Source organism: Macaca mulatta, chromosome 12, assembly GCF_049350105.2.
Source record: "Macaca mulatta isolate MMU2019108-1 chromosome 12, T2T-MMU8v2.0, whole genome shotgun sequence".
Lineage (NCBI taxonomy): Eukaryota > Metazoa > Chordata > Mammalia > Primates > Cercopithecidae > Macaca > Macaca mulatta.
The window spans coordinates 8,025,678-8,314,035 of NC_133417.1; the positions used below are offsets into that span (position 1 = coordinate 8,025,678).

The following is a 288,358-nucleotide window of genomic DNA, read 5'->3' on the forward strand; positions in this document are numbered from 1 at the left end:
GAGGGCTCTGCCAATACCTGTCTCCCATATGTTGAGAGTGGTAGCTGAAGACACAACTGTGTTGCTTCTTAAGGTTGCCCTTGGCCTAAGGGAGCCGCCAGAGCCCAGGCAATGATGGGCTGATGTGGGATATGGAGGGCCTGCCTTTGAGATGACTCTGAAGGTCATCCCAGCTCCAGGGCCTTCTAGGGATTGACTGAGGCATGAGTTGCTACTGCTTTGCTGTTCAGCGTCTCCCGCTGCCCGGAACGGCCTTCCTCATGTCCCTAACTGGTGTGTCTCCTGAAAGCTCTCCCCAGTAAACCCTCTTAAAGAAATGCCTGGTCTCACATCTGTTTCCAGTGAACCCAATCTGAAACACTCAGAAGGGAGAACAGAGCACATGTGTTGAAAAGGCCTGATGTCATGCTCAGCTATCACACCTGCCCTGTTTTCCCAGACGTTTTGTAATATGTGACAAATAACACCTTTTCTATTTAAGCTACTGTCATTTGAATTTCTGTTACTCATCCGGACACAGTTCTAACTGATTTATGGAGTCCCATATGCTTGGCAAGGGACCAAGGCCCTGGCAAACACAGGGGTGTTAGGAGTTTTAATGTTTTCCATGATATTACAAGGTTATGTACATAAAACGGAGGTGAATATAGTTCTATGATCCTCAGCTTCCTCTCCTCCCATGCCTCCAACCCCATTTTTGTCTCATGCTCCAGCAATTTGGAAGTGCCTGTGGAACACCACGCTGTGTTTTCTTCCTCTTTGGCACATATGCTATTCTTATCTGAGAAGTTTCCCGTGCACTTAGAAAACACATCATCCTCCTCAGCCCAGTTCTGACTGACTGCTCTCCTTCCATGGGAGACATGGCTCTCTGCTGGCACCATGCCCCTCTACCTGGAGACTATGGTTCTGAACTATATCAACTTAGCTAAATTGGAACTACCATTCCCTGAATTCCCTCTTGTATGGTTTTGGGTAAGGGTTGACCAGAAAAGGAAAGAGTTTGTATAATATTTGGGAGGCAGAGGTGAAGCAGTAGGCTCTGCATAGACTCTGAAGTACCATGTAGGGCACCAGACGCTGCTGGGCTGGAGACTCTTGTCTCTCCACTGCTGGCTCGCCTTGCTGCCTCCTGGCTCCTGTAGTTCTAACAGACTGCCTCTTTCAGCTGCTCCAAGTTCTGGGTAGTGCATACATCACTTCTTTGCAAATGGCACCAGCTTTTCCTGCAGGTCGCCCATGCCATTAAGGGCGAAGACTGTGAGAGACAGGTGTGGGGTCCAGTTTGTCCTCGCAGATTCCCGTGTATCCTTATGGGATCCAGTCATGCTAATAGCTTCCAGTTTGTCCTTGCAAACCCTCATGTCACTTCCAGTCTTCTTCCTAACTAAATGGCCAGGCTGACTTCAGGCTCAGAACCAATATCAGCCATGAAGATAAAGGCTTACATAGACTGCTTAACCATCTTCTAAAATTATAAGTGACCCAAACCTGTTCATTACTTCCTCACTCTATATAACTCATAGTGGTTCTGATCCTGTGGTTGAAGACCAACTGATACCCTTAGTAATAAATACCTGATGTATTCAGAGTGTCAAAGTGCTCAAATAAAAGACTACATTTCCCACACACCATTGCAGTAAGACAGGCCAATGAGATGTAAGGGACGTCATTGGGTGGAGCCTCTGGAAAATGGGCAGGGTCTTCCTTTTGCTCCTTTACCTTCCCTTTCCTTCTCTCTGGAACTTAGACAAAAGGCCTGAGCTCCAGCAGCCATCATGTGACCTTGAGGAAGGAAGATACACACCAAGATGGTAAAGCAGAAGGAATGAAAGTGGCTTCCTAGAGCCTGCACCAAGGCCCTGGACAGCCACCTCTGTTTATGTCGGGGAAGAAAGCCACAATTTAATAAGACACTTTAGTTAGGAATCTGTAATTAGTCACCAAATGCTGTTTTTATTGATCCCACAAAAATGGTTTGCCTTTCTGTGAAATCATGTGTACTGTCAAAGTCTTTGCTTGTATGCTCGTCCATTTGGCTAAGCAGTCAACCATAAGCACAGTGGGAATTGCACACTTCATATGAATCCTCCACACCTGGCATTGCATGAGGCACATAATAGGAATGCAGGTAATATTTGTTGACTATAATTGAGCTGAAGATTGACATGGTTATTAATTTCCCATGAAGAAACAGAAGTCCTCCACTGAAAGAGGAATTGCTTTGCAAATCCCACACTGACAGAGTGCACCATTATTTCTGTTCTTCCCCATCCATATTCCCTGTAACCGTCTCTTCTTGAAGAAGGTAAAAGTGGTTCTGTTTTGGGTTTATTACAGGCCTTCCACTTAGCCCCAGTCGCTACTCAGTCCATAGTGACTTCTTGGGGTTTTTCAAAATGTTGCAACTGAAGATCATGGATGCTCAAGTGGGCTTCAAACTCTTGGAAAGAATGGGATCTATGAGCAGCGTAATAGCAGCCAGAATTTTGCCTTCACCATCTGCAGAACCGAAGCCCCCAGTGCCCTGGCTCAGTAGCTGGGGCAGTGTCAGGGCAATGCTCCTCCTCCCTCTGCCCCACTACCCGATGTGGACATGTCCCTCAAAAGGCCTGGGGACCTACACCCAAGCAAAATTCCCTGGAAGCATTGAATAAGGAGATAAAGCCCCACAAATATTCTTTAAAATAAATCTCCCACTGTCTTTCTGTACACACACACACGGATGCACACACATACATATGCACACATATCTTATTAGTTCTGTTTCTATGGAGCAGTACGGCTAATAGAATAGTTTTAAGTGTCTCTATTAGTTTTAGTCCTCCAGCTATCTTTCAATTTTTAAATATTTTCTATTTTTTATTTTTATTTTTTGAGACAGAGTCTTGCTCTGTTGCCCAGCCTGGAGTGCAGTGGTGCAATCTTGGCTCACTGTGAGCTCCACCTCCCAGGTTCACGCCATTCACCTGCCTCAGCCTCCCAACTAGCTGAGACTACAGGCGCTTGCCTCCATGTCCAGCTAGCTTTTTTTTTTTTTTTTTTTTTTTTTTGTATTTTTAGTAGAGACAGGGTTTCACCGTGTTAGCCAGGATGGTCTCAATCTCTTGACCTCGTGATCTGCCTCACCCTCCCAAAGTGCTGGGATTATAGGCGTGACCCACCACACCCGGCTTAAATGTTTTTTAAATTAAGGCAAAATCCATCTAACAAAAAATTTACCATTTTAAAGTGAACAATTTAGTGGCATTTAGTACATTCATATTTGCCACCACCACCTTTCTCTATTTATATATATTGATCTGTAGAATTTTTTAAATATAATGTTTTAAGTTTTAATATCTGAGTTATTGTATGGTGTTATTAAAATATGGTGGACGTTTTCTAAGATTTCTGTTCCATGGAATGGTTTGCATAGCATAGGATACATTTATATGTTTTTTTTTTTTAAATGGAATTTTTTTTTTTTTTTTTTTTTTGAGACGGAATCGCCCTGGCTGGAGTGCAGTGGCATGATCTTGGCTCACTGCAAACTCCACCTCCCAGGTTCAAGCAAATCTCCTGCCTCAGCCTCCCAAGTAGCTGAGACTACAGGTGCACACTGCCACACCTGGCTAATTTTTTGTATTTTAGTAGAGACCAGGTTTCACCATGTTGTCCAGGCTGGTCTTGAACTCCTGAGCTCAGGCAATCTGTCTGCCTTGGCCTCCCAAAGTGCTAAGATTACAGGCATGAACCACCGCGCCCAGCCTGAACTTTACTTTTAAAGCAGTTTTAGGCTCACAGCAAAAAGCAAAAAAGGTACAGAGTTCCCATACATCTATTGACCCATACGTGCACTGCCTCCCCATTCTCAACATCACACACCAGAGTAGGACATTTGTACATTTTCTTTTTGAATCATAAAATAAGAGGATCATTTGAAACTTCAGGGTTTTATAAAGACATGGATGTTTGACATTTAAATATTAGGATAATCAATATATTCTAATTATTTAGGATATGCATTACCTTTAGGTTTTAAAAATTAGTATTTTGTTGTATATTTCAGGCTCTTAATTTTTTTCTGACCTTCAAAATCTATTTTAGTCTCAGTCAGGGTTTAAATTAAAAAGCAGAACTATCATGAGTTATATAAAGTGAGGTATTCATTTAGAGATTAGATGTTACCCCATTGTGGGGGTTGGTGGGAAAGCCTTTACGAGGCTGTTTATTGTCTCTCTATGTGATGTGGAAACCGAAGTCAGCCAGACCAACATCTGGGAAGAAACGATGGTTGTGCTCCAGTTGGTAGGCAAGATGGCATAGGCCCTGTTCCTCCCCTCTAAAGACAAATATACTGGGATTAATTCAACAGGAAATTAAAAGGAAACTCAATAGTGGAAACAGGAAGGTGGATTGGGTAGAATCTAAGGATCTGAAGAAAAACATTGCAATGGGTCTGCTGAGTTTTAATTTTATCTCCTATCCACGCCATACTGGTTCTTTCCAGAGAGTTCTACAACCCACAGTCACCATCCATGGATGAAAAAAGGTAGGAAAAAAAAGCAAGGAAAGCTGATCTCTCAAGCCAAGGGATCAGTAAAGGGAAAACCCAGAGGGGACTGGTCACAAAACTCATACTCAGTAGCAGTAGTGGCTGATCAGTGCACAAGAGGATTTCCAGCAGAGCCTGGCAGGCCAGGCCCTCCCCAACCTCACCCTTCTCCTGGCCTCCAACAGCAGCTGACCTCACCCGCCCGGAATGGAGAAGTCAGCAGAACATGAGAGATCCTCCAGAACCTGCACACTAAACTTAAACAGGTTGACTGTCTGCTAAAATAGAAGACTTGAAAAGGATCAAGAGTCTCAGAATCTAATATCTAAAATGGACAGGATACAAACAAAAATAGTAGTCATACCATGAACCAAGAACATCACAGGCTCTGTTATTAAAAAAAAATATTGATCAGGCATGGTGGCTCACGTCTGTAATCCCAGCACTTCGGGAGACCAAGGCAGGCGGATCAACTGAGGTTGAGAGTTCGATACCAGCCTGACCAACATGGAGAAACCCCATCTCTACTAAAAATACAAAATTAGCCAGGCATGGTGGTGGACACCTGTAATCCCAGCTACTCGGGAGGCTGAGACAGGAGAATCACTTGAACCCGGGAGGCGGAGGTTTTGGTGAGCTGAGATCGTGCCATTGCACTCCAGCCTGGGCAACAAGAGTGAAACTCCGTCTCAAAAAGAAATACATATATATATATATATATACATATATAGTGCATTAAGCCTCAAAAGGTTTCAGCTCTAAGATATAGAGGAAAGCCTATCACTCGTACCCTCACCACAAGAAAAAGTTGGACAAACTGCAAATTAATGAGTTTTCTTGAGCCGATCAGAGAACTGAAGTCACAGGGCAAATAACTGAGGCAGGAGAATCACTTGAACCCGGGAGGCAGAGATTACAGTGAGCCGAGATCGCGCCACTACACTCCAGACTGTGTGACAGAGTGAGACTCAATCTCTAAATAAATAAATAAATAAATACAAAAAATCAAACCAAACCCAACCAACCAACCAACCAACCAAAGAAAAAAGTGTGCGTGGGCACAACGTATCTCAAACATCTGAAAACCACAAATAAAGAGGAAGACATCCAATGATTCCATAAGTAGGTGTTGCAGAATGCCCCCTGCCCCACTCACATCAATACTTAAGGCATACATAGGCCTTTGTGTTCCAATAGTTGGCAACCATGCAGAAGACATTTTTTGGGGAGGGGGGATCTATATGAAGGCTATTTACAACCTTTAGAAAGGCTCTAGGACTCAGGCAAGAAAAGCTTCCTGGGCCTTTGAATCTCTGTGGTAAGGACACCCAAGTCTGTCCTAGGAGACCTCTTTTCTGAGATGTCTAAGACCACATGCCCAACACTATTGATCTCACTTGAATAGCACAACATTTCCTATCCATCATTCAATGTTTCATTTTCTTTCTTTTTATAAACATTTTGAAATTGAAGTGCAGTAATCTATAAAAATTGCACAAGTCATAAGTCTTCAATGACTTATGACAAAGAGAATACACCCATGTAAGAAATACAGAAAGCATAAAATCACCACACTTCAGAAGCCCCTACATGCTCCCTGCTACATCCCCCATCCTCCCAGAGGTAAACACTGTCCCAACTTCAAACACCACATATTAGTTTTCCTAATCTTAAAACCTGTATAAATGGAATAAGTCATTATTTACTCTTTTGTGTCTGTCTGCTTTCAGAAAATGTTGTTTATGAAATTCACCCATATTTTAGAGTATAGTTTTATTTTGTTCATTTTCATTGGTGAATAGTATTCCATTGTATAAAAATACCATAACTTATTCATCCATCTTATCAGGATTGCTTCCTCTTTGGGGTCTCTTCCACATAATGTCTTTAAGAACATGTCTGAACATATCTTTCAGGACATGTAAGTACCCATGTCTGTTGGGTGAATTTCTGTGCCATATGGTGTGCATATGCTTAGCTCTAGTGCACAGTGCCAAACAGTTTTCCAAAGTGACTCTATCAATTTGCATTCTAACCAGCAGTGAATGAATTCTTCACTTTGTAACTATGCCAACAGTTGGTATTTTAACTCCAGTCATTCTGGTAGATGTGTAGTGATATCTGATTGTAATTTTATTATATTTTCCTTATAACTAAAAGGTTGGAAAATTGCCCAGTATGTGTGGAGGGATTACAGAATAATTAATTAATTAATCACTGAAGGACACAATGAATGAATTGTAAGGAAAAGCATGGCTTCAATTAAAACTGCATTCGCTGCATTGTGGAAGTAGAGGTTCGCTAATCACTGAGCGCCGTGCTCCCGCTGGCGTGGAGATGGATTATTAACAGGGCTCAGCTCTGTCTGAACTCCCCTCCCATTATTCAGAGTCTCAACAGTCCCAGGGCTCAGAATGCTAACAACCAGTCCTCCTCTCTGGTGTGGGCTCCAGGCCACCAGGTCTCCAGACTGTTCACCAACATTGTGGGGTTTCAGCTATGTCCTTTTATAGGCACCTTCTTGTTTAGTTGAAGATGAAGGAGGACAGAACAACTAACCCTCTTTCCCCACCTTTCCAATGCCCAACTGTGGGTTCCCAAGGACTGTAACTTCAGTGAACATCCTACTGGAGACAGCCAAGAGCAAAGAATGGCTGGGATAACCTTAAGTTAGCCAGGGTTTGTGGGAAGCATTAGTGTCAACTGGGAAACTCAGTGACTGACTATAAGTTTCAAAGGTCAGAGATGGTGTGACCAGTATTGAAGTCAGGCATTGCAGGGCTATTAGCACTAATGGAACCAGAGACTATATGATGATCTGGGTGTAGTGTGACCAAGCTGGGGAGAGGGGAAGAGCCTCTTGCACTGCTGCTCTCAGCAGAGTTGTGCATTGGTGAAGCTCAGTGGCTCCCACTCAGGGTCCCACCTGTGGCATCTTACCTTGATCCTCATCATTATGTCCAACATCAAACGGCCCCCATTATGCTTGACAAGACTGATACTGAGTCCCATGACTTCTTTTGAAAGAGGAAAACTAACGATTTCCTCAGACCATAATGAGAAGTATCAGGGCAGTAAAAGCAGCAATTGATCACAGGTCACATATACAGGGACACTGGTACTACCTCACCCCTAAATGTCACATTGTTTCATTCTTGATCTAACTTGGCCTTGCTGTAAATTGGTTTGCTGTACATATTCTGGTAACATTTAATTAATTGATCTAGGTTGTACCTAAGTGAAAGGAAAAGCCTTATATAGTCAAATGTGTAATCCCTATCCCGACTACAGGATTCTCTTTTATTACTTTATTCCTGTTGCTGTTCATGGAAACCCCATGAACTCCATCGCTAACCACATCTTGCTTAGAATCTTCCCTCCACCAATGACTAGCTTTACCACCTTGCATAATTTAAGCCAGATGTTAATTTCTTTAACAGCTGATGGGTGTCATAATATCTCTGTTCTAATATTGAGGAATTAAATAAGATGTTGAAGCTGCCATAAGATTAGTGTTCAAAATATAATATTCCTTTCTTCTCCTTTCCAAGGCTTGGGGCCTTACTCTCAATCCTCGTTTTAGATTGAACCATTCCCAATGAAACAAATTCCTTTTTTTTCCAAGTGAAAGAACTCACTCAGGAGGAAGTCCACCCAACACAGCAAGCACTGTCAACACTTGATACAGGTTTCAACCTCACAGGGAAACCTCACAGGGTAACAGACCCAAAGCCTTCACCACTGAAAGGGATGATGGTCCGAGGGCAGAGGTACAGACACTTACGAGAACTTCTGAAGCCCCACCTGTTTATGCCAGGTGAGCCCCACCATGCAAATTTTTATTTTGTCACAAAACTTCCAGTCAATGGTAAAATTTAAACATCCAAAGTAAATCAAATATCAGAGAAAAAACAGTCCCTTAGTCTTGTTGCCTCATCCTTGGACAATTGTTGCTGCTTTGATATGTGGCCCTGCCTTCAGGCTTCCCTCCATTCCGCCTCCATGTCTCTACCACACTAATCTTCTTCCAGTCTTACTCCCACAGTTCTGCTTCTTGCTGACAAGCTTTCGACGGCTCACTGCACCTAAGGATAAGTGTTCTAATCCTTCACCTGCCGTGTGAGGACTCGTCATGTGTCAATGTAGCTTTCCAACGTCACACTCATCCTCTGTTTTATTCAAGTATTCTGTTCTTAAAGGAATGAAAACTCTGACCTGTTACCACACATTTAATGTCCTGTTTCATTCTCTTTGCTACTGCGAAAATGTGGCAGACCCTGAAATTTTGACACTCCACAGACAGTGCTCCTCATCTGATGTTAACCTTTCCAGATGTCAGTCCTATCTAGGTGCCTTCTTATAATAGTAGCTGGATAAATAGGTTCTCGGATTAGAATGATCACTGAGAATGACTGAGCTTAATAAAAAGATAATGATTGTACAGTTAACTTAGTAGTTACATGTAGCAAACTGCATGCCAGACATTTGGGTATAAATGGAGACTTTGACTGCCTTCCACTTGGTATCTACTGGTACTTGCTGATAACCTGACCATGGTGGGTATGAACTCTTTACTGATACCTGGATCCTTTTCTCCAGGTATTTTTCCCATTCTATTGATCCTGTTCTATGAGTCCTTGTTAACAACAAATCTTTATAACTCTTATCTTGGCATTCCATTTGGTTAAAATTTATATTTTAACAGATGTTATATTTTAGTAACTTTTATTATGAATAGTTGCATTAAAATAACTCAGACTGGGTTTGTTAGACCTGAACCTTGTCATTCCTGTTCTTCCATGATTTCATCTAGTAATATATATAAAAAGCTTATGCTCAGGAGTTCAAGACTAGCTTGGACAAGATGGTAAAACCCCATCTCTACTAAAAACACACACACACACACACACACAAAATAGCCAGGCATGGTGGCAGGTACCTGTAATCCCAGCCACTTGGAAGGCTGAGGCAGAAATTGCTTGAACTCAGGAGGCAGAGGTTGCAGCGAGCCGATATTGCACCACTATACTTCAGCCTGGGCAACAGAGTGAGACTCTGTTCTCAAAAAAAAAAAAGAAAAGTAGATGTAGTAAACAGAGTTTTCCAGTGCAGAACACGATTAAAACTGAAACCACCAGCAGCAACCTGTGCCCCTTTATTCTCACCCTTTCCAGGCCACAGCTCATTTCTCTTTTTGGGAATGGCTTGCAGAAGGTTTGCTGATAAAATAAGTTGTGCCTGAATGGATGTCTTGCAGTCTCTGTGGTAGCTGGAGAAGTATTCAAAGCTGCTGCCCCAGCCAGTCTCTTAGATGCACCAGCTAGTTGTGTCATAGTGTTCAGCAGTCCTCAAGGTGCATAAACCTTCGGGTTGCCCGTCAGTAGGATCTGTGCTTGAATGCATCTGAAAAATAATGATAAAAAAAAAAATTAGGCACCGAAGAGCCTTTCCATTGAGGCTCTAAGAGTGGTCTGGATGCTTTTCCTTTTCATCCTGTAAATATACTTATTAATAATATTGTTTGGTAATATTTTCAAAAAATTTTAATAAACACTTTTAGCAGCAGTGAGCTCAAAACATTAAATGTTTGATGACAAAGTCAGCACAGAAATTAGTGTTTCGAGAATGTTAACAAGCATGCACAAAATGCCGACATAAAAATCATTAGAGCCAAAGTGTTATTAATGACAGTATAGAAACTAGAAGACATGTCTGCAGAAGATGTATCAATATCTATTTCAAAAGTTAGTGATTATTTTAAGAAGACTGCACCCAAAGATAATGTCTTTTTAAAAGTATCTGCAGAAGGAACATTTGCATTTCACTCAATAAAGCACAATTTTTCATTTAGGCTGATTAACTTGTTTTTCAAAATAATCTAATTTTTAAATTCCAATATTTTGCACACATGCTAGAAGTAAAGTGATAGCTAAAAATGAATTGGTTTCATTATGAGAAAATCTTTTCTAAATGATGTGAAAAACTGAAATAATTTCTTGCCAACAGATCTCTATCAAAAAAAGAAAAAAAAATTTTTAAAGCACAAGTATATGACGCCACAGGGAAACATAGAATTGCAAGGAAAAAAAGCCATTGAAAGAAGTATATATGTAAGAAAATATTGATGTATATGGATGTTGGTGGAACATATTCTGCACCAACAATAATAGCAATGTGACATACAGTTTATAATACATGTAGAATTAAAATTCAGGGGAATAATAGCACAAAAATAGGCCCTGACAAATGCAAGTAGAGTGTTTTGAGGTTTTAGAATTACTGGAGAAAATATAAAATCCATATTTTTTTCTATGCAGAAAAAGTCAAGAATGCAAATTACTTTGTGTTTCTGTGATGTCAGTGATGATATCCCCTTTATCATTTTTTGTTGTGTCCATTTGATTTTCCTTTCTCTTCTTCTTTATTGGTCCAGCTAATGGTCTATCTATTTTGTAATTTTTTTTTTCGAAAAAACCAGCTCCTGGATTCGTTGATTTTTTTGGAGGGTTTTTCGTGTCTCTATCTCCTTCAATTCTTCTCTGATCTCAGTTATTTCTTGTCTTCTGCTAGCTTTTGGATTGGTTTGCTCTTGCCTCTCTAGCTCTTTTAATTGTGATGTTAGGGTGTCGATTTGAGACCTTTCTAGATTTCTGATGTGGGCACTGAGTGCTGTAAATTTCCCTCTTGACATTGCTTTAGCTGTGTCCCAGAGATTCTGGTATGTTGTCTCTTTGTTCTCATTGGTTTCAAAGAACTTCTTGATTTCTGCCTTAATTTCACCATTTACCCAGGAGTCATTCAGGAACAGGTTGTTCAATTTCCATGAACTTGTGTGGTTTGGGGTGAGTTTCTTAATCCTGAGTTCTAATTTGATTGCACTGTGGTCTGAGAAACCTAGGCAATACCATTCAAGACATAGGCATGGACAAAGACTTCATGACAAAAATGCCAAAAGCAATTGCAGCAAAAGCCAAAATTGACAAATGGGATCTAATTAAACTAAAGAGCTTCTGCACAGCAAAAGAAACTATCATCAGAGTGAACAGGTAACTTACAGAATGGGAGATAATTTTTGCAATCTACCCATCTGACAAAGGTCTAATATCCTGAATCTACAAGGAACTTGAACATATTTACAAGAAAAAAACAAACAACCCCATCAAAAAGTGGGCAAAGGATATGAACAGACAGTTCTGAAAAGAAGACATTTAGCAGCCAACAAACATATGAAAAAAAGCTCAGCATCACTGATCATCAGAGAAATGCAAATCAAAACCACAATGAGATACCATCTCATGCCAGTCAGAATGGCAGTTATGAAAAAGTCAATAAACAATAGATGCTGGTGAGGCTGTGGAGAAAGAGGAATGCTTTTACACTATTGGTGGGAATGTAAATTACTTGAACCATTGTGGAAAACAATGTGGTGATTCCTCAAGGATCTAGAACTAGAAATACCATTTGACCCAGCAATCCCTTTACTGGGTATGTACCCAAAGGAATATAAGTCATTCTACTATAAAGGCACATGCAGACGTATGTTTACTGCAGCACTACTTACAATAGCAAAGACATGGAACCAACTCAAATGCCCATCAATGATAGACTGGATAAAGAAAATATGGTGCATATACACCATGGAATACTATGCAACCATAAAAAGGAATGAGTTAATGTCCTTTGCAAGGACATGGATGAAGCTGGAAGCCATCATCCTTGGCAAAGTAACATAGGAACAGAAAATCAAACACCACCCGTTCTCACTCATAAGTGGGAGTTGAGGATTGAGAGCACATGGACACAGGGAGGGGAACAACACACACCAGGGCCTGTTGGGGGGTGGGGAGAGTGAGAGGAGGGATTTAGAGGATGGGTCAATAGGTGCAGCAAACAACAATGGCACACGCATCCCTATGTAACAAACCTGCATGTTCTGCACATGTGTCCTGTTTTTTTTTAGAAGAATTTTTTTTAAAAAGAGTGCAAATTAGAATATCTAAGGTAAATTCTTAAATAAAAGTAAAACAATGCATAAGTAATAAGTTAAAAAGGAATAATAAAATTAGCTGATTAATCTAGAAGAAGATAAACAAAAAGGAACATACAAAAGATAATATAAAAACAAATAGCAAGATGATAGTTAAGCCAGATATATCAGTTGTTTACATTAAACATACATATAGATTAAATAGTCTATATAAAACAGTACAATTTTTAGAGATGGTTAAAAAAGAAAAATTTGGTAAGGTGGGCATTATTAATATTAAAAAGAAATAAAAACTTTTGTTCTGCAAAAGCTCATCTAAAGAGAATAGAAAGAAAAATTTCTGGTTGAATATATTTGCAAACTACACATTTGACAAAGGACTAATATCTAGACTGTATAAGGAATTCAACTGATTAAACATGGAAAATGAACAAAATACATGTACGAAAATTTCACCAGAGAGGTTCTACAGCTGGCAAATGAGCCCAGAAAATGATGTTCAGTACCATCAGCCACCAAGGCAATTCAAACTAAAACCACAATGAGACACCACTACAAATTGATCAGAATATGTAACTTTTTAAAAATGTGACCGTGCTGGCCAGGTGCGGTGGCTCACTCCTGTAATCCCAGCACTGTGGGAGGCCGAGGCGGGCGGATCATGATGTCAGGAGATCGAGACCATCCTGGCTAACACGGTGAATCCCTATCTCTACTAAAAAATACAAACAATTCGCCGCGCATGGTGGCAGGCACCTGTAGTCCCCGTTACTCCGGAAGCTGAGGCAGGAGAATGGCGTGAACCCGGGAGGTGGAGCTTGCAGTGAGCCGAGATTGCGCCACTGCACTCCAGCCTGGGCAACGGAGCGAGACTCCATCTCAAAAAAAAAAAAAAAAAGAAAAGTGACAGTGCCAAATATCGGTGAGAATGGGGAGAAACTGAATCCATCATACATCCTTGTTGGGAATGTAATACGGTCCAGTCACTAAAAAATGGCTTATCAATATCTTATAAAATAAATCATGCAATTAACACACAACCCAGCAGTAGCTCTCTGGAGAATAAAATGAAATAAAAACTTACGCACACACAAAAACAGTACGTGAATGTTCATAGCAGTTTTATTTGTTGTCACCAAGAACTGGAAAGTTAAGATGCTCTTAAACAGGCCAATGGTTAAACAAACTGTGTTACATGTATACCATTAAATACTGATCAGCAATAAGAATAGACTACTGATAAATCCAACAACTGGATGAATCTCCATGAAATTTTTCTGAGTACAAAAATGCTAAATCAAAAATGTTACATAGTGTGTGATTCCCTTTATTTAGCTCTGTGAAGTGACAGCCTTTAAAAAATGAGGAACAGATAAGTTATTGCTAGGGCTTAGGGGAGGCAGCAAGGTGAGCATAACGAAGGTGTGTTTGGTGATAAATAAGCCGTGCAAAGGAATCTCGAGGCAATGGGATGGTTTAGCATCTCGACTGTGGTGGTGGATACAAAATCCTATAATTACGATAAAATTGTACAGAACTAAATACACACACCCAAACAAATGATGACAAGTAAAACTGGAGAAATATTAATAAGATTAGTAGATTGTATTCTGGTTTTGATATATTACTATACTTTTGCAAAATGTTATCATCGAAGGGAACTTGGTAAATTGTACGGAGGATCTCTCTGTATTATTATTATTTTTTTTGCAGCTTCATGTGAATCAACAAAGATCTTAATAAAAATGCAGCTACAAAATCAAGTAAGAGTAAATGTCATGAAATAAGTACCTTCACATTGAGGACTACACAGTATTGTTGATATTATCCATATAGTTACTAAAAATTAAAGAATAACAATATAAATGGAGGGATACACCATGTTCATTGACAGGAGGATCCCATATTGCAAAGATGTTATTTCTCCCCAAACTGTTATACTCAATGCAATCTCAATCACAATCCCAGCTAGTTTTTTCAAAAAATTGACTCACTGATGCTAAAATGTTAAAAAAAAATGCAAAGTGCAAAAATAACAGGCAATCTCGATGACCAGAAAGATTATTCTGCAATATCAGATATCAAGACTAAATAAAAATAAAATACATAACACTTTTTATGATGGTGCATAAAAAGACAAATAAAATGGAAAAAATAAAGGGTCAAGAAACAGACACATAATATAGTCATGTATTATATGACAAAGTTGGCACCCTCATGTAGTGTATATAAATTTTTATATTCAGTACATTATATGAAATAAATTGGTTACCATATCGAAAAAGTAATGAATTTTGATCCCTACCTCTAAGTTTACACAAAAATCAATTTCAGGTGGATTGTTTATGCAAATATGAAAAGCAAAACAATACTTTAAGAATAAAACATAAAATTTGTCTTCATGAATTTCTGGTAGGAAAATGTTTCTTAAGTAGGGAATAAAACTGCTTTTTTGTTTTTTTTTTGGAGATGGAGTCTCACTTTGTTACCCAGGCTGGAGGGCAGTGGTGTGATCTTGGCTCACTGCAAACTCTGCCTCCCAGGTTCAAGTGATTCTCCCGCCTCAGCCTCCTGAACAGCTGGGATTACAGGCTCCCACCACCATGTCTGGTTAATTTTTGTATTTTTGTAGAGATGGGGTTTCACCATGTTGGCCAGGCTGGTCTTGAACTCCTGACCTCAGGTGACCTGCCCGCCTTGGCCTCCCAAAGTGCTGGGATTACAGGCTTGAGCCCCCACGCCTGGCCAAAAGTGCTATTTGTGTTTTGTTTTGTTTTGTTTTTGAGACGGAGTCTTGCTCTGTCACCCAGGCTGGAGTGCAGTGGCACCATCTTGGCTCACTGCAAGCTCTGCCTCCTGGGTTCACGCCATTCTTCTGCCTCGGCCTCCCCAGTAGCTGGGACTACAGGCGCCCGCCACCGCGCCCGGCTAATTTTGTTTTTGTATTTTCAGTAGAGATGGGTTTCACCGTTTTAGCCAGGATGGTCTCGATCTCCTGACCCTGTGATCTGCCTGCCTTGGCCTACGAAAGTGCTGGAATTACAGGCGTGAGCCACTGTGCCCAGCCCAAAAGTGCTGTTTTTAAAGAAAGAGTTGATAAATATGAGGACATTAAAATTGAGAATATATATTTAGCAGAGGACACTGTTAGGAGAATGAAAAGACTAGCACATAGAGCAGGGATTATGTATGAGAGATATATCTAATAAAGTGTATTTTTCCAAAATACATCATGAACACCTTTAACGAGTTCACTGACTTAATCACCTCACAGAATAGCAGATGCAAGGGCCATAAACCTGTGGAAACATGCTAAAATCTATTCATGATCTGGGGAATGCAAATTAATATCACAATAATAGTGGTTATATTGTTTGCAAAAATGGTCATATTAATTTATATCTCTGCAGGTATGTTCCTTTGCAAGGAGTTTTTGCATCTCCTTCCATAAAAAGGTAGCATTTATTTCCACAAATATAACATATTTAAATACAAAACCTTAGAAATTCTTGAACCTGGAATGGCCTTGCCACTTATTTTTGCCAGTAGAATGTGAAAGAAGTGATGTCATGTGCCCCCTTAGAATGTTGCTGTCACCATGCAAAGATGCCCAGGTTAGCCTCCTTAAGGAAAAGAGAGCATATGGACAGGGAGGCAGAGTGAGCAACCAATAACAAATGTCAGACCTGGGAGTGTGGCCATGGTGAACTATCCAGTGCCAATTTAGCCCTTAGATAACTAAAGCAGCATAAAAGACCCCCGGAAGGATTAGCAGAGACACTCCCTAGCTGACCTAAATCAGGTTGCTGACCCACGTAATTGCACAATGTAGGAAGATGGTTTTGATTTTCAGCCTGTAAGTTTTGGTATCGTTTGTTACACAGCACTCACTAACTTGAAACAATGATTTAACTCTACACACCCACCGGAGTAGCCAAAATGAAACACAGAGGCAATAAAAATGTTTCACACAGTTCAGAGCAACTGAAATGCTTATACTCTGCTGCTGGAAGTGTAAACTGGCACAATCCTTTGAACACCACTGGCAGTATCTACCAAGGTTGAGCAGACACGTGCTCTAACACTCAGCAATTCCACTCTAGGTATCCGGCCAAGATCAATGCACCCAAAACATGTAAAAGACTGGTAACTGCAGCATTATTCACATTACTCATAACGATGCAAACTGGAGAAAACCCACGTATTCACCTAAAGTAGAATGGATTACAAAAAGTAAATGGTGATATATTCCTTTATTATACAGCCATGAGAGCAAAGAACCACAACTATATACAACTACGTGGATTGGTATCACAACCATAATGCTAAATTCCTAGGAAAGAACTAAACCAAGCTACATGGAGACGAGAGTCTCTGCTTTCCTGGCATTTTTAACGTTTTACTTTCTCCATGTGTTTTTCCCCTTATTGGAGATTATTCTGCAGAGAAAGCAGCTGCTAGACAGAAACTTAGACAAAGTTTCCCTCAGGCTTCCCTCCCCTCCTCCCTCATCAAATATGTACTATGGTACAGTCTGCCAGCCTCAGAGAGGGGTCCTGCAACTATGAAAATTGATTTTATTTCCTTCTCAATGAACTCTGCGGCAAATTTTGTGAGATTAGACAAATGAACAAAACCATATCTAAAATGGACTAAGTTGGAGTGAGTTATGGAGGTCCTAAAAAGATATCTACAAATCTATATGGGGAATCCAGGAAGGCTCTGAGCTTCTTTCTGATGGGAAATAAACATCTACCAGGTGCAGCGAATGGCAACTATCAGATGGCAGAGAAAACAGTAACAGCAGACACTGGGATGTGTGAAGGAGTACACTCTGCAGGTCACTGCCTGCTGCGTGTGGACAAGGAGCACAGGGACCCCGCAAGGGATCAAGCAGCAGAGGTAAGTGGGCAACAGGCTATCCACACCGTGCAGGAAACAGGGAGCGCAGCTGTCATCACTGGTTTCTTGGTGAAGATGTGCAGACCCTTTACTCCAAGGTAAGGTGAAATAGTCATTACAAGTGCACATTTCAGAATTAGAAAGATCTGCTGGCTGTGTGATCATGGGGAGTCACATTACCTCTCATAGCTTCCATTTCTTTGTCTGTAACATCTGGATGTTAATGATACTTATCGCATAGGTTTGTTAGTAGAATTAGTCCGGAAGAGATGTAGTCTACTAACGCCAAGAGCCTTGTGCATAGTTAGTGCCCAGTAAATAGCAACCATTATAGTGCTACTGTTTCCAGGCATCTCAGAATGAAGTTTTTCACACCAGATCAAAGCTGCTTGCTGCTCTACTGTACTAGAGGCTTCCACAGTTCCTCCAAAGGGACTCTCGGTCCCAGGCTTGAAAGTCAAGTGTAAGTGCAGGACACAAGACACAGGAATGAGCCTTCTGTTTAGTATTCTGGAGCAGCTGAAAGCCCCCTTACCCTCAATCACATTTGCATCAGCATTTCCAAATTGCACATTGTTTTCTGGTGATCCTCACGATTTAAATTTTAATCATCTTTTTCTTGAAAAACAAATGAAAAATAAGAAGCAAACATGAGCTGGAGATATTGCATTTCTCTAAAAAGCTACCACTAATTAAGACGTTGAAAGCGATTTTAACACCATTCCTCACCATTGTGACAAATCTGACAGGTTTACAAATTAGTATTCTGGGACTCTCAAACTGGATGTCCCTGTTTTGTCAGATTCCGTGAAGGATTGCAAACGTGCTTGGTGATTGCTGCAAGTAATACAATAGCTCGCAAAAACCAACGTACACTCTCAGGAAACTGGCCCCTTGGGAAAATATTTTGGGCAACAGAAAATGCTGCCCACTGCCCTCCCCACCACCGACCCCTGCTAAGAAAAGAGGGCATACTCAGACGTGGAAAAATCAAGGTGGATTTTCACGGACCCCAAGGTGGCAGAGGCCAAGTAGCCTCCCACTACTGGGTGTCTTCTATAGGCTGTACTGGCCTGAGCCAGCAGGGCATGAGACTTACCCAGCTCTGGCCATTAAAACCCTACTTCTTTTGCTGAAATCTTTCTCCCTAAGGCTTTCCCCCATTAGTCCTGAAGCAACCCTTGGGTGCTGCGCACAATGAATCTAAAGCCACTTTCAAACACCAGCCTTTCAACTTCAACAACAGCAACAGAGAAGCAATGAGAGTTGGTACTTTAACAGGGGTCACCTGCTTTCCCATACGTCATTCTGTTGTATGTATCATCATAAACACTTTATCAATGGGAAACCTACATTCTCCCTGACTTTGCTAGTGAGACCACTTAGATTCAGAAAGATTAAGTAACTTGCTCCAATTCACATACCTAGTAAATTGTTGATTTGGGTATCAGTAATGACCCCAGAACTTGGTTTAAAGTCCTCACCAGTGTAAAATAAGTTCACCACTTTGAAATAAGTTCCAGCTAATTCATATCCATAAATATAAAGCTTAAATCCTCGAGTTCCATAAGGCAACTGGATCCACTAGGATAGCACCACTCAAAGGAATGCTATTTCAATGCAATCACCTTCATCAAAGATTTGCTGGTCATCTGCTATGGTTTGGATGTGGTTTGTGCTTGCCAAAACTCATGTTGAAATTTGATACCCAAGGTAGCACTGTTGGGAGGTGGGGCCTGGTGAGAGGTGTCTGAGTCATGGGGACAGATCCCACACAAATAGATGAATGCCATCTTGTGGGACTGAGTTCTCACTCTTGCGAGACTGGATTAATTACTGGAGAGCTGGTTTAGAAGGAAATTTAACTTCCTAAACCCTCTTGCTTCCTTTCATGCCATGTGATGTCTTTGCACACACCCACTTCTCTTTTACTTTCTGCCATGACCGGAAGCAGCATGAGGCCCTCATTGGATGCAGCTGCTCAGCCTTGGAATTTCCAGTCACCAGAATCATGAGCCAAATAAACCTCTTTTCCTCATAAATTACTCAGCTTCAGGTATTCTGTTATAGCAATATAAATGGACTAAGGCAGTCTCTATCTAGCCAGATGCTGACCTAGGTACTGGGGATTTAATTAGGAGATATTGATAATGAAACAGATACATGCTGAAGGAGAAATATGTCATTAAAAACATACTTGATAAATCCAGGAGGAAAAGAGTGATTCCCCTGGAGAGGAGATACTCTCACAAGAGTCATGAGCACTGTCCTGAGGATATGGGGCATGGGACTGTAGAGAAGACCCCACCGGTGCTGTGACTTTTCTGATCTGTAGCCCTCCCTGAGTGTGTCAATGCATATGGATGTCATTATCAGAAGTTTCCTGATACCATTTACATTTGTCAGTTCAACCAGGCCTTCATGTGTAGTTCCATAAAAAACTTCTATCAGATATTGCTGTTATTACACTGTGTTGTAGTTACAACTTGAGTTCCTTATCACTATCATGACTGTGGGTTCCTAAAGGATGGAAATCGGGTCATATTCATAGCTAGTAGCCTGCTGCAAGACAGGGGCTGGCAGGAAAGAAGTGCTTGGTAAATATTTGATACAAAACAAATCGTGAAGTTTTTCCTAAGCCATCACACAACACATTAATAACAATTTGAAGCCCTATTAAATAACACTTTCTGTTGAATAAAATTCATTTGAATTAAAAATTGGTTTGGCAGTTATGAGGAGAAAACTGCACTTGTTAAGGCCAAGTTACTAATTCTCCCAATTTCTGTGCTAGAGATTCCAATAATTTGGTCTCCTTATTAATAGGGCCCTTCCAGGATATTTGGAACCCAAGATGAAGGTGAAACCACATAGCACACGGTGCTCCAAATGTGTAGTTTTACAGCAAATAAGCTATTTAGCATAGTTTCTCATTTTATTATGTGCTGTAGCTGTGACTGGGCTTGCTGAATTGCCATTTCCCACTGGAAAGGAGTAATTCCAGAGGCAATTCTGAAAGGTCATTCCTGACAGGGATTTTTTGATAAATTGTCTGACATAAACTCAATGTTAGATGACAATGTTTTTCTCTTCTTTCTCTCTTTTTATCTTTTCTTATGCTCCCTCTCATTTCCCTTCTTTCCTTTTTCTTCTTAATATGAAGACATTCTGTGTTGGTCAATTTAGCACGTAGGTAACAATGGAATAGAGAGAGATTCAGGTTGAATTTCAGTAACATCTAGGACATCATTAGTGGTGTCAGCTTCAAGGAGAATTTAGAAAGTGGAACCAGATGTAAATATAAGCACACCTTTTCTCACCATTGTCCCTTTCCTGTGCGTGGGTCATTCTTCCTCTGAGTCCCAAGGTGAAGACTTGTAATCCTAGCATTTATAGTGGTAATACTAACATTCAGCACACTTCAGATTCAACTATGAGCTGAGAAAGTTTTACCCATTATCTCATTTAAATTCTATTAATCATGCAGTTAAATGGTTTATTACTGCATTTCAGAGAGATATAAGGAGGCTTAGAGAAGTGAGCTATTTCAGGGTAACATTGATAGCAATAAACTAATATCCATCGCAGGCCCGTTTGCTTCCAAAAACCTGTGCATTTAGCTGTGTCCTGTTTCTCCATAATACACAGTATTCTGTATCTGATGATATCTGTTGAGGGCACAGGTCATGTCTTTGCTTTGCCTCATATATGCCTGTGTAGTGCACCAACACCAGATGCTCAACATGGGTTTACTGAAAGAAGGAATAAACAAATGAATAAACAAACAAGTGTGTGAAACCACTATTGCCTCAATAAGTCATTTATTCAACATTCCTTGAGTATTTTATCATGAACTAGACCAGAGTTCCTTAGAAGCAGAGCCTGAGACAGAGATTTGCATGATTTATTGAGGAAGTGATCTCAGTAGAAAGGGGATGAAGGAAGGAAGACAGGGTAGGGCAAAGATAAGCAAAGATGTGGTCTCAGCTGGAGACTGACTTCAGCCTGATCCCATGGGGAGTGCTTGTGTGTGAATTGTATTGTAGAGTGCAATTAGGCAAAAAGCCAGACTTTTATCACTTAGTCATTAGCTGTGAGCTGTCTATAGGGGAGGGGCCACAACCTCCCAATCAGGCAGCTTCTAATAGCTAAAGGTGATTCTCTGGAGAAAGGGGCAGCTGTGAGCCATTAGCAGCCAATGGGCAAAGGAGCTAGGGGTGGGTGCCCAGTGGCTGGTGCGAGAGTGGAGTGATTGAAGGGATCACGCAGGAACCAACAGCATCTCCCAAAGCAGACATTATTAGAGCTCTATGGCCATTTCTACAGGGGATTCCCAGTTAGTGTGTGCTTTCATTGCCTACAACCCACTCCATCACTGCCCCTCAGGGCCTGTCTTAAGACCAGCCTCCCCATGAAGTCTCCCTGGACCACTCCAACTACATGGACCTCTTTCAGAAATCCTATAGTACCTCTCTCAACCAAGTGGTCATATAGTTAATCATTGCCTTTAAATGCCCTCAGATTGTTGTGCATGCATGTATCTGTTTCCTTATTAAACTTGCAAGCTCTTCCAAGGCATGGACTGTGGCATCAAATGGTAAGCCTTTATCTAGCAGCCTTGCTGCCCTCAGTCCAGTGCCCTACATGTTGTGAGCGATAAAGCAGAAGGAATGAATCCTGCACAGTAATAAATAGTAATGACAGACGAATAGTGACTGATGATAATGTAAAATTGCCATCCTTTCTATTTGTCAGGCAATGTGTTCATCCTATATCGCAGGAAATCTGGAGATAGAGTCTCCCTGGCAGTGATTTTATGGGTCTCTGTGATTCTTATGGCCTTTTCCATGGGCCTCTTACCCCATGGTCACCCAACAGCTACTATTGCTTCCCCAGACATCACATTTACATCCAAAAAGGAGGAGCTGTTGCCAGTTACATGTGTCCCTGTCATCAGACAAAGTAAAATATTTCTCAGAAGAGATCAGAAAACTTTCACTCCTACGATACGGCCACAATTGTGTTACAGGGTTATCCTTTTTTAGCAAAGAAGTTTGGCAAAACATGCATTTAGTTTTCTCAGATGGTAGAGTACAGTGGGGTGAACTGCAACCAAGAGAACAGGAGTTGGGAGTGTCTGTCAGGCCAGCGCACAGATGTCACCTGCTACATGCAGCTACTAACTTACCTCCATTTCATGGACGAGAAAACTGAGGAGGTCATTGTCCAAGAACAGATGCACAGTGAGCCCAGTGTTCTTGCTCAACTCTGACTGTGCAGTCTGCTCTGTTGACTACTGTGCTTCATTACTTCTTCAGTTACTGCATCTTGTACCTCATTCCTCTCTCAAAATGCCAACTCTAGGACGGGGGTAATTTAGAACACCAACTTAGAGCACATCAATAAAGGTGAAAGTCAAAAATTTCTAAATCCTGGATTGCTGTTGATTTCCAGTGAAGACTAGAGGTGGGAAAGCTGGGCCTAAGCTAATTTAGGAGAGGTCATCATGACATGAGTACAAAATTAATGGCTGAACACTGTTAAACAGAACAACAGGCATATATGTGGCACCCTCCATGCTTACTAGAGAAAAACGGTTGTTCAGCAATCTTCTTTTCCTTTGGCCTGGGAAAAACCACCATTACTTTATTTGAGAGCAGAACACCTAGGTAAATTTTGCACATCATTGTTTTTATAGTTCAAACCTTCCAGTCTTAGACGATTCATTACTTTTGATGTTTTCTAAATTTCTGCTGCGAGGAAGACACTTGGCAGAATGTCTCTTGGCAGAAGGTACAGTATAAATGTGAAGCTCATAAAAGGAAGGCATCCAAGGCATCTATCTTCCAATGTGGAGATAGGTGCAACTTCCAGGACACAAGCCGGCACAATACAGACAAGGTGTGATGGCGGTTCACACTGTGTGGGCTGGAGTTGGCTCATACTGACTCATAAGAGCTGATTGCTAGCCTTTCTTCCCAACTCTGAGTGTAAGAGCATTACACTGACAGCTTGAAATCATCCATAGTGGGAGTATTTAAACCACACTACATTTAGACCATACATGGACAAACACTACACACAAGCTCCTTTTTCTCAGAGAGCTAGTCGTTAAATATTTACTGGCACATCACTTTTTAAGCAATTGAGCAGCTCATGCAATGAGCACAATCATGTTTCTCAAAACAAAATGAAAATGACAAGGAATCTGAACAAAATGATACCAGGCCGGCCTAGGGTTTGGACCTCAGGTGTGAACTCAAAACTGCTCATCATGCCTCCTGTTACGCACACAGTCGTGTCTTGTTTTTGTCAGGGTCCTACAGTTCTGGGTAATGCTGCTGGTGGGCAACTGGCTTCAGTTTCTTTAATCAGCATTTGTCTGTTTTTTGCTTAGTACACCTGCTATTGGTAATCAGAAATCCAACAGCAGGTGGTTACATGTATTATAAGTTCCTTAATGCTTTGGGGCAAGTTTAAATACTATCAAGTTTCTGGAGGCAAACTTACAAACTCACTTCACCTTGCACATTGGAACTCTGCTCTCCCATTCATTATCCCTCTGATGAAATGACCTTTCACAGGTAATCAATAGCTTAACTGATAAATGGTAAGGCTTCTTAAAAATCCATTGCTTGATTGCTGAGACGGAATGTTTTATTCATTGACAGGTGTGATTTATCATTCAGTGGCAAGGAGGAGAACATTTGTTCCAGCTGTTCTCACCCGCATCGCACAGCAGTGGGGGCTTTGAGTCTGCTTCCATAGAGGAGACTGAGCTTTTCGTTAGGGAACTGCAACTATATTTAGCATATTAGGCCATTAGCTATCTGTAAACAATCCGCATGCATTATTCTTCCCATTGTTCATAATTAAACTCCTCATCATGGGAATTGCAATGCAGATCGTCTTTGATCTCCTATTCAGATTCCAAAAAATATGAAGCCTTTCTGCCCATATGGAATTGCTACTAGAGCTTGACCCCGCTTCGTAATGAAACAATTAGTGACAGCTACTCTTGTTGAGGACCTACTCTGTGCTAGGCATTCAGTGAGGCCCTTATATAAATTATGCATACATGTATGTGTGTGTATAATCTTTCTAGTAACCATGAAATATTCTTATTCCTGATGTCCTCTGGTCATCTACAGAGATGCACAGTGAAAACAGAACTTCTCAGATGAAATCCAAGAAGCAAAACCACTAGGAGTGATACAAAATAAGGGACTTATTATGAAGGTTTGATCTTATCCCATTGTGGAAGCTGATTAAGGTTTATCTGCAGCTGATGTTGCACCTGCAGTCATTGGGGTTGCAGCAGGCAGTATGGAAAGAAACAGAAACCACAGAGACCATCAGGAACCCATGTGATAAACTGGAAGCCACATTGATCTGTCACCACCTCCAACCCCGGATAATGGGGTTGTTCTACTCTTATTCCTGAAACTAAACATGGACTTGGTCCAGGAGCCTAAGAAGCTGTATGAGAAGACTTGGTAGAAGCTGGAGGACTTGAAGGTCCAGCTGTTGACCAAGAAAAGGAGCAGAGAACAGGGCAGATGGTGTGAACCAAGGAGCTGGCTGCTGCCTTATGCCAACAAGGCACATGTGAGCTGCAGCATACTGTACTGGGGAAGGCTAATTCTGGGCTGGTGCTCCTGCAGGTTATTTGCCTGTGTGTTGGTGTTCTCATTTCTGTGGTGGCAGGTAGGAGCCTACCTAACTCCCATTGTCCAGTCCCTCTTGGTAGGCTCTTCCTTCATAAAGTCGCAGAACCATCCTGGCAGGCCAGCAAGCAGAGGGGACTTCAGGAGCACTGGTGCAAGGGCACAGACTTTAGAGCCCAAGCAGGGTTTGGATCTCACTCAGTCTTCGTGATGAACTAGGTGTGTGTTAACTCTCTGAGCCCAGTTACATCAAGTGCAAACTATGTTGTAAGTGATATTCTCTGGCTTGTGTGAGGATTCCTTGGGAAAAGGTTTGCAGGCAGACGGGTGCAATATCAGGAATATGATATGCACTGTACACTTAGCACATGCTGGTTCCTTTCTCTTCCTTCTGAACTCAGCACTAACCTTCAGTCGCTGTCCTGACACCCCGACCCCTGCCTCACGGCCTATTTGAGGACCTTTCCCACTCAGTGGTGCCTTATTGAAATGGATCATATTCTTGCCACCCATGGGTTGGAGCACCCACCCCTGCTGGAAAAGACCCTTCATGGGGGCGGGGCACCTTCCCAGAACTCTGAATATAAATACTTCCACCATTCCCATCAGTGACCCTCCCACCCGGCCCAAGATCCCCATTACACTGATGCAGGCCCTGAGGTCCCTCCGTGCTGCCCCTCTCAGATTTCCCATTGCTCTCTAGAGGGTCAGATATCTGCATGGCAGCTGCAGCCAGCTCTGACCTTATCACTGGTTACACCCCGAGGTGGGATCCTGTTCAGGTTCAGACCCTCTTAGTCTTCCCCACTCTCAGAGTTTACCAGGCCAAGCCTATACCTCACCTCAGTTTATAAAAGACAATAAGTTAATACTCAGGGATTTTCTAGTTATGCTTTTATTTAAAATAATAAATAAAAAATAAAACGTAATTTTTAAAATCGTCTATATTTGCAGCATACAACTTGATGATTTCATATGCTAATATATTGTTAAATAATCAACAAAATCAACCTAATAAGTATATCCAACACCTTATATAGTTACCTTTTTTGTATGTATGGTGAGAATATTCAGGTTCTGCCCTTGTAGCAAATGTTAAGTAGAGAGTACAGTATTGTTACCTATAGTTACCACGCTGTGCATTGGATCTCCAGAACATATTCATCTTGCATACATGAAACTTTGTGCTTCTCAACATCAACATCTACCCACATCTCCTTCCCCTAGCCCCTGGTAACCACCATTCTATTCTGCCTATATGAGTTGGACTATTTTAGATTCCACATATATTTGAGATTGTACAGTGCTTATCTTTCTGTGTCTGGCTTATTTCATGTAGCATAATGTCTTCCAGGTTCATTCATGGTATTGCAAATGGCAGGATTTCCTTCTTTTTAAAGGATGGCTAATATTCCATTGTACATACATACCATATCTTTTTCAATTTATCTATAGATGGATGCTTAGATTTTTAAATCTTTGGATATTGTGAATAGTACTGTGATGAACATGATCGTGCAGATATCTCTTCAATTTCAATGCTTTTGGATAAATGCACAGAAATGGGGTTGCTGGGATATGATAGGTCTATTTTTAATCTTTTGAGGAACATCCATACTGTTTTCCATAATGGTCAGAACAATTTACATTACTACACACATTATTAGAAATATATGTTACATGTATATTACATATACATTTATATGTGTATTATATATATATTCACACATGCCATTGTAACAGATGTGAAAAGTAATATTAATATCTCATTGTGGTTTTGATTTGCATTTTCCTACTGATTGGTGATGTTGAACATTTTTTATGTATCTATTAGACATTTGTATATGCCGAGACCAACTTGGTCAGGGAGACCCTAACCCAGCGACGCTAGAGGAATTAAAGACACACACAGAAATATAGAGGTGTGAAGTGGTAAATTAGGGGTCTCACAGCCTTCAGAACTGAGAGCCCCAAACAGAGATTTACCCATGTATTTAGCACGTCAGTCATTAGCATTGTTTCTATAGATATTACATTAACTATAAGTATCCCTTATGGGAAACGAAGGGATGGGTCAAATTAAAGAAATAGGTTGGGCTAGTTAACTGCAGCAGGAGCATGTCCCTAAGGCACAGATCGCTCATGCTATTGTTTGTGGCTTAAGAATGCCTTTAAGCGGTTTTCCACCCTGGGCAGGCCAGGTGTTTATGGCCCTCATTCTGGTAAGCCCACAACCTTCCAGCATGGGCATTAGGGCCATTATGAACATGTTACAGTGCTGCAGAGATTTTGTTTATGGCCAGTTTTGGGGCCAGTTTATGGTCAGATTTTGGGGGGCCTGCTCCCAACATGTATATCTTTAGAAAACTGTCTATTCAGGTCCTTTGCCCATTTTTAAATCAGGATATTAATTTTTTTTTGGGGGGGGCTATTGAGTTGTGTGCATTTCTTATATATTTGGGATATTAACCCCTTATCAGATATACAGTTTGCAAATACTTTCTCCAAATCTTTAGGGCCTTTTCATTTTGTTGGTTTCTTTTGCTGTACAGAAGCTTTTTAGTTTAATGTAGTCCCATCTGTTTATTTTTGCTTTTGTTGCCTGTGTTCTTGTAGAATCCTAGTCAAAATATCATTGCCAACACAATGGCAATGAGCTTTTTTCCTAAGTTTTCTTCTAAGATTTTTATTATTTCAGGTTTACATTTAAGTCTCTAATCTATTTTGAATTGCTTTTTGTAAATGGCATAAGGGTCTAATTTTATTCTTTTGCATGTAGATATCTAATTTTCCCAACCCCATTTATTCAAGAGATAATTCTTTCTTCATTGTTTCTTCATTGAAAATTAGTAGACTGTATATGGTTGAGATTATTTCTGAGCTTTCTATTCTGTTCCATTGGTCTGTGCATCTGGTTTTTATGCCAGTACCTTGCTGTCTTGATTACTACAGCTTTGTGGTACAACTTGAAATCAGGCAGTGTGATGGTTCCAAATTCGTCTTTCTTTTCAGGATGGCTTTGGTTATTTGGGATCTTTTGTTGCGATTCAACATGAATTTTATAATTGTTTTTCTATTTTTGCAAAGAATACCATTGGAATTTTGATAAGGATTATGTTGAATCTGTATATTACTTTGGGTAGTATGGCCGTTTTTAAAATATTGATTTATCCAGTCCATGAACACATTATATCTTGCCATTTATGTATATCATCTTTAATTTCTTTCATCAATGCTTTATTATTTTCAGTGTAGAGATCTTTTACCTTCTTGCTTAATTTTATTCCTAGTTTATTATTTTGATGCTATCATAAGTGGAATTGTTTCCCTGATTCCTTTGTTTCAGATAAATCATTACTGTTGTAAATAAAAGCAAATGATTTTTGTACTTTGATTTTGTATCCTGTAACTTTCCTGCATTCATTAATTAGTTCCTTTTTTTTTTTTTTTTTTTTGAGATGGAGTCTCGCTCTGTCACCCAGGCTGGAGTGCAGTGGTGCAACTTGGCTCGCTGCAACCTCTGTCTCCCAGGTCCAAGTAATTCTCCTGCCTCAGCCTCCTGAGTAGCTGGGATTACAGGCACCCACCACAATGCTTTGCTAACTTTTTTTGTATTTTTAGTAGAGATGGGGTTTCACCATGTCAGCCAGGCTTGTTTTGAACTCCTGACCTCAAGTGATTCACCTGCCTTGGACTCCCAAAGTGCTGGGATTACAGGCGTGAGCCACCGCTCCTGGTCTCATTTATTAGTTCTAACATCTTTTTATTTTTTGCAACCTTCAGGGTTTTCTACATATAGAATCATGTCATATCCAAATAGAGATTGTTTTACTTCTCCTTTTCTGATTTGGATGCATTTTATTTTCTCCTGTCTGATTGCTCTTGCTAGTACTTCAGGTACTATTTTTAATAGAAGTGACAAGAGGGGGCAATTCTTGACTTCTTCTTTATCTTAAAGGAAAAGCACCATTGAGTATAATGTTAGTTGTGGGCTTGACATATATGGCCTTTATTATGTTGAGGAACATTTCTTCTGTACCTTATTTGTTGAGAGTTCTTATCATGAAAGGATATTGAATTTTGTCAAATGATGTTGCACATCTGTTGAGATGATCCTATGAATTTTCTCCTTCATTCTGCTAAAATGGGGAATCATTTATTGATTTGCATATGTTGAATCCTTTTTTTCCCAGAGATAAATCTCATTTGATAATGGTGAAAATGCTTTTATTAGCTGTTCAATTTTGTTGAGGATTTTTGCATCTGTGTTCATCAAGGATATTGGCCTGTGATTTTCTTTTCTTCGAGTGTTTTTGTCTGGTTTTGTTATCAAGGTAATGCAGACCTTGTAAAATGAGTTTGGAAGTGGTCTCTCCTCTTCAATATTTTGGGAGAGTTTGAGAAGGATTGGCATTAATTCTTTAAATGTTTGGTGGAATTCGTTAGTGAAGTCATCTGCTTTAAGGCTTTCCTTTGTTGGAAGGTTTCTGATTACTGATTCTATCTCCTTAGTCATTGTAGTTCTGTTCATATTTTCTATTTCTTCAAGATTTAGTCTTGGTAGGTTGCATGTTTCTAGGAACTTATCAATTTTCTCTATTATATCCAGCTTGTTGGCATAAAATTATTCATAGTAGTCTCATGTTCCTTTGTAACTCTGTAACTACAGTTATAATGTCTTCTCTTTCATTTTTAATTTTATTTGTCTTCTTGTGTTTTTTTATTAGTCTAGCCAAGCAGTTGTTAATGTTGTTTACCTTTTCAGAAAAACAACTCATTAATACTTTCAATGATCTTTTCTATCATTTTTAAACTCCCTATTTAATTTATTTCTGCTATAATCTTTATTATTTCCTTCCTTCTGGAAACTTTGGGCTTGGTATATTCTTTTTTCTCAAGTACTTTGAGGTGTAAATTTAGGTTGTTTATTTGAGATCTTTTTTTCCCTTCATGTAGGCATTTATTGCCATAAACTTCCTTCTTAAAACTGATTTTGCTGCATCCTGTAAATTTTGATGTGTTGTTTTTTCAATTTCATTTGTATAAAGATGTATTTTTAAATTTCCCTTTTGATTTCTTCTGTGACTTTCTTGGTTATTCAAAAGTGCACTGTTTAATTTCTGCATGTCTGCAAATTTTCTAATTTTCCTTCCGTTCTTGGTTTTTATTTTAATAGCATTGTGTTCAGAAAATAAATTTGTTATGATTTCAGTTTCCTCAAATTTGTTAATACTTTGTTTTGTGGCCTAACACATGACCTATCCTAGAGAGTGTTCCATGTGTGATTGAGAAGAATGTATATTTTGTTGCTGTTGGAAGAAATGTTCTGTATATGTCTGTTATGTCCATTTAGTCTATAGTACTGTTAAAATATATCTTTATTCATTTTTTGATCTGCATAATCTATGTAATGTTCAAGGTAGGGTATTAAAGTCTCCTACTTTCTTGGTACATTAGGACTGATACAACAAAATACCTTAGACCAGGTAATTTATAAATAACATTAATTTATTTCTCACAATTCTGGAGGCTGGGAAGTCCAAGATCAAGGTGTCAGCAGTCTGGTGTCTGGTGAAGGCTCACTCTCTGTTTCATAGATGGTGCCTCTTGTTGTGTTCTTCCGTGGCAGGAATGGGGAACACTGGACTCTCACATGAAGGGCAATAACCCTGTGAGCGATCTGCCCTCATGAGTTAATCTTTTCTCAAAGGCCCCACCTCTTAATACAATCACATTGAGAATTTAGTAATAACATGTTAATTTACAGAGGACACCAACACTCAGACCATAGCCCCTACTATCATTGTATTGTTTTGTGTTACTCCTTTCAGTTTTGTTACTATCCCTTTCATATACTAGTGGCTCCAATGTTGTGTACATCGATATTTATAATTGTTATCTTCTGCTGAAGAACTTACTGCCTAATCATTATATAGTTACATTCTCTGTCCCTTCTGACAGTTTTGATTTGACATATATTTTGTCTAATACAGGATAGCCATACCTGCTCTATTTTGGTTATCATTTGCATACATTATCTTTTTCTGTCTCTTCACTTTCAGCCTATATGTGTCTTTAAAGCTAGTCTCTTGTTGGTAGTATTTAGTTGGATCTTTTTATAAATCCATTTAGCCACACTATGTTTTTTGATTTGATAATTTAATTAATTTACATTTAAAGAAATTATTGATAGATGAAGACTTTTGCTATTTTGTAAATTGCTTTCAGACTGGTTTGTTTTTCTTTTGTTCCTTCTCTTGCTCTCTTTTTTAGTTCATTTAATTTCTATGTATGATTAGGTTTAACTTTTTTCTCTTTAATTTTTGTGTATCTATTACAGGTTTGTTTGTGTGTGCTTACTATGATGCTTACATGAAACATAGTTGCAGCAGTCTATTTTAAGCTGATGTCAACCTAACTTTGATCACATACAAATCTCTGTTTACCTCTTTTTGTAATGTGTATTTATCAATGTATTATTGTAGCAGTAATTATTCTATAATTTTGTCTTCTTTCATACTAATATTAAACATGATTTACACACCACTATTACAATATTAAGGTATTCTGAATTTAATTATATACTTACCTTTATCAGTAAGTTTTATAATTTCATATGTGTTGTTGCTATTTAGTGTTCTTCAAGGTTCTTCTCTTTCAACTTGAAGAGCACCTTTTAGCATTACTCGTGGTGCAGGTCTAATAGTGATAAACTTCCTCAACTTTTAGTTGTTTGGAAATAGTCTTTCTTTCTCTTTCATTTCTGAAAGACAGCTTTGCCAGGTAAAATACTCTTTCTTGGCAGTATTTTTTTATAGCACTTTGAATATCATACCACTGTGTCCAGGTCTGCAAGGTTTCTGTTGTGAAATCTGCTGATAGTCTTATGACAGTTCCTGTGTATGTGATAATCCAATTTTTTTTCTTGCTGTTTTAATTTTTTATCTTCAAATTTGGACAATTTATATATAATATGTTTTGGTTAATATCTCTTGATGTTGAGCCTATTGAGGTCCTTTGTGCATCATAGATATGGATGTTCATTTCTTTCTCCGGATTTGGGAAATTTTCTTTTATTATTTCTTTAAATAAGCTTCCTCCCTGTTCTCTTTCTCTGCTTTTTCTTAGATTTCCATAGTGCACACAATGTTTCTATTGATTGTATCCCATAAATCACATAGATTTTTTTCTTTTTGATTCCTTTTTAAATTGGTGTTCCCTTCTGAATAATTTCAAATAACCTGTCTTCAAGCCTACTGATCCTTTATTCTGCTTTATTGAGTCTGCTCTTGAAGCTCTCGATTGAAATTTTTAGTTTAGTCATTATATTATTTAGCTCCAGAATTTCTGTTTGGTTCTTTTCTATGGTTTCTCTTTCTTTGTTGAATGTTTCCTTTTGTTCATGTATTGTTTTACTAATGTTGTTTAGGTTTTCTCTCTGTGTTTCTTGTAGTTCACTGAGCTTCTTTAAGATGATTAGTTTGAATTCTTCATCAGGCAATTTGTCAATTGCCATTTCACTGGAGTCAGCCCTTGGAACTTTATTTTATTCCTTTGATGGTGTTATGTTTTCTTGATACTTTATGTTCTTTGAAGTCTTGCCTTACTGTCCTTGCATTTGAAGAAGCAATCTTCTCCTCCACTCTTTACTGACTAATTTTAGGAAAGACTTTTATTAGTCAGCCCAGCTATATATTTGGGGAACGTGTCAGGCCTTTTCTATGGATGTGCCTGTCTCACACCTCTTGTTTCTTCTTTTTAAGATTGTATATCCTCTTCCAATATTCCGAAATCAAGCTGTCTCTCTGTGAGTGCTTGTTCATAATCTGCAGGGACTCACCTGTGCTGCAGAGACCTTCACAGACCATCTCAAGGATACCTGTGGAATGCTAAGGGCACACAATCAGTTATGCAGGGGCTGTAGGGGACATGTCTCACAGGGGTCATGGGCAAGCCTCTTGGTAAAGTTATCAGGACAGTTAATAGTATCTGTGTCCAGTTTTTGAAATCCACTTGAAAGTTTCAGTGAGCCCCCATCCTTTTTCCCTGCTTCTAGCTCCTCTAGACTGTGTAGTTATGCTGATGCCCTCAGTAGTTTGGGTGGAATGAGGCAGAAGTGGGCCTCTTGGGCAGTATCTCACAAGCCTGGGGAAGTCAGGATCTCACATTACTCTCACTTTCACTTGTGGGATAAATTGTGGGCCAATGAGGTCTCTCTTGGCACTGAGCTGTGCTGCTTTGGGGGAAGGGTAATATGTTAAAGTGACACTGTTCTTCTTACCCTCTTAACTGTATCTGCAATCATATTTTTGTGAGAACAGGATGCTGGAACCTCTCCATTGTATTCCTAGGTTCCCATATAGATATTCCTGACAGCAGTTGATTGTCAAAAATCAATGTTTATATGGGTCTGTGAGAATTGGAATCTTGTATTTTTTCAGCTTGCTGATGTCACTTCTGTTATAAAATATTTTAATCCAAGTTTATTTAGTCATAAAGTTCACAAACTTTCTTGACAATGAATTTATACTGGATATGGATGTGATTCCCCTTCCAGTTGCTCATTTCTGGTTGAGTGCAGTTACCCCATCCCAATTAATTTTACTATTAACTTGTTATGTAAATCATTCCAAGTGTCACATTATCTGCACTTTATTCACTGATTTCCTGCAGCTCTCTGAGTATTCTTTCTAATGTCCTTATTCTATATTTATATTTTGAGGTTCAAGAAAGACTTTGATACTGAGTACTACGAAATGTTAGAATACAAAGAAAGTTTCACATTGGTTATTAATCTCCAGTTTTGCAGATGAGAAAGTCAAGAATCAGGAAAATGATGGGATTGTCCCACACTCTTTGCTAGTAAGTGTTATATTGAAACAACTGAGATTTTTTTCACTCCCAGCCAATCCAGTTGCGTCTGAACTATCTCCTTAGCAACATATACCTATCTCTCATAATCGGACAATGCCCTAATGACTAAATCAAAGGAGTCCCTCAGAACTTCACTCTTTCTTAGTTGCTTTGTTCTCAGTAGATGCAAATATAAGCAGCTCCTTGAATAGCGTATGCTCTACCTTCATAGCTCTCTATGATCCTTTTGTCACTTTCGGTGTTGTTAGTGAATTAGCATGAAAGTTTGAGCTATTAGAGTCTTATTACAGCAAGTGGATTCACCTTTAATTTCCCTTGCCTGAAACTCTAATAGGAAGGTGCACTCAAGGCACAAAGATACAAAAAGTAGGTATGGTGGGCCAATCACAGACTGGTCTCATCTGATTAGTGTACACTCTCAGCTTGGCCTGCATGGATCGCATTCCCTAGACTCTCATAGGATTTGACCATATTATTAATGGCATTGCTGAGAGCAGGTGGCACCTGCGCCCCAAGCACCCCCTCTAAAAGTCCCTTGTAATACAGGGAAAATGGTGTGGGTTTGAAGCTGCTTCATGGATGCATGCACGGTTGACCCACATCTAGATTCTTTAGCTGCAAAAACCAACAGAAGTACAGATACATCACCATAACACTTCTGGGTCCTGGCTGGGATTTTCATGTTTAGAAAGGAAAAATAGTGAATAGTTCTTAATCTTAAGGTTTCCTTGTCTGTGAAACATCATGCCAGGTTCTGAGTTCAGGTTACAGCCTCTGCACTTGATTGCTCCTTCATATTCTTCAGGACACCACGACCTCAGCCTCCCTCCTGATCTCACACCTGAGTTTGAGCTATTAGAGTCTTATTCCAGCAAGTGGATTTGGCTTTTATTTCCCTTTCCTGAAACTCTAATAGAAAGGTGCACTCAAGGTATGTCCCTGGGCCATGGGAATTGATAAGGGCTGCAGATATTCCTGACATCCCTTGCTAATCATTCCCAATCAGAGTTACTGGGCAAGATCCAAACTACACTCTCTGAAGAGTCTTTCCTCAAAGTAAGTTGTCCTGGCCGACACTCCTATGGCACCTATGAATGCCAAGTATGTACACACTTACATATATCAATTTGTTTAACCCTCATATCAGCCCACAGGAAGAACGTATTTTTATCATTTACCATGTTTTTTACAAATGTGTAAACTGAAGCATAGAGAAATTAAGTGATTCAGTGCTTGTAGCAAGTAGGTGACAGAGCTGGGATAAAGCCAAGCAGGTTTTCTCAAGAGTGCATATCTCAAGAGAGCTTGCTACGCTGCAACCTTCTTTCTCCTATGTTGTTTGTCTTTCTCTGTCACAGTGAACAAGTGACTGTGCGTAAGTTCTAGAATGCCAATCTCGATGGGTACAGTGTTACTCTTACTGTGATTAACCTTTATTTCAAATATTTATTCTTAAGATAAAGATTTTGAAAAAATATTTCGAAGAAAATCTGCAAAATGACTTTTTGGTATTTTCAAGAAAATTCTACATCCCACCATTTAATGCCATTACCCTAAAAAGCCTGTTGAAGACTCCCTTCTGTTACCTATCAATTCATTTTGTAGCCATTCCTTACTATAAAACAATCCATCCAGATTTAAAGAAATTGGAGTGAACAGTCACATTGAATGAGAAGAGCAAGAAGGATGTTCAGCCTTGCAGTTTAAAAATAGAGAGCAGATTGCGGTGATTCTGTAATACTCTGTTCTGCCTACAATGGTTGCAAACAGAACAAATAGTGGAAGGAAAGGAAACCAGTGAATTGCAGGTCATGTGGGAGAAGTTTTATTGATGCAGTGGCCGTAAAATCTCTAAACTATCGTGGTTTTCTCTGTTAGCTTCCCATTAATTGAGTATTTTGAATTTAATCAGGTCACATCTTATATTCTTTCTGTGCACAAGATAAATTACTGTAGGCTTGTAAAGCACAGAAGCTCAAAGCATATTGAGTGCAAAGAAAGGGCTGAGAGAAAGAAGGCAGACAGAGGGGGCTGGCTGGCTGTGGGCAGCTGCAATCAGCCTCTCTTCACAAAAGGGCTGCCATCTCTGACTTTGTGTGTACATTTGCATTCCAGGTCACTAGTCAGGCTGCACTGCATGGTCTGAGTGCATATAAATTAAATAAACAGATAGGCAGCCGAGCTCCTGACTAGTAGCATGCTGTTAAGCTTTGGTGTTTGTGTTGACTAGTAATTCAACCATCATTACAAAGTAGTTCATCTAGAAAACTTACGGTTTTTAGGCTAGGATAGATTTTCAATAAGAAAATTAAGCTCAAGGAGGGAAAAAGAAGATTTTCCCGAAGTCCTGTAGGTGATTACTAGTAGGGGTGGAGCCACTATTCAGGACTCTTGGACAAATGCTCTTCTCACTCCCTCATGCGTCCCTGCACCAACATCAGATGATGGCTCCTGGTCTGGGTTTATGATTGCGATGTCTGCAGTGAGCTCTGAAATTCTGGAATGGTGCAGACTTTGGGAAAGGTGATGGTACAGATTTGTCCCCTATTTTTATGTATGTTTGGTGAGGCTAATAGCTAAAATTAGATGTAGAATAGGTAAATGCATGTGTTACAGCTACATATTCCTTTTGGAAAAGGAGTATCCCGGAGGCTGAGTGCCTCCTAATAGTCAGTAAAGGGCTTTGCTAAGGTGAAATGAGCTGTCCTCAGGGGCTCCTGGTGGTGTGAGATCATCTCCTCATTTCATGAAACTGACTAACTGAAATGAAACCCCAAAGACCTCAAATGCCGAGATAAAATTAGGTCCTCCGACTGCCAATTTCTAGCTACTCTTAACCATTGTTAATGCAGTTGCAGTATCATATCACGTGAACACAGCTTTAGCACACTTTGAATTCACCTCGTGAAGGGAGTCTGGATTGGGTTCCAGAGCTCTGCGAAAGGTTGTTGCCAAAACTGTTCTTGGAAAAATCCTATTGCCTTGTTTCTTCCCGTGATGTACAATGGTCGTTGCATATTAGTTTCTCAAGTATAGGCCACCTCTTTGTTTCTAATTCTCTTATTTGTTTTACCCTCATTTGAAAGCAAAGGAAAAACAGGAAACACTAATACAGAAGTGTCAATAATAACCTCTTTATATGGGATAAAGAGGATAGGCTAGACTATTTTCTAGTAACCAACATCCACCAGATTGTCAGACTTGCACAACAAAAGTTTATAGCTTGCTCCATGCAAAGTTCACTCTAGAGGGCAGTTACCTCTCCGGAGCCACTTTTTCTGCCTTAGCCCAGGAATGGCACTGGTGACTTATGCTCACATTTCATTGGCCAGAACTTGCCTTTGGCTCCACTACACTGCAAGGGGCTATGACCACAGCCACTTGAATGTCTGATGAAGGAAGGACAACTGCATATTGTGAAAACCAAAGTCAATATTTGCCCTGGTAGTTAATTTCTAAGATATTTAAATTCACAATTCCCAACTAAGTTTATACTCTATGATAGAAGAAGTTTTAGCAAAGATGGTAGCTGCAATATGTATATTTACCTATTCTGTGTCTTTAGCTATTAGCCTCACTAAACACATATAAAAATAGGTGGAAAATCAGTATCATTACTAAAAACTAGGAAAGGATGTCATTACATTCCCAAATTTCCTCCAGACAATAGGGCTATGATATGAGACTGGATTTAGGGAAATATTGACCAGTCAGCAAAATACTGCATGAATAGTTTTCATAGAAAACTATGAATGTAAATGGAAGAAAAAAATCCCAATATGATTCCCAAAACACTCTCTGACACCCAGCAGTGTTGGATTGGAGGTAAGGATAGGCAAATGGGGGAGTCGTTGACCCTTACCACTTCTAGTGGAGCCACCTTGAATTCTAGAAGGCACAACCAAAGGAAGTTCAGGAAGTGCTCACCCCAGTTACTGCCAGCCCCAAGCCTTGCAAGGCAAAGGGGAGGAGCTTCTGTAGTGGGCTCTCTATGAGGGTGGTCATTCCTCAGACCCAAAGCTCTTAACATCCTGTTTATACCCACAGGCTACTAAAAAGTAAGGTCATAATAACTTGAGGAGCTTCTCTATGAAATTCAAACAGCGACCAATACAATCCGTGACAAACTCATTTCAACTTGAAATTTTGGATAAGCATGGACTTTATGAATAACTGAAGAATTAAAAGCAAAGACACATATGTGTATATGTGTTGTATGGGTATATATGTATATTTATTGTATAATTATATGTGTATATACACAACATACACATATACACATATATGTATTTATGTATTTGCACTAATGATGGAAAACAGTCAACACATGTGAACAGCTATAGGCTATTATCATTATTATATCAAGATCTCTTGCAAATCACAAGGAAAAATATGAACATCTCAAGACCAAAACAGGCAAAGGCTCTGCATAGACAATTCATTCATGAAGATCTACAAATGACTAGTACTAAGTAAATAAAATGGTACTTCACATTTCCTACACAGGTTCTAGATCACTTGAGAAATAAGACAGAGTCAGCAGGCTTACTATAATATGCTGGGCAGAAGACACAGCTAGAAAAGATATGCTGGACCCAGTCTGGAGCATGAGAAGGCCCACTGGAGATCACATCTGGAAGGCATCACAGTTCCCCAAGTCACTACTCCCCCTGGCCTGAGTGGAAAAGATGGGCTAGAAAAAGACCAAGCGTTTGGTCCACTGGCTCCACCTAATTGTGAAACACGGAGCTAAATGTTGCCACCTACCAACCAACTAACTGCTTTTACTTCCAGGGAGAGTAATGAATAGGGGGAAAGAAGAGTATTTACAGAAAAATCTTCCTCCTGGAAACCAGAAGGGTAGGATAATGAAGTGTTCTTTAAGACACCTTTACTGAAAAGAAAATATGTAACTTAATACAACAGTACAATTTCATCTCTACTTTATTAAAGTATTAAAATTATGATAATGATTATAATAAATCTATATTAATAATGTGTAAAAACAGATAATATCATATACTATTGAGGAGAGTATTTATCAATACCATCTTTTGAGAAGAAAATCTGTCACGCATATCAAAAATCATATCAAAATGTATAAAATTTATCCAGATAGTTTTACTTCTACAAATCTATGTCTAGGAAATGTTAAATAATTTTTTTTAAGAAAAGTAAAATCATGAATCTTGTAAAAATATAAAATAAATACATATCAAAGATGGTATTTGTCTCATCTTTAATGAAATAAATAAGCTATTACAACTGACTCAAAGTAGAATGGAAAGGACTCACATTTACAAGCTATCAGGAAAGCTGAAATTAATTTAAAAAGAATTTTTAAATTGGCCAGAACTCCAGTGGCATTACACAGGACACAATTAAGTTGTTTTTCTATGAAAAAAATCATTTGCATTATTAATGATTTTTATAGTAATAAAATAGTTTAGAAACAATTAAAGGCACAGATACACCAAAAATTATTCTAGACAGGATACTCAGTAGTCTTTATTGACCATTTTGAAGTAGTTCAGGAATAAGCAGGACAAAGATTTACCAAGAAAGAGTCTTCAAATATTGAGAATAGTGAAAAACAAAGGAACAGGCTAATGTCTAATAATAAGCTATTAGTAAATTTAACTTTGGCATAGTTATAGACTGGAGTGCTATAAAACTACTGGAAATTACATTGTAAGGAATATGTAATTCAGTGTGGAAAAATACACAGAAAAATAATTATGTGTTCACATTGTTGCCCAGAAATTAAGTCTAATATAAGTAAACAGCAATTGCCAAGCTTTTGTATGTTTTTGTTTGTTTGTTTCCATGCATACATGTGGGGTTTTTTTGTGTGTTTAACACTATGTGCAAAGCCTTATTTAGGGTTGGAGACAAAGGAATAAATTGCTCTTCCTAATAAAGAAACTGGAATATCATGGACAAGAACAGGCAACGGAAACTGGAATATCATGGACCAGAACAGGCAACAGGGAAGAGAATAATATTTAGTCAGAAATAAACCAAGATAATGACAGTGAGCCAGATTTGAGGACAACTGAGAGAACAGACCAGGAGCAAGACATAAATTCCCTATTGCTAATGAAATATCATCACAGGGATGGCTAATACAAAACCATGGCTTCTGCCTGTATTACCTGATCCCTTAAGTAATTTTCTGTGCTTCAAGAAAGTTTGTTGAATATTAGAGCCTTTGGATAGTGATGCTGTGGAGAATTTAAAAAATGAATAAGAATAAGTAAGAAAAATGAAGACAGAAACGTACAGAATTAGTAAGTAAAAAGAAGACAGAAACTGCAGGAAGAGAGTGGGATTAAGCATGTTGCAGAAGCAGAGGATTGGAGTGAAAGTTGAATGTAACCTAACAATGCTTTTGCCTATTTGTTAAATAAAATGCTGAGTTTCCTATAACATGTGGACTGAGTGATCAAACCATCCTTGTCAAACATTAGAGGATTGTGGATAGACCTGAAGATGCTTGAAGGAAGATTTGTGGTTTGCATATGCATAGAAATAAATACCAAAATATTAATAGTGTCTATCTGTGATTAGGAAAATTATTTTGGAATTTTAATTTGTCCTTTATTATTTTTCTCTATTTTGCATATATTCTTCAATAATTATTCCTTTTGCGATAAGATTAAATTTTACTTTAAATAACAAAAAAATAGAACTTTCCAATGTTAAAACCTAAGACCTATAGAGCCTACTGCCCTCCACACTCCTCCTCTACATTAGTGTGCAAGAAATACCACATAACTCAACTGATCCTAAGCTAAGTTTGTAATTCTGTACCCAAATCCTGTTCCTCCTCTTGCCTGTCTTGGTGAATGTTGGCTCATTCCAGCATCTTGGAAAAGATAACTCTTTCTGCAACTCTCCACTGTCCCCATATGATGGGAAAACTGGTCCTTGTGAATTCCTCTCCCTTACCAACTTTGATATACACTCTTTGTACTTATTACTAATAAATCCTCATCATATCTTGGCTAGATTGCATCTATATTTCTTTAGTCATGCTTGCTCCCAATTTAGTCTCCATTCTGTAACAAGAATTTCTTTAAATGCAAATTTGATTATGTCTTTCAATTTGTTAAAACTCTTTAGAGAACTACCATAGCCTTTATACTTCAATCCATTCACTGTGGAGTAGCTTTGTAGGCTTCCACACATCCCCTCTCGTAACCCAATCTCATCTTCCGCCACTTTCCATCTCTCTCTCTACACCTGTGCATGTGAGATGAATTGCAGGTGTGAGAACACCTTGAAGACCTCTAAGCCTTTACACAAATCTCCTCCATTTCCTAGGGTATTCTTTAGCCATTCTCTACCTCATTTTTCAAAACCCAGTCCACATACTAATCCTTAGTGAAGCCTTGTGTACCCTCAAGTTGAGGCAGGCATCCCCCACAACCTCTATCATCTTTTCTTTGACAACTGTTATAGCTTTATCAAAGTATATTTTAATTATTATCTCAATGGCCTGTCTCTTGAAGGTGGCTGTGTTTTATTGCTGTGTTTCTCCTGGGACCTTGCCACATGATTTGGCATTCAATGAATTGCTGAGGAATGAAAGACTCTGGCACACTTTCCATTAATGGGAATGAGACTTGTGTGGGTGTAAATTGTGTATGAATGAGGGTCTATGTGTAATTAATACTTTTCTCAAATTTCTAAATGATGAATAGATGTCCACCCTGGGAGAGCATCGTCATCATGATGGTTATGGAATGAGAAAGGAGAATGGGCATCAAACCTTGTGCTTGACCAGGAAGAGGTTAGAGGAAAGTCCTCTAAGAAGGGTGGTTAGCCCACTGCCTCTTGGCCTGGCAGCTGGACTGGTTGTGGCTTTGAATGAAAAACTTTTGTCAACTTGAAAATCATCCCATTTTTGCCTGGAATTTAAGTCTCTGTCTTCAGATCTGGAATTTAAGCCTCTGTCTTCAGATCTAGTGAAGTTCCTGCAATGGAGGATTTGGCTAAAGTTAATCTAGAAAGAGATTCGCTGCAGTCTCTAGTGGTCTAAGCTGTGGCAAGAACAGGCAACAACACAGTGGTGTTCCAGCCTGGCAGACAGGACCAGATCAATGAGTGAATTAAAGCCCACTTCTGCCAGGAGCCTCTTTCAGTGAGGGAATTTGGCTTACTAAATGTGAATAGCCACTATTTTGTTTATCCTATCTATGCATAAAAATATTCAGCGTCCTTGGGCAATGGTACTAGTGAAGACTGCTATGCAGGCATTTGACTGTCTGTGTCATAGCTTTTGCCCCAGGCTAAGGCAGAGTTCACACCTGTGCAGACTACAAAGGCCAGGTGTTTGTTTACTGGGTTCAAAGACAAGCTTGTCTTGGAGCAGGAAGCAAAGAGTCTTTCTTTGGCTTCTGTGATACTTTCTGGGATTGGGAGTGGGAACAGAGGGAATCATTTAACTTCCCGTACTTCCTCAGTACAGTCTTCTGCAAAATGAGGACAACCCTTCAGTTGTTCTTCCTTCCCCACTCGTACCCTTGGAGACATTTCAACTTAGAGAACTGGAAGGATCTGAGAGACCATAGTCTGTAACTTTATTTTAGCAGATGATGAAGTCAAAGCCCTCATTGCTTCACTAAAGAGACCTTTCTCAAATGCACATCTACAGTGAGTCCTTCCCACCTATAGCCATGTTAGCACTTCCCACTGCCTCCACGTTGAGTCCTAGCTCTCTTTAATGGCTAAAGAATCATCAGGTTGGTAGGAGCTTCCCCTGCTAGTCTCTCCAGACCATCTCTTGCCACCCATCCTGCCCCACCCTTATTCTACCCCATGACTTTCCTAGAGAAGCTGCATCCCTCTCAGCTCCAGACTTCTGCTCCTGCATTTACCAGGATTTTCTTTCTTACTTGGAGACTAGCCTCTGAGTTCAAAGCTCCTCTCCTGCCTTCCTAGGCTGGATGATGTCTCTCTTCTCTGCTCCTGCCTCACATTGCTCTTCTCTGTCATTGTACACTCAGTGATACAGCCACTGTCTGTGTCCCTCACTGGGCCAGAAGAGCCTCTCAGCTGGCATCTGAGCCTGATTCACCTCTGCCTCTCCACAAGCTCATGGATCCCAGAGGGTCACTGGTCAGTAACCTTTTGTGAGAAGGTGAAGGAGGAAGGGGCAGCTTAGTAAGTGACAGCGTCCATCAGTGTCTACATGGGTAGATGAGAGGATGGGTGAGTGGGTGTCTGTGTGAGTGAGTAGGTAAGGTCTAGGTGGGTGAATGAATGATTAAGTGCCTAGGTGAGTACGTAGATGGGTGCCTAGGTGGGTGAGTGTCTAGGTAGATCGATGAGTGAGTCAGTGTCTAGGCAGATGAATGAGTGGATGTGTAGATGGGTGGATGACTGGGCATCTAGGTAGATGGGTGAGAGGCTGTCTATATGGGTGAGTAAATGGGTGTGTAGATAGATGGAGTGAGTGGGTGGGTGTCTAGATGGGTGAGTGATCCTTGGTGGGTGAGTATTGGGTGCCTAGATGAGTAAGTGGGTGTCTAGATGGGTTGGTGAGTGGATGTTTGGGTGAGTGGAGATTTAGGTGAGTGAGTGAATAGCTATCTTGGTGGGTGGGTGGGTGAGTGGGTGTCTAGCTGGGTGGGTGAGTGGGTATCTAGGTGGGTGGGTGACTGGGTATCTAGGTGGATGAATGAGTGGGTGTCTAGGTGATGATTAAGTGTGTGTCTAGGTGGATGAGTGAGTGGGTGTCTAGGTGGGTGAGTGGGTTTCTAAGTGATGATTGAGTGGGTGTCTAGGTGGGTGAGTGGGCATCCAAGTGGGTGAGTGAGTGGGTGTCTAGGTGGGTGAGTGGGCATCCAAGTGGGTGAGTGGGTGTCTAGGTGATGAGTGAGTGGGTGTCTAGGTGATGAGTGGGTGTCTAGGTGAATGAGTGAGTGGGCATCCAGGTGGGTGAGTAGGTGTCTAGGTGATGAGTGAGTGGGTGTTTAGGTGATGAGTGAGTGGGCGTCCAGGTAGGTGAGTGAGTGGGTGTCTAGATGCATGAGTGAGTAGGTGTCTAGGTGGGTGGGTGAGTGGGTGTCTAGGTGGATGAGTGAGTGGGTGTCTAGGTGATGAGTGAGTGGGTTTCTAGGTGATGAGTGAGTGGGTGTCTAGATGCGTGAGTAGGTGTCTAGGTGGGTGGGTGAGTGGGTGTCTAGGTAGGTGAGTGGGTATCTAAGTGAATGAGTGGGTGTCTAGGGGGATGAGTGAGTGGGTATCTAGGGGGATGAGTGAGTGGGTGTCTAGGTGGGTGGGTGAGTGGGTGTCTAGGTGGGTGAGTGAGTATCTAAGTGAATGAATGAGTGGATGTCTAGGTGGGTGGGTGAGTGGGTGTCTAGGGGGATGAGTGAGTGGGTGTCTAGGTGGATAAGTGAGTGGGTGATCTAGCTGGGTGGGTGAGTGGATGTTTAAGTGGATGGGTGAGTGAATGGGTGTCTTTCTGGGTGGGTGGGTGAGTGGGTGCTTAGGTGGGTGAGTGAGTGGGTGTCTGGGTGGGTGGATGAGTGGGTATCTAGATGGGTGAGTGAGTGGGTGTCTAGGTGGGTGGATGAGTGGGTATCTAGATGGGTGAGTGAGTGGGTGTCTGGGTGAGAGAGTGGGTGTATACATGGGTGGATGTTTAGGTGGGTGGGTGAGTGAATAGGTGTCTTGCTGGGTGGGTGAGTTAGTGTCTAGGTGGATGAGTGAGTGTCTAGGTGGAGGGTTGAGTGGGCGGATGAGTGGGTGCTAAAGAGAGTATGAGTAGCCAAGTACCCAGGTGGGTGGACAAGTGAGGTGGGTGGATGATACGTGAGTTTGTCTGTGAGTGGTGACAGTGTGTGGTGGTGGTAGGAAGAGGTTGGGTAGGAGAGTAGGTGGTTGAAACAGGTAAGCAGCTGAGTAGTGGGTGTGCGGGCACATGGGTAAGTGAGTGGGTGATTGAAACATTAATGGAATGGAGCGGGAGCAGCATGATAAGCTCAAAATCCTACAGAGCCCAGGCAGGCACCTCACATTCCTGACAGATGCTCTCTCCACACCCCGTGCTGTCCCCATCCCCTCTCTGGGTCCCCACTGCTGTCACTCCACACTCATATTGCCCCTTCATTTGCCAAAATGCATGCTACATGGTCACCTGGAAGTAGAAGGCACTAAGATACAAACCAAACCAAATTGGCCTATCAGCCCTGTGCAAATGGAAGGCTGGCACAGATGAAGCAGCTTCTGTCAGACCCTCCAGCACAGGCCCTGGGCAGGGAAGGGGCCCTGGGGCTGGAGCAGCTATCTCTTCACTGGCAGGTGACCTCACACTCAGCTGTGCCACCAGGGGAGAGGTAGTCATAGCAGGGACATGCACATGGCCAGGTCCAATGGTGTGAGTGGATGCAGATCTTCCGAGGTCAGAGGCTGCATCCAGTCCATCAGTGAGTCCTCATGATCCAGCTCAGAGCTGGAAGAGGACGGCATAAGGAGGGGCTGAAGGAAGGTGTCCACCAGACTCTGAAACTCCACTGGAGGAAGAACATTACCTAAGGTAATGTTCTTAGGTTACCTAGGTACCTTAGGTAATTACTTAAGGTAATGTTCTCCCATGCCTGCTGAAAATCCTGCAGGGACACAGCATGATATTACCTATGGTTTTGGAAAATAGATTATAACCAAAAAACCGAGGACATTAAAAAGAACGATAACAAGTCAGGTGGTGTTTGGAATCTCAGCTCCTCATAAAACCGAATTCACAAGCAGCAGCAGTGGGCGAGAATGGCTATTTCCCCAAGGTGGAACCTTAAGAAAAACACATTTTGAAAGTTAATGAGGGAGGAAGAGGCAAAAGGAAACACAATTTGCTTTAAAAACATATGGAGAGAAAAATTCTCAACAGATTCCCACGCAGCGTTTGTGATCTGGTTGTCTGACATTTGTGTAGCAAGGACAGACCACCGACTGCTTAAACATGGCCCGTGTCTACAAAATCACATTTATGGGTGGTTACAAATTCCATCGCTTTTATTAACTGCTTGAAATGTTATTTACTTGACTGAATTACAGTTCTGGCCATTAACACTTTGGAATAACAACCTAGTTAATTAACATGGGCGAGCAGTGACAATGCCGCCACCATCCTTAAGAGGACCACACCGGCACAGAGAGCTCCCAGTGCTGGGCGCTCTGCAGTGAACACCCTGAGATGCAGCAGGGGCAAGGTTGAGTGGGCTGAACAGCGTGACTCCTTGGGGCTCATTCATCCATCTCCTCCGGAGGAGATGATGAGGCTTCCTTCAGGGCTGCTCAGTGCCCTTGTATTTGACTCCAGGGATGAAGGAGAGGGCACCCAGGGTTTCCCCAGTGCCTGATGTGCACCAGGGGCTTAGGTACATTATCTGATGTTACCTTGTTATTAGAGGGTGAGTCACATGTTTCTAGTCCATATTTGCAATAGAGCAAACTAAAGTTAGTGTGATCAATGGAGTTGCTCATGTTTACACCCTGTGACGGGCAGAGCGAGGTTGGACTCCCATGGCTGTGGTGGTGACGCCTGTCAGCTGCTGCACCGGTCATCAGCTGTCTTTTAAGAAGCTTTCCGGAGCATCGAAATGGGAAGCGAAGAAAGTTAAAATGAAGAAGGCATGTTTTCCATTTTCACAAAGTGGCTGTGCCTCTCTCCATCCCTGTAGCTTCTGCCCACAGCCAAATCTTCATGGGATCTGCAGGCATGCTGTAACTCCGCACAAGTACACCTCCCCCGGGAGCAGCACCAAGCCACAGGCCTGCCTGAGCTGTGCCTCTCTCCTGATGAACAGCCTCTGCTGCAGTCACTCTAGAATTTTTTTTTTTTTTTTTTTGCCTTTTACAAGAAACACACACAGTGTTATAACCATCTGGCCCTTTTATTTCTCAGTGGAGCTGCATGTGTTCAGTGCTGACCTTGCTGGCCTTGCATTTGGCTGCAAGCAATCCTCTTATTAAATCAGAAACCAGAGGGGACCCCTGCCCCTTACCCCTGACCCCAAGACAAGCCTGAGGCTGGCCTCATCCTGACTTCACCAGATTGTCTGGCATTTAAATGCCAACATCTCTCCAAAGAGCCGTGATGCAGGCAGGAGGCTGTGCACAACTTTTTATACTTCATTTCTCATTTATAGGAAGAAAAGAAAAGGGAAAATGTCACAGGAAATTCAGTGCTGACACCCAGGGCAGATAGCTGGTTGGACTGAGAAGGCAAATGCCTACTGGATGAGGCTCCAGGACTCTGCAGAAAGGTTGGGGGCCCTCCCATGTGACCCCATGACCTCTGACTGTTGCCTGCAATCTACTGTCAGTGTGACTGCATTTCCAGAGCACCTACTGCGTGCAGGGCACTGTGCTTGGCCATTGGCACGCCCTGTCTCACTCCTCAACCTTCACACCTATCCTGAGAAGCAGGTTGTGCAGCAAGTGTGAGAAAGTCCGGCTTGGCAAGGCACAGAGAAGGCCTGCTGTCTTCAGGCCTGTGGCCCTGATGATCACCCTGCAACTTCAAAATCTGCGAATGGGGCATTCACTGTGGGCACCGAGTGCAAATAGGGGCTATGACCAGTGCTTTCTCTGCCACAGACCACACAGTGCAGAACAGTGATGAGAAACTGCTCAGCCAGATGGGATTCAAATGGGCAAGTTCAGTAAAGTAACTGCATGTTCTCTGTGGTGCCCAGCCAAGATGCCTAGGGTCTCTTCCTGTATTTGGAATATTTGGATTTCCCCCGGACTGCCCTGGCATGCAGACCTCCTGCATTTCTTTGCTTCACCAACTCTGCTTTTGTGGCTCGTTGACACTCACAACCCTCTGCTGACTGACCCTGACTTTCTGTAGATAGTTTATTTTTACCTAGTGTTTCCACAGCATGGGTTCCCATGAAGGCAGGGACCTGAAACAGAGACCTGCATGCAAGTAGATTATTTGGGATGTGATCATTGAGATCAAGAATGGGGACTACAGGGGTAGGATGAGAGCTTGCGGATGAGGGGAAAGGCAAGACAAGGACGAGTATGGGATTTGCCATCACTAGGGCGGAAGATTTCTGAGCAGCCTTAGGAGCTCTTCCTCAGCCCTTAACCCCACTTGGTGAAAGGTAGCCCAAGGTGTTAACTCTCTGGCATCTCTGGGTTGTGCAAGGACAGAAGCTGAGGTGCACAGATGCTGCAGGCCATGACATCAGCTCATCCCATGGCAGGAAGGGAGAGTCAGGTAGCATCTGTCTGAAGTTGCCACAAGGCTGCTCAGCCCCGGTCACCGAAGGAGTGGCTGGAGTGAGAAGGGCTGAGAGGATTTGGGTGGTACACCCATGATGTGCTACAGACTTACCACTGCACCTTTCATTTTAAGTCAAGATGTTGACTCAGGATTGAACCAATATTCTACCCTAAGCAGTTACTCTTTAGATTTTGCTTGCCTCAAGAATATTCCATTTCTGTTTTTGTTTGTTTTTTTGTTTGTTTTTTGAGATGGAGTCTTACTCTGTCACCCAGGCTGGAGTGCAGTGGTGTGATCTTGGCTCACTGCAACCTCTGCCTCCCAGGTTCAAGCAATTCTCCTGCTTCAGCCTCCCGAGTAGCTGGGATTACAGGCGCCCACCACCACACCCAGCTGATTTTTTATTTTTATTTTTAGTAGAGACAGGGTTTCACTGTATTAGCCAGGATGGTCTCAATCTGCTGACTTCGTGATCCTCCTGCCTCGGCCTCCCAAAGTGCTGGGATTACAGGTGTGAGTCACTGCGCATGGCCTGGATGTTCCATTTCTTAAAGCCAACTTTGCCTATCTCTGTTCTTACACACACAGACACAGTAGTTGATTCCTTCTGGGCCAATCAGAATCCCCAACTTAGAGATGCCCTGTTGCAGACAGACAAATACAATGAGACTCAGAGACATTAAGGAACTTGCCTCAATTCACTGAGCCTATAGCTGCTCGGAAAGGTCTTAAACCCAGACTTTGTCCTTTTTTTCTACTGCATCACCCTACCTCTTATCCTACTAGACTTTAGAAATTTAATGTTTTTCATTAAGATTGCCTCAAGTAACTGTCTCTTTTTGTTTGTCTTGATCTATGCAAAATTTCTTTCTCATGAGTCTTAATAAGACTTCGATGCCTCCTCATTGTCTACAGAAGAGACTGTAAATACCTTACAATGGCTTTCAAGGTTCTCAAAGAGGTATTTCCCAGCACACCTTTACTTCCTAATAAGCACTTCATTTAGCAATATGAGATTATTGTCTTAGAATTTTTCAAAACCCTCCTAGTTTGCTGCCCTTGCTATTTCCAGTACTTGGCATTCCCTCTACTTCTCTGTGCCCGAAAATGATAGAAGTAGCTTTGGAATTGGGCAGTGAGTGGAGACTGGAAGAATTTTGGAAAGCATGCTAGAAAAATCCTAGGTTCCTTTGAAAAGACAATTAAATAAGGACACTGTTGAGGAAAATAAGGAGAATTTTAGAAACATCTTAGAAATCACCTTAGAAAAAGCCTAAATTGCAGTAAACAGACTGTTAGTAGACATCTGTACTTGAAGGATACTATTAGCCAGGGCTCAGAGGGAAGTGAGTGACTTGGTATTGGAAACCAGAATAAATGGGATCCTTATAAAACAGTGGCAGGAAACTTGGCAAAATTGTATCTTGTACATTCAGAGAGATTTGAAGCGTGAGGAAGACTAGGAGGCTGCTGCCGTTTGAAGATGAAGTATACAATATGACAGGGAATTGAGTGAACAGAAAGTGTTGATGGGGATCCCAGCAGATAGCCAACAAAAGGGAACCTCATTTCCACAGCAGCAAGGAACTGCATTCTGCCAAAAACCTAAGGAACTTGGAAGCAGATCCTTTCCTGGAGCCTGTAGATAAGTGCCTGGCTTGCGGACACCTTGATTTCAGCCCTGGGAGACTCCAAGCAGAGGGTCCAGGTGAGCCTACCTGGACTTGGGACCTACAAACTATGAGATAATAGATGTGTGTTGTTTTAAGCCACTGATTTTGTGGTAATTCACGACAGCAGAGGTAGGAAACAACTACACTGAAATTCATCGTACTTCTCACATCTGTTGTCATGTTTTTCATCTGTTTTGGAGAATTATCATCCACTCCTAACACATTTTGTCTGATCCGTTCTTTCTGCCCTCTCCTCCTGGACATTGAATTAGATGAATGTTAGATATTTTCATCATTGTCCTTAGGTTGCTTATGTTTTTTTTCTTTCTCTCTTTCTTTTTTTTTTTTTTTTTGAGACAGAGTAGCTGGGACTATAGGCGCCCGCCACCATGCTCAGCTAATTTTTTCTATTTTTTAGTAGAGACGGGGTTTCACCGTGTTAGCCAGGATGGTCTCGATCTCCTGACCTCGTGATCTGCCCACCTCGGCCTCCCAAAGTGCAGGGATTATAGGCGTGAGCCACTGCGCCCGGCCAGGTTGCTTGTGTTTTGACATTTTTTTCATGTGTATGGTTCATCTTTCTTTCTCACTAGTATTCAGAGAGACAGGTAAGCAGAGCTTATTCCGTTTGGTGTCTCCCAATCTCCTAATCCTCTCTTCAGCGTCGCCCAATCTGTTATTAAGCTCACTTGCTGAGTTCCTAATTTCATTTTTGTTTCCTTCAGTTTTAAAAATTCATTTGAATCTTTTCAGTATTAATACATTCCAGTCCTCTGGTGGATTTCTCCATCGTGTCATTTATTTTCTTGACCATATTAATAACAAGTATTTACTAGTGTGTTTTTCATTGCTATATTTCTGTTGTTGGATTTTTCTCTTGAACTGGTTTCTTATGCTTCATAACATTAAATTAAAAGCCACTCATGGCCAGGCACTATGGCTCATGCCTATAATCTTAGCACTTTGCGAGGCCAAGGCGGGCAAATCACTCAAGGACAGGAGTTTGAGACCAGCCTGGCCAACATGGTGAAACCCCCCATCTCTACTAAAAATACAAAATTAGCTGGGTGCGGTGGTGGGTGCCTGTAATCCCAGCTACTCAAGAGGCTGAGGCATGAGAATTGCTTGAACCTTGTGGGTGGAGGTTGCAGTGAGCCAAGATCGCACCACTGTCCATTTTGTAATTGGGTCATTTGTTTTCTTATTATTGACTTTTAAGAGTAGAGTGTATATTTTGAATACCAGTTCTTTATCAAATATGTGTTTTGAAAATATTTTCTCCCAGTCTGTAGTTTGTCTTTTCATTCATTCGCCTGGGCGACAGCGAAACGGTGTCTCAAAAACAAACAAACAAACAAATAGCAACGACAAAGGCCACTCACTATGTATAAAACATTGAAGAGACCCTGGATAATGTTCTATTTCTTCAGCTGTGGCTCAGCCACCTCTGGCAGGTGGCTACAGTAGAGGTACATAACTCTAACCCAAGATGTGTTCGAGCACGGTGGAAGTTGGCTTTCAGTCTTCATAAGGGTTGGTGTATTTCTGGTTCACCCTCACTTTTAGAGTAAAGCCCACCAAAGGTTGTAACTGAGACCCTTTAACCTTTTGACTCCTGGTTTTTACCACTTTCTGCTCACCTTACGCTCCTGTATTCTAGATTGAGAACAGGCTTACTTCCCTTCTCTCTGGGACCTTGGTCTTTTTGGCAAATCTTGTCTTAATTTTGTTCTGCTCTTCTCAGAAGGCTCCAAGGGATCTGCGAAACTACTTCTTTCTGCTTGACTTTCTCCTAGGCTTCTCATCCTTCCATCAGCATAAGCCACAGCACATCAGTCATTTCAAAGAACTTCCTTTCTCTCTGGGAATTTGGCCCCTTAAGTCTAAGCTCCTTTCAGTCTGTGGTCACATCAATCCTGGATCCCTAGAGGACCTTTTCTTTCTTCTTGCGGTTAAGGAAATAGGAGGAGTATCAGCTGTATGAGCTTTGGATGGGCCAAGTAACACATATGTCTTTTGTTCGTAATCCTTTGCCTGGACTTGAGTCACATGATTGCACCAACAAGGAATGCTGGAAAGTGTGGTCTATGCCTGTGCCCAGAATGAAAGAGACAGGTTTTGTGAGCACACAGAAACCTGTGCAACAGCACAGTCTAGATTTAATAAACTGAGAGATTTAATTTGGGGAGTTTAATAACATTGGAAATGTGGAAGTGACCCCAACGACCTCTGAAGGTGCCTTCAGGCCTAGAGATTCCTATTTGATTTCTAAATGTGGCTTACTAAAGGACTGCATACAGAATGCTGATACACACAAAAAAATAAGAAGACGAGGACATTCTGCTCATTTTTAGGAATTAATGCTACATTCGCAATATAGCATATTCTTGTCTGAGGTGCCAAGAGAGTCTTCATGATTTAGAATTTACAATGGCCTCCCTTAAAAATACCATTCCTGCACAAATTAATTCAGTGAGTCCTCTGAATATTCAACTTCAATGAGCTGGAATAAATGTTCACTGGAGACTGGATAACTTAAAAGTTTCATCTAGCATAAAGCTAAAATGCCTTTGTATCCAAGGAGAGTATTATTTTATTTCAAATTTTCACTGTTGTTAAATTATGCTTTAAGTCTTAACTCCATGTATTTACCACCTCTGAACTTTTAATAGGTATTTGGGGGATGCAAGAAAAGCAAAACCAACATACGTTTTTTAAAGATGTTACATTATAACTAATGAAACTTAGGTGCAGAAACTGATAATGAAGTAATGCATCTGGAGAAGACAGACCTTTGGATCAGAAAACAAGAAGCACACAATAAGGGCTATTATTGGTGATTTTAAAAAATTAATTTATTTTATTTTTAGAGCAGTTTTAGGTTTACAGAGAAACTGAGCAGAAAATATAAAGAATTCTCATACTATGGATTAGTTGGGTACATTTACTACAACTGATGAACAGATGTTGATATATTGTTATTAACTAAAATCTATAGCATATATTACGATTCACTTTTTGCGTTGTACGGTTTTATAGGTTTTGACAAATGCATAATGCCATTTACAATAATATAAAGAATGATTTTACTGCTGTTGTTTTAATGTGACATTTCTTGATGATATTTGATGTCGAACATATTTTCATGTACTTAATTGCATTTCAATATCTTTTTGATGAGGTATCTGTTCAGATACCTTGCCCATTTTGTAATTGGGTCATTTGTTTTCTTATTATTGACTTTTAAGCATAGATTGTATATTTTGAATACCAGTTCTTTATCAAATATGTGTTTTGAAAATATTTTCTCCCAGTCTGTAGTTTGTCTTTTCATTCTCTTAACCATGTATTTCACAAATCAGAAGTTTATTAAAGTCCAAGTTATCAATTTATTCTTTCATGGATTGCACTTTTGTTAGTGTATCAGAAAATCGAACCTCAGGTCACCCAGAATTTTCATCTATGTTACCTTCTAGGAGTTTAATAGTTGTACATTTTACATTTAGGTTTATTACCCATTTTATGTTAATTTTTATAAAAAGTGAAGTCTTAGTCTAGTTTTATTTTTTTGTATGTGATGTCCATTTGTTTCGGTATCATTTTTTGAAAAACCTCTCCTTTCTCCATTGAATTATCTTTGCTTTCTTATTTTTTTTGGGGGGGAGGGGGCGAGGAGGGTGAGGTGGGTGTTTAGGGATTAACTTTGTCTTTAATTTTTAGAGCACATGTAAAACTCTTTGGAGGTGCTTCATATCTGTAGGAGGAAGTCCAGATGCCTAACTGGGTATTCAAAAGCATTCAGAATATATTCCCTGTTTACTCTTTTCTAAAACATCATCTATTACATTTATTACTATACACATATCTGCCTACTTTCTGTTCCTCAAACTCCCCTCAGATTCTCATACCTCCTTACCTTCTGTACATTGTTCTAATTGGAATGCCCTGCTTTGTATTCACCTGGACACATTTTCTCAAGACTGTGTGGGCAGACAAGAGTCTGTTGACTTTGCAAGTGATTTGTGACCTCCAAGTGATTGGTGACATTGAGAACAGCAGTTTCTGTAAGTGAAGGCAGAGAAAGAATAAAGAGTAAATTACAAACTTGAGGTGGAGAAATTTGCCGTAAGGCAAAAAGAAGGAAGGAGAGAAGGGTAGTAGGTAGTAGCCGGATGGAGATGTGGGACTAGTGGAATATTTTTGTTTTTGGATGAGAGTAAATAGAATGTTTGTTTTTGGATGGGGTCCTTCCTCCTTTGAAGTACTCATAGCTTTATGATACTCCTCTGAAGTACCCACACCTATTTAGTTGGCATATTCCTTACTTTCACTTACAGGTGATTTGATCCCAGTCCTCAAGCACCCACCAGAGGGCCTTGTGCACATCGGCCTCTCTGCCAATGCTGTTGAATGAGTGACAGCCTTCTGAGGGTCAGGCACTGATGACCAAGATTAGGAAACTGCAGAGTGTGGTGAGAAGGCATTTGTAGGGAAAGTGGTGTAGGGCCCATGCTTATGCAGGGAGGTCAGCACCGTGAGCCACTGCTGGGGGGACTAAACTCATGCTCAAGACATGGCTCTGAGCAGCAACTCATGAGTGCTCAATTTCCAGAGGAAATGTGTGAGTTCCTTTAAAAGTTATTCATTCACATTTTTGTTGATAGAAACCTAATTTTGCATTGGAGCAGCAATGTGTCTGGACTGAGGAATTTTGCTGCAAGTTTTCGCTCTCAGCATCCCTTGCAGCTAGGGCTGGGCATGTGACTGATACTGGCCAATGATATAAGAAGACGTTTACTCTGAGGCTTCTGGGAAAGTTTTATTTTCCAATAAAAGATGAGAACTTTTATCCCCATTTACATCCTGCAGGTCTATGATTCTAGGATGAAAATGCAACCTGGAATTGCTGCAGATATATTTAGATTGGAAAGTGACTATGTGAAGATAAGAAGCTAACATACCCACAAGAGACTAAGTTCTTGATGAACTTATTGAATAAACCCTTAAATGGCCCACTGCACAACTTACTATTAAGTGATAGATTGATATCCTTAAGATTTAAGACAGTAAATTTTCTGTTTCTTGCAACTGAACACATTCTAATATTAATAAAATTTCTTTCACCTTTTGCCTCAATATTTCTTACTTTTCCCAGAGAGATGAGCAGGAAGAGGGATATTAGAAGAGTGAAAGTGAAAGCTGAACTGAAACATTGCTAGCTGGGGACCTTAGGTAATTTGGTTAATTTCCTTTAGCCTCCAATAAAAACAAAATAATTCAGATGTTCCTATAATTTGGGCAAACCTTATTTTCCACTAACAATATCTGAACAAATGGGATTTTTAGATTAATATATTTATTTATTGTAATGTACTTATTGCGGAGACATGCTGACACCATTAAGCTGAAAAATGCAGTCCAGGTTTCCTGATGAGATAGAACAGGTCCTATCTCAGTCAATGAGGGGAATAGGGCACTTCAGACCAAGCACATTTAGCCTTCCTAAAGGAGTCAGGATCAGAAATACTGGCAGTGTCTGCCAGTCAGGGACAGAGAGGGCTCTTGTTCTGAAGCAAAGTAAGTCAATGGTATGTCTTGATAAAACTTGACTATGAGCTTATCTCAACTTTCTTTTCAAGCAAGCAGGCATCTGAAGGCAAGGGCATTCCTTATGGACTGAGCACAGGTTCTCCCTTTAGCTCTTGCTGACCAAATCAGCATGGAGGCTGCCCCATCTATGAGGAGCTGATGACCAGCTAGTCTTTGTTCGCGGGTCTTGGCATGTGTGTCAGGCTGGAAAAACAACCCAGGACTGTGGCCTGTCTCCCAGGCTCCTTGATGCTCCCACGCCAACAGCTCTTTAGAATTTTTTCCTGACTTCCCACTTTGCAGGCCAGGTTTCTCTTTCTAGCAAAAAATAAAGTTATGGCTTCAATCTTAATTTCCAGAGATGTTCATTAAGTAGAACAGGAATAAATGCAATTAGGTTGTGATGTGTGGAGCTGATCTCAGGATTTGGTTTTCAATCACAATAGCCTCTCTTTAGGCAGCTCACTCATAGTCTTATTCTCTGCATGTGTGGGAATTATAATGAGCACCAAGCAGAATGAACGAAAATAAATCCAGACCGAGATCCACTGATTAAACTGCAACCCACAAGAGAAAACTAGCCAGAGTATCTGCACAGGAAGGACACGGAGACTTCTATTCATAATAACAGAGCCCAGAAGATGATCTACAAGGTGAGCATGAGCACTGAAGGTTATTCAAATAAAGATGTTTCCGAGCAAAGGCTAAGTTAACCACTCAAAGACTGAAAGAACTAAAAAAATACATGCTTCATAGTGAAAGAAACTTAACCATGAAGAAAGAATTAAGACAAACATGAAAATAGAGAAAAAGAAAGTTGTCAGGATAGAGGATATCAAGCAAGAAATAACTAAATATAGAAACAAGGTGAAATGAAACATCAGGTAAGAAGAAACTTGCAAAATGAGAAGAGTGAGTAGTTAAAGAAACAGTATCAAAGTTCTCACACTTGTTGACCAAAAGTGGAAACTACAGATCAACTTAAGACATTTTGAAATAAAGAACATATCCTCAAAGCTTACGTGTCACCACCAAAAGAATGAAAAGGAGATTTATAACTGAATCTCCTAAACCAGTAGAAGTTATACTTATAGAAACCTTAATAAATCTGGCTCATGTGATTTTTCTGTTCTTCCTAAGTTCCGTCCACAGGGGAGATTGTGACCGATCGCTGACCCCGACACCAAGTTGAAGTTACACATTTGCCGTGGCCCTGCCCCAAGAAGGCACTGTGACATGTGCTGGGCCCAGCTCCAAGGCGATGGGAGTCTTCTCCCCACAGGGGCACTGTGACATATCTCTGGGCCTATCAACTATTTGATGGGTCTTTCTTCTCTTACCTGGGCTTTGTTCGTAGGAGAGATTGTGACATATCTCTGGGCCCAGCACCTAGGTGACCTCTTCTGACTGGACCATGCCCACAGAATAGCGGGTGGCGTATTGCTGGGCCCAGCACAAGAGCAGTGTGGTTCTTCTGCCTGGTCCCTGCCCACAGGGGTCATTGTCACGTATCTCTGGACCCATCACTTAGATGATGTGACTCTCCTCTTTCTCCTGGAACCTGTCCACAGTGGGGATTGTGACGTATTGCTTGGCCCAGCACCTGTGTGATGTGGCTCTCCTCTCATGCCTGGGGCCAGCCCACTGGGGTAATTGTGACATATAACCGGACCTAGCCCCTAGGTTGTGTAACTCACCTCTCCTTCCTGAGCCCTGCCCACAGGGGCCTTGTGACACAGCTCTACCCCTCACCGAGGTGACATGAGTCTCTTGCCTGGGCCCACCCCTCAGGGTGTATAGTGACATATTGCTGGACTCAGCACCTAGGTGATAGAAGTCTTTTTGACTGCTTGGCTCTGCCCAAGGAGAGATTGCGATGTATCACTGGGCCGAGCACCTAGGTGACGTGACTCTCCTCTCCTGCCCGCGCCCTGCATACTTTGTGTATTGTGACATATTGCTGGGTACCACACCTTGGTGATACAACTCTCCTGCATGGCCCCTGCCCTCAGGGGTATTATGACTTATCTTTTCATTTATCACCTAGGAGATATGACTCTCCTCTCCTGCCTGGCTCCAGCCAAAAGGGGGGATTGTGACATATCACTGGACCCAACACCTAGGTGATGGGACTCTCCTCTTTTGCCTTGGCCCCACATACTTTGGGTTTTGTGACGTAATGCTGGGCCCAACACCTGGGCGATGGAAGGTTCCTGCCTGGACCCTGCTCACAGACAGCCCTTGTGACATGTCTCTGCATCCATCATCACGTAGGTGATGTGACTCTCCTGTTCTGCCCGCACCCTGCCCATGGAGAAGATTGTGACATATCCCTGGGCCCAGCAACCGGGTGATGTGTCTCTCCTGCTTGGGTCCTGCCCACTGGAGCATTGAGGACCTGCTTGCTGCTGTCTCCTTGGTCCCTGCTGTTTCCAGTCTCACCTCACGGCCTTTGCCCAGCTGTGTCCTCTGCCCTATGGGATGCACCTCTGCTCTATGTGGCTCCCTCCCACCCTCACTCAGGTCTGGGCCCAAATGCCCTGAGCCCCTGAGCCCCACCGCAACCCCACTGTACCCTGGCTCTGCGGTTCTGCTTCTTCATGATGTGCGTCTTCCAACAGCAGACGGGGAGTCCTGCAGGTGCCACCTGCACCCCACTAGAACATGTTCTGGGAGGGCATGAATGTGGACCTCTAGTTCAGTGCTGTGCGCCAGCATCCAGAGCAGGACTGGAACCCAGGGCAGGCACCTGGCTGCTAGTTGTTGAATAAGTGCAGTAATGAATGACAATGAAAACACTGTGTAGAAACACTGGCTGAATAGTGCCTAGAAAGAAAACGTCTCAAATGCCTACATTAGCAATGGAAAAAAAAAAAAAACCACTGCTAATTAATGAACTAAGCATCTAATTCAAGAAACAATGAAAGCAATGCATCTAACTTATAGAAAAAGTAAAGGAAAATAATAAAAAACATAAGATAAAAAACATGGGATGAGAGCATCAAGCAAAACAGAAGTTCATTCTTTGAAAAGCGCTGTTCAATAATACCTTCTGCAACGTGAAGACGTTCTGTGCTAACGCAGCGGCCACTGGCCACGTGTGTAGTAAGTACTTTAAATGCGGCTAATCCTCTGACTGAGGATCTAAATTTTTAATAGTATTTAAGTTTAATTTTAATCCATCTAAATGGCCATATAAGGCTAGTGATACTGCGTTTGACAGCACAGTTCTAGAATATTTCAATACAGTGTTCCCAAGTTGACATGCATAATCATTATTGTGGGAACATAATGAGGGATAACTAGATATACCCTAAATGACTACCAGCAGTAAAAGGCATTAATACATTGTGATAGATTCAGGCAATATAAAATTATTTAAAGTTAAAAATGATTTACTAGAGCCGTGCAGTTGAGTGATGTACAAATGCTAATGCTCAACTGTTTCAAACCTACAATAACAGCGGTTTCAAGGATTTCAGCCTAATACACTTATAAATATATTTCAATTCCAAAAATATTCAATTCTGTGTCAAAACCAAATTACATAATCATATTTAGAGTATCATGTTACTAAATATTATTTAGAGTAACATTTTAAAACTCTACAAATTAGTATTTTATGTTTTGAGCATGGGAATAGATGCAGAACAATTGTTTATTGATATTTGACACAAACGTTCCTATCTCTGGATGAGGGACACGGATGCCCTCAAGGAGGGGTATGCAAGGCCCTCTGCTTAAAAATGTGAAGCCAACGGACAACATATTCAAACTTGCTAAAGCTGGTGGTGAGGAAATGGGTGTTCATTATATTATTTTATATAATTTCTCATGTAGTAAGAAGGAGACAGCAGGAAAGAGAAGGAAAATAAATCAAGTCTCCAGTGCTCTGTTTCCTAAGCCTCTGCTTTGGAAATTCCGGCTTCCCAGAGCAGACTTCCCGGAGCCCCTGACTGGTTGCAGCACAGGAGGCCTGTGCCTTGCAGAGGCAGCAGGCACAGGTAGCCAGGAACACGGCCTCATCTTGCCCGGCTGCTGTAGAATGGGACCCTTTTGGTGCCAGGAGGGCATGAGGAAGCATCAAGGAGAGCGTAGACAGGCTGCAAATCTCTTAGTGTCCCCTCGCAGTCTCCCTGGAAGACTACAGTGAGGGTCTCAGGTCACCTGGCTGAATCTCACATCACAGTGAGCAGCGTAGCTGGGCCTGCCACCACCGTGGAGTGAAGGACTCTCATAAATGGCCTGGAATCATCATCCTATCATATAATGCACACACCAGCCAGGAAGGTCCAACGCACATCTTGTTACTTTCAGGAAATCACTTTCTACCCTGCAAACCTCTCCCTTCTCCAAAGCCCATGTGTCTGCCCCATCCCCACTTATCAAAGGCAACTGGCCCCATCCACCTCACTGCCTGGCACATGCATCCAGCACAGGGCAACCTCCCCTGCTGTGACGGGGCTTATGTCACCACTCTGCCTGTCCCTTTGGTGTAGTTTTCCTTGCTCTTGTTTTCTCTGGGAGGGGAGGTCTCACACAGGTGGACCTTAGATTATCGTCCTGCAGTGAGGGAGCTGCTGGGACAAGGCTTCTTCAGCTGAACCCCAGATGGAACCAGCTGGCTCAGTGCCAGGCAAGGAGGAGCTTCAGTCTCCCTTTCTGTGGCAGAGCCTGTGCCTGGGAGTTCATGGCATGAAGGGACGGAACCAAATGAGGGTCCCCCAAGGTGGCAAATCCCCAAGAAACAAGAAGGAGAAGCTGACTGAACACGTGCACCCAGCTTCTGCTCCCAAATGTACCAGTTAGATAATTCACTCCTCCTTCCCTCACAGAGTGTGGGGGCAGAGAGGAGGCCCTTCTGCATGGAATGAACAACAAAGAGCTTCCCCTTATTTATGTTGCTTTGGTATTTGTTGTTAACTATTATGACCAGCAAATGTGCTAGGCCATTTGTATTCACTTCTCCTTTTGCCCTCCCCTCGGTAGCATGAGGTATGAACTTTCCTTAGAATAGAGATGACAGTAACAGTGGATATCAGAGCTGTGCTTAAAATCCAAGTCCAACTTGGAGCCAGAGCTTCTGCCAGAGAGCAGACTGCGCTGTGACTGCAGGTGTGAGGAGCGGAAGTGAGGGCCTGCGGGCCCTGGGTGCAGACCCCATGCGTGGGCCTGGACCCAGCTCTGTTCCTGGGATTGCGGGTGGGCTGGATCCTAGGGGTGGGAATCCCACTGCCAACAGTCATGGATGGGCCTGCCCTGAACCCTGTGAATGCAGCTGTAGGGGAGGGGACCGGGAAGGGAGGAAGAGGCTGCTAGCTGATCTCGGTATAGGACTCTCACCATGATTCCGGTCTCTCTGGAGACACGTCAGCACTGGGTGGGATGTCAGGGCAAAGCTGACACTGTTCTCTCCCCACAGTCAACTCCACCAAGGGTCAGTTGTTCTGGTGGAGCGACTGTGTGCCCAGAGTTTAAGATAAATTATCCCACAACAAGTCTGTTTAATGAGCACAGACATTTGGTTTAGAGCATAATGAAAATAAATCTGCAAAGCGTTGTCAGTTGATTTCCCCATTTAGGGTCTGTCCTATTAGCGTGGCTTTCTGGTTTACAAAATAAGCCTACATGAAGGCACACTTAGAACCTCCTGAAAAATCTTTGTTCCCTTTTGTTGTTGATTTAAAATATGGCTTTCCTTATTCTTCCTCAGCACCCTGGTGCAGAATGCAACGTGCTCCTAACCCCATACTGTCTGCTCAGCCTGCTGGACGACAAGAATGAAAGCGTGGACTCTGCCAGTCACTGGGCAGGTTCAGAGAATGCTGTCGGGGCAATCCTGGCATGGGTTGCTGCCTTCTAGAACCTGCGTGTGGATTCAGATGTCACTGTCGCTCAGGATTTTGGCAGGAGAGCTAATTATGATACAAGATACACAGAAAGAAAGTATACCTCTCTCTTCACAGCCAAGCACAAGGCTGCAATGTACAAGGGACACAGATCTGACTGCTGAACTCCTTACATTTTATGCACAAAATGTCTCCCTTCTCAGATTTAAAAAAAGAAAAGAAAAGTAAGTGGGCTGGGCACAGTGGCTCATGCCTGTAATCCCAGCATTTTGGGACACCAAGGCAGATGGATCGCCTGAGGTCAGGGGTTCAAACCCAGCCTGGCCAACATGGTAAAACCCCGTCTCTACTAAAAATACAAAAAATTAGCTGGGCGTGGTGGTGTGCACCTGACATCCCAGCCACTCGGGAGGCTGAGGCAGGATAAATGATTGAATCTGGGAGGCGGCGGTTGCAGTGAGCCATGATTGTGCCATTGCACTCCAGCCTTGGTAACAGAGCGAGACCCCATCTCGAAATAAATAAGTAAGTGACGATTTATTTATTTCCACAAATTATGCCAGAGGTGGGGGATGGGAGCATGCCAAGGTTGTGCCCCCCACTCTATTTTCTAACTCCTATATAAGGACTTTCAAAGGGAGAAAAGTGGAAAGAACTTGAAAGCAAACACCTGGATACCTGTCTTAGTTCATTTTCTGCCACTGTAACAGAATACCACAGACCGAGTGATTTACAATGAACATAAATTTATATAGCTCATGATTCTAAAGGCTGGCAAGTCTAGGAGCATGGTGCTGGCATCTGGTGAGGGCCTTCCTGCTGAGTCATGACAGAGCAGAAAGTATCAGATGACTAGAGAGCAATAGCATGCATGACAGCTCAGCTGTCTCTCCCTCTTCTTATAAAGCCATCAGTTCTAATGAACTTTTTAAATCCTAATTACCTCCCATGACCCCACCTCCAATCAACATTTGATTTCAGGGATTAAATTTCCAGTACATAAAACTTGGAGGACACATTCAAACCAGAGCATTCTTCCCTCACCCCTAAAATTCATGTCCTTCTCACATGCAAAATACATTCACCCCATCCCAATAGCTCCAATGTCTTGACTCCTTCTGGCATCAACTTAAACGTTCAAAGTTCAGAATCTCACTTGAGTCAGATACGTGTGAGACTCAAGGCATGATTCATCCCATGGCAAATCCCATCCAGCTGTGAGCCTTTGGAATCAAAAGGAGCTGTCTACTTTCAAAATACAATGATGGGACAGGCATGGGATAGATGTCACTATTCAAAATGGAGTAACAAGAAGAACAGATAACTGGTCCCAAGTCCAAAACCCAATTGGGAAAATAATATTAAGTCTCAAGACTCCAGAATATTCTTTCACTCCATGTGCTGCCTCCCAGACACACCAGTAGAGGGGTTGGGCCCTCAACGCCTTAGGCAGCTCCACCCCTGTGGCTTTGGTGGGCTCAGTCCACACTTCAGTGCTTCCAGGCTGGTGTTGCATGCTGGGAACTCTATAGTTGTGGGGTCTTGGTAGTGGTCCCAACTCTGTAGCTCCATTAGGCATTGCCCTAGTAGGCACTCTCTGGGGTGGCTCCACCCCTGCCACAAGTCTCTGCATGGGCCCCCAGGTTGTTTGGTATATCCTATGAAATCTCAGTGGAAGCTGCTGTGCCTCCACAGCTCTTGCATTCTGCAGAATTAGCACACCATGGACTTCACCAAGATTTATGACTTGTACCTTGGAGGGTAGTGGGTCGAGCTGCACCCAGACTCACTAGAACCACAGCTGGGGCAGCCAAGATTACTGCACCAGAATACAGGGAGCATGGACTGGACTCAAGCTGTAGTTCAATCCCTGAAATTGCATGCGCTGGAAGTTTAATGGCTGAATTCATGTTGATTGGAGGGGGGCCATTGAGAGGTCATTAGGACTTTAAAAGATCATTAGGCTGAAACCCTGGTGATGGAACTGCTGGTTTCATAAAAAGAGGAGGAGACACCTGAGCCATTATGCACAGTGTTGCACTCAAAGATCTCTAAAATGCCTTTGAGTTTTTCTCCCGTTGTTTTGATGAATAGCCTCTGGCTTTGTTCTATCCACACTAGTCTTCTTATCAGTCAGTCACTTGGTCACACTCTTGGTTTCCTCTGCTGAAAATGCTCTTTCATTCTCTACCACATGGACAGGCTGCATTTTTTCCCCCAAATCTTTATATACTGCTTCCCTTTTAATTATACATTCCATTTTAAGTCATTTTTTAACTCCCACATCTCACTGTCTACAGTTAAAAGTAACCATGCAGCAGTTTGAATGCTTTGCTGCTTAGATAGTTCTGCTAGATATGCTAGTTCATCACTCTTCAGTTCTACATTCCATAAAGCTCTTAAACGCGGACACAATGCAGCCAAGGCCTTTGCAACTGTCTAACAAGAATGGCAAGAATGGCCTTCACCCTAGTTTCCAATACCTTGTTACTCAGATCCATCTGAGACCTCAGCAGAATGCCCTGTACTGCCGAGATTCCTATCAACATTTTGGTCATGGCCACTTAATCTCTAAGAAGATTCAGGCTCTTGCTGATACTGGATATAAAGGAAAAGTTTACCTCTTACAGTTCTGGAGGCTGTGAAGTCCAAGATCAGGTGGCTGTCTGGTCAGCTTCTGGGGAGGGCTTTGTGCTGCATCATGATAGGGCTGAAAGCAAAACAGTAAGAGAACATGGCATGTGTGTCAACTCAAGTCCCTCTCCTTCATGCTGATGGCTTTATTTAATTCTAATTAACTCCCCAAAACCCCACCTTTGATCAACATGGGATTTTGAGGATTACATTTTCAACACATGAAATTTGGGAGATACATTTATACCACAGCATTATCACCTAACCTCTACAATCAGTAGTTTGCTTTCTTTGTTTTAGTCAGTTTCTATCCATCCATCAAATCATCTTATTTTCAATCCTTTTCAAGGCAAGTTTCAGACATCCTGACAGAGCATCCCAAATACTTCAGCACATGTATTATTAACTAGCACGGTACATGAGTTCATGGTTCTTGTTTCTATAGGTACAATTTATACAAAGTGGAATACACAGACCTTCCATGTAGCGTTGCATGTGTTCTGTAAAATGTGCATACCTGTGCAAGACAAAACCTCTTCAAGATGTAGAACATGACTCCACCCCAGGAAGTACCCCCGCCCCGTGCATCCATCCTCACCCTCATCTCCAAAAAGGCTGCTCTCCACGGTTTGATGTTTTCAGAACAAAGAGTGTTTTCCTTCTTTCAGAATTTCACATGAGAAGTTATACTCTGCATGGTCTTCCATGTACAGTTTGATTTATTCAGTATTATGGTTTTGAGACTCTTTCACATTGTTGTATGTAAACACAGTTTGTTCCTTTTAATTTCTGAGTCATACTTTATTTTATGAATAGACTACAGTTTACTTATTCACTCTCCTGTTGATAGATACCTGTGATGTTTCTATTTTTTTTTTTTTGCTATTTTGAATACATGTAACAAAAATTCCTGTATAAGGCTTTTTTGGGGGACATGTTTTTATTTTTCTTGGATAAAAGAGATTCCAAACACATTTATGTAGCCTCCATGAAAGGCCCCACAACAGAGTATGGAGTGTGTCATAATAGAAATCAGGGCTATTTCTGACGGATTTATTTATTTCTGGCTGGGGCCACAGTGCTGCAGGGAGCTAGACTCACCTCTACCTCCTCACCCCTTCCCCAGGACACCTAGAATTTGCTGGAAAGAGTTGGACAGGAATGGAGTCAGAGTTTCATCTTTTCTGACTGTGAGGAAGTGACTGCTTTTTTCTTTAGCCTGTGTCTGTGGACTGGCTGGTGACATGCCACTCCAGGCAGGCAGCTGGGACCCTAGCAATGGAGCCTTACGTCCCCAGTCAGTGTGGCGTGTCAGAGATTTCTGATCCAAAGAAAACCCTGCCACCTGAGTCCATCAGAGTTTAAAGGGTTAGGTCCCAGTCCAGCTTTCTGACCCAACATATACCCCGCCATTGACTCCGTGGGTTCAATATACGTCCCCAGGAGCAAAACCAAGAATAAACAACCTTAACCAACTCTATCTTAACTACAGAAAAGTTATTACATGTATACAAAATAAAACCCTTAGAGCAGAAACAGTGTACAAATCAGTACATGCACCATCCGCCATCTGATCCCCAAACACTCCTTTTTCTAACCCTACACCCCAAACTCCATGTCTTGGAAAACAATAATTGTTTATTATTATCCCTCACAGCTCTGTGGACTAATTGGGCCTAGTGAGAGGTTCTGTCTCTGGGTCTCTCAAGTCATTTACATCAGATGGTGTTTGGCCTGGAGTCATCCAAAAGGCTGGCTCACTCACAGGTCTAGACATTGATGCTGGCACCTCAGTAGGGGACGCTGGGTACAATGCTTACATGGGCCCTCCCTGTGTGGCCGTGGCTTCCTCCTGGCTTGGCAGCTGGGTTCCAAGAGCAAGCATCACGAGGAAGAGAGAGCCAGGCTGAAGCAGTAATTCTTTTTATGACCCAGCCTTGGAAGTCACCCAGTGCCTTCCAACACATTCTGTTCAGTTGAGAGGAATTACCAAGGCCAGGCCACACTCAAGGAAAGAGGACTCAGGCTCCACTTCTTGCTGGGAGCACGTCAAATAATTTTTAGATGTGGTGTGAAGTCATCACAGTTTTTAAAAAAGCCCTATGCACTGTACCGCCATAGGAAAGCAACACAGAGCCAGGTGCTTGGATGTCCATGCTTAGAGAATGAATGTGTACATGCTTAGAGACCCTGACCTGCAGCTATCACCAGAGCTGTGTTTCCTGTAAGATTCGACAGGATGCAGGGATGCTGTGAAACACAGCCACCGCCCTTGGCTGCTCGGTCTGTCTGGGCATGTGCTGTGCTCACTGTCCCTATCACTAATAAGCGAAAAGGGGTCCACATCACTCCCCACTTGCCTTTGTTCTCACAGCAACATGGAGTGGGACAAGGGAGCCTCTGGCATCCTTGGCGAGGGCAGTGGTCAGTAAGCCTAAGAATGTGCTAAGTGGTTGTTGGAGTTGATGTTCTCTGCAACCCCTGAGGAAAAGAAGGTTGTGGCTGGCAGTGTCTGAGAGCAGGATGTGAGTCAGATCTAAAAGAACAGATCCCTACTGTCACTTTCGATATTCCCTAACTCCCTAACCCTAAATCTAATTCACGAGGCAGGACTTCCCCCAGTAAAAGGAGCCGCTTGCTAAGACAACAACAGCAAATGCCTGTGTCCTGTGTGGCCAGTTCCCTCCCTCTGGGTCCCTGGTAGATACGACTAGCTGAAAAGGTCATTGTTTTCTTGCTATGCCTGAAAGTGTGTGTGTGTGTGTGTGTGTGTGTGTGTGTGTGTGTGTGTGACTATGGACAGAAAAGTCAATGGCAAAAAGAAAGCACCTATGGCACTGGGCAAGCAACGTAACTTTTCTGAGTACCAGGTTGCTTTCCTGTGAGAGAATACTAATGTCTGCCTGTGGACTTCTGCGAATTGAATGCCTCCCTAGAGGATTGTGAAGCAGGAGCTGTTGTTATTTGTGATGAGCACTGCATGGCAAGGCGGGCAGTGGGAGCCCCGCCGCAGGCTTCTGTAAAGACAGTTGCTGGCTGAGCGCTCCCAGCGTGGCGGCAGCTGGCACGTCTTGTCCTCTAGGGTGTTGGGACCCAATGTACCATCCAAGGCTGGGCTGGCAGCTTCTCTGTCTATTCTTCAGTCGAATAAATGTCTTTCTTGTCTTAATTACCTCCTTGGGGGCTGAGTATGCCGGTTCTCAAGCTAAAGGGCTAGAGCATTGGAAAGTGGGATTTGTAATAAAAAAGCAACTGCAGCCTTCAAGTGGTACTTCTTCCTGATAATGAAGGCTCTATGCATGCTCTCGCCTCGTTAATAACTTCTACCCGGGTCCTGCTCTCCTCTCACTGTCTTTTTAGGAGATTTTGTTGCAAAGCATTTTCCACAGAAGTAGAACTGAGACAAAAACAAAGAATGTACTGACACAGTGTTCCTTTCAGGGTAGGTGTGGGGAGGGGATAGAGAAGGAGAGGAGAAACTAGCTTGCAAGCTCCAGGTTTGTTTTTGTCTTTTTTATTATACTTTAAGTTCCGGGATACATGAGCAGAACGTGCAGGTTTGTTACATAGGTATACACGTGCCATGGTGGTTTGCTGCACCCATCAGCCCGTCATCTACATTAGATATTTCTCCTAATGCTGTCCCTCCCCCAACCCCCCACCCCACGACAGGCCCCAGTGTGTGATGTTCCCCACCCTGTGTCCAAGTGTTCTCATTGTTCAACTCCCACTTACGGGTGAGAACATGCAGTGTTTGGTTTTCAGGGGTTCCTGTGCTAGTTTGCTGAGAATAGTGGTTTCCAGCTTCATACATGTCCAGGCAAAGGACATGAACTCATCCTTTTTATGGCTGCATATGGCTCCATGGTGTTTGTGCCTCATTTTCTGTATCCAGTCTATCATTGATGGGCATTTGGGTTGGTTCCAAGTCTTTGTTATTGTGAACAGTGCTGCAATAAACATCTGTGTGCATGTGTCTTTATAGTAGAATGATTTATAATCCTTTGGGTATATACCCAGTCACGGATTGCTGGGTCAAATGGTATTTCTGGTTCTAGATCCTGTCTTCCACAATGGTTTAACTAATTTACACTCCCACCAACAGTGTAAAAGCGTTCCTATTTCTCCACATCCTCTCTAGCATCTGTTGTTTCCTGACTTTTTAATGCTCGCCATTCTAACTGTTGTGAGATGGTATCTCATTGTGGTTTCGATTTGCACAAGCTCCAGGTTTTTAAGGGACCATGACTGAGAAAATGACAAGCACAGTGAGAGGAGGCCCGGCCAGCAGGACCACTGCTGCTGGGAATCCGTCCCACCTGTGAGCCTGCACACTCAAAACCCATCTGATCTGATCTCCAGTGAGCCACAGGAGTACTCGTGGAAACCTTCTAGGCCGTTTAATCCACTGGCCTCTTTCAACAGATGCAGAACCCAAGGTTACTTACCCAACTTGAGTGAGGCATGTGGTCTGGAAACCAACTCTCCAGACGCCAAATGTAGGAAAGAGACTCGAAGACAGTAAAAAGAGCTAACATTTTAAAAGTATTTACTTTTTCCGAGTACTGCATTAAACATATGAGACCACGTAAGTTATTTTAAGAACTCTAGGCTGGGTGTGGTTGGCTCATGCCTGTAATCCCAGCACTTTGGGAGGCTGAGGCGGGTGGATCATCTGAGGTCAGGAGCTCGAGACCATCTGGCCAACATGGAGAAACCCCATCTCTACTAAAAATACAAAAAATTAGCCAGGTGTGGTGGCAGGTGCCTGTAATCCTAGCTACTCGGGAGGCTGAGGCAGGAGAATCATTTGAACCTGGGAGGCAAAGGTTGCAGTGACCTGAGATCACGCCATTGCACTCCAGCCTGGCAACAAGAGTGAAACTCAGACTCAAAACAAACAAACTCTATATGGTAACCACATATGTTAACCTCATTTCACAGAGGAGAGACCTCAAACACAGAAAGTTAGAAACAATTGTCCATGTTTAGATGCCACAAATGAAGGTGACCAGGATGCCCCCAGTAATTTGTGTTAGAGCCTACACTTTTATCCACCATACTTTGATAATAGTCTAGTCATGATAGCAGTTGCTGTTACTGATATCCTGCTGTAGGACAGGCTGTGTACCAAGGGCCGTGCATGCACCATCCCATTCAGCCTCTACATCAGCCTTGTAACATCCGTCTTTCACAAATGAGAAGAACCATGACTCAATCATTAAATCCAGGACCCTCTTCTGCTTCCTTGTGCTCTTGAAGGTAGGGTGCCCTGGAGTGGCAAGGACATATATCTGACTGCTTTCCTTGCTTCGTCATTCTCAGCCAGTTGAATATAAATATCTCTATTACACAAACACTACTTTAAACCATTTTCAGTCTCCTGGGATCAAGGAAAGAAAAGTTTAAAATGTGGCACTACTTATCCAGTGTTTAGATGGTTTAAGGTCTTTCTAGATTTGACTTGGGATTCCAAAGAGGGTAATTACAGCCTGTTTGGCATATCAAGGAATGAGAAAAACTTATTGAACAGGGTAAGGACAGAAGTCTTCTGTTGTTTGTTTGTTTTGTTTTGTTTTAGATGGAGTCTCCCTCTGTCACCAGGCTGGAGTGCAGTGGCACGATCTCAGTTCACTGCAACCTCCGCCTCCCAGGTTCAAGTGATTCTCCTGCTTCAGCCTCCGAGTAGCTGGGACTATAGGCACACATCACCACGCCCAGCTAATTTTGTATTTTTAGTAGAGACGGGGTTTCACCGTGTTGACCGGGATGGTCTCAATCTCTTGACCTTGTGATCCATCCACCTCGGTCTCCCAAAGTGCTGGGATTATACGCGCGAGCCTTCTGTTTTATAATGAAGCATTTGGCTGGCCTTGTCCCCAGTTCCTGGTAGGTGTCCTCTATGTCCTTAGAATGATAGGAGTGTCTGTTATTCATGGCAAGCCCCTCAGATCACACCTGAGTTGAGTTTATGTTAATGAGGTGACTCAAGTGGGCATCAAAATACTTTCAGAAAGTGGGCTGACCATGCTGGACAGACCAACCATGTGATTAGAGACTGGGGTTTTGAGCCAGCTGATCTTGGCATGACCTCCCAGGAGAGGAGGGGGACTGGAGATTGAGTTTAATCATGTAGCCATGTAGTTTAAACATGTGTCCATGTAGTCAGGCCACGTAATTAAACTGCTGGGAAAACTGGTCCCTGAGGCTCAGGTGAGTTTGTCTGGTTGGTGATGTACACAGTCGTGCTGGGAGGGGTTACGTCCTGAAGACATGAAGCTTCACGTTCAGAACCCTCCAGAGTTCACCCGTGCAGTCTCCTTTTTCCTGGTTCAGGCTTGTATCCTTTGGCTACAATAAAACTAAGCACGTAAGCAAAGTGCTTCCCTGAGTTCTGCGAGCTGCTCTAGCATATTATCAAACCTTAGGAGGCAGTAGGAACACCCAAATTTGCAGCCAGTTCTCAGAAGTCAGCTGGTATCTGAAATGAAAGCAGTCTTCTGAGCCGAGCCTTTAACCTGTGACGTCCGTGCAAACTCTGAGTATGTGGTGTCAGAAATGCATTCTACCTATTTCTTCCCGAAGTGGAGATGTGCAAGAGCTTTTCAGAACAAAGGACAAAGACTGAAAGTTCCTTTGCCTTATCTCCTCCATCATCACAACAAAAAGAAGGCTACGAAGGACTCTGTGGGTTCAATACCCGCCAAGTAGTAAAATCAAGAATAAATAACCTTAACCAACTCTATCTTAGCTACAGACAAGTTATTACATGTATATAAAATAAAACCCTTAGAGCAGAAACAGTGTACAAATCAGTTTGCACCATCCGCCATCTGATCCCCAAACATTCCTTTTTCTAACCCTACACCGCAAACTCCGTGTCTTGGAAAACAATAATTGTTTATTATTATCCCTCACAGCTCTGTGGACTAATTGGGCCTAGTGAGAGGTTCTGTCTCTGGGTCTCTCGAGCCGTTTACATCAGATGGTGTTTGGCCTGGAGTCATCCAAAAGGCTGGCTCACTCACAGGTCTAGACATTGATGCTGGCACCTCAGTAGGGGACGCTGGGTACAATGCTTACATGGGCCCTCCCTGTGTGGCCGTGGCTTCCTCCTGGCTTGGCAGCTGGGTTCCAAGAGCAAGCATCACGAGGAAGAGAGAGCCAGGCTGAAGCAGTAATTCTTTTTATGACCCAGCCTTGGAAGTCACCCAGTACCACCACATTCTATTCAGCTTGCAAGCCGACGTGAGAATTCATGTAAAAAATGGATGGGAAGAGACAAACAGATTGCTTAGCACATAGAAGGTCTTCAGTAAAATATTGGAATACAAAAGCACTGCTCAACTCCCAAGGCATAGCCAACATTATGGCCCCATATGTTCTCCTAAAATTCTGCTTGCCAGAGACCTCCATGTGAGTTGAGTCACGCTGGGGCCCTGAGAGAGCCCGTCCATCAGGTGGAGGGACCCAGTGTCTGTTAGGGATGATGGGTTGTGTGAATCAGGAGGTCCTGTGTGACATGGAAGACAGCTGCTGCAGAGGCTTGCTGCGGGTGGGAGCCAGACTGCCAAGGGCATGAGGAGAGGGTGCTGAGGATGCAGATGAAGCTTGGCTGAGAGGAGAGCACAGTGGCAGGGTGGTGGCTTGAGAGGGGAGGAAGGTCAACTTTTAGTTCAAAAATTCCCAACTCAAAGATTGACTGGATCCAATGATAGTCAAGAGATTTCCACATGTGAAAGATTTTCTTTTATAATTCCCCAAATTGGTTTGTAATGAGGAGACTCAATCCTAGCCTCATGCAAATCTGGAGCACTTACATCTAATTCTTTGTTCCAGTTCCAAGGAAGAATGCATCAGTAAGTGTCACTTACTCATCACCTATCGCATGCCAGATATCTTATGTGCCTTATGCGTTAGGTAACGCAGCAGCTCCTCCAGGAAGGAATTCCTAGTTCCATTTTACAGGTGGTAACTCTGAGGCTCACAGAGTTCTCCTTATCTGCTCACATCCAAAAGGGAATTAGTGGTGGGCTCTGTTGGATGCCCTTTGATCTTTTCACTACCCCGCAATATTTCTGTAGACTTGGTGGAAGAAGATGTGGGTACCTAACCAAAGAATTCAGATTATTTAGTCCACAAGGAGGAGGCAGGAAAGAAGATTATAGAATTGTGCAGGACATAAAGAGGAGAACATGGATTTCAAGTTCATTTCTTGTCCCACATCTTAGGGTTTCTGTGGTAGTTCCAAACCTGTCAAAATGCTTATAACCAAGATATGCCAAAAGCTAGAAACTGTTAAGAGATTTAGCTAATTGACTAAACTAATTCAGAACTGAATTATCAGCAGCTGTTAAGAAGAATTCTGTTTGTGTGTCAGCTAGATCTCTGAGCTGTTGCAGTGAAGTCGTGAGCATCCTCGTGAGGCCTTACATAAACCACTCATGCGCCCTGCCCACACATGGGAGTATTAACTGACAGGACCAGTTCAATGCAGAGGCGGGGATTCCAAACCTAATCCACTCATGTGCAGCTGAAATGTTCTGGTATGTATATTTAAGAAGTAAAGAGAGTTAAGTATATGAGTATACTTCTATACTTAATATACTTAAGCATATTAAGTATGATATAGATGATTATATGTAAGTGTGGGAGTGAATATTTAATGATTTTCATGTCTAATGCTAGCTTTCTATAAACTTTGTTCTGTCATGCAGGTTTGGGGGGAGCTGGCTGACAAATCCCATTTTAATCATCCCCAGTCATGATCAGTCATGGGATTTGGTTCCAAAGTGGTATGAAGTGAGGAGAGACTACACACTGAGGTTGGAGGAGGAGCCAAAAGTTACGTGGAAGGCCGGGAGCAGGACTGTGAACCAGATAGGACGTTGTCTTAGGCAGGAAACAGGACCCAGAGTGGGAGGCAGGTGGGACTAGGAAGAAGCAGCTGGGAGGGTGCTTCAGGGGTGTAGGGCTGGTTCCATGGGCCCAGCTTCGTAGCCTGGATCTCCCTCACAGCTGCCGAGTGAGTGTGGCCACCTTGCTCCAGCTACAGCATCCCATTCATTCGAACACGCTGCCTCCCTCACCCTTTTCTGCATTTGAAATATGTCTTTCTTCTATAATAATCATGATTTTTGTTTCTTAACAGTTCATAAAACAGATGTCTTAGTTAATAGTGTCAATTTCAATAAACAGAATCTGAGCCTTGATTTTATTGTATGTAAAATGCTGAAGATGATACTTAACTCACAGAATCCATAAGAGAAAAAGCAAGATAACATGTATGAGATAATACATATGCCAACAAAACATAGATGTTATTATTAAGTATTACATATTATAATCATTGAGTATCTGCAATTGGTGTGTCAGACTAGCTTAAAACCCACAGTGCTGAGAGCGATAATTTTTAACAAATTTACTGTTAACCTAAACTTTTGCTTTGTGACTCTTGAACACAGTCAGTTATCCATTGGGTTGACACATGGTCTCCATCTTCCATGCATCCATCCATCCATCCATCCATCCGTCCATCCATGCATCCATCCATCCATCCATCCATCCGTCCATCCATCCGTCCAGTCACTCCATTAATGCTTGTTATCTTTTCACTTTCTTTTTACATTTTACTCCAATATGCTTCTTCCTCTAAAGTCATTCCTTAGGAGTGCATTTCCATTTCCTAATGAGAAGAAACAGCCCCCTCCTGCCTAACCTCTCTTGGCCCTCACAGACTGTTATTTTATCACCCTCTTTCTTCTATCACCCTCCAGATTGAATGAAGCCCCTTTGTTTCACTTTCTTGGAGAGGTCTTCTCTCACAGCCTATTTCTCATTTAAAAAAATAAGCCCTTGGAGTAAAGGTGAGGAGAAGTAATATCAGTAGCAGCTCTTCGCTGGGGGGAAGCACCTAGTCCTCTGGACTTCCTTCCCTGAGCTCCAGGGAAGCTCGGCAAGAGAGCTGCAGGTTAATAGCCTGGCGGAGGAGGCAGCTGAGTGTCGCTCAAGAGTGTTATTACCTGGGGAAATGCAAAGAAATTAGAGAGATCCCCCTTTCACCTGTCTGTCTAAGTTCTGAAAACTGCCCAACACAGAGACCTTCCATGATGGGAAAGGATGTGTAGGATGCATTTGACATTTGCAGAGAAGGGCTTTTATTCCCTTTTTCAAAATCCAGCAATTAAGCCTTTCCTCCAGGGCTCTTTCCTGCATTCTTACTTTGAAAGTATTAAATGCTGTCTGCTCCTCACTTGCTGGGGCAACATACAGAGGTAAGAGAAAACTCTTACATGAGCTACCTCTGTCACTGCAGCACTCAGAGCCCATTTGCAACCACATCACACCCCCACATTACAGACAGAGCTGTGTTAGCACTGGGAAGTTTGGAAGGGCCTCATCGAGGGGTTCCCAGCCTGTGCCTCCTTGGCACATGGCTCTGTGGAATAAATATAAGCTCTATACTCAAGTGAAGTTGAGATGTTGGGATATGTGTAATTCCACAGGCATTTTTTTTTTTTTCTGCAGACATTTCTCAAGCTGTTAATATGCTGGCATTCATTTTAAATCTCCAGGAAGAAAATATAATTAAAATATTTCATACATGTATTTGAACCTTGAATCTTCTGGTACTCCTATCAGCATTTCCTAAAAGCAATGTGGCAGGAAAGGGAGTGTTGTAGGTACTGTTACAAACCAATGCTCATAGATGGAGAAGCTGCAGCCTGACCTTTGAGAAGGAGCCAAGGTCACATGGGAAAAGCATGACATGGCATTGGGAGAACCCAGGTCTCTTGTCTTCCTGCACAGCCACTGTGGAAATCTGCTTCTTGTCAAACGTATTACCAATATGTTTTACTGCTAAGATAAAAGAAATCCAGAGGAATAGGAACACGTCCTCTCTCTTCTGCGATATGCCACTGTGGTCAAGAAAATAGAGATGGGCTGGGCACGCTGGCTCACACCTGTAATCCCAGCACTTTGGGATGCTGAGGTGGGCAGATCACAAGGTCAGGAGTTCGAGACCAGCCTGACAAACATGGTGAAACCCCGTCTCTCCTAAAAATACAAAAATTAGCCGGGTGTGGTGGCAGGTGCCTGTAGTCCCAGCTACTCAGGAGGCTGAGGCAAGAGAATCGCTTGAACCCGGGAGGCGGAGCTTGCAGTGAGCCGAGATCACACCACTGCACTCCAGCCTGGGCGACAGAGAGAGACTCCATCTCAAAAAAAAAAAAAAAAAAAAAAAAAAAAAAAAAAAAAGAAAAGAAAAGAAAAGAAAAAAGAGATGGAGCAAACAAACGAGAAAGAAGAAATAATTCTCTTAGTCTCTCTTTACTGAAAACTGTCAGGCCTTCTTGCTCTCCTTCCCAACCCTTTCAGCTGGCCAGAATCAAAGTGCAGGTCCCTTCCAACGGAACTCTAGAAATTATTTCCTAGTCAGTTGCTTTGGTTTCTGTTTTTTCTATTTCCAATTCTTCCTGAATACCACAATAATAACAGCTAACATTGATGAAGCACTTACGGCTGACAGGACTGTTCTGTGAGCTTCCAATGTATCATCTCAGTCCTCTCAACAGCCCTTTGACGTAGATGCTTTTATTCATTTTATGGTACCTATGACTGTACAGAAGCATACAGAATTTTAGTCAATTGACCAAGCTCACAAGTATAGTAAGAGGCAGAGCTAGGATTCAAATCAGAACAGTCCAGTGCTCTGGTTCATGAAACATTTAACTTTAGCCTTCCTCCGGTTTGACTTTCTTCAGGCCTGTCTTCTGCTGAAGAACCACCTTCCATGGCTCCCTATTGCCTGCGGATGTCTCAGTGGCCTTGTTGGCTCTCCACACCTGGGCCAGCCATCCGCTCCTAGCCTGTGTCCATGTGCCCTGTCTGAATCCCTCCCCGAAGCCAGGGCACTCATTACCTAGTTTGCTTCCTCTCCTCTCTCCCGCTGGGCACAGTTTCCTTTCTACCTTCTTGAAATCGCCTCTGACAACCCTAGCTCACATCAACATTGTCCTTTTCTGAAATCCCCTGGTGCCTGAAAAAAATGGATAGTTCTTTTTGTTTTGCCCTCATAATGTCACATCCACTCATCTCGGCAATTTAGCCACTTTTTTTTTTTTTTTTAACATCTGTCTTCCTCAAACTAGACTCTACCCATCATGTGTCTAGTGGAGAGGAGGCACTCAGAATGTGTGCGCTGAATAAATCGTGAGCTGCTGTAGAGTGTCTCACCTGACACTCGTGTGATGTCATACTGTATCACCTGAAGGGATTCACAGTGGGGACAGCACCGCAGTGGCACAGATGACGGTGACAGCGACGCTATGATGATCATGATGGCAATGATCATCCACAGCAGACATAGCTGTCATCATTGTCTTTTATGATGGGTGGCTCATGGCTGGCCTGAGGTGCACAGACAGGCCATATACATATTTTACAGATGATGGCACTGAGTCCGTGAAACTATACCTGACTTGCTGATGTAGATGAATAGAGAGCCAAGGCTTGAACACCAAATTGTCTGGACATCCCCAGGTGCTTCTTGCTCTCTGAGACACTGCTTTTCAAAGACAAGCATTGCTCAACAATGTCTCATGTCACTTCTGGTTTTTTTGGTGGGAGGTGTAAAATACACATGACATAAAATTCAACATTTTAAACGTCTTTTGATTGTGGTAAAATACACATAGCATCAAATTTGCCATTGTAACCATTTTTAGGCATACCGTTTTGTGGCATTAAGTTAATTCTCATTCATTGTGCAACCATTACCACCATCCATTTTCAGACCTTTTCATCTTCCCCAGGTGAAACTGTACACCCATTAATTCCTAACTTCCTGTTTCTCCCTTCCACAAGCGCCTGGAAACCCCATTCTTTCTGTCTCTATGACTGGTCTTATTCCAGGTACCTAATAGAAGTGGAACCATACAATATCTGTCTTTGTTACTTAGCATAACATCTTTGAAGTTCTTCCATGTTGTAGTGTGTGTTTAGCTTCGTTTTTAAGGCTAAACAGTGTTTCACGGTAGATATCTGCAGGCAGTAGGTAGCCATGGAGGGTTTTTCAGTAGAAGACAGGCCTGAAGAAAGTCAAACTAAAAGAAGGCTAATGTTCAATGTTTCATGGTCAGGAGCACTGGACGGTTTAGATTTAAATCCCAGCCTTGCCTCTTACTATACTTGTGAGCTTGAGCTTGGGCAATTGACTAAAATTCTGTGTGCTCCGTACAGTCATAGGTACCATAAAATGAATAAAAACATGTACGTCAAAGGGCTGTTGAGAGGACCGAGATGATACATTGGAAGCTCATAGAACAGTCCCGTCAGCCGTAAGTGCTTCATCAATGTTAGCTCTTACTATTGTGGTATTCAGGAAGAATTGGAAATAGAAAAAACGGAAACCAAAGCAACCGACTAGGAAATAATTTCTAGAGTTCCGTGGGAAGGGACCTGCGCTTTGATTCTGGCCAGCTGAAAGGGTTGGGAAGGAGAGCAAGAAGGTCTGACAGTTTTCAGTAAAGAGAGACTGGGGCATTATATATATACACATATACCACATTTTGTTTATCCATTCATTTGTCAATAGACACTTGAGTTGCTTCCACCTTTTGGCTCTTATGAGTGATGCTGCTATGACATGGGTATACGCATATCTATTTCAGCATCTGCCTTCACTTCTTTTGAATATATAACGAGAAATGGAATTGCCGGGTCATAGGTAATTCTATCTTCAATTTTTTGAGGTGTGTGGAAAATACACTGTTATCTATAGCCTCTGCAGCATTTCACATTCCTACCAGCAATGCGCAAGGGTTTCAGTGTCTTCACATCCTCACCGACATTTGTTATTTTGTTGTTTTTCATTTCGTAACAGCCATACTAAGGGGTGTGAACTGGTGCTGTATTATGGGTTTGACCATTTTAAAGTGTACAATTGAATACGTTCATATGCTGTGCAAATATCACCACCATCTAGTTCCAGAACACTTTCATGTCTTCCAAACAAAGCTCGGTACCTGTGAGCAGTCACTCTCCATTTCCTTAGCAATCACTAGTTTGCTTTCTGTATCTATGGATTTGCCTCTTCTGTATATTTCAAATAAATGGAATCATCTAATATGTTACCTTTGGTGTCTGGCTTCTTTTAATCAGCATAATATCTTCAAGGTTCATCCATACTGTAGCATGTATCAACACAGGTGATGGTTAATTTTCAGTGCCAATTCGAAACACGTCTGCATGCATGTTGCTGTGATGAATTTTTAGGGGAGATTAGTAGTTAAGTCAATAGACTTTGAGTAAAACAGATTACCATCTACAAAGTGGCTGGGTCTCATCCAGTCAGTTGAAAACCTCCATAAAAAGAGTGAGCCTCGTCCACCTCCCAAAGAAGGAATTCTGTCAGAAACTGCCTTCAGACTTCAGCTGTAATATCACCTCGTCCCTGGGTCTCTAGCCTGACAGCCTGCCCTCAAATTTTGAATTTCCCAGCCTCCACAATCGCATACGCCAGTACTTCAGAATCGACTTCTTTCTATATACACGTGCTGTTGACTCTGTTTTGCCAGAGAACCTTGCCTATGATAGCAATGCATCTTTTTAACGGATGACTACTACTCCGTGGTATAGATAGAACACATTTTGTTTGTCATCAGTTGAAGGACACTTTGGTTGCTTTTTCCAGCGTTAGCTATGGTGAACCACATTTCTATGAACATCCGTGTATAAGTTTTCCTTTGACACCTGTTTTCAATTCCCTGGGCTGTACACCTAGGAGTGACATTGCTGGGTCCCATTCTGATTCCATATATAACTTACTGAGGAATTGCCATTGCCGGTTTTTTACTGTAATTCTAGATATTAGTTAAACATTTTTTCCAGAGTAGCTGCACCATTTAACATTCCCATTAGCAGTATATGAGGATTGCAATTTCTTCAGCTCTGTCCACATTTGTTCTTTACTTTCTTTTCTTACTACAGCTATCCTGGAGGGTGTGAAGTCATGTTTCATTGTGGTTTTGATTTGCGTTTCCCTAAGGACTAGCAATGTTGAGACCCTTTTCGTGTGCTTGCTAGCCATTTGTATGTCTTTGTTGGAGAAATGGTTAATCCAAATATCTATTTTAAGTGAGGGTTTAGAAAAACACCCCTTTAAATTTCTGAGGAAACTCTAGAAGTCTCTTTGCTCTTGGTGGAAAGTTGCGTATGTTGGGGAACGTTAGGAAGCTTGTTCCTGCTCTCCCATGCTCCTCCTTGCACCCTCCAGATCTGTGCAAATTGTGGTGTCATTACAGAAGCTATTACTTATCAGCAACCATTGAGTTCCAGGCTTTGGAAGAGGTATACACGCATTCTTTTATTTAATTCTCACCACCGCCTGCAAGTTATAGTTGAGAAAATTCATTCAAAGTTTTTAAAAATTGAGAAAAACCAAAAAGAAGAAAACTTCATTTCCTTCCTTTCTAGAGACCAGTGAACTTACAGGTAATTTCTCAGACAGATTTTTTTGAGATGTAATTCATATACCACACAACCCATACATTTAAGTGTACTATTTAATAATTTCAATTATATTCACATTATACAAACATGACCATGATCAATTTTAGAATGTTTTCATCATTTAAAAAAGTAACATTATGCCAGTTAGCATTCATTCTGCATTTTTCCCTCAACCTTCTCCATCCTAGGCAACCACTAATCTTTTTCCCTATAGATTTAACTATTCTGAACATTTCATAGAAATGGAATCACATAACATGTCATCTTTTGTAACTGGCTTCTTGCCATTTAGAAAATGTTTTCAAGGTTCATCCATTTTGTGTCATGTGTTCAAGAGAATGTACTTTACTCTTTTTAGTTGCTAGGTAATACACAATTGTATAGCTATAGCCCATGGCATTTACTAATTCTTAAGTTGATGGACATTTTCCCTTCTTCCAGTTTTTGGCTATTATGAAAAATGTCCTGTACAAAGCTTTACTGTGGACATATGCCTCTATTTCTCTTGGGTATGTACCTGGGAGTGGAATTGCTGGGTCATACTACAAATCTATGTTTAACAGTGATTGCACTATTTTACGATCACATCAGCAGTATGTGAGGGTCAGATTTCTTCAAATTATTGTCAACACATAATATTTTATGTCTTTTTAAATTTTAGCCATCCTAGTGGATGTGAAGTGGTACCTCACGGGAGCTTTGATTGGCATTTCTTTAATGCATAAAGATGCCAGCATCTTTTTGTGTGCTTATTTGCCATTTGCATGTCTTGTTTAGAGAAATGTTAATTTGTATCCTTTGCCCACTTTTAATTGGGTTATTTATTTTGTTATTGAATTGTAAGTATTCTTTATATATTATAGGTTAAAGTTCTTTATGAATATTTGATTTTCACATATTACTCTCTGAGTTTTAAAAAATTTTCTTGAAAAGTATCATTTATGGCATGAACTATTTTTTAAACTTTATATATGTATTTATTCACCTCTGTTAGCCCGTTTTAGCATTTCTATAAAGAAATACCTGAGGCTGGGTAATTTATAAAGAAAATAGTTTGAACTGACTTACAGTTCTGCGGTTGTACAACCGTGGTACTGGCATCTGCTCCTGGTGAGGCCTCAGGAAGCTTCCAATCACAGTGGAAGGCAAAGGGGAAACAAGCATGTCACATGGCAAAGGCAGGAACAAGAGTGGGGCTGAGGTGCCAGACTCTTCCAAACAGATCTGGTGTCAACTATCAGAGTAAGAACTCCCTCCCCACCCAGGAGACGGTGATGGTGCTAAACCGTTTATGAGGGATCTGCCTCCATGATCCAAGCACCTTCCACCAGGACCCGCCCCTAACATTAGGAATTGTATTTCAACACGAGATTTGGAGCGACAAACATACAAACAATATCATCACCCTTTTCATGTGTGATTTTATCATCTTAGCTAAGATGGCTCTGCCTAACTCAAGGTCATGAATATATGCGATTATGATTTCTACTTATAGTTTTTTTGTTTTACACTTACATTTATATAAAAAAAATTCAATTAACCACAAATTCAAATATTTATTTCTGGATTTTCAATAATATTTCATTGTTTCATAGGTCTACCCTTATGCTGACAGCACGATATCTTGATTATGATGGTGTTGCAGTAAGTTTAGCCAACTGGGAAGTATGAGTTCTCCAACATTTTTCTCAATAAATCTTTATTGTGGTAAAATATACATAAACACAATTTACCATTTTAACCAATTTAAAGTGTATAATTCAGTGACATTAGGTGCATTCACAAGGTTGTGCAACCATCACCATTATATATTTCCATAACTTTTATACCTATCTCCAGCAGAAACTCAGTACCCATTAAACAATAACTTCTCAGTCTCCTCTCCCTCCAGCCCCTGGTAACTGCTATTCTCCTTTCTCTCTCTACAATTGTGACCTTTCTAGGTACTTCATATGAGTGGGAACATATGATGGGTATTTGTTCTGTACTGGGGTAGTCCTTCACTGATTGGCTAGCTAGCTCTAAGCCTAGGAATTAGCCCAAGGTGTTAGTTTAAGATTATATCAATTCTTTTCTGAGTAGTTTATGTGTTATCTGGACAGGTCCACTGCATTCTAAAGTCTCTTATTTCCATGGCTGTTTTGAGCATCCTTAATTCCCAAAGAGTCTCACCCAAGCTTCTCCTCTGGACCTCAGATGATCTACCATGTCTCCAAGCTTCTCCTCCGGACCTCAGATGATCTACCATATGTCTTCACCTATACTTTCTTGTCCTGGAAGTCTGTGGGTTTCTAGTACCATGTAGCTTTTATGAGAAGCATCACCGTTTTTTTCTGCCTGTATTCTAAGTTATGTGAGGTAGAGACCAGTGAGTAGTCCTTCAGGTAGCTCCCAGACAGGGTAGACAGTTTAGAATAGACATATGCACGAATTTGCAGTTCAGGACCTCTTTTTCCTCCAGTTCAAGGGAGGAGTCTAGAACTAGGCTGCCACTGCTCAAGACCAAAGCGGCCACCACTGCACTGGGGAGGGAAATAGAATAGGGGTGGCAAAATGCCTCATAACTTTCTTCCGGTTTTGAACATAGGTTTTGTTCATGAAGTGTTTTCTGGATTGCTGTAAACCTTTGATTAAATTTTTCAGAGTCAGTACTGATAACTCTAAAAACATTCTTTTTCTTTTTTTAAATTATACTTTAAGTCCTGGATACATGTGCAGAAAGTGCAGGTTTGTTACCTAGGTATACATGTGCCATGGTGGTTTGCTGCAACCATCAATCCATCATCTACATTAGGTGTTTCTCCTAATGCTATCCTTCCCCTTTCTCCCATCCCTCCAACAGGCCCCAGTCTCCAAATGCTATCCTTCTCCTTTCTCCCAACCTCCTAGCAGGCCCCAGTGTGTGTGTGTGTGTGTGTGTGTGTGTGTGTGTATGTGTGTGTGTGTGTGAGATGTTCCTCTTCCTGTGCTTCCTGTGTCCATATGTTCTCATTGTTCAACCCCCACTTATGAGTGAGAACATGCGGTGTTTGGTTTTCTGTTCCTGTGTTAGTTTGCTGAGAATGATGGTTTTCAGCTTCATTCATGTCCCTAAAAATATATATTTCTGTGTAGGCACAAGAGCTAGGAACTTCATAGTCTGCCATTTGCTGACATCCAAGTAGTACTCCCATTTTTATATCCTTTTTTCAAGGTTATTTTGACTACATGCTTCTTGAATTTGAAATATGACTTTTAGGATCATCTTGTCAATATCTGCAAAGAAAAAAACCTAAACCAGCTGGGATTTTGATAGAGATTGTATTAAATCTATAGATCAATTTGGAGATCATTGCTATCTAAACATTATTAAATATTCTAATCCATTTATTTACATCTTTAATTTATTTCAATAATGTTTAATACTTTTCAATGTACTAGTCTTGTACTTCTTTTGGTAAATTTATTCCCAAGTATTCCATTCCTTTTCATGCTATTATAAATAGAATTGTTTAATTTCATTTTTGGATTGTTCATTGTTAGGGCAAAGAAATATAATTATTGCTAAATTTACTAAGCCCCCTTATTGTTTCTTTCCTGAATTCATTTGTTAATTCTAATAGTAATTCAGTGCATTATTTAAGACTTTATGTAAGAAATTTTGCCAAACTTACTCATTATTTCTCATTTTTTTTGTGAATTATCTTATATTTTCTGTATGCAAGATTATACACTTGTCACATACAAGTAGGGATAGCTTTACTTCTGTTTTTCGAATATGGACACATTTTATTTTTTTCTTGTATATTTGACTTGGCTAGAACTTCCAGTAAAACATTGAGTAGAAGTAGCAACAGTGTAAGTCCTTATCTTATTCCTGATCTCAGGGGGAAACATTCTGTCTTTGGAGATGATGCTTATATCTTTCATAGATCCCTTTAGCAGGCAGAGAATCTTTCTAAACCCAGTTCATTGATGTTCATACCATGAAAATGTGTTGGATTTTTTCCAAAGGTGTTTTCTCTGTCTATTGAGATGATCATGTGTTTTCTGTCCTTTATTCTTCTATGGTGTATTACATTAATTGAGTTTTGGCTTTTAAACTAATTTTACATTCCTGGGATAAACTCTACTTGGCAATAGTGGATGATCCTTTTTATATGTTGCGGGAGTTGTTTTGCTAGTATTATGTTGAGGATATTTTTGTCTGTACTCATAAGGGTATCAATCTATAGTTTTACTTTTTGTGGTATATTTATCTGGTTTTGATAGCCAGGTATTATTGGCCTTAGAAAATTAAGTGGAAAGTATTTCATTATCTTCCAAGTTTCAGAAGATATTTTGAAGAATTAGTGTTAAATTTTCTTTTAATAATTGATAGAAATCACCAGCAAAGCTATCTGTGTCTTCAATTTTCCTTGTGCAAACTTAAAAAATATATTGCTAATTTAATTGCTTTCCTCGTTTAGATTTATTGAGATTTTCTATTTCTTTTTGAATCGCTTTTTGTCATTTGCATCAATAATGCTATTGTCAAGTATATTACCTTTGTATATGTCATAGACACAATAATAATTGCTTGATAAATCAGTTAAGAGAAGAAAGGGAAGTATATATCCAATGACACTACAAAGCAATTGTAATTACTATTACTGTTGCTTTTTGATTTTTCACTTGGATTAGAATTACTCTCTGGGTCACTTCATTAAGTTCTGAAAATCTTCCTGTATTATTTCTGTAAGGCACATGTGCTAGGAATGAATTCTCTGTTTTTCTTTATTTGAAAACATATTTCTTTCACCTCATTTTTATAGATAATTTGACAGATATAAGACTCTTGGTTGAAAGTTTTTTTCTTCTTCAGCAATTTGAATGTGTCATCCCACTGCCTCTGGCCTTCATTGTTTCTGACAAGAATTCAGCTGTTAATCCTGTTGAATTTTCCTTGTACATGACAAGTAATTTTTCTCTTGCTGCTTTCAAGATTTTTTTTTGTTTTTATCTTTCAATATTTTTACTGTGATGTGTCTGCATGTGGTTTTCTTTAGTTAGTCCTACTTTAAATCATTTGAACTTCTTGGATGTGCATATTAATGTTTTTCACATGGCAAGTTTAAAAACATCACTTCTTTCTGTACTTTTCTGCTCCCTTCTTTTTCTCTCCTCTTTTTCTGGAACTCCCGTTATCCATATGTTAGTGCACTTGACTGTGTCCCATATTTCTCTCAGGCTGTGTTCATTTTTATGTTTTCTTTAAATTCCAGTTGCATAATCTATATTAATATACGTTTAAGTTTGCTGATTTTTTCTTTTTCTTTTTCTTTTCTTTCTTTCTTTTTTTTTTTCCTGAGATGGAGTCTCACTGTCACCCAAGCTGGAGTACAGTGGCATGATCCTGGCTCACTGCAACCTCCGCCTCCTGGGTTCAAGCAATTCTCCTGCCCCAGTCTCCCAAGTAGCTGGGATTACAGGCACATGCCACCACGCCCAGCTAATTTTTGTGTTTTTAGTAGAGACAGGGTTATACTGTGTTGGCTAGGCAGGTCTCGAACTCCTGACCTCATGCTCCACTTGCCTCGGCCTCCTAAAATGCTGGGATTACAAGCGTGTGAGGATTTTTTCTTAATGTCAGGTCACGACAACTCTTGAGCTCCTCTAGTGAATAGCTCATTGATACTATTGCACTTTCCAACTCCAGAATCTTCATTTAAGAATATATTATTTCTTAATATTCACTATTTAAAGGGACATTGTCATTATACATCATCTTTAAGCATTATTTTATTGAGTTATTTGAATATATTAATAATAGCTCATTTGAGACTTCATCTCCTAAGTCCAACATTGGTCCTCTCACAGGCAATTTCTTCTTTGAATTACCTATGTATAGGTCACATTGTCTTATTTTCTGTCATATCTCAAAAGTTTTAGTTAAAAACTGGGTATTTTAGAAAATGGGCAAGGACTTCATGTCTAAAACAGCAAAAGCAATGGCAACAAAAGCCAAAATTGACAAATGGGATCTAATTAAACTAAAGAGCTTCTGCACAGCAAAAGAAACTCCCATCAGAGTGAACAGGCAACCTATGGAATGGGAGAAAATTTTTGCAATCTACTCATCTGACAAAGGGCTAATATCCAGAACCTACAAAGAACTCAAACAAATTTACTAGAAAAAAACAAACAACCCCATCAAAAAGTGGGCAAAGGATATGAACAGACAGTTCTCAAAAGAAGACATTCATACAGCCAACAGATACATGAAAAAATGCTCATCATCACTGGCCATCAGAGAAATGCAAATCAAAACCACAATGAGATAGCATCTCACACCAGTTAGAATGGCAATCATTAAAAAGTCAGGAAACAACAGGTGCTGGAGAGGATGTGGAGAAATAGGAACACTTTTACACTGTTGGTGGGATTGTAAACTGGTTCAACCATTATAGAAAACAGTATGGCGATTCCTCAAGGAACTAGAACTAGTAGTACCATATGACCCAGCCATCCCATTACTGGGTATATACCCAAAGGATTATAAATCATGCTGCTATAAAGACACATGCACACATATGTTTATTGCGGCACTATTCACAATAGCAAAGACTTGGAATCAACCCAAATGTCCATCAGTGACAGACTGGATTAAGAAAATGTGGCACATATACACCATGGAATACTATGCAGCCATAAAAAAGGATGAGTTTGTGTCCTTTGTAGGGACATGGATGCAGCTGGAAACCATCATTCTCAGTAAACCATCACAAGAACAGAAAACCAAACACCGCATGTTCTTACTCATAGGTGAGAACTGAACAATGAGATCACTTGGCCTCGGGAAGGGGAACATCACACACTGGGGCCTATCATGGTGACGGGGGAGGGGAGAGGGATTGCACTGGGAGTTATACCTGATGTAAATGACGAGTTGATGGGTGCAGCACACCAACATGGCACAAGTATACATATGTAACAAAGCTGTACGTTATGCACATGTACCCTAGAACTTAAAGTATAATAATAATAATAATAAAAAAAAAGAAAATGTATTATAGCAAGTCTAGATACTGATTCTTCCTCCCCACAAGGCACCCTGTTATTCTTGTTTGTTTTTCTTATTTGTCTAATGTCATCACCAAATGATTTCGGTGAAATCTGTTTCCTCCACAGTGTTGTCTCTGAATGTCCCTCCTTGGAGGACTTAGCCTTGGGCAGGCGTACGGTCACCCTGGAATGACATGGTTTTACTAGAGCTTTCTTTTACTGTCCCTGTGAAGGAACTGGGGCCAACGTTTCTCAGTTATCATTATCTGAGGTAGAGCTTCCACTTCCTGTTGGGAGATAAGTAGAGTGAAGGACTCGCAGCTCTCTTGGAAGGCCTTGCTTGGAATGGAGCTTTTAGAACAGAGAGCTGAAGTGGATGAGGAATTCTAGAAGACTGCCCCTCCCAGCAAGAAGAATCCCACCCCCAGGAAACCAAGAGGGAGCACTTGGTCTGAGAGAGACCAGGCTGCAGCAACCTCCTAGGACATAGATGTTTATTATTCTACCAAGGTTTTATTTAGTGGCTTTTAGAAACCCAGCATTCAGATGCACCAGCCAAGGGGACACAGAAACAGAAAATACGATTCTCCTACAGATGCTCAGTAATTTGGGAGAATACAACTTAGATAAAGGAAACAAAATACACAAATCTTTTCAATAGTTAATGAGTTCTCTCAGTTTAATGGGTAAAAATAAAATTTTAAAAAATACGATTTCTTTGGAATTTGTTTTATCTTATAAACGTTTCACCATTTCACTGCTTAAAATTAACATTTAAATCTGATTTAAAACCTCAATGTTCTTTTTTTAATGAGATGTCTTTTAAAAATTTAAACATCAAACTTTAAAATACAGGGTCTTAGGTATTATTTATCATCTTTGTTTCTGAAGCTGGACAAATCTCATCTATCAGTCGGCTAAATCTTTCCTCTTTCAGAGGCAGAAATACCATCAACTTTTTGTTTTTATATCTTGTCTAAATCAAAGCATCTGGATTTGACACATGTGAAATGCCATTTCCTTCAAGATTTAACTCATCTTTCTGGGGCTTGAGGTCTTGAACCTAGCACACCTGGTCTCATTCAACTAATGTGAATATTCTTTCTCATAAGAAATTTTGTAGTCAAGAAGAGACGTGTGTTGCAGCAAAGATGTAGACGCAGCAGTGAACAATCCCAGTGCTACCCACAGTGATGCTTGCAAAGGGTGCAAACTAGAACCATTTCATTTCTATTGCCCCAGTGTCTGTTGTCCCAAAGTTTCTTTCTTTTTTTTTTTTTTTTTTCAAGGAGACTGAGCTCACAATGATGAGACTGAGGTCTTGCCACAGGTTTCTCTGGGCCCTTCACAACAATTGTGTGTGCCCTTCAGAGTGACACTGATATGTTCTGGGATGGGTCCTGAGATACTTTTTGTTTTCACAGTAAATACAGCAAAGAGCTCAATGCTATTTTGATTTTAAAGTTTCTTCCCATTGTACCTCATAAATGTCACTTCTATGGTGACAATTCTCCCTTCTCCTCTTTGGGATTTAAATCCTCTCATATTAGGGAAGGAAGGTACGGATGGAGGAAGGCAACTCTAATTTGTTGCTGACCTTGGAGGGCCTTTCTAGTCTTCTTAAGTAGTCTGGTTTTGTGTAGTGTTTGCCATTCCCCATATAGTTGTGTGTGATTAGATAGTTTGGGGACAGTGTTACATGTTATCTCAGCCTCCCTTTTCACCCCTAGGATAGCCTGGAGAAGTACCGGGGTCAATTTAGATCGTAAGAATTCAGTGAATCTCAATCTTTTGTGAGTCTTGATTGTCAAATGCAAGGAAAAACACCATGCAGACCCTCACACAAATGCACACTGTGACAGATTGCATATCCTACATTATAACTACCGAAAAATCTCAGAGACAAGAGAGTTCTGTGACCTGTCTGGTATTTGCTCCAACTTTCTTAAAGGAGGTGAAAAGATTACGGTAGTTAGAGACTGATTTCATACTCTTAGAACAACAAAACAAGGAATTATTATTGAATATCTTGAATATCTTGACATATTAGAGCTGATAAATTGTTAGCAGGTGCTGAATGTGCAACCTAAAGCAGATAGCCTTGTTTGAACTGCCCTTACATCACGACATGCCAGTCATTTACCTTCTGGATCATAATACGTTTGGTGAATTACTGGATAATAAATATGGTGTGTTAAAAGCTTTTTCTTGGAGTGGGGATCACTTCCAGAATAGTACAGTAAGGACCGAAAAATATCCGCTCCTCTGTAAAATCAATAAGAATACTTGCAACATCTTTCAAAGGCAGGGTTTTCAGAATTCGGGGAATTAACCAAGTCTTTCAACAATCCAGGAAAAAAGGCTGAATGTCAGTGCTAACAGAGAGCTTTATGGCATTTCAATTTACCTCATTTCCATTTCACTCTCATCAGTTCAGCAGGAGCCTTGAAAACAGACTTACCATTACGGTAGCTATGAAAATAATGACCTAGGAGCCGGAGGATGAAGCAGATTTGGAACTCCCAAAAAAGCCCCATTTGCATAGAATTGTTATTATTAAAAGATCTGGCAGTTCCCTGGAAAACCCTACTCAAATGGTTTGTCTTTATTTGACCTGAACAAAGTACATTCGTTGTGAACAACCTCCCAATGTCCGCTATCAAAATAATCAGTGGCGATTGTTTAACATTGCAGCTTTGAAGTGGTGATAACAATAGAGGCTAACAAAAAGTCCACTAGAACCCCTGAAAGGAAAAGCTGGAGAATTCAATGTTCTTGGAAGGTATTAGAAAGCTTTGGCAGATTCTTGGGGACCTAGAAGGTCTCACATATTTGCAAGACTGTGTGCATGCCCAGGGATAACCTGAGAAATTCTCTCCCTCAGGCCGACTTTGAGGCTTTGCAGAAGCAAGAAGTGAAAACAAAGACAGAGTCCTAAGCCATCTGATTGATGTGGTCAGAAAGGTGTGCCCTAACCTGCCCACAGTGCTACTTACTGAAGGCTGGGAGACTTATTCAGAGGTTTAAGGCTGGGCGCAGTGGCTCACGCCTATAATCCCAGCACTTTGGGAGGCTGAGGCGGGAAGATCACCTGAAGTCGGATGTTCGAGACCAGCCTGACCAACATGGAGAAACCCTGCATCTACTAAAAATACAAAAATTAGCCAGGTGTGGTAGTGCATGCCTGTAATCCCAGCTACTCAGGAGGCTGAGGCAGGAAAATCGCTTGAACCCGGGAGACGGCAGTTGCCGTGAGCCGAGATTGCGCCATTGCACTCTAGCCTGGGCAACAAGAGCAAAACTCCTCCTAAAAACAAACAAACAAACAAAACAAAACAAAAGATGTTTAAGAAGATATCTGAAAATCTTTAGCTCACCACTAAGGTTTTAGTGAACATAAACAAGAAAGAATACAAACTTTACAGAATTAGTTCAGGAAAGTCACTAAACAAACAGCAACAATGAAAATGTGGCAGTACCAAAAGACAGACATGGAGATCAATGAACTATTATCCAGAGTCTGTAAATAAACCCTCACATATACATTTAATTTTCAACAAGGATGTCAAAATAATTGTATTTTGTAGAGATAACTAGATATCCACAAGCAAGAGAATGAACTTGAATCCTGTCCTCACCATTTGACCAGACCTTATTTTATTTAAACACTCCCTTCCCCTCCATACTATTCTAGAGGAAAGTATTTCATCCATACAATTTTAGTATCTCTAAAATATAAAGACTCTTGTTTAAAGCACAGCCATACTACCATTATTAAGTTTTAAAAAATCATGAATGTTTTATAATCAGCAAATATTTATTCAGTGTTCAAATTTTCTCGGCTTTCTTATAGGAAATACTTTCACAATAGAATAGTTTGACTCAAGAGCCACATTATGCATTTAGTCAGTATGTCTATAGGTTCCTTCCCTCAGCTTTTCTTTCTTTTTTCTTTGCAATTTACGTTTTGAAGAAGGTAGGCCACTAGTCCCATTGAGTTTCTCATGTTCTGAATTTTGCTGATTGCATCCCTGTGATGCCATTGAACACTTTTTTCTTTTTTGAGACCTAGTCTTGCACTGTCACCCAGGCTGGAGTTCAGTGGCACAATCTCAGCTCACTGCAACCTCCGCCTCCCGAGTTCCAGCGATTCTCCTGCCTCAGCCTCCTGAGTAGCTGGGATTACAGGTGTCTGCCACCACGCATGGATAATTTTTTGTATTTTTAGTAGAGCCGGGATTTCACTATGTCGGTCAGGCTGGTCTTGAACTGCTAACCTTGTGATCTGCCCGCCTTGGCCTCCCAAAGTGCTGGGATTACAGGTGTGAGCCACCGCTCCTGTCCTGAACATGTTCTTTTGTTCACTGAATCTCTCATAAACTGGAAGTTAGATGTAAAGAGTTGATTGTACACACAGTGTTTTGGTGTGGTACTATGTGCTTCCATCTGAATTTCTGGATGTAACTTTCCAGATAGTCTTCAATGGCATGCCTGCTTTCAATGCTACACCGTAGTCCTTCTTCTCTCCTGCCTGGTCTCTAGTGCCATGCATGTTAGACTTTCTGATATTACCCCACAGATCCCTGAGCTTCTGTTCAATTTATCCATTGTTTTTACTGCTGTATTATTCAGAGGTGTTAATTTTTATTAACCTATCTTCAAGATCCTTTCCTTTCTCATCTTCCTTTTCTTTTGAGCCCATGTAGCAAATTTTTATTTCCAACGCTATAGCTTTGACTTCTAACATTTCCCTTTATTTCTTTCTTATGACTTTTATTTGTTCTTTGAGAAGCCTTATCTTTAGCTCATTTCAAGGTTTTTGGGTTCTGTTTGTTTTTTGCTTTTATCATATGGAACAAAGTTATAGTACTACTTTATATTTTTTTTCTGTTTATTTCAACATCTGGAGCATTTCAGGGTTTGCCTCTGTTGACTGCGCTTTTCCTTGAGAATTGGTCTCTTTTGCTGGCTGTCTGTCGTGTAATTCTGGATTGTATCCTAGACATTGTTAATGTTACATTGTGTGACCTCTGGATTCTGTTATAAGGCTCTGGATAATTTTGGGTTTTCTCTTTTAGAGGTCAGGTTTATACCACAAAGTGTTTCGTTTTTGCTATGTACCTGTGAGTCTGTCCCTCCACATGTAACACGGAGGGTTGAGTCTGACACTTGTGCTATGGTTTAAATATTAGTTCAGTTCCCAAAACCTTTGCTATTTTTATTTGGTCTCTGTCAGTGTAGCTCAGGGGTGGCACTACGGCTAATGTGGATTTCTACAGAGAATAATGGATTCCGTATTCGGTGCTCTCCTGTCTGGCACCACCTCCCTGATATTCTCCAGATCACAGGAGGCTTCTTTTTGAGTTAAGTGTACACACTACTGCATTGCCTCACGGCTCCACAACTGGGGCCTGGCACTGGGACAGAGCCATGGGGGGAAATGACATTCTTCTCTCCATGAAGATCTCTTCTCTATATTTTGACTTCTTTCTACATTTTGCCTGCTTTTGTGTACTGTTTTTAGTTCTCAGGCAGTTGCTTTATGTAGTCTGCCTAAGATTTAATTGTAATGAGCAGGAATGATCAGCTATAGTGTGTTTAATGAAAATAGAGAATTTTCTGACTGCTTTTAAACTTTTCTCTTTGTCATTGGTTTTAAGCAGTTTTTCTAAGACTGGATTTCCTTCTCTTTAGCATGCTTGGAATATAGACTTCTTAGATATGTATATTTCTATTATTCATCAGTTTTACAATGTTCTTATTTATTCTGTCTTCAGTTTCGCTTCTTTGTCTTGCCTTATAGGATACTGATAGCTCACATTTTATATTTTCTCACTATATTTCTTGTCTTTTGCCAATTCTCCCATTTTTCGTACCTTTTTTCTCTTTCTGCTTCATTCTAGTTATTTTTTAAAATTGTGTCTAAACATCTAGAGTTCTTCATTTCAGTTATTCCATTTTTCATTTCTCAAATTTCTATTTGGCCATATTTTATAATTCTGTGCTAGTTTCTAATTCTGTGCTTAAATTTTCAACCGCTAGTATTTTCATTTTTTTAGCAAATAAAGTATAATTTAATGTTTCTATTTGATTCATTCATTGTCTCCCCATGTGCTTGCTTATTTTTAGTTATGGGACATATATTTTGTTAGTTCCTTTGTGAGACGAATTGGAGGCTTAGGGTGGTGGTATAGTCTTCCTGAAGGTATTTGCATCTTTCATTTTCCAGGTAATATGGGGTCACTTCCACCCAATTTCAGGATATGAGATTATTTTGAAGTAAGCTACATTCCAAGCACATTTTTAGTTTGTCTTCACTGCCAGGGACCATTCTCTTGGTGTTTCAACCCAAATTGAGTCGGGATTATCATGGGACACCTTGGCTGACTCTACAAAAAACCCAGCACTTTGAAATCGACATACAGTCTTAGCGAAAAAACAGCCCCAAAAGCTGTACTTACTTTTCTGGGCCTCTGTCTTTTCCTAGAGTACTGCATGGTAGTTCTTCACTATTTTCATCTCTCCAATACATACATACATACATATATTTATTTATTTATTTATTTTGAGACAACAAAGTCTCGCTCTCTCGCCCAGGCTGGAGTGCAGTGGCACGATCTTGGCTCACTGCAACCTTCGCCTCCTGGGTTCAAGCAATTGTCCTGTCTCAGCTTTCCTAGTAGCTGGGATTACAGGTGCCCGCCACCATGCCTGGCTAATTTTTGTATTTTTGGTAGAGATGGGGTTTTACCATCTTGACCAGGCTGGTCTCAAACTCTTGACCTCAGGTAATCCACCTGCCGCAGCCTCCCAAAGTGCTGGGATTACAGGCGTGAGCCACCACGCTCGGCCTCCAATGCCTTTAAATAGCTTTTATTTTGTTTTGCTTTTATGATAGTCCTTAGTCAGAGGACTGGTTCCTATCTTAGTTCACCATCGCTGTGACTCCCCCAGGGTTATCACCTACACTGCCACGTAAGCACGCACAGGAAGCGATGTGGAAGATGCACCTAAACAGCAACTCTACTCAGGGATCCACGGTTGGCTAATGCTCCTCTTCTTTCTTTAGCATTGTCTTCCAAATTTTATATGGACAGCTAACATATGCAGTTCTCAGTTCCTTTTAAACTATAAATGCCCAGAAGGGATGAGTGAGACTTCTCGTTTATTTCTTTGAAGGGAATGGTCTTGCTCTCCCTTCCTTTCTTTGGGGTGCGAATGTGGTGCTGAGTCCTCTCACCGTGTGGACGGGGCCATGCACTAGAGACACAGACTAGCAAGATGGAAGCAGAATAATTGGTCATGGATGGTGTGAACCCATCGTACTGGTCCTCAGCTACCTGGTCAGCCCGTTGCATTCGTATTTTGTTTAAATCATTGCTTTTTGAGACTTCTACCAGGTTGTCTGTACCCTGACAAGTAAAAATGTATTACCAAGAGTGGGTTGCTGCTAAAAATAAAGCCAAATACATGTAACAATCCCTTAGCGGAATGCAGGTAACCTCTAGAAACTGGAAAATACAATAAATTGGTTCTGTTCTAGAGCCTCCAGAAAGCAGGTGCCCACACCTTGGTCTTAACCCTGCCAGATTTATTCTGGGCTCCTGGCCTTCATGACGTTGAGATAATAAATGTGTGTTGTATCTAAGTCCCCAAGTTTGTGGTAATTTGTGACAGAAGCACAGGAAAGGAAGAAGCCGAGATAGGATTCAGTCCCAGGCTATCTAACTCCCAGCCCTACATAATTTCCTTTATCTGGTGACCTTCCTTATGTCCTAGGAAATCACTGGTAAAACTGTCTGGGCAAAGCTGGGAAGGGCGACTGCGTGCTCACGGGGCCTGCAGAGAGAACTCAGAACTCCAGCACATGCTTGGTGCTCCTGTAGCTCCTGGCAAAGCCTGTGGGGAACACAAAAGTGGGCTTTGGAAGAAATCTCTCAGAAGAACCACATTACCTGTGGCTGAATTGTGACTTCAAGTGATTATGTAGCAATTCCAGTTACGAACCTTCAGCTGGACAACGGGGCTGTCGTGGTGGCATCAATCAGATAAGGAGAGCTAATTCCCACCCACGCCAGCGTTTCAGAGGGCCTCAAGACAGACACCACGAGCTGAGACGGAGAGAGGGCAGAGCACAGAGGCCATGAAACAAAGACCAGAAGTTTCAGGCGCGAAAAGCCTACCTGGAGGGGCTCCCTTTGGCTGAAGATGCAAGCAGACTGGACACAGAAACAATGTTGAATGAAGAGTCTGGTCCAGGGTCTCCAAGCCTCTGACAGTCACCTCTAGGAATTGGCTACGAAAGGAAAGGAAAGCAGTCCCAAAAAAGGGCCTTGTTTCTGATGCCCACTGCATGCCAAGCCCTGGAGAACCAGAGCCAGAGGACAGCTTCTCGAGGGCAAAGCCGGGAATCATGAAAGACGACGAACACACGAATTCACCTGAAGGCAAGCACGGAGCGGCCAGACGGACAGTCCATGGAACGCGCCCCACTGCAGAGGTGGCAAATGAGGGTAATTTTTGCAAACTGGGATCCCAGCAATAGCTGAATAGGGCTTTATGTTATGTCTTTTGGAGAGGGGATGAGTATGGTATCTGGCTGGAACAAGGGTACTCATGGATATTTGAGTGTTGAAAAGATCTGCTAATCTCAATATACAAAACAGAAGCCTTGGTTTCTCTGAGTCCACGGTTTCCCAGCTAAAGGCTGCATGCCTCATCCTCCCTTGCAGTTAGGCATGGCCATGTAACAGAGCTCTGCCCAAAAATGTGTGCGTTAGAGTTCCCGCCTTCCTCCCCTCCCCCTCCTCTAGCTGCAATGTGAATAAGGAACTAAGCCGTGATGGGCTTTGGGAATGAGTGCATGTGTAGGCATGGCAGAGATCCAGGTACAAGGGGCCTGCCAGCCAGCACTATTGATCCATCACAGTCGCCGGGATTAGCGGCCCCAACTGTTCCTTCCTACAAAGTGAACTTCCACCTCGTTTAAGCAACCCTATTGTGGAGTCTTCTGTGACAGAAACCTGGCTTGTAATCTAGCAGTATCTAGAAGTCAACATTATGTATTCTGCTTTTGATTTAGTAAAGCAGAAAATAGTTAAATTTGAGAACACATCAAACTGCAGCCACAAAAGGTGTGTGTTTTTATTCAGTATCCTCTTCCGAGAAATGGGCAGTGAGTATAAAATTCTGCTCTCCCCCGTAAAACTGTCTGACAGGCAGCTGTCTGTAGGACTCTTTAGAATGAGGACTGAAATAAAAAGGTATCTCCTTCTGACACTGAAAACGTCAGCAAATCATTTATATGATTTTGAAAGACTTATTCAAGTGCTATATACCACATCGGTAGATTGAGTAACTTGTAAAACCTCAAACTATCACTTTTAGAGCTGACGTTTTAAAGCTCAGGATAATCAGGTTTTTGTAGGAAGGCTAAAATATGGTCCAAATTGCTCAATCACTGCATTTGGCTCATTCTCAGCATTTAATGCTTGCTTTACTCTTCTGATAAAGAAGCCGAGTATGTCTTCTGATGGGAAATATTAAAAAGCAAATCTAAGTCCTACAGGAGATCACAAGGAAATGCAGTCCATAGCTTAATGTAATCTTACAGGGAGACTAAGAATTAATATGCGACTCTATTTTGACCTCCAAGACTTCTATATATAGTGTCTGATGAAGCTCTCAAAGTAATGTTTTTAAACTTTTTTTAAAAAAAAATTTACTTAAAGTTCTGGGATACATGTGCTGAATGTGCAGGTTTGTTACATAGGTATACATGTGCCATGGCAGTTTGCTGCACCTATCAACCCGTCATCTAGGTTTTGAGACTCACATGTGTTACATTTTTGTCCTAATGCTCTCACTCCCCTTTCCCATGACCCCACAACAAGCCCTGGTGTGTGATGTTCCCCCTCACTGTGTCCATGTGTTCTCACTGTTCAACTCCCACTTACAAGTGAGAACATGAGGTGTTCTCACTATTCTTTGTTGAGATGTCTGTTCATATCTTTTGCTCATTTTTCAATTGAGTAAATTTTTTTAAATTGTTGTTTCCTAATCTGTACATATGTAATAGATACCTTTTATCAGATCAGAAATTTTTCTTCTTTTTGCAAAGAATTTTTATGGTGAATGAAGGCTTACTTTTATCATTTTCTTTTTTTGCAAACTATTGAGTTGATTATTTAGTGAGATTTCCTTCAAACTAATAATTAATGTAATAGATTATATCAACTGACTCGTTAGTGAAAACTAAAACTGCATTTTGGAATAATTCTAAAAATGATATATTTTTACACATTGGTTTTTATTCAATAATGTCTTATTTAGCTATTTTGGATATATTTTCAATAGTAAAATTGGTGTCATTACTATTTATAAATATTTTTAGTTTTTGCTCATGTATGTCAATATTTAAATTATATTTCTAATAATTATTAAAATATTAGTAAAGTAACATATTTTAAAACTTTGTCAGTTGTCTTCCAAGTGAAGCCGTAGATATATTAACATGAAATTATTCATGAATGATTTTTTGTACATTTGTTTTTTAACGTTATATCCTTTTTTTGATTAACATCATTTATGTGTTCCTTTTCTCTTCTTTTCTTCGATCAGACTTACTAGAGGTTTAGCCATTTTTCTAGCTGTTTTGTTAAAGAAAAAAATTATTCAATGATACTTGTTAAAGAATGGTAAGGAAGGCTTTATTCAGAATTATTGTGATGGGTATGGGAACTGCTGCAGTGGAATTTTGCAATGGGAGAGACACTGTACTCAACTACAAAATATGGCACGGGCTAGTAGGAATTTATAGCCAAGGAACAGGGTGGAAGTCAACGGGTGGAAAATTACTAAGAAGAAACATGAGGGTTAAGGAGGATTCTGGCTAAACAGACCCAACAGGATTCTTACTGAAGACAGGCAAGGGTGATTGGACATCACCTGGGAGATGGTGGAAGATGATCGGGTATTGAGGGAGTGGGGTTCTTGCTAAAGTGACTTAGCAGGGTTCTTTTGCTAAAATTGGCTTTTACAAGTAAGTACACAGATGGGCCTAGGACAAGGTTTAGAAGGCTGAGCGAAGTTTGGTCAAGCAGAGAATCTTTGTTAGTTTTCCGAGAACACACTTTCAACTTTGTAGTTTCTCTCTGTTGTATGTTTTCTTTTTATATATTTAATCTAAGCTCTGGTATTTATATTTCCTTCCTTCTATTTTCATTGCATCTCCTCTTTATTACTTTTCCAAGTTTTAAATTGGAGACTTTATTGTTACTTTTTCTTCTTTTTATACTATGCACATTTAAGGCTAAAATAACTTTTTAAACAATATCCTAAAAATGATATGATTTGATACGTATTTTATATCTCTTATGTCTAAAAGTTTTCTAATTTTCATTATAATTTCCATTGACTTATAAATTATTTAAAAGGATGTTTCTTAATTTCCTACATATAGGTTTTTTTTTTTTTTTTGAGATGGAATTTCACTCTTGTTGCTCAGGCTGCAGTGCAATAGCACGATCTCAGCTCACTGCAACCTCCACCTGGCGGGTTCAAGTGATTCTCCTGCCTCAGCTTCCCGAGTAGCCGGGATTACAGGTGCCCACCACCATGCCTGGCTAATTTTGTATTTTTAATAGAGATGGGGTTTCACCATGTTGGTCAGGTTGGTCTCGAACCCCTGACCTCAGGTGATCCGCACACCTCGGCCTCCCAAAGTGCTGGGATTACAGGCATGATATATAGGTTTTTAAAGTTACTTTTATTACTCCCTTCTGACTTACTTTCATTTTAATCTGAGGGAATACTTAATATGCATAAGAGTTATTTATGTCAGAATAATGCCATACATTAAACCTCTCCAAAACTCGATGGCTTATAGTAATATGCTTTTATTTGGCTCATGGGTCTGCAGGTTAGCCGAGAAGCTTTGTTGGCTTCTAGTGGGCTTTCTCAAATTTCTGGAGGTTGTCTGGTTGTCGCTTTATTTAGAGTAGCCTTCATCAGGATGATTAGCCTAACTCAGCTCAAGTCCACAAGGATTTTATCCCCCAGCAGGTGAGGTGGGCCATGGCCTCCTGGTGACAGCAGCAGGCATGAGAGCACGTGGAAAGACACCCACGCAAGGTGCAACGCCAGCTCGGGTCCAAATGGAGGTGAAACTGAGTTTGCCTCTTTACTAGGAGAAGTGGCAGAAGATACAAGCAGGGGGAAGTACTGGACTAAACTTCAATCAATCACCACAGAAAAGCTTTTAAGTATTTTTGAGACTTACCTTATAAATTAGTATGTGGTCAATTTAAAAAAAAAAGTTCCATGAGTTATTTTAAAAGATTATATACCATTTATCTGGGAGAAGTTCAAAATTCAAAAATGCCTGTTATATCAAATCGCTAAACGCTGGATGTGAAACCACTAAATTAATGCCTCCATTATCAAGCCACGTATGCACAATTTGGTGCAATGTTGAATTTCCATCAGTACACCTGTCACATATGTAAATATTATCACATTTAAATTTTAAAAGTTTTAATCTTATTTTTAAGATGTGTTTAAACTACATATCTAAAATTGGTGATTTGCATGGATAGTCAATATCATTAATTGATTATTTATCATTTGAAAAGTTTGAGAAACAGTAGTCAAGGTAATTTGTTTGCTATTTAATTAATTCATCCAATAATATGTATAATAATATCCACAATGATGTAGATACCAGTGATACAGAGACGGACCAAATAATTCCTCCATCATAGTAAATGAGAAAAACGTATGAGTTAAGAAATGATTGCAATATAAAGTGATATGTGTTTCCACAAAGAAGACAGAAAACCTAGCTTAGCCTCTGGTCAAGAAGAGCTTCTTGCATGAGGGGACATTTGAGCTCAACCTTATAATAGAAATTGGTAGTTTGATGGGATGAATAGGGAATAGTGTGCATTCCAAGGGGAAAGATTCATGTTTGGGAAACAGCCAATAGTTTGGCATGGCTACAGTGGAGGCTTTGCAAAATCAATTGCTTCTGTGTATAGCCAGTGAAGAGAACTGATCTTCTGTTGTTTTCTAGTCTTTATTTTCAAACATGTCTCTAATATATTTTGAATTCAAATTAGAGCTCAATTTATTTTCCTTATTGGCTTCTAATTTATATAGAATCTAATTCCCAGATTTAAGGCAGTTACATAGGCACAAATGCAGAGCAACTAAAAATGAAAACCAAACACATATCAGAATCAAGGAAGATGAAGGGGTGTACAACTATAGCAGCTCAAAAGGAGATGACAAGTTGAGGAATTACACACTAAATTTAGCTCTGAGCTTCCCAGAAACCAAGGCACAGAGGAATCCATTCTATAATTGAAAACCCATTCCACTTCTTCAGAGAAGTTACTCTTATTCTAAGGACTAGGTTTTCCTACCATGCCTGTGTAATAGGGTTCAACCTGCCATGGAAAAGAACCTATAAATGATTTCATCAATGTGCCCAGAGGCTGACTGATTTTACTGAGGTGCTAAATGTTTCTGCACCCTAGTGATGGGCAGAGTTCCTCCCTACAAGGCCCCTGCCCCTGCCCTTGGGCAGCACGGCACCATCCACTTGCTCCTTCTTGGATTCCAAGAGCTGGAATGAAGGACTGGTCACCAGCCAAGACCACGTCTCCCCAGGTGACTTCAGCATGCAGGTGTCAATTAGGACTAATTGGTCTCACATCTAATTCCAGGACCAGCCTCCGGTCAGCACCAGCAATTCCAGTGCCATGCCCTTCCTTAGATGCCGAGGCCAGCATGAAGCATCCTTTCTCTAGACTCTGTAATCCAATCTCTTTACTTTTATTCCCCCCATCCCTGGGCATGACAGCTGCTTCCTGCAGTTATCAACCTCCCGGTGGCTGCAGCACTCCCTGCTACTTCTTCCAGCCTCCCAACACTAATTCCTTTTACCGGATATCTTTTGTTAGCTAAGTCTATGCAAGCTTCAGTTTCTATGATTGGGAAGGGAAATGCAACCCACACAGCTATCCAGCTTCTGGAGGACAGTGAGCACTTCAGCCGCAGTCTTGTATCCCACAGGCCTGGCCTGGAAGGTGCTCATGCCACCATCGTCTTCCGGGTTAAAGTCAGAGCGGCTGAGGAAGCAAATGACAAGCAGCATCTCTGGGAATACAGAATGGGAACAGGGAGAAATATGGTTTCCGTTCTGAGGCCGCAAAGGACTAGGGAAATCCAGGCAAAGGTGGGAGTAGAATAAAGGGCCTGTGGGTGGGAAACCTCTGCAGCTGGAAACCCGGCACCTGGGAGGAGCATTTCATGAGCCAATGGGGAAGGACAGAGTCAAGGAAGAGTACAGAACTCAAACTCAGGCCTCCCTGAGGCCAGTGTTACTGCTTCCAAACACCACGTTGCACCACACTATGCCCAGGAGTGTTAAATGGCAATAGTTTTCTACATCACACAGTGTAATTCTTCAAGACCTCATAGTCTGCAAAATAACACGTGCGAGGTAAAAATGTACTGGGTCAGGCCACTGAAAACCTATGCTATTGTGTGACGAGACTCTACAAAAGATGATGGCAATCCTAATGAAAACACTCAGCTCGTTTTAAAGACATGTCAACTTCCTAGGAATAAAGGAACTGCAATCCATAAGGTTTTACTTTAGACGAATGCGTGAAGCTAGCATGACGGCAGCAGGAGTAAGAATAGGCCACGGCTGGAGACATGGAATCAGAGGTGGGAGGGAAACCTCTTGATCAGAAGATGCTGGTACTAATGCAGTTGCACAGCACACAAACCAGAGATGGGGGGCCCCACACACTGTCTGGTGTCAGTTTCTTAAAGCACTATAAGCACGCCAATGACAAAGCATGTGGCCAAACCTAGCCAGGAGGAGTGGACAGGACATCCACCTGGGGAGCGTGCATCCCCCACAACTAGCAGCACCCACATTTCTGAAGTGCCCGGCCGCTGTTACTTGGTGGCACAAAACAATAAAGTGCTTGCGGCGTAGCTGGGTACAGGCTCATGCCTGTAATCCCAGCACTTTGGGAGGCTGAGGTGGGCAGATCACCGGAGGTCAGGAGTTCGAGACCAGCCTGGCCAATATGGTAAAATCCCATCTCTACAAAAAATACAACAAATTAGCCAGGCATGGGCGCGTGCCTGTAATCCCAGCTACTCAGGAGGCTGAGGTAGGAGAATCGTTTGAACCCGGGAGGCGGAGGTTGCAGTGAGCCGAGATCATGCCATTGCACTTCAGCCTGGGAGACAGTGAGACTTCATCTCAAAAAAAAAAAAAAAAGCCAAAAAACAAACAAAAAAATAAAGTGCTTGGAAAAATCACATACCAACCAAAGAAACCCCACTTTAAACTGATGTCATTATCTTATTCACGAATCACGTATGAGCTAATTTTCTTATAGAAAGACATTCTGTAGAACAGACAGTACAGAATTAGAAACCCAAGCCCTGTGATCTTCTAAGTATGTCCCATTAAAATTAGGCTTTCAAATAAGTGGGAGTTCATTGACTTTTGATCTACACTTTCTCTTTGCTCACAGAATACCCTGGACACATCTTAATTGCTACCTTATAAACTTAACTCATTTAGTAGTAAGATTTCTTCCCTTGTCATTCTCCTTGATGAACTCTGAGCTTCCTGGGCACAGGAGTCATGTAACATTCTTCTTGGTGTCCCCACTACCTTTCACAGGGCCAGGCAGAGAGGTATTTGGTGAAATTAACATATATATAACATGACCAGTCATAACATGTTTTGTTTAAGAAAAAAATTAAAAGCAGTATCAGGATAGGATTAGCAAATCATAAGCCCAAACCCAAGTCTACACTGACGACAAGCCGAGGGAAATAAAAAGCAAGCAATGTTCCTGGATGGCACCGACAGGTTTCCTTAATTGCAATAGTGGAGAACGATGGAACAATGTCTCCGTTCAAGTGGAGACGGCGAAGCTCTCCCACCTGTTACTAACCCATCTCATCTGGATGGAAGATGTGGCACCAGCCTCAGTGATGTTTTGAGGGTTTCAGTGCCAGCCTGGAAAACTACAACGCAGTCCACTGGAAAGAAAACTGATCACAGCTGTGGTGGCACTAGGTTTCCAGCAAGGCATCAGTGTTGTAAACATGTACCAAAGTCATGGAATTTTCTTAAAAAAGATGCTGACCTCCCAACCCCTTTATTTAGGGTCGTGTCTTCCCATGATCTGGAGGTGAAATGTGAACTGGAGATAATTATAGCAAATCTCTCAAAAGAATTATTTCTGAGGCCCAATGCGTGAGCTAGCCGTGCAGGTGCATCCCATTCAGGCCACTGACATGAAACTGCGTTCATAGCTCAGCGATGCCCTCGCGAGGCTCCAATCCCACTGTCTCATCTTTCTCCCTACTTGTTTCACAGGCCATGACTCTGTTCTCCCTCTTTTCCTCATTTCTCCAGTGAGCCATGCTCTCTCTTACCTCCAAGTTGCTACATGTGCTCTTTCCTAAGCCTAGAATTCTCTCCCCTGTGCATGCACTTTTCCTTACAACCTCCACTGTGAAAAGCTTCCTTCTGAAGGTTTGCCTTCCTCTGGACCCTATTTTTGGCCTCCTGAGCTAGATCACAGGCATTCCTCCTGCAGTGCCCCAGTGCTTTGTCTTTCTTTTCATTCCATGCTGTGTTCATTTCTAGGGCTGCCTTAAAGTACCACAGACTTGGTGGTTTACAGCAACAGAAATTTATTCTCTCATAGTTCTAGAATCTAGAAGTCCAAAATCAAGGTGTTGACAGGACATTCATTTCTTGAAGGCTTCACGGGAGGACCCTTCCTTGCCCCTTCCAGTTTCTGTGTTGCTGGCAATCCTTGGCATTCCTCGGCTTGTAGACACATCACTCCAGTCTCTGGCCATCATCACATGCTGCTTTCCCCTGTCCCACCCCAGCAGACCACACTCTACTAGGATAAGGCTGGGGTCCACTGTGTTCACTACTGGAACAAATGTGCTTACAATTCTTGGCACACTGTGAGTGCTCACTCAGTACTGACTTAATAAAGTCAAAGACTCCAATCCTAAGCCAATGTTTCTGAATAGGGGGTCACTGCACAGCAGACCTCAAGATTCGTAATTCAGTGATTCTGATGGCGAGAATCCCTACATGGAAACCCCAAGTCCAAGAGGGCAGGGGCGGAATAACACAGGAAAATGTGGCAAAGACTAGAGCTCAGGGGAAAACTGGGTCAAAATGGGTTGTCTCAAGTATTCAGAGAGCGCTTCACTCAGCAGGCATGAGCTGGCGAACGCTGCTCGTTCCAAGGAAGGGCCTGCTCAGGACTGTCCCCCTTGGTTGGCTCCCAGGAGATAGCCTCAAAGTCTTGTATGATTTAGAGAGCTTTTGCCTGGCACCTTGGGCTAGCAGTGAGTTTTATCAGATGGTTTGTGACAGCAGTGTGACAATGACAAATGCCTGTTTTTGTTTTCCTGAGGCCTTGGGCCACGCGGTTTCAGTCAGCCCTTTGTGGGGCTGGAGTCTGCATAGCTACTGTCAGGTACACAGGGGCCACACCACATGCCTATGTGACTGACCCCCAGCAAAACTCAGGGCTCCAAGTTTCAGTGAGCTTCCCGGGCTGGGAGCATTTCACACGGGTAGTTGCACAGTGTTGCTGGGAGATTGAAGCTTGTCCCCACGTGACTCGGGGACCTGGATGCTTGTGCCTGGCTCTCCCGGTCTTTGCCTTTGCCCTCTGTGGATTTCAATCCATATCCTTTTGCTGTGATAAACTGTAAGCAGGAGGATAACAGCTTTTTCTGAGTCCTTGGGTCCTTTTAGAAAATTACTGGGCCTGAGGGTGGTCTTGGGAAATCTTGACAGAATGAGGAATAGCCAAGTGTGCCTAGGAAAGATGATTATGAGGACCACAATGCTAGGCACATAGTAGGTGCCCAAGAAAACGTCAGCTGAATGACTGAGTGATGGAGGTGCGTCCACAGGTCACCTTTCTTGGCATGGAGGATGGCTCAGGGTTTCTGTCAGACTCATCTCAAGGCCTCGGCTCACGGATGCCCTGCTCCTGCTTGTCCCAGGCTGAGATGGGAACTTACCCTCCACCCACAGCCCCATGTTCTCCTCTCTGCAAAAACTCCTTCTCCCATCCTCCCACCACGACAGCTTCTTGAAAGCAGGGGCCATAGCACCTCCTTCTGGGCCCAGTTAGTGCTGCATTTGGCTCCCAGAGGGGAGTCCTGGGAAGTCCCTCTGCCTGCCAGGGAGCCCTGGGAAGCTCCTCTGTTTGCCCTCAGGTGGATTCTTCAGCTTTCCCCTGATCAGCTCTGTATTGGGGGTGTGTGGCCACTGTGGGCTGCGGGGCACTGGAGGTCATACAGCCAGAGAAAGGGAGACGCCAGGGTGTTTCAGCCATCTGCTTGTGCCAGGCAGTGCCCAGCTCTGCGGCCCTGGCTGAGCCCTATCGGTGGCTCCAACACCTGAGGGTGATCCCCGCAAGGCCCCAGCAACACGGCCCCTTTCCTCTGTTCCTTCAGATAGTGGAGGAGGCAGTTGCCTTCACTGCCAGTCTCTAATTGCCTTGCCTCCTAAGTTGCAGGAGTTTAAGAATTGAGCGGTTTCTCCTCCTGTTTGGACCCTGACCATGTTACTCTCTAGGCTTGTAGGTACCTTTGGTTTCCTGTCAGGTGGCTACAGGGAGCAGGGGAAGAGCAGGGTTGTGGTTCAGAAGCAAAACCCTGGACCATGTTGCCCAGCAGAGGGAACATGTGGCCAGTCAGAGTGAATCTCATGCTGCAGAGAATACGGACTGGAGGAGGACTTTTCATCAATTCATACCCCTTTAATGAGGATAGGTGTACATTTCAGGCATAAAGGAAGGCGTGGAGGTGAAAAGGCACAAGGAAGGCCTGGGGCATGTGGCTGGGTGGGAACCACGTTCCTCGGATCCCATTCCTTGCAGGGTGATTCCATTCCTTGCAGGGTGATTCCATTCCTTGTAGGGTTTCTACTTAGGTTGGCTCAAGGGATGTTTTAGTCATATTTTTATGCTCTGAAGACAAGGGCAGGCGTGTAGCCCTGTGGCAGCTCACACATGCTTTCACCAACCTGCGGGCTCATCTGGCAGGCATGGGGCAGCGCCCAGACCTACATGTCTCTGGTTCCCTTAGATGTCTTCCTTCACTTCTCCAAGACCTGGGCCAGGTGCAGATGTAGCACCATAGCCAAAGAGCTGGGCTCTCCCACAGGTCACCCACAGCATAGAGGCGGGAGGTGATGGAGGCAAGCATGCATCCCTGCGTGTCCTGCCTGGTGCCAGTTGCCCTTGACCTCGTCCACACCCAGTTTTTTGTTTTCCTCCCCTGCTATGCCTGGCTAACCTATAGGTGGGTAACCTCAGGCTCAGAGCTGGATGCAGAGGCAGCACCCTCCCTAGCCTGCACCCACCCTGCGTAAGGCCTAGTCCTGTGACAAATCCCTTACTCGATGTCACCTCTAGTGCCTTTGCTTCTTGGATTGACTCCCTGGCTGGTACAACACGGGGGAACTGTGTAATTGGGTGAGAGTGGGGGGCCTGGAGTAGAAGAAGGAATTAAAGCTGCACAGAGAGACAATAATCAGGTCTGGGCCCCGGAGGGCACGGCTGTTTCCTCAGCTGCCCTTGGCTCTGTGCAGTAAGGACCTTGACAACCTGGGCTCTTACCTCTCCCTCCGTGCGCAGATGCGGAGCACAAGCCCCCACCAGAGAGTGCCAGGACCACTGGTGTGGCCACTACCAAGGACTTCCCACAGCTTCGACGGGGCCCAGGAGAGGAATCATGACAGAAGAAGGCAATTGTGGAGTCGCAGCCCTCGCCCGTAAGTTCTACTTAAGCTCAGAAATCACTCAGAGTCCGTAATTGATGAGCTCTGTCAGCCTGCACGCTCCCCCACTGCAAATGAGCTCTGCTTGGAAAGGTTGACTTATTTGTGTTTTATGGCTTATTTTGTGGTGAAGAAAAATCAATACAGGCGTTCATTTTTACATTTTAAGTGTGCCAGGCGAAATCAGAGCATTCTCAAACCTATGCTTTACACTCTTTATTTCCAAAGGTGAACGGGTGCAAATGAAATTAAACTTTGACGTGGAAATTACCCACAGGCTTTTTTTTTTTTTGCCTCAAGCTCTGCTCCATGAAGCAAAGCTGACTGGAGGGAGGCCTGGTCCGTGTTGCTGGCGCTCCTGCTACAGGCCGGGCTGGAACGCTGTGCAGGGTGCCCAGCTCTATGACCTCCCACACCGTGCCCACTTCTCTCCAAGGGTGCTACATTCAGGGAGCAGCACAGAGGGCCTGTTACTGGCCTCTGTATCCAGGAGTGGACCTGTTGGGTCTTTTGCAAAATAGCCTCTCTGTAGCAGCCATTCTGAGGCCCTGGCTGAGCCCTATCAGTGGCTCCAACACCTGAGGGTGATCCCCACAAGGCCCCAGCAACACGGCCCCTTTCCTCTGTTCCTTCAGATAGTGGAGGAGGCAGTTGCCTTCACTGCCAGTCTCTAATTGCCTTGCCTCCCTTCCCTATAACACTCCTGCGTGTGCAACTGGAGCAGAGTAAGGGAGGAAATATTCATTGTTCTGCTCTTTGGAAATATTTACTGAGTGGCTGTTATGTGCCAGGCACCAGGCCGTGTGCTCTTCAGAAGCTAACTTCACAAGGGGAGAGAAAGGGCCTCTCCTCCACCCTCCTTGCAACCTCCGATTCTGCATTTTCTGTCTCTGTCTTTATCTCTTTGTTCCAGTCCATAAGCTCAAGTCACACCATTTTAAACTAGATGCATGGGCCCACCAGCCCCTGCACCCTCTGTCCCCCTGCCTCACACCGTCCTCAACTCACTCTCTCCTGCCACTCTCAGGCCACCCTGAAGCTGTCTGTGCTCAGTGGCTCAGCATTCCTGTCTCGCCTCCTCTGGGCAGCACTTTGAGTCCCCAGGGCCCTTCACTCGCCCTCCCTCACAGTCGTTCCTGACCCCTTTTTTGCCTAGTACAGTGGATCTTTCGGACACCAGTCGCCTTCCTATTTTTGTGACAGCGAGTATGGCTGAACTTCCTGCTTGAAGCCTTGGTTGTCTGGGCTCCACTGCGTCATGGTCTCTGCTTTACCTTTCCTCTGGCCCTTCTTTCATCTCCTCTGGCCCGTCTTTCATCTCCTCTGCCTGTCTCTGAAATGCTTACTCTCTTGGAGATTTCACTTCCACCCTTCTTCCCTTCTCCTTCACTCTGGGTGATTTAATTCACTCTCAGAGCTCCAACTAAAGAACTGTTGGAGGCCAGGCGCGGTGGCTCATGCCTGTAATCCCAGCACTTTGAGAGGCTGAGGCGGGCGGATCATGAGGTCAGGAGATCGAGACCATCCTGGCTAACATGGTGAAACCCCGTCTCTACTAAAAACACAAAAAATTAGCCGGACGTGGTGGTGGGCACCTGTAGTCCCAGCTACTCGGGAGGCTGAGGCAGGAGAATGGCATGAACCCGGGAGGCGGAGCTTGCGGTGAGCCGAGATTGTACCACTGCACTCCAGCCTGGGCGACAGAGCGAGACTCCGTCTTAAAAAAAAAAAAGAACTGTTGGAGTGTGGACAATTCTTTGGTCAATATTTCCAGTCCTTATCTCTCCTGTGGGCCAGGGGCTTGTTATCAGAGCTCAGACTGATGTGTCAGCTCCCTAGGAAACGGGCTCTGCTGAACACCATCCTCCTCCTTCCCTGGGTTCTTCATGGCATGACTGGCACAGCCGTCTGAGTAGGCTCACGAGGCTTGGGCTAGGGATGCATGGATGGGCTAAGATTCTCTGTGCGATCGTATAAGTCATGAATGATCTCGACCATACGTAGAGAAAAGTTACAGAGGGACAAAAATGAGTAAAGCCAGAACGCTGGCTTCAAAGTGCCTGTGAACAGAAGGAGACAGAGCAGGGAGGGGACAACGAAAGGAGCTGAGGAAGGACTGGGACTCCGGGGCTGGGGGAAGAGGAGATTTCAAGAGGCAACATCTGGGTGCTGCCCAGGGCTGCCCTAGAGTTGGAGGCAGGCCCGAGTGCCGAGAGTTCTTTGCCCCACTCTGCTTTATCTAGAGAGAGTCGTGTTGCAGGCCCAGCCAGGGAGAAGGTCAGTTCCACATGGGGGAAGGCGGTGGCACCATCACAAGTTGAATGTGAATTTTATATTCTCACCTTAGAAAAGCTCAGATCTCCAGAAAGTATCTCACAATCCTAGAAACTGACCGCCTCCCTCCTGTGAGTGACCTCCCCCAGGGCTGAGGGAGCGGAGCTGAGTCTCATCTCACCGGCAGACGCACGGCACACACTACCTGAAGTGGGACAAACGCATCCCAACACTCGGCTTAGACACCCAGGACTTGTGCATATGGCAAAACTGGGCAGATGCCCTTCTGCTGAGCAGGCCCTGCCTCTCCCATGACACAAAGAAGGAGTCCGATTCTTCTCGTTGCTCATTCACCCAGCCCCAGCCCCAGCCCCAGTCCACCACCATTACACCTCTCTCACTACTTACTCTGAGATGGCCGTCTCCATTCACCAACAAGACATGGAGGAGGGGAGGGCCAGTCATGGCTTCTTGCTTCCTGGGGGAGGTATATTCAATAGAAATGTGCTGGCTGATTGCAGACCAGGAGATCCTGATGTCCCTGCACACTGGGCAAGCACCTGCTCGTTTCCATTGTTTCAGAAGACCTGCCCATGAGGCTTGGAAAAGATTCTCTCAATCACAAGGGACCACAGCCACAGAGGATCATTCCACGACATCCTGACAACTGGGCCAGGATCCTTGACATACAGACGAAGAGGGGATTTTGAGAGTATCCAGATGAAACAAAAGATGGGACGAGCGGACCCCACAACCTGGCTGTTGAACTGGCTAGATCGCTTCTAGTTTAAGGTTTGATAAATTACAAAACAATGCAGTTCCTAAGATGGTAAAACAAGGGATATGGGGGAAATAGAAACTGGTACTTTTAGAAAAATATTCAGCTTTTCTTTATTTTATTTATTTATTTTTGAGATGGAGTCTCACTCTGTTGCCCAGGCTGGAGTGCAGTGGTGCGATCTTGGCTCACTGCAAGCTCCGCCTCCTGGGTTCATACCATTCTCCTGCCTCAGCCTCCCGAGTAGCTGGGACTACAGGCGCCCGCCACCTCGCCCGGCTAATATTTTGTATTTTTAGTAGAAACGAAGTTTTACCGTGTTAGCTAGGATGGTCTCAATCTCCTGACCTCAAGATCCGCGCGCCTCAGCCTCCCACAGTGCTGGGATTACAGGCTTGAGACACCGCACCCGGCCAATGTTCAGCTTTTCTTTTCGGTTTTGTTTTCTGTTTTTTGTTTGTTTGTTTGAGACGAAGTGTCGCTCTGTCGCCCAAGCTGGAGTGGAATGGTGCGATCTCAGCTCACTGCAACCCCCGCCTCCCAGGTTCAAGCAATTCTCGTGCCTCAGCCTCTCTAGCAACTGGGACTACAGGTGCATGCCACCACGCCCAGCTAATTTTTGTATTTTTAGTAGAGACAGGGTTTCATCATGTTGGCCAGACTGGTCTCAAATTCCTAGCCTCTAGTGATCCGCCTGCCTTGGCCTCCCAAAGTGCTGAGATTACAGGCAGGCGCCACCTCTCCCTGCCTGTTCAGCTTTTCAATAGGCTGAACGAAAGGAGATCCTGTGGATCTGAACAAAGTATTCCAGAGAGAGAACAGGTTGACCTTTTTAAAACAACAGGATGAGATAGGAGGGAAGAGCGGGGAAATCCTTAAGAGCACCAAGCAATGGACACATGTTATCAAAGAACATACATTAGAGGGAGTGTAAAGCGATCGTGACACTGGGGAAAACTGTTTGATGTGGAAAACAAGCCGGCTTGGCTCTTTCATAAGGAAGAGTTAAAGCACAAATGCAGAGAGATGACTGGGGACAGATGAGAGCCCTGCGGGACAAAGGGCAGAGTGCTGACCCAGCAGTCGGAGATCCTCCCAGGACTAATCCAGACAACTAAAGCAACGTCAGTTTTCTAAAAACGACAAAAGGCTGAGCATGCAAATCGAAAAGAGCATTTTAATTCTAGGCCCCGAATACATTCTGACAACCACTTGTGTTAAAGATTTTTAGCAGGGAAAATCCCTTCAGTAACTCAGGCAGACACGGAAATACAGATAACCTCCAGAGGAATAAGACCGAGGCTGGCCCAGCCCTCTCTGCACAACAAAGCCTGGAAGAGAAGACAGCGCAGGCCATGGGGTCCTGTGCCGGAGCCAGGAGCCCCAGGTCCCAGCCCTAGGTCCCAGTCTGGTGTGCTTCCATTTGAAAGGGCATTCTCCGATATGCGGGAGTTCAAAATTACACCACCCATATAAGTTCAAGGCTGGAATTTGGAAATGTCTTTAGGTAAATGTTGAAAAGCACAAGAATCATAACCAAAAAAATGAATGTGCATTTCTGCTTCCACTCTTCTGCAGCACTGGCCAACTAGTAAACAGGAACCATACACAAAAAAATGTTTTCGGTCATTGAAGAAACAACACAAAAATATGATCAAGAAGAAAAAGAAAACTTGGATGATCTCTACGACTGCTCTAGTTTTCTGCATGAAGATACTTTCCAGATAATAAACACCACGGCGAGGGCACACCAGGCAAAACACTGCAGTTTCACTGTATTGAGAATACAAAAAATGGAATTGGAAGGTGGAGGTGGCTGAAAATCACAGGGCAAAGTAATGGATAAGATGGCATAAAAAGAACTCTGTAAAAATAAATTGAGTCATTCTGAGTTTTTTTGCTGAATACTAAGCTACACCTGGGTTGCATAAAATACCATAAGGCCATTAAAAATCACGACTGGAGGCCGAGGCGGGCAGATCACGAGGTGAGGAGATCGAGACCATCCTGGCGAACATGGTGAAACCCTGTCTCTACTAAAACTACAAAAAAAAAAAAATTTAGCTGGGCGAGGTGGCGGGCGCCTGTAGTCCCAGCTACTCGGAGGCTGAGGCAGGAGAATGGTGCGAACCCGGGAGGCGTAGCTTGCAGTGAGCCGAGATCGTGCCACTGCACTCCAGCCTGGGAGACAGAGTGAGACTCCATCTCAAAAAAAAAAAAAAAAACAAAAAAAAAAAACCCAAAAACCAAAACCAAAACAAAACAAAACAAGCAAACAAAAAATACTACTGGGTTGATAAAAGCTGAAAAGTTCCTAGATCTTACCTCCTGCTTGGAGAAATTTGAGTTCCAAACAGTCGAATTGCAGATACTTTGTAAAACATTCAGGACATTCTGTGAAAACCCAGAAGAACCACATCTTAGCAGTGATAATAACTACACCTATAGCACAGACTGCTCTAAACCTGATCGGACAAGATTTTAAAACATGCCTCAACAGAAACAAATTGACCCAAAGGAAATAGTTAGCTAAAAATATTAAAGTCAAATAAACTTTTTAAAAAGACAAAAAATCCTGATACTCAACAAGATGCTCAGCATCAATAATAAAATTACTAGACATGCAAAGAAGCAGGGAAATGTCATTCATAACCAGGAGAAAAAACAATGAAAAGAAACAGACCTAGAAATAACATAGGTGTTGGAATTAGCATAAAATACTTCTAAAAAATCTGCTTCAAATATCCTTCAAGATTTAAAGGAAAACATGCTATAGTAAGGGAAGAGAGAGAAAATATGAAAAAAGAAGCAAATGGAATGTCTGGAGATGTAAAACAGTACAATATATTAAGTAAAATATTTAACAAATGGGCTTAACATGCACACTAATCTAAGAAAAGATTAGAAAAGTTTAAAACGTTGCAATAGAAACTATCCAAATGAAGCACAGGGACTTTTTTTTTGTAAACATGAACAAGGACTCAGTGACTTTGGGACAATCTGAAGTAGTCTGACGCGTGTAACTAGAAGTCAAGAAAAAAAGAAGGGAAGAAAAAAATTATACTCCAGTAAAAAAAACCAGAATTATTTCCAAATTTGATAAAACTATAAACTCATAAATCCAAGGAGATTGATGAAACCAAAGTAGGGTAAACACAAGGAAAACCATACAAACTCACATCATAATACAATTGCTGAAAACCAGTGTGAAATAGAAACTTTTAAGGAGCCAGAGGAAAAAGATACGTTACATTTCGGGGGACAAAATAAGAACAACCAAAATCTTCTCTCCAGAAACAATGCAGGCCAGAGGACAATATAATTGCATATTTATAGTGCCAGTTATAAAAATGAATTGGAATTATATTTACAGAAAAACGTAGTCGTAAATAACAACAAAACAAAAACGTTTTCAAAGAAACAAAATACTGAGGAATTTGTAGTCAGTAGAACTGCAGTACGAGAAACATTTAAAAAGTTTTCAGATTGAAAGAAAATAATTCCAAGGAGAAATTAGGATCTTAACAAAAAATGAGGAATGTCATAAATGCTAAATATGTATATAAAGTAAAAAAAACTGTATGTAAGACATAAACATAAAAGATACTTTTTCATAAGTTCATTTAAGAAAATATAACTGACTGCTTTAAGCAAAAATAGTTAATAATCTTTCGTAGCATTTATGTCCTATGTAGAAGAAAAATATCTGAAACAATTTGCAATGTTTAGAAAAAAATATATAATTTAAAAAATATATACATGAACTGGTGTCATTTTATTTGAAGGAAGACTTTGATATATTAAAGATGCATATTATAAAATATTAAACAACTACATTAAAATAAATGAATGAGCAAAGAGGTCCAGCCAATAAGTCACTAATATAAATAAAATAGAATGTTAAAAAATACTCAATTCAAAAGAAAGAAGGGAAAGAGCAAGGAGAGTTCAAAAGCTGATTAGAAAAAAATACCAAGGTGGTATCAATTACATTCTATGCAAATTGTTACAATATCCCAGTTAAATGAAAAGGATTCAAACATTGACTAATAGGGCAAGATCAGCTCTATGCTATGTGAAACAATATACTCTAAATATAAAGAAAGAGTATAGACTAAATAAAAGAATGTGAACCTAGAATAGTAGGTAAAGACTGATCATAAGAATTGTGAAGGACCTATAATATTAACATCAGGCAAAGCAGACTTCTAAATAAGAAATGTTACCAAAAATATAGAGGAAGATTTTATGACATAATGGTCAATTTATCAAGAAAACATAACAATTCATGATCTATAGGCACCAAATGACAAAGGTTTGAAATCCAGGAAGCAAAAACTGATATAACTGTAAGGAGACAGAAAAATTCAGTTATAATGGCACCTGTTAACACCACACTTTCAGGAATTGGTAGAACAAGTAGAAAAAAAGATAGTAAGGAGACAAAAGCTTTGCATAACAGTATCTACCAAGCTGGTCTACTTGAGATATACAGAGTATTCTCCTAACAATAGCAGAATATTCACTGTTCTTTCAAGAGTAAATAAAACATTCACCAAGAAGATAATATCTTGGAATTTAAAACATGAGTGTGGAAGGTATAGCTTTAATGTTACGTTAGAAATGAAGAAAAGTATTAAAGCAATGACCAAAACTTCTACTTTAATAAGTTAGAAAAATAGCACATGAAACACAAAATAAATAGAGAAAAGGAAATAATAACATAATAAAAAATCTGTTTTCTATTAGTAGAAAAGAGAGAAACAATAGAGAAAATCAAATGACAGATGTTTTGTTATAAAAATCATTAAAATTGATAAACATCTAGCTAGACCGATCAAGAAAATATGAAAGAACAAAAATCTTCAATATTAGGAATGAAGAAAAGAGGATCAATATATCAGGTATTAAAGGAACAATAAGGGGATATTATTAATAACGTTATGCTGACAAGTTTGACAACACAGATGAAATGGTCTAATCCCTTGAAAATATTCTTACAAAAATATGAAGCAGAAAAGCTGACTAGACATATTTTAGGTAAATATTTGTGATCTAAAAAATTCCCAAATGACATTTTGGGCTGGATGATAAACAGACAGACAAACGGAGAGAATTCCCACAAAGAAAACTCCAGGATCAGTTGACTTCACTGATGAGTTATACCAAATATTTAAGGGGGAAATAATTAACAATTCTACATGACATATTTTTAGAAAATAAAGATGGAAGAAACACTTAATTCATTTTATGAAGACATTATTACTCTAATATAAAACATTTGAAGACAAGAATACTAATTATCAATGCATCTAATGAAGATACACACAAAAATCTTTTTAAAAATCAGGAAATAAGATTAATGACACATCATGACTAACTTGAGTTTATTGAAGAAATGCAAAGGTGGCTTAATATTTTAAAACTAGTCATTGTAATTTACCCTATCAACAGAATAAAAAGAAAATTCACACCACAGAGGCAAAAAAAAAGGCAATCTAAAAAATTCAGCACCAATTCATTATAAAAGCTGTCAGAACACTGAAAACAGAAGACTTTTGTAACTTGATGAAGAGCATCTTCAAAAACCCTTTAGCTAACATCATACTTAATAAAAATGAAAGACAGCAATTTTCTCCTAAAATTGGCAACACATGCAAGAATGTCTGTAATCATCACATGTATTCAACATTGCAACCCCAATCAACATTCCAGCAGACTTTCGTACAAACTGACAAGCTTTCCCCCAAATTTATATGGAAATTCAAGGATCTTAGAATATCCAAAAACTGTTTTTAAAAGAAGAACAAAGTTGAAGGACTACATTGCTTGATTTCAAGACTTACTATAAAGCTGTATAACAAAAGCAGTGTGACTTTCGTGTAAGAATAGACACAGTTCAGTGGATCATGAATGATTTCTAACAAAGGTTTTAAGGTATTTCAATAGAGAGAGAATAGCTCTTTTAGAAAATGCCTAGACTATGGAATATCCATATGGAAGAAGAAATAAACTTTTACACTTAACTCATAGCATATACCATATTTATTTTTAAAGAATTTTATGTAGAAATGCAAACTGAACCTATTAAACTTCTAGAAGAAAATGGCAGAGAAAATGTTTAGGACTTTCCATCAGCCCAGGGATTTCCAGATAGTACCAAAAACTACACATCAAAAGAGAAAAGGAAAGATAAAATAGAATTCATTGAAATTGGAAACCTCTAGAAAATTATAATCAGGATGAGATACACTACATGCTTATTATTCTAACAAATAGGGGGAAAAAATCTAACAAACCAAAAGCTGCTGAGACTGCATAGCAACAGAAACACCCATTAATTGCTAGTAGTTACGTGAATTGGGGCAGTGATAGTAGAAAATCGTTTGCCAGATGCTTGTGAAGTGAAGTACACACTCACCATACGACCCAGAGCTCCCCTTCCTTGGTATTTACCCTAGTGAATTGGAAACATGTGTTTATATCCAAAAAACCCAGTACACAAATCTTATAGAAGCTTCATTTATAATTTTCAAAACCTGAACACCACCAAGCTATCCTGCAAAGGGTGAATAGATGAACCATGATACCTCTAAAAAATAGAATAATACTAAACAATTAAAAGGTACAAAAAATTGGCTCATGAAAAACAAGTATGAATAATAAATACATTTTCTAAGTTTAAAAAACACCATACCAAAAGGCTACATATTGCATTTTTACATGATTACATCTATACGGCATTCTGTGAAAGGCAAAACAATAGGAATGGAAAATAGGTCTGTGGTTGGCAAGGACTGGAAAAAGAAAAAGATGCTGACTTCAAAGGGGCTACAAAATGGAATTTTCAGGGTGATGGAACTGTTCTGGGTGGTACCGCGAAGGTGAATACCTAACTATGCCCTCATCAACCTCCCCACAATGAGAAGTAAATCTGTCTCTATTTGCCAGATGACATGATTATCTACATAGAAAATCACAATCTACTGGAAAAAAAAAAATACCCCTCTGGAACTAAGCGAAGTTGCAGGATACAAGATTAGCATGCAAAAACCAATTGTATGCCTATGTACGAACAATGCACACATGATAAGAAAATTTTAAAATAGCACTTAAAACTGTAAATCTGCCAATCTAACACACATGGAAATATTTAGGTGTATATCTAATACAACACGTACAGAATTTAGATGCTGAAAACTACAAAATACTGATGAAAGAAATCAAATATCTAAATAAATGTAGAGAAATATGATGTTCATGGATTTGAAAAGTCAATACAGTAAAGATATTGTTTCTTCAATATTTCTATACAATTCCAATAAAAAAAATCACAGAAAGATCTATTTGAAAGTATAGTTGAGGTTATTTTAAAATGTATATGGAAAGAAAAAAATTAGAATAGCTATAAAAATTGTGAAGAAAAAGAATAAAGTGAGAGGAATGACTCTACCCAATTGCAGCTACTATACAGATCTAGCAATCATATCTGTATGCTATTAAAGGAGAGATGCACAAATAGATTAGTAAAACAGAGTAGAGAACCAGATACAGACCTGCACAAGTATGTCCAACAGTTTTTTAATATGCAAAGGAATTCAATGAAGGAAATAAATGGTGGTACAGCAACTGAATAATCTATAGGCAAAAACAAAAAACAAAGAACACCCAACTCCAAAATCAAAAGACAAAATTGCAGCCTAAATTTCACACCTATACAAAACTTAACTCAAATTAGATTATAGACTTAAAACATAAAACCATAAAACGTTAAGGAAAAAAAGAGTAGAAAATCTCAGATCTAAGGCTAGGCAAAGAGCTCTTAGACTTGGCACCAAAAGCATGACCCATAAAAGGAAAACTAAAAGACTATCAAAATTAAAAACTTTTGTCTGGCAAAAGACTCAGTTAAGAGAATGAAAGCACAAGGTACAGACTGGAAGAAAACATTTGCAAACCACATACTTGACAAAGAACTAGGATCTAGACTCTATAAAGAACTCTGAAAAGTCAACAGTAAAATAGCAAATAATCCAATTTGAAAATTGGCAAAAGGTATGAATATGCATTTCATCAAAGAGTTTATGAAGATGGGAAATAAGCAAATAATCACATGAAAAGATGTTTAACCTAGTTAGCTGATTTGGGAAATGCAAATTAAAACCACAGTGAGATATCATTACAAATCTCTCATATGACTAATGTAAAAATGGCAGATCAAATACTGAAAAAGATGCAGAGAAACTGAATCACACATGTATTGCTGATGGGAATGTAAAATAGTGCAGCCACTCTGAAAAACAGCTAAGTAGTTTTTTTAACAACTAAATATGTAACAACTACCAATGAAGTAATTGCCCTCTTCAATGTTTTTCCCAAATAAATTGAAATTGATATTCACCCAAAAGTCTATACATAAATGTTTCCAGTAGCTTTTTTCTTAATAGTCAAAAACTGGGATGAACCCAGATGTTCTTCAATGAGCAAATGATTAAAATAATCTGTGCTATGTCCATACAATGGAAATAAAAAGGAACAAAGTATCGATGCATGCAACAAGCTGAATGAAACTCCAGGGAATTGCTCTAGATAAAAAAAAAAAAAAACAAAAACCCAAAATATTGCATACTTCATGACTTCACTTATAAAACATTCTTGAAAAACAAAATTATGTAAACGGAAAATGGGTTGGTGGTTGCCAGTGCTTATGGGGGAGTAGGAAAAGGAGGCTCATGTGGGTGTGACTATATGACATTCTTGTGGTGATGGAATGTTCTGCATTTTGACTGTATCAGTGTCAATATCTGGTTGTGATATGGTGCTATGGTTTTGCAAGATGTCACCACCGAGGAAAATTGGGTAAAGTAGACCCAAGAATTGTCTTTATTATTTATTACAACTGCATTTGAATTCATCTACAGTTACTGCAAAATAAAATTTTAGATTAAAAAACTTGATGGCAGGAAATGTATAAAATTGTACACCACAAGGAGTGAATTTCTGTATGCAAATTGGGAAAAATCCCACAAACCAAGGTGTCAGGGGATTCTCAGGTAGGATGCAGACTGGGACAAATGATTGTAACTGTATTAGAAATGTGTGATATAATCTCACTCAAGGGTCGAAGGATTTGGGGGATAAAGGAGCTGGCCTCAATAACTTTGGAAAATAGTGTTTGGCTGGATACTCTGAGATTCAAGAAAAGAAGAATTTACATAAATGCTGTACTCTAGTTGATAAATGTTTCTCATACCAGTACAGGTTAGCAATTCTGAAACGACACTACATGTATCCAAGGGTTGAAAAAGAAGTCAATAAATTGTGTGTAGTGAGAGCCAGATTACATCAGGAAAAGAAGTTATAAGTAAGCAGGGCAGAAAAGGCTAGAATGAATCTTTTGGCATTTTCTTATGTCATAGATATCACTATTAACTCATATTTATTTTAATATATGTACACATAACAAGATACATAAATATATGCACTCATAAATAAATATACAGGTATATACATTTTCTAGGTCTGTCTGCTAAACTCTGTCTGCTCAGAGAGTCTCAAGGCAGCGACACCCAGTAACAAGGAACAAATGAAGAGCAAATCAAATAAGCCAATGAAATCTTGATTTCTAAATACCATGTTCCTCTAAAAGGAGTTAGAGTTTCTTGGAGAAGTAGATGATTTGAGGGGTGGAACTGAAGAAATACAAAATAAGCCTGAAGCATCTTGTGCCAAAAACTCAGAAAATGCTTTTTAAAAGGGGTGTGGTTGGGCATAGATGCCAAACTGAAATCAAAGACCAAAGTTAAAAACTTGGGCAACAAAATAAATAACGTATTTTGGGGTTATAACTCAGAGCAGAAAATAAAAACACATGACTGTGTGCTAATTTAATTGATTGAATATATAAATTGAGACAAGGAACAAATCTTCCTTACAGAAGCATTTCAAATAATAAATGTAAAAAGAATCAGGGACACAGAAAACCACCATTAGACTACAATTGTAATAATTGCTGCAAGCAAGATCCAGTAAGGAATTCTAAAATTAGACAGGTAAACTTTAAGAAGAAACAGGATAGTACCATAGCTTCAAAGTGTTACAAACATGTGTTAATTACTCTAATGGTTTTAACACGAGTCCACAAATTATTTCCTATGCCTCCCTCCAAGAGGTAGAGCTTAATTCCACTGACCTTGAGTGTAGGCTGGTCTTAGTGACTTATTTCTAATAAGTAGAGTATGGAAAGGAAAAAAAGTGTAACTTCACAGTGGAAGAAACTGGCGGAGAACACATTAACCACGTGGTCAAGGTTAGCATCACCAGTAATGAGCCTTGCTAATATCATGTGTCACTGCTGTGACAGGATGTGATGGGCACTTCACCTCTGTAGTCTTCTTCCCCAAATTCTATATCCCCCATCTACGCATGAGAAAATATCAGGCAAACACAAATTGCAGTGCGTACTACAAAATACCTGCATTTTAAATGTGTCACAATCACCAAGAAACAAGGAACGACTGAGACCCTGTCACAGATGGGAGGAGACTAAGGAGGCATGGTGATGAAATGCAATGTCATCCTGGATTGGATCTTTGAATGGAAAAACAGATCCTAGTGGGACAAATGACAAATGTGAAAAACTCTATAGTTAATAGTATTGCATCAATGTTAGTTGTCTCTTTTTTAGTGTTGGTAAATCGGACTTCGCCAAAATTAAAAGACTCGGTCTTGAAAGGTATCTTTGAAGAGGCAAGCCATAGAGTGAGAGAAAATATTCTCAATACATATATCTTACAAAGCACTTGTATCTAGAATATATTGAGAATTCCTAGAACACAATAATAAGAAAGCAAAAATAATGGGGAAAAAGTTGAAGAAACAAATTAGTAAAGAAGAGGTATAGACAGCATAAAAGCACATAAAGATACACTCAGCATCATTAGTCACCAGGAAATGAAAAATGGAACCAGTGATGGCAGTGGCAGCCCATCTGGACTGGCTGTTGCCATCATGCCGGCTGCAGCAGGGAGACACAGCAGGTCTGAACGCTCCACGGAGCCTACTGGAGCTGGTGACTAGTGGGAGCCCTGTTCCTTCTGAGTTGGGGTTCCCGGTTGCCACCGCAGCTGCTCAAGCCACGGCTGCAGACCGAGGCATCCCTGTGCTCTTGAGGCCCAGGAGCAGGTGGGAGCCCTACCCTCCCAGGCGCGGACTGCAGCCGCCCACACCGCAACTGTGGATCCAGGCACCTTTGCACCCTTGGGGGCCCAGGAAGACTGCCTGCTCCCATGGCCTGGCTTATCCCTGCCATTGGCACCTGCTCCGATCTCAGAGCAAAGTCAGGGCTGAGCCTGGGAGCTGTTGCAGCCCAGCCAGGTGTGCACAAGCTCAGGGCACTGCTGACATGCCGGCCCCCTTCCACCTTGGCCCCTTCCCGACTTGGGCACTGATGAACATAGGAGCAAAGCCAAGGGGTGCTGAGGGCAGCTCAGCACTGGCCTGCAGGCACCCCATGGCACTTACAGCCTGGACACCATGAATGACAGCAGGAGGCGAACACGTTCCTGGGCAGAAGGGGGCAGGTCCCCAGTGAGGCCCCACCTTCAGGCCAGGGAAGACCTGAAGACTGGCATCAGGACTGCCAATCCTGCAGACCAAAATGGGAATATATGGCGGCTTTTCCAGGCCTACCCATGTCCGCCCATGGACCAGTCAGCAAGAACTTCCTCCCCTCTGAGGCCCATAAAAGCCCTGAGCTCTGTCAGAGTTGAGTAGTCAGGATGACCAGCTTCAGAGAGGAGCCACTGTCTCCGCCCCACTGAACTCTTGTCGGGATGACTTGCCTACAGAGAGGAGAGACCCTCTCCGCTAGGAGCTGAACACTCCTTGGGATACCCTGGCTGTGGAAGGGAGCTGCCCCCTGTGGGTTTCCTCTGAGCTGTTATATTGCTCAATAAAGCTCCTCTTCATCTTGCGCACCGTCCACTTGTCTGCGTACCTCATTCTTCCTGGTTACAGGACCAGAACTTGGGGCCTACTGAATGGTGAGCCTAAAAGAGCTGTAACACAAACAGGGCTAAGACATGCCCCTTCCTCACCATGTTGCAGGCAAAGATAAGGAAGGAAGAGCTGTGGCCCTTTAGGGAGTCCAGACCTTGGGGCCCTGAGGTTCCTGGTGTCTCTAAGCTTCTGGGCACCACTGTCTTCCCTGGTGCCAGCTGTGGAAGTTGCATGTGGTGCACCTGGTCCGGCTGCAGCCTCAGAGAAAGCAGGTGCCCATGCTGGCACCTGGAGCTGCCTGCCCAGCTGCAGCAGCTGGCGTGCCTGACTGTTTGCGGTGGCCCGACCCCACATTTGCTCACACATCCCTCATTGTTCCACGCTTGACTCACCCTCGGCAGGCCTGGAACCCAGGCCAGTAGAGTGAGCTGAGTGCAGCCTGCCACGCTGAATGAGCAAAATGAGCCCAGTGGGCCTGAACAAAACTCAGGCAAAAGTGCCACTGGCCACAGAGATTTCTGGCCAGGAAAACGACACCCCAGAGATCTTGTAACACCAGTATACCATGTAGTAACACATCTGGAGCAACAACTAAAATTAAAATGGAGGTTTTAATACCAAATGTGAGTGACACGCAGAGGACCTGGAACTGTCATATATTGCTGGTGGTAATGAAAAATTGTGCAAGTACATTGGAAAGCAGTTTACCAATTCCTTATAAAGATGAATATACATTTAACATTGAACCCAGTAACTTTCCCCTTAGATATTAACCCAAGAGTAGTAAATTTTAAAAAGCCAGTCAGAGAGAGAGAGAATACTGTAAAGTAATATTTACGTGAAGTTCTAGACCAGACGAAACTAAACCATGGTGTAGGATCCTATCAGTGGTTTCTTGGAGTGGGAGGTAATGATCAAAGGGGCATGAGAGAACTTTGTGGGTGATGGAAAAGTTGTCTATTTTTTATTGTTTTAGAGTTTTCATGGATGAATAGATTTGTGAGTATTCACTTAATTACACTTAAATGAGTGCATTCTACAATATATAAATTATTACGAGTACAGTTAATTTTAAAAAACAAAACATTTGTATGTCAGTTTTTTGAATGGGACTATTTCTTGCAAGATTTTTCCCCAGAAAGAAAATGCCTGCAATATGGCCAGGTGCAGTGGATCACACCTGTAATCCCAGCACTTTGGGAGGCCCAGGCAGGCAGACTGCTGAGGTCAGGAGTTCAAGACCAGCCTGGCCAACATGGCCAAATCCCGTCTCTAGTGAAAATACAAAACTTAGCCAGGTATGGTGGCACACACCTGTAATACCAGGTACTCAGGTGGCTGAGGCAGGAGAATCACTTGAATCCAGGAGACAGATGTTGCAATGACCAGAGATCACGCCACTGCACTCCAGCCTGGGCAACAGAGCGATACTCCATCTAGGAAAGAAGGAAAGGAAAGGGAAGGGGAGGGGAGGGGAGGGGAGGGGAGGGGGAAAAGAAAAGAAAAGAAAGGAAGGAAGGAAGGAAGGAAAGAGAGAGAGAAAGAAAGAGAGAGAGACAGAAAGAAAGAGAGAGAGAGAAAGAGAGAGAGAAAGAAAGAAAAAAAGAGAGAGAGAGAGAGAAAGAAAGAAAGAGAAAATTTATGCAATAGTAATTCATACTGAACAGACTTATAAATTGTACCTTAATTCAGAATGTTTTCATTATATGGAAAAGTGTCAAGGAGTCAATGAAGTCGGCAAAATCTATGAGAATTTAATATGGACACTGAGTCAAGCCCGAGAAGATGAGGTGATGTGGTAGCTGGTATGTCTGTGCTTATGGTGGGGCTCAGAGGGAGGATTCAGAGAGAGCGTGGGGATATGATCCATAGTCCACCTGCTTACACTAGTCCTCCTGAACCACGTAAACACTGAATGCTGTGGCCTTTTTTTTTTTTTTTTTTTTTTGACAAAAAGAGAAAATGGATGAGAACACTTAAAATATCATTTTTTAAAAATAAAACCACACAAAATGTACCAAAGTCCTCCAGTGATGCTTATGAACATGTAGCTGCTGTTTGGAAGCTGGAAGCCCCATATCAGATCTCTACCACAGAATCTGGAGTGGGCGCAGAGTGCTGAATTGCTCAGAATTACCTGTCTGATAACTTCAGATGCCTCCTTTCTCAGATGGCATTGCTAAGCTCTGCAAAGATCTAACTGTGAGGATGAGATAATTTAATATTGCCTGTGGGTGCTATCCTGGCTGAGATACCATGGGACAGAATCCTGGGCCAATTTGTAATCTTGGGAAAGGCAGCTATACCTAGCCAAGTTGTTCCTAGAGAGAAAGCAGGAGGTCTTCCCAAGACAGACCATTTTTGAGCCCACAGTGAGTCCCAGTCCACTGCCCTGCCTTGTGTTTCTAGGAAGAGTTAGCAATAAATGAAGACAAGAGGAGACTGAGCAAGGTAGACCATTCTGGCTGGGTGACTCAATTCAGGAGAAGCGCTGGGACTTGAACATACCCTCTAAGGCACTGAGTTGAGGATTATGAAATGAGAAGCACTGGAACAGAGATGAAGCCTCATGGTGCCAATCAATCCTAAAGAAGATAGAGCATGGACTGGGGCTTGAAAATAGGCTGTGCAGGGCAGGATGGGAGCCCACTCCCAGGTCCTCCGAACTTCATGCACAGAGATCTATAAGTGCTTTAGTTTTTAGTGCAAAAAATAATGAAGGGTCAGAGCCTTGGGTCTGTGCTTGATGTGAGATCAAACCTAAGGCAACTCTTTAGGGCTGGGAATCCTCTGGAGGGGCTGGGTAAGAGACCCAGCACATGCACACCATTTTCTGAAACTTTATCTTTGTAGGATCACCTCAGAGAGGAGAGTCCACTAGGACCCTAGGTTACCCTTTGAGGGTTGTCATGGCTTTCTAGACTGAGCTGCAGATCCAGCTCCACCTCAGGTCACATGATAACCAGGGATTGACCACCAAGCAGGACCTCATGTGCCCTAAAGCCACCCTGTTGTACATTTGGGGAAGGGATCGCTGAGGCATGAGCAGTCTTGCTCCACACGGAGTTTTACCAAAAACCAAAGGGTAAATATGGAAGGCATCGTGTAACCTTACAGCTTATAGCTTGAAGTTTAAGATACAAGGTTTCAGACAGAATGTAAAGCGTATGCAAGTGTTGGATGGAAATAGTAGAGTTTTAAAAATTACCTCATGAAATAGTAGGCTGGAAACATATTTTTGAAGACATGAAATTATATCTGTTCTGAGAGATGTCCAACTCATGTGTTGGACATTTGTGCTCCCCTCCCTATATCATCAGTAGCAACTTACTCTTGGAGGTGGGCTGATAACAAAAGACTAGCTGGGAAGCTTGCTGTGGAAATCCCTGGCTGAGGCTACCTATTCGCTTCTCAGGAGTGCAGTGCTATGGAGTAGAGAGAATATTTGTTTTAAATGATAACTTACATTTTTTCATTGATATTATATAGAAGTACAATTCAATTTTTATGTTGTTATTGTACCCTGCAACTTTGCTAAGCTCACTTATTAGTTGTAGCAGTTTTTTGTGGATTTCATTTTTACGTAGACGATCATGTCATAGGTTATCTGCGGATTAATATAGTTTTACTTCTTTCTTTCCAATATAAATGCCTGTTTTTTTTTGTTTGTTTGTTTGTTTTTTTAACCTATTGCACTTGCTAGCAACTCTACCATGATCATGATGGTTACTAGAACTGGTGAGGGCAGACTTCCAACCATGTCCCTGATTTTAGGTGGACAGCATTCAGTGTTTTGCCATTATTCACTGTTAGCTATAGGTTATTTGAACATGGCTCTTATCACTTTGAGAAAATTCCCTTCTATCCCTAGTTTGCTGAAAGTTCTTAATCAGGATTGACTACTAATTGTTGTCAATGATTTCCTTGCATTTACTAAGATGAGATGTGTTTTATTTTTATTTTTCAGTCTTCTAATTAGTTACATAATTAGTTACATAAATTGATTTGTGAAATTTAACCCTACTTGGCCAATTCTATATTGTGGGAATTGATTTACTAAAAGTGCATTAAGAATTTTGCATCTATGTCAGTAGTAGTATTAGCCTGTAGTTTTCTTTTCTTGTAATATCTTAGACTAGTTTGGGTATAAGAATAAAAAAGAAAACAACAACAAAAAAATAGACTATTTCCTCTTGTTCAATATTCTGACAAAGTTCGTGTAGAATTAACATATTTATTCTTATGTAAATGTTCCATTAAATTCACCAGTGAAGGCACCTGGGCAGAGAGCTTTCCTTGTGAGACACTTTTTAACTGTAGATACAATTCTTTAATAAATATGAGACTATTCAGGTTGTCTCCTTCTTCTTGAGCAAGCTTTCTAGTTTGTGTCTTTCAAGGAATTTATCCATTTTATCCAAGGAATTTATCCATTTTATCTAAGTTGTTGAATTTATTGGCATAAAAGTTGTTTATACTGTTTTCTTTTTATCTTATTTGTATCTGCAGACACTGCAGTGAGGTTACTTCTTTCTTTCCTAATATTAGCTGCAATTTTGTCTCCTCTTTTCTCCTTTTCAGTCTAGCTAGAAGTTAACTTCATCAAACTTCTCAAAGAGTCGTCTGTTGGTTTCATTACTTTTCTCTATTATTTTGTTTTTCTTTTGTCTGTTTCATTGCTTTCTCCTTTTATCTTTATTATTTCCTTTCTTCTGCTTATCCTAGCTTTCATTTTCTATTCTTTTTCTAGTTTCCTCATTTTCCAAGTTGACTTGAGACCATTCTTCTTTTCTAATACTCCATTTACACTTGAAACAAGTCCTCCATATCTGTGAATTTGTCTGTATCTCTTTGCAGTTTTATCCATTTGTGAGTCATGGATTTGGAAGTTTTGTTGTTGGGTATATAATCACATAGAATTGTTATGTCGTTGTGATGAATTCGTTCCCTTTTCATTATAAATGAACCACTTTAACCTTAGTAATATCCTTTTTGCTTTGAAATCTACTTAATGTTAGTTAATATAGTCTCTCCAGCTGTCTTTGTTTAGGATTAGTTGCTAAAAGGGTCTTTTTCTACCCTTTTACTTTTAACCTGTTAAAGTCCTTATGTTTAAGTGGGTTTATTATACATAGTATACACTTATGTTATGCTTTTTTACTCAATCTGAAATTCTGTGCTGTTTAAATAGGTGTTTATTCCATTTACATTTAATGGACTGTTTTCACCTATACTTTATTTCCCTTTTCCCGTTTTTCTGTTTCTTTTAAAATTACTTATTTATTATGATTTATCTTATTAGTAGGCTCTTTAAAATTTTTTGATGTATTATTTTAATGGTTGCTTAAGGGTTTGTAGTATACATCTTTAACTTATTGTAATCTACTTTGAAGTTATATTACACTACTTCATCCATAGTATAAGAATCTTAACACAGAACACATATTTCTTCTTTATGTTTTTGTTTTATTATTATAGTATAATAACATAATAATCTTACTTATGTGTATGTCTTAAGCCTCACAAAACATTGTCATTACTTTTGGTTTAAACAGCCAAGACTCTCTTAAACAAATGCAAACTATATATTTACACAAGCAGTTATCATTCTTGGTGCCTTTATTTCCTCATTTAGCTTCAGGTTTCTATCTAATATCATTTGTCTTCTTTTAACATTTCTGTAGCACTGGTCTGCTGGTGATAAATTCTTCCAGCTTTTGTGTATTTAAAAAAAGTACTTCATGCTTCTTTTGGAAATAAATTTTTCTGGGTAAGGATTTCTAGCTCTTCATGTGCTTATTTGCCATCTGTACATCCTTTCTGATGAAATGCCTCTTCATATCTTGTGCCCATTTTATAATTGAATTTTTTTTTACTGCTCAGTTCTTTATATATTCCAGTTCCTTGTCAAATACATGGTTTGCAAATGTTCCCTTTTCAGAATGTAGTTTGCCTTTTCATCCTTTTATCAGAGTCTTTCACAGAGCAAAAGTTTTTAACTTTGATTAAGTCCAATGTGTTGTGATTTTCTTTTATGAATAATGCTTTTGGCATCATGTCTAAAAACTTTTCAGCAAACCCTAGGATTCAAAAGTTTTTCTCTTATGTTTTCTCCTAAAAGTTGTATATTTTACAGTAGGAGGTATGGCCTATTTTGAATTAATTTTTGTATAATGTGCAAGTTTCCTGTTTTCAGTCATGCAATCTTTTCCTTTGCATTTAATTTCATATAGTTTATATTGCTATAGTTTTTATGTAGCACCATTTGTTGAAAAGGCCACTCTTCCTCTATTGAATTGATTTTACACTTTTGTTGAAAATCAGTTTGTTATAGTTGTATGGGTCTGTTTCCAGGTTCTCTATTTCTCCTTTGATGTCTGTGACTATCCCTTCACCAATACCATACAGTCTTGATTACCGTAAGTATACAATAATCTTGAAATGAGGTACATTGATTTATCCTGTTTTATTCTTCTTTTATGAGAGTGTTTTATCTGTTCTTGTTCCTTTGAATTTACAAATACATTTCAGTATAATATTGTCTAAAACTACAAAGTAACTTGCTGAGATATTGATAAAAATTGCATTAAACCTGTACATCAATTTTACAAAATTTATGTTTCTACATTGAATCCTCCAATTCATGAATACAATATATCTCACTAATTATTTAGCTCTTTTCTGATTATTTTCATTAACATTTTGTGGTTTTCAGCTGCAAATCCTGTACATTCTTTGTTAGTTTTGTACCTAAGCATTTTATTTTCTTAGTGATTCTAACTTTTGGTGTACTTTTAGAATTTCATTCTATGTTCATTGGTAGTATACACAACTTTGGTTTATTTTTGTATGACTTTGTGGAACTCACTTATCAGTTTGAGGGTTTGTCTGTTTTGGTAGATTCTTTAAGAAATCCTCCATAGACTATCACATCACCTGAGAAGGAAGGACAGTTTTGTATCTTTCTTGCAAATCTCTGTGTCTTTTATTCCCTTTTCCTGCTTTATTTTGCTGCCTAGGATTTCCAGTATTAAGATGAATAGTGGTGGGGAGTGCAGACATATTTACCATCTTCCCATTCTAATGGAAAAGCATTCAGTCTATCACCATTAAGTGCAATTATTTAAGATTTTTGTAGTTGTACTTCAACAAGTTGATGATGTTTCCCATGATTTTTAATTTTCTGTTGTTTTATTTTTATTATAATAGGTGTTGAATTTTATTGGGTGTGTGAATTTGGCTGGTCATGTGATTTTTATTGTTACCTGTTAATATTGTAGAATACATTGGTTGATGTTAGAATACTGAACAAGGCTTAGATCCCTAGAATAAACTCTCCTTGGCTATGGTGTATAATTATGAGTGCACATTGCTGAATTCTACGTGTGAATATTATCTTAAGGATTTTTGCAACCATATTCATTAATTATATTTGTCTGTAGTTTTATTTTTATGTTATCTTTGTCTTTGTCTGGTATCAGGGCAATACGGGCCCATAAAATTAATTGGAACATATTTGTCGTCCTGTAATTTTTGGAAAAGTTTGTCTATAATTGATGTAATTTGTGTAGCATTATCTAGCAAAATTATCTGGGCTTAGAGACTTCTTTTTCAGCTGATTTTAGATTACAAATTCAACTTTTGTAAAGTTACGGAGCTATTCAAATTATCTGCTTGTATTTGTGTAAATTGGGGTAGTTTGTGCTTTTTGAGTAATTAACCCATTTTGTCTATGTTGTAAATTTGCGTACAGTTATTCATAGTGATTTTTGTTATCCTCTTGGTGACTGCAGTGTCTGTCATGATCTCTTATGTCGTCTTTGATATCAGTAAGTTAGTAATTTTTATTCTCTCTCTTGACCCCACCTCCATATTATTTTTTTAATTTTATTAATTTTTTAAAAATAATTAGGTTTTTGCATAATTGATTTTATCTCTTTATAAATTTCTTGATTTTCCTTTTATTCTTGAAGGAAATTTCAGGAACTCAAAATAATTTTTAGTTGACATTTTTTTATTTCAGCACTTGAGAAAACCGGTACTACTTCCTTCTGGTCTCCATGATTTCTGATGAGAAATCAACTTTCTTTTTTTTTCTCTCTTGCTAGTTAAATAATGTGTGTGTGTGCGTGTGTGTGTGTGTGTGTTTAGTTTCCAGAGCTTGATTAGATGTTTCCTGGCATGGATTTCCTTGGGTTTATCCTGTTTGGGTTGTACTCATCTTTTTGAACATGTATATTAATTTTTTGGCCAAATTTGAAAAATTTCTAGCCATATGTTCTTAACCTTGTGCTCTTTTTCCTCCTCTTTTCTAACAGTGATGACACAAATATTAGACTTTTAAAATTAGAATCCTACATGTCTCTGAGGCTTTGTGTTTTTTTAGTCTATTTCCTCTCCTTTTTTTAAGATTGTAATTTTTATTTTTCTATCTTCAAACTTACTGATTCTGTGTCTTTTTCATTCTGTGGTTGAACCCACCGAGTTTTTTATTATGACTTGTATTTTTAAGTTATAAAATTTCCATTTTGTCCTTCTTTGTATCTTCTACTCATTTTCTAGGACTCTATTTCAAGCATGTTCAAAATTGTTTAGTGAAACATTTTTACGACGGCTGCTTTAAAATCTTTGCCAGACAATTCCAACATCTGTGTCACCTTGGTGTTTGCATCTGTTAATTGTCTTTTCTCACTGAAGTTGAGATTTTCCTGTTTCTTGGGATGATTAGTGATTTCAATTACATTCTGTATATTTTGGGATATTATCGTATGAATTCTGTATTTTATTTAAATCTTCTGTTTAAGCAAGACTGGCCTGCCTCAGTCGATGAGGGTAGGAGGACACTAATAGGGTCCTGCCAAGTGGGAGTGAAATTCCAGGTGGTTTACTCTGCCTACATCAAAATCATGGTGGGGAAAGGGGTTTTCTTCCCATCAGTCAGGAATTGCTGTCTTTCATTGCCTTGCTGACCATTGTCTTGAGAGTAAGTGTTCTATATATTTTCCCTGTTTTTTGTTTGTTTCTAAAAATAACAACTAAAAGGAGGATATAAACAAGGAGGAGGACAAACCTGATTTCAGTTACTTCATGTTGACAGGAAACAAAAGTCGGAGAGAAGGATTTTTAACCCTGGTTACCATATCCCACTGAAATGTCAATGGGGTGGTGCCTCAGAAGTGAAGCAGCAGTGGGCACTCACAGGAAGTTCACAGGGCCCTGAATGTGGGGTAGGATGCCCTCACAGCTCTTCGCTCTTCTATGTCTGTACTGGAGCTGGTGTTTGGTCAGGTGAATTCTCGGTAAGGTGGGGTTGTCTGGGGTAGGATGGCCTCACAGCTCTTCGCTCTTCTATGTCTGTACTGGAATGCATATCAACACTCAAGCTGGTGTTTGGTCAGGTGAATTCTTGGTAAGGTGAAGTTAACAATTGGGTTGTTAACTTTCCAATGATGTAAAAAGATAGAAAGAAAAAAATCTCAGTGTATGTGTTTCAAGTCGAGAGTTGGTTCCCCCCCCCCCCCCAGAGAATCATATATCATGCGGCTCTCCAATACAGTTTCAAAAATTGAGCTCTGCTGGATCAGCTTTCAAAGGGATCAATTTACAGGGCATGCATTTTGAAGACGCTCCAGGAGGGATGGTGAAACTCAGACCCACAACTCCTAGCTTTCCACTTGGAAAACAGGGAAAAGAGAAAAAGAAATGTGTTTAGAGAAGGCAAGAAGTGAGAAATAGAAAAATAAGGATATATTTATTCATTGACTCATTTATCATCCATGTTTATTTACCTACTAATTGTGTATCTTCTACTATGGGGCAAGGCCTGTACTATACCAAAGGTGTAGGAAGGGAAACCTCCCCTGCCATCACTTCAGCCTCTTCCATTCTGTTGTCACCAGGATCCTGCCCCAGCCAGCTGTTCCCACTGTGCCTCCGCAGCAGCCCCCCGGTGTATGCACTGCTCCCACACCACCACTACCTTTCCTGAGCAGCTGGACCAGGGTGGGCCTGAGTTTCCTAAGACTTTGAGGTGTAAAGTGACTTTTCTGTAAATGGGGTGTGTAGGGAGTCACATGGGGGAAGGGGTCTGAACAGGAATAGCAAAGACCGAATAATCTTGCCTCCAGAAAGCACACTTTCCTCAAAAACTTGAAAGGTACCTTTGGATAAAGGTCTTTCTTTCCAAAGAAAGTTGGCTTGACTTGTGCAATGGACTAAATGTTTACGTTCTTCCAAAATTCATATGTTGAAAATCTAACTCTAAATTTGATGGTATTAGGAGGTGGGGCCTTTGAGAGGTGATTAGTTCGTGAGAATGGAGCCTTCATGGATGGGATTAGTGCTCTTGCAAAAGGGACCCAGATAGCTCTCTTACTCTCTTTCTTCCATGTGAAGATACAAGGAGAAGTCAGCAGTTTGAAACCAGAAAATCATCTGTCACTAGAATCTGACCCTGCTGGTACCCTGATCTCAGATTTTCAGCCTCCAAAACTGTGAGAAATAAACTTCTGTTGTTTATAAGCCACACAGCTCATGGTAATTTGTGATAACAGATTGGACTGACCAAGACAAATTGTTTTTCAGGTTTCTGCCTGTTTCGCTTCTTGCTTGGGTGGAGATGGGGAGAAGAATTTTGATTCTCAAGCCTCAATTTCTTACTGTAAAGAATAAGAACAGTAAATCCTAGTCACAGGATTATGATGAAAATTAAATGTACCAATCTATCTAAATTCTTGGGACAAAAGGGAAATTTATTGTTTATTCAGTTAAATTTTACCCAAATGAAAAATTCTTATGAATATGCCATTCTAAATTTTCCCCAAGGGGGAAATTTTCCAAACCTATGAGGCTCCCTTGACAGCAGATTGTAGTAATGAGCCGACATGATGAACTTTCAATTATTTTAGCTTCTGGTGAATTGGGAGCTACCCCAGGGTATTGTTTACAGAACAGAGCCAAACAAGGCACCTCCACCTACCTAGCAAACTCTAAATTCTGGAGTAGAAGGAAAAAATAAAAAGTTGCCGTGTAGCGCACATCAGCTGTGCCTCTGCACTGCTAGATTATTCATATGAAAGTAAAAAATATCGCCAGCTCCTGGCTGGTGCATCTGCAACCAGCCCTGCGTATGGCCATGTGGAAGCTTCTGGGCAGAGGCTTTGGTTTCAACCCTTTTCCATCTTGACTACTACCATTCTCACCAACACTGTTGTTTTATTCCTGAGGATCTGTGTGTGAAGCCCTCACCTGTGCCTCGGCCCTTGCTTTACCGTAGTGGCCTTGAAAATCCAGAAACGTTAAAAGAAACAGGCCATATGTTATTTATACAGAAAAGTAATTTGCACAAGTTGCTATTTGGTATTTCTAGTTCCTTCCAGCCCTAAAAGAACTTCACTCCATTTGAACTCCTTTTCTGGTCTTAAATACTATGTGTTTATTTCTATCTTGTGGTGTGACTTCTTCCCCAGGAGAATGGCTCCTGCTCTGGTACTGGGCAGGAGGGACGAAAGCTCCACAAACCCACTGGAGCATCTTGTCACCCTGAGCTCCCATCACAGGTGGCTTCCGGCCTCCCAAGCACTTGTCCACTTCAGCATAGAAGGTTTCAGCCATCCGTCCCTCCTGCTCCATCTTGCCATCTTTGGGCATGCACCAGGGCAGAGCACTTCCTGAGAAGGGGAACCCATATTCTGGTTTCAGACACAGCTGAGTTCAGAGAGAAATTCAGCCTCAATTCTAGTTAAATAATTCTATCTCTCAAATCTCTTTTTAAAAACCTCTTAAAAGGAGATAATAAGATGAATTATTGAGGACAGTGTTGAGGATTAAAAAAGATAATGTGTTTCCAATGCCAACAAGTATAATTTCTCCTTGTTTCCTCTTCTGGATTAAGTGCGAAACAGATTCCATTTTGCCTCAAAACCCAAAACGATGGTAGTGATTGCCCACTTCCTCTGCTGTGAAGAATCCTGAGGCTGCGGATGTGTGTCTGCATGGTCAAGGGGAGGTGGGAAGATGGTGCATCTGTCACACACTCACCATTGCTTCACGGGACTGCGTACTCCCTGAGGGCTCCATGTAACTGGGTACCTTAGCACCTAATGCATGGTACTGATTTGTGTTGGTTGACTCTTTAAATGATTGGACCAGTGTGTGAGTGAAATAATAATTTAGATGATGGATGGGCAAACAGATGAGCAGACGATAGGTAAATGAATTCTCACGCATGCTGCTGTTTCCTGTTGGTGCCTCCGACATCCGGCTCTTTTGTTTCCCCACTGGATTCTTGTCACAATAAGGCTGTTCGGTGTCATGACCCAGACTTTCCTGAGCAAACTCTTCACCAGCAATCACGGGCTGTGTCTACCTAGTGCTGTCAGCTCAGGACCTTGTTGCTAGGACCAAAGGGAACTTCCCAGAGATCACATGTCAAAACAATGACCCTGACACAATGGTGAGTGGGACCACTTCTTCACTTCTGCTATGTTCAGGCACTAAGCAGATATTTTACCTTAATGGCCTCCATATGGGAAGAGTGTGACCAAACACTTTGTTGGCAGAACTATCTCCAACCCTGGCTGGACCAGAGTGAGAAGGTGAGTTAGGCTTAAATAACATTTCAGCCCAATGGCTCCCTCCCTAATCTCTACCTGGTAGTTATGAGACCTACATGAGAAGCTTGTTAAAAATAAGGGCCTCCTTGGCCCCATCTCTGAAGATTCTGATTGCTGGGATCTGTATATTTAACAAACTTCCAGTTGAGTCTGATTTGTGGCCTTGTTTGGGTCCCTGGTTTATCACAGGAACCAGAACCAGCTCTATTTATATCTGCCAGCATCAGAACTCTAATTCCAGGAAGGAAGAACCTTCCTACCTGCACAACACGGCCTCATCAGATGTCCTTAAACTAATCTTTAGAACAGCACAAAGGGGCAGGGTAGGATTCCTGGGCTGAGCACAATCTTGGCTGCACCCACCACCAGCTGGAACCTCTCAAAACACTTTCACCCCAAATGGGTTTGAGCCTAGCTACCTTGCCATGCTGATCTCTGGTCCTCACCTGTGGCATTTAGTCTGTGGTCCTCAGAGGGATAAGTTGCTGACAACTGGGATTCTGTATTGATATGCTAATTTTCTGCCATATAAGAAGCCAGGTATCCTGCAGCTTGCTTCAATATGGATATTTCTCTTTTGATAGAATTTACTCCCTAGAGACTTGCAATCTTTTGCCTGTGCACATCTCAAAGACCCACAGTGGCAGAAATACACCCAGGGAAAGAATATTTTTACAAGCCCTGGGGCAGTAGTCATAACAAATTACCTCTTCTTCTCTCACAGTTCAGTATGAGAACTATTCTCAGGACTGGAATTTTTACACCTCTTTGGTTAACTAGATGATAATAGCACTTAATTGGTGTGCAACCATGGTGAAGCACATCAGGTGCCCTCAAGAAGGGAAGAATGAGCCTGGGCATAGGTCAGTAGGAACCAGGGCTCAGAGATGCACACAAGCCATTAACTCTAAGAATGACATGGGTCAGGGCTAGCGTCAGAGACTGAGCGTAATCCATGGAAACCTGCAAATCAGACGAGTCTAGGACCAACATAGCTATGGAGTGTGGGCTACATAACGGAAGGTGGGGACTATCATGTGGTAAATGCCAATGAAGCCCTGACATTGAAGTCCATTATGAATTGTTGATGGTGGCAAGAGCAGAATGGGGACATGGAGGTCACAGTATGGAACAAGATCTTCAGGCAAGTCCTGGCATGGCAGGGTGGGGTCTTTTAAATTGGTGTGAACCTGCAGGAGTTGGTGGAGGTGCTTACAGCAAGGCTTGGCAAAGGGCAGGTCTAAGGGTAGGCAGGCAGAGTGAGGGGAATGGGGAAAAAGGCCTGGTCTTAGGTATGAGTTTCTAGGGTAGGTCTCTTGGTTTCGGAGGGCTTGAGACATGAAGCTGGCACCAAGAACAGGGTAGCAGTCTGGCATGGAAACAAATGAAGGATATAAATATGGAACTGGAAATATAAAGCCATTACTAATTTGTTTTGTTTGGTATCAGCACAGCACGTCTTTTTTTCATACTGTTATTTTACATTTATTTTCTACCAGCAATTCTTACAAGTGGCATATAGTTAGGTCCTGCTTTTAAAAATCTGGTCTGGCAACTTCTGCCTTATTATTTGGGTTCTTAGCCATTTTCATGGAATGTAACCATTGTTATACTTAGCTTTAAATCTATAATGATGCTATTTTTTGTTTGTTTCTTCTGGTATTTGTTTTTGTTGTTTCACTATTCTCTTTTTCTTCCTTCTTTTGGATTTAGATTTTTTTATGATTCCATAGTCTTCTTTATTAGCTCATTAGCGGTAATTCCTTGTTTTGTTACTTTAATGGTTGCTTTAGGGATGAGTATAAACCTTAATTTATCAAAATCTACCTTCAAGTATATTTAACACTTCTTGTGTTGTAATAAATACTTCCACTTCTCCCACTTCACCTTTGGCTGTTTTTGTAATGTATTTTACTTTTACATATGTTATCAACCATAAAATACATGGTTATCACTTTTGTTTAAATGATCAGTTATCATTTAATAAGATTTAAATAACAAGATGCTCACACCTTTACCTATGCAATTACCACTTCCGGTGTTCCTAATGCTTTGTGTAGACCTATGTGATCATGTAGCATGCTTTTCTCTCAGCCTGAATCATCAAGTATTTATTTCACGTTAGCTTTTGAAAGATAGTTTTGCTTGTGTATTAGTCCGTTCTCACACCGCTATAAAGAATGACCTGAGACTGGGTAATTTATCAAGAAAAGAGGTTTAATTGACTCAGAGTGCCACAGGCTTAACAGGAAGCATGAGTTGGGGGCCTCAGGAAACTTACAATCACGGTGAAAGGCAAAGGGGAAGCAAGCACGTTTGAACTATGGTGGAGGAGGAGAGCACGAGGAGCCAGAGGTGACACACACTTTTAAACGATCAGATCTCATGAGAACTCTCACTATCATGAGAATAGCAAGGGAGAAATCTGCCCCATGATCCAATCACCTACCACCAGGGGGATTACAATTTGAGATGAGATTTAGGTGAGGACACAGAGCCAAACCGTATCAGCTGGTATATAATTCTTTAAAGATACTGCTTCCCTGTCTTCTTGATTACATTGCTTCTAAAGAGAAATCTGTTGTTATCCTTAATTTATGTGTGCTACAATAGCAAAATACTTGAGACTGGATAATTTATAAAGACCAGAAATTTGTTTCTCACGGTCCTGGGGGCTGAGGAATTCAAGAACAAGGTATCAGCATTTGGTGTTGGGTGAGGGCTTCTCTCTTGCTTCCAAAATGGCATCTTGTTGCTGTGCCTCACATAGCAGAAAGTGAACAGGGCCTACGCCAGTGCCTTCCAACCCATTTGTAAAGCACTAATCCATTCACGAGGGTGCAGCCATCATCACTCAATCACTTCCCAGACAGCTGTACCTCTGAATACCACCAAAATGGTGATTAAGTGTCAACAGGAATTTTGAAGGGGACACATTCAAACCACAGCAATACATGTTTATTTTCCTTTCTGTGCACAACAGAAGAAAATAAACCTATTTTCTTACTCAGCATGCTTTTAAGAATTTTTCTTCATCACTGACTATGAACAATCTAGTTATGATGTGTCTTCATGCAGTTTTATTCATTTATTTGAGGTTTATTGAGATTCTTGGATCTGTGGGTTTATCGATTTCATGAAATTTGAAAACTTTTCAGCCATTTATTCCTTAAAACACTTTTTTTCCTTCCTTCCTCCCATCATACATTTTCTCTCCTTCAGTGACCCAAATTGCCTGTATATTGTTAGCCTGATTGAAGTTGTCCTCACTGACACCTTTTTCATTTCTTGAGGTTTTTTTCTTTATGTTTTATTTTGCAGTTTCTGGTAGTATTTCTTCAAGTTCAATAATCTTTTTGCTTTCTGTCATATTTAATGCTGTTAATCTCATCTAGTCTATTTTTTATCTCACATGTTGGTAATTTAAATTCTAGAAGTTTAATTTGGATATTTGTAATATCTTTTATGTCTCTACTTAATCTTTTTAACATTGAAATACAATTATTTTACATATTAACTTAGTTACATGTTACAGTTTAGTAAACTTGTCTGTTAATCATTAGTGTCAATATAGGGTAGTTTTACTTGAATATATTTTCTGTCCTTATTAAGGATTTGTATTTTCTTGATTGATTATATACTATGTAATTTTTGATTGGATGTCAGATATTGTAAATTTTACATTTTGGGGTGCTGAGTAATTTTTGTATTTATATAAGTATCTCTGAGGAGATTTTTGTTCCCTTGCGACTTGCTTTTAAGATTTGTTAGGCAGGAATGTGATAGTGCTCTGTCTAGGGCTAAGTATTCTTTGTTTGTTTGTTTGTTTTGAGACAGAGTTTTTGCTCCGTCGCCCAAGCTGGAGTGCAATGGCACCATCTCAGCTCAGCGCAACTTCTACCTCACCATAACCTCCACCTCTCGGGTTTAAGCAATTCTCCTGCCTCAGCCTCCCGAGTAGCTGGGATTACAGGCATGTGCCAGCATACCTGGCTAATCTTGTATTTTTAGTAGAGATGCGGTTTCTCTATGCTGGTCAGGCTGGTCTCGAACTCCCAACCTCAGGTGATCTGCCCACCTCAGCCTCCCAAAGTGCTGGGATTATAGGCATGAGCTACCGCACCCGGCCTAATTATTATTTATACTAAGACAACACCCTTCTGAGTGCTCTATTCAATGCCCCACGAATTATGAGTTTTCCAGTTTGGCTGGTGGACAGACACGCATTATTCCATATGTGAGGGCTGGTACTGTGCCCTCGGATGGTTTAGGGTGATTCTTTCATTGTTCTTGGCTAATTTCCTCCCATAAATATATGGTTCATCCCTTGCTGAGTAATCAAGCTGAACATCTGCATGTGTGGTTCTGTGTGCAGCTCTTCTGTGGTCCTCTCGCTGATGAACTCCAGCTGTCTTGGTCTCCCTGGAATTCAGCTCTACCTTCTCCACTCAGGGAGGAAGCTTCAAGCTCTGCCTCCGTTCCTCTGCTCTCTCCCAATACCTGCAATTCCCTCAAGGCAGTAAGCTGGGGCAATCATAGGACTCATCACATTTGGGTTTTGGTTGCCAGGGATCTCTGTCCTTGTTTGCTTAATGCCTTGTGCCCAAACACCGTTACATCATATACTTGGTCCATTTGTTCTTGTTTCTGATGGGAGGATAAATCTGGCTCCTGTTACTTGATCTTGGCTGGAGGCAGAAATCCCAAAGCATCACTTCTGTATTGTAATTCTTGGTATGTTTATGTGCCACTAGAACACTTCAGCTCAACTCTCACTAAAGTTTACGTTCTGTATCCAAATAGCAGCAGGAACTATCATTCACTTAGCATCTACCATGTGACAGGCATTGGTGTATTCTTCCTAGGTTTTATGAACATTCCGGTGATATGAACATTGTTATCTTCACGCTACTGATGAGCAAACTGGGGCCTAGCAAGGTTAAGCAATGTGTCAGTAATACGAGCTAAGTGGTGGCTTATCTGGATCACTGTAAATTTGAAACCAGTTCTCCTCTCCTACACATAATTGCTTGAGTTGTGAGAAAATTGCTTTCTGGACATCTGTGCCCCGTGACACAGTGTGCTGACTTTAAAGCAAATTGCTGGCAGTTTCCATGTGGTCCATAGGAAAAAGCATCCCAGATCATCCAGGAATCCATGCCTAGAAATACCCTTGATACTCATGCAGCCTGCATAGCTCCTCTCCCAGCTGGCCTGGGGCAATGGCAGGAGCCACATACAAAGACAGATGCTTGTCAACAGGCTGCCCACAAGGCTACCCTGGCACCACTTCTAGGGCCTGGCCTCCACGGATACTTAGTGGGTCTGTCTCTCCAGAAGAAAGGCAGCTGGCAGCCGCAGTCTGTGCCCCCATGTGCCATGAGTTGCACCAGTGAGGACCCATTAACTCCTGCCACCTAATGGGGCATCTGAACCTAACAGGCATCTGGGATGGCTGTAATCGGGGAAAGTAGCTTCCCCCTTCACCTCTCCTTCCAGCTGATTCTGTGCAAGAAAGTGGACAGAATTCTCCAACGACAGTGACAGATGTCTGCCTCCCATGCTCCAGACAGTTCTGACCACCCCAAACAGTGTCAGCTCAATAGGAGGTCTTGCTTTCAAAGACAGCCCTCAGGAAGGGCTGCCAGGGGATCAGGTTCTCAGTTCAACCTCAACATCTGAGTCTTTTGTCTAGGTATAATTGGTTAAGAGGGTCTATTTTGCTCACCTTGTTCAGTGGTCATAAAGTTTGATGAGATGTTTACTAACACATTCATTTATTCAAAACCTATATACTAAGTCCTGCGAACACAAAGAGGAATAGAGACAATCCCTTATCTGTTCACAGTCAAGGGAGATGATGGGACGGGAAATGATTTCTATTTTGCACTATGATCTGAGCTACATGAAAAGAGTATAGGGAGACTGGGGAAGAACGTGGGGTATCCCTGGGAGAGTTTTAGGGGGCTGTCATCAGGATAGGACCTCTAAGCTGACCATGGAAGGAGGTAGAATTGACAAGATGAGAAAACGGAGGCAGAATAGTAAGGTATGCAAAGGCCTGGAGGCCTCGCAAAGCTCCCGTACATGTGCAGTGTCGCTCATTCCCCTCCTCCTTCCCAGCGTCATCCACAGCTAGCAGCAATGGCAGCGTCCTCATCCTCCCCTCTCGGTGTAGGACAAGTTGCAGAGTCCTCAGTGGGGAGCATATAGTTAATTCAAAAATGGAAACTGCAATCCATGCAGCTCTTCTATCACTAGGGTGTATTCAGCTTTTCCTGTGGGAATCCAGTCACTCTTTACTTCATTATTTGCCTTTTAGTATAGGATTCTATTTTTCTGGCTCACATAGAATATAGGTATTCATAGGCACAAGGTTCAAGAAATGCTTTCCCTTCCTCTTGGTGCAGGAATCCAGTCTATCACATCCCTACCAGACCACGGCACCGCCCAGCTCGAGCCCCTCCCTAGCACACACAGGAACTCACTGCTGCTTACACCACCTCCTGGTGAGAAAATCTGTCCCCTGTGACTTCGTTTATCCCAGTCCTGTTTTTTGGGATCTCAAAGCATATTTTGCTTTCAGTCCCTTACATGGCAATTCACAGCCGGGAGGCACTGCTAGAGTCTGTTGAACAGTTATTATCAAATACCAAGGACTCTGCTAGATGCGGGAGCAAGGGGTGGTGCTTGGGAGCCTGGTCTTCATCATTTAGGGGCTTATCAATTTTCAGTTCCCCCATGAGGTTGACCTTCTTGTTTCCATGCCGCATCCCCCCAGCCCTCACTGGCATCAGACCTTACTGCAGTGGAAGATTCCATGGAAGATCAAACCACCTCCTGCATCACACTCTCTTGCTTTCTTGTCAAGGCTCTTCCCCAGCCTTGGGAGCTCTGCTGGTGGGTGAACAAGTGGGTCTGCCAGAGGGAGTTACTGCCACTGGAAGCAACACTCAGGTAATGGGAGTCGGGGCTAGAGCTGAGTGCCCCACCTCCTCCTGCATCCTGGGGCTGGGGCTGGTGCAGTCCCAGGAGGCATTCTGTACGCCTCTTATGCATTGCAGTAGAGTCATCCCCATAGCTCTCAGCAGCTACCTCAGTTACACATCCTTGTATCTCCCCTCTTCCTCCTTCTGCCCCCCTCTTTCCCTTCTTCTTTACTCCTGATTCCTGGAATCGCCTCCTAAATATACCACGTCCATCCAAGGCCATGTCTCAGGCTCTGCTTCCGGGGAACCCATCGAAAGAAGGGAGGCAGGAGATGCACAGCCACAGCAAATTAGACCTCCACTACAAGTCCTCATACTACTGGCAACATCAATGTGCACCTCCCTTGAAGCCAGCTCTGCACGCCTTCACCTACAATGCTGCCTCCCTTTCAGACACTGGAGTACTTACTTCCAGCAACATTATTGAAAGCATCTCATGGCCAGTAATCACATCTTATAACCTTATTTTGTGTTACATGTGATTTTTATAAATCTATACTTCGCAAACATTCATTATAGGGAAATACTTATTAGCAATATGACCACAGGGAACTGAGCCTCGGTGTCCTCATCTGGAAAATGGGGGTAATGGAAATCCCATGGCAGGACTGTTATAGGAACAGGGCATGTTTGGGGCAGCATGAGGTGCCCAGGTACTGGCTGGACATCACCAACTGATTTGCCCCACCTTTCCTCCCTCTTTTCATTTTTGAGACCAGAAACTGTGTCTGAATGTCAACATATTGCCAAGACGACTCCCCAGGAAAATGTTTAATTATGGTGACTAGCCCATCATTTCCAGAAGCCAAAGCAGGATAGGAGGGGAGAATGCAAGCACAGTTAACAGGCATTTGCTGCAGGAGGCTGCCTGATAACAGGGCTTCCTCTGAGGTGCTCAGGCATTTGCAGGTATTTTCAAGCTAACATCAGGACACAGCTGCTGTCATCTGCTCCACAGCAATAAATTTTTTAGAAACGTACAATCTCACAACAGCCAGAAAGATAGTTTCACACTTACAAACCAGGATGCTGAGGCTCAGGGAGATGCATATCCTTGGGGAAGCAGCCCCGTGCCTTGTTCCACCTACCTTTATTGCTCCTCTCTCCTTCCCGCAGGGGGTCTCTCAGGAGCCCACACTAGCCCAAGGTGAGCCTTTTGGCCTCAGCTCAGCAGGAAGCTCCCCAGAAGTGTGTGCAGTGCTCTAAGTGTGGTCCCTCTAAGGGGACTTTTTGAGAAATTATATGTAATTCCTAAGTGAGGAAATAATCATTCCACGTTCATCAGTTTTCTTTCACTTTTATTTTACTTTCACATTCTGGGGACCCTTGTGTTGTGTCATTTTAATTTTTGTTGTTACTTAGGAAACTATAAATGAATGAGACTGAGCTTAAATGAGACCATGGGAATGTGGTGGAGGAGACCACAATATGGCAGAGAGAAAAGGGAAGGGAAAAATCATTCCCCCGGAACAGGCTGACATCACTAATAACGGCCATTTGCCATCTCACATGGACAGAGGGTTGAGGAGCTGAATCTGACTTCCCAGCCTGAGCCTGGCTTTCTCAGTGCTTTCCAGTTTCCTTCCCCCTTTATGAGAGACACTAAGCGTGCATGCGTGATTCCAGATTTACAGTCCTGCCCTGGTTAAAAACAGATGTGAATAAAGCTCTCAGAAATGCTTGCTTGGTACAGAGCCTGGGATGGCCCATGACAGGTCACAGTGACCACCTTTCATCTCCCTGGACTCCCTTTGTCTGGCCCCGGCCTCCTGCAACATCCCAGGGCCTCAGCACAGCACCATCAGGCCTTGCCCTACCCCTATGCACCCTGGAGGTACCTTGGGTTAGCCTCAACTTATATAATGTAGAAGAGAAAGGATGGTCAAGGGTAGAAGATAATGTGGAGGTATATAGCGGGGTGGTTAAGGATGGTGAAATGTTTTATTCTCCATTACATCCCACAGCATACTATAGGGTAGGCACTGAATTGTGTAACTGAGTAGTGTAACTGATAGGATCCATGCCCAGAGAATGCCCAGGATGATGGTGAGCTCAGCGCTTACCACCATCATATTAAAACTGAATTGATTTGAGGAACTGGATGTTCAATGTCCATCTCCTGAAGGACAGGAATTATACGTCTCTTGATCACAGCTGCATCCCCGCTTTGGATACGATGCCTGTTTCAGTCCTAGATCAATAAGAACTTGTCATATGATGAATGAATGGCCAGAGAACAATTGCAAACATCCATTTAAAGTCCTGCTTGGATGTGCTGAGCCAGAGAAAGCGGGCTGTGCAGGAATCAGGTTTATTAAATATCCACTCTGAATGCAGTCACATTATGTCATTTAACCCTTCTAATGAGATCTGTGAGGGAGTGTCGCTGAACAAGTTTTATTAGCACAGAGACTGATGCCCTCAAATGCTAACTGGCTCACCTGTCTCACTGACTGCACGAATTAGAGGTAGAAATAGGAGCCAGGATTGAACCAGGGTCTCTCAAGTCCAGATCATGAGATCTTTCCATTCCTTTTTCAGATTATAAAGAAAGATCTTTATATGTTCCAGATACTAGTCCTTTGTTGAATGTGTGCTAGATAAACATCATCTCCCAGTCTGCAGCTGGTCATTTCACCCTCTTCATATGGGCTTCACCTGAGAAAATTTAAAATTTTCAGGAGAAATAATTCATCAGCTTTTCCTTTTGTGAATTGTGCTTTTGGTGTCAAGTCCATCAGTACTATGACCTTGGTGACTGTAGCTTCATAGTAAACTTTAATATCGGGTACAGTGATTCTCCCACTTCATTCTTCTTTATCAAGTTTGCTTTAGTTATTCTAGGGGTTATGCCTTTCCATATAAATTTTAGGTAAGTTTGTCTGGGTGTATGAAAAAGCTTGCCAGAATTTTAATAAGAATTCCATGTACGTTATAGATCCATTCATGGGAAATTGACATCTTCAATATGTTAAGTCTGTAAAACATGAACATATTATATCTCCACATTTATTTATGTCTTCTTTGATTTCTATCAACAACATTTTGTAATTTTCAGCATATAGATTCTATAGGTTTTCTTAAGGGTATACCTAAGGATTTCATTTTTTTTAAAGAGCAATTTTAAATGGTATTGTTTTAAATGGTATTTAAATTCAGTTTCCACGTTTTCATTGTCAATACATATAAATGTGATTAGCTCTGTGTGCTTTTTGTATATAATGCAGACTTGCTGAACTCACTTATTCTAAGAGTGGTTCTTTAAATTTTCTTTTAGATTACTTGGGATTTTTACATAGACAAATCATCTGCAAAAAGAAAGAGTTCTATATCTTCTCAATCTTTATGTCTTTTGTTTCTTTTGCCTTTATTCTGCTTGTTTTGGGTTTAATCTTTTTCTAGTTTCTGGCAGAAAAATTAGATTATAATTTTGAGATTTTTAAAAATTTATCTTTAGTTTTCAAAAGTGTAATTATGATGTGTCCTGGTGTGGATATGTTTGTTTGTATCCTACTTGGGGTTTGTTTGGCTTTCTGAATTGAAAAATTTGAGTCTTTTGTCAAATATGAAAAGTCTACAGCCGTTTTTCCCTCCAAATGCACTTTAGCTCTGCTTTCTTTCTTTCCTTGAGAAACTTCAACGATAAGAATTTTAGATCTTTTGTTATGGTCTCATAGTCCCCTGAGGTGCTGTTTATGCATTTTTTATCAGTCTATTTTCCCTGTGCTGCTCAGATAATATTTTTAATCTATTTTCAAGTTCACTGACTATGTTCTGTGTTATTTGCACTGTTACTGAGACCATCCAACAAGTTTTTTTTTCACTTTTTATAATTTCCAGCTCTACAATTTTCATTTATAATTTCTACCTCCTGAGATTTTCTATTTTTCACTTGTCTTATGATTTGTAATTTCTTGTTGAAGCATATTTATCATGCTTCAAAATCCCTGAGTCTCAAGACCTGAATCCATTGATTGCTTTTTTCTCATTTGATTTGGTGATTTTGGATCTGGATATTGGAATGATGGGTAATCTTTTATTGTATCCTAAACACTTTTTCTATTATGCTGAGGGACTCTGGGTCCTATTAAGTCTCTTAATTTAGCAGACCAGGCAGACAATCTGTTTAGGCTTAGCACACAGGTCTTGGTCTGCTTTAGTGGGCTATAGTTCCAATGATGTTGAATGGTTAGACAATTGGCAGAGTTAATTTGGTCTCATTGGTTTTCCTGGTGTTGATGGAGCAGCTCCCACTGCTCCCTGCTGCTGCCTGTGAGGGCAAGTGAGACTCCCCCAGGCCTGGGGACTGGCATCTCTTGGTCAGGGAGAGCCTTGGTGGATTCCCTTACTGGTACCCCCCGCATCTACACATACTTCTGGACGGGATGGAGTTTCTTGGGCCTAACAACTTTCTGTGTCTGAGTTTGTCTTTAGGTTTCTCCAGCCAGCCTCACGCCTCTTGGTAAGGGAGAGTCTCTGGGCCTCAGGTCCATGGACCTTTGGGATAAAAGAAGCTTCCTTGCTGCTTGCTGTGCTGGGTTCCCCTTGTTGGTCCTGCTTGTCTGCTCTGGTCGCTATGGCAAGCAAAGGTAGAAGAGTGTCGAGTGCTGGACATGACTACAGTCACCAGGCTTTGAGACAGGCTATTTATAGAACAAAATGAATGGAGACATAAGTGTAAACCTGAAATAAGAATCTTTTCAGACTCACATAAGTGAAGCAGCTCATCAAACCTGGGAGTGACAGCATGTCCAGAATTTTTCTTTATGCCTCATGATTTGTGTGTGCGTGAATGGGATTTGTGGGTGAAAATTTTCCTGATAAAATAGGAGAGGATCTGATGGCTCTGTATCCACAGTGAAATGCAGCCTTACGACTGAACTACTTCTTTGTCTTCATAGAAGACACACAGAACAGCAGCAGCAACTGTGCTTCATTCTGGTTTGGTGACTTTTTTTATTCCTAGTTCCATCCCTAGCTACTTCAACACAATTCAAGTAAACAAAAGCATTTTGAGCAACTACTATGTAGAAAGGCTACGATAATGAATAAGATAAGATTTCTCTCCTCATAGGCATTAAAGGCAGCAAGGGAGGCAGAAGGACCATTGGCCACAGCCTGTGGTATGACTGGGACATGAGAGTGCTGAGCAGAAGAGAGGCAGTTCACCTGGGTGCTGGGCAGGCTTCCTGGAGGAGGTGGCCTGGAAAATGCACTTCTGGAGGATAATATGACTTTAAATCAGAGGTAAGGAAAGATATGAAGTTATTGGCATTACAGATCAAGTAATGGAAAATGTTATAGATACGGAAGCTTGGAGGCACATTCAAGCAACAGGGATTGCTGTGGTGTGACACTGCGCTGGGTCTAGGTTTTCAGTCTTCAGTAAGAACCACCTGAGACGCTACTATAACCACAAGGGTTCAGGTTCCTAGCTATGTCTAAAGGATGAAGTGAGAGTAAAGGGGAGTGGAGTGTGAGGCAAGGACAGTGGTGAAGCTTGATAGGATCAGGTGGAGTTTGAATCTATTCTCTATGTAATTGTGGAATCACTGGTACTTTTGGAACTAGATAGAAGTTGATTGCTTTAGCGTAGACAGCAGGTTATAAGAGCCATCAATAGGGCTCTATCACCGAGGGTAATAAGGAAGGAAAGACCAGCACAGAGGTCAAAATGAAAAGACTTTAATTCTAGACTCCTGAGATCTGAAATTGGCCCTGCCACTAACTCATCACGTGGCCTTGGACAAGGCATTTAGCCTCTGCTTCTCAAGAATCTCAACTGTCAAATGAGGATTATAGCAGACCAGGGCCTTTTGTGCTCCTCAGAATCTGTATACTTTTCTTCTGTAATTTGGAGACTTTCAAATATGTGGCTCATGTTTGAAGGCAGAACCAGATGTCCCCGCAGCCTGTCCCCTAGCAACTAAGTGTGGGCTTGTGACCCAGGCTTGACCCACCAAGGTACCACTTGGGTCTGTGAATTTTACAGGAATGAAGCAAGCCTGAAAGACCTGAGAAATCCCTTATGGCAACAGCGAGTGGAGAGGCCAGCAGAGGCTGTGGTTTGGGGAAGACTGGATCAATGAAGTTTGCAAAGTTCAGTGGCACTGACTTCAGATGTCCAGTGGGGCATATATTCTGGGCCATGGCCTAAATCCTTTCATTGCCTCTGGGCCCACCTGAGCTCCAGCTTCTCTGCCCTTACCACTGATTTAGTGAGGAGCCACTCAGTAGCCTTCCGTTCCTTCTTGATTGGGTATAGTCAGTCATTTACTCTTGCTTGCCAGAACTAAGGACTCTGACTAATGCAGAATACGAATGAGAAAAATGTATTATTCATGAAGTCATGTTATATACTGTGGGCTACTTTCTGTAAGCTAAAGAGGTATTAAGCTTCTGAATTTTGGACATTTAGAATAAGAGTGATTTATTTAATTTTAAGAAAAGGAAACTTGGGGAGAGTTGCTGGGGAGTTTGACAAAATTGGTTTCAGGTGTCCTAAGTTTGAAGTACCACTGGGACAAACATTTAGGCAGATGGAAAAATTGACGTATTAATCAGGATGGATCAGGCTGTGCTGGAATAATAAATAAACCTCCATGTCAGGAACAACAAAAGTTGATTTCTTGCCCATGGCACACTGTGCTGGAATAACAAATAAACTTCATGTCAGGAACAACAAAAGTTGATTTCTTGCCCATGGCACGAGGGAAAAGTAGAGTATGGACAACACTGAACCATGCGCCCCCAAAAGGTGAAGCCTAACTCTCCACTCTCTAGGTGTGGGTACAGCGACTTCCCAGACAACATGAAAATGGGCAGTCACTTTACAGTGAAGGCTCCTGACAGACACGGATGATCCCTGTTGACATCCACAGTGATAGGCCATGTTGATAGTCTGATCTTGACATGATATGGTGTGATGAGAATGGCACCTCACCTCCCCAAAACACATTACCCCAGGCTAATCATGAGAAAATTAGCAGGCAAATCCCAACATGGGGACTTTCCATAAAACACCTAACCAGTAATTCTCAAAAATGAAGAAAAGTCATTCAAATGTAGTCATTTTTGTGACAAGAACACTTGACATAAGAGCACCCTTTTAGCAAATGCTGAAGTATATAACACAGTATTGTAAACTACAGGCATCATGCTGAACGGCAGATCTCTAGGACTTGTTTATCTTGCATGACTGAAATGTTGGACCACCACCACCACTGCCTCACTACCACCTCGCCATTTCCTTCTCCCTCCAGCCCTGGCAACCACCATTCAAAACAATAACAATGATAGGGCAAGGCACAGTGGCTCATGCCTGTAATCCCAGCACTTCGGGAGGCCGAAGCAGGTGGATCACCTGAGGTCAGGAGTTCGAGATCAGCCTGACCAACATGGTGAAACTCCGTCTCCACTGAAAATACAAAATTAGCCAGGCATGATGGCACACACCTATAATCCCAGCTACTTGGGAGGCTGAGGCAGGAGCATCACTTGAACTCAGGAGGCGGAGGTTGCAGCGAGCCAAGATTGAGCCATTGCACTACAGCCTGGGCAACAAGAGCGAAACTCTGTCTCTAATAATAATAATAATAATAATAAATAAAGAGGGAAACTTTGGGAGGTGATGGGTATGTTTAGGGCATCGATTGTGTTAATGGTTTCATGTGCATTCACTTATCTCCAAATTCATCTGTCATATACATTAAATATGTACAGCTTTTTGCATGTCATTCATACCTCGATAAAGTGGTTTTAAAAAAAAGAAAACTCTGAGAAACTGTCACAACCAGGAAGAGCCTAAGGAGACAGTGACTCCTAGATAAGACCTTGGAACAGAAAAAATACGTTAGGTAAGATTTAAGGAAATCGAATAAAGTATGGACTTTAGTTAATAATAATATGCCAATAGTGTTTCATTAACTGTGACCAGTACCACATTTATGTAAGATGTTAGCAAGAGGGGTTCCTGGGTATGGGGTATATGGTTAACTCTCTGTACCATCTTCACCATGTTTTTAATAAATCTAACACTATTTTAAAGTTTTTTAAAATGTACTTTTTAAAAACCTGGGTTTTCCCAGGAGATGGTGGTTGCAGTGAGCTGAGATCGTGCCACCGCACTCCAGCCTGGGCAGCTGAGCGAGACTCCATCTCAAAAAACAAACAAACAAACAAAAACTGGGTTTTAAATACTTTGGCCTACTAGTGAAACATGGCACCTTTGCTCACATAACTTTAGACAGAATTAGTCACATGGTCCCACCTAACCTAACAGCAGGGGGCTGGGAAGTGTCCCTCTGTGTAACTGCAGGAAAGGAGACCTGGAAATGGGTGGAGCTTGCAGACAAGATCAGTGCAAAAGAGTCATTTGCAGAAAGGGGTCGACAGGATGGGCATGCTCACCAAGGTACAAGCATACAACCATGTGAGATGAAGGACAAGAGAGCCTTGGGGCTTTGGAGCATGATTGCAGAAGCTCACCAGTGGGAAATCTCAAGGGGTGATCATAGACAGTCAATAAGAAATAAGGAACCAGGTCCAGGAAGCTCACGAAATGAAAGTGAGCGGGGATCAGGACAAAGAAGAGGCAGGTAACAAATATTAGCAAACAGAAGACCATGGGTCCCCTTGGAAAACGTATTTCAGCAGACAGCAGTGTGCTGGTGCCATTTTCAGTAAGGTGGAGGGGCACATGAGAGGACAGTGGATAAATATAGTTAAGTTTAAACAAATAGTAACGAGAGGTGAGGGAAAGTAAAGCAGCCAAAAGTGAAAGACACTAGAGTACTTCATGTGTGAGGTTTAAAAAGTTAATCTTGGAGAAAAAACAACAACAACAACACTGTGATTATTTCTGTTTAAAATGGCAATTGTATTCTTGACCTCACCTCTTCTAATTTCCCTTTTAAGGTACATTTCAAGAGTAAAAACTGGATTGGCAGAGTAAGATGGCAGAATAGAAGCCCACTCTATTTGTTCCCCTACTAGAACACCAAATTCTAATAACTATATGCACACAGAAAAGCACCATCACAGGAACCAGAAATCAAGAGAGGAGAGGGAAGAATAAAGAGGACTTTGTCATGCAACTTGGGGATACCAGGTCAGCTACAGTAGGGTAGAGCACCGAGTCACGAGGCCTCCTTTCTAGGCCCTAGCTCCCCGGATAACATTTCTAGACATCTTGAGCCAAAAGGGCAGCAGGTGCTGCCTTGAAGGGAAGGACCCTCTCCTGATAAGATTCATTACCTGCTGACTAAAGAGCTCCTGGGCACTGAATAACAAGCAGCAACACCCAGGGAGCACTGGGAACCTTGGGCTCTGAAATGTGCTGACTACAGGTGTGACTCAGCACATTCCTACCTGTGGCGGCTGCCTCCAAAGATTTCTTCTATTTGAGAAAAGCAGAGGAAAAGGCAAAGGAGACTGTCTTCACCCTAGGTACCAGCTCAGCCACAGTGGGGTAGAACAACAAGCAGGTTCTTGGGGTCCCCAAGTCCAGGCCTAGGCTCTGGGAAAGCATTTCTGGACCTGCTCTGGGCCAGAGGGGAGCCCACTGCCCTGAAAGGCAGAAAATGCAAGTAACACTGCCCAGGCCTGGCAGCATTCACCACAAGCTGACAGAAGAGCTCTTGGGCTTCAAGCGAACATCAGTGGTGGCCTGGTTTAACCCCCTCAACAGGGAGACGGGCCTCTGCCTGTGGAAAAAGGGAGGGACAAGCAGGAAGGAGTTTGTACTGTGGTTTGAGTGCCAGCCCAGCTGCATTAGAATAGAACATCAGGTACATTGCTAAGGTTTTTTACTGTAATCCCTGGCTCCAAGATAGCACTCTGAACAGAGCGGCCTTGCCACCCTAATGGGAAGGGCCTTGGGCAAGGCTCAATGCTGTGTTGGCTTCAGGTCTGACCCAGCACAGTCCCAGTGCTGGTGGCCACATGGGTGCTTGCGTCACTTCATAGCCAGCTCAGGGTGGCTCAGCACAGAGAGACAGACTCTTTATGTTTGTGAGAAAGTAAGGAAAAAGAATAAGATTATCTTCCTAGTAATCCAGACAATTCTTCCAGACCTTATCCAAGACCACCAAAGTGGTACCTCTATGAGTCTGCAAATGCCACAGCTTTATTGGGATTGGGGCCCAAGTCCCTTCAAATACCTAAGATGCCTTCCCAAGAAGGACAGACATAAACAATCCTAGACTGTAAAGACTACAATAAATACTTAACTCTTCAATGCCCAGGCACTGAAGAACATCTATAGGCATCAACGCCATCCAGGAAAACATGCCTCACCCAATGAGGTAAGTAAGGCACCAGGCACCAATCCTGCAAAAACAAAGATATATTACTGTTCAGACAGAGAATTCAAAATAGCTATTTCGGGGAAACTCAAAGAAATTCAAGATAACACAGAGAAGGAATTCAGAATTCTATCAGATAAATTTAACAAGGAAATTGAAATAATTAAAAATAAGCAGAAATTCTAGAGTTGAAAAATGCAACTAACACTGAAGAACATGTCAGAGTCTCTTAATAGCAGAATTGATCAAGCAGAAGAAAGAATTAGTGAGCTTGAAGACAGGCTATTTGAAAATACACAGAGGAGACTAAAGAAAAGAGAGTAAAAAATAATGAACCATGCCTACAAGTAGAAAACAGCCTCAAAAGGGCAAATCTAAGAGTTAATGGCCTTAAAGAAGAGATAAAGAAAGAGATAGAATGTTAATTAAAAGTGATAACAACAGAGAACCTCCCAAACCTAGAAAATGATATCAACATTTCAGTACAAAGTTATAGAACACCAAGCAGATTTAACCCAAAGAAAGTTACCTCAAGGTATTTAATAATCAAACTCCTGGCCAGGTGTGGTGGCTCACGCCTGTAATGCCAGCACTTTGGGAGGCCGAGGTGGGTGGATCACGAGGTCAGGAGATTGAGACCATCCTGGCTAACATGGTGAAACCCTGTCTCTACTAAAAATACAAAAAATTAGCCAGGCGTGGTGGCGGGCACCTGTAGTCTCAGCTATTCGGGAGGCTGAGGCAGGAGAATGGCGTGAACCTGGGACGCAGAGCTTACAGTGAGCCAAGATTGTGCCACTGCACTCCAGCCTGGGCAACAGAATGAGACTTCATCTCAAAAAATAAAAAAAAAAAAAAAAAGAAAAAACATAATCAAACTCCTAAAGGTCAAGGATAAAGAAGCGATCCTAAAAGCAGCAAGCGAAAAGAAAAAAATAACATAAAATGGCGCTCTAACACATCTGACAGCAGACTTTTCAGGGGCACAACATATTTATAGTGCTGAAGGAAAAAAAAAACAAAAAACTTCTACCCTAGAATAGTATATCTGGTAAAAATAGCTTTTAAGCATGAAGGAGAAATAAAGACCTTCCCAGACAAACAAAAGCTGAAGGGTTTTTATCAACACAAGACCTGTCCTACAAGAAATGCTAGAGGAATTTCTTCAGTCTGAAAGAAAAGGATGTCCATGAGCATGAAGAAATCATCTGACTGTACAAAACTCACTGTTAATAGTAAGCACACAGAAAAACACAGAATAGTATAACACTAATTGTGGTGTGTAAAATTCTCTTGACTTAACTAAAAAGACTAAATGATGAACCAATTAAAAGTAATAACTACAGCAACTTTTCACGAAATATACAGTGTAATAAGACGTAAAGAGAAACAACAAAAAGGTAAAAAGCAGGGGGATGAAGTTAAAGTGTAGAGTTTTTACTAGTTTTCTTTTTGTATACTTGTTTGCTTGTTTATGCAATCAGTGTTAAGTTGTCATCAGTTTAAAATAGCAGGTTATACAATAATATATACAATGGGTTATAAGACAGTACAGGATAAACTAAGAGTCATCAGTTTAAAATAATTGATCATAAGATAGTATTTGCAAGCCTCGTGGTAATCTCAAATTGAAAAACATGCAATGGATGCACAAAACTAAAAAGCAGGAAATTAAAAGCATACCACTAGAGAAAATCATCTTCACTCAAAGGAAAACAAGAAAGAAGGAAAGAAGAAAAAGACTGCAAAAAAAAAAAAAAGAAAAAGAAAAAGAAAGAAAAAAACACACAAAAAAACCCAGAAAACAAGTAAAGTGGCAGTAGTAAGTCCCTACTAATCAATGATAATATTGAATATATATGAACTAAATTCTCCAATTAAAAGACATAGAGTGGTTGAATAGATTTCTTAAAAAAGATCAAATGATCTATTGCCTACAAGAAACACACTTCACCTACAAACATACACACAGACTGAAAACAAAGGGATGGAAAAAGATATTCCATGCCAATGGAAACCAAAAGAGAGAAGGAGTAAAGTAGCTATTCTAACATCAGACAAAATGGATATCAAGACAAAAACTGTAAGAAGAGATAAAGAAGGTAATTATATAACGATAAAGAGGTCAATTCAGCAAGAAGATATAACAATTGTAAATATGTATATATATTTATTTATTTACATAACATATATATTTATTTACTTAACACTGAAGCATCCAGATATAAAAGCAAATATTATTAGAGCTAAAAAGAGATAGGTTCCAATGTAGTAATAGCTGGAGACCTCAACACCCCACTTTCAGCATTGGACAGATCTCCCAGACAGAAAATCAACAAAGAAACATCAGACTTAATCTTCACTATAGAACAAATGAACCTAATACATATTAACAGAACATTTCATCCAAAAGCTGCAGAATACTCACTTTTCTCCTCAGCATATGGATCATTCTTATGTTGAGGACAGCTCATGTTAGGACACAATACGAGTCTTAAAATATTCAAAACTTGAAATAATATCAAGTGTCTTCTCTGACCACAATGAAATAAAACTATAAATCAATACAAGAGGAATTTTGGAAACTATACAAATGCATGGAAATTTGTTTCTCCTGTATGACCAGTGGTGATATAGAGAAATTAAGAAGGAAATTGAAAAATCTCTTGAAACAAATGTTAATGGAAACACAGAATACCAAAATCTAGTGGATACAGCAAAAGCAGTGCTAAGAGGAAAATTTATAGCCATAAGTGCCTACCTCAAAAATGAAGAAAACCTTCAAATAAATAACCTAGTGATGCATCTTAAAGAACTGGAAAAGCAAGAGAAAATTGAACCCAAAATTAGTACAAGAAAAGAAATAATAAAGATCAAGGAGAAACAAATGAATTTGAAGTGAAGAAAATACAAAAGATCAACAAAAGAGATAGCTGTTTTTCCAAAAAGACAAATGAAATTGACAGACCTTTAGTGACACTAGGAAAAGGAGAAAATTTGAATAAATGAAATCAGAGATGACAAAGGAGATACTATAACTCATACCTCAGAAATCCAAATGACCATTAGTGGCTAACAGAAGCAATTGTATGTCAATAAATTGGAAATCTAGAAGAAATAAATAAATTTATTGATTTCCTTCATACATACAACCTACCAAGATTGAAACATAAGGAAATTCCAAACCTTAACAGACCCATAATAAGTAACAAGATGATAGCCAGATAGCCATAATAATTAAAAAACTCCTAGTAAAAAAAGTCCAAGAGGCAGTAACTTTATTGCTGAATTCTATTAAACATTTAAAGATGAACTAATACCAATCCTAATGAAACTGTTCCAAGAAATAGAAGAGAGAATATTTCCAAAACTATTCTACAAGGCCAGTATTATCTGATAGCAAAACCAGATAAAGACACATCAAAAGAAGAAAACTACAGATCAGTATCTCTGAAGAATATTGATGCAAAAATTCTCAACAATATCAGCAAACTGAATTCAACAACACATTTAAAAGATCATACCCCAGGAAGGCATGGATGGTTCAACATATGCAAATCAATCAAGGGGATACATCATATCAGCAGAATGAAGAACAAAACCTTATGATCATTTCAATTGATGCTGAAAAAGCATTTGATAAAGTTCAACATTCTTTCATGATAAAAACCCTCAAAAACTTGAGTATAAAAGAACATACCTCAACATAATAAAAGTTATATATGACAGACCCACAGCTAGTATAGTATCAAATGGGGAAAAACTAAAAGCCCTCTCTCTTAGATTTGGAACACAACAGGGATGCCCACTTTCATGACTGTACTTCAACGTAGTACTAAAAGTTTACACTAGAACAATCAGACAAGAAAAAGAAATAAGGACATCCAAATTGGAAAGGAAGCCAAATTATCCTGTTTGCAGATAATATGATCTTGTATGTGGAAAAATCTAAAGACTCCACCAGGAAACTATTAGAATAAACAAATTTAGCCAAGTTGTAGGATACAAAACTAATATAAAAATTACTAGCATTTCTATATGACAACAGTGAACAATCTGAAAAAGAAACTTAAAAAATGAAATCCCCTCTAAAATAGTCACATATACAATTAAATCCCTAGGAATTAACTAAATAAGTGAATGACCTTTATAATGAAAACTACACAACACTAGTGAAATAAATTAGAGAGGACTCCAAAAATGGAAAGTTATTCCATGTTCATAGATTGGAAGAATCAATATTGTTAAAATGTCCATATTACCCCCAAAAAATCTACAGATTCAATGCAAATCCTTTCAAAATACCAATGCCATTCTTCACAGAAATACATAAAAAAATCTTAAAATTTATATGAAATCACAAAAGACCCAGAATATTCAAAGCTATCCTAAGCAAAAAGAACAAAACTGGAGACATTGCATTGCCTGACTTCATATTATACTACAGAGCTATAGTAACCAAAACAGCATATTACACTCATTAAAAACTGACACATAGACCAATGGAAGAGAATAGAGAACCCAGAAACAAATCCATTCACCTACAGTGAACTCATTTTTGACAAAGGTGCCAAGAACATACATTGGTGAAAAGACATTCTCTTTAATAAATGGTGTTGGGAAATTTGGTTATCCATATGTAGAAGAATGAAACTTAATTCCTATCTCACACTTTATACAAAAGTCAAATCAAAATGGATTAAAGACTTAAGTTTAATACCTCAAACTATAAAACTATTAAAAGACAATACTGGAAACTCTTTAGGACATTGGCCTGAGCAAAAATTTCTTGAGTCATACCCCACAAGCACAGGCAACCAAAGCAAAAATGGACGAACGAGATCACATCAAGTTAAAAAGCCTCTGCACAGCAAAGGAAAAAATCAACGAAGTGAAGAGATAACCACAGAATGAGAAAAAATATTTGCAAACTACCCATATGACAAGGGATTAATGACCAGAATATGTAAGAAGCTCAAACAGCCCTATAGGAAAAAAATCTAATAATCTGATTTTTCAAATGAGCAAAATATTTGAATATACATTTCTCAAAAGAAGACACACAAATGGCAAACAGGTATACGAAAAGGTTCTCAACATCATTGATTATAAGAGAAATGCAAATCAAAACTACGACGAGATATCATCTCGCCCAAGTTAAAATAGCTTTTATTCAAAAGTCAGGCAGTAAGAAATGCTGGTGAGAAAGTGGAGAAAAGGGAACCCTCATACACTGTTGGTGGGAACGTAAATTAGTATTCCCACAACGAAGGACAGTTTGGAGTTTCCTAAAAAATACAAAAAACTAAAAATAGGGTAATCCCACTGCTGGGTATATACCAGAAATAAAGAAAATCAGTGTATCAAAGAGATTTCTGCTCCCTTGTGTTTGTGGCAGCTCTGTTCACAATAGCCAAGATTTGGAAGCAACCTAGATGTCCATCAACCAATGAAAGGATAAAGCAAATGTGGTACTTATACACAATGGAGTACTATTCAGCCATAAAAAAATAATGAGATCTTGTCATTTGCAACAACATGGATGGAACTGGAGGTCATTATGGTAAGTGAAATAAGTCAGGAACAGAAAGACAATCACCACATGCTCTCACTTATTTGTGGGATCTAAAAATCAAAGCAATTGAACTCCTGGAAATATAGAATAGAAGGATGATTACCAGAGGCTGGGAAGGGTAGTAGGGGGAAGAGGGAAGGTGGAGATTAATGGTTATAAAAACAATTAGAAAGAATGAATGAGACCTAGTATTTGATAGCACAACAGAGGCACTATAGTGAATAATAATTTGTTCATTTAAAAATGACTAAATATAGTTGTACTATTTAAAACACAAAGGATAAATGCTTGAGGAAAGGGATACCCATTTTCCATAATGTAATTATTATGCATTGCATGCCTGTACCAAAATATCTTATGTACCCCATAAATATATATACCTACTGTGTACCCACAAAAATTTTTTTAAAAACTTATTTTTTTAAAAAAAAGTTAAATAGTAAGAACTAGTCTGGACTTTTTAAAAATACAATCCCAAGAGGACAGGCAAAGAAAGCAAAAATAGACAAGTGGAATTGCATCAAACTAAAAAGTTTCTAGATAGCAAAGAAAACAATCAACCGAGTGAAGAGGCAACTTACAGATTTGCAAACTGTATGGTATTAGTATCCACAATATATAAGGAACTCATACAACAAAATAGCAATAAATAAATAAATATTCCAATTTTTAAAATAGACACAAGTCTTGAGTAGACAGTTCTCAAAACAAAACCTTCAAATGGCCAACAGGTAGATGAATAGATGCTCAACATCACTGCTCATCATCAGGGAAATGTAAATCAAAACCCCAAGGAGATATCAGCTCACTCCTGTTAAAATGGTTATCATCAAAAAGTCAAAAGATAACAAGTATTGGTTAGGATGTAGAGAAAAGGAACCTTTTTACACTGTTGGTGAATGTAACTGGTAGAGTCATTATGAAAAACAGTATGGTGGTTCCCCAAAAATTAAAAATAGAACTCCCGTATGATCTAGCAATTCCTCTTCTGGGTGTATATCAAATGCAAACAAACTCGGTATCTTGAAGAAATACCTGCACTCATATTCACTGAAATATTACTCACAGTAGCTAAGATACAGAAACAATTCAAATGTCCATTCATGGATGAATGGATAAAGAAAATGTAGTATAATATACAACAGAATACTATTCAGTCACAAAAAGAAGGAAATCCTACCGTTTGTAACAACATGGGTGAACCTAGATAACATTATTCTTAATGAAATAAGCCAGGCACAGAAAGACAAATACTGCAGGATCTCAAACATAGGATTTAAAAATGTCAAACTTGTAGAAGCAAACAGTGGTTACCAGGAACTGTGGGAGGGAAAAATGGGAAGATGGAAAAAGGGTACAAAGTTTCAGCAATGTAAGATGAGTAAGTTATGGAGAGCTAAGTTCCACGGTGGTAACTATAGTTAATAATAATGTGTTGTCTGCTCCAAATTTGCCAGGAGCGTAGATCTTAATGTTCTCACCACACATATGCAAAAAGAAAATAACAACTATCTCCTATGAGGTGATGGATATGTTAATTAGTTTGAATGTGATCACTTCACAATGTACCTGTATATCAAAACGTCATATTGTGCACGTGAAACATATACAACTTTTATTTGTCAATTATACCTCAATAATGATGAATGAATAAAAACATAAAAGAACCACGTGGAACCTAAAACGCTGAGAACTGGTCTTTGTATCCCCACCCCGATCACCCCTGTGGCATGAAAATTGATTACAAACTCTAGATATGGGCTCCAGACAACAGGTAGGGGTGGGGTTCAGGGCACTGTATCCTGGGAGGTACAGCTTGCACACCTGGAGGATGAGGCATTTAGATGCATTCTGGGGTGATGCACACTGAGTGTTCAAAGGTTTTACACTTTTCACCAGCTGAGAGAGTCAGGCCATGGAGTCCACTTACATTCAGAAGTAAGGCCCTACCTGAGTGTTTTGCAGTAGCTGCACACGTCAGGCTCCCTTGTCCTCCAGCTCTGAGAAAGAGGGTACTAACACCTCGGTGGACAGCACTGCTCACTGAGGTTGGGTAAGTCTTTCCTTAGGTAAAGGCAGGGGCGAGGGGGTAAAGATTTACAAAGCTTGTAAAAAAATCCCACATAATAAATGAATAAAATTAACTCAAAGCTTTAATTAAAGTACAAGGAAGAAATGATTTTCTTCAATAAATTGAAGTTCAGACATTATCATTTGGTGTCTTCAACAAGATGCAGGCATACAACTTGTATAAAAATGGAGCAAAAAGGCAAGTGTCCAGGGACAGGCTGAATTGGAAAGGAAACAGATAGTGGAAGAACTTGAGAACATTCAACATTAAATAAGAGAATTAAAAGATGCATTAGAGGCAGAAGAATACACAGTTGAGTATGTGAAAAATTAAAATAGCAAAGAGATAAAAATAATGAAAGAAAAAGATGCTAAAAACTGAGAACTGAAAAGGGAGATTCAACCTAAGAAATGCAGGGTTTACTTAGGAATAGCAGAAGCAATAGTTGGGGATATAATAAAAGAAAATGTGTTTCCTAATTTTTTAAAAAGCGCTGAGAATCTAGAGATTCAGGGCTCGGCACACTGCTCTTGGGAGGAGTCATCCATTTTTTCCAGGGCGATCCCTAGCGAGGGCCCGTGCTGCCCATGCCCAGCAGTCTCCGACACACTGCCAGGCTATTTCCTGCTCCCAGGTAACTTATGGGCAGTGGGGAGAGACAGACCACAAGCATGTAAAAGAACAAGATAGCCACAGTTAGTGGTAAGCTAGAGTGATGATATAAACGCTTGGCATCCAGTACAGATACACAGAACCAGTCAGAGTGAAAGTTGTGGCCAATTAGAATAGATATCAAAAAAACTTTTAGTTCACTGGTTGTAGTATACACAGGCAGAAATGTAAGTGCTGGTGATTGGTGAGAGGAAGAAAAATGAAAAATCATGAGGCAAGAGACACGGTGGGAGTGGAGTGGAGCAGGCTGTGCAGGGAATGTCTCTTTGGAGAGGAGGTTGGAGCTTGGATCTGGCCTGCCAGGCATCTGAGGAGGAAAGTGTCAGCAGAGGGAACAGCAGTGCGAGTCTCTAAGGTGGTAATGATCCAGCAGCACAACCAGGCAGGACTTGGCTCTGCTGGAGTCAGAGGAGGTGGGCAGGGGGAGCCAGGAAAGGGGGTCAGAGAGGCAATCAGAAGCCAAGCCACACCCATCCTCCTGGCCAGGGAGAGGAGCCCAGGTTCTATTCTAAAGGCCACGAGAGACACTGCAGGTTTCTAAACACAAAGGTAACAACATAATTTATATTCTAAAGAGACTCACCTGGCTAATATTAAAAAATGGATTGTAGGGGAGTGAGAGCAGAGCAATCAGAAGACAGTGATATCTGCCTACATTTTTGAATTGCAATTATGAAGGTAAGACATTTTATAAACATTCAGAGATAGACAAATCACAACTATACTCAAATTTCATTGGCCATAGACCTCTTCTCTGAGGCACAAAATGCAGGAGAAGGAAGAAACCTGAGGAGTTTTGAAGCAACTGAACCACTTTGCAGAAGCTGGCAGTGCAGTGTTTCTCTCCCTCTCGCCCTGCTGCAACGCTTCACCAGGCCCCTGGCTCAGCACTGATGCTGCAGGAGCCTTGGCTGCTGGATCCTGCTGGCCTCTGCTTCATCTTCCCACACTGACAAGACAGACTCTCTGCCTCCTCTGTGTCGCCCCCAGCCCCAGGCACCTCACAGAGCACTCTGCTAGTATCAAGCTCCCTACAAGTTCTGTTTGCTTGTTTGTTTGTTTTCTGACGGAGACAATCAGGGATCTCAGAGTTGAGAGAGGCATGCTCCAGGAAGGAAAATAGAGGTTGAATTTCCTAACTGCACTAATAATTATACAGTAACTAATGGATATCACGAAACCAGGCCCTGCCCTGTGCATCGCTCTTAACATGTGGTTTCACTGATTCTCTCAAGAAATATTCAAAGGAGATACTGAAATCTCCACGTTTTACAGAAGAAGAAACTGGGGATTAGGAAGGTGAACTAGGCCAGGCATGGTGGCTCACTCCTGAAATTCCAGCACTTTGGGAGGCCAAGGCAGGCAGATTACTTGAGCCCAGGAGTTTGAGACCAGCCTGGGCAACAGGGTGAAATCTCATCACTACAAAGAATAAAAAAAATTAGCCAGGCATGGTGGTGCATGCCTGTAGTCCCAGCTACTTGAGAAACCGAGGCAAGAGGTTCCCTTGAGTAATTATGGAAATGAGGAACACAAAAGATATAAGACATAAGGAATACAAATAATAAAATGGTAGAAATAAATCATCATTAATTGGTAATTTTTAAGTATAAATATATTAAACTTTCCAACCAAAGAACAGATATTGGCAGAAAATTAAGAAAGAAACATGATCAAGCTATATTCTGCTTTAAAAAGACATAATTTGGACCCCAATACTTAAATAAGTTGAAAGTTAAAGCATGAAAATAGATAGTTCATAACAATTATAACCAAAAGAGAGCTGGGGTTAATATATTAATGTCAGACACAATAGACTTTTATGTAAAAAATTGTTGCAAGGAAAAAGAAGGTCATATATTGATGAAAGAAGATAAAACAATTATATACATATATGCAACAAATAATGAAGCCCAAAAATATATGTTGCAAACATTGACAGAATTGAAGAAAAAAATAGTTCTACAATAACAGTTGTGAATTTTAATATCCCATTTACAATAATAGACTGAACAACTAGATAGAAATTCAGTAAGGAAATACAAGATTTGAATACCCCACAAATGAATTAGGCCTAACAGACATACACAGACACCACTCAACAATAGCAGGATGTGCATTCTTCCCTAGTACACATAGAGCATTCTTCAAGATAGATCACAGGTAAGGTGGCAGAACCAGTCTCAATACATTTAAAAAGATTAAAATCAACCAAAGTGTCAGCCAAAATTGAACACATATGGAAAAGCTGAGAGTAGAAACCAATGGTGAGCAAACAAATTTAAGAAACACTTTACTAATCAAACTGCTAACTATAATGGGGAAAAATGACTTTAACGTGATGAATTGAAACTTTTTCAGAGCATTTTCCTCTTCTAATAACTAATAAAATCAGAAAAAAGTACCACAGGAACAGCAGGGATTTACCATTAACAATAACACAAATAAAATGCAGGACAGCTTAAAGCAACAACCCGTAAAACCCGGGGCTGGTGGCAAGAACAGAGAAGCTTCTGGCATGAACCATACTTTATCTGCTAAGCCTGACTTGACATCAACCCTTCAAGCAACCATCAAGACAAACTAGGAAAAAACCTCATTTCCTCACAAGTTCCCTGCAGAGAAGCAATCTTAGTTGTTGTGCTCATTTTTTTCCTTATATTGCCTCAAATATAATAATAATAATAATAAAGAAATCCAAAGCACTTAGATGAGGTAAAAGGGCAAAGTTCCTAGAACCACATGGTGACTTGGAGGTAAGATGCATAGTCAGAGGGTCTTCCCATGGGAATGGAGGACGCTGCACCCATAAGTGAAGCAAACACTAGTACGGTAAATGCCAAAGTCTCTCAAGACAAAGCAGAGACCAAGAAGTTGCAAAGAATGCAGCCTTCGTTTGTCCCTTCTTGTCCATAATAATATGATTTTACTTATAGAAGAGCATTTTATATCACTTTATTGTTATGTACATGACTAAAAATGTCTAAAATACCTAATATTAATATTGTGTATGGATGATAGCATCGCAAGTGACATTGCCTTTTTGTTTACAACTTTTTCCACTATTTTAATTATTTAAAATGAGTATGTATTATTTTGGAAAAAATAATAGTAAATTTTGAGGATGTGAGGGAAAAAAGTCTGGAAAAATATGCCAAAAGTTTTACAACAGTATAATAGTTTAATCTGGTTGATGTGACTGTGGATGGCTTTTATTTGCATTTTGTACATTTTAACATTTCCAAAAATGGTTTTTAAACTCATTTTTTTGTTGTTTTCAGTTTTGGATCATACATGTAAAGGCCTTGAAAGTTATTACTTATATCTTTACACCAAGAAAAAGCTGAGCAAACAGAAACTTAACGACTTTTCTTGGATTCATCAGAAAACTAAGGTTGCAAGACAAACTATGACTACAAAATCCTGACAGACAGGAAAACCTAGAGTCACAGCCAAGAGCTGCTCAACAGCCAAGGGGAGAAGCCACTGCAGCCATAAACCAGTAGGGACATTTAAACAGCAATTTCGACAAAAACCTGAGGGCTGAGCATGAGCTAACTTGAGAGAGAGAAATTCCTGGGGATGCAGTATTAGGAATATCCCCACTTTTCATGGGTTTTATCTCCATGAACCCCACTAGAGAGGAGAGAAAGAATAATCATTGTGAGATATACCCAAAGCTTTCTCTATAGCAAAGGCCTACTATCCAGGAGAAATGACTTTACCAGAGTGTTATCCTAGCTGGGGAAAGAGCTTTGCTCCCGCTCCAACCCCCTCTAGCCAGCCTGTCTCATCAGAGGGGGAGAAATAAACCACACAACTAGAAAAACACTTCTGAACATGAACAGCCTAAAGACACACGTTCAATAATAGATTGACATTTAGTCATAATAGTATAGAATGCTTTCCTTCACTCACATCAACTGGGCTTCAGTATGGTCACAGAGGGTTACAGATGTAGGAACTAAGAGCTGCAGACTTAGTGAGGAGGAACACACAGGGAAACCCAAAATCAAAAGGGAGTCAAAATCAAGGAAGCTGAAGGACTTTTACATCTCTGTGTAACATACATGTAATTGAATTAATAGAAACAGGAAGAGAGACAATGAAGCAGAAGAAATATTTGAAGGAAGAAGGGTCAATAAGTTTCCAAATACTAATGGCAGACATCAAACTACGTATATGGGAAGATCAGAGAAATACCAAGCAGGATCAATTCTAAAGAAAAGCTACATCAAAGGATTCAAAGTGCAGAAAAACAAAGACAAAGACAAATTCTTTGAAGAAGCAAGAGGAAGAAAATAGCAACTTATCTGTAGGAAACAAAAATAAGAATTATCATGGACTTCTTGTCAGAAACTATGAAAGTGAGAACAAAGTGAAGGAAAACATTTAAGTTACTAAAAAAATAACTTCCCAGCCTAAAATTCTATATTGAGAAGAAAAATCATTTAAATATGAAGGGAAAATAAGGACTTTTCCAGACAAAAATTAATGGAATTTATTGCCAGTAAACCTATTTTACAAGAAATATTCAAAGAAGTTCTTTAGGGAGAAGGAAAGTAATATAGGTCAGAAACTCAGATCTACATATTAAAATGTATAGCAATGGAGAAGAAATAAAAATAAAATATTTTTATTATTTTTACCAATCTAAAATATAACTGCTAAAGTAACCATAGTAACAATGTACTGGGTATTTACAACATATACATAAATTAAAATAATTGCAATAATATCATAAAGATGAAGAAGAGTAGGAAATAGTCTGTTGTGATGTTACAACTGTACATGGGAAGTTGCATTGTGTTATTTGAAGAATGTTGGTTACTTAAATCTCTGGAGCAACTACTAAATTTTTAAAGTATAATTGTGTAATTGATATGCTAAGTAACGAGGTAAAATAAAATTATATAAAATTTTCAAATAAAAAGCAGAGAAAGCAAGGAAAGAGTAAAGAAACAAACTAATAAAAAACCCAAATGCAATGTACAGAATAAAGTTATAAATATGACATATATAAATCCATTTCTATCAATAATCATTTAGAGTAGATTTAAAAACATTAACTATATGTTGTCTACAAAAACCCATATTAAATATAATGATTCAGATAGTTTAAAATAAAGGGATGGTAAATACATACCATGCTAAAACTAATCAAAATAGCTGGAGTAGCTATTTTAATTTCAGACAAAATGGACTTCAGAATGAGGGAATTTAGGCATAAATAGCAGCATTACATTCTTATAATGTAGTCTCTTTTCCAAGAAGACAAAACACCATTTAATGGGGACGTACCTAAAAACTGGATGTACTCTCTTGCAAGGTACATCAAATATGCAAGCCCAAACTTACAGAACTGCAAGATAAAGTAGGTAAATTTACCATTACAGTTGGAGACTTCAATCCCCCACTTTTAGTAAAAGATAACAGCAGGCAAAAAAAAATAAGTATGAAAATGATTGACCTAAAAGGCAATGTCAATCAACTTGATCTAAAAACATTTACAAAAAATCCATCCAACAGTATCAGAATACATATCCTTCTCAAGCTCATATTCTGGGCCCTAAAGTGCATTTTAAGAAATTTAAGAGAATGGAATACAGTACACCTTCTCTGATTACACGAATTAAGCTAGAAATCAATAACAGAAAGATAGCTAGAACACCCCTAAATACTTTGAAATTATAATTTAGCACATGGATAAAACAACTCTCAAGATAAATTTTAAAAATATAATATTTTGGATTAAGTTAAAATGAAAATGCAACTTACCAAAATTTGCAGGATGTAGCAAAAGCAGTGCTTAGATGAAAAATATGGCATTAAATGCATATATTATAAAAGAATAAAGATTGAAAATCAGTCATTAAGCCTTCCATCTTAGAAAAGTAGAGAAAGAAGAGAAACGTAAACATATTGCAGGAAGAAAAAAATCAAAACGGAAATAAATGAAATTGAACACATAAAAACAATACAGAAAATCAATGAAACAAAGTTAGTTATTTGAAAAGGTCAATAAAATTGATTAACCAATAACCAGGCTGAGAAAAATGAGGAGAAAATTAATTACTAATATTAGAGATGAATGAGAGATCATCAGTACTGATTCCATGAAAGATGAAAGGATAATGAAAGAAAAAGAAGACCTACACCCACACAACTGATAAATTAGATAAAATGTATCAATTACTTAAAAACACTGAGAGAAATAAATAATCTGAAAAGGGCTGTATCTATTAAAAATTTAATCAGTAGCTTAAAACCTTTCCCCCACAAATGAACTAATTCCATATGATCTCACTGCTGAATTCTATCAAATATTTAAGAAACAATTCAAATTTTATCTAACATCTTCCAGAAAATACAAGTAAAAAATACATCCTAGCTAGGCCAGCATTACCCAAATATCAAAACCAGGTAAGATATTACAAGAAAACTGCAAACTAATATCTCTCTTGAACATACATGCAAGAACTCGCAACAAATGAGGTTTATTCCAAGTATGCAGGGCTGCTCTGGCTTTTGAAAATCAAGCATTGTCATCCAGCACCCCAACAAAGTAAATATGAAAAATCATATGATCAGATCAATTGATGCAGAAAAAGCATTTGACACAACCCAATACTCATTTATGATGAAAACTCCCAGCAAGCTAGGATCACAGGAGGAACTTCATCAACTTAAGAGTATCTACACAAATCTAATCTTAACCTGGTACTTATCGGTGAGAAAATGGAAGCTTTGCCCCTCTAACTGTGAATGAGACGAAGATGTCCTCTCTCAACACTTATTTAGCATCATATTAGCAAGTGCAATAAAACTAAAGAAAAAAGAAATAAAAGTTGTATACGTTGGAAAAGTCTGAGTACCTATTTCAGAAAAGTATTAGAAACCAAGGTCTGAACACTAGCTGTGCTCACTGCTACCAGAGTTTCAGTGCTTCTAGGCACTCTGAGCTGACACAGCAAGGAAATGAATGTGTGTATACCAATTTGTGTATATACATATGTGCATACTTATGTCTAGAGTTACCCATCTATGTCTATGTCTATGAGTTAAGCAAAGCATAGGTTCATACTGATGTCTTCGACTCTAACCCATCATCACGTGGGTCACTCCAGGCCTCTCTGCTTATCTGTAACCTCCCACTCCAACGGAGAAATACCACCTGGCTGTCACGACCTGTCTTCCATTTACTTGATTTTTACTAATTTCTAAATTGTTTCCATGGTAACTGTAAATGTAGGTACTACATGGACAGAAAGTGGGCATTAATTCTAGCTATATTTATATGTTCTTGTACTTTACAAATAATTTAAAATTTTTTCTGTATTATAAAAGGTTAACTACATTTGCTTCTCTAAATTATCTGAGTTGACTTTTAATTCCTTTTTATTCTATAAATTCTTCACTTTGTGTTAGCGCAATCCTTGGACTTGTATTTGACACGTGGTGAGTAGTGAGGAGTCTCTTAGTTGTCTGGCAAATACTGGACACTGTGATCTCAAAAGTCTCCAGAAAAGAAAGAGAGAAACTTTCTCACAGCACCCTGATCCTATGTGCCATGCCTAAAACTGCCCAGACTCATTACACAAAAATATTCAATACATTGATAAAAAGGGAAGGAGGATAGAAGGGAAGGTTGGCTAAATGTTCTAAGACCTCTGGTTCCCATGATCTTTTGTCTTCAGCACTCTCCAGCCTCCACTTTCTATACCTCTCTGTACAGTCGCAATGGAGCCCCATCGTCTTGTCTGTACCAGTTCCTCTTTTCCCAATTCACCCATCCTGCAAGTGTCCACGCAGAGAGATGGGTGCGTTTCCTCATTTTGGCAGGTGGTGGTTGATAATGTCTCTTATTGCTGCACTAAAAGGAATATGAGATGGTTATGAATCAGGATATAATACCTAACGCTACAGGAACAAACCAATTTCCAAGTGTCAGTGGCTTAACAGCAAGGTGTGTCCGGAAGTGGTGGGTTCTTGGTCTCACTGATTTCAAGAATGAAGCCACCGACCTCACGTGAGTGTTACAGTTCTTAAAGATGGAGTGTCCGGAGTTTGTTCCCCCAGACGTTCACATACGTCTGGAGCTTCTTCCTTCTGTTGGGTTCGTCATCTCCTGTCAGGAGTGAAGCTACAGACCTTCGTGATGAGTGTTACAGCTCTTAAAGACAGGACATCTAGAGTCGTTTGTTCTTCCTGGTGAGTTCGTGGTCTCGCTGGCTCCAGGAGTGAAGCTGCAAACCTTCCCAGTGAGTGTTACAGCTCATAAAGACAGGGTGGACCCAGAGTGAGCAGCAACAAGTTTTACTGCAAAGAGGTAAACAACAAAGCTTCCACAGCGCCCAAAGCCACCACAGCTGCTTTCCGCTGGCTGGCTTGGGCAGCCTGCTTTTATTCCGTTATCTGGCCCCACCCACATCCTGCTGATTGGTCCATTTTACAGAAAGCTGATTGGTCCATTTCGACAGAGTGCTGACTGGTAGGCTTACAATCCTTGAGCTAGACACAGTCACAGAGTGCTAGTTAGTTAGATACAGAGTTAGCTGGATACAGAGTACCAATTGGTGTATTTACAAACCTTGAGCTAGACACAGAGTGCTGATTGGTGCATTTACAATCCTTGAGCTAGACACAGAGTGCTGATTGGTGCATTTACAATCCTTGAGCTAGACACAGAGTCAGAGTGCTAGTCCTCCAAGTTCCCACTAGGTTAGCTAGATACATGTTCACAAACCGAGCTAGACACAAGAGTGCTGATTGGTGCACATAGGATCCTCCCGCTGGATATAAAAGTTCTCCAAGTCCCCATCCAGTTCAGAAGCCCAGCGGGCTTCACCCAGTGGATCCTGCACCAGGGCTGTAGGTGGAGCTGCCGGCCAGTCCCCAGCGGCGCCTGCACTCCTCAGCCCTTGGGCTGTTGATAGGACCAGGGGCCGCTGAGCAGGGGGCGGCGCCTGTCGGGGAGGCTCAGGCCGCGCAGGAAACCACGGCAGGGGGAGGAGCTTAGACATGGCGGGCTGCAGGTCCCGAGTCCTGTCCTGCAGGGAGGCAGCTAGGGCCCGGCGAGAGGTTGCGGCGCCGGCAGGCCGGCCCTGCTGGGGGACCTGGCACTACCTCCGCAGCTGCTGGTCCCAGTGCTAAGGCCCTCACTGCCCTGGGCAGGCGGTGCTGGCCGCCGCCCCGTGTGTGGGACCCGCCCAGCCCGCGCCCCGCGGGAACTCACACCGGCCGGCAAGCGCAGCTGGCAGCCCCGGTTCCCGCCCGCGCCTCTCCCTCCACACCTCCTGGCAAGCAGAGGGAGGGGCTCCGGCCTCAGCCAGCCCAGAAAGGGGCTCCAACGGTGCCTCGGCAGGCTGAAGGGCCCCTCAAGCGCCCCCAGAGTGGACGCTGAGGTCGATGAGGCGCTGAGAGTGAGGGCTGCTAGCACTTGGCCACCTATCAAAGGTTTGTTATTCAAATCGGTCTTATGTAGGGTACCCTCTTCTACCTTAAAACTATTCCCTTTGAAACACACCCTCTAAGATCACTGCAGTAAGAACAGAAAAAACTGAGGATCATGAAAGCCAGTTTCAGAAATTAAGCCTAGAAGTGACTTATCAGTTCAGTCCAATTACATAAGCCCAGCATAGCTACAGTGAGGCTGGGAAATGCATACCTGCTTGTGCCTAGCAAGATGTGAGTATGTGTTTAAAACTACATTATATCAGCCACAGTAGACAGGAGCCTGGAGTTTGAGTTTCTACTACTGCTACCAAAACGACAGGGGTTAGGTCGGATGCTGCTGCTCACCACACAGAAAGCTAATCATTAAGGCAATGAGTATTGCCAAGGAAGAAGGTTTTGATTACGTGCTGCAACCAAAAACACAGGAGATCAGTCTCATATCCATCTTCCTGACTGACTAAAATTAGGGGCTTATGTAGCAGGGAAGAAATGTAACCACATGTGGGAAAATAGAAATTAGGGAAGGGTAAGGAAGAGGAGCTGGTCAACAGGAGCAAGTGGTCAGTTAGGCAATCTTAGTGGGTGAGGGCTCCGGTGTTTCATTGTGCAAATGCAGTGATATGGTGAGTTTCAGCTCCATGATACTATCTGGGAGGCCTGATAGTTGGTTCCTGAAACAGGAAGTCAGATAAGATAAATGTAACTTTCTCAAGTTTTAAGACTGGGAGGATCAATTTCTATGTTTATTCAAAGAAACCATAAACATCAGCTCTATGGGACAATTGGATCCGTTTCAGTCCCTGCTTTTCTATTTATAAACTCCTCAATCATGCAGAATCTGGTATCAGTATTTCCGGCTGCTTCATGCTGACAGGGGGTGTTATGGGCAGCTCCGAATCATGGGTGACCGACCATGTGGCCACCCAGGAATCAAAAGTTAATCTAATACTATAGTTTTCTTCTGAAGCACAGTCTTTCTTTCTCTAGTCCCCCAAGTCTGCTAAAGACAAATCATAGCAGGACCAGCCTGCCTACAAAATAAGCTTCAATCCCATACACTTGGCCTGATTACCAGCACAAAGTGCAGCAAGAATCACCGTCCATGTAGGTTCTCTGAAACTGTCTTTGCTGGAACCTCTCACAAGGTCATTTTAGTCAAAGCCCTGGGGAAAAAACTACTTCCTCCAATTGCGTCCCATTTTACAAGAAAACATTCTTACTGAACTTACGCAGAGAATCATATTGCCATGAATTAAAAATATTCACAAATAGTTTATGAATTTTGGAGAAATTAGGCATAGAGAGAAATGTGCCCCAAATTCTGTTTGCAAAAGTGTAACCTACTCGGTTATTAAAGGCAGCAATGTTTCAAATTTTTAAAAAGCCATAAAATTATTTTACTCCTCTATTAGTTCAATCCATGCAATCAGCTCCTGGTCTGCTTCATATTAGGTTAACAATCTTTATGAACATACTAGCCTTTCAACTAGTGTCCTGGAAGTTTTCTCTCTAATTCGATGGCACAATTTCCAAAGTTGTCGGAAACCTATGTTCAAGAGTCATTTGCATGGACTCCTGCCAAGAAGAAAGACTGTAGCTGATAAGTCACTTTTCGAGAAGAATGAAAGCATGTAAACAATTGCAGATAACAAACATCTTAAGACAGCCATAAAGACACAGTTGACAAGGAAAATTGGTTATCTGTGTCATGCAACAATTTAACATAATAATCATAATTATTACTGACAACATATATTAAGACATATCAGAATTTTAGGAATTCATACAATTCTGGAGTGCATATTAACATCACATCTATATAAATATAACCCAAAAGAAGTTAAACACCACCTCAGATTTGACAATGCTTCCTGCATAATTCTAATATGCCAAGTCAAAAATGATAAAACTAAAAGTTTTACCTTTTGATAGAGAGCAGACTCAGTTTTCCAAACAATAAGACCTAACAGAGACAGCATGAGGCCAACTAAATGTCTCTCTGTCCTTCTTTTTTCCCCTGCAGTTTACTCAAAAGCTAAACAAAAATCTTTTATCTCTTATTAATATTACACAAATATTTTGTTCAAAAGACAAAACCATATTTTATGTTGGTATGGTGTATCATTAATGTTAAAAGCTAGTGTTAATTAAACCTTGTAAACAAATGTATCTAGTTTTAATCAGTTTGACCATAAAGTATGATTTCCATAAAACTTTTATAAACTTTTATAATTTTCTGTTAAAGAGCAGATCAACACTCCCAGAAAATCTTGTTATTCCAACACAAGAGCCCAGATGGTCTTGCATCAATGTGCTTTTGATAATAATGTTTAATTTATAGAAAAACTTTGAACTAATTTTATCCCTCAAAAGTGGCCCTTACAATCTTGTGCCCACCTCTTATGTGATAGTCCCTAGAAGGATTCAGTGGTTTTAATTTCTGGCCCTGTGTCTCATAAAAGCAGTTGCTTTTGATTGTCATCTTCTCCTGGGTCTGAAAATGAGACTTTCACAAAGATAAATACTCAAGATGTAGCAGGAGTAGGTGCATTTTTCCAACCCAGGAGTCAAAGCCCTGTAACTTAACAGCACAAGGATTAGTTATTAGGACTTTTATACCACAGAAAGTCCTATCATTTTCTCTAACATGTCACAAATTAGAACACTGTTATTTGGTGTCCAGTAGTTACCATCTGCAGCACTTAAAACCACTGTATTAAAGTGGTTAGGTTACTCCTTGGATATATCTAATTGCTAGCATTCTAGTGACAGAACTGTGACCAAAAGCATCAAATATGTAATAGGCCCTATGCTAAACTTATCAAAGTAAGACAACTAACTTTTTTCTACACCATTTAAAAAATGGTAAAAGTAAATATCACTCTTGGAAATTCAGGATGAGGATAAATAATCTCCTTTCATTTAAATATTATACAGCAAAACAGGAGCAAAGTAAGAGTAGGCACACAGAAATTTCATCTATTTTAAAAGAGTATCATCCTTTGAAATATTTCTAAGATTGGTTTCTGGATATAGTACTGACAACTGATTAGGTAACTTTCACCACCAGAATCTTCAAACCAGTGCCACACACTTGTGCGTATCTGTTTTCAGGTACACACATGAAGGCCCAACAGTGGGACAGCTTGGGATCAAAAATCACTAGAAAGTCTCACATTTTTATTACTACTTAATCCAAGTGAATGCCACTTAATTTTAATAATGGCCAACACAACTAACATAGTTTGAGAGAAATCCCAACCCCTATGATTTCTTTAAGGGCAAAGCCAAATCTTTCCTGAACATTCAAACTTTGTACCTGCATTACAGGTTTTCCTCACTGCAGGAAAAGACCCGAAACAAACTCAAGTTACTGATTGAACTGAATTACCTTGGAAACAAGCACCATTTAACTATCACCTACTTTTCCAAATAACAAAACATATAATGTACTATTTCTGTTCAGAACTTTTAAACATAAGTGTTTTATGTAATTTTTCACTAGGAACCTTCAAGCTCTTACAGCTCTCAAGATCATCAGAGGTAAGCAAAACCAATCAAATTTTAAATATCTTGTGTCACGTATCAATTTTGAAAGCTTGACAAAGGTAGCTTAGGAACTTCAGATAAGTAGAACAAATGATGAATTGTTGGAAATGTATGAGAAACAAAAAATGACTATTCATAGAACCAAGTAGAAGCCTTCCATTAGAAACTAAAAACATCAATGGTTATATATGTATATATAAGTAAAGCCCAAAGAACAGCTAATAAATACAAGTTAGAAGCAAAAACAAAAAAAACAAACATTTTTCTCTACTCAGTTTACCTTGGAAGCTACAGTGTTACCCAGAATACAAAAATTAAACATGATGGATATTTTGTTCTCGATATACAATTTAGTATCTTTAAGTCCTCAAATACCACTAAATATTTTGTGCATTTGAGAAATTCACTTAGATACATGACCACTAAGTGCTTTAATGCTAGTGCTATCTATGCAGAAGAACAAGTACAGCGTGAAAAAAAGCAAGCTTGGATATAAAATTTGGCCCCATGCTAAATCTGGGTTCTTGCTTAACTATATTAAAAAAGAACTGCCAAACAGCTAATGCACTTCTTTACTATATTTCTTTCTTTATCTTCATCAAGACTAAGAACTTTAGCAATGAGCAGTGTTAATTAGTCAAATTTCTCAAATTTTCTATCAGGTTGTAAAGAACATGTTATTATTTAAACTTTTTAAATGTTCTATTTTCTCTGTTTATGCATGAATATGACACATAGAGAAGCAGGAAATAAAACTATATTTAACTTAGACCATTTATGACTTGGATTTTGCTTGGATTTTGCTTTGCCCTAATTTTTTTAAAACTAACCAGTCATTTTACGTTAGGACAAAAATAACATACAAGATCCATTCTTATACAAAATTATTCTCTTCTTTAGAACCGTTGTTACCAAAGATACATCTTCATATCCATAACTTTCTTTACATCTCCCTCCTTTACTTGCTGATTCCTGTCTACCTTGTTTCATAAATAACCTTTTCAAGTTTATAATTTGAATTAACCTTTAGATAACTTCTGAATTAGACAAAATTATTCTTTTTCTCAATAAAAACACATCAGCTTTGGCATATTTTTATACAGAATTATATATTAACTAGAATTTTTATCTTTAGTAACCTTAAATTTTGGTGAAAACGTAGGATGCAAGAAATCCTGAGTTGCCTATGAGATATTAGCATTTTATAGATGAGAACTGTTTCAAAATTTTTAGAACCATGTTTCCCCATATCATAGCCTTTTCTTAATTGGAAATGACCCAGACATCCAGTGAGCATCAAAAATGATTTCAAGGTTTTAAATTAAATATAAAGTTCACCCAGCACGCACCTATTTACATTTCATTTATTTTTAGCAGTTTATCTATGTTACTTATGCATCATTTTCCTGTTAACCACTTTATAACCTGTGAATATCAAATGTTCACCTAAGTAAGAAACTTAAAGTTAACTGTATGAGTATTTGCACCAGTAACTCAGAAGATTCAGCTGTTTTCATTAAACCAACAATATTAAATTAGTTTTACTTATCAAAAAGTTTTCACAGACAAAGACCATTCTGTTTTGGCTGGGTTTATAGTTTTATAACCTTCTGAGCCAAACCCTGACACCTCAAAATATCTATGAGAAACAAATACAAAACCCAGATAAAAATGTATGCTGACAATTCTGAAGACATCTCTACTTTTATTTTACCAACAATTTTAAAGCTAGCTTGTTTATTAATGATTTACTTAAGTCTCGTGAACTTGAAAAATATTTTGGACTTAATTTATGGGCACGCTTATTTATAAGCCAATTTGGTGGGCATAACATATAATAAATGTACATATACATAAACATATCTATGTATACACACACATAAAAATCTAATAGCATCTACCATGGAACTGTAGCCATGAGCTAGCAACAGAAAATCATCAGTGTATGAACATGTTCACAGGGCTACACTTTGTTTGCCTTGATAGGTAAAATGCAGTGAAGGCTGTGAACTAAAATTTTGGGTAAAGCAGTTGCCAGGGCAGTTTTATTTGTAAAGGCCAAAGCACCCCAGTGCTAAACAGCACCACAGAAGAACATTACTTACTAAACAGGCCTCATCTTGCTTAGAATAACAGCATAAAAGCCTGTGTACATGAAACTCCACCCCACTTTCCCATTCAACAGCAAACTCCAGATTCCACTGAATCTGGGGCCAAACAATATTACAAAAGAATATCAGTTTATTGAATTATAATTTCCCATGACCATACTGTGTCTGGAATTGGTGGGTTCTTGGTCTCACTGACTTCAAAAATGAAGCCACAGACCCTCAAGGTGAGGGTTACGGTTCTTAAAGATGGTGTGTGCGGAGTTTGTTCCTTCAGATGTTCAGATGTGTCTGGAGTTTCTTCCTTCTGGTGAGTTTGTGGTCTCACTGACTTCAGGAGTGAAGCTGCAGACCTTCATGGTGAGTGTTACAGCTCATGAAGGTTGTGTGGACTCAAAGAGTGAGCAGCTGCAAAGAGGGACAAAACAAAGCTTCCACAGGTGGAAGGGGTGGCCTGCTTTTATTCCCTTATCTGGCCCCACCCACATCCTGCTGGTTGGTCCATTTTACAGAGAGCTGATTGGTCTGTTTTACAGAGAGCTGATTGGTCCGTTTTGACAGCGTGCTGATTGGTGCATTTACAATCCTTTAGCTAGACACAGAAGTTCTCCAAGTCCCCACCCCATTAGCTAGACACAGAGCACAGACTGGTTCATTTACAAACCTTTAGCTAGACACAGAGTGCTGACTGATGTTACAATCCTTTAGCTAGACAGAAAAGTTCTCCCAGTCCCCACCCAAGTAGACACAGAGTTCTGATTGGTGCATTTACAATCCTTTAGCTAGACAGAAAAGTTCTCCAAGTCCCCACCCGACCCAGAAGCCCAACTGGCTTCACTTCTTAATATCAACACACAAACAATCACCAGAACACAATCCAACTGCTGCAGCAACAAACAAGCCCCAAGTGTCCAAACTGAAACAGCTGGGGTGCTTCCTTCCACTCTCCATAGTTGGGCTTAATCAACCTGCAAACAAAAATTCCCTTGGAATTTCCCAAGTTGAGAAGTGCTAATCCCAATGTCTGGTACCCACAAAGGACATTCATTTGTCCAGACATACACACGACACGCAACAAACAAGCGCCCAAGGGTATCCTAACTGGAACAGTCAGTATGCTTTCCTCTCAGTAAGCTGGGCTTGTTCAACCTGCAAATGACAATGCCTTTAAAAATTTGCCAAATTGACGGAAGCAGATCGTGCTCTCTGGGCCCACAAACAACATTCACCTATATGAGTGCAATGTCAAATTTCAAAAGTTGTTCTTCCTGGGCAATCAAGAACATAGTTGGGACTAGCAGCAGTGGGGCCAGAGAGCCTGAAATGCATCTCCAACCAAAATTGGGTAGGCAGCTACTCAGGAGAGCTTCTGAGACTCCCAGCACCCTTTTGCTGAGCCAGAAGTAATGCATTCCCAGTCAGGCAACCAAAATCTGTGCCTGAAACACCAGGGATTTGGTTTAGGTCCTGCTGTTTGCCACACAGAAAGTCAACAATGGAGACAATGAGTATTGCCAAGGAAGAAGGCTTTAGTTGGGTGCTGCAGCTAAGGAAATGGGAGATCAGTCTCACACCAATCTCCCTGACTGACTAAAATTAGGATTTTATATAGCAGCGAAGAAGTGAAACCATGCATGGAAAAACAGGAATTAGGAAGGAGAAAGGAAGAGGAGTTGGTCAACAGAAAGCAGGTTGTCAGTTAGTTATGATGGGTGAAGGGTCTGGCTAAATGCAGTGATGTAGTGAGTTTCAGCTTCTTGATACTATCTGGGAGGCCTGAAGGTTGGTTTCCAGAGGAAAGAATTCAGATAAAAACAAATGTAGCTTTCTCAAGTTTTAAGGCCAGGAGGAGTAATTTCTATATTTATTCAAAGACATCAGCTCTACGGGACAATTGGGTCAGTTTCACTATTAACTATACTGTCCGCTATATTACTATTGATAAGTCACACAAACATCTGAAGCTCCAGTTTTGTCATTCATTTATTTTTTATGCATTTTACCATTTTACACTTGCCATGTGCATACTGCTGAGCACTCTGCAAGGGGCTAGACTATAAAGGTAAATAAGGTAAATAAAACAGAGCTCGTATCTTGAAGGAGTTCCCAGTGTAGTACATCCTACAACAGAAATATGTTCAATGTGTTTTGGGATCACGTGGTTAAAAGCAACTACCATTCCCTGAGGAAGGCAGGACTAACTTCATATGAGAGGGTTTGGTGAGGGTCTCAAAAGATAGGCATCTTCCAGAGGAATGAAGACACTCTAGCCATCCATCTACACAGAAGACACTGTGAAAAGGAAAGACGATGGTGTGTACGGAGATGAGGAATTAATCCAGCCTGGTATGGATCTAGATTGCTCAAAGGCTCATGTGCAATGGTCGTGTGAATATATCAACACACTTTACCCCCCAATTAGGCTTTTTCTGCAAATAAGGACATTCTCTGACATCATCAAAATACCATTATCATACCATAAAAAAGTAGCCATCATTCTCTAATGTAAACTAATAACTACTCCTTATCCAAATTTTTCCAGTTTTCCAAATATATCCTTTTATAGTTGTTTACTTTCAAACTAGGATGCAATCAAGACTTTAACATTGCATTTCAGTGTCTTGTATCTTTAATCTAATTTAATATGTAGTAGTAAGTTTTTCTTCTTTTTATTCATGTCTGCCCTTTTTAATAAAACTGTACCATTTAATGTAGAATGCACACATTTTATATTTTTCCAATTGTTTTAGTGATGTAATCTACCTCTTCTTCCACTATCCTCTGTGTTTACAGAAAAAGTTAGCCTAGAGGCTTGGTTCTATTTGGGTTACATACTTTTGGCACATTTTTTATAGTTGATGTTGTGTCCTTCATATTGTATCACATTAGTATCAGTGTTACCTTAGTTTGTCCCACTGAAAGTGATGCTTGGTTAATTATTTGGTTAATATGGTGACAATCAGATCTTCTTTTATTGAAAATATATACTTCAATATTATGCAAATATACATCATTTTACTAATATTTAAATAAATTGTTTTGGCATTTATTAATAATCCTAGCCTGATGTTGAAAACATACTTTAACTTTTATCATTCTATCTGTAGTTATTAGCCAGTATTTTTCTATAAAGAAGAGCCTTCCTACATCAACTGAAAATAAATTTTAACTGCTCAAAAAAAAAAATCACATAAATTCTTACTGTTTTCCCTTTAAATATCAATTTTAGGAGTAAAGAATTATTATAAATACTTGCAATGATGGAAAATCTGTTTTTGTCTGTATTTTTGAATGTCATTATGGATTAATAATTTCTAGTTAATATGCTGTCTTCTAAGAGCTATTTTTGCAAAAATTGTAGATTTTTTTAAAACTCAAATTATTTCAAATCTGGCAAATGGAAGCCTCTTCAATCTGGCCCTTATGTCCTGTTGACATGTACCTATTAGTCTTTGAATATTTCCTTGTTTTCTTGCACAGGGTCTCTCAAACTCTTTTGGCACTTTCCTTGTCCAAGATATTCAAAGAGCCATTTCTTCTAAGAACCCTGTTTCCTCTTAACACAATATTGGATTTAGAAACCAAGCTAGCTGCTAAGGCTGCTCAGGCTACCCACTGTTGCTGTGGTGTTATTGCTTCTAGCCTTTTTCAAAAGACAGAGATGAGAAGACTACATTAGTTTGATGAGTAGGTGTGTGTGTGTGTATGTGTGTGTGTGTATGTACATTCACATATGAAAACTGAGGACAGAATGATAAAATAGGTTGTTATGGGGGCCTGGATGGGAAATAAACACATTAATTAACACAGTGCAACTGAAATAAATATAAAGAGATTTGAGAACATGTGAAATTATTTTATAAACTTTGACGTGTCAAGATGGAAGACTGGTGGCATTGTTAGCATGCATCTCCCACTTAGAAAGACAAAATAGTGTGTAGAGATCCATACTGTAAACTCTTGTCCAAGAAACAACACAGAAACATAACAGAAAACCTGAATGAAACCACAGATCTTTTGAAGAAAGTGTCAGGCAGCATCCTAAACTGTGAACAAGATGGAAAACTCCTGACAGGAGATATTGAGCCAGCTCACACACCCAGCAGCATCACTCCTACAAACAGCATCCGAGAAAGCCGCTACACAAACACTCTCTATATCTAAGGAACTCATATGGAGTCTTTGCAACTGAAAGCATCCCGAGCCAAAGCTAGGTGACAATAAACTATACGCATTAAAATCACATCCTCAAGGGGGAAAAAAGAAAAATCAAGAAAAACCAATTGAATAAAAAATAAATTGAAAAATAATTAGAAGAAATAGTCTATCCAAATGAGAAGGAACCAGAAAAATAATTCTGGCAATATGAAAAAACAGGGTTCTATAATCCCCCCAAAAGATCACACTAACTCAAGCAGTGGATCCAAACCAAGATAAAATCATTGAAATACCAGATAAATAATTCAAAAGATTGATTCCTAAGTTATTCAAGAAGATACAAGATGAAGATGAAAACCAACATAAAGAAATTTAAATGATTTAGGATATGAATAAAAATTTTTCTAAAATACACATATTTTAAATAAAAAAACAATGAGAACTTCTGGAAATGAAAGATACATTTAGGAAACTACTCAATGCAGTGGAAAGTTTTAACGGACTAGTCCAAGTAGAAGAAACAATTTCATAGCTTGAGTACAAGGCTTTGAATTAACTCAGCCAGACAAAAATGAAGAAAAAGGAATTAAAATAAATGAACAAAGTCACCAAGAAATATGGGATTATATAAAATGGCCAGACCTAAGAATTATAGGTGTTTTTTCTTCTGTAGGAGGAGAAAAATTAAAACTTTGGAAAGCCGACTTGAGGGAATAATTGAGGAAAACATCCCTGACTTTGTTCGAGATTTAAACATCAAAATACAAGCAGCAAAAAGAACTCCTTGGAGACTTATTGCAAAAAAGACATCATTAAGTCATATAATTATCAGTCAATGTAAGTCAATGTAAAGGAAAGAATTCTAAGAACAGTGAGACAAAAGCAAGAGGTAACTCCTAAAAGAAAACCTATCAGACTAACAGCAGGCTTCTCAGCAGAAACCTTGCAAGACAGAAGGAATTGGGTTCTTATCTTTATTCTCCTGAAACAAGAGAAACCTTCAGCCAAGAATTTTGTACCCACCAAAACTAAGTTTCATAAAAAAGTGAATAAAGTATTTATCAGGCAAGCATCTGCAGAGGGAATTTGTCAATACTAGCCCAGCCCTACAAGACATCTTAAAAGGAGTTAAAAATGTTAAAACAGGAGGTTGATGTGTATCAGAATAGAAACTCCTGAAAGCACAAAATTCACAGGACTTATAAAAATAATAACACATTGAAGAAAATAAACTCACTAAGCAACAATCAACATGATGACTGGAATAGCACCTCATGTGTCAACATTAACATTGAAACTGGTCTAAATGCTCCACTTAAAAGACACAGATTGGCAGAATGGATGAAACATCAGAAACAAAATATATGCTGTATTCAGGAGACATCTCTAACATGTAAGTATTCTTATAGACTCAAGGTAAAGGGGTGGAAAAATATTTTACTTGACAAATGGGAGCCACAAGTGAGTAGGAGTAGCTATTTTTATATAAAATAAACAGACTTTAAGGCAACAACAGCAAGATAATCCACAGACCCTTTCAAGGAGGTAGATTGCTGCTGCAGGCTCTATGGGACAACCAAGGAACTTAAAAAACAAAGGACATAATCTCTTAGGTGCTCTATGGCCCCACCCATCACCTGATCCTCCCTATACTACTGCAACTGATGTGCTCTTGAAAGCACCACCTTCTCCCTGGAGGCCAACGAACACACACAAAAAACCCAGTGCACTTAACAAAAATACAACCAAGGACCTTCATAGAGACCATATCACTTGCTTGCTACCTCCACTGGAGCAGGTGCTGTTATCCATGCCTGAGAGACCTGAATATGGGTCATATCATAGGACTCTTTGCACACATTCACTAGTAGCAGCCTAGGGCCCGGTAGCTCTGACGGGTGGCTAGACCCAGAAGAGAAATAATACTCGGTTCAGCTCTCAGGAAGCCCCATCCCTAAGGGAAAGGACAGAAGAAGACATCATGGGAGCATCCCAAGGGGCAAAAGAATCTGAACAGCAGCCCTTGAGTCCCAGATCTTATTTCTGAAACAGTCTACACAAATGAGAAGGAACCAGAAAGATGATTCTGGTAATATGACAAAACAAGGTTCTTTAACACCCCCCAAAAAGATCACACTAGCTTGCCAGCAATGGATCCAAACCAAGACAAAATCTCTGAATTGCCAGAAAAAGAATTCAGAAAGTCAACTACTAAGCCAATCAAGGAGGTAAGAGAAAGGTGAAGTCCAACTTAAAGTTAAAAAAAAAAAAGGATACAGGACACGAATGGAAAAATCTCCAGTGAAATACATAGCATAAATAAAAAACAATCACAAGTTTTAGAAATGAAGGACACACACACTTACAGAATTGCAAAATGCACTGGAAAGTCTCAGCAAGAGAACTGAACAAGTAGAAGAAAGAATTTCAGAGCTTGAAAACAAGGCTTTTGATTTAATCCTATCTAACAAAGACAAAAAAGAATTTTTAACAGGAACAAAGCCTCCAAGATGTTTGGGATTATGTTAAATGACCAAACCTAAGAATAATTGGTGTTGCTGAGGAAGGAGAGAAATCTAAAAGGTTGGAAAACAAATTTGAGGGAATAATTGAGGAAAAGTTCCCCAGCCTTGCTAGAGATCTAGACATTCAAATACAAGAAGCTCAGAGAATATGTGGAAAATTCATCACAAAAGGATCATTGCCTAGGCACATAGTCATCAGATTATCTAAAGTCAAGACCAAAGAAAGAACCTTAAGAGCTGTGAGGCAAAAGCATCCGGTAACCTATAAAGGAAAACCTACCAGATTAACAGCAGATTTCTCAGCAGAAACCCTACAAGCTAGAAAAGATTGGTGTCCTATCTTTAGCCTCCTTAAACAAAACAATTATTAACCAATAATTTTGTATTCAGTGAAACTAAGCTTCAAAATGAGGAAAGATACAGTATTTTTCAGACAAACAAATGCTGAGAGAATTTTCCACTACCAAGCCAGCACTACAAGAACTGCTAAAAGGAGCTCTAAATCTTGAAACAAATCCTTGAAATTACACCAAAATAGAATCTTCTTAAAACATAAATCTCACAACACCTATAAAACAACAACACAATGAAAAAAAAAAAGGTATCCAGCAATAAATAGCACGATGAATAGACTAGTGCTTCACATCTCAATATTAACATTGAATGTAAATGGCCTAAATGCTCCAGTTAAAAGATACAGAATGGCAGAATGGACAAGAATTCACCAACCAAGTAACTGCCGTCTTCAAGAGACTCACCTGACACATAAGGACTCACACAAACTTAAGGAAAAGAGTGGAAAAAGATATTCCATGCAAAATGGATACCAAAAGCAAGCAGGAGTAGTTATTCTTATGTCAGACAAAACAAGCTTTAAAGCAACAGCAGTTAAAAGAGACAAATAGGGACATTATATAATGAAAAAAGGACTAGTCCAACAGGAAAATATCACAATCCTAAATATATATGCACCTAACACTGAAGCTTCCAAATTTACAAAAACAATTACTACTAGACTTAAGAAATGAGATAGACTGCTAGCAACATAATAATAGTCGGGGACTTCAATACTCCACTGACAGCACTAGACAGGTCATCAAGACAGAAATTCAACAAAGAAACAATGGACTTAAACTATACCTTGGAACAAATGGACTTCACAGATACTTACAGAACATTCTACCCAACAACTGCAGAACATACATTCTATTTATCAGCACTTGGAACATTCTCCAAGACAGACCATATAATAGGCAACAAAACAAGTCTCAACAAATTTAAGAAAATCAAAGTTATAGCAAGTACTCTCTCAGACCACAGTGGAATAAAATTGGAAATCAACTCAAAAAGGAAACCTCAAAGCCATGCATATGATATATATGGAAACTAAATAACTGCTCCTGAATGATCATTTGTTTAACAATGAAATCAAGATGGAAATTAAACATTTTCTTGAACTGGACAATAATAGTGATACAACCTATCAAAACTTCTGGGATACAGCAAAAGCAGCACTAAGAGGAAAGTTCATAGTATTAAATGCCTACATGAAGAAGTCTGAAAGAGCACAAATGGATAATCTAAGGTAACACCTCAAGGAGCTAGAGAAACAAGAACAAACCAAATCCAAATCCAGCAGAAGAAAATAAATAACCAAGATCAGAGCAGAACTAAATAAAATTGAAACAAACAAAAATACAAAAGACAAATGAAACAAAGAGCTACTTCTTTGAAAAGATAAAAGTGATAGACTATTAGTGAGATTAACCAAGAAAAGAAGAAGATCCAAATAAGCTCAATTAGAAAATGAAACAACAGATGTTACAACCAATATTACAGAAATAAAACGGATTATTCAAGGCTACTATAAGCACCTTTACTTGCATAAACTAGAAAAACTACAGAAGATGGATAAATTCCTGGAAGTATATAACCCTCCTAGATTAGAACAGGAAGAAATAGAAACTCTGAATAGACCAATAACAAGCAGCGATATTGAAATGGTAATTAAAAAGTTACCAACAACAACCAAAAAAGTTTAAGACCAGACAGATTCACAGTTCGATTGACACTATTCCAAAAGATAGAGAAAGAGGGAATCCTCTTTAAATTATTCTATGAAACCAGTATTAACCCTAACACCAAAACCAGGAAAGGACATAACAACAAATAAAACTCGAGACCAATATCCCTTATGAACATAGATGCAAAACTCCTTAACAAAATACTAGCTAAGTGAATCCCACAGTATATTAAAAAGATAATCCACCATGATCAAGTGGGTTTCATACCAGGGATGCAGGGATGGTTTAACACACACAAGTCAGTAAATGTGATACACCACATAAACAGACTTAAAAACAAAAATCACATGATCATCTCAATAGACGCAGGCAAAGAATTTGATGAAATCTGCACCCTTTATGATTAAAGCCCTCAGCAAAATTGGCATAGAAGGGACATACCTTAAGGTAATAAAAGCCATCTATGAGAAACCCACAGCCAACATTATATATTGAATGGGGAAAAATTGAAAGAATTCCTCCTGAGAACTGCAACGGTTAAACAAGGAAAGTGCCCACTTTCACCACTTCTATTCAGCATAGTACTAGAAGTCCTAGCCTTAGCAACCAGAGAAGAAAAAGACATCAAAAGTATCCAAAATGGTAAAGAGGAAGTCAAACTGTCACTGTTTGCTGATGTATTAGTCCATTTTTACGCTGCTGATAAAGACATACCCGACACCGGGTAATTTACAAAAGAAAGAGGTTTAATTGGACTTACAGTTCCACATGGCTAGGGAAGCCTCACAATTATGGTGGAAAGCAAGGAAGAGACAGTCACATCTCACATGGATGGCAGCAGGGAAAGAGAGAATGAGCGCCCAGCAAAATGGGTTTCCCATTATAAACCATCAGGTCTTGTGAGAATTGCTTACTACTATGAGAACAGCACAAAAAGGCCTGCCCCATAATTCAATCATCTTCCTTCGGGTCCCTCCCACAACAAGTGGGAATTATGGGAGCTATAAGATGAACTTTGGATGGAGACACAGAGCCAAACCACATCAGCTGATGATATGGTTGTATACTTAGAAAACCCTAAAGACTCATCTAAAAAGCTACTAGAACTGGTAAACGAATTCAGCAAAATTTCAGGATACAAAATTATGTACACAAATCAGTAGCCCTGCTATACACCAACAGCAACCAAGCTGAGAATCAAATCAAGAGCTCAATTTCTTTTACGATAGCTGAAAAAAAAAAAAAATACTTAGGAATATACTTAACCAAGGAGGTGAAAGACCTCTCCAAGGAAAACTAAAACAACACAGCTGAGTAAAATCATAAATGACACAAACAAATGGAAACATATTCCATGCTCATGGATGGATAGAATCAATATTGTAAAAATGACCATAGTGCCAAAAGCAATCTACAAATTCAAAGGAATTCCCATCAAAATACCACCATAATTCTTCATAGAACCAGGAAAAACAATCCTAAAATTCATATGGAGCCAGAAAAGAGCCCGCATAGCCAAAGCAAGACTAAGCAAAAGTAGCAAATCTGGAGGCATCACATTACCCAACTTCAAGCTATATTCTAAAGCCATAGTTACTAAAACATCCTGGTACCAGTATAAAAACAGGCAGATGGGCCAATGAAACAAAATATAGAACTCAGAAATAAAGCCAAATACAGTCAACTGATCTTCAACAAAGCAAACAAAAACCTAAAGTGGGGAAAGGACACCCTATTCAACAAATGGCTGGGATAACTGGCAAATCACATGTAAAAGAATAAAACTGGATTCTCATATCTCACCTTATACAATAATCAACTCAAGATGGATCAGAGATTTAAATCTAAGACCTGAAACCATAAAATTCTAGAAGATAACACTGGGAAAACCCTTCTAGACATTGGCTTAGGCAAAGACTTTATGACCAAGAGCCCAAAAGGAAATGCAACAAAAACAAAGATAAATAGATGAGACTAAAAAGCTCTGCACAGAAAAAAAAAAAAAAAAAAATCAGCAGAATAAACAGACAACCCATGAAAAGAGAGAAAATCTCTGCAACCTACACATTTGACAAAGGACTAATATCTGGACTCTACAAAGAACTTAAACAAATTAGCAAGAAAAAAACCAAACATTCCCTTTAAAAAGTGGGCTTAGGACAGGAATAGACAATTCTCAAAAGAAGACATACAAATGGCCAACAAACATATGAAAAATGCTCAACATCATTAATCATTAGGGAAACGCAAATCAAAACCACAATGTGACACCACCTTACTCGTGTCTCAGAGCACAGTGGAATAAAACTAAAAATCAATTCAAAAAGGAACCCTCAAAATATCACAAATACTTGGAAATTAAATAATCTAATCCTGACTGACATTTGGGTTAACAATGAATTCAAGAAGGAAATTTAAAATTTTTTCAAAATAAATTATAACTATAATACAAGTTATCAAAACCTCAGTAAAAACAGTGCTAAGCAAAAGCAGTGCTAAGAGGAAAGTTTATAGCACTAGACAACTACCTGAAAAAAGTCTGGAAGACTGCAAACTGACAACCTAACATCATACCTCAAGAAACTAGAGAAACAAGAACACACCAAACCCAAAGCTAGCCAGAAAAAAAGAAATAACAAGATAAGGACCTAACCAAATAAAATTGAAACCAAAAAATTAGAAAAGATTAATAACGCAACAAGCTGCTTCTTTAAAAAGATAAAATTGATAAACCACTAGCTAGATTAACCAGGAAGAGAGAAGATTCAAATAAGCCTAATTAGAAATGAAATTCAGACATTACAACTGACACCACAGAAATACAAAAGCTAATTTGAGATACCATGAACACCTCTACACACACAAGCTAGAAAAACTACGAGAAATGTATAAATTCCTGGAAACATATAACCCTCTCCTCCTAGCTGAGTTAGGAAGAAATTGAAATTCTGAACAGATCAATAACAAGCAGTGAGACTGAATTAGTAATAAAAATAAAACTGCCAATAGCAACAACAACAACAACAACAAAAAGCCCAGGGCCAGACAGATTCACAGGCAAATTCTACAAGACGTTCAAAGAATTGGTAACAATTCTACTGACACTATTCCAAAATATCAAGAAGGAGGGACTCCTCCCTAACTCATTCTATGAAGCCAGTATGACCCTGATATCAAAGCCAGGAAATGACATAACAACAAAAGAAATCCAAGGACCAATAATTCTGATGAATATAGATGCAAGAATCTCCAAGAAAATACTAGCAAACTGAATCCAACCGCACATAAAAAAATAATTCACCATGATCAAATAGGTTCCATTCCAGGGATGCAGGGATCCCTGAACATTGTGTATGTTCAATATACACAAATAAATAAATGTGATTTATCACATAAACAGAATTAAAAACAAAATAACCATATTATCATCTAAATAGACACAGAAGAGACATTCAATAAAATCCTGCATCCTTTTATGATTAAAACCTTCAACAAACTAAGCATAGAAGGAACATACCTCAAAGAAACTGGAGAAACAAGAACACACCAAACCCAAAGTTAGCAGACAAAAGCTATATAAAACAATAAAAGCCACATAGGACAAACCTACAGCCAACATCATACTGAATGGGGAAAAGCTGAAAGCATATCCCCGGGAACTGGAACGAGATAAGAAGGCTCACTTTTATCACTTCTGTTAACATAGCACTGGAAGTCTTAGCCAGAGCAATAAAGTGAGAAAAAGAAATAAAGGGCATCCAAATTGGTAAAGTGGAAGTCAAACTATATCTGTTTGCCAATATTATCTTCTACATAGAAAACCTTAAAGGCTCCTTCCAAAGACTCTGATCTGATAAGTGAATTCAGTAAAGTCTCAGGTTCCATAATCAATGTACACAGATCAGTAGCACTGCTATCCACCAACAATGACCAAGCTGATAATCAAATCAAGAACTCAATCCCTCTTACTATAGCTACAAAAAGTTAAAATACCTAGCAATATACTTAACCAAGGATGTAACAGATCTCTACGAAGATAACTACAAAACACTGCTGAAAGAAATAATAGATGACACAAATGAAACTACATTCCATGCTCTTGGATTGGAAGAGTCAATGTCATGAAAATTACCATACTGCTGAAAGCAATCTACAGATTCAATGCAGATTCTATCAACATACCAAAATCATTTTTAACAGAATTAGAAAAAACAATCCTAAAATTCATATAAAACTAACAAAGAGCCCAATTAGCTAAAGCAATCCTAAGCAAAAAGAACAAATATGGAGGCATCACATTACCTGACTTCAAATTATACTACAAAGCTATAGTAACCAAAACAGCATGGTACTGGTATAAAAGTGGATACACAGAACAATGGAAGAGAACAGAGGACCTAGAAATAAAGCCAAATACTCACAATCAACTGATCTTTTACAAAGTATATAACAACACAAATTGGTGGCTCAAGCCTATTATCCCAGCACTTTGGAAGGCCAGTGTGGGTGGATCACTTGAGGTCAGCAGTTCAAGACCAGACTGGCTAACATGGTGAAACCTTCCTCTACTAAAAAAATACAAAAATTAGCTGGGCGTGGTGGCGGGCGCCTATAATTCCAACTACTTGGGAGGCTGAGGCACAAGAATTGCTTGAACCCAGGAGGCAGAGGTTGCTGTAAGCTGAGATCATGCCACTGCACTCCAGCCTAGGCAATAGAGCAAGACTCAGTCTCAAAACAAAACAAACAAACAAACAAAAAACATAAACTGGTGAAAGAACTGCTATTCAATAAATGGTGTGGGAGAAAATTGGATAGCCACATGTAGAAGAATGAAACTAGATACCTATCCCTCACAATATACAAAAATTGACTTCAGATGAATTAAAGACTTAAATCTAAGACCTGAAACCATTAAAATTCTAGAAGAAAAACCCAGAAAAACCTCTTCCGGACATTGGCCTAGGCAAAGAACTTATGACTAAGACTCCAAAAGCAAATGCAACAAAAATGAAAATAAATAAATAAGACTTAAATAAACTAAAAATATTCTACACAGCAAAAGAAATAATTACCAGAGTAAACAGACAATGTACACAATGGGAGAAAATATTTGCAAATTAAGCATCTAACAAAGGACTAATATCAAGAATCTACAAGGAACTCAAAGATCTCAGCAAGAAAAAAAATGATGTCATTAAAAAGTGGGCAAAGGACATGAAGAGACACTTCTCAAAGGAAGATATACACATGGCCGACAAACATATGAAAAAATGCTCAACATCACTTATCATCAGAGAAATGCAAATTAAAACTACAATGAGATACCACCTTAGCCTGGCCAGAATGGCAATTAATAAAAAGTCAATAAACAATAGAGGTTGGCATGAATATTGTGAAAAAAGAATGCTTAGACACTGCTGGTAGGAACGTAAATTTGTACAACCTCTGTGGAAAACAGTATGTAGATTTCTCAACTAAATTAGATCTACCATCCAATCCCACAATCCCACTCCTGGGTATCTACTCAAAAGAAAAGAAGTAATTATATCAGCAAGGCAACTGCACACATATGTTTATCACAGCACAATTTACAAATGTAAAGATATGGAATTAAGTGCCCATCAACTGATGAGTAACGAAAATGTGATATATATATTCCATGGAATACTACTTAACCATAAAAAAGAATGAAATAATGTTTTTTGCAGCAACTTGATGGAGGAGGCCATTATTCTAAATGAAGTAACTCAGGAATCAATAAGGAAATCAACAAGGAATCAACAAGGAAACACCTCATGTTCTCACGTACAAATGGGAGCTAAGCTAAGGGTATGCAAAGGCATACACGGTGGTATACTGGACACTGGAGACTCAGAAGGGGGCAGATTGCAGGGGAATAAAGGATACAAAATTAATAGGATACAATGTATACTACTAAGGAGATGGGTGCACTACAATTGTAGACTTCACCACTATCCAATTCATCCATGTAATCAAAGACCATTTGTATCCTTAAAGCTATTAAAAATTAGAAAAAAAAATTTTAAATTTAATGTGTTTGAGAAACAGACCAAACTTGACAAATATAACAAAATTGGTATCATGGCATTACCAATGGTCATGGAATACAGTTGAATGCACATCAAAATTTTCACCAGGAGACATAGATTAATTCCCAGTTTTGGACACCTACTGGCATAATGAAATAGCTTTATGAACTGTTTTATGTGTCTGTTAAAGTGAATAATAATATTTGCCCTACTTCTGAGAAGTTCAATTAGACAAAGTATATGCATTTTGCTAAGTGTCAAGTATTATACAAATATAGAAACTATTATAATGTATTTCCTGTCTTGTATTACCCAGGGAAGTCCAGGACAGAGTAAACACATTATATTAGGAATAATGAATTGAATCAGTTGTGTAGGAAGAAAAAGGGAAGAAAACAATTATAGTAAAAGAGGAAAGAAGAGAAGGGTTAAATTATACTAGAGAAAAAGGAAGAGAGAAGAGCACATTTGGGGGATTCCCCAAGAATGTCTGGGTGTGAATCTACCTCCACGGGGACAGACCTGGCCGACCTGTGCTCGGCACCCTGCTGAGCTCAGCTGGAATGCAGCAAGAAGGGACCTCAGGGCACGGTCTCCATATGTGATTGCAGGTATGGGGACAAGTTGACTTTTACTCTAGATGCAATGGGAGCGTTCTAGAAGAGGATCCATAACTCCTTCCCAGGAACGAGCAGGACATCCAGACCTGAGCTGGGTGAATGGAAAAACAAAACAAAACCAACACAACAGAAGTCTTTGCACTCCTCTTTTAGGAGGCTGGCCTCTTTTTGAGTGTTGATGGAAGTCATAGAAGAGAGATCAGCCCTTCTGCCTGCCTCCTGCTGAATCTACCCAGGACTTGGTATGAGGGGAAGGGCCTCTCATTGCCTTCCTGGGCTGTCAGTCTCCGTGTGATTGACACATTGCCTTCCTGGGCTGTCAGTCTCCGTGTGATTGACACAACACCTAGGGCTCTGGGCAATACTTGCACATTTTCTAGTCAAAGGAACCATGGCTTTCTAGCGTGCTCTTTCTCTTTAAGAAGTTCAAGAGGCAGTCCAGCCATGGCGAAATACAAACAGCACAGTTATATTTCTCCTAAATGGCTACTAAACTGGCAAAATAAATGGATTAACTGCAGCAATATATGACAGGCAGGGCAGGGAGGTTATTCTTGAGATAGCAAAAAATCATGTAGTGAGCTTCATATTTTCACTCGACTTTCTGCCTGGGAAACTTTCTAAAATGTTCTTGTGTGTTTCCTGGCACAGAGAACAGGAGCTGGGTAGAGGAAATGAAGATTGGACCTTGAGGCTAACTATAAAGGCAGGAATTTATGAGACAGAGTGCAGGTGGGATGGAAGTTACATAGAAAAAGAGCCGCAGAAATCTAGGTAGGGGGCCCTTCAGTTCTTTGCTGAATACAAAACTGCGAATGAGCAGATTGAGGCCTAAGAGGCCAAGGGATGAATGAAAATACTTGAGGTTTCCAGGAGTGAGAGATGCTGGAATCCACACCCAGCAGAGTAGCGAGGTAAACACATCGAGCATCCTGGGGAGACCCCAGAGAGGCAGCGCCTTAGCAGGAAGGAGCTGTCCAGAACTACCCTAACGCAGCCTGAACAAACCTCAGCAGGATCAGGGTGAGCCTCCATGAAATGAACTGTCTGTCCGAAAAAACTCAGCACTCTTTCATGGGAGACTATATAATAGAGACTCAAAATATATCATCGGTAATACTCATCACCCGATTAAGAAAATGGTTACTAAGGCTGGAATCAGGGCCAGGCGACGGGGGCACCAGTCTCAGGTACATGTTTAATGGGCGGCCAGAAATACTGAGCATTGAAGAGAAAAATAAATGTCTTAATTCAAAATTAATGCAAAAAAATCAATGAGCAAAATATTACAATTTTAAATAGGATCAGGATTATTGTTTTTTCTTTTTGCCCCAGGTTCTAATTTGGCCCAACACAGAACTTCTAGGGATACAAAGGGGAAAAAAAAGTGACTTTTTTTTCATTTTTTAATCTCTTTAAAAAGGCGATTGTGTAAAAGATAATAATGTATTTGAGATTTATAATATATGTAGAAGTAAAAGGAATATGAACAACAGTGAAAGAGAAGAATGAGGGAAATTGAATTATATTGCTCTAAAATTTTCACATTATATAATGAAATGGTGTAATATTAATTCAAAGTAGGCTGTGATCATTTAAAGATATATAGTGCAATCTCTAGAGCAACTTGAACAAAAAAATGAACAAAGAGGTATCACTAAAAACCAGTGGAGGAGATAAAATGGAATATTAAAATTGCCAGATTAATACAAAAGAAAGCAGGAAAAGAGAAAAAGAGAGAAAAGCAGTGCAGGGAAGGCCCCCACCCCACCCCAAGATTCCAAAACTCCTTCTATACCTGCCTATTTTATCTTCTCCCACTGATTGAGGGGAGAACCTATGAATGTGATGAGCTGTCACCCCCATTGATTATGTTACACTACATGACAAAAGAACTAAGATCCCTAGTCAGTCAATTTTGCATTGATGAAACGATAGATTTTAGGTTAGTAATTCTACCCCGAAAACCTAACAATAGGAAACAATACAAGAAAAAATAGCTGACTTTCTCCTTCTATCCTGGAAGAAAACAGAGCCAAATCAAGAATGGCATATTTAGGTTCTGAGGGTGGCCTCTAGGAGCTGAGAACAACCTTCAATTGACAGCCATCAAGAAAACAGGAACCTCAGTCGAACAACACAAGAAACTGAATTCTGTATACAACCTGAATGAACCTGGAAGGGCACCCAAACTCAGGATGAGACTGTATTCTTGGCTAACATCTTGATTTTAGCTTTGTAGGACTCTGACAAGAGAACCCAGATACCCTATGCCTGGACTTTGATCTAAATAAACTAAATGGTTGTTGTTTTAACCCACTAATTTTGTAGTACTGTATTAAGTGGCAAAATAAAAGTGATACACAAACATCAATTACAAGAAAACTAGGGTAACTATATTAATATCACACAAAATAGACCAGTACAAACCTCTCACAAATTGGGGGTTGGTGAGAAGGTATTGGGAACTCTGTACTTATCACGAAATGTTCAAGTAACTCAAAATTTCCCTATTGTTTTTTGAGACGGAGTCTCGCTCTGGGCAACCAACAGAGCTGGAGTGCAGCAGCGGGATCTCAGCTCACTGCAAGCTCCGCCTCCCAGGTTCACGCCATTCTCCTGCCTCAGCCTCCTGAGTAGCTGGGACTACAGGCGCCGCCACCAGACTCATCTAATTTTTTTGTAATTTTAGTAGAGACGGGGTTTCACCGTGTTAGCCAGGATGGTCTGGGTCTCCTGACCTCGTGATCCGTCCGCCTCAGCCTCCCAAAGTGCCGGGATTACAAGTGTGAGCCAATGCACTCGGCCTCAAAATTTCTTTAAAATGTCTGTTAGTTATTTTTAAAACTATGAAGTATAAAATAACATAATTAAAAGGATAAATTGACAAATCTATAATTATAGTTGAAGATACTTAATACTCCTTCCACCAGGATTGATTGAATAAGTAGGAAAAAATTATTAAGAAAACAGATTTGAACAACACTTAACAAACAGCATAGTCTGTTTATAGAACTCTAAAACCAGCAATTTAAGATTGTATGTTCTTTTCAAGAGCATTCACTAAGAGAGAACGCAAACTTTCAGTTACAATTGTCCCTCAGTATCCACAAGGAATTGGTTTCAGGATTCTCGATATCAAAATCTGCAGATGCTGAAGTGCCTGTTATAAAATGGCTTTGTATTTACATACAACCTGTGCACATCCTCCCATATACTCTAAATCATCTCTACATCTCTACTTACAATACTTAATACAATGTAAATGGCATGTAGATAATTGTTGCACTATACTGTTTTTCTATTTGTATGATTTTAATTGTTGAATTGTTTGATTTTTTTGTTTTAAAATTGTATGTATGTATTTATTTATGAATATTTTTGATCCGTGGCTGGTTGAATCTGTGGATGCAGAACCCTGGGATCCAGAGGGCCAACTGCACCCTTCTAGATGGATGGGTGGTTCCCACTGGAACCAAAACATCATTGAGAGAAAGTTTTAAAAGTTGAAAATGTCCCCAGAAATCACTTAAAGGGACCGGAGAATGAGAAAAGCAGGCTGGTTGTGGAAGAAAGCTGTCGTATGGAAAAATGGAACCACACGGAGCGATTAATTATGCTGTTTTCATAGCTTTTGGTCCAAAAGTAAACTGAAATCAACACCATGTTTGGCAGCTGAATATTTGACTAAAAACAAACAAAACACAAAATTTCCACAGGAAAGGGAAGCCGGAGGTCACAACAACCATAATTGCTGGAAAGTGAGGCAGAAACAGAAAAAGAGAACAAGAGTGAAGGAGACTCAAATTCTGTGCATAAACGCAACCAAATCTCTAGCTCACTCCTGACTCGTACAGGCATGAGGCAGACAGCAACTAAGGATAAAAGAACACCAGTGAAATTTCAGCCACTTTCTAGGAAAAAGCGTGAAGTTCAAGTCGAAACAAGTTAGTTGCCTTTAAAAAAAAATCCCCAACGTATTATAGAGAAAAGTAAAAATCAACACTTTCCAAAGCTATTTGGAAAATGCAATGCTTAATAGGGTGCCATCTGGATTTTTTTTTTTTTTTAACAAAAACTGATTCTAATACCAATATAGACTTGAAAAGGCACCAGAACAGTCAAACTAATACTGAAAAATAAAAACGAACTTGGGAAAGTTCGCACTTTGCAATTTCAAAACTTACTGTAAAGCCACGATAAAAAAGACAGCGTGGTGCTGCCAAAGGAGGAACATGTAGATCAGTAGAATACTATTAAGAGTGTGGAAATAAACTCTTCGTTTATGGTCAATTTTTTAAACAAACACGCCAATACAGTTCAATGGGAAAAAATTGTCTGTTCAATAAATGATGTTCATGTTGCACTATTTATAAACAAACAATAAAGAATATTTATTTTTCTTTTATTTTATTTGTTTTTTGTTTTTTATTTTTATTTTTTTTTTGAGATGGAGTTTTGCTCTTGTTGCCCAGGCTGCAGTGCAATGGTGCAATCTCAGCTCACTGCAACCTCCACCTCCCAGGTTCAAGCAATTCTCCTGCCTCAGCCTCCCAAGTAGCTGGGATTACAGGAGTGTGCCACCATGCTCCGCTAATTTTTTTGTATTTTTAGTAGAGACAGGGGTTTCACCAAGTTGGCCAGGCTGGTCTTGAACTCTTGGCCTCAAGTGATCCACCCACCTTAGACTCCCAAAGTGCTGGGATTACAGGCATGAGCCACCATGCCCAACCTCAATAAATGATATTTGTAATAAACACTGTTTATAAACAACACAACAATCATAAATAATACAAACGGAAAAATAATACAGTGTAACAACTATTTATATAACATTACATTGTATCTATGTAGGTATTACGAGTAATCTAGAGATGATTGAAAGTATACTTGTAGGTATATTGTCTAACATCTACATGCAAGATAATTAATTTGTGCGTCTTCCTGATAGCATACAAAAAAATTAACTCAAAATGAACCATAGACCTAAAGGTAAAAACTAAAGCTCTAAGGAAAAAACATAGAAGTAAATACTCATGATCTTAAATTAGGCAATGGAATCTTGGAAGCGACCAAACAAAGTAAAAAAGATAAATTCAGACTTCATAAAAAAAAACTACACTACAAATGACATCACAAAGAGAGTAAAAAGATAGTGTACAGGATGGTAGAATATTTGTAAGTGACATATTTGATAAAGGGCTTGTATCCAGAATATATAAATAATTTTTAGAAGTCAGTAAGAAAAATATCTTTTAAAAATTGAAATTCTCAGCAAACTATCGCAAGAACAGAAAACCAAACACCCCATGTTCTCACTCATAGATGGGAACTGAACAATGAGATCACTTGGACTCGGGAAGGGGAACATCACACACCAGGGCCTATCACGGGGAGAGGGGAGGGAGGAGGGATTGCACTGGGAGTTATACCTGATGTAAATGATGAGTTGATGGGTGCAGCACACCAACATGGCACAAGTATACATATGTAAAAAACCTGCACGTTATGCACATGTACCCTAGAACTTAAAGTATAATAATAATAAAAATAAAAATAAATTGAAAACCAAAACAGGGTAGTATTTACCTAAGGATAGAGGCAGAGATAAAAGGATAAAACTGGAAGTCTAGAAATAGACTCACAGATACATGGGCAACTTATTTTTGGTGAAGGTACCAAGGCAAATCAAAAGGATAGTCTTTCCAGTAAGTGGAGCTGATCATTCCTAAGATAAACAAACCAACCAACCCACCTTGACCCGTACCTTACATCATACACAAACATTTCCTTGAAATGAATCATGAACCTAAGTGTAAATCCCAAAAACGAAATATTTCTAAAAGAAAGCATAGGAACATCTCCCTAGCATTGATTTGAGCAAATTATTTAATTGGACAAAAACATGAATGATAAAAAAATTTGGGTGCTATTTGTGTCCACGTCAAGTTTGTACATTGAAACCTAATGTGACAGTGTTAGTACAAGAAACCTTTGGGAGGTGATGAAGTCCTGTGGGTGAGCCCTCACGAATGGCACTGCTCTTATGAAAGAGGTCCCAGAGAGCCAGCTTGCCTCTGCCACCCTGGGAGGACGCAACAGGAAGGTGCCATCTATGAATCTGAGTGCCCTCACCAGACACCGAATCTGCTGGTGCCTCCGTCTTGGACAGCCCAGCTCTGCCATTGTGAGCAATACATTTATGTTATTTATAAGCCACTCCATTTATAGTATTTTTGTTGTAATACTCTAAACAGACCAAGACAATTGACTTTCACCAAGGTAAAAGCTTATTTGAAGGATGTTTTTGTTTTTTCTTGTATGCATTTAAGGTATACAAAATAATGTTTTGATATATATATAGCGAAATTATTACTATAGTCAAACAAATTAACATATCCATGATGCTACACAGTTTTTTTGTTTTGTTTTGTATGTGTGGGTAAAGTATGTCAAATGTACTCTCTTAGTATATTTCTAGCATATGATACAATATGATTGATAGTCCCCATGCTGTACATTATTATTATTGTTTTATTATTCTTTTTTTTTAGACTGAGTTTCACTCTGTCACCCAGGCTGGAGTGCAGCGGTGCAATCTCGGCTGACTACAACCTCTGCCTCGTGGGTTCAAGCGATTCTCCTGCCTCAGCCTCCCCAGCAGCTGGGATTACAGGTATGTGCCACCATAGCCGGATACTTATCATGCTGTATATTCGAGCTCTAGATTTATTAATTATAAGAAACTGAAATTTTGTACCTTTCGACCTTCATCTCCCATTGAGAGGTGACAACGTGCTGGTAGCCCCCGCTCGCTCTGGGCGCCTCCTCGGCCTCGGCGTCCGCTCTGGCCGCGCTCAAGGAGCCCTTCAGCCCGCGGCTGCGCTGTGGGGGCCCCTCTCTGGGGCTGACCAAGGCGGGAGCCGGCTCCCTCCGCTGGCTCCAGGTGTGGAGGGAGAGGCGCGGGCGGGAGCTGGGGCTGGGCGCGGTGCTCGCTGGCTGGCGCGGGTTCCGGGTGGGCGCGGGCTTGGTGGGGGTGGGGGCTCAGGGGAGCCGAGGAGCCGGGCCCGCACTTGGCTCCGCCCGCCCACGCCTGCTGGGCTTGATTAGTGAACCGAGCTCCCTCTGGGTTGTAGGAGTGCAGCCCCCGCAGCCAGGGCCATTGAGAGGTGAAGCCAGCTGGGCTTCCGGGTGGGGTGGAGACTTGGAGAACTTTTCTAGCTAAAGGATTGTAAACGCACCAATCAGCACTCTGTGTCTAGGTAAAGGTTTGTAAATGCACCAATCAGTGCTGCGTCTAGCTAAAGGTTTGTAAATGCACCAATCAGTGCTCTGTGTCTAGCTAAAGGTTTGTAAATGCACCAATCAGTGCTCTGTGTCTAGCTAAAGCTTTATAAATGCACCAATCAGTGCTCCGTGTCTAGCTAATCTGGTGGGGACTGGGAGAAGTTTTGTCTATAAAGGATTGTGAACCCACCAGTCAGCACTCTGTCAAAACGGACCAGTCAGCTCTCTGTAAAATAGACCAATCAGCAGGATGTGGGTGGGGCCAGATAAGGGAATAAAAGCACCGAGGCCAGCAGTGGCAACCCCTATGGTGTGGAAGGGTTGTTGTTTAGTTTATGGCAGTAAATCTTAAACTGCTGTGCACTCTTTGGGTTGTTGCTACCTGTATGTGTTGTAACACCGTCAAGGTCTGCAGCTTCACTGTTGATACTAGCATGAACACAACCCACTGGGAGGGACAAACAACTCTGGATGGGAGGAAGTGACAACTCGGGACGGCACTGCATTTAAGCGAAGGTCTGCAGCTTAACCTCTGAAGTCAGTGACACCACAAACCCACCAGCCCGCCAGACGGGAGACACTCCGGACGCATCTAAGGAACAAACTCCAGATTCACCATCTTTTAAGAGCTGTAACACTCAGCGCGAGGGTCCACGGCTTCATTCTTGAAGTTAGCAAGACCGGCAACCCACCAATTTTGGACACACGTGACCTCACACCTTGACCCCAAATACCAACTGTTTTGCTCTGTTGCTACATACTTGAGTTTTTCTTTTCGTTTTTATTTTCGCTTTTAGATTTCATATGTAAGTGACATCTTGCACTACTTTTCTGTGTTTGGCTTACTTCACCTAGCATAATGTGAAAGGCACCTTGAGAACTTTTAGTTTTATAGAAAATAGTTGCAAAAACACAGCTGATATTCAGAATATATAAAGAACTTTCACAATTCAATAAGAAAATTACAATTGTTCAGTTAAAATGTTAGCAAAGATTTGATTAAACAGGGAAACGATATAGAGATAGCAAATAACATGAAATGAGTCTCAAAGTTAGTGTTTGTCAGGGAAATGTAAATTGAAACAGCAAGTAACACAACATACCACTACAGACCTCCTAAATGACTAAGTTTTAAAAGAGGAACAGTATTAAATGTTAGGATTCATGGAAACTAATTCTTATGTGCTGATGAGAATGCAAACAGTATAACTATTTGGAAAACAACTTAGCTTCCTTTTTTTTTTTTTTTTTTTGAGATGGAGTTTTTGCTCTTGTTGTCCAGAGTGGAGTGCAGTGGTGCCATGGGCTCACTGCTACTTCTGCCTCCTGGGTTCAAGCAATTTTTCTGCTTCAGCCTCCCAAAGTGGCTGGGATGACAGGCACACGCCACCACACCTGGCTAAATTTTTTGCATTTTTGGTAGAGAAGGGGTTCCACCATGTTGGTCAGGCTAGTCTCGAACTCCTGACTTCAGGTGATCTGCCTGCCTTGGCTGCCCAAAGAGCTGGGATTACAAGCGTGAGCCGCCACACCTGGCCGAATTTTTTTAAAGAAAGTTAAAACTTACACTTATCGTATGTTGAAAATATCTCCCTCCCACATATTTAACCTTGAGACCAAAAAACATGTGTTGATTAAAGAGCTCTATGCAAACATTTATTAAGAAGTTTACTCATGGCCGGGTGCGGTGGTTCACACCTGTAATCCCAGCACTTTGGGAGGCCAAGGCAGGCAGATCATGAGGTCAGGAGACTGAGACCATCCTGACCAACATGGTCTGGCTAACCCTGTCTCTACTAAAAACACACAAAAATAAATTAACCAGGCGTGGTGGCAGGCGCCTGTAGTCCCAGCTACTTGGGAGGGTGAGGCAGGAGAATGGCACGTACCTGGGAGGCGGAGCTTGCAGTGAGCCGAGATCACGCCACTGCACTCCAGCCTGGGCTACAGAGCAAGACTCCATCTCAAAAAAAAAAAAAAAAAAAATTATTCGTAATATCCCAACAGTACAGTGAAAACACCGTGAATGTACTTCACTTCCTGAATGTACAAACTGTAGTATGTGTATCTATACAATGGAATACTATTTATCAATTGAAAGTACAAACTATTGATATCTGTAACAACATAGATGAATTGCAAGAGTATCCCACTGAGTGCTAGAAGACAGGAAAGATCACACTCTCTTTGAACACATGTGACTAGAGTTCAATAAAAGGCAGAATTATCTTTGGGAATAGAAACCAGACTGGTAGTTGCCTTATAGGAGGTGGCTGAGATTGAATGGTAAGGGGGCACTTTGAGGGAATGTTTTGTGTAATTAAAATAAACTTTTTAATTATAATAGCTTCGTAATAGGTTGTGGATTATAGAGGTATATGCATTTGTCAAAACACATAAAACTACGCACTTTAAATGTTAATGTCTCTCTGTAGCACATAGGCACACCCTGTTTTACTGTGTTTCACAGACTTCATGCTTTTCAAATTAAACGTGTGCAGCAACTCAGCGGAGCAAGGCTATGGGCACCATTTTTCTAATACCAAGAGCTCACTTGGTGTCTCCGTGTCACATTTTGGTAATTCTACCACTATTTCTAACATTTCCATTATTATTATATCTGTTACGGTGGCCTGTGAGCAGTGACCTCTGATGTTACTTCTGTAATGGTTTTGGGGCGCCACAAATCATGCCCATACAAGGTGGTAAACTTAGTTGACGACTGCTTCACCAACCATCCGATACTCTGCTCCTTTCTCTCTCCTGGGGCTTTCCTATTCCCTGAAGCACAACCACGTGGCAGTTAGGCTTATTAACCTATAACCCTACAATGGCCGCTACATGTTCAAGGTGAAGGAAGAGTCACAGGTCTCTCACTTTAAATCAAAAGCTAGAAGTGATTTAGCTCAGTGAGCAGATGGTGTCAAAAGCCGAGATAGACTGAAAGAGAGGCCTCTTGTGCCAAAGTTAGCCCACTTATGAATGTAAAGGAAAAGTTCTTGAAGGAAATTAAAAATGCTACTCCAGTGAACACAAGAATGTTAAGAAAATGAAACAACCCTATCGCTGAAAAGAGGAAAGTTTGAGTGGTCCGGATAGAGGACTGACCCAGCCACAATGTTCCCTTAAGCCAAGTCTAATCCACAGCAAGGCCTTCAACATCAAGACAAGACCCTCCACCCGCAAAAAGATTATGATTTGCTGAAGGTCCAGATGATCGTTAGCATTTTTGAGCAATAAAATACTCTTAATCAAGCTAGGTGCATTGGTATTTTAGGTATAAGGCTACTGCACATTTAATAGACTACAGAGTAGTGTAAATAAAACTTTTATATGCACTAGGAAGCCAGTAACTTTATGTGACTTGCTTTAATGTGATATTGGCTTTATTGTGGTGGTCTGGAACACCCGCAATAGCTCCAAGTTATGCCTGTACTTCCACAGAAAGGAAAATATTCCAAAAAAGAAGACTGACTTTTATCACTCTGTAACTACAAATAAACTTGCATATACTTTAAATGGCACTACATGCTTAGTCTTCATAAACATTTTTTTTTTGAGCTAAAAATAAAATTATAGCAGAGTTCATCCTGGGATTGAACACATTATTTCTTCACAAGTACAAATATCAGATTGCTTGAAGTGTCATTTTATCTTGCTGGACCACTGGGCACCCAGCCTGTATGCAGAGCTCGCTAGAGCTGGTGAACACCCATGTTGTGATCCAGCTCCTACTACCTGGGTGGGATGGCTGCGCTAGGCACGACACCTCGAAAGGCCTCCCAGAGGGACTCCTTTGGGATGCTAACCGGTGGGAACATCTCGGGGGATTGTTTCACCCCACTCGTCTTTCAGACATGCCTGGAGAAAATGATAAAGACCTTTTTGAAGGCCCTAGGATCCCACAGCTATCTTGGAGAAGCACAGAAGGAAGGGAAGAAAGAATTTCTCGGATTTCCAAGGAGAACCTTATGTGGGCAGCCGTTGTTAATACAGTGAATTACATGATGTGGAAATGAATTCTCCAGCTAAGGGAGGGGGGAGAGAGGGTCCTTCGGGGAATCCTAACCCTGCACCTGTGGAGGCAGGGACCATGGCTTTTTCATCTGTGATGCAGATTGCCCTCCTGAGCAGCAGTGATGGATTGCCTGACACACCCTCAGAGTGGCAGAGACTCAGAGGCCTTTTATTGAGTATTCAGAACAGTACCTGACCTGATCTTGTTTGTGGCATGGTGGACAATGATTGAACTAATACATGGCCACCAAAACAAAGCAAAGACGTCGGTCTGCGCTGACTTCCTATCTCCCTGCATAGTTATTATTCCATATTTCAGCCCAGGTGTCACATCGAGCCATCTTTTCATAAACAAGCCATTCATGTCTCTTTGCCCTTCTCCACCCAGTCTTTCACCACCTGTGAAATGGAGCCTTGCTCCACCTGGGTGCAGACATATTAAAGATGCTCCTCATGACAGTCACTGAGTTCAGCCGGGTGAAATGGTCAATGTCCTACTATTATTGACTTAGAACGATTATTTTGTAGTATTCCACGTATTACAATTAGTGTCATGATCATTTCCTACCATGTTTTGCAGTCAATGTCAGGCCACGGTCTACAAACCCCATGGGAACAGGGATTGTGGTCTGTTTTGTTCACTGATGTAATTCCAGTGCTGGGCACGCTTAGTAAATAGCAATTTAGTACAGGAGTCCCCCCTCATCTCCTGGAGATACCTTTCAAGACCCCGGTGGATGCCGGAAACTACAGATAGTGCTAAATATTGCATATACTATATTTTTTCCTATAAAACATACCTATGATGAAGTTTAATCTATAAATCCGGCATGATAAAAGATTAACAGTAATGATAAAATAGAACAATTGTAACAACATGCCAATGTCACTAATTTTGCACATTGGGGCCACAATTAAGTAAAATAAGGGTGACTTGAACACAAGCACCACAATACCACAATAGTGGATCTGATAACAAAAAGCGCTACTTGGTGAATGCCAGGCAGGCAGTGTCTACAGCACAGATAGCCTGACAAAGGGATGAGTCACGTTTTGGGCGAACAGAGGGGAACTATTGGATATATAATTACACTACTCAGAACGGTGCACGATTTAAAAATTATGATTTATTTTTGAAAATTTCCATTGAATGTTTTCAGATCACAGTGAACTGTGGTGAACTAAAACCATGTGAAGCAAATCTGCAGAAACCACAGATAAGGGGGATTTACGGTGTTGGTTTTTCTCCCCACAAAGCCCCTCAAATCTATTCACAAATTGTTCTAAAAACTACGTTTAGCCTGACCAACATGGTGAAACCCTGTCTCTACTAAAAATACAAACGTTAGCCGGGCGTGGTGGCGCACCTGTAATCCCAGCTACTCAGGAGGCTGAGGCAGGAGAATGGCATGAACTCGGGAGGTGGAGGTTGCAGTGAGCCGAGATCATGCCACTGCCCGCCAGCTTGGGGGACAGTGCGAGACTGTCAAACAACAACAATAACAAAAAAAAAACAAAAAACAAAAAACAAAAAAATCCACCTACTTTTGACAAGTATGAGTTGTTACTGTTTTGTGAAGACCTTGGAGTTATTAACATAAAAACACAAAAAGTCTGGCACATTTCCTCTCCCTGAGTAAAGTCTGAGGTCAAACCAAAAATTTCTTTTAAAAAATAATGCCATAAAATAGGACATGAAGTGAATGCAAACCACTAATGGCACCAGATAGCTGATGTGTTTCCCAGGGACATATCGTGGCACAAAGGAGCCTGAGAGCCGTGGCTCGTGACTGGTGGAGGCATTCCTCGGTGTGCGCAGGGACCTCATCTCAGAATTTTCTCCTCAAGGTTCTCCTGACAGTAAAGCAAGTGGTGGTTTTATCCTTTTAAAAAGCTACTTATCTGAATTGTGCATTTCACTACAGTATATATCTCAGATGGTGTTAATATAAAATAATGCATTTCTCACATTTCTTTGAGTAAGACAGATCACAGATCAGGTGAGATCACACCTCACCTGTGGCTCTGCACCTGCAGGGCACCTTACCTCTCATTTGTGGGAAAGCACAGGCCTAGGGACTTAAGGAGAAGCAATTTTCTTCTCCTCACAGTTTTCTTCTTCTTCTTTCCTCCTCCTCCTTCTTACTCTTCCTCCTCCTCCTCCTCTTCTTCTTCTCATTTGTTTTTTTGAGATGGAGTCTCTCTCTGTTGCCCAAGCTGGAGTGCAGTGGTGTGATCTCAGCTCAATACAACCTCCACCTCTTGGGTTAAAGCGATTCTCCTGCCTCAGCCTCCCAAGTTGCTGCAATTAAAGGCTTCATTCACCATGCCCTGCTAATTTTTGTATTTTTAGTAGAGACCAGGTTTCACTATGTTACCCAGGCTAGTCTCGACCTCCTGACCTCAGGTGATCCACCTACCTCGGCCTCCCAAAGTGCTGGGATTACGGGCATGAGCCACCGCGCCCGGCCTCTTCAGTTTTCTATCAGTCAATCTGATGTCTGGGAATATGCTCCTTCCTCCTTTAACCATGTGTGAAGTGTCTGTTCCACACCTGCCATTCAATTCTGTATCCTGGGTCATATGAAGCCAGCACGTGCCCCTGTACTTAATGAATTTTACTGCCTTGGTAGGAGGACACAATATAAATATGTAGAGGAAACAGAGAAATCATTTAGTGCTAGTAAAATCCAACACAGAGCAAATCCGTCAAATAAGTGGAATATATAATGCTTGAAGGATTTCAGATTAAAAATAGGATGACTGCCTGGTTAGAGAGTACTGGATGACAGATTGAAGACTCTTGGTGAAGGCGGGGTTGGCAAGGGAAAAGAGACAGAAGATGGGCTGCAGGAGCCACACCCCACCCAGGGGTGGCACAGCCAGGGGAGGGCTCACGGTAGAGGCTTTGTTCATCCCCTTCCCTCCTGTCGGGTCTCCACAATTCACCATGTGGCCAGAGATGGAGACAGTGTCACTGCCTCATGGCACACAGGACAGCTCATGGCACACAGGACAGCTCCTCACACTCCTGGGCCCAGGTGTTCCAGTAGCAAACCGAGCCTCCAACCCACTCAGCTGCCCTGTGATTTGACAAGGCAGTGTCACTGACCTCACCTCAGCTGCCTGTCAGTCAACCGTTAACCAAGCCACTCATGTCAACCCCAGCCTCCCAGACAGACAGCACAGGTTAGGCATCACAGTCGTTCCTGACCTCGCGTCTGCATTAGGCACACACCAGACCTTCCTTCTGAAAACTCTCCACCTCTTCCCTGTTTAGGACATCATGGATCTTTTGAGATTCTGCCCTTGGACTGAGCAAGGTGCAGCTCACCCTGTGCTTGTTTTGGGCCACCGTGCTCAAGCCCTCAGGGACTTGCTGTGGAATACCACCATGTGTTATCATGTGTTCTGACTGCCTATTAGCGTGTGCCTCTACCACTGCATGTAAACTCAGTGAGGCAGTGGCTGGGTCTGACGTCCTTCCACCACCTGGTACCTAACACCTTCCACCACCTGGGACCTACTGGGAAGGCCCCCAGTGGGGCAGCCTAGAGAATGAAAAAGCCATGGGCAGGGATCACTGTCTGTGGTTTGCTGATGTATTCTCAGTGCCAGGGATTGGGCACCTGCTTAGTGTTTGCTAAATGAATGAATGGCTGGCTGGAGGGAAAAATCAATACGTATTGAGAAAAGGATTAAAAAGAGAAAGAGAGAGAAGCTGAGGGGAGGTTGTGTTCTTCCGGTTTAGATCGTGTAAACACATCCTCCTTGAATGCTGTCACCGTCAGGCCCTCTGAACCCCCGTTCCGAGAAACCAAACCCCTACCCCACCACGGGCCATTGGAATCACGGCATTTGACAAACTGCCTGAGAAAGCCAATAACCCATTCACTCTCTTGTTTACTGAATCACGTAGCCTACTAATTTTTCTTCATGGACACCCCTAAAGGATCTAAGGAGAATATTATGAACTTTATCCAGGGATTTCTAAACTCTGTGTAGCCTGTGCCATGAAATTTCACTTTCATGCTTTAGGAAAGAAGTCAAGCAAGAGTAAGTAAATCCAGTGTCCTCAGGCTGCCACCCCATGAGACCTCGGCCCTCAGCAACTCTGGAATGGAGCAGATGGTGAGAAATGTGCACCAGTCTCAGATGAGAGCCTAGGTGTGGGACTGGGTTCCCAGGAGCTGGGATAAGAATGTAAATGCTCTAGCTGTGAGAGCAGGAAGGATGAACGAAGCAAAGTCTGTTGCCAGAGCTTGGGTCCAAGTTCTGGAGCAGCATTCTCACTCCTTGACATCCATGCACGCACCCCACAAGCACTTACTAAGCACCTCCTAAGTACCAGGCCCATGCTGGGCATTTAGTGCATGTGGGCTGCAAATTCTGACAGAGTAAGAGCTGAAATCGAGGTTGAAGTTGGCAGGCAGAATCATGCCCCTCCAGAGATGCCCACGCTGTAATCCCCAGAACATGTGAATATGCTGCTTTACATGGCAAAAGAGACTTTGCAGATGTGATACTGTTGTGGACCTTAGGACGGGCAGCTTATCCTGGATTGCCCTGGTGGGCACAGTTTCATCAAATGAGTCCTTGAAAGCTGAGGACCTTTCTTGGCTGTAGGCAGAAACATGGAATATGCCAAAGATTCAACTTTCCCTTGATGGCTTGGAGGATGGAGGAAGGAGCCACAAGCCACAGAACGTGGTGACTTCCAGAAGCTGGAATGGTCCTCAGCTCACAACCAGCAAGAAAATGCAGCTCAGTTCTATAACCCCAAAGAAATGAATGTGGCCAGTCACCCACATGAGTGAGGAAAAGGATCCTCCCCTAGGACATCCAGGAAGGAATGCAGCCCTGCTGGTATCACCACGGGATCCTGGTGAGAACAAGGTGGGACTCCTAGCTAACAGAACTATAGGATAATAAATTTGTGTTGTTTTAAGCCACTACGTTTGTAATAATTGGTTATAGCAGTGATAGAAAACTATCACTGCAACCAAAAATTCAAAAATAAGTATAAACAAAATCAAATCAGCAGCAGTAGACAATTGGTAACCCTTACCCTAGCCCTTCTTGAACACTCTCTGGAACTTGGTGCTCTCTGTCCTGGGTGCTGATGCATGACATAGACATGGGAGGAGAAGAGGACTGGGTGCTGGGTGGACACACCTCCCCTTCCGAAATGTTCATCTTATTCCCAGTCTCTGAGGGTCCTGTTCTTTGTTATGATCGGAGGACAGCAGAGAAGAAAAAAAATAGTGAAGTTAATGAGAAATAAAGCAAAATGGGTGTAGAATTTGCAGGAGCCAGCAGAGATCAATTCAAAGCAATGATGAGGCAAAACCAGCCCTTCTCCCACGAACGTGCTGGTTTCTAAGGCAGCAGTTCTTAACGCTGGTTGCAAATTAGAAATTCCTAGGGAGCTCAAGATAAAAAACAAAACAAAACTGAATCTCATGTTCTCTGCCTGAAGGACTGTGGTTTAGTTGTCCTGGCCTATGGCTCAGGGATGGGTATTTTAGAAAGTCTCTGGGAATGATGTTTAAATGCAGCCATGGTTGAGAATTATTTTGGGGGTACGGGATGTGGGTGTCTGGTGTCTGATCCTTGAACTTTAAAGAGATGTTATATAAACTAAACGTAGATGAAGGTCAATGTAGGAAATCCGGAGAAAAAGATGTTATTGACTGGAAAGGAACCTTAGCTTGGGGAAGACTAGGTTTGGAGGCCTAGGGCAGGAAAACAGGAGGCAGATGGGAAAAGGGATCAAGCTGCTGTTTTCCGTAGCTGGGTCTGCTCCATGGACGCACGCCAACACACCAGGACGGCGCACACAGCAGAAACAGGCACCTGCTCTGCATCCTAAAACTACCCCCTTGTCCTTCCCTTTCCCAGTTCCACCCTTCCCCTCCTAGGACTCTGGCGTTTTGGCTGTGCCTTGCTCCTGGCCACTCGGATAATCCTGATTTGAACTTGACCCCTGCCTGACCTTGACCTGCTGCTCACATCCTCCCAGGCACAGAAAGTTCAGGGCTCCTCTCTGTGCCTTTCCTGCAGGAGAAAACTGGGCACTGGGCATGGTTTCATATGGTTTTGTGCAGAAAAATTATTAAATTATGTGCTCCTGATAAATGCAAAATATTTAGCAAAACTGTTAAAATGGACCAAGCTCCAAATTCTGTTACCTAGTTGATATGGAAAAAAAAAAAAAAGCATAGAATTAATTGCTTCTGAGACCCTTAGCAATTTAGGAGATACAATCACTTTCACTCATTCATTCGTTCACCCCAGAAGTGCCCAAGAAACTAATATGTGTGCTAGGTATGTGCCAATGTGCTTATGTACTAGACAAACACAGAACTTGTTCTGGGGAAACTCTGACCATGGGATTCCCATGTACTGTGGTGAGCTTCAAGCCAGGGAAGTACAGAATGCTATGGAAGAACATCTTCAGAAACACAAGTGTGAGTCAAGTTCGATACTGGAGGGTCAGACTGAACCCAAGGCTCTTAGATAAGGAGTCTTAATAAATTACCCAACATCTATTTTACATATAAGAAAACTCAGGTTCAGAGCAGGAATGTTGCCCAAGGTAACCCAGAAAGTTGTAAAGTCCTAAGCCCATGATGTTTCTACCATATCACAATATATCTCTTGCAGAGCTGCTTCTGGGAGCATTCGGTTCAGCACTTCCCCCATACACCGTGCTGCTTTCTGTAGGAGGGAAATAGGGCAGAGTAGGGTCTGTAACATCAACTTCTTGACCCCACCCAGCTTTCACGGGGTTTTGCAGCCCATGACAGGGATAACCAGACAGACAATGGTATCTGGAACGTTATTTCTACTACTAGAAAAGAAATCTAAGCTTCACCCTGGATTAGGGTGGGTTAACAGAGACTGTGGGAATTTTAAGGGAAGCAGGTGTCAGTCAGATATCTGTGACCTGTGAAAGATCTGGGCAGGGACAAGGGTCATGGGGCAGGATTCTGGATATAGCCCATGTGTAAGTTATACTCACCCTGGATCTTGACGTTCTGGCTACAGAGCTCATGGATTTTTCACCCATCCAGGAGGATTTAGAATCATGTCACCCAGCTACACATAGAAATCAAGGAAATGGAAACAAGTGCAGGTCACTCTAATTCCTATAGGCCTCCTCTTCCACTAGTCAGGTCATTTGATTCATTTCAAAATATTGAGAACTTTATATACATCCCCTAAGAATTTGCAAATTAAAAATGAAATCTGGAGAAGGCACTGCTGAGCCTAAATGTTTGCATCCCTGACTGCTTGTTGAAGCTTCATGCTGCTTGATCATTAGTCTTTTAGATGTTTTATTGTTGTTATTGTCCAAAGACGGCTTCCTAAACATTATCATTTAGACACATATAAGCACCACCAGATAATCATCATTCAACACAGACTTCCACAATTATTCATGTGCTGGGGTTACACCATGAAGGATCATTTGGCCTGATTAGCGATTCTCAGCTTCTAGTCAATTAGCTGAGTAATCTTTGCCTGTCTTACTCTGTTAGTGCTCTGCACAGAGCGAGAGAAAAGTTCTCCAATAAGGACACTTCAGCTACTTTTGCATTCACACAGCAGCAAGCAGTGCTTTGTTAATAAAATTTGCAGCCATTATAAATCCCTAAACCTTTCAAAGTTCATCTAAGATAGATCTGTGATATCTATGATCCTGCTCAACTCAAGCCAAGGGAAAGATAGATTTTGCATTTCATTTGTCTAAAAATTAAAACTTCATTACAGGAAGGAAACCTTTTTTTCTATATTCCTGTGGCAAAGGACAGCACAAGGCAATTAGTAACAGGTCACAAATCTACTGGGGTGAGATAAGCCCTGGATTACAGCCTTTGCAGTGCCCAGTGCACTCAATTTCTCACAAACTCCACCAATAAATGATAATGAAATCATTTATGATAAAAATGTTGGATGTTCAAAGTCTCAATCCAAAATTATTCCATAGCTAAAGAAAATTAAGAAGTATTAACAAATACTCATTTTAGGATTAATTTTACTGTCCATTACCAAACCTACTTGTTAACTTAAGGCAGTATTTCTCAGAGTATGATTGTTAACCTTTAACCTAGTTATTCCAGCTGTAAGATTGTATTATAGGGAATAATGATAACAACAACATATATACATGTAGGTGTTAATTGCTGCAAAATTTATAACCACTTAAATATATAAAATTAGAGAAATGCTTGAAAATAGAAGATTAAGGACCTCTGAAAATTTGTACCTCTATTAAAGCAATTTATATACATATTTTTTAAGTGTCAAAACCAACTTTTTCAGAACTCTGTAAGTCAAACGACGGCTTGCAACAACCCAGAATGTTTCTATTCAACAAAAACATCTGCATGGTGTCGAGCTTTGTGGCATTTTAAACTACTCTAGTTCCATAACTTCTTACCTTCAATGATAGCCTTGAAAAGAATGGCTTTTATTACTAGTACTGGAGGGAACAGAAAGAAGATAATTCCCAAAGCATTTTTATTATTTTACCTGTCTAGTGGTTTTCTGGAAGACCTGACTAGAAACACCTGCGTTTATTGGTCATCCAGTGTTGAAAGCACTTCCCCAACAGACAGAGATGTTTGTTGAAATCTTTACTGGTAAATGTTTTAAAGATATGACTGAATGAGGCAATAGATAAAAGGTGGCACAAACAATATAGCAACCAAAACCTTAAAAGGAAAAGCTAAGATGATGTCTATCAGGGTTTTGAAATCTCCTACATATTTCTGGAAATATAGCAGGCACACATGTAGGACTGTTCATATGATCAAGAAAATTCTAAAAATTTCCTGAGCTCTCACCTCTGGCTGACCTTCAGTCTCTGCAAAAGCAGGAAGTAAATGGTAAGGCAGAGTTTTCAACTGCCTGTTTTGAGTGTTAAAAGTACACTCCAACATGAACAAAACAACCCCCGGGAAATTTGAGATTTATTGCTTCCAGGCATTTAACAAAATCCTGGTCCATTATTAGCTGATCACTAAGATAACCAGGTAGAAACTTCAGCATACACAACAAAAGATGCATACTACAAATACTTAGTTCAGAAAAGCCATTGCACAAAAACCAACAACTGCAATGATAAGCAGGAAAAACAAACTCTGGAAAGAGAGAAGAAGCTTATTTCCAGATTACCACATTATATAATTTTAAATGCTCATGTTAAAAAAATTGCAAGACATGAAAAGGAATTTTGAAAGTATAGTCAATACACAGGCAAAGCAATTAATACAGACAGTTCCTGAGCAAGCTCAAGCATTGGACTTACTGGACAAAGAGTTTAAATCAACTGTTTTAAACATGTTCAAGGCCCTAAAGGAAAGCATGTCTAAAGAAATTTTTTAAAATCATAAGAACAATTTCTCTCTGAGTAGGAAATATCACTAAAGAGAAATTATGTACTTGAAGAATACAAATGTTGAAGTGAAAAAATTCACTACAGAAGCTAAACAAATTCAAACAGAAAAAAGAAGCAAATTTGAAGTGAGGTCAATTGAGATAACCCAGGCTGATTAATTTTTTTAAATAAGGACAAATAAAAACAGATTACAAGATTCACATGGAACACCATAAAGTATACTAACATATGGGAGAATCAAGCAACCAGAAGGAGAAAGGAGAGAAGCATACAGAAAAACACTTGAAGAGATGATGTCTGAAAATTTTCCAAATTTAATGAAGACTATTAATCTAAACATCCAAGAAGCTCAATAAACTCCAAGTATAATAAACTAAAAAAGATCCATACCCAACTATGGTATTATAGTCAAAGTGTAGAAAGCCAAAGAAAGAATCTTGAAAGAAGCAAGAGAGAAGCAACTTACATACATGGATCCTTAATAAGATAATCAGCTGACTTCTCATCTGAAACCATGGAGCCCAACGGTCTCCATGAGAATAACATAACCACAGTGCTGAAAGAAAAACATGTCACACAAGAATCCCACATCCAGCAAAACTATTTTAAAGAAGAAAATAGAAATTAAGATATTCTGGGAAAAAAAAAATGGAGAGAGTTTGTCACTACCAGACCTGCCCTATAAGAAATACTAAGGTGGAAGGAGACTAGAGAGTAACTCAAATCAACATGAAGAAATAAGGACTGGTAAAAAATAAGTGGGTGAAGGGATTTATATAGGAGCAAACAACAAATAGGTTTATGATGTATTTTATATTTATCTTATTTTTCGTCTGTAACATTTTTTTTAAACAACTTCATAAAGCAATAGTGATAAATCTATATTGATGCACATAAAATATATAATGTAATTTGTGACAATAGCAGCATAAAGGCAAGGGTAAAAGGGTAGAGCAAAGTTTTTGTAGACAACTGAAATTTAATTGGTGGTAATCTGAACTAGACTGTTACACATTAATATAATAATTATGATACCAGGGCACTCATCAAGAAAATGGCTTAAGGTACATAGTAAAAGAAATTAAAAGGGAATTAAAATGCTATACAAGGAAATACTTATTTAACTCAAAAGAAAGCAGTAATGGGGGAATAGAGGTAAAAAAAAAGAAAAAAAAGACCTAAGACACGTAGAAAACAATAGAAAAATGGTAGAACTGAATGCTAACTTATGAGTGACTACATATAGAAAGATCAAAATGGTGAGATGGGACCGGGTGTGGTGAGACGCTAATTTATGAGTAACTACATATAGAAAGATTAAAAGGTGAGATGGGGCCGGGCGCAGTGGCTCACACCTGTAATCCCAGCATTTGGGAGGCCAAAGGGGGCGGATCACTTGACATCAGGAGTTCGAGACCAGCTTGGCCAACATGGTAAAACCCTGTCTCTACTAAAAGTACAAAAATTAGCTGGGTGGGGTGGCACATGCCTGCAGTCCCAGCTACTTGGCAAGAGAATCACTTGAACCCAGGAAGGGGAGGCTGCAGTGAGCTGAGATTGCGTGACTGCACTCCAGCCTGAGTGACAGAGTGAAACTCCATGTCAAAAAAAAGAAAAAAAAAAAAAAAGGTGAAATGGGCAGAATAGACCTCTTTTTAAAATCATGATTCAACTATATGCTATCCATCTATAAGAGATTCACTTGATATCTAGACACAAATTGGTTGAAAGTAAAAGGATCGAGAAAGATATATAAGTAAGCAGTAATCAAAAGAAAGATGGAGTAGTGCTACTAATATTAGATAAAACCAACTTTCAGGAAACAATTTGTTAATGTCGACAAAGAAGAACATTTTATAATGACACAAAGGCCAATCTTTCAGAAAGACATATCAAACATAAACACATATTTATTTAACAACAGAGCCCTAAAATAAATGAAACAAAAACACACAAAAGTGAAGAAAAATAACTATACAATAATAGAGACTTTAATAACCTACTTTACAAAAGATCACCACTAAACAAAAGATCACCAGGAAAATAGACTATTTGAACAATATGACTAATCAACTAGACCTAACAAACATACACAGAACGCTCAACAACAGAGTACTCATTTTTCTGAAGTGTAAATGGAACATCTTTCAGGGTAGACAATATGTTAGGCTAAAAAACAAGTCTCATTATATTTAAAATGATTGCAGTCATACAAAATCTCTCTCTAAACCACAATGAAAAAAAAAATACAAAAAAAGAGAAAAACTAGGAAAGGTATAAATACTTGGAAATTAAAGAATGTGCCTTTAAATAATCAATCAATAGGTCAAAGAAAAAAATTAGGAAATACTTCAAGATAAAATGAAAAGATAACATACCAAAATTTATGGGATACAACCAAAGCAGTATTCAGGGATAAATTTGTGAAAGCTATAAAAGCTTCCAGTATAAAACAAAAAAGGCCTTGAATCAATACTAATTTTTCACTTAAAAAAAGGTAAAAAAAAAAAAAAAAAAAACAAAAAACACAAACTAAACCCAGAACAAGCAGAAAGAAGAAAATAAGAAAGATTAGAGTGAGGATAAACAGAAATATAAAGAATAGAAAACCAAGAGGAGAAAGTCAGTATGCCAATAGATTTGCAAAGTATCAACAAAATTCACAAAATTTTTGCTGCACCTGCCAAGAAAACAATGAAAGGAGACTCAAATTACTAAAATGAAGAATGAAAGAATGGCATTATTACTGGTTGTATGTAAGTAAAAATGATTACAAGGGAATACTATGAACACTTTTATGTCAAAAAATAGTAAAATGTAGATGAATTATAAAGAGTTTTAGAAAGAAACAAACTACCAAAACTGACTCAAAAAGAAGTTAAAAAAAAAAAACAAACCTGAAGAGACCTATAACAAGTAGAGATATTCAGTGATCAAAAATATTCCCTAAGAAAAACCGAGAACCAGACAGTTTCACTGGTAAATTCTATCAAATACTTAAAAATTAAGACAAATCCTTCATTAACTCTTTTGAGGAATAGAAGAGGAGGGAATACTTCCAAATTTATTCTATATAGCTATTTTTCCCCAATATCAAAACCAGAGACATCACATGAAAAGTAAACTACAGACTGATGCCCCTTTTGAATAGAGATGTAAAAATCCTTAGAAAAAACTAGCCAACTGAATTCAATACAAAATAAAAATAATTATACCCATATCAAGTGAGACTTATTCTAGGAATTAAAGGTTGATTTAACACGAAAAAAAATCACTTAATATACTATTTTAAGCCCTATAAATAGCATAAAGAACAAAAGCCACATGATTATCTCAACAGATTAAGATGAAACATTTTACAAATTTCAACACTTTTATGATAAAGAAAAATTCAACGAACTTGTAATAGAAGAGAACTTTTTCAGCCAAATAAAGGCTTTAATGAAAATGCATATAACTAACACCACACTTTATGGTGAATGACTAAAAGCTTTCTTCCTAAAATTAGGAAGAAGACAAAGAAACTGCCCACACCACTTTTTTTTTTTTTTTTTTTTGACAGAGTCTTGCTCGGTCACCCACGCTAGAGTGCAGTGGCGCAATCTCGGCTCACTGCAAGCTCCGCCTCCCGGGTTCATGCCATTGTCCTGCCCTAGCCTCCCAAGTAGCTGGGACAACAGGTGCCCACCACCATGCCAGGCTAATTTTGTGTGTGTGTGTGTGTGTTTTTAGTAGAGACGGGATTTTACCACGTTAGCCAGGATGATCTCGATCTCCTGACCTCATGATCCACCCGCCTTGGCCTCCCAAAGTTCTGGGATTACAAGCATGAGCCATACGCCTGGCCTGCCCTCACCACTTCTATTCGACATTGTGTTAGAGGTTCTAATCAGGACAATTAGTCAAGGAAAATAAATAAAACTCATCCAGATTAAAAAAAGAAGTAGTAAAACAATTTGTTTGTAGGTAATGTGATCTTATGTATCAAAAACATTACAGCATCCACAAAAAACAAACAAACAAAAACAACTATTAGAGTCAAAAGGAGTGTAAAAAACAGGATTAGTATACAAAACCTAGTTGTACTTCTATGAAGGAACAATGAAAATCTGAAGTAAAATCAAGGAAACTATTTGATTTACAATAGCATCTAAAATTCAAGAAACATAGTAATCCATTTAACCAAAGAAGTGCACGACTTATACACTGAAAAGAACAAATTATTGATGAAAGACGTTAAAGAAAATCTATATTAATGGAAAGATATTGTTTTTATGAATTAAAAGATTTAATATTAAGATGACAATACTATTCAAACTTCTCTATAGATTCAATAAAATCTCTTTCAAAATTTAAATTTTTGGCAGAAATTGACAAGTTTATCCTAAAATTAATATAGAAATGGAAGAGACCCAGAATATTCAAAACAATGCTGAAAAAGAAGAACAAAATTTTATGACTTGTACTTCTAAATTTTAAAAATTACTACATAATTACAATAATGAAGATAAAAGAGTATTGGCAGAAGGATAGACATATTAGTCAATGAAATCTCATTTAGAGTCCAGAAATAAATTTGCACGTATGTGGTCAACTGATATTTAACAGTAGGGCCAAGACTAATCAATGGGAGAAAGAATAGTCTTTTCAATCAAATAAATCTGGCACAACTGGATACTCACACGCAAAAAGATGAATTTGCATCTCTACCTCAGCATACACAAAGAACTCAAAATGTATCAAAGTCCATGTGAGAACTAAAAGTATAAAACTAAACTCTTAGAAGAAAATATTGATCGAAATGTTCATGATCCTGGACGGGGCAATAATTTCTCTGATATGACATTAAAACACAACAAAGGAAAAAACAGACAAATTTTTTCTGTGGAAAACATGTTAGTGGTTCCTCAAAACGTTAAACGAAGTGTTAACATATGACCCAGGAAGTTCACTCCTACATATAAAAAAAAGTTAGACAAATTAAATTTAATAGAGTTCAACTGAGCAAAGAACAATTCGCTACTCAGGCAGGCTCCCAAACCAGAACAGGTTCAAAGCCACTTTGGGACTGCCACATGGTTGGAAAACATTTATGGATAGAAAAAGGAAAATGATGTATAAAAAACAGAAGGGAGGTACAGAAGCAGCTGGAATGGTTACAGCTCAGTTCGCTGAACAGTTGGCCACCTGTGACTGGCCAAAATTCGGCTGCTGTGATTGGCTGGGATTCAGCTACTTGTTACAAGAATAGGTCTGTGTACACATCAAGTTAGGTTACAGTTGAAGGAGCCCAGGGAACTTCACTCTTAAAATACGGCTCCCATAAAAATGCAGGAGTTCATGTTCTTTGCAGGGACATGGATGAAGCTGGAAACCATAATTCTTAGCAAACTATCACAAGATCAGAAAACCAACCACCACATGTACTCACTCATAAGTGGGAGTTGAACAATGAGAACACATGGACGCAGGGTGGGGAACATCACACATCACACCAGGGTCTGTCCGGGGGTGGAGGGCTGGGAGAGGGACAGCATTAGGAGAAACACCTAACGTAGGCGACGGGTTGAGGGGTGTGGCAAACCACCATGGCACGTAGTATACCTGTGTAACAAAACTGCACATTATACACATGTAACACAGAACCTAAAGTATAAAAAAAATTCTCAAAACTTATCAAATATATATATATGTATATATTTTTTAAGTTAAAAGCCCTTAGAGATCAAAGGGACACTTGAAGAGACTTCCCCTCTCTACATAAAGACAAGATGGGCCCACCAAAGAGAACACTTTTCTTTTTCCTTCCCCTCCTTAGCTCATTATCTATTGCAGAAAAGACGACCAAGAATGTAACTATGCCCAAACAGCCCCTTTCCTAAGATGATGTCTGTCTCTTACACCCTTTCAAATTCCAAAGAGAACCATTTACACGTTAATCTCTGTTCCTCAACCCATTTATTCTGCATAGAAATTATTCATTACTTTTCCACGGAATTACCTATATTCCCCAGCTCCCTACCCCTCTTAAATGAAGCTATATACGTACCTGGGCCCTGATAGGACACGGCCTTATCACTCTGCGGCCCTTTGTATACACGTTAAAACGTTTGTGTTACTTCTGCGAATATGCGTTTTGTCAGTTGATTTTTCTGTGAAACTTCAGAGGACAAAGGGAAATTTTCTCATGTCCCCTGTATAATTCACTACCTACGGAGAACCCTTTAGGCTGAACTTAAAATGCGTAAGAAGGCAGCTACAGACCAAATTTAAAAATACCCAAAGAGCATAGAAAACATGTTGTGTCCAGAATTGGTGGGTTCTTGGGAAACTTGCTGACTTCAAAAATGAAGCCGCAGACCTTAGCAGTGAGTGTCACAGTCCTTAAAGATGGTGGGTCCGGAATTTTTTCCTTCAGATGTTCAGATGTGTCTGGTTTCTTCCTTCTGGTGGGTTCGTGGTCTTGGTGACTTAAAGAGTGAAACTGCAAACCTTCGCAACTAATGTTTTACACCTCTTAAAGTCAGCGCGTCTACAGTTGCTCCTTCCTCCCAGTGGGTTTGTGGTCTCGCTGACCTCAGACGTGAACCTACATACCTTCGCGATGAGAGTAACAGCTCATAAACGCTTCAAGTTTTCTTAAAAACTGAAAAAGAACAACCCATTCACAGCCCCTAAAAGACACCACAGGAGGTTGCCACTGCTTGCAAGGGCAGCCTGCTTTTATTCCCTTATCTGACCCCACCCACATCCTGCTGATTGGTCCATTTTACAGAGAGCTGATTGGTCCATTTTACAGAGAGCTGATTGGTCCATTTTACAGAGCACTGATTGGTCCATTTTGACAGAGTGCTGATTGGTGTGTTCACAATCCCTGAGCTAGACAGAGTGCTGATTGGTGTGTTTACAATCCTTTAGCTAGACACAGAGTGCTAGACAGAAAAGTTCTCCAAGTCCCCACTAGGTTAGCTAGATAGAGTACTTATTGGTGTATTTACAAACCTTGAGCTAGACACAGAGTGTTGATTGGTGTGTTTACAATCCCTTAGCTAGACATAAAGGTTCTCCAAATCCCCACTAGATTAGCTAGACACAGAGCACTGATTGGTGTGTTTACAAACCTTGAACTAGACAGAGCGATTGATTGGTGTGTTTACAATCCCTTAGCTAGATAGACATAAAGGTTCTCCACGTCCCCACTAGACTCAGGAGCCCTGCTGCCTTCACCCAGTGGGTCCTGCACAGGGGCTGGAGGAGCTGCCCACCAGTCCTGCGCCATGCTCCCGCACTCCTCAGCCCTTGGGGGTCAATGGGACCATGTTCCCAGGCGCAGAGGGTGGTGCTTGTCGGGGAGGCTAGGCCGTGCAGGAGCCCATGGCAGGGGAAGGGGGGCAGGCTAGGGCATGATGGGCTGCAGGTCCCGAGCCCTGCCCCATGGGAAGGCAGCTGAGGCCTGGCGGGAATTGGAGGGCAGTGCCTGTGGGCCGGCACTGCTGGGGGACCCCGCGCACCCTCTGCAGCTGCTGACCTGGGTGCTAAGCCCTTCACTGCCCTGGCCGGCAGCACCGGCTGGCCGCTCAGAGTACGGGCCGCCGAGCCCACGCCCACCCGAAACTCCCACTGATCCGCGAGCACAGCGCGCAGCCCCGGTTCCCGCTGGCACCTCTCCCTCCACACCTCCCCTCAAGCAGAGGGAGCTGGCTCCGGCCTCGGCCAGCCCAGAGAGAGGTTCCCACAGTGCCGTGGCGGGCTGAAGGGCTCCTCAAGCGCCACCAGAGTGGAAGCCGAGGCCGAGGAGGCGCCGAGAGTGAGGGCTGCTAGCATGTTGTCATCTCTCAATATATTTTCAGAAGAACTAATATGCAAATTTCCATAGTATCATTATTCATAATAACCAAAACATAGAAACAACTGAGGAATGGATAAACAAAAGAGGAACAGGGAGAGACCACTAATGAGAATGAGGCTTCTTTTTGACTTGACAGAAATGTTCAGACATTAGATCTTAATAATAGTTGTGCAAGTATGTGAATATACTGAAAAATATTGAACTTTATGCTTTATTTTTAAAATTAATTTATTTGATTTTTTAGTTGACAAATAAGAATAGTATGTATTTATTGTGTACAGCATGATGTTTTGAAATACGTATGCATTGTGGGATGGCTAAATTGAACTAATTAACATATGCATTACCTATTTATCATTTTTGTGTGTGGTGAGAGCACCCAAAATCCACTGTGATTTTCGAGAATGTAATACACTGTTGTTAACTGTAGTCACCATGCTGTACTGAATTATGCCTTTAAATGGGTAGGTTGGATGCTATGTGGATGGTATTTCAATGACTATGTGGATGGTATTTCAATGAAGCGTCTTTAAAAAAAAGAAAAAAAGTCTGGGCATCATAAAGAGAAAATGAAGGCCGGTTCTTGTCAGTGTTCTTACCTGGGCATCCATACTGGCTGAGCTATAACTGGGTGGTTAGCAAGGTACAAAAACTGGTTAGCATACTGAAGACAGGTTCAGAGAAGGGAGAGCAATTGTGGGAGGCACAGGTGGGTCCCCCAACTCTGAGGGTACCAGTCTACACAACTGCAGTCTAGGATTAGGGCCCGCAGAGCCCTGAAGGACAGGGAGGGAAAGAACAAAGCACCTGGGCTGGAAACACAGGGGATGCTCTGGGGACAGTGCTGCATGGCAGGAAAACCTGTCTTCAAGACCAAAGCCCGTCTGGATACAACAAAATGTCCTCTTTGATCTGAAAGGGGCCATGTCCTGGTTCCATGTCTTATATACTAGGGTAAATTCAGGGTTATGAGCCTTTTTGTTTGGTGCAGGCAACACAGCTGCTAGAGGAGCCCCCGCGTCAGGAGACCTGATGGCGTTCACAGTCAGGGCAGAATTAACTTCATCCCAACACATGCCAGACGTTACCCATCCTCTTCCTGCCCTCCTTCCACCATAGTCAAATTGACAGTTTCTTATGTGCCCACGAGGCCCATAGGTTAGACTGTAGCAACACCCTCTATTACATGTGTTTGCCTGGCCATTTCCCCTTCTCAGCTATTATCTATAAAACATGTAAAGGAAGCCAAAAATATTTCACTCCAAAATATACTTCTTTGACATACCCTGCAGACACAAGAACACTCCTGAAAAGCTGTCTTTTGTGGGGGATATTTGCACCTGCAGAGGAAGTAAAGTGAAGTAAACAGCCAGTGCAAACAGGATTTCTCTTATGCCACCCCATGACCCTCCTTATCTGCAGCTACGAAAGAGTAGCTGAGAGCTTGACACCTTTCAAGGTCTGACAGAGAAACATTTTCCACAGACTACCATCTATATTTTTCCTCCTTCAGAGTAGGACTGCTACCTGTGAAGTTTCAACTGTTTAGCAAAACCACCTTTGCCTCATACTTTTTCCCTCTTCTCTCCCCGCCGCCCTACCCCCTCAGTAACCCATGACCTATCCTGCAGCAAAACCTGTTTCTCCATGCTGCAAGATCTGGGAAGAGGTTCAGGAACTTTTGGGTGACCTCAGGTTTCAGGGGTATTAGGCCCATGACCATTAGCAACCCTAAACATCAAAAGGGTAATTTGGTCATTGTTTCATGGCCATAGCCAGCTGTATCACAGTCACTTTGTGTTAATATGCCTCTTCCTCCCACCCACCCGGTGTCTGTCTTTTTCCCTTTGAATCTCACTTCCCACGTTTCTGGAAAACACCAGAAGTGGAAGCAGTATGGTGAGATAATATGAGTATAAACTCTGGCATAGGACCACCCACGTTGGATTCCTTTCCCCAGTTACTGGCTGCATGACCTTGAGCAAGTCATTTCAATTCAGTGTGCCTCAATTTCCTTATTCATAGATGGAGATAATATTGTCTACCTCATAGGTTTATTGTGAAGACCAAATGAGCTAATACGTGTAAAGTGCTTAGAATGATCTCATGTGTATTAGCTATTATTATGATTATTTGTAAAATATGATAATAGGATTTCCTTTATAGGGTTGCTATTAAGCTATTGCAGTGCCTTGTCATTTAAGAATATGATAAATATTGGCTCTAATCATTTATCAACTACTGTCAATGCTACTTATCTGCACAAATCAGGAGAAAAATTAAATTTGCACCTATAAAGAACTTTTATTTCATTCCACTCTGTAAAAGCAAAGTCTAGAAATAGAAATACCCTCCTCACTTTACCCTGAAGGAGAAAGGCTGGGCAAATCCTGGCTGCAGCATGCCATGTCACTGCCATCTTTGATGGACTGCTGTGGAATGAGGAAGAAAGCAGTCGGCCACTCACCTAAGCTGTTACCAAGGCAAGGAAACTAATCCAAAGGTTGTCCTTCTCTTCCACTTTCCACCCCAGGCATTCACAAAAGCAGGAACTGTGGCATTATAAATCACAATTGCAGACCCGGCTCCTAATTGTGAGACAGATGCCAAGTGGAAGCCTGCAGGCTCTGGAAGTGGGTGGAAGTGGACACAAATCTGGGATTTCGTCTTCCTAAGCATGGGACGCCAGGCAAATTATTTAAATTCCCTAAGCCTCTATTCTTCTGAAATAGTTACCTCTTGAATTTGTTATATATACTAAAACAAAACAAAACAAAACAAAAAACACAAAGTGCTTCAGACAGTGACTCCTATTTAATGAGTGTTTAAAGGATGATAGCTGCTCTTATTTCCTCTAATAAGGTCTTCAAAAGTCAAGATAGAAGACTCTTGGCATGCTCTACCTCAATATTGCCCTCAGACTGTTTAGCTGACATAGGCCTGATTTTCTCCAAATTAGACAAGTTCCAGTATCTTCCACTCCAACTGGAAAATGTGAGGCTGGGAGGAACAGCAGGAGCAATCAGGGGACCTGAAGACAGATGCTGGGACTAAAAAGGCAAGGCTCACTGCCAACACTGGTGTTTTGGGCTCAGTCACCAGGGTGTGGAGGTATCTACCAGGATACTAAGTCGTGAAGACACGGCAGCGGTGTGCTTGTCTGTTGGATAAGGTGCCCCACTGGATTCAATTGGTTATTCAGGCCTGAAGCTCGGGAAAATGTTCTCTGGGTTGGAGATAAAAATGTGGGTAGAGTCTTCACCTGGAGAGAGGTTGGGGGTGGTGGGGATAGAAGAAATAAGCGCTTGGAAAAAAGCTATCACAGAGAAGATTCTCCATAAGGCAGGGCTGAGGACAGGGAAAGTGGGGCTTGTGGAGGATACCGAGAAAAGCCTAGAGGCTGAGGCTACACAGCGGCCAAGGGAGTGTTGTCAGTCCTAGGAAGGAATAGGGTCTCATGGACAGCCGAAGCGTGACAGTGGACACCAAGGGAATGGGGGAAATACTTAGTATAGAGACAGGATTAAAGCTGTCAGACAGGAGAGCGAAGTCAGAGCCGACAGCAATGCTCAGCGATGGTAGGTAAGAAAGTGGACAGGAACAAGAGGCCCAGATAGCAAGACCAAGGAGGTCAGGTGAGGAGAACAGACAGCTGCATTTAGAAAAACAGGGCTTAGGCTGGGCCTGGTGACTCACGCCTGTAATCTCAGCACTTTGGGAGGCCGAGGCAGGCAGATCTCCTGAGGTCAGGAGTTTGAGACCAGCCTGATCAATATGGAGAAACCCTGTCTCTACTAAAGATACAAAATTAGTCAGACGTGGTGGCGGATGCCTGTAATCCCACTTACTCAGGAGGCTGAGGCAGGAGAATCGCTTGAACTTGGGAGGCAGAGGTTCGGTGAGCCAAGATCGCGCCATTGCTCTTCGACCTGGGCAACAAGAGCAAAACTCTATCTTGAGAAAAAAAAAAAAAGGGAGAAAAACAGGGCTTAGAACATTGGAGGTGAAATAAGGATAATGGCCTAAAATATACAGTGACATGAGAAATAAGAAATGTACTAAGTATAGGCTATTAAAAACGATCTTTAAACCAAAATAAAACAAATTAAGATTTCATAGGAGAAGAAATTAAGCTTGCAGAAGAGTTAAGGCTGAAAGAAGAAAGTGAGCACTGTTGGCCACAGCCTCAAGGGAGTTACTCAGCCAGATTGCACCATATGTTGGACAAGCATATTTGTACTGAGGTGGGAGGACACAGGCATTTGCTGGGCTTTTTTTTTTTTCCTTGCACAAATGAGTCTGTGATTGAGAAAATTTTTCCATGTTTCAGTGGCAAAAAAGAAAAAAGTGTTCTTAGAAATGTCAATTCTTGACAAGAATAAGAGGAAATTCTATTCTGAGGAAAAGAGCAAGAAGTCATTTGCAGGAAACTTGAAATCTAATTTTCTCTTCTATGCAGTGGGTAGAAGAAGGGTTGTGTCATGAAGTTGTGAAGATTAAATGAGACAGTGACTGCAGACAGTGGAGGACAGTACCCACCATGCAGTGGTGCGTTATCAGCAAATGGTGTTGCTCCTTCTTCATCACATTTTAGTGCCACTACCTTTCTAGACAAGAGTTACTTATATAACATTTGGGGCAATGAAATGGACTAAATGATATGCATTTTTTAAACATTGAAGAGCTAATATGTACATGTGGCAGAAAAAACTTACATAGGATAAAATCAAACCTCTGTCCTTAAAAAAATCATGAAGTAAAAACACAAACTGGAAGAGTATATCTGTATCACAAAAAATAATGAATATCAAAAGCTAAAGAACTTTTACATATAAAAACCAGCAACCCAAAAGAAAAATGAGCAAAAGATGTGAATAGGAATTTCACAGAATTTCAAAACTGAATGGTCAATAAACATGAAAAAATGCGCAACCATCTTAGTAATCAGAGAAATGCGCAGTAAAACCACAGTGAGATTCCATTTTACACCCATAAGATTTATATAAATTAAAAGTCTGCTAGTATCTGGTGTTGGTGACAACATAGAGCAATGGGAGTTTTTATATCCTGCAAATGGAATTGTAAATTGTCTTTTAAAAATCCAATTTACTAAAATAAAACTTGGCATTATCTACTAATGTTGGAGAAGATTTTCTTTTTAGCTGTGACAAGTATCTTGTGTTAATGAAAAGAGTAAAACTCTGTAAAATATTTAAAACAGTTTATTCTGAGCCAAAGATGAGTGACCAAGGCCTGAGGCATAGTCTCAAGAGGTCAAGAGAACATGTTCCCAAAGTACGTGGGCTACAGCTTGATCTTATACATTTTAAGGGGACAGAAGTTACAGGCAGGTATCAATCAAAACACATGAGATGCTTCAATCTGGAAGCACCAGATTGCTTCAATCTGGAAAGTTAGGACGAGTCAAAATGTGGGCTCCCAGGTTATAAGTGGCTTCAAATATTTCTGATTGGAAATTGCTTAAAAGAGTTAAGTTACTATCTAAAGACCTGGAATCATTAGAAGGAGGAGTGTCTTGGTTAAGACAAGGGGTTGTAGGAAGCAAGGATTTTATTATGCAGATGAAGACTCCAGGCAACAGGCTTCAGAGAGAATAGATGGTTAATATCTGATAAGTATCAGACCTAAAAAGGTATCAGACTCTTAGTTAATTCTCTTCTGGATTAAGAAAAGACTTGGAAAGGGAATGGGATTATCCAAAAATGTAGATTTTCCCTACATGAGACAGCTTTGCAGGGGCATTTCAAAATATGTCAAAAATATATTTGGGGGTAAAATACTTCAGTTTCTTTTAGGGTCTGCTATGTGTCATGTGATGCTGTACTAGAGTCAGGTTGGAATTTGGTACCTTATTACTTCGCATCTTATTGCTACAATCTGTTTTGTCAGTGTTAAGATCTCTGTTTTAATGCTGGTCAGTTGTGCCTGAATTCCAAAGGGAAGAGGGCATAATGAGGCATGTCCAACCCCTCTGTTCCAGCATGGCCTGAGGTAGAATTTCAGATTTACTTGGGAATGCCCTTGACCAAAACTGAGGTTAATTCAGTGAGTGGGGCGCTTAGAATTTCATCTGGGGTTCACATTGTTCAGATTAATCTTCATATTAAGAACAACAAGAAAAGCTAAATAATTTTTTTAAAATCTGTTCATGGCAGTGAAGGGTCTTGAAGACACTCAGGGTTTGAATGATCAAATCTTTGAGAAAAGGAAAACACATAAAAGCTTAAAACGGCCGGGCGCAGTGGCTCACGCCTGTAATCCCAGCACTTTGGGAGGCCGAGACGGGCGGATCACGAGGTCAGGAGATCGAGACCATCCTGGCTAACACAGTGAAACCCCTTCTCTACTAAAAAATACAAAAAACTAGCCGGGCGAGGTGGCGGGCGCCTATAGTCCCAGCTACTCGGGAGGCTGAGGCAGGAGAATGGCGTGAACCCGGGAGGCGGAGCTTGCAGTGAGCTGAGATCCGGCCACCGCACTCCAGCCTGGGTAACAGAGCGAGACTCCGTCTCAAAAAAAAAAAAAAAAAAAAAAAAAAAAAAAAAAAAAAAAAGCTTAAAACACATAAAAATTTGCAGTGGCATTTTGCCCTCGAGCATTTGCAAATGCTCATAATGAGGCATAGACAGTGAACAGAAAGTGACATGCCTCCATCTTTCAGCAGGCTTGCTGAGACAGGAGGCATGAGCTGAAGTTCAGGGCTACCAGCATAGCCAGAATCTCAGGACCCCAGCAAGGCCATCTCAATGATCTCAAAAGATGAGAAGAACAGCAAATTCAACCCAAAAAAGTAGAAGAAAATAATAAAGATAAGAGCAGAAAATTTTAAAAGGAAAAACAAATAGGAAATAGAAAAAATTTAAAAAAACATAAGTTGTTTTTAAAATGACTAATAGAAGCAACAATTCATGAGGGAGTGATAGAGACAGAGATGGACAGAGAGAGAAAAAGAGGTAAAAGGGAAGGAGAAAGCATGGAGCCCACATCAGGAATTAACGATGACATCATTAGAGGCTCTGCACATTAGGGGGTATTATAAAAAACTTTGTGCCAAAATTTTAAAAATTCAGATGATATAGACAAATTCATTTTTTAAAGAAAGGTTTACCAATTGTGGTGAAGAAGAAACAGAAAATATGAAAAATAAAAGAAGAATCATTTCCAAACTCAAACTCATAAAGCTATCAAACCTGGATATCAGAATCTGACAAAGACATGGGAAAAAATTACAGGCAAATTCTCATTAAACTATCTCATGAACATAGATGTAAAAATCTTAAGCAAAATAATCACAAACTGAATGAATCTAATAAGGTAACTTTTAAAATGTAATTCATAGCAATGAAGTTTGACTTATTCCAGAATTGAGTTTATTCTAACATTAAGAAACTGATCAATATATCTCACCACATTTATAGAAAAAGAGAAAAAAAATGTTCATCTCAAAGAACACAGAAGAAGCATTTTATAAAATTCAACGTCCACTTACAATTAATAGACCTACAACAAAAATTATACTTTTGTGTGAAATATTAAAAGGATTACCCTTGAGATAATTTAAAAAAACAAAGGCTGTCACTTAGCATTCAGCAATTGTATTGTCCTAGACAGTACAATAAGGGGAAAAGATAATTTAAAAGTACAAAGATTTGAAAGAAAAAAATAAAAATGTTATTAATTCAAGATAGTAAAATTCTGCATACAGAGAATCCAAAGGATATGCATATAGATTATTTGAATTAATAACTTAATTTAGCAACCATGTAAATTAGACTCATTTAGCCAGTATTTGCTGCTTCTGCCTACCTCCTGGAAAGGCGTAGATAGACCTGCCTGCCTCGCTGATGGTGAATGTGCCTGTGACTCTCTTTGGCCAATGGGCTGTGGGCAGAAGTGAGAATGTGCTTAGGTCTTTAGGGCTTCATGTGTTTCGTGTGTTTCTATTCAGCCCTCTGAGAGTTTCCATCTCCTCCTGGAGAAGAACACATAGCAGGTCATATTTGCTGACCCAACTTGTTCCCCAGCATGAGACACTTAGAATGGAGCTATCCCGACCTACCCACAGAGTCATTCAGAAGCAGAGCAGCCCCGGCTAATTCCAAGTCCCACCACCTCATGCAGAGCTTCACCGCCTTAACCACTGCCACTGAACGCTGGGGTTATTTCTATATTGTATGCCTGTGCTCACAGCTGATAATTACAACATGATGCTGGATATGATGTCAATGTGTAACATTCAATTGCAATTTTATGTACTAAAAAAAGCAATTCAAAAAGGACATTGTAAAATATAATACCATTTGTAATACCATAGAACACAAATTCTGAGAAATAAATGTAATAAAAGATGTGTAAGAACTCTGCAAGAAAACTGAAATTACTAGAGGAAAATAAAGGCCTGAATAAATGAAGCAATAAGCCATTTTCATGTATTAAAAGCCTCAATATTAAAAGATGTCAATTCTCACCCATATTGATTTACAAATTCAATGCAATTCCAATCAATTTTTCATCTGATTCAAAATTTATATGAAAATACAAAAAATTGCAAGAATAGCAAAGATAGTCTTTAAGAAAAACAAAGTTGGAAGACTTACACTGCAATATACTAAGACTTTTAATAACTTACAGTAATTAAAACAGTATAATATTGGTGAAGGAAGGGAAAAATAGATCATCAGAATAGACCAACACACACTAAGAGCCCAGTAATAGATGCTTTCATGCACAATCACCTCAGCAAAGGCAGAGGTGACAATGTGATGCAGTGTAAAAATTGTGATCTTTTCAAGTAGGCCAATTTGATATACATGTAAGATACAACAGATGTTGACCTATTTTATACCCAGAACAAAAACTGATTATTGATGGATCACATAGCTTAATGTGAAAGACACATTCATAAAGCTTCTAGAAAGAAGTGTGGGAGAATATGTAAGTAGTCAAAATGCTTTAGCAGGATATTTACGTCCCTAACCACAAAGGAAAAGGTTGATACATTAGACATTAAGATTCAGCACTTCTGGCTATTAAAACACTATTAAGAGGCAAAAGAGCAAACCACAATGGGCTATCTTTCTCAGTATACTTATAAAATTGAGAATTGTTACACAGAAAATAAAAAATCCTACAAAGCAATAAGTAGGAACCAGACAATCTCATATACAAGTTGGAGAAATCTTTGAACAGATACTTCCTAAGTGGTTAATAGGCATATGAGACAGTGCTCGCTATCATTAGTCATCGAGGAAATAGAAAGTAAGACCCCAATAAGACACAAGCATACACCCAGTAATATGGCCAAAACATTTTGTGAATGGTAATATTAAATATTGTCAAAGATATGAAGGAAATGGATGTCTGTCTCTGTCTCAGTTAGTAGGGATATATGTGAAAGTTACTTAGTAAAGCTAAATACACACAAATCCTGTGGTCCAGCAATCACCTCCTTCTAGATTGGGAAGAGCAAATCCATCTTAGGGAGGAATGTATCTTTGCGGGCAGCAGAAATACTATCTGCAGATATCCAAAGGTATGCATACATTTTTTACCAAAAGACATGTATGAGAATGTTCACAGCAGTTCTACTGGTAATAGTGAAAAGTGTATCCAGTTATAGTCGTGTGGAGTCACTGGTATCAAACTAACTCTTCTGCTCTAAACAACTATAAAAACTGCATTAAATATACAAGGCAACAACCCGTAGACACTGGACAATGATCCAGTTGGAGCTATAATCCTTGAGAGATGGAAAGCATAGGACAAGAGTTCCACGTTTGTTACCATGCAAAAGGGGCTTGCTGCCTCATGCACTGGAGCCAATACTATGACACTCGGTTTTTGACAACAGAAAACTTTTTATTGCTAGTTGACTCACAAGGAGACAGGACTCCAGCTCAAATTTGTCTTCGTGTGCTGGCTTAAGGCAGCAATATTATGATTGAAGTTTTAGTGGGCAGATTCTGGGATTGGTAGGTGATGGGTGGAAGGAAAGGGGAGATGTGACAAGTCCTTGAGCACGCACAGTTATGGCTTCGTGCTACCTCATGGGTTACATGTGCAAATGTTGGGTGAATTAGTATGAAACATGTGGTGGGAATTTGGGCTGTGATGTCCATAAGCAGGTTCTGCTCAGACTCCAGTTGGCCATATTGGTTCCAGCAGATTTCAGCCAGTTTTGTTATCTTACAAGCAGAGGGAATTGCAGTGTTTCAGCAAGTCGTTTCTATTCTTAGCTACCATCCTCTCAACTCCAGAATTTCTGTTAGTTACTTGCTTCTTTAACTCCTTGGGGGCCCGGTTTCACCTTCACCCTAGTTTTTTCCTTAGATGCATTTTCCCGAACCAGAGGATAAGGAAATAGATCATTTGCAGAGAGCATCTGTCTCATGATACATTCTTTATCAATAACTCCCATATCTTCAATTTTTTTGGGTTTGAGTTTTCTGTTTGTTGTTTTCATTGACAATCATACTGCTTTATTTCCTTTTGTCTTTGACTTTTTGTAACATAGTATTTCTTAAAACATTATTTACGTGAATTATTTAGAGCCTTTGTTTAAGTTCTTTTCCTCTAAAAGGATTTTGCTTTACTTCTTTTAGGGCCAGGGGGACTACCAACATAGAATACAATTAAAACAAATTCTCATAATACATAAGTTAATTTTGGTCACAAAGATTCTAATTCTATTTTGACACCCCAGCTTCTGGTTTAGAATTGCCTGGAAAGGAAATTTTTATTCCTTTAACCCAAAGCTGATGCTGAGGAAGGTCACATTTTCTGACAGTCTCCATTTGTGCAGAAAGCTTTATGTTTTCATAGTTGAGTCACTGTGGCTGCATCTCTTTGAGGGCCTCGTATTTATGCAGGAATCTTCCATCCCACTTTCTCCCTTATGAACTCTACAGACTCTGTCTCCCAGCTCACAACAGAAGCACAGCAGGGATAGCTGATCCCCCCCGGGTCGCTGCCAGTTTGACTGATTTGCCTCTCTACAGTCACTCTTTCTTGTTTTGTGTCCTTTCTTGTTTTGCAGGTGAGAATAAGAGCCTTGAAAGATTGCCATGTGTTTTGCTAGTGCATTTCTAAAAAGATGATTTTAAAACATTTTCTATAGCACTTCAATAAAAAAAATTTTTTTGGTAAAAAGTACCTTAAACAATTCTACCCTTCCATAATGCTCATCCCATTCCAGGGCACCATGGAAGTGACATTCAGGGGGCTTTTGTTATCCAGAGCCATGTGGGAGGTTTTCTTGCACCAAAAGCAGATATAGGGAGTTTAACCAGAGATATGCTGCTTCATAAGTAAACACATAGATCTCCAGTACATCAGCTCCTTTTTTCTGCTGTGGAGCTCTTCCCAGCCAAAATGGCCAATACAAAATACATTATTGTTTTCTTCTTCTCTTTTATTCATTAAAAGAATATATAATTACTGCCATAGGAAGTACGTCATGTGTTTCAAAATTTAAAAGTTAAAAAACATACAGTAAAAATTCTCCCATTGATTTTCCTACAAACACTCGTTTCTTCTCTGCTGAGCAACTGATATATATATATATTTTTTTTTTTTTTGAGACAGAGTCTCGCTCTGTTGCCCAGGCTGGAGTGCAGTGGCCAGATCTCAGCTCACTGCAAGCTCCGCCTCCCGGGTTTACGCCATTCTCCTGCCTCAGCCTCCCAAGTAGCTGGGACTACAGGCGCCCGCCACCTCGCCCGGCTAGTTTTTTGTATTTTTAGTAGAGACGGGGTTTCACCATGTTAGCCAGGGTGGTCTCGATCTCCTGACCTTGTGATCCGCCCGTCTCGGCCTCCCAAAGTGCTGGGATTACAGGCTTGAGCCACCGCGCCCGGCCGCAACTGATATATTTTCTAACATTTTTTGAAATATTTAAATATTTTTAAAAAGATAGAATCTTTAACACTTCTCAGTTCTATAAATTGTTTTTTAGGAGGGAACAAAGATTCAGTGAGCACCTAGTTTGTGCAAGGATCTTTCTCATTTAACTACCACCAAGCAGGTACAAGGTTAGAAATGGCAACATGAAGTGATAGATGAGAGCTTTTCAATAGTAAATCGAGGTATCACACTAAGCCTTTGTGATTTCAAAGTGCCATGCGTAGGTGTTTCTCCATCACCATTGGATGAAACAGAAATTAAAGTCCCTTATTGGAAGCTTCCAGATACTGATTCCACTGCCGGACCTTTAATTTGACAGGAACATCGATGTTCAGGGAAATCCAGAACTGCTTTCCTCCTTTGTTATGTGTTTTGGAGCAGTCTTAAGGAAGTGAGGCATCGATCCTGTGGCTCTCTCACAGACTGCACCTGCCATCCATCCCAGTGAGACTCTTCTTGGGCTAGAGTGCCACTGGTCAGGCTCAAAGCAAGACACTGGATAAAGGAAGATGTTTGATAAGCTATGTTAGAATGACTGCCTGGCATCATTCAAATGACAATACACTTTGGAAACCAAATGTTAATACTGACTTTTCCCTGTATTGCCTGTGTGGTCATGTAGGAGGCACTCAATCTTGCTGGGCTTTAGTTTCCTCCTGTAACCTGACAGGCTGGACCAATTGATGCCCACAATTCCCTTTAGGTCTCACTTTTTCACAGCAGCAGGGTAAAGATGTCCACTTAGCCTTGGGAAGAGGAGTGCTGTCCATTCAGAAAAGGCAGAATCTCCTGACAAGGAAGCTCTAAGTCAAGGGTGGGACTATCTCCCCTTCACTGAATCAAGCTGACACCAGGGTGTTCACAGTTAGGAGTCCAGGACAGGAGTGCCCCCTTAGGATTTAGCTTGTCTGAAAATGTATCCTGGAGTGGGGAGAAGCGGGGAAGGGGTTAAGTCGGGCATCCATTCAATAGCTGGTTTTATCTATTTTTTTTCCTGAAGCAAAACCACAGGTGGCATAGAGAAAGGTTTAAGAATCAGTCATGGGTCGTGTGCGGTGGCTCAGACCTGTAATCTCAGCACTTTGGGAAGCTGAGGGGGGCAGATCACCTGAGGTCAGGAGTTCGAGACCAGCCTGGCCAGTATGGTGAAACCCCATCTCTACTAAAAATACAAAACTTAGCCAGGCGTGGTGGCACACGCCTGTAATCCCAGCTACTGGGGAGGCTGAGGCAGGAGAACTGCTTGAGCCCAGGAGGCGGAGGTTGCAGTGAGCCAAGATGGTGCCACTGCACTCCAGCCTGGCTGACAGAGCAAGACTCTGTCTCAAAAAAAAAACAAAAAACAAAAAAAAAACAGACCTGAGTTCAAGTCCTGGCTCCACCCTACTTTTCCCATGTGAATTCTTCCAGCCTCAGCTATGTCAGCTGAAAACGAGAATTGGGTAAGCCTCATGCCATTGAGTGGGGTAATGAGTCAGCCTTGGCGCAGCGTATTCCTGCGGCATCTATGGTGTGCTCCTGCCTCTTGTGCACACTGGGCTCTCTAGTCCTGTGGACTCTCCTCTGGTGTGTGACATTTGGCCATGCCCCTGCTTGCCTGCCTCTCAGGCTTTGTTCATGCTGCTTCATCTGTATGCCTGCTTGGAATGAAGGACCGCACCTCTCAGGGAAGACAGTGGAGAGCTGCTAATAAGTCCAGATATCTGGGCTCTGCCTCCAGGGGTTCTCATTTCACTGCCCTAGCACTGCGGTCATGCTGTGGCCTGAATGTTTGTGTGCCCCTCAGAATTCATATGTTGAAGCCCTGATCCTGAATGTGGTGGTGTTTGGATGCAGGGAAGTGATTAGATTTAGATGAAGTCTTGAGGGTGGAGACCCCCGATAGCATTAGTGTCCTTATAAGAAGAGGAAGAGAGACAGAGTTTTCTGTCTGCCGTATGAAGACACATCCAGAAGGCAGCTGTCTGCAAGCCAGAAAGCAAGCCCCTGCCAGACACCACCAAATCTGCCAGCACTTTGATCTTGGATTTCCCGGACTCCAGAACCACGAGAAATAAGCATTGCTTAAACCTCCCGGTCTGTGACATTTTCTTATGGCAGCCTGAGCTGACTATGACTGGCCCCAGTGATTTGGCCCCAGTGATTCCTTTGTGCAGCCACAGTGTGGTGGGAACCACAGCAGTAGGGTCTCTAAAGGTTCTCAGAAGGTAGATGGCTGAATCAGTGCAGCTCTGTTCACCTGTGTGATGGCTGGATCCCAGGTGTAAATTAGCCTCATCAGCCTTGGCAGTCGAATGCCATTCTCTGGGAGCCTAGGAGGAACAACAATAAGGAACCACAGTGACCGGGTTAAAGAGATGGAATACACAGAATTTACCACCCTCCAGGAAAGCTAAGGACAGTGGATTCCTCAGGGCTTGCGAAAAGGCACCAGCAACAATTTTACTGCTTTCTCTTGCATTTTAATTCATCAGAAATTCCAGACTACATTGGGTTTTCTATTAGGTACATGTGTGTATACACACACACACACGTATACACACACACACACACGTATACACACACACACACACACACACATATATATATATATATATATACTTTCTTCTCTTCTAATCTTTACGAGTATTAACCCAGGAGGTGGATATTATTATTCCTGCTCAGAAAGATGAATTAAGTTGTTGAAGATCATATGGGTAGAAGTTCAGAAGTAAGGATTCAGATACAGGTCTTTCTAGTTTCAAAATAGAAGCCCTTTCTGCCCTGTTACACCATGTTCTGATCACAGAGCAGAAAAAACAAATCGTTAAAATTTGTATGCTATATAAAGAAATAGAAATATTTTCTGCAACCAGTAACATCAGAGTTTGAATTCTCACATTTCCAATTTTCTCAGTGAGTACAAGGGCACTTATAAAATTTTCAAAATTAAGGTTCACATAGTTTTATTTTCCTTCTTGGATAAATATATCACTACAAACTGTTTTTGCATATTCAAACATATGCCCAGAACTCCATTCAGCCTGGATATGGTAGGTTTCAAAGTTCTTTTCATGCCCTACTTTCTGTAGAAGGTCTTTCATGATCCTTCAACCCATTTATAATTATATGTCATTATTGCATAGTTTTTAATGGTGAGTGGCTGAATATACAAATAAACAATGGCCATATGCAGCAGCTAAACTCTGACCCAAAACCTTTGCAACAACCAGCCCAGAACAGTCAGGTCCTGATTAGCCACTGGCATCATCCCTAATCGTTGCCCGTGCTTCCAACTGAGGACAAACCAGAGAAACTCAAATGTACTCCCCAAAACAATCATATAATGTCTTAGTCTGTTCAGGCTACTGTAACAAAATGCCATAAACTGGCTGGGTTAGAAACACAAATCATTTCTTGTGGTTCTGGAAGTTGAAAAGTCCAAGATCAAGGTGCTGGCAGATTTGCTGTCTGGTGAAGATGCACTTCTGGTTCATAGCAGATGCCTTCTTGTGTCCTCACATAGTGGAAGGGGTGAGCACGCCCCCTCAAGCCTCTTGTATATGGTCACTACTCCTATTCCCAAGGGCTCATCCTCAATGTTATCATCTCCCCAAGAGCCCCACCTCCTAATACCATCCCGTCGGAGGTTAGGATTTCAACATACACATTCGGGAGTATAAAAATATTCAGATTATAGCACATAGGATGTCCTGTGTATAGGTAGTCCACCTACAGACTCCCCATGCTGGCAGCCTCCAATCAGAGCACCCCCGAGTCTTCCTCGTTTTCCACTGTAAAGGTTCCCACACCCCTGCCTGCCTTTGAGTCTCTGCCACATGCAGGTTATGGTGGCTGACTTCCCTGTGGTGTAGCAAGCTCTGAATAAATACTCTAGTCTCATTTCAGTGATCTTCATTTATTTCCACAAAGAACTACAACCGCAGTGTTCATAAAATGCGGGAGATGCTGATATGCTTGGGGACTAGAGGTTAGACTTTCATTATTTTAACCCTCAGCTTTCTCTTACCTGGCCAGATGCCTGGCTGGAAAGGGGAAGGGGTAGAATATCATATCCACTGTGCCCAGAAGTCCACTCTGCAACCAAATCTTATTGCATGAGACACCAATAAAAGGGGGGTGAGTTTGAAGCTAGTCAAACCTGTATAGATGCTAGCTCTGGTGCTCACTAGCTGGGTGACCTCAGGCACAGGACCGACACCTCTGGGCCCCCATCTCCTGCCCTGTGGAACGGGATGAGGAGCACTTACCCCATAAGGCTGTTGGAAGAAAACGGTTGTCATTCCACATGGTTGCCAGAGCAGGAGCTTAAAGGGCATGAGTCCCTCCATATTATCACTTCTTTAGGTATTTTTATTTAAGCAGATCCCCTGTAGGATTTTGCTTTGTTATCACTTACCTATTTCAAATGGAAAAATGACTTGTTGCCTGTGTAAACCCTATGTAAACCTTTAGTATATCTTAACATTCATTAACACAAATTATTCACCCAATTTTTTTCTTACACAAGACAATTGGCTGAGTGCTGAGGGGGCACAACAATACCTAAGGCATGCTTCTGATTCGCTCACAATTTAATTGGGGAGAAAAAAATCGTATATACAAACAGAAGGAGTAGATAATGTAATACAATATGCCAGACTAGAGACAAAAGCAGTGAGCGTTACTAGAGTTTGTAGGAAGCTGTAGGCAGCCTGTGGTGGCCTGAAAATGATGTGTGGCAAGTTGGAGCTACATTTGGGTGTTGAAACGCACATAGAATTGGCTCAAAAGTGAATTGTGTATTATTTTCAATATTAACATTTTTTGTTAGAAAAATATTCATATTAAACATTTTAATCTTTAATTAAAAATTAAAATTTTAAAAATTTTAATATTAAAAATTTTATTGGAAAATAGTAATATTAAAATTAATATAGAAAATAGTACACAATTTTTAAAATATTATATTACATAATAATACACAGTATTACATAATAATACACAATATTTTCAATATTGTATTTCAATATTTTGTTATTCTGAAATTTTCAAGACCCAAAAAAGTACAAAAAAAGAGAGAAATTACCCACCATCCACATTTCAATCACTGGTAATATATTGGTGTGTTTACTCTTAGCCTTTTTTGCAATATATAATCTTAAAATTGTTAAACAGAGTTGGAATAATTAAATGCATGCATGCGTATATATATATCGCTAACCTTAAGTAATAAGATTCAGTAAAGAGAATTAAGTATAGAGCATATTCAAGTGCAGAACTTGAGGATGGTCACCTGAAAGCCACAGTCACTCCAAACGAATGAGGTCAGCGTTCTGAAGTGCATCTTGTTCAGATACGCTTAGGGTAGCCCTTTCGCTCTACTCTCTGCTAATTGATTTCCCTTGCTTCCTGGAGTGTCTGGCTTTAAATGGCCTGGAATCTTAATAATGACAATTATTTTGGCAATAGTATGGCTTCCAATAATTCTGAAATGAAGTGTCCATTTTTTATGGACTGACTGGAAGAAGTTAAAAATCCCCTTTGTTTCCATAACATTCCAAAGTCATGAGTTAGTCTGAAAGCATATCTGCTGTCTATGTAAATATTAGCAGTTATTTCCCTTGCCAACTGACAGGCTGTAATTAACGCCATTAACTCTGCTTGTTCAGCTGAGGTCACTTCTGGAAGATGAGCACTTTCTAGTTCCACAGTCAAAGCTGCTACAGCATAACCTGCCCTGATATTCCAGATTCATCCTTTAAGTAAGATCCATTTGTAAACCAAATAACATCACTGTTAGTGAGGGGGGTTTCTTGTAGGTCCATTCTAGGAGAGAGAAGCTGGTTGTTTAAGAATATGCAATTATGCATCATTTCATTTGAAGGCAGGGGCAGAAGAGTGGCAGGATTTAGGTTATTTCATCTGGAGATTCTAATAGGGAGATAAGAAAGAAAAAGAGCTTCATAAGAAAGAAGTCTACTAACTGAATAGCATTGAATGTGGTGCCAGTTTAGTGTTAAATGCACTTCCACAGAATGGGAAATAAAGGAAAGATCCCATCACTATTTCTTCAGTTACTCTTACTAGCAGGACAGTAGCCATTACTGCCTTCATACAAGGCAGCAATCCTCTAGCTACGGGGTCCAGCTGCTAACTGTAGTATCTACAGGTCTATCTTCAAGTTGATCTTCACGTTTTTTGAGTCAGAATACCTAAGGCATTTTCCTGATTTTTATGAACAATGAAAATAAAATATTATAATTTGGATGCCCCAATGCTCGAGATATCTATAAGAGTTTTTATAATTTCATTTAATGTTAACTGATTTTCCTCAGTTCATTCCAAGGGGTCTGTCTTACCTTGTTTTAAAAGAGTATATAAAGGTTGAGGTTTCAAGAAGAAGTTTGGGGTCCAATTTCTAAAGTATCCTGCCAACGTCCAAAATCCTCTCGGTTGTTTCTCAGTTTTTTGGGATCGAGAAGGCTAATATTTATTTTATTCTATCTAGACTGATTAAAAACCCTCCCTTTGATATTAGGTGACCTAAATATATTGTTTGTTTTAGACGAAATGGAAGATTTTCCTTTGAACCTTGTGTCCCTTTAAAGCTAATTATTGTAGTAAATAAATTTCCTCTCCTGTGGAGGCTTGCCTATCCCTTGGACAGAGAAGTAAATTGCCCATGTATCGTATCAAGGTGGATCTCTAAGGGAATTCAACGTCCAAAATGTTGGCTTTTAATATTTCTGGAAAATAAGTAGGACACTCAGTGTATCCCTGAGGCGTGACCGTCCATGCGTATCATCTGTCTTCCCACATGAAGACAAAAGGATATTGACTCTGTTTATCTAAAGGAATGCACTACAAGGCTTTATTACAGTGTAGAACTCACCTTCTGTTGGGATGGCAGTCAACGACGTATGGGGCTTTGGTGCTACTGGATGTAAGGACTGACTGTCATTGCTCTCAGATCCTGTACCAATCCCATCCTTTATCATTTGGATTCCTTATGGGGAGGATAGAGTGTTACATGGGCTTGTAAAAGGAATAATCAAGCCTATTTTATATCATTCAAAATTATGGGTCTTATCCCCTCTGAGTCCTCTGATCTTAGAGGATATTAAGGTTCAGAAAAAGTTTCGATGGATCTATTTGAATTTTGATAGGGTCAGCCCAGATACTTTTCACAATATCAGTGGAGGCGTTTGACCACAGTTAATCAGGTACTATTTTTAATGGCTCTTATAATTCTTCACATCTTTTAATTCTAAATATATTTCCCCCTTTTGGGAGAATGAGATGTGGGTATTTTATAATTCTAAAAAGCGTCTCCCTAACAAATGGATGGGGGCTGAAGAAAGCAAGAAAAAACATGAATTCCCTGTAGGGGACCCACCTGCAAAACGACAGGTTGAGACTTAACATACTGATATATAAGTATTTGTTTTACCCGCCATTTGTATTTTTTTTCACTCCTTGTAGTAAGGTGGAATTTGTCGCCGATGATGTAGCTCCAACGTCAGTAGGAGCTTGTATTTGTTCTTCGTTTCCATTTTCCCTAAGGTATTAATGAAGACAAACAGAAGGTGTCTTTTATTTCCTCAGAGCACCCCTACTCTCCCTCTGCTTTGGCCTGTTGCTGTTCTTTCCATTTTAATTTTATATAATCCTTTTTGAAATATCTAGGCTTTTTCCAGTGATTGCAAAGTGGAGGACTGGGTCAGTTTAGGAACTTCTTAAGCTGTTTGGGAGCTACAAAATGGGAAGGCAATTGTTTAGCTGATTTTATTGCTCTGTTTAACTTTCCTTTCCTTTTCTTCCTTGGACAGAGTGTGGAACACTTGATTAGCAAAATTAACAAGACCATGAGTTTGAGAGGTAGCCCAAAGGGAGCATTGTCTCTTTATTATAATTGCCAATTATTCATCCAGTCTGTTTATAAAGTTGAATAAAGGGGATTCAACTTGATTTTGGTACAATTTTGGTGGTTAGTATAACCTTCTTCTGATAGGCCTAAATGTTATTTAAATGCTTTTGTAAACATCTTTTATCGTATGACACTACAGGCTCACTGAGATTTCATCAACATCATTGGGTTTTGTTCCAATCAACTACTCTTTGGAAAACTAAAGGGACAGTGTCTAGTAAAGCTGTGGCAGTATTGTGGGTCCATTCACGATGTGCTTCAGAAAATTCATGGAAGTCCTCTGAAGGATTGCTCCAATTTGCCTTTGCTATCCAATCGTTGACTTTACTTTCTGACGCCAATATGTGGACCACTGGCCCAGTAATCACTTGATTCATGAATGAAAGCTATAAAGATAAGGAATTGTTGGCATCTTGGGAAAGTAGAATGAAAACGTTATTTTCACGGGGAGATTTGAAAAACATCTTGGACAAGTTGGGAATGGACTGTGGGGTGCCTTCAATACAAGAATGAGTGGTAGAATTATAATCCGTGAACCTCGGACACCCACAGAGGAATTTTGCAAGGGCATGTCACTGTGAGAGTAATTAATTTTGCAAATAATCCCCTGGCTAATTGTGAGAAGGTTGGAAAAGGCAGACTGCAAACAGATAATCCACTGGTGAGTTTGTACCACTCAAGGGTCGCCCTTAGGCTGTGCCAATTTTCTACGCGTGAAGTAAGCATATCCGGGATAACAGTGAGGGTGGGGTGGAAAAGAGACAGGGAAGAAGTGACCTGCAGGATGTGAGAACGGACTGGACGTGGAGAGAAGGAGTCCAGTGGGCCGTAGTCACCTGTCCTGGAGGACTGGGGTCCTCTCGGTGTGGATGGAGGTCATGGGAAAGAGCTGGTTAGAGCTGCATGGGCATGCTTTTTGTTGTATTGATGTTATATGGGCTGCTGGCATCTGGATCTCAGAAACAGACCAGAGAATACCTGGAAAGCTCCAAGTGACGAACTTTGCTTAATAATGGATGCAGGCAAGTGGAGGTCTGATTAAATTTGGTGGACTTTTCAATTTTAGGAATCAAAAGTAAACAAAAAGAAACAAAAAAAGAAATAAGATGTTTACACCAATAATTATTGTGGCGAACAGTGACTGTCGACAAGAGGGTTTTCTTTGTTAGTTTTAAGGATTAGGAATAACCATCATAAAATGGACCAAAACTTGAAAAAAAATCTGTGTATTGCTGGAGCATCCCCCAAAAATTTACTCCATTATTGTTTTCTAATCATCGCCCACAGTCATTATGCCAAACAGGGCTAGAAGGCTGGAGGACAGGCAGGAAAGGCAGTTCCAGGAGCTACTAACCATCCGTGCAGCTGAGAAAAATTCATCTAATCAGCAAACAGTCTGGAAATCCACCAGGGAAACAGAGAACAGAGGATGAGAGCATCAAAAAATCAGATGGGTTCAGAGGGAAAAGGTGCATCCGGGTCCTTTTCAGAGGCATTTGGCAAAATGCCAGACTGTTGCAGCAATCAAGCACTTTATGTCCCTATCAAGGGCATCACCGTGATGGCCACAGACCCAGATCCTCACGGGAGCATCAAGCAACACTGCCCAGACCACCCCAGCAATGTCACCAGGGCTGCACACCAGTGTCCACGTGTCCCCATTCCAGGCACCACACCCTCAGCTTCATAATATGGATCCACACAAGCGGCTGCAGAGGGGTTGCCCAGTTCTCCTTAGAGGCCATCGTAGCACAGGGGAACTGGACCCTAACAGATGCTCTGACACCAGGCGCTGGTGTGACCTTCAAAACGCTCAGGTCCAACTCATAAGAACAGGGTATGTCCTCATGAAGAATTGCAATTACAGAAAGCAACACACAAGCTAAACAACCAGTGCACTCGTGGCAGGGAGGGGACTTGCAGGAGTCCAGGGCAAGTAAAGGCTGGGGCAATAACAAGCCATGGACTGACAGCGTGCTTGCAGCCAGGCCCCGCTGCAGTCACAGCCTGTATGTCATCTCAACCGATTCTCACAGCTGCCTCCACCCTGCAAACTGGAAACTGAAGCTCAAACACATTAAATAGGTGGCCCAGAGCTTGGGGGTCCAGGAGTTCTAAGCATCAACCCTCACTCCATCTTTGGCTAGAGAAGACAAGAGGGGCCAGACCCCTCAGACCCATTCTGTGGAGGCTGTGTGTGTGTCTGAGGATGCCACACAGCATGCAGAGGACCCGGTCAGTGCTTCCCTCTAGTGACATTCCCATTTCTAATTTAAAGCTAGCCTGATGTCAGGAAACTGGCCCTGAGCCCAGGTGTGGCTGTTTACTAACTGTGGCCTTGGGACATTCACTCTGCCCCTCAGGGTAGCAAGAACAGAAGAAAAAAAAAAAAAAAACGTTGCCACTGCAAAGGGCCTGGCACCTTAGCACCACCTGCCATTCCTGCACCTGGGGGCTTGGGTGAGAACCTAACCATCAGGTCTGGTGCTGCCCGTGCGTGGAATATGAATGCCCACTTTGGGGGCATCCGGGCCCCACACACAGCTCTGCACATCCTCACATGCGCCCAAGTCCCATCAGAATAAGACTTTGTTTTCCATGACATTCTCTCCAGAACATTCACACAATCTTACCTCTCCAGCCTCAGCCACAGAGCTTCCTGCTGACAGAGGCAGCAGCCTCTGCAGGGCAGCCGCGGAGCCCGCAAGAGATCACGGACTTTCTGACGAGGGTACCAAGGCCCTTTCGTGACACCCCACAGTCCAGCGCACTCTGAGCCTGTTTCCTCATGTGGCGGATGGACTCATGGTTCCCCTCTAGGTGTGCAGTGAGTGTGCGGGTGAAAGGATGTGAGCAAAAGCCCGGCACACCGCAAGCATGCGACATTAAGCAGCTCCCATTCACTTGGCCAACCTCCTGCAGCCCCTCGGATATCTCAGAGTCCAGAGTAAGTGCTGAGAAGTAAAGACGGTGATGAAGAGCTTCAACTTCTGAAGAACTCCCAACCCACAGGGTAGCCAGAGAAGCAGATGGCCCTGGGACAGGTGACCTACGGAGCACAGGTCAGGAGGCTCCGAATAGAAGACACGTCATGTTGGTGTGTAAAGCCTCCCGCAGGGCACCTGCCTGCTGGGGTCCCCAGTGCCTGTAGGTCTCACTGCTCTCCCGAGCCCCATCTGTGGGAATCGGAAGAGCTTGCCGGCCTGGTGGGATTTCGACGTGGCTGAGATGCTCACTCCCTATAAGCCTTACGCTGTCGCAACTCAACAAGACTGAGCAGTAAAAATGGATTATGTGGTGAGTCCAGAAATATGAATAAAACTGGTTTTCTTTGGGGACATGCCACCTTACACTATCAGATATTAGCACCTTAAAGAAAATCAGTGCATTGTGTGTGCCCATTGCCAAAGAAAGAATTTCACAATTTCTCCAGCCCTGAGAAGCGTTCGTTGACTAGCTCTCCTTGGAAGGCTCCAAAACTTCATATTTATATCAGGGAGATTCATCCTTCTTTTCGAAGACCAGTCCCAGGTCGCATGCCTCCATTTTTATGACATTTGTCCTCGGAATTGCTCATCAAGACAGACACGGTAATGGTCATTTCAGACACAGCACAAATTATGCCAGTGGCGGAGGGAGCCAAGCCTTCAGAGCCTGGAGTGGAAGTAAGAAGCCAGGCAAAGGGCTTGTCACACCCTGGAGGGGAAATAAATAAAGCTGCAAGGTCTCAGCGCACATTCCGGTCTTTGATTTGTAAGTTCTCCACCAGAGGCTTGGCGGGGGTGTGAGGACTCGTCTTACCAGCTACATCAATGTCACTAGGCATTGACGGTGATGATTCCCAAAAGTAAATTACCTGCAAGAGACGGAAATAGCAAACGACTCGTAAATGAAATATAACTCATTTGTTGTCATATATATTAAACTAGATATAATCTATTCTACTTTAAATTAAAAGTATGTCGTTGAACTATGTACTCTTTTAAACCATTTTATTTGAAATAAAAATAAATAAGAAGTTGGCATAGCAAGCAGTTTATTTGTGTCTTCACAGAGGATTGGAGGCTTGCTGCTTTGAGGAATGAGCATATCATAATTTTTTGGTTTTCGTTTGCCAACTTGACACTTCTGTCATGGAGCCTTCTAAGGGCAGAGAATGAGCCACTGCCCTCCAAGGACAGATCTGCAAATGTCTCTCTCATGAACGTCTGGCAGCCTGGCTGATAGCCTGGCTCCCACACCTGCAAGAAGTGGGGACTCTAGAGAATCACAGTCAGCCTTCCTGGCTTGGGAGGGGATGGCAATTTGCTCTTGAGGAACGTGTTTTTACATCAAAGTGTTCAACCTTCTTTATTCTGCCTTGTTTTATTTTTTAAAGCACTGGCAGATACTGAAGAAAGAACCCTAGCCAGAGCTCATGTCAACATCCCTGTCGGCAGGCGCTCTGTGACTTTCAGGTGATGGATCAGACTCCAAAACTACATGTGCACACACACATATATATGTACAGACACAGTCACACACAGACACAGATGCACACACAGACACACATGTACATACACCCACCCACAGACATCCATACACTCACATGTATGTACACAGACACACACATTCACACAGAGACACACATATACATACACCCACTCACAGACATACATACACTCACATGTATGTACACAGACACACACATTCACACAGAGACACCATATGCATACATACACCCACTCACACATAGACACACATACACTCACATGTATGTACACAGACACACACATTCACACAGAGACACACATATACATACACCCACTCACAGACATACATACACTCACATGTATGTACACAGACACACACATTCACACAGAGACACACATATACATACACCCACTCACAGACATACATACACTCACATGTATGTACACAGACACACACATTCACACAGAGACACACATATGCATACATACACCCACTCACACATAGACACACATACACTCACATGTATGTACACAGACACACACATTCACACAGAGACACACATATACATACATACACCCACTCACACATAGACACACATACACTCACATGTATGTACACAGACACACACATTCACACAGAGACACACATATACATACACCCACTCACAGACATACATACACTCACATGTATGTACACAGACACATTCACACAGAGACACACATATACATACACCCACTCACAGACATACATACACTCACATGTATGTACACAGACACACACATTCACACAGAGACACACATATACATACATACACCCACTCACACATAGACACACATACACTCACACATATGTACAGACACACACACATGCACATCCATACACACAGGGAGACACACGTATCCAAACATATACACACACACTCACACGTAGACACATACAGGCACACACACATCCACACATACACATTTACACCCACTCACAGACACACACACTCACACATACGTACACACATAACCACACACACATACAGACACATGCACATACATACTTGCCAGTGCACACACACATACATCCACACAGCTACACACATACACTCGCTCACACATAGGCACAGGTACATTCACACATATGTACAGACACAGCCACGTGCACAGAGAGACACACACAGACACATACACACAAGCACATACATATCCACACATGTATACACATACACCCACTCACACATAGGCACACACTTACATATATATACAGACACAACCACACACACATACACACATGCACTCACATCCACACATATACATATACGCCCATTCACAGACACACACACACATACACACATAACCACACACACACACACACGCACATACTCACCAGTGCACACACACATCCACACATCTACACACATACACCTGTTCACATATAGACACACATCTACACATACATGTGCAGATACACACATACACACACCTCTAGCTTCTTGATTTTGGGGTGTAATTTTACTGCTCTTATATTGTACCAAGAACCTAATATGAAACCAGTCATATGAGAGGTGCAAAGTGAAGATCAAGTCCATTCTATTTGATTTCCGAAACAGCCAAGTTTTCCAGGGCAGAGAATCCAGCTCAGTGTCCCACCTAGTGCCCTCATGGGCACCTGGACAAGCCCCAGTGGTGCCCCCGGCCAGGTTTGTTCTACCACAGAGGCTCCCAGGGCCATCTCCAGAAACACCCTTCAAAACTTTTCTTTCCAGAGCCTCCCTTAGTTAGAAGCAGAGTCAACAAAAAGAATTCCCTGTGTCTCTAGGAGAAAGAGGTCACGCCAGTTTTCTTCTCCATGGAATCTAGGCTGGTTTAAACATAATTGACCCCATAGTGGGTACATGCCATTATACCTTTATTCAAACCTGTAGGTTAGAACTAAAATGTGTGTCAGCTGATCCCTGCTGTTTATGGAAAAAGAGCTGTGTGGAGCTTAGAAAGCAAGCAGAGTAAGACACGGCATAGAGAAGCCAAGGAAAGCCGAGGAGAAAGTGTGCCTTGCGGCATGAGGAAGCGGGGACGTGGTGAATCAGAGACGCCATTGCATCTCCTAGAGAACTGCTCTCAGCGGGCTCAGAGAGACAGGTGCCAGGGCCACGACACTACAAGCCACCTAAATGCCCATTAGGATTGGAGCACAGCTCAGGACTACGATGCTACCACACTGCAGGGTACAACTCAGCCTTTACAAGGCACCGGATAAATATGGCTTAGAATAGTTTCCAACTTATCACTGATAGTAAAAGGCAGTATGTGGAGACATGAAGAATGAACCTATTTACAAATTACATGTGTGTATATAGACATATAGTTTACCATATTTATAATTTATACTATAGAACACATTGTATCTAATTACATATAATGTAATACTAATACAGGTGTGTGTACATAGATGTATATATAAAATGTGTGTATGTTTATAATGTATTTAATACCAATCTAGATATCCTTCAGGTAAAGGTGTACTGGAAGTTTGTAGTGAAGAAGGGTAATTTTTACATGTGTTTTGAACTTTTGGAATGACAATGTATTTATATGTTATTTCACTCAATTATTAAAGGTAGAAGTAATTTCCTGTAGACAAAAAGTTTGCAAAATTAGAATCAATATATTTAGTTACCAATTGTAGAGTATCTACAGCATATAAGGGACTGAACGTAAGTTATTACTGATTTTCATACATGATCAGGCAAAGGGAATATTGTCATCCCATTTCCCACATGAGGGATCTGAGGCTCCGAGTTAAAGGAAATTGCCCAAGGACACAAAGCCAGGATGGCCACCCAGGGCTGCTGACTCTGTGGCCTGGGCTCTTTCCATCTATGCAGCCGTGCTTCTACCAGATGCACCATGGATGTGCTGATATTTTCAGGTGCATAAGACTCAAATGCTCACAGTCTGGCATCAGAGGCTTAAACATAAACACAGGAAGGGCTTCTCGGTGCAAAGTTAGGATGCCGTAAAAATTAATCCTGGAGTCTTCCCATTTTTATTTTAGAAGTCCTACTACGATCTTAAACTCCTGGCTCCCCCAGAGTCCTATTTCAGACTCTTACCCAGAAGACTGCATTCTCAGTCACTGCTCAAGTTAAAAGAATCTAATGCAGAGTACGACGTTATTAAGTATTTGTCATATTTCTCATTCCCTCCATTCCACCAATATTTACTAAGTTCTTCTATTTAGGGCACTACACTAAGTAGTGGGCCAGATATAAAGAAGACATTATCCTTACCTTCAAAGGGTATAATGCGCATCGAGAAACAATTTAGATTCCATTGAGTCACTAATGTACTCATCTACGCACATGTAAATGCACCTGTGTACTAAACAACATGCTAGGAAATGGGGCCACATTAAAAGCTTAAGGAGCCTAGGCTAAAACAAAAAGTAATTTGGCCTCTATAGCATTTCCTATTTTATTATTTAGCAAGCTAGTAATTGAGGAGCACTTATTCTGTGAAGACTCTTTGCTAACTGCCTGGGAAGCCGATGTGCCACGCATAGCCCTCATCCTCCCAGCAGACACAGGGCAGGAAGGTCAGCCGACAATGGCAGCAATGGGCTCTTATTTAGAGCTCAGGCCTGAGCTTCAGCTGCTCCTGGAGTGAAATGCATGGGCGGAGCAGTTAGTGCACTCAGGGGGAGAGGCAGGAGTTACCACAGAACAATACTGTTCAGCCACTTACCCGTAGACAGCACTGTTTAGAGATGACGTTCACGAGCCCCTTATGTGTGTTAGGCTCTGTCCTAGACATCTGTCCAGTGCTCTGCAGATCCTTCCCACCCACTCTGGTGTGCTCAGGCTCCACATGACCCACAGCCTTTCCTGGTCCAGGGCTTGCCCTCCTCCCAGCTGAGCGGAACCTAACATTCCCGGGTGTGAGTCTAACTACCCTTCCTGATGACAGCGGAGTCTCTTCATCTGCGCTCTCGAGGCTGCATCAGCAGAATCATCTGTCTCGCCGATGCCAGAATGTGTTAGCTTTTCCCAGCCCCACAGCAAGATCTGTTATCGAATTACTGCCACAGTCAAATTCACTGTGACTTCATCTCCTCATTATTTTCCCTCCAGCTCCTTGCCCACCCCTTCCTCTGGATCCCATGTGGCTGCCTGGTCTACCATCATGGCAGAATGTGAGTGTCTACAGAACGGAACACCCATCATGGGGAAACTGCTGTGGTGACTCAGGAAATGCTTGCTCCTTCATGATGTTGAACCCAGCTTTGTGATGTTTAATATGATTACTGTCTTGCTCCGTAACAGTCTTTTCAGCATGGAAAAATGTCTTCGATAACAGCATGAAGTGTCTCAGATAACCAACGTGAAGAATGCCATGTAACGAAGGCACCAAATAACAAAATAATCAGTCTTTCCACTCAGATGCCTTCTAATATTGCTCACACTTTTACAAGAGCACAGCAACGTCCATCATAAATAATGCAAAGGCTTGGCATGCCCTAGCTCTCTATCACCAGCCAGGACTGAATTGCAGAGTAAAAATATTTCATTTGGGGTACTCTGTACACAGCCATATATTTGTCAAGGTTTTATAACTGTTAGGACTCTGTGAATATGATCAGTCCTGCATCCTTTCACTGACTGAGGATATCAAAGTGTATGTAAAAAGGCAGGTCTGACAATACCCTTATTCTCTTTATTGCGGTAGCAGTGTTTGTGCCACTGCAGTTAAGGGTCTGCCGGCAGTTTTACTGGGTACCACTGCTGCAAGAGTTTATAAGTTGACTCTGAAAAAAAGAAAAGTTCTTTTAAGATAAAACGTGTCATGCTGGGATACATTTCTTTAACTGAAATTCTAAAACAATTTGATATGGCCGTTTGAAATGCGACAGCATTTTATGATTCTTAAAACCTGCTTGGCTCATTAGATTACACTGTTGTAGGAGGTCCTAAACCATCTCACCCTTTATCAAAAATAAGGAACGGAGCAGCAGAAACAACTCATCTCAGCCCCTCCTCCCCGCGGAGATGTTCCAAATGGGTCACTCTCAGACAAAGCACTGAATCTTAGGACTGAGATAGGACAGGGATGTTCCTGTCATCCATTTTCCTGCTTATGGTTGAAGAAAAATATTACCTAATTGGGTAACGTAAAAAAATCTAGTTTTAAAGTCATTCAGAGAGAAAAACAGGAAAAAAAAAAAACAAAACAATCTTTATCCATCTCCTGTTGCCAGTTCCAAATTTTCACACTTAGTCTCAAAAAATATGTGCTTGCCTATTTTAACTTTACCCACAGCATAGGCCCCCAAGCTCTGCTTCATCAGCCAGCCCACAGGAGACTCCCAAAAGTGACTCCAAAGCACCCAGTACTCATTCATCAGTTCATGTCACTAGGCTTCTACAAGGATGGATACGTGGATGGATACATGGACGGATGAACAGACAAACAGATGGATGGACTGATAGATAGATAGATGGATGGGTGGGTAGATGGGTGGATAAAAGAATGGATGGGGTGGGTGGAAGGGTAAATGGAAGAACGAATGGATGGGTGGGTGGATGGATGGATGGATGGATGGATTATGGACAAGTAGATGAACAAACAGGTGGATGGATAGGTGGATGAATTGGTGGATGGATGGACAGATGGATGGATGACTGCATAGCTCAGCAGCTGAGGCTTTGAAGTAAGGCAGACACCTTGACTTCAGGTAAGTCAACATTTATCTCCATGTGCTTAACCTGCCCACTCCAAGAGATGCAGGTTGTAATCCCTGCACCACAGACTAGCTGTGATGATAATGCACATGTGAGAAGAACGAATACAAATGCTGGCTCAGCTCAGGCACTAGCTCAGGCCTGCTGCCACCGGATCAGCATCATTACCAACATGAGTATCTTACACTTTGCTTTCTTGTAGCCATCAACCTTTCCAGATGTTCAACACTTCTGTACAAAGCATCTTGGTCTTCTTATCAAGTAAAATCATTCTGGTTCCCAGTGATTTTGCTTTCTTTTCTAAACCTCTCCTCCTCTTGGTCTTCTTATCAAGTAAAATCATTCTGGTTCCCAGTGATTTTGCTTTCTTTTCTAAACCTCTCCTCCTCTTGGTCTTCTTATCAAGTAAAATCATTCTGGTTCCCAGTGATTTTGCTTTCTTTTCTAAACCTCTCCTCAGACTCTCCTTAACACACAGGTCCTGCACATTGCTCTTCCCTTGGGTAGATCAGGACTCATTGAGAGAGAGCTCAACTCCCCAGCAGGCCTTTCTGGTGAGATGCTGAATCACGGCTTTCTCTGAACAGTCATGACTCAGCACTGTATTGGATGTTGCGTTAAACGTATTTTGCCAAGCACAAAGTCAAAGCTTCATTCCGGGCCTTCGGGTCTGTTAAACTTCCATGACCAGCCCAGGAAGCAAGGCTAGAACAAGCTACACTTAGCTTCTGGAAGTCAGATTAATGTACAGGCAAGATGTGGCTTTGCCAGACTGGCTGTCCTGGCGGTGGTGTCGCACTTGGCTTGGGGAGGTGGCGTTACTTTGAAGCACCCCTTGCCTTCTGCCTCCGAGTTCACCTCCTATAGGATGTGGGACTCGTGCATTTTGGTCTTCATCTGGAACATGTTTACAGAACGGTTTCCAAATATATCAGAAGGGGAACTTTTAAGATATATCTCCACGAGGTCTTTTCTAGATTTGATTACATATGGGCTTCTTCTAAATAATTCAATGGAAAAAGAAAGCTCACAGCTGATTTGGCTTTAAATGCCATCCCAGTATCTAATGCCAGGCACATCATATCTGCTCCAACATTTTGATGAATGAACCTGGGGAAAAAAAATAACAAACACTCTCATCCTTCAGTCTAATCAGTTAAATTTCTGGTCCAACATGAATTTATCAGGCCACAAGCCTGCTCTCTGCCTTACCCTGTTCTACTTTAAGGCCCCCTAAATCTAGCTCCTTGGAGTTTCTGCACGCATCTATTGCTGCCTCTACCACTAAAACGGGACTCAAAATCCTATTTCCTAGCAAAGTAGATGAAGCAGCAGCCGTCGCAATGACCATCTTGAACCTGGTCCAAACACATGAGGCCAGGAGGGCGATGGTGTGGAAGCCACGTTCTCATTGCACCTGTGATCTGCAAGGGCAAGTTCAGATCCTCCCAGGACCCTGGAAGCAGCCCTTCAGCATATGGGAAGGAAGACCTGTTCTTCCCCAATTCCAACCCCTGTGAAGTTTAAGTTTTCTTTGTGGAGGCCCAAGCTTATTTCCCTGGTCCCAGAATGCAGGATAATCCCTGTGGCTACAAAGCAGCAGCCTCTGCCTGTCTGTCTAACACACAGTAATGGGGCAGATAAGTAGATACCAAGGAGCCGTTGAGGGGAGGTTTGTAGGTTTTGTACAGAACTGAAATGCATTACGCTGCTAGAAGAGATTGTGAGTCATCTTCTCTGTTTAAAAACCGATGCTATATGCATTTGTCAGTTGTCAGAAATGTGCTATGATAATGCGATACAGTCACAGTTGGGGAAACTGGGTGTGGAGGATGTGGGAACGCTGTAATGTATTTACAGGTTTTCTGTAAGTCTAAAAGTATTCTAGAATTTTAAAAATGTATTTAGAAAATAAGACTGTGGGCTGGGCGCAATGGCTTACCCCTGTAATCCTAGCACTTCGGGAGGCCGAGGCGGGTGGAACATGAGGTCAGGAGATAGAGATCATCCTGGCTAACACGGTGAAACCCCATCTCTACTAAAAAAAAAAAAAAAAAAAATCAGCCGGGCATGGTGGCAGGTGCCTGTAGCCCCAGCTATTCGGGAGGCTGAGGCAGGAGAATGGCATGACCCCGGGAGGCGGAGCTTGCAGTGAGCCAAGATCGCGCCACTGCACTCCAGCCTGGGTGACAGAGCGAGACTCCATCTCAAAAACAAACAAACAAACAAACGAAAGAAAGAAAGAAAAGAAAAAAAGACTGTGATGGGGGAACACTTGAGGTCAGGAGTTTGAGATTAGCTTGAGCAACATAGCGAGACTCTGTCTCTAAAAACCTAAAGTAGCCAGCCATGGTGGCATGTGCCATGTGTTCCCAGCTACTTAGGAGGCTGAGGCAGAAAGACTGGTTGAGCGCAGGAGTTCAGAGTCACAGGGAGCTGTGATCACACCACCATACTCCAGCCTGGGTGACAGAGCAAGACTCTGTCTCTAAAGAAAAATAATAAATACATAATAATAGTCAATCTATTTTCTCCCAGAGGGTTATTTTTTGCATAGCTTTGTAACGTTTTTCAAAGCTTGAATAATTTGTAAATACACTTTTGAGTACTACCTTTTAACCTTGTATATGAAAGTCAGCTATTATCGTAAACTATTTGAAAACATTGTTTTCAATGGCCCGATCATGATCATTAAACAGATGTTTAATAGTTTAATTACACATCTCCTTATGTTGAACACTTTATGAAAATAATGCTTCATGTGAGAGCTTTGTTTCTATGGAGAGCCACACTATGCCAGAATAGATTTCTTTCCATGTCTAATGCAGTGAAGGGTATGGCCTTACCAGTCTGGGTTGCTCATGGTAAAACTGGCCTGGGTTTTACTATCTGGGTTAATTTCTTAATGTTGGATGACTCTGTGACCAGGCTGCCCTCTGCCAATGGCACCCAGAAGTTTGTCTCTTAAGCCAGAGGAGGTGAAATAATTACCCAACAGACACGATTCACAGCAGGAGTGCTGTGTCCAGCAAGCCCAGACACCATCCCAGATACTGTATTCGTATCAGGCTCCCAGCACAGGAGGCTAGAGGCAGGGGTCCACCTTTCACGGGCAACTGAGAAAGGGGAATCAGAGAGCAAGGCCTACTAAGAGATGGCACCAAGATGCCGCCACCTACACCGTGATCTTCCAGTGGGGAGAGCAGCCCTGGGATGGAAATTAGGAGGCCTGAGTTCTCACTTCCTCGTTCTTTCACTGCACTCAACAAGTTGGTGAGAAATTGCTCCATGCCGTGCCACGTGCTAGACATGAATGCGGACAAGAAGACAGCTTCCAAGAATGTCTCGGCTGATTTTGTCTTCATTTTTCTTACCACCCACCTTGTATATTTTCACTGAGCTACAAGTGAGGAAATCTCGAACTCTTTGCCCTTGACCCCAAAGACCCCAGCGTGGCTATCTGCATGCCTTTCATTGGTGGCTCTCACATGCAAAGTGGCCACTCAGTGTGGCATTGGGTCCTGCTTATCATTCTGTCCCTGGCAAACCAGGCAGGAAAATGAGGAAACCAGTCGCAGGCTGGACTTAGACCACAGGCTGCTGCCACTGAACTTTGCTGGGCATCGGGGGAGGCCGTGGCGTGTCAGAGAGGATGGAGCTGCCACATAGCCGCTTCATCTGATACAGAAGTCCGTATCAGTTCCTGGGACACAGGAAGTCCGAGAGAGCAACAGAGCCCGAATCGCTGTCCTGCTGAGACCTCTCCACAAGATCATTCGGACTGGGTAGCAGGATTCTTTGCCCACTTTATACACCCTCCTCCCCCTTCCAAGGTGAATACTGTCCCGGCTATTTAAAATAGCCAGTGACAATGTTGCTTTTATAACAGGCCTGACAGGTTCTGTATCCCAGTCTTCGCTACAATTTCTAAGAGATAAAAATCGTACTGGAGTCCTCAGAAGTGCCTGTTTTGTGCCCTGATGGCACATGAATGAATGGAGTGATGTGACTTGCCTCCTCCATTACCCACCCCCCAGTTTATCCCTAACATCCGCCCTCTCAAAAACATTCATGGATATAGGACCAGTGAGCTGTATTTCTTGATGCTCTTTTTTTTTTTTTTTTCCTGGCCGTTCCAAGTTTGTGTGGGGCAGAGATTGTTTCTCATGCTGAGTTATAGTCTCCTGGAACTGTTACCTGACAAGAGTCTTTTAAGTGGAATTGCACTTGTTACTGCTATAATAAAATCCATCGAGAAGATGAACAGCCAGCCATTACAGGCCCATCTCCTCTTCTTTTCAGGTGAAAGTCTCACACGTGGAAAGTTTTACAGCACATTCACATTTTTAATGTTATCCCAGGTTTGCAGTTTTAATAGCCAGGAGAGCTCTTGAAAGCCCAGTGGAAAGCCCTGAGGCAGAAGCAGATCTGCACCCCACAAGGCCAGGTCCTCCTCCCCAAGGCAGGTAGCCGTGTTGTGGCCTGTGGAATCTTCCTCCTTCAGTGCCTCATGGACCAGCCTGCGAGGGGCTGGCACAAGAAGCCCTGTCTCCAGGAGTCCTGGGCCAGCAGGGGGGCAACTGAGGGTGGGGCAGGGCAAGTCTGTCAAATAAGGATAGGGTTGAGAAGCTCTTGGACAAGGATGTCAAATAAACTTCACGGCATAAGTAACTGGTTTGAAGCCATTGACTCTAGCACAGTGTTAAGAGGGATTCTGTGAGGCTGGGAGCGGTGCCCCATGCCTGTAATCCCAGCACTTTGGGAGGCCGAGGCAGGTGAATCGATTGAGGTCAGGAGTTCGAGACCAGCCTGGCCAACATGTCGAAACTCCATCTCTACTAAAATATAAAAATTACCTGGGCGAGGTGGCGGCGGGCATCTGTGATTCCAGCTACTAGGGAGGCTGAGGCAGGATAATTGCTTAAACCCAGGGAGCAGAGATGGCACCACTGCACTCCAACCTGGGCAACAGAGCAATGCTCCATCTCCAAAAAAAAAGAAAAGAAAAAGAAAAAAAAAAAAAAAAAGAGGAAGAAGAAGAAGAATTCAAACCCATCATCTGGGCTCAGCAGAAAACAGGGCCCCGTCTTGTGGGTGCAGGAGTGAGGGAGTCTAGGTGCACGTGCCTGTCCGCCCTGAAATTGCCATCCATCCCCAGGAAAGCAGACTGAATGCTTCCTCCTCTCCATCCACATAAAGACAGAAAAAGTCAGCACATGCAGAACCAAGGGCCCGCTCTATTCTGGAGGACCCACTCCAGGCTTCAACTATGTCTAAAGAGTGGATTGTCTCACGAGGCACCAAGACGCCACAGGCTACACCATGGTCTTCCGGCGGGGAGAGCAGCCCTGGGGCGGAAGTTAGGAGGCCTGAGCTCTCACTCCCTCATTCTTTCATTTTAACCAATAACAGGTTAGTGAGAAACTGCTCCATGCCATGCCATGTGCTAGACATGAAAGCAGGCAGGAAGAGAGTCTTGGCTTCTAAAAGTGTCTGGGCTGATATTGTCTTCATTCCTCTTGCCACTAACCTTGTGCACTTTTGCTGAGGTGCCTCAGGAGGAAATCTCGACATCTTCATCCACTCAACAGGAACATATAGAGGATAAGGATGGGTCAGGCACCAGGCAGGAGCAGGAGACCCAGGGCACATCTTGACCTTCAGAGGCTTAGAGCAGGAAAGCGGGCAGGTACGTAAGGCACAGAGGTGCTCTGTAGGAATCTGTAGAGAGAGCTGGGAAGAGAGGAGGAGCACTACCTGGGGACAGGGAGGGCAGGGTGCCCAAGGAAGGCTTTGCAGGTGCCCTTGAGCTGAGCCTTGAAAGGTGGAATCAGCACTCTTGGCACAGGAATCGGGCAACGCCAGCAGGAAGAGAAATTTCAGCAAAGTTCCAGAGGTGTGGAAATGAATCAGACCTGAGCAGCCTCACAGATGTTTTCATACAGCCGGATGTAAGCAGCAGCAGCATCTGAGCGGAGCTGCAGAGGGGCAGGAGCAGGTCTGGGAGCCCTTGCCACAAGGTCAAAGTATGTGACTGTGTCCTGAAGGTCAGAGTGCAGTCCCACGTTGTCTTAGGAAGCATCCTTCGCGACAGCCTGTGAGACAGAGGCTGAAGGGTGCAGGACAGGAGGACCCAGGAGTCTGCCCGTGGCTGCAGTCGAGGAGGGAGAGGACGACGGCTGCATTTGCGCATCTGGCACAGGGCCGGACACATAGCCGTGCCTGGCAAAGACTTGCTGAGTGAATGGGTTAATAGAGAAAAAGTGGATCTGTGAGATGACGCTGGCAGTGGAAATGGGGGAGGGGACATTGGTGCTCCCTAGGGAACCAACAGGACCTATAATCCACATGGGCACGAGACTTGTTGGCTGGGTGCCTGTCCTCTGTGGGGAGGCAGCCGTGGGGCCTATGCCTGCTCGCCGGTGTCTAGTCGAGTTCATCGTGCGTGGTTTGACTCACTTCCTCCTACCTACTAACCTGGAACATGGAGTTTTGCCTGGGGCAAGGCCTCTGATCCATCCACCTGCTGCTCTACAGGGACGGGGCAAGACAAACACTGAGTCACACACACGTCCAGGCAGGGTTGTGGCCTGACGCAGGTCTCTCCATACCCCAGCCTCTTTCTGATTCACCGTGGAGCCTGCCATTCTCTGTACAAAGTGGAAACTCATTGACCAAAGCCCTCTTGACAACTGTAATATCTTTGTTGTGGTTTTTATGAAACATTACTTTTTTTCTCCTCTTTTGACTGTTAGCTCCATTTTATAAATGAATTAGTTGTTAAGAAAAAATAAACACTGCACAATATAAGCTGCAAAACAGCACCATGGTTTAAGAGAAGAATCACTCTGAGCAGCTCTAGCTTCCTCAAGTAACATCTGCCTGGCAATGCCGGTGAGGAGGGACGTGAGGGTCCCGGGCCACTGACTCCTGCCTGTGAGCCGGTTCCCAGGGGTGTGAGGGAGGCGGTGTCTTGGACTGAGCATCTGCCACTTGCCCGTTGCTATCTGCTTCGCAGCAACCTGCTACTGAGAATGTGTGTCACTTACACATGATGGGACAGGCTCAGAGAAGGTCAAGGACTTTCCAGGGTCACCTGGAGAGTAAGCCTAGACCCAGAAGCTCATGTGTTAGCAAAGTTGAAGGCCGGTGATCGAAAGGGCCACCAGAAGGGCTTGCATTTTGCACCCTGAGTGTCTCCAACTCCTGCTGCATGGGTTTGGTCCTGGCTGAGCAACGATGCTGGAATGAGAGACACAGGACTGCTTGAGTCAAAGACATCAGCGCCAGCAGGCTTGTGACTCCCACTTCCTGGACATTTCTGAAACAGGCCTTAAAGAGGAGAGAGATGAGGACACAGATGAAGCCCCACATTGCTAGAAAAGTCAGTGTGTTGAACTGAGTTGGAATCCACATCAACATGCCCTTCCCATCCCCAGAAGAAAGCAGAGAACGTGCTGTCAGGGCTCTAGACTGGGAAGGAAATACTTGCGACTTCGGGATGGTTTCTCTGTAATATCTGAGAAGGGATCATCCCCTAGGTTGAGACGACGAGCTGGGTTCATCCCATGTTGCAGTAAGCAGATGTGCTGCCTCGCTCAGCCCACACAGGCCAGTCCTGCTCTCCCGCAAAGGATCGGAGTTCGCGAGGCTTTCTAGCTGGGAATCCTCACATCGATTGACCACGCACATTTCCACTGGGAAACATTGGAAGGCACCAAAGGGCAGGCTGAATAGTTCAGACACGATGGGAAGAAGGAGGTGGCACCGAGGGTCAGCAAAGACCAGGGAGGAAGGAAGGCCCAGGGAAGAGCCCCCAGCCCATGTCCCCCCCACTGTCCGGGATGGCCTTGGACAGGAGGCGTGAAAGTATCTCAGAGCTGCAAGGCACTGCACGTCTAGGTGATGATGTTTTCAATTGTTTCATTATCAGAATATTTTTAAATACATAATACTTCAGAAACATTCAAAAGCCATTTGGTAGGATGCTTAAGATGGAAAAGTTTGTAACTGAATATCTAAATGAGACCATTGCCCCGAAGGTATTCTCTAATTGCTCCCAAAAGACAGCTGAAAACTGCTGTAAAAGTGTCTCTTTAGCAAGCCTGTGTGTCTGCGCTATAAATAATCCTGTATATAAAATAAAAACAGAAAAGGGCATGATGATGCAATAATAAAGTCACCCAATGAAAATAAACTAAAACAGGATCTAAGAACGTGAGAATTTCTGAGTAACATAACCTCACTCAATTTTCCTTTGCAAAATTAACTGAAATAGATAGTAGTTAAATCACAAAATTGACATGTCTTTTCCAATATCAAACATGTTTCATTATTAGAAGCATCATCCTGCCTCATCCTACCATTTGTGTATTTACATTTATAGCTTCATCAGTAAAGTTCCACATGTCTCACTCAAGGATTTGTTAAAATTTAATAAACGTCTTTGCTGATAAATATGAGTGAAAACTAAATAACAACCAAAATGTGAGTGGCAGGGGTTTGCCAGGCAGGTAGAGGAGATGCCAAGTGAGGCACTTCAGGGAGTTGGGAGTCCGCTCAGGGCTGCCTCTGGGCAGCAGCAGCTTTAGTAAGTGGCTTGGCAGGTGCATCCTGAAATAAAATGCCACCCGATGGCTGTGCTTCATAGGAAGGGCATCCCGTGATTTTTCTCAGGTATCCTTTTATTGAGGTGGTCAGAAAGCAGAAAAGAATGTTTACTGAAGGTCAACCGGAAGACTTAAAGATTGGCATGGGAGGCCACTGTCTGGAAAGCTGGATCTCAGGGCTCTGCCCATCTTCCCCTGAGCCCACCATTCTTTTTTTCTGTGTGGTATGAACAGCTTTAATGAGATGTGATTTATATACAATAAAACTCACCTAAAGTATATGAGCCAATAGTTTTAGTTGTGCTTCCATGGCACAAGTGTGAATCCACAGATTCCAAAGACCACAATCTATTTTAGAGCATTTTGATCATCCCCAAAAGAAGCCCCACATTAGCAGTCACTTCCCACCCTGCCTCCCACCCCACACACACACATTCCCCAGTGCTAGCCAAACACTAATCAACATTCTGTCCCTATGGATTTGCTCATTCTGGACATTTCACGTAAATGGACTCATACAATACGTGGTCTTTTTTGACTGCCTCCTTTCACTTAGCATCATGATTTTAAGGTTAATCCATGTTACAGCATGTGTCAGTACATCACTTCTTGTTAAGGCTGAATAAGTTTTCATTATATGGATATATCAAATTGCATTTACCCATTAATCAGTTGATGGACATTTGAGTTGTTTCCACTATCTGGTTATTACGAGTAATTCCAATGCAAAAATTCATGAGCAAGGTTTCTTATGGACAAATGTTCTCATTTCCCTTGGGTATCTGCCTAGCAGGGGAATTTCTGGGTCATCTGGAACTCTGTGTTGAACTTTTTGAGAAATTACCAAAGTGTTTTCCTCAGTGGCTGCACCATTTTACATTCCCACTGAAAATTTGTGAGGATTTCTGTTTCTCCACATTTCTACAAGCACATTTTTTTACAATTATAGCCATCCTTGTGTGTGACAAGTGATATTTCATCGTGGTTTTGATTTGTATTTCCTTAATGGCCAATGATGTGGAACATTTTTATATGCTTGCTTGACACTTGTGTATCTTCTTTGAAGAAATGTCTATTCAATTCGTTTTCCAATTTTTAAATTGAGTTGTCTTTTTGTTGTTGAGTTGTAAGGATTCTTTATACATTCTCTATATTAAACCTTTATCAGATGTTTGAAATGAAAATATTTTCTCTCATTCTCTATGTTTTTTCCCTTTCTTGATAATGTCCTTTCATGCACAAAAGTTAACTTTAATGAAGTCTATTTTCTCTATTTTTTCATTTGTTGCTCACGTTTGGTGTCAAATCTAAGAATCCATTGCCTAGCCTGAGGTCACAAGGTTTATTTTGGTATTTCTTTGAGTTGTATAGTTTCAGCTCTTTTCAGCTCTTATATTTAGTTCTATGCTTCACTCTGAGTTTTTCGTTTTTCTTTTTTTTTTTTTTTTTTGAGACAGAGTCTTGCTCAGTCGCCCAGGCTGGAGTGCAGTGGCGTGATCTCGGCTCACTGCAAGCTCCGCCTCCCAGGTTCACGCCATTCTCCTGCCTCAGCCTCCCCAGTAGCTGGGACTACAGGCACCCGCCGCCATGCCAGGCTAGTTTTTTGTATTTTTAGTAGAGACAGGGTTTCACCGTGTTGGCCAGGATGGTCTCGAACTCCTGACCTAGTAATCCGTCTGCCTCAGCCTCTCAATGTGCTGGGATTACAGACCTGAGTTACTTTTTCAGTATGGTATGAGGAAAGAGTACAACTTCATTCTTTTGAATCCAGATATCCAATTGTCCCAACACCATTTGTTATGAAGACTGATATTTTTCTTACTGATTTATTGGCACTCTTGTCAAAAATCAATGGACCATAAATGTAAGATTTATTTCTGGACTCTCAGTATGGGTTGTTGATCTGTGTGTTTATCTTTATGCCATACCACACTGTCTTGATTATTGAAGTTTATAGCAAATTTTTAAATTGGGAACTGTAAGTCCTCTAATTGTGTTCTTTTTCAAGATTGTTTTTGCTATTCAGAGTCTTTATAGTTTCATATTAATTTTAAAATCAGCGTATCAGTTGATATAAAAAACCCACCTGGGATTTTAGTAAGGGCTGAGCTGATTTCATAGATCAATTTGAGGAGTATTGCCATCTAAACAATAGTAAGTGTTCTGATCTAAGAGCATGGTGTATCTTTTCATTCGTTTAGATCTTCTATTTCTTTCAACAGGGTACTTTTCTATGTACAAGCCTTGCATTGATTTTATGTAATTTATTTCTAAGTATTTTATTCTCTTTGTTGCTGTGGTAAGTTAAATTGCATTCTTAGTTGTATTTTTGGATTGTTTATTGCTAGTGTATAGGAATACAATGGATTGTTTTTCAATTTCTTACCATGGTAAAATACACATAACATAAAATTTACCATTATAACCATTTTAACTGTGCCTTTCAGTGATATTAAGTGCATTCACATTGTGCATCCATCACCATCAAGTATCTCCATATATCTTTTCATCTTGTAAAACAAACTCTATACCCCTTAAACAATAACTCCCTCTTTCACCCTCTCCTGAAAACTTGTCAACCACCATTCTATTTTCTGAGGTTGAATAGCATTCCATAGTATTCCATTGTGTGTGTATGTGTGTGCGTGTGTGTGTTCGCGTGTATGTGTGTGTGATATTTTGTTTATTCATCCACTGATGGACATCTTGGTTGCTTCCACATTTTGGCAACTGTGAATAACGCTGCTATGAACATGGGTATACAAATATCTCTTCAAGACTCCATTTTCTATCCTTCTGGATACATACCCCACAATAGTATTGCTGGATTATGTAGTTCTATGTTTAATTTTTTGAGGAACCACCATAATGCTTTCCACAGCAGCTGTACCATTTTATATTCTCATCAAAACAGGGGTTCCAGTTTCATCACATGCTCACCAATACCTGTTAGTTTCTGCTTTTTTAAATGGTAGTCATTCCAAGAGGTGTGAGGTAGTATCTCAAACATGTCCACATGCACAAGAATGAAGTTGGACCTTTACATAACATCACATATAAAATGAACTCAAAGTGGATCAAAGGCTGGGCACAGTGGCTTACCTCTGTTATACCAGCATTTTGGGAGGCTGAGGCGGGCAAATTACCTGAGGTCAGGAGTTCGAGACCAGTTTGGCCAACATGGTGAATCCCCATTTCTATTAAAATACAAAAATTAGCCAGACGTTGTGATGTGTGTCTGTAATCCCAGCTATTTGGGAGGCTGAGGCAGGAGAATTGCTTGAACCCGAGAGGCAGAGGTTGCAGTGAGACGAGATTGCACAAATGCACTCTAGCCTGAGTGACAGAGTGAGACCCTGTCTCAAAACAAAAAACAACACAAGACAAAACAAAACAGGAAAAAGAAGTGGGTCAAAGAGCTAAACGTAAGATCTAAAACTACAAAACTCTTAGAACAAAACGTGGGACAAAAGCTTCACAATATTGCATTTGTTGGATATGACACCAAAGGCACACTCAACAGAAGAAAAAACTACCAAAATTTGACTTCATAAAATTTTGTGCATGAAAAAACAACATCAACAGAGTAAAAAGGCAGCCAAAAGAGTGAGAGAAAATATTTTCAAATCATATATCTGACAATGAATAACCAGAATATATAAAGAACTCTTAAAACTCAACAATAGTTTTTGAGCTGGCCAGATGGCCGAATAGGAACAGCTCTGGTCTGCAGCTCTCAGCAAGATCAAGGCATAAAGTGATTCCTGCATTTCCAACTGAGGTACCTGGTTCATCTTATTGGGACTGGTTGGACAGTGGGCGCAGCCCACAGAGGGCAAGCCAAAGCAGAGTGAGGTGGCCCTCACCCAGGAGGTGCAATGGGTTGGGGAATTTCCTTTTCCTAGCCAAGGGAAGCCATAAGAGACTGTACAGTGCATTTTGGCCCAGATACTGTGGTTTTCCCATGGTGTTTGCTACTGGCAGACCAGGAGATTCTCTCCAGTGCCTCGCTTGGTGGGTTGCACCCCCACGGAGCCTACCAAGCTAAGATCCACTGGCTTGAAACTCTCGCTGCTAGCACAGCAGTCTGAGGTTGGCCTGGGATGATGGAGCTTGGTGGGGAGAGGGGCATCCGCCATTGCTGAGGCTTGAGTAGACAGTTTTACCCATACAGTGTAAACAACACCACAGGAAGATCAAACTGGGAAGAGCCTACCTCAGCTCCCTGGCACGGAGCACCTGGGGGAAGGGGCAGCTGTGGGCATAGCTTCAGCAGACTTAAACATCCTTGCTTGACAACTCTGAAGTGAGCAGTGGTTCTCCAACCACATCACTGAGCTCTGATAAAGGACAGGCTACCTCCTCCAGTGGGTCCCTGACCCCCATGTATCCAGACTGGAGACTCCTCCCAGTAGGGGCCAACAGATACCTCATACAGGAGAGTTCTGGCTGGCCTCTGGAGGGTGCCCCTCTGGGATGAAGCTTCCAGAGGTAGGAAAAGGAAGCAATCTTTGTTGTTCCACAGCCTCCGCGGTGATGCCCAGGCAAACAGGGTCTGAAGCGGACATCCAGCAAATTCCAGCAGACCTGCAGAAGAGAGGTCTGACCATTAGAAAGAAAACTAACAAACAGAAAGGAATAGTATAAACATCACCAACATCAAAGACCAGAGACAGATAAATCTGCAAAGATGGGGAGAAACCAGTGCAAATATGCTGAAAATTCCAAAAACCAGAACACCTCTTCTCCTCCAAAGGATCACAACTCCTCGCCAGCAAGGGAACACAACTGGACTGAGAATGAGTTTGACAAATTGACAGAAGTAGACTTCAGAAGGTGGGAAAAAACAAACTCCTCTGAACTAAAGGAGGATGTTCCAATCCAATGCAAGGAAGCTAAGAATCTTGAAAAAAGTTTAGATGAATTGCTAACTAGAATAACCAGCTTAGAGAAAAACATAAATGATCTGATGGAGCTGAAAAACAGCAAGAGAACTTTGTAAAGCATATACAAGTATCAATAGCTGAACCAACCCAGTGGATGAAAGGATATCAGAGATTGAAGATCAACTCAATGAAATAAAGCAAGAAGACAAGATTAGAGAAAAGAGAGTGAAAAGAAATGAACAAAGCTCCAAGAAATTGGAACTATGTGAAAAGACCAAATCTAGGTTTGATTGGTGAATTTGAAAGTGATGGGGAGAATGGAATCAAGTTGGAAAACTTTCTTCAGGATATTATCCAGGGGAACTTCCCCATCCTAACAAGGCAGGCCAACATTCAAATTCAGGAAATATGGAGAACACCACAAAGATATTCCACAAGAAGACCAACCCCAAACATGTAATTGTCAGATTCACCAAAGCTGAAGTGAAGGAAAAAATGTTAAGAGAAGCCAGAGAGAAAGGTCGGGAAAAGGAAGCCCATCAGACTAACAGAGGATCTGTTAGCACAAACCCAACAAGCCAAAAGAGAGTGGGGGCCAATATTCAAGATTCTTAAAGAAAAGAATTTTAAACCCAGAATTTTATATCCAGCCAAAATAAGCTTCATAAGCCAAGGAGAAATAAAATCCTTTACAGACAAGCAAATGCTGATAGATTTTGTTACCACCAAGCCTGCCTTACAAGAGCTCCTGAAGGAAGCAATAAACATGGCAAGAAACAATGAATGCCAGCCACTGCAAAAACATACCAAATTGTAAAGACCATTGACACTATGAAGAAACTGCATAACTAACAGGCAAAATAACCAGCTAGTGTCATACTGACAGGATCAAATTCACAAATAACAATGTTAAATGTACATGGGCTAAATGCCCCAATTAAAAGACACAGACTGGCAAGTTGGATAAAGGTTCAAGATCCATCGGTGTGCTGTATTCAGGAGACCCATCTTACATGCAAAGAAACACATAGGCTCAAAATAAAGGAATAGAGGAAGATTTACCAAGGAGATGGAAAGCAAAAAAAAAAAAAAAAAAAAAAAGCAGGGATTGCAATCCTAGTCTCTGATAAAACAGACTTTAAACGAACAAAGATCAAAAGAGACAAAGAAGGACATTACATAATGAAAAGGCATCAATGCAACAAGAATAGCTAACTATTCTAAATATAGATGCACCCAAAACAGGAGCATCCAGATTCATAAAGCAAGTTCTTAAAGACCTACAAAGAGATGTAGACTCCCTCACAATAATAGTGGGAGAATTTAACACCCTACTGTCAATATTAGACAGATCCATGAGAGATAAAATTAACAAGGATATCCAGGACTTGAACTCAGCTCTGGACCAAGCAAACCTAATATATATCTACAGAACTCTCCACCCCAAATAAACAGAATATACATTCTTCTCAGCACCACGTCGCACTTATTCTAAAATTGGCCACATAATTGAAAGTAAAACACTTCTCAGCAAATGCAAAAGCAGAAATCATAACAAACATTCTGTCAGACCACAGTCCAATCAAATTAGAAGTTAGGATTAAGAAACTCATTCAAAACCACACAATTGCATGGAAACTGAACAACCTGCTCCTGAATTACTACTGGGTAAATAACAAAATGAAGGCAGAAATAAAGATGTTCTTTGAAACCTATGAGAACAAAGACATAACATACCAGAATCTCTGGGACACATTAAAGCAGTATATAGAGGGAAATGTATGGCACTAAATGCCCACAAGAAAAAGCAGGAAAGATCTAAAACTGACACTCTAGCATCACAGTTAAAGGAACTGGAGAAGCAAGAGCAAACGAATTCAAAAGCTAGCAGAAGACAAGAAATAACTAAGATCAGAACAGAACTGCAGGAGATAGAATCATGAAAAACCCTTCAAAAATCAATGAATCCAGGAGCTGTTTTTTGAAAAGATCAAAAAAAATAGATCGACCAGTAGCCAGAGTAACAAAGAAGAAAAGAGAGAAGAATCAAATAGACTCAATAAAAAATGATAAAGGGGATTTCATAACCGATCCCATAGAAATACAAACTACCATCAGAGATATAAACATCTCTATGAAAATAAACCAGAAAATCTAAAAGAAATAGATCAATTCCTGGACACATACACCCTCCCAAGACTAAACCACGAAGAAATTGAATCCCTGAATACAACAACAACAAGTTCTGAAGTTGAGGCAGTAATTAATATCCTACCAATCAAAAAAAGTCCAGGACCGGATGAATTCACAGCCAAATTCTACCAGAGGTACAAAGAGGAGCTGCTACCATTCCTTCCAAAACCATTCCAAACAACAGAAAAATAGGGAATCCTCCCTAGCCCATTTTATGAGGCCAGCATCATCCTCATACCAAAACCTGGCAGAGACAACAAAAAAAATTTTTAGGCCAATATCCCTGATGAACATTGATGCAAAAATCCTCAGTAAAATACTGGCAAACTGAATCTAGCAGCCCATCAAAAGGCTTTTCCACCAAGATCAAGTCGGCTTGATCCCTGGGATGCTAGCCTGGTTCAACATATGCAAATCAACAAACGTAATCATCACATAAACAAAGCCAATGACGAAATTCACATGATTATCTCAATAGATGCAGAAAAAGCCTTCGACAAAATTCAACAGCTCTTCGTGCTAAAAACTCTCAATAAACTAGGCATTGATGGATCTCAAAATAATGAGAGCTATTTATGACAAACCCACATCCAATATCATACTGAATGAGCAAAAACGGGAAGCATTCCCTTTGAAAACTGACACAAGACAGGATGCTCTTTCTCACCACTCCTATTCAACATAGTATTGGAAGTTCTGGCCAGGGCAATCAGGCAAGAGAAATAAATAAAGTGTATTCAGTTAGGAAAATAGGAAGTCAAATTGTCTCTGTTTGCATATGACATGATTGTATATTTAGAAAACCACATTGTCTCAGCCCCAAATCTCCTTAAGCTGATAAGCAACTTCAGCAGTCTCAGGATACAAAATCAATGTGCAAAAATCGCAAGCATTCCTATACACCAATAACAGACAAACAGAGAGCCAAATCATGAGTGAATTCCCATTCACAATTGCTACAAACAGAATAAAATACCTAGGAATACAACTTATAAGGCATGTGAAGGACCTCTTCAAGGAGAACTACAAACCACTGCTCAAGGAAATAAGACAGGACACTAACAAATGGAAAAACATTCCATGCTCATGAATAGGAAGAATCAATATCGTAAAAATGGCCATACTGCCCAAAGTAATTTAAAGATTCAATGCTATTCCCATCAAACTATCATTGACTTTCTTCACAGAATTGAAAAATCACTTTAAATTTCATATGGAACCATAACCAAAAACCAAACCATATGGAACCATCGTCTTGGCCCACATCGCCAAGATAATCCTAAGCAAAAAGAACAAAGCTGGAGGCATCACACTACCTGACTTTAAACCATACTACAAGGCTACGTTAACCAAAACAGCATGGTACTAGTACCAAAAGAGGTATATAGACCAATGGAACAAACAGAGGCCTCAGAAATAACACCACACATCTACAACCATCTGATCTTTGACAAACCTGACAAAAACAAGCAATGGGGAAAGGATTCTCTATTTAATAAATGGTGTTGAGAAATCTGGCTAACCATATGCAGAAAGCTGAAACTGGATCCCTTCCTTACACCTTATACAAAAATTAACTCAAGGTGGATTAAGGACTTAAATTAGTAAGACCTAAAACCACAAAAACCGTAGAAGAAAACCTAGGCAATACCATTCAGGACATAGGCATGGGCAAAGACTTCATGACTAAAACACCAAAAGCAATGGCAACAAAAGCCAAAATAGACAAATGGGATATAATTAAACAAAAGAGCTTCTGCACAGCAAAAGAAACTACCATCAGAGTGAACAGACAACCTACAGAATGGGAGAAAAATTTTGTGATCTATCCATCTGACAAAGGGCTAATATCCAGAATCTATGAAGTACTTAAACAAATATACAAGAAAAAAACAAACAACCCCATCAAAAAGTGGGCAAAGGATATGAACAGACACTTGTCAAAAAAGACATTTATGCAGGTGACAAACATATGAAAAATGCTCATCACTGGTCATTAGAGAAATGCACACCAAAACCACAATAAGATACCACCTCAAGCCAGTTAGAATGGTGGTCCTTAAAAAGTAAGGAAATAACAGATGCTGGAGAGAATGTGGAGAAATGGGAACACTTTTACACTGTTAGTGGGGGTGTAAATTAGTTCATCCATTGTGCAAGACAGTGTGGTGATTCCTCAAGGATCTAGAACCAGATTTGACCCAGCAGTCTTATTACTGAGTATATACCCAAAGGATTATAAATTATTCTACAATAAACACACATGCACACATATGTTTATTGCAGCACTGTTCACAATAGCAAATACTTGGAACCAACCTAAATGCGCATCAATGATAGACTGGATAAAGAAAATGTGGCACACATATGCCATGGAATACTATGCAGCCATAAAAAAGGATGAGTTCATGTCCTTTGCAGGGACATGGATGAAGCTGGAAACCATCATTCTCAGCGAAATAACACAAGAAAAGAAAACCAAACACCTCATGTTCTCACTCATAAGTGGGAGTTGAACAATGAGAACACATGGACACAGGGAGGGGAACATCACACACTGGGGCCTGTCATGGGATGGGGGCTACGGGGAGGGATAGCATTAGGAGAAATACCTAATCTAGATGATGGGTTGATGTGTGTAGCAAACCACCATGGCACATATATACCTATGTAATAAAACTGTACATTCTTCACATGTACCCCAGAACTTAAAGAATAATAAAAAATAAATTAATTTAAAAAAAAAACTCAATTCAAAAATGGGCAAAGTACTTGAATAGACATTTCTCCAAAGATGATATACAAATCTTCAATAAGCATGTGAAGAGATGTTCAACAACACTAATCATTAGGGAAATGCAAATCAGAAATATAACTGATTTTTGCATATTGATCTTGTATCCTGCAAATTCTCTGAATCTGTTTATTTGTACCATGGGATTTTCAGTGAAATCTTTAGGATTTTCTACATACACGATTATGCCATATGTGGGTAAAGATAGTTTTACTTCCTTTCCAATCTGGATGCCCTTTATTTCTTTTTTTCATGCCGACACTACCAACTCCCAGTCTACATTATTAACTGCCTTTTCTTTGTGTAATGGTGTAATGTCCTAGTCACACCCTCTGCTGAAAATCTTAACATTGATATCAATGTAGAGGAGAAATATTTGATGAATTTCACTTACATACTGTAGAATCTATACTGAAGGATGTATTCAGAGCTGAGAGGCAATAAATGGGTACCCAACATACCACCACGAGTAAAATCCACAGCTCTTCCTCTAAGTGGTGGAGGAGTGAAAGTAAGTTTATTATTTAGTGAACATATATAGTTGTCTTATGTATCACATATTTTAATTTTTACAACCTTGAAAAAATCATGTATTCACAATCCCATTTTATGCATGCAGAAATGGAAGTTAGAAGTATCACAACTGGTCCAAAATCATACATGCCTAGCAGGGGCAGCATCTCTCATCACCTTAGGATGTTATTGAGTTCTAAGTCTGCGCTCTTGCCATTGTATTATACTGTCTTAGGTCAATATTTGTCATATTTGTATTATACTGTCTTAGGTCAATATTTCTACATTTGTAGAAATTACTTCTACAGGGTTCCAAACTAGTGTAGGAAAAAGTAAAAATGCTTTTCTCACATCTGAGAGCAAAGCAATGAGAAGATCCAATGTTGGCAATCCCAACATAAAACGAGATATCTGGTGACCAGTGTGACACATAAAAGCAACTCACTCACTGCATTGAGAGTCGTTGTGTTTTACTGTTGGAAGGTGTGGGATACAATTCAGAAGGTTTGCTCTGTATCATGCTGCATTTCTCATTCTGGGAAAAATGTATGACTGCTAACAAAAACAAATGAAAAGCTTTTCGTTCTTTTAAGTGATGGTGAGAAAATATAAAAGTGTGATATAAAATAATGGGTGCTCAACCTAGTGAAATAATATAACCTGCTGAAATAGAAGCAAAACTACCTGTGAGTTTCTTCTTCAAATTTTCCATTTTATAGGGCATGGCAACTGCAAGAAGGCAAGCTCTTCTTCCTCAATTTTCTGGATAATTTCAGAGAAGTGGCACTAACAATGACGTGTTGGTTGAGGTATTTACCGGTAACTATAGATACATGTTACATTACAATGGATCAGAATGAAATAGCTCCTGTCTTTTTTTCAGCAAATAAATAATTTCATCTAACTGATGAATATTTATTGAGCAAGTAACTTGTACAAATCTTTGGGAGAAACCCTGAGAACTCTAAGTTGAATGAGAAACTCTGAGCTAGAGGACATAAATTAAAATCTCCTAGAGACTTGTTGAATGGTTTTGACCAAAATGCTGATGATGATATGAACAATGAAGTCCAGGCTGAGGTGGTCTCACATGGAAATGAGGAACTTTTTGGAAACTAGAGCCAAGGTGACTCTTGTGCTTTAGCAAAACTACTGGTGGCATTTTGCCCCTGCTCTAGAGAGCTGTGGAACTTTGAACTTGAAAGAGATTATTTAGGGTATCTGGAGGGAGAAATTTCTAAATAGCAAAGCATTCAAGAGGAAGCAGAGCATACAAGTTTGGAAAATTTGCAGCCTGATGACACAATAGAAAAGAAAAACCAATTTTCTGGGAAGAAATTCATGCCTGCTGCAGAAATTTGCATAAGTAACGAAAAGTCAAATGTTATTCATCAAGACAATGGGGAAAATCTTTCCATGATATGTCAGAGACCTTCATAGCAGCCCCTCTCATCACAGAACTGGAGACTAGGAGGAAATAAAATGGTCACATGGGTCAGGCCCAGAGCCCTGCTGCTGTGTGCAGCCTAAGGAATTGATGCACTGCATCCCAGTCACTCCAGCTGTTGCACAAAGGGAACAAGGTACAGCTCAGACCATGGCTTCAGAGGGTGAAAGAAGCCCCAAGCCTTGGCAGCTTCCAAGGGGTTTTGAGCCTGCGGGTGGACAAAAGTCATAAATTGAGGTTTGGGAGCCTCCACCCAGATTTCAGAAGATGTATGGAAATGCCTGTCTGTTCGAGCAGAAGTTTGCTGCATGGTCGGAGCCCTCATGGAGAATCTCTACTAGGTCAGTGTGGAAGAGAAATGTGGGGTTGGAGCCCCCACAGAGAGTTCCTACTGGGGCACTGCCTAGTAGAGCTGTGAGAAGAGGGCCACCATCCTCTAGACCCCAGAATGGTAGATCCACCAACACCTTGTACTATGTGCCTAGAAAGAGCCACAGACACTCAACAGCAGCCTGTGAAAGCAGCCAGGTGGGAGGCTGTATCTTGCAAAGCCACAGGGGTGGAGCTGCTCAAGGCCCTAGGAGCCCACTTCTTGCATCAGCATGACCTGCATGTGAAACATGGAGTCAAAGATCATTTTCGAGCTTTCAGGTTTAATGACTGTTCTATTGGATTTTGGACTTGCATGGAGCCTGTAGCTGCTTTGTTTTGGACAATTTATCCCATTTGGGATGGGCGTACTTACCCAAAGCCTGTACCTCCATTGAATTTAGGAAATAACTAACTTGCTTTTGATTTTACAGGCTCATAGGTGGAAGGAATTTGCCTTATTTCAGATGAGACTTCGGACTTGCATTTTGGGGTTAATGCTGGAATGAGTTAAGACTTTGGGGGAATGTTGGAAGGACATGATTGTTTTGAAGTGTGAGGACATGAGATCTGGGGAGAGGAGCAGGGGTGGAATGATATGATTTGGCTTTATGTCCCCACCCAAATCTCATCTTTAATTGTAGTTCCCATAATCCCTATGTGTCATGGGAGACACCTGCTGGGAAGTAATTGAATCATGGGGGCAGTTTCCCCCATGCTGCTGTTCTCGTGACAGTGAGTTCTCACAAGATTTGATGGTTTTATAAGGGTTTTTTACCGCTTTGCTCAGCACTTCTCTCTCCTGCCACCATGTGAAGAAGGACACGTTTGCTTCACTTTCCACCATGATTGAAAGTTTCCTGAGGCCTCTCCAGCCATGCAGAACTGTGAATCAATTAAATCTCTTTCCTTTATAAATCACCCAGTCTCAGGTATGTCCTTATAGCACTGTGAGGATGGACAAATACACTCAATATGGTCACTATTTTTTTAAACTTTATTTTAGCCATTCTGATAGGTGTGAAGTTGTATCTTATTGTGGTTTCAGTGTACTGGTGCATTTCCCTAATGACTAATGATATTAAACATCTTTTCATGTGCTTTTTTGCCATCCACATGTATGATTTATTAAAGTGTCTATTCAGGTCTTTTGCCCACTTTTTGGGATAGTTTTTTTTTTTAATTATTCCTGAGTTTTAAGAGATTTTTACTTATGCTAGATACAAGTCCTTCTTTGCATATGCAATATGTAAGCATTTTCTCCCAATCTATCATCTACATTTTTATTCTTCTACCTATGTCTTTTGCAGAACAAAATATTGTTTTTATTTGGATAAATTGCATTTTTTCTGGGTTGTTTCTTTGGTCTCATATGTAAGAATTTACTGCCAAACCACAGGCCAAGAAGTTTTACTATTATATTTCTTCTAGAAGTTTATAATTTTAAGTTATTTATTTAAGTTTATAATTTATTTTTAGTAACCTTTTAAGGTCTGAGGCTCAGATCAAAGTTGTTTTTTTTTTTTTCTTTCATGGCATATGGATGTCCAATTTTTCAAAAGTTATTTATTCAAAAACTATCCTTTCTGCATTTTGTTTCTGTACTTTTCTCAGAAAACAATTGGGTAAGTCAACATAGACTCTCTATTCTGTTTTTTTGATCTATATGTTTATTAACTTAAAAGTAATACATTGACTTTATTACTGGAACTTTAAAGTGAATCTTAAAATTGGGTAATGTGATTCCTCTAAATTTGTTTTTCCTTTTTCAAAATTATTTTGGTTACTCCAATTCCTTTGACTTTCCATACAGGTTTTATAATCAGTTTGTCTGTATCTTCAAAAGAAACTCCTGCTAGGATTTTTATTGAGTTTGCATTTAATCTACAAATCAACTCGGGAAACATTGGCATCTCTACACTGCTGTGTTTCCATCCATGAAAGTGGTATCTCTCCATTCATTTTGGTTTAAATATAAATCAAAGATAGTTTTTCACCAACATCCTGTTGTTGTGAGCATTTAGATTCCATCTATGTTCTGTTAGAGATATATACATATATGAATATTTCATTTGTTGAAGCTATTGTAAGTGATATTATTATTATTTAAATTTGATTTCCAATTGTACATTGCTGGTAAATAGAAGTACGATTTTTGTGTGACCTATAATATTGTAACTTTGTAAATTCACATACGAGTTCTAGGAGGTGTGAGTGTGTCTGTGTGCACATATGTTGTCAATTCCTTGATATGTTCTGCACAATTACATCTGAGAAAATAAATGATTTTATTTATCCCATTTCAATCTACATGTTTTATATATTTATGCATATATTCCGGTACAATTTTGATATGAATAGCTATGTATCATGAGAATAGCTTTGTATATCATTTTGGGGTAAAATTTTCAGTCTTTCACCATGAAGCATATTGAGAGCTGAAGGTTTTTTAGTAAAGTCCTGTTCTCAGGTTGAGGAAGTTTCCATCTGAATTAGTCCATTTGCATTGCTATAAAATAATACCCAATGCTGGTACTATGTAAAGAAAAGGGGTGTATTTGTCTCACAGTTCTGCCGGCTGTGTAAGAATGGGGCCAAGCATGCTTGGCTTCTGGGGAGGGCTCAGGGAGCTTTTAGTTGTAGAAGAAGGAAGGAGAGCCAGTGTGTCACATGGCAAGAGTGGGAGCAAGAGATGGAGAAGAGGTGCCAGCCTCTTTTAAACTACTAGCTCTTGGTGAACTAATAGAGTGACAACTCACTCATTATTGCAAAGAGAACATCGAATCATTCATGAAAAATCTGTCCTCATGGCTCCAACACCTCACACCAGGTCTATCTCCAACCTTGGAGGTCACATTTCAACATGAGATTTGGAGGGGCACATCCAAACAATATCACGTTCCTAGTTTTGTTTAGTTTGCTTAATTTGCTAAGATTTTATCATGTGTGGATGGTGAATTTTGTCTAATCTTTTTCTGACAAAGATATGATAACATGTGTTTTTCTTCTTCAGACTGTAAATATGATGAATTACATTGTTGATTTTAGATTACTGAACAGTCTTGAACTCCTGAGGTAAAACTCCACTTCCACTTGTTTTTTGTTGTTGTTTTTGTTGTTATTTTGTTTGTTTGTTTGTTTTCTGACATGGAGTTTCACTTTGTCACCCAGGCTGGAGTACAATGTCATGGTCTTGGCTCACTGCAACCTCCACCTCCAGGGTTCAAGCTATTCTCCCGCTTTAGCCTCCTGAGGAGCTGGGACTACAGGCGCATGCCATCACACCTGGTTAATTTTTTTCTTCAGTAGAGACAGGGTTTCACTATGTTGGTCAGGCTGGTCTCAAACTCCTGACCTCGTGATCTACCCGCCTCGGCCTCCCAAAGTACTGGCATTACAGGCATGAGCCACCGTGCCTGGCCAGTTGTGGTGTTTTATTTCTTCTCTCTTCTCTTCTCTTCTTTCTTTCTTTCTCTTTTCTTTCTTTTTCTTTCTTTCTTTCTTTTTCTTTCTTTCTTATTTTTTCCGACAGAATCTCACTCTGTCACCCAAGCGGGAGCACAGTGGCATGATCTCAGCTCACTGCAACCTCTGCCTGCTGGGTTCAAGTGATTCTCCTGCCTCAGTTTCCCGAGTAGCTGGAATTACAGGGCTGGTGCCATCCAGGTAATATTTTTTGTATTTTTATTAGAGACAGGATTTCATTATGTTGGCCAGGCTGGTCTCGAACTCCTGCTCTTGATTCTACTTTCTAGCTCCCTAAATTTGACTACTGAGTGTACCTTATATGAGTGGAATCACACAATATTTGTCTTTTCATGTCTGGCTTATTTCACTTACCATAACATTCAAGTTTCATCTATACTGTAGCATGCATTGGAATTTTCTTCCTTTTTAAGTATGTGACTGCGCATACTGAATTTTGTTTATCCATTCTTCAATCAATGGACAGTTAGATTGTTTCTACTTTTTGGCTATTGTGAATAAAGATGCAATAAACATTGGTTTATAAATATCTAATCAGCTCATCTTCCACTTCTTTTACATATATAGCTGAAAGTGGAATTTCTTTTTTTTAATTAATTAATTTATTATTATTATTATACTTTAAGTTCTAGGGTACATGTGCATAATGTTCTAAATCATACGGTAACTCTCTGTTTAATTTTTTAAGGAACTGCTGTCTGTTTTCCACAGTGGCTGCACCATTTTACATTCCCACCAGTAATGCACAAAGGTTCCAGTTTCTCCACATCCTCACCAACACTCATTATTATCTGTTTTTTGGTTTGTTTTTGTTTGTTTGTTTGTTTTTGTAATAGCCATCCTAACGTGAATCAGATAGATGTGAATTGGTATCTTGTTGTGATTTTGATTACCATTTCCCTAATTATTAATGATGTTGAACATTTGATGTGCTTATTGGTGATCTCAACCTATTTGGAAAAAAAAGGTCTATTCAAGTCCTTTGCCCATCTTTAAAATGGATTTGCTGGTATTTTTGTTGAATCGTAAGATTATTTTTCATTTCTTGTAGCTTAACCTGTCAGTTCTAAAATTGCCACTTGCTGCTTCTTTTTGTGTTACATTTTCTATTTTTTTCTGAAACTTTTTGTCTTTTTTTAAGAGTGTTTGTCCTTACTTATTGGAGAATTTCTATGACTACTTTAAAGTCTTTGCCAGATAATTCCAACATGTATCATCTCAGTTTTGAAGTCTCTTGATTGTTCTTTCCTGTGAGAGGTAAGATTTTACTAGTTTACTCTTTGCTAAGTAACTCTGGATACTATCTTGGATATTACGTGTACTGTGTTTTGAGATGCTGGATCCCATTTAAATTCTATAGAGAAAATAGACACTCTATTTTAGCAGCCAAGACACCCATTTTGGTGAGCACTGCAAGTTCCAATCAACCTTCTGCATGCTGTAAACACTGTTTACAACTCTCTTACATATGTACTCCCAGGGATCAGTGTGCCTGGACAGTAGTCTAGCCAGAGCCAAGTGCTCAAAATCTATTCTATTCTTGTTTGAATAAGACCCACATATAGTCAGCTCAGGAGTTTCCCCTGGAGATAAACAACTTTGTGGATCATTTTTCCTGAGCTTTATCACCCTGCTGAAGTCTATTTCCTGGTATTGATACTTTGCAGGTCTCAGGTGCTCCCTTTTTCAGTATCCTGGTGAAAAAGCAATAGATGACATCTGCACCTCTACCCTTGCTAAATATGTCCAAGTTGCCCTTCAGAGGAGTGGTACCATGATTTTTAAATTCCTACTAGTAATTGGGCATAAATGTCTGTCCTCACATCCTCCCCACAGGCAATAGAGGGGAGTCCCTGCACCCCCACAGGGCTATGAGTTAGATGAGGTGCTCTACCCGTCCAACTTCAGCGCACCAACTTAGCCACCCTTTACCAGTCTCCGCCTGTCACTGCCAGGAATGTGTGATGGGAACCAGCATTTCATTAGTTGCAGAGCTGTCTCCTCTGAGCGTTCCCATGCACTTTTAACCGGTTATGGAACAGATACACACATCCCCTCTGTAAAGATGGTGGTGCCTGGCCTTCCTGCCATTCCGACTTCATGTTCTTTCAAAACAGAAGCAGTCTTTAATCAAATGCCCACTGTGTTCTTCGGGCTATGTGCACACCAACTCTATGTGACGGCACTTTCGATGTGTAGGGAAAGGGGTTTACTCCCATTTACGCCCATTTTACAGACATTAAAACTGAGTTCAAAGTTTGGTGGCTGGAAGACTTAATGCTCCCAAACAGCAGACTTGGAAATCCAACCTGTCTGATGTGCACCAACCATTATGAAATATGGAGCACCAGACCCAGCCACAGTGTCCTGTCCCCAACATAATTAATTTGCAATCCACTTCTTCGATGCCCAAGATCCTGACACCTATGTGCACTTGACCCCAAAGTGCCTGCTTTTATTTCCTTTCCTGCAAAATGACAACACAATTGACTTTAACAGTAGGTTTTGGTTCCTGAAGTGAGAAGTGAATGAAGGAATAAAGGTAAAGGCTGGCTAGGGTGGAGGGCTAAATACATATCTGATTAAATAAATGACTGTCATACTACTTTGGAGTATGGCATGAACTCCCAGGATCCACTTACTGCTCAGACTGACTGTTGTTAGAGGTCTAATATCCTCCTCTGAACAGAGAAAGAGGAATGGTTCCAGATGGCTCTAGGCAAGGATAGCAGGACTGTCTTTGACTATAACAGGGCATTTTGGTGCTTGCCCTCACTGCAGCTCCTGCTTCATAGTGATCAGCCAGGATGCACGGCAAGGAGGAGCTGTCCAGTACGACAGTAAGGTCAACTTGGATGTCCTCAGTGAGCCCACACTGATAAGCTCTATCCAGACCCACCTTGGGTATAGGTTTACCTCAAGTTTTCAGCAAGTAGTTTTCAAAAAACAAAAGTGACTGTATTCCTGCTTGGTCCTGTTTCTGCCTCTTCCCTCTCACTGCCAGCTCCTCTGATATGTATGCAGATAAAACTGAAATAGCCCCAGCACTTTGGGAGGCCAAGGCGGGTGGATCACAAGGTCAGGAGATCAAGACCATGGTGAAACCCTGACTCTACTAAAAATACAAAAAATTAGCCGGGCGCGGGGGCAGGCGCCTGTAGTCCCAGCTACTCAGGAGGCTGAGGCAGGAGAATGGCGTGAACCCTGGAGGCGGAGCTTGCAGTGAGCCGAGATCGCGCCACTGCACTCCAGCCTGGGCGACAGAGCGAGACCCCGCCTCAAAAAAAAAAACTGAAATAGCAATTCTCAAAAAACTTTTCATGCCACACATCAATTTTTGGGGAGGTGGTGTGGATGAGAGCCAGAAACCTAGCCTACTTGATACTCTCAAAATTCATAAATCTCTCATTCAGCCTGGTACAAATCTGGGTTATTCCTATTAAGGTTCCTGTGAGCAGCCTTTTAGATTTACTGTTACCAATTTCCGCAAGCCAGTCCTGACAGAGGAATGACATATAATTGAGTCAGATTGGCCTCTTTTGTTCTTTCTGTGATGTTTGGGGTTTACATGTATGTATGCACGTGCTTTAAGAAAATAGGACAGCTGCATCAATTCAAGCCCACTACGAAGAAAGAGAGCCCATTCTGCAAAGCTGTTTTGTGTCATCCAGTGCTAAATATTCCTGGTAGGGTTTGTTCCTCTTTTCCTCCCTGGTTTGCACTTGTACACTGAGGTAAGCTGACCCAGGGAGGGGACATTCCCCTGCACCCGGGAATTCCCTTGGCAGGGTCAGAGCATGAAGTGAACAGCACCTCAGGCATTTTTACTGCATTGTCAGTATTTGGGGGAAGTATCTACATTCTGCATTTCTTGAGCAAACTCACAGTTTTCAAGTAAGAATGCTGGACATGGAAGTCCCAATATGTGGTCCTTGCTCTGTTTACATATTAGTGACCATGATCCTACTTAGAGTAACAAAACTACCACCCTTCTTTGAATCAAGAACAAACTATTACTTGGAGGCACTGTCTTTCCAGCCAGGCAGCCTTGTGTAATGGAATGCGTTTGGTTCCTGGGGTGTAGACAGACGTTGCACTTGAAGTTAGTCCCCTCACTACCTGCCTTTCAATCTTTCCAAGGGGCTGGCGTCTTCAGCCTGTTGTCCTCCATCTGTTACTTGGGAAGTGGTGCCTGTCTCATGAGGCTACTCTGAGGATTCTCTTGGCAATGTTGGGTGGTAGCTGGACTCTGATGCAAGTGCCTGTACTCTTTTCTACCACAGAACAGGCAGCTTGGAAACCAGGGTGTGAATACTGAAGCTCAGAGTCCCTCCAAACTGCAGAGGCTGACACCCAGGTAAAAATCTTTACCTCTGCCTGAATTTTTCAGGGCACCAACTCTTACCCATCATACCAGGAAGAACAAACGCATTTCATTTTTATCATCAGATTGAAAAGAAGACTTCTCAATCCAAGCTCTAGCTTTTTGGGGAAGTTAGGGACCCCAATTGAAGACACTGGCTGAAGCTGAGGCAGAAGAACATAAATTGTGAAGATTTCATGGACATTTATTAGTTCCCCAAATTAATACTTTTATAATTTTTTATGCCTGTCTTTACTACAATCTCTGAACATAAATTGTGAAGATTTCATGGACACTTATTACTTCCCCCATCAATACTCATGAGTTCCTATACCTGTCTTTACTTTAATCTCTTAATCCCATCATCTTCATAAGCTGAGGATGAATGTCACCTCAGGACCCTGTGATGATTGCATTAACTGCACAAATTGTTTGTAGAGCATGAGTATTTGAACAATATGAAATCTGGGCACCTTAAGAACAGGATAACAGCGATTTTCAGGGAACAAGACAGATGACCTTAAAGTCTGGCTGCCTGTGGGCCAGGAGGAACAGAGCCATATTTCTCTTCTTTCAAAAGCAAATAGGAGAAATATCACTGAGTTCTTTTTCTCAGCAAGGAACATCTCTGAGAAAGAGAATGTGTTCCTAAGGGGAGGCCTCTGAAATGACTGCTTTGGGAATGTCTGTCTTTTAACGTTGCAGATAAGGGATGAAATAAGCCCCAGTCTCCTGTAGCGCTCCCAGGCCTATTAGGATGAGGAAATTCTTGCCTAATACATTTTGGTCAGACCAGTTGTCTGCTCTCAAACCCTATCTCCTGATAAGATGTTACCAATGACAATAAGTGCCCGAAACTTCATTAGCAATTTTAATTTTGCCCCGGTCCTGTGATCTTGCCCTGCCTCCATTTGCCTTGTGATATTTGATTACCTTGTGAAGCATGTGATCTCTGTGACCCACACCCTATTCATACACTCCCTCCCCTTTTGAAAATCACTAATAAAAACTTGCTGGTTTTGTGTCTTGGGGGGCATCACAGAACCTGCCGACATGTGATGTCTCCCTTGGACCCCCAGTTTTAAAATTTCTCTCTTTTGTACTCTTTCCCTTTATTTCTCAAATTGGCTGACACTTAGGGAAAAAGAATAATGTACGTGAAATATTGGGGACTGGTTTCCCCCAATACTAACTCAGCAGGAAAGGATGCTGTGGTTGATTAGTGATGTCTGCCCTGGTCAAGTGAGGGGTGAAATGGACACCTGTGCTACATTTAACCTATCTGAGAATGCTATGGTGATCGCCTCAAAAGTGAGCACATGTGTTAGCAATATTGGTGCTGTGTCTTCAGTTCCCAGCACAAGGCAAGGCATGGCCAATATATCATGCATGACTATGAAAGAATGAAACCATTTGGGATTTGATGAGTTTTGCTCTAATAAGATAGTAACAGGTGTCTGGCATGACAGCCTACACTCGCCAGTGGGGGTTATTCTCAGGGCCAAGAAAAGACTGAAAATCAGAGAGAAATTCTCTGGTGGAAGGAAAAAGTGATAGCAGTAATGTGAGTAAAATCCTTTGGGGTGACAGCTAATTAACATTAAATTAGGGTAGAGTGGGAAAATTAATTAATGTCCAAACTGTGTGGCAGGTATCCAGAGGTCTCTGGTTTATGAAGATTGATGGGAACACAAGTGTGGTTTGTCGAAACATGTGAACACAGGTCTATGGTCTACAGAAACAGATGTGGGTGCAAGTCTGTCATGCTACTATTGTCTGTGGAAACAGAAGAGGGCACAGGTTTACAGTCCATGGAAACAGATGTAGACACAGGTCTAAAACCTACACACACACAAAAAAAATTTAAGCACAAGTCTACAAAAATAGATATGGGCAAAGGTCTACAATTGATGAAAATGGGTGTGGGCACAAGTCTATGGTCTATGGAAACAGATGTGGGCACAGGTCCATAGTCTCTAAAACAGACATGAGCATGGGTCTATGGTCTGTGGAATTAGATGTAGGCACAAGACTATGATTTCGAAAAAGACATGGGCATGGGTCTATGATCTCTGAAACAGATTTCAGCATGGGTCTATAGTCTATGGGATCAGATGTAGGCACGAGACTATAATCTCTGAAACAGACTCGGGCATGGGTCTGTAGTCTATGGAATCAGATGTAGGCACGAGACTATAATCTCTGAAACAGACTTGGCCATGGGTCTATGGTCTCTGAAACAGACTTGGCCATGGGTCTATGGTCTCTGAAACAGACTTGGCCATGGGTCTATGGTCTCTAAACAGACTTGGACATGGGTCTATGGTCTGTGGAAACAGACTTGGGCATGGGTCTATGCTCTGTGGAAACAGACTTGGACATGGGTCTATGGTCTCTGAAACAGACTTGGGCATGGGTCTATGGTCTCTAAATAGACTTGGACATGGGTCTGTGGAAACAGACTTGGACATGGGTCTATGGTCTGTGGAAACAGACTTGGGCATGGATCTATGCTCTGTGGAAACAGACTTGGGCATGGGTCTATGGTCTCTAAATAGACTTGGACATGGGTCTGTGGAAACAGACTTGGACATGGGTCTATGGTCTGTGGAAACAGACTTGGGCATGGATCTATGCTCTGTGGAAACAGACTTGGGCATGGGTCTATGGTCTCTAAACAGACTTGGACATGGGTCTATGGTCTGTGGAAACAGACTTGGGCATGGATCTATGCTCTGTGGAAACAGACTTGGACATGGGTCTATGGTCTCTGAAACAGACTTGGGCATGGGTCTATGGTCTGTGGAAACAGACTTGGTCATGGGTCTATGGTCTCTGAAACAGACATGGACAGAGGTCTATGGTCTGTGAATGCAGACATGGGCATGGATCAATGCTCTGTGGCATCAGACATAAGTGTGGGACTATGATTTCTAAAACAGACATGGGCATGGGTCTATAGTCTGTGGAAACAGATGTGGGCACAGGCCTATGATCTCTGAAACAGACGTGGGTGGTCATAGGTCTTTGACCTCTGAAAGAAATGTGGGAATTGGTTTATGGTCTGTGGAATCAGACACGGGCACAGGTCTATGGTCTCTGAAACAGATGTGGGCATGGGTCTATAGTCTCTGAAATAGACATGAGCACAGGTCTATGGTCTCTGAAACAGACATGGGCATAGGTCTATGGTCTCTGAAATAGACATGAGCACACATGTATGGTCTCTGAAACAGACGTGGGCACAGGTCTATAGTCTGTGGGAAAAGGTAAGAGTGAAGGTAAGAGAAGTGTAAGAATGGTTTACTAAGCTGGGCAGTGTTCAGAACTCTTCAGTACAGGGCACTGAAACTGGGTCAGGTGCCCCTACCATGCAGTAATAGCACCTTACTTGTGTCTCTGCATCACTGCCCATTAGAGTGCACTGGACCTCCTGGTTATCGGTCAGCCTCCCTGTCTGAACCGTAAGCCCCTGTAGGATAGAGTTTTCTTTTTCTTCATGTCTGTGTTCTCAGAACCAGCACAGAGTAGCAGGTTTGGGTGTTTAAGGAATACTCTGTTGATGAATGGGTGGATGGATGCTCTAGACATTGGAGAATTATGCCTTGTCCAGCTTCCTAGAGATGCAGGATGGCCTTCTCCATGGACATCAGGGCCTCAGGGAGACGCTAAGGAGACCCTTCCACTACAGAACCTTAATCAGGACTAGGACTGGATGGGCGCCTGGCCGTCCAGTGGGCACTCAGGATGGAGATGGCCACTGGGGCCGTTGAAGGTAAGGTTATTGGACACTGAAAAATCCATTTAATTTCAACTCCCACTGGCACTCTGGGTGGGCCCAAGAGATACTGGCCCATATTGCTTCTAGCAAACCAAGGTAAGGGAGTAGCACAATCTGCAAGCACGTGGGAATAACAATAAAAAGAAAAGTTATCAAAATGAGAACCTACCATATACAAGCAGATTTCATAATTAGAACACCTGAAATAAAGCTAGGACGGAGGAAGGAAAGCACACTTGTGACACCCCACCCACTGCGTGGTAGCCCTCACTCTGGCTATTGTCTGGCCCACTAGACCAACTGCCTCCACTTTTTCAGGACTGAGATCCTGATCTGGTCCCTACTGGTCAGGACAGTAAGACCATGATGCAGAACAGGAAATGGTCTGAGTTTAAACCGCAGCTTGACCGTCAATGAATTGTGGAGGTGTGGTTGCGCATGAGCTTTCTGTGTATTGATTTCTCCACCTGTAGACTGTGAATGATATTATCTCATGACTCAGTGTAAGAATCAACAGAAGTAACATATACCAAATGCCTTGGATGCAGCAGGTTCTCAATACATGGTAGTTGTCTTTAATGCCACCATAATACTACCTCAACACCACTGAGCACAGCATGAGATTCCTATGAGCCTAGGCAACCTTGTCCATAAAAGAGGTCCCTAGACTCCCTCTCTACAATCACTACAGTGTCCCAAGGAGTAATTATAAGTGAAAACATGCATCATTGGCCTGTCAGGTGATACAGTAGCCTCCCCATCACCATCTAGGTTACCTTCGATAGACCCTGTGTTTATCTGAACTGATGAAGAGACTCACACACAAACAGCAGCTTGTGTGCCTGAATTTTATAATTAAATGATCACAATTTAGGACTGAAGGGATGTTTAGAGCTCAACTACTTTGTACTTCTTTATGGATAGCACATCTGGCAAATAATAAGCACCAAACGGATTTATTGACTAGCTGGTAATGAGATCTGTAATTGTTAATAGGCTGCATACACCTTTTATTTTATTTACAATTAGGCATTTTAAAACAAAGAATATAGAGATTAAGCCTTCCACTATAATTATCACTTCTAAAGAATGAGAAAACAATAAATAAAACATGTGAGATGCACAAAACATACTCCAAGAGCAACCCCATGCTTAGCCATAAAGCAAGTCTGAATATATTTAGAAAAACTGACATTGCACCAGCCACACAGTCAGACTACAGTGGAACAAAAATAAAAATCAATACCAAGAATATCTCCCCAAACCACACAGTTATTTAAAAATTAAACAACTTGTTCCTGAATGACTTTTAGGTAAACAATTAAATTAAGGCAAAAATGAAAATCTCCTTTGAAATAAATAAAAACAGGCAGAACATATGAAAATCTCAGGGATGCAGCAAAAGCAGTATTAAGAGAAAAATTTATAGTGCTAAATGCTTACTCAAAAAATTTAAAACACTTCAAATTAATGATCTAACATCACACCAATAACTAGAAAAATAAGGACAAACAAACCCAAAAGCTAACAGACGAAAAGAAATAACTAAAATCAGAATGGAACTGAATGAAATTGAGACCCCAAAAATCCATGCAAAAAAAAAAAATCAATGAAACCAAAAGTTGGTTCTCATAAAGGATTATCAATATTAATTGGTTGCTAGCTAGATTAATAAAGAAAAAAAGAGAGAAGGTCTGAGTAAACACAAACAGAAATGAGAAAAGTGATGTTATAACTGATCCCACAGAAACAGAAAGATCCTCAAAGACTACTATGAGCACATCTATGCACACAAACTAGAAAATGCGAGGAAAAGGATAAATTCTTGGAAGCACACAACCTCCTAGGATTGAATCAGGAAGAAATTGAAACTCTGAACCAACCCATATCAAGTTCCAAAGTTGAATCAGCAATAGAAAATCTACCAACCATAAAAAGCCTCAGACTAGATGAATTCACAGCCAAATTCTACTAGACATACAAAGAACTAATACCAATTCTACCAGACATACAAAGAAGAACTAATACCATTTCCACAAAATCGAGCAGATCCTAACTCATTCTACAAAGCCAGTATTACCATGATAGCAAAACCTGGAGGTGACACAACAAAAAAAAAAGAAAACTTCAAGCCAAAATCTCTGATTAATATAGATGCAAAAATCCTCAATATAGTATTAGAAAGCTCAATCAAGCAGCATATCAATAAGTTAGTTCATGGCCAGGCATGGTGACTCATGCCTGTAATACCAGCACTTTGGGAGGCTGAGCCAGGTGGATCATTTGAGGTCAGGAGTTCAAGACCAGCCTGGACAACATGGTGAAACCCATCTCTACTAAAAACACAAAAATTAGCTGGGTGGTAGTGGCGTGTGTCTGTAACCCCAGCTACTCCAGAGGCTGAGGCAGCAGAATCACTTGAGCCTGGACGGTGGAGGTTGTGGTGAGCCAAGATCATGCCACTGCACTCCAGTCTGGGCAATACAGTGAGACCCTGTCACAAAAAAGAAAAACATAGTTAATTCACCATGATCAAGTAAGCTTCATCCTGGGATACAAGGTCGGTTCAACATATGCAAATCAATAAAAATGACTAGGCCACATAGAATTAAAAGTAAAATACATATAATTTCAACTGGCATAGAAAAAAAAAGCCTTCAATAAACCCAACATCTCCTTATGATAAAAACTCTCCCCAAACTAGGCACTGAAAGAACATACCTTAAAATAATAAAACTGATCTATGACGAGCCCACAGCCAACATTATACTGAACAGGCAAAAGCTTGAATCATTCCCCTAGAGAACTGGAGCAAGACAAGGATGCTCACTCTCACCACTCCTATTCAACGTAGTACTAGAAGTCCTGGACAGAGCAATTAGGCAAGAGAAAGAAATAAAGATCAGGTATATAGGAATAAATGAAGTCAAACTATCTCTCTTCACTGATGATACGATTTTATACCTAGAAAACCCTACAGATTCCACCAAAGTGTTCCTGGAACTGATAAATGACTTCAGTAAACTTTCAGGATATAAAATCAAGGTACAAAAATCAGTAGCATTTCTATACACCAATAATGTTTAAGCTGAGAGTCAAATTAAGAGTGTAATCCCATTCACAATTACCATACAAAAAAAAAATAAAATACCTAGGAATCTAACCAAGGAGGTAAAGGATGTCTGCCAGGAGCACTACAAAACACTAATGGAAGAAATCATAGATGACAGAAACAAATGGAAAAACATTCCATACTCATGGATTGGAAGAATCAATGTCATTAAAATGATCATACTTCCCAAAGCAATCTACAGATCCCACAATATTCCTATCAAACTACCAATGTCATTTCTCACAGAATTCAATAAAACTATTCTAAAATTCATATGGAACCAAAGAAGAGCCTGAATAGTCAAAACAATCCTAAGCCAAAAGAATAAAGACAGAAGCATCACACTATCTGACTTCAAACTATACTATAAGGCTACAGTAACCAAAAGAGCATGGTAATGGTAAAACAAACAAACAAACAAACAAACAAAAAACAGACACATAGACTAATGGAACAGAATAAGGAACCCAGACATAAAGCCTTACACCTATAGCTATCTGATATTTGACAAAATGGACAAAAATAAGAACTGGGGAATGGACTGTCTATTCAATAAATGATGCTGAGATAACTGCTTAGCTATATATAAAAAAATAAAACTGGACCCCCTACATTTTACCACATACAAAAATTAACTCAAGATGAATTAAAGATTTAAATGTAGGACCTTAAACTAGAAGAATTTCAGAAGAAAACCTAGGAAACACCATTATGGACATTGGCTTTAGGGAAATAATTTATGATTAAGTTATCAAAGGCAATTGCAACAAAGAAAACTGATAGGTGGTATCTAATTAAACTAAAGAGCATTTGCACAGCAAAAGAAAATATCGACAGGGTAAATAACCTACAAAATGGGGGAAAATATTCACAAACCATGCATCTGACAAAGGCCTACTATTCAGAATCTATAAGAAACTTAATTCAACAAGCAAAAAACAATCCATTAAAAAATGGGCAAAGGACATTAATAGATACTTCTCAAACAAAGACATACAAGCAGCCAACAAGTATTTAAAAAATGTGCAATGTCGCTAATCATCAGGGAAATACAAATCAAGACCACAATGAAATATCATCTCACACCAATCAGAATGGTGATTATTAAAAAGTCAAAAAACAACAGATGCTGATGAGGCTGAGGCAGGAGAATCTCTTGAGCTGAAGAGTTGAAGGCTGCAGTAAGCTGTGGTCTGAGCATGCCACTGCACTCCAGCCTGGGTCACAGAGAAAGACCCTGTCTCTACAAAAAGAAAAAGAAAACAAAGTTGGCTATATCTTGATATGTTAAAGCAGGGATGAGAATCCTTACGATTCTCTCTACTTTTAAATTTATTTCAAATGTTTCATAATAAAATTTCAAACATGAGACCGTGTTCTATAATGAGAGGGGCCATGTTCAGCCCCATCCTCATTACATCCTTATTGTCTTCTGTTAGGCAGACAAGCTCCTGAACAGCAAAGGACATGGGATCTGCAGCATTAAGGCTTCCCAAGGAAGCACTAGCAGGCAACTGGGCAGCAGCAGACATGCTGCCAGCAACTTGCACTGCTTATAAACAAGACGTTTCACACCTGGAAAGTTCTCATATGTTCTTTGAAATCAAAACAGTTTGGCAAAATCTAAAGACAATTTTCTATAGGAGGTTCTTTGGAATTATCTGGTTATTTCCTTATCAAGATATGGGGAGGTAGTTTTTCAATCCTCACCCTACTACCTGGGTGACAAAATAATTTGTACCCCAAACCCCCGTGTATCAGTCAGTTTTCATGCTGCTGATAAATACATACCTGAGACTGGGCAATTTACAAAAGAAAGAGGTTTATTGGACTTACAGTTCCACATGGCTGTGGAGGCCTCACAATCATGGTGGAAGGGGAAAGGCATGTCCTACACAGTAACAGACAAGAGAGAGAAGGAGCTTATTTAGGGAAACTCTTCATTTTAAAACTGTCAGATCTCATGAGACTTACTCACTATCATGAGACCAGCATGGGAAAGACCTGCCTGCCCCTTGATTCAGCTGCCTGCCACTGGGTCCCTCCCACAACACATGGGAATTCAAGACGAGATTTGGGTGGGGACACTCAAACCATATCTTTCTACCCCTGGCCACTCCCAAATCTCATGTCCTCAAATTACAAAACCAATCAGGCCTTTCCATCAGTGCCCCCAAAGTCCTAACTCATTTCAGCATTAACTCAAAAGTCCACAGACCAAAAGTCTCATCTAAGACAAGGCAAGTCCCTTCCGCCTATCATCAGTCTGTAAAATCAAAAGCAAGTTAATTAGTTCCTAAATACAATGGGGGTACAGGCATTGAGTAAATACAGCTGTTCCAAATGGGATAAATTGGGCTGGTGTTGAGTGTCTGTGGCTTTTCCAGGTTCACAGTGCAAGCTGTTGGTGGATCTACCATTCTGGGGTTTGGAGGATGGTGGCCTTCTTCTAACAGCTCCACTAGCCTCTGTGTTGGGGCTCTGACCCCCTTCTGCACTGCCCTAGCAGAGGTTCTCCATGAGGGCCCTACTCCTGCAACAAACTTCTGCCTGGGCATCCAGGCATATCCCTACATCCTCTGAAATCTAGGTGGAGGTTCCCAAACCTCAACTCTTGACTTCTGTACACCCACAGATTCAACACCATGTAGAAGCTGCTGAGGTTTGGGGTTTCCACCCTCTGAAGCAACAGCCCAAGCTGTACTTTAGCCCCTTTTAACCATGGCTGGAGAGACTGGAACATAGGGTACCAAGTCCTTAGGCTGCACAGACCAGGGAGGCCCAGGGCACAGCCCAAGAAACCATGTTTTCCTCCTAGGCCTCCGGGCCTGTGATGGGAGGAACTGCCATGAAGACCTCTGACATTCCCTGAAGACATTTTCCCCATTGTCTTGGTGATTAACACTTGGCTCCCTGTTACTTTTGCAAATTTCTGCAACTGGCTTGAAATTCTCCTCAGAAAACTGGATTTTCTTTTCTATTGCATTGTCAGGCTGTGAAGTTTCTGAACTTTTATGCTCTGCTTCCCTTATAAAACTGAATGCCCTTAACATCACCTCTTGAATGCTTTGCTGCTTAGAAATTTCTTCCACCAGATACCCTAAAACATCTCTCTCAAGTTCACACTTCCACAAAACTCTAAGGCAGGGACAAAATGCCCCCAGTCTCTTTGTTAAACATAACAAGAGTAACCTTTGCTCCAGTTCCCAACAAGTTCCTCTTCTCCATCTGAGACCACGTCAGCCTGGATTTCATTGTCCATATCACCATCAGCAGTTTGGTCAAAGCCACTCAACAAGTCTCTAGTGACTCCCCAACTTTCCCACATTTTCCTGTCTTCTGAGCCCTCCAAACTCTTCAAACCTCTACCTGTTACCCAATTCCAAAGTTCCTTCCACGTTTTCAGGTATCTTTTCAGCAGTGTCCAGCTCCACAGGTACCAATTTACTGTATTAGGCCATTTTCGCACTGATGATAAAGACAAACCCGAGATTGGACAAATTACCAAAGAAAGAGGTTTAATAGACTCACAGTTCCACGTGGCTGTGGAGGCCTCACAGTCATGGCAGAAGGGGAAAGGCACGTCCCACATGGTAACAGACAAGAGGGAGAGGGAGCTTGTGCAGGGAAACTCCTCCTTTTAAAACCATCAGATCTTGTGAGATTTACCCACTATTATGAGAACCGCACAAGAAAAACCTGCCCCTATGATTCAATTACTTCCCACCAGGTCCCTCCCACAACAGGTGGGAATTCAAGATGAGATTTGGGTGGACAACCAGTCAAACCATATCACCTCACAACACACAATTTACCTACGTGACCAAGCAGCACTTGTACCCCTGAAACTAAAATAAAATTATGAAAATAAAAACTATAAAAATAATCTCAAACCTAAAAAAAAAGGTAAAAAGAAATGGGGAGGAAGTCAAGTGCTGAGACCTTATTCACCATGACTTTTGAGGGCTATAAATTAATCAGGCCAGTGGAGACATCTACCTGACTCCACTGTTCTGTCTTCCCTCATTTTGCCCTTAAGCAAGTTTAATAACTATATGTGCTTATTTCACACACAGAAGGTAAA

General features: G+C 40.9%; 1 protein-coding gene across 1 annotated transcript; it reads right to left on the minus strand.

Moving 5' to 3' along the window:
• Window positions 1–9,709: 9,709 nt before the first annotated feature.
• LOC144333589 (uncharacterized) lies at window positions 9,710–203,265 on the minus strand. The gene is made up of 5 exons (XM_077958201.1): window positions 203,149–203,265; window positions 202,238–202,254; window positions 196,894–197,350; window positions 63,945–64,033; window positions 9,710–9,940 (listed from the first exon to the last, which is right to left on the minus strand). Exons 1-5 carry the CDS (start codon window positions 203,263–203,265, stop codon window positions 9,886–9,888), a joined length of 735 nt encoding a protein of 244 aa, XP_077814327.1. The 3' UTR covers window positions 9,710–9,885.
• Between the last annotated feature and the right edge of the window lie 85,093 nt (window positions 203,266–288,358).

Bases quoted from the DNA above. Each gene is read 5' to 3' on its own strand.
- LOC144333589 (XM_077958201.1), bottom strand. From the start codon at position 203,265: ATGAGGTCCCTGCGCACACCGAGGAATGCCTCCACCAGTCACGAGCCA. The intron at 64,034-196,893 runs GTACAAAATTTC...TTTTGCTTTCAG, and splicing joins TGGGAGATGAAGGTCGAAAG to CCCTATCATGATGCAGCACA. The intron at 9,941-63,944 runs GTAAACTTTTCC...ATTATTTTTCAG, and splicing joins AGCCTCCAGAACTGTAAGAG to ATGCATTCAAGCACAGATCC.